General features: G+C 39.1%; 1 protein-coding gene across 4 annotated transcripts; it reads left to right on the top strand.

Moving 5' to 3' along the window:
* The first annotated feature begins 1,990 nt into the window (after positions 1–1,990).
* Positions 1,991–228,817, top strand: RAPGEF6 (Rap guanine nucleotide exchange factor 6). 4 transcript variants are annotated; one of them, XM_084637269.1, is made up of 31 exons: positions 1,993–2,350; positions 3,373–3,668; positions 46,833–46,903; positions 47,312–47,368; positions 51,214–51,297; positions 71,425–71,494; positions 86,827–86,970; positions 137,312–137,443; positions 161,049–161,229; positions 162,096–162,232; positions 162,937–163,095; positions 164,167–164,319; positions 164,875–165,039; positions 167,977–168,084; positions 168,458–168,661; positions 169,623–169,731; positions 171,770–172,013; positions 178,212–178,369; positions 181,445–181,685; positions 183,527–183,910; positions 189,297–189,508; positions 190,364–190,487; positions 192,393–192,416; positions 197,159–197,379; positions 204,141–204,332; positions 207,461–207,595; positions 209,361–209,474; positions 215,211–215,439; positions 218,679–219,190; positions 222,253–222,564; positions 224,579–228,817. In XM_084637269.1, the coding sequence occupies exons 2-31, from the start codon at positions 3,600–3,602 to the stop codon at positions 224,602–224,604; spliced, it is 4,971 nt and encodes a 1,656-aa protein (XP_084493395.1). In that variant the 5' UTR covers positions 1,993–2,350; positions 3,373–3,599; the 3' UTR covers positions 224,605–228,817. The 4 variants fall into 4 exon arrangements, with proteins under 4 accessions (XP_084493396.1, XP_084493395.1, XP_084493394.1 ...); XM_084637268.1 differs by having other exon boundaries at positions 3,238–3,668; XM_084637270.1 differs by lacking the exon at positions 209,361–209,474 and having other exon boundaries at positions 1,991–3,668.
* The last annotated feature ends 9,535 nt before the right edge of the window (positions 228,818–238,352 follow it).

Below are 238,352 nucleotides of genomic sequence, written 5' to 3'. Positions count from 1 at the left end.
ACACAGCTAGAATGGAGTAACAATAACCAGGATTTTAATTTCAAATACAAGATGCAAATGAAAGATTTTATGGGTACAGGGCTCAATTCCACTTTATTCTAACACTTACACATTTCTAGTCACCAGTAAGGAAGGAAAGAGAAGATTAGAAAACAGGGGCTAAACATGGTTTATATGGCTGCAATGCTGTGTCCTCAAATGTAGTAAATTGGGCCTGGTCAGTATGTGGACAGGAGTCCTCCAAGCGCCACCTGATGTATGAAACTATTAGTGAGTTGAGAGAGCCTGCTTTTTTCCTTCTTGGTGGTAGGAGCAACAAGGACAAATGCAAAGTACTCCACTTAGGAAGGAACAATCAGCTGGGAAATGCCTGCCTAGGAAGGAGTACTACAGAAAGGAATCTGTGGGTCATAGTGGACCACAAGCTAAATATGAGTCAACAGTGTATATAACTGCAAAAAACCCGATCATCATTCTGGGATGTATTAGGAGTGTTGTAAACAAGCTATGACAAGTAATTCTTCTGCGCTACTCTGTGCTGATTAGGCCTCAACTGGAGTAACTTGTATTCAGTTCTGGGTGTGACATTTCAGGAAAGATGTAGACAAAATGGGGAAAGTTCAGAGAAAAGTGGTGGGGCTCTGGCCGGCTCGGGGCTCATCAGCTGCAGCGTGGTGGTGTTTCCGGGCTATGGTCGCAGGGGGAAAGGGAGGTGGGCAGAGTCAGGGCAGCCTCCATCTTCCGCTCATGGAGGGAAGATTGAAAAAATTAGGTTTGTTTAGTCCGGAAAAGAGAAGACTGAGAGGGGACATAATTTTTAAGTACATAAATGGTTGTTACAAGGAGGAGAAAGAAAAATTATTAACCCCTGAGGATAGGACAAGAAGCAATGGGCTAAAACTGCAGCAAGGGCAGTTTAGGTTGGACATTAGGAAAAATTTCCTATCAGGGTGGTTAAGCACTGGAATAAATTGCCTTGGGAGGTTGTGAAATCTCTGTCAGTGGGAATTTTTAAGAGCAGGACAGACAAACACCTGACAGGGATGGCCTAGATAATACTTAGTCCTGCCACGAGTGCAGGGGGCTGGGCTAGATGAACCTGTGAGGTCCCTTCCAGCCCTATGATTCTAGGATGCGCTAAGAGAGCTATGAAACCTTGTGAAAAATCCTCTAGCACTTTTGAGCGATGGGGGTGCTTTAGTCTGAGGCCGCCGCCCGCATTCCCCAGCGAGTAGCGGTGTTCTCGGTTTTCCCTTGCAGCATCCCCTAAACCCAATATTCTCCACCGCCCATCCTCACCTATTCTCACGCCCCCGTTACTCCCTAGCGGCAGCTGCCATTCAAGGGCGGGCTGAACAGATTCCGGTGTGGTTAGTCCGGGATCCCTGATTTGGGGGGGGGGGGGGCGGCGAGGTCTGTAATGTAGCAGTCGGTCACTGACAAACGAGGCGGAGCGGCAGCGGGCAACACCCTCAGGGCTGCGGCCGCCGCCGACAATCCAGGGGTTCTCATGGAGTCTCGCTGGGTGCGGCGCTTTTCTCACCGCCCGGAGCCAGGGGACTCAGAAACCCGCCCCCGCTCCCACCGGTGCAGCCTTGAGGGGGCCCCCCAGCAGCCTCACGGGCCTCTTCGGCTACAACGAAAAACCACGGCCCTTCGCCCCTTCCGCGCAGACGCTTAGCCGTACCAACTGCGCATGCGCGCGCATATCCCCCCCCCTCCTTGAGCATAAACCCTCGCGATGCTTCCAGTGGGGGGGGGGGAATCTCTGTGGGAGGAGCTGAGAGTCAATCTCCGGGATAGGGGCGGAACCTGGTGCCACCACGCCCAATCACCACCCCTGCCCCACCCAAGGGTCCACCCCCTTCCCACCACCCTTCTCGCTAATACATCGTGTTAGGCGCCCGCTTTCGCTAGGTTTTATCGGGGCCAAATTTCCAATCGAGGTAGACGGCAGGGGAAACCGGGTCCGGGTCGCCTTCGGCTGAATCCTCGGTGGGCCGCTTGTATACGCCGGAGAATGGTCTGGGTTCTTCCCCGCGCGCGCCACTAGTCGCCCGCCCGCTCACCTTCTTCCTTGGAGCGAAGGAGATTCACAGATAGTCAGCCAGGGCGCCGGCGGGCTGAGGGAGACCAACTCCGGCCGGTAACTTCCATCCAGCCCCGGCCGCGTCCCGAGACTTCACCTCACGTTCGCCGGCGCCGAAGGGGCTGGGACGCTGCTAGGGGTCCCCCGGCGATGGGGAGCCGGGTCGCCTGTGGGGAGCATGTGGCGGTTGCCTCCGTCCCCCCCATGTGCTGCTGCCGTTGAGCTGGGAGCCCGGAGCCCCGAGGAGGAGCCAGCCGCCTGGTGAGCAGCGAGGGGGAGCGGGAACCCCCTGCAACTCCCTCACACGGGCTCCCACCTCCCCACGATCCCGCTTCCCTGAGCCCCCCCGCGACTGGCAGCTCCCCGGCGCCTCCGCATGGCCCTCCCCGAGCGACCCTGGCCCCTCGTCGCTGACACCCTCCTGGCCCCTCGTCAGTGACCCTCAGGCCCCCACGCACGGACGTCTCCGGCCTTTAATCACGGGCGGCCGCCGCCGCCGCCACCCGTGTCTGGCCCATAATCACTGGCACCTCACTTCTCCCGTCTGACCTCAGGTCCCCTGGTCGCTAACCCCCTCCCCACGGCGATTGATCCTTTTCTGAATCTCCCCCCATCCCCGACTCACCTACCCCGATCACTGACCCCCTAATTCCTGGATACTTCCAGTCCACTTCTCTTTAAACCTCCCCTAGGAAGCCCTTTGCCCCCAATTCACCCCACTTCTTCAAACCTTGCCCTTCAAATCCACCCCAGACTGGCCCAGCCACTCCCCCATGCCTTTCCTTTAGCCTGACTCCACTCACCACTTCCTCTAATCCTGACTTCCTTCCCTTTCTCCCCCCCCCCATACCAAATATTCCTTAAATCCATGTTACCGCCAAATTTGACCTTTTCTCTTCCAAAACCTGGACCCTGTCTCTTACAGCCCCAACCCCAAGAACATATGCACCAAGCCACTCAACTGGTCCTCCTTCCAAAAAATCAATAACTACCACCCAGAATCTTCCTGAAAATCAACCCTGCCCTTCCCCTCCCCCTTTTGAGTTTGATGTAGTGATTAGATTCCCCTATCTTCTGGATTATCTTTCTGGGTGACTGAAGAAACTTTTGCTGCGGGTGCTTCGTCATTTTACTTTTTTTGCACAAAGATTTTTCTGAATGTCATGTGAGATGAAAGGAAGTTTTGGATGTTTGTTTCCGACCTTTGGGAGCTGCATAAGCAAAGGGGAAATGCACCAGAGGAACTGAGCTTCATCTAATTGAGGAAATCTATTATTTGCCAGATACTAATTTCGTTGGACTGCTAAAAAGAACAACACAAGCCTGTCACAAAGTTTACATCCTAATTCAGGGAGAAATGAAGGGGGTTGAAAAAGAAGCTTACAACAAAATCTAAACTTGAAGTTTCCATTGCTTTCCTTTTGACCTGGAAGGGATCACTTCATCCCCCCGCCTCCCAAGTAATAAGCTATTTTTGTGGAATTCATAATTGGAGAATTAAAGTAGTAGAATGACCTCTCCTGTGGATCCCAAGATTAAACAGGCATTGCGAAAAAAACCATCAGAAAGGAATCAAGAGGTAATGCATTTTGATTTTGCTTTTCACTTGTTTCTTTGCTTGAGTTTTCTTCTTTTACCAGACAGATCAGCAGTTCAGTGGTATATTTTTTTCATTTATGAAAATTGCAATGCTGACACTCATGGAGTGACACTTTTTGTTTTATAAGCAGGAAATATTCCTCCCACTGAGTTTCCCTTTTTGCAAAATAGGGTCTTTCAAACTCAGCAGCATGTAATGCATTTAGGAGACACAAGGCACTTGTGAAATCATGATTTTCAAAATGGATAGCAGAATAATTCACTGGAATAGATAGAGATTAGGACAGATGTGCCTCATTAAAAATGATATTTATTTCAGTCTTGCAAAACTGTCATGAAAAATTACCAGTCCAGACATAATCTACTTACCAACAGCATAATGCAGATTTTAAAAAAAAGATCCTTCCCCAGGGAGTGGAAAAGTAGAAATTTGCAAGACTTTTTTACATTAAAATAGTGAGTTCCAATAAAATGATTAGTTTCTAATCAACCATATTTTGGGGATCAACAGACTGTAGAAGAGCAGCATTATGGGATGTCAATTTCCACCATGGAATGTATGTTTGACAGTCTTTTTGCTTATTAGTGAGCAGTTTGGTTTGTTTGCTTACATTTGCTTTTTTGCCTTACTGCAATTTCCATGTGATCAAGAGTTGAAGAGCAGCATGAAAAGATTCACTCCAGTCCTATGTTTGAATCCTTCTGAAATGGGGAAACATCTGTTCTCCCTTGATACTTCATGGAAAGTGAAATGTCCTGCCTGATCTCTTTGAGCTAATTATCAAAAGGCTACATGAAGAGTACTGCTACAGAGATCACTTGAGAAATGTGTTGAGGTGGGACAGTGATTAAAAAAAACAGGATTAATGCATTTTAAGCGACTTGTGCATTCTTCCAATTTTAATATTTACCTTCCATTGGGAGATTTATTGTCCTCTTACTGCCTCCTCTTCTCCTCCCACCCCCCCCCCCCCACTTTCTGGTGCTGGAATTAATGGTGAGGTACTGTCTGTAAGGGATATGATGATGATATGCATGTTTTCTTGGTTAGTTTGATAGGTTGGTGACTTTTTTTCTTTCTTGCTGTAACCCTTTGTTGTTCTTCTGCCTTCTTCCAATCGCCACGGACCAATGCTGGGACCAGTGCTGTTCAACATATTCATAAATGATCTGGAAAATGGGTGAACAATGAGGTGGCAAAGTTTGCAGATGATACAAATTACTCAAAATAGTTAAGTCCAAAGCAGACTGTGAAGAGTTGCAAAGGGATGTCACAAAACTGGGTGACTGAGCAACAAAATGGCATATGAAATTCAGTGTTGATAAATGCAAAATAATACATGTTGGAAAACATAAGCTTTTGACGGTTTCCCACAATATTCTTTCCAGCAAGTTAAAGAAGCATGGGCTGGTTGAATGGACTATAAGGTGCATAGAAAGCTGTCTAGATCGTCGGCTCAACGGGTAGTGATCAATGGTTCCATGTCTAGTTGGCAGCCGGTATCAAGTGGAGTGCCCCAAGGGTCGGTCCTGGGGCCGGTTTTGTTCAATATCTTCATAAATGATCTGGAGGATGGTGTGGATTGCACCCTCAGCAAGTTTGCAGATGACACTAAACAGGGAGGAGAGGTAAATACGCTGGAGGGTAGGGATAGGATACAGAGGGACCTAGACAAATTGGAGGATTGGGCCAACAGAAATCCGATGAAGTTCAACAAGGACAAGTGCAGAGTCCTGCACTTAGGACGGAAGAATCCAATGCACTGCTACAGACTAGGGACCAAATGGCTCAGCAGCAGTTCTGGAGAAAAGAACCTAGGAGTTACAGTGGACGAGAAGTTGGATATGAATCAACAGTGTGCCCTTGTTGCCAAGAAGGCCAATGGCATTTTGGGATGTATAAGATGGGGCATTGCCAGCAGATCGAGGGACGTGATCGTTCCCCTCTATTTGACATTGGTGAGGCCTCATCTGGAGTACTGTGTCCAGTTTTGGGCCCCACACTACAAGAAGGATGTGGAAAAATTGGAAAGTGTCCAGCGAAGGGCAACAAAAATGATTAGGGGACTGGAACACATGAGTTATGAGGAGAGGCTGAGGGAACTGGGGATGTTTAGTCTTCAGAAGAGAAGAATGAGGGGGGATTTGATAGCTGCTTTCAACTACTTGAGAGGTGGTTCCAAAGAGGATGGCTCTAGACTGTTCTCAGTGGTAGCAGATGACAGAACAAGGAGTAATGGTCTCAAGTTGCAGTGGGGGAGATTTAGGTTGGATATTAGGAAAAACTTTTTCACTAGGAAGGTGGTGAAACACTGGAATGCGTTACCTATGGAGGTGGTGGAATGTCCTTCCTTAGAGGTTTTTAAGGTCAGGCTTGACAAAGCCCTGGCTGGGATGATTTAGTTGGGGATTGGTCCTGCTTTGAGCAGGGGGTTGGACTAGATGACCTCCTGAGATCCCCTCCAACCCTGATATTCTATGATAATCCCAACTATATCTACAAAATGATGGGGATAACTCCCCATATGGTCACTCAAGAAAGAGATCTTGGAGACTTTGTAGATAGTTCTCTGAAATCGTGCTCAACATGCAGCGGCAATCAAAAAAGCTAAGAATGTTAGGAACCATTATGAAGTGATAGATAATAAGGCAGTAAATACATGATACACTCACACCTTGAATACTGTGTGCAGTTCTGGTCACCCCATCTCAAAAAAGACATATTATAATTGAAAAAGGTATAGAGAAGGGCAACAAAAATGATTAAGGGTATGGAACAGTTTTCATATGAGGAGAAATTAAAAAGACTGAGATTGTTCAGATAACTAAGGGAGGATATGATGGAGGTCTATAAGATTATGAATGGTGTGAAGAAAATGAATAAGGAAGTGTTATTTACTCTTTCATTTAACACAAGAACCAGGGGTCATACAATGAAATTAATAGGCAGCAAGTTTAAAACAAACAAAAGGAAGTACACTATCAAACTATGGAACTCGTTTCAAGGGGATGTTGTGAAGGCCAAAACTATAACTGGGTTCAAAAAAGAATGAGATAAAATCACAGAATATAAGTCCATACATGGTTATTGGCCAGGATGGTCTAGGATGTAACCCCTTTCTCTGGGTGTCTCTGAGACTCTGATTGTCAGATGCTGGGACTAGTCAACAGGGGATGGATCGCTTGATAATCGCCATATTCTTTTCATTCCCTTTGAAGCATTTGGCATTGCCCACTGTCAGAAGACCGGGTACTGGGCTAGATTGACCATTGGTCTGACCCATTATGGCCATTCTTATGTTTTAGACCTACTTCTAGTATCCGGGGTAGGCATCTACATTGAATGGTCCTGTTTACAATCAATGAGTTGGTATGCCATGCTGTGTTGCTGCATGGGTTTGTTTTGGGGAGCACTTAATGCTTCAGACTTTTCCTGCAAGGTGTAAATACTATTTTTCTTGCAGTACGAGAGTAAAATATTTGAAATACTCTTTTATATTCAGCCCAAGAGTTTTTTTGGCACCACTGATTATTACAGAACTCTCTGGGGCAGTTTATAAAGCATCTTGAATAACATGTTTCCAAAAACCATAAATTTAAACTAACCCAATAAATATTACATTAATCTTGTCAAATTAAAAATTATATTCTGTAAGTATGCCAAGGCCCTGATCCTGCTTTTGGGCTGGCCTCTGTGGATCCCCAATGACTGCAGTAGAGCTATTTGCAGGTGAAGGGTTTGGTGGTGTGATTCTGATTCCAGAATCGGGGCCTAATTTCTTAGCCTATGTTACTAATAGTTTAAATGTGATTTAAAAAGTAAAAGAAACAAATACCCAACTAGTTAATTTGTCACTGACCTTGATCTTGTAAAGATTTATTCCAGGATCGACAATGTTTGGCACACGGCCTGCCAGGGTAAGCCCCCTGGTGGGCTGGCCTAGTTTGTTTACCTGCCGCGTCCGCAGGTTCAGCCAATCGTGGATCCCACTGGTCACGGATTGCCACTTCAGGCCAATGGGGGCTGTGGGAAGTGGTGGCCAGCACATCTCTCGGGCCGTGCCAGGGGGCTTACCCTGGCGGGCCGTGAGCCAAACATTGCCGATCCCTGATTTATACGCTTGTTTTATAATGGGACTACTCATTCTTAAAGTGTGCTTAAATCTTTGTAAGACTGGGGTCTATGTTCTTTATATTTTGCATGTCTCTCAGTATGGACGATGAAAATCAATGAAATCTATTACACTTTCTTACTGGGACAGTGCTGGCGTTTTGAACAGTACACATTTTTTAAATAACAGATTTCATAGAATTTTAAAAAATTGATGAAGCAATTCTGTTAGGCTTGGTTTTATAAGAACTCATTTTTACAAAAAAATGTTACTGTCAAATTTAAACTCGATAGTGTCATTAATCAATTTTTTTTTAAAAAAATCAAAATTACAGTGTAACTTTTTCTCTTAGGCCCTGATTTTGCAATTAAATGCATCGTCTGCCCGCCCACATGGCAAGATCAAAGCCTCATTTGTTAGCACCTAATCTCCTGTGTCAAAAGTGGTATTACTGATACAGAAAAGTCTCTTTGGAAAACTCATATCTAACAGACAACTAATCTGCATGTTAATTTTCATACGTGAGTGGCTCTGCTATCCAAATTAAGATAGTTATTAGCAATTTTGCCAGAAAGTTACTATTCTTATATTTTGTAAATAGAAATAGAAAAACTTTTTTTTTTTTTTAGTAAAATGTATACAGTTTACTTCAAGAAGCTATTGTTGTTCTGATGATGTCGCATAGTAGAGACATATTGTGTTCAACTCATGATCAAGGTTTTCATTCCTGATTGCGCAGATTCTTGTGATTGTAAATCTCTGTGCTGGAGCAAGATTTCTTTCTTGTCGTAACATTCCAATTCTTGTCTAATATACGTAACTTGTGTACTAACATGTAGGCACTTGATTTCTGTTTGAGTAGGTACTTTATGCATTAATATTTTTAATTTCCTTGTGAAAAACATTATAACCTGCTTTTGAGATATCAAATTAATAATTATTTTGATAATCTGCTGGAGATACTTTTGTATTGGTGGTTCTGTTATACTAAGGTATTCCTCTCTTGTATTGCCAACCTAAAGATAGTATGGACCACTTATTCCATATTCATGGAAATTTGCATATATGAAGCAAAGCAGGCTGCTGCTTTGTTTGTTGTGTGGAAAATCTTTTAAAATGTCTATTCCTAGATTTACTTTACTAAACATGAGATATTACTTGGAACCTTGTTGTATCCTGTGTTTTGACTAAGATGGGAAGGTCTTGTGATCAAGAGTGATCAGTTGATAGGTTGTCATGGAATGATTAATCACAGAAGCTTATTTGCATCGTGACACACAGTTTATTGTCATGGGGACAGATCCTCCACTAGAGTGATTTGTTATTGAAACTATCTTGTTCCCCTTCCCCCCCCCCCCATACCTGACAGTTTATTGACAAAGCATTGTCTGTAATAGACAAACATTTACTTTACAGTATTTTAAATGTATATAAAAACTTTAATATTTTGAAATCTGAGTATATAAAAGAACTTGAGGGAAGGATTTGCTGTTCTTCTAATACTCCAGGCATGGTTATCCTAATGATAGCTTGGTATTAAATAGGGGAATGTTTATACTTGCAGAACCCTTAACTTTTACAAACAGAGGTGATGGTATTTGATGGGTTTCATGTAGTGCCTTAGCTCTTCAATGTAATATATCACTGTGTATATTTTACATGTGTTACTAATGTATATATTGAACAGTGTGGTTTGAGGATATTTTAAATGAAGGAATTGTCATTTGCTCAAACAAATTGAGGGTGTGTGAGTGTTTACATCAGTGTATACAGCATCATTAAAGGTCTCTTACTTGTTTGAGTCCCTGAATCACTTGTCTGATCCATACAAGAGCTGTGATAGTGTTCTGTGATGGAGAGTTGCTTAACGGCTAAAGATAATGTCTGAGCTGGCAGGGTAAGATATTAATTTAAATACAGGGTAACTTATGCTAATAGTCTTCTTGCTCTCACTGTCTTCTCTTTTCAATGGACCCTGTTTCCTCTTTTTGCACAGATTTTTGAATGACTTTGTTCTTGTTATGGATTCCCTCCATAATGGCAGATTGGACTTAATTTGCCTTTGGAGACTTAGACTAGTTTGTAATTTAAAAGAACATAATATGACTCCTTTTGTAGTATGTTCTGTTTCAGTATTTTTTGGTGTGTGTGTGTGTGTGTGTTAATGTTAATGTTAATACTCCTATTATTTGGAAACAAACCCTGTTTTTCTTCTCCTCCCCCTCCCCCTCCCCTTTTTTTAAAACAATGGAAGGAAAAAAATCACACTATAATCTGCTCAAGAATTGTATTAATAAAACAGTCCGAGGGAAGTGTCAGGATATATTGGCTTTTCAATACATAAGAAATATTTTTGCATTAATCTAAATCGTGTAATTGTACAGCATATCCAGATATTTTAGTGTACCCAGACACTACAGTGATGGGCACTATAAAATGGCTGTAATAAATAAATAAATATAAATTACTGCTGGCAGCATAACAGAGACTCTGTTGTACTGCAGCACAGCTGAGACAAATAGAAGAGAACATCTGCTTCTTGTTTCTAGAAATAACTGGTATTTTAAAGTAGTTTTTTCAAGCCTCTATTAATTTTTGGTAAGCTTAGGAGGTGAAATATGGGAGTAGTATTTGTTAAAATCCATTTTTTTAGTACTTTATTTGAAAGCTATATGGCTCACAGCGCTTAACAGGGTCTATGTTAAAAGGCTATTAACTTAATTTGTCTGAATCTCTGCAAATAGTACTGGACATTCACAAATGTCTTATAAAACTAGAAAGAAACCTTTTGTGCTAACTTAAATTACAGCTTCTGGTTTGTATTTAATAAAAATTCTAATGTTAGTATCTGGGCCTCATGAGGGAAATATGATTCCGGCCATTTTTTTTTTTTTTTTTTTTTTTTACACTACTGTGTCTTGCTTTGCCCTCTTCTTGTTAGAGAGTGTGATGTGCCAATTCTAATCTGTCTTCTTAAAACCTTTTTTATGGAAATGAGAATTTTGGTCTCAAACTGAAAGAAGGGTAGTAATAATTTAGTGCAAAAATATCTCACTTCCGGATGCAACATATTGTAGCTGTGCTGTTTTGGTATTCTTAATCATAGAAGCTGGCATTTAAAGTATATGTTGGGAACCTACTACAAAGGTAAACTCGCCATATCAGGAGGTAGCTAGTCCCCCCACAACAAGTAATATAATATGACCAGTTCTGAATCCTGATCCTGCAAATACTAGGGTACATGCTTATCAGTGGGACTACTCACAGTACCTAAAGTTAAGCAGGTGCCTAAGGGTTTGTCTACATGGGGAAATTGACTAGCCCAGGTATAGTAAGAATAGCTATTCCAGGATAACTCCCCATGTGGTCACTATAACTGGAATCATTACACTGCTTTGAAAGTTTATTCCCTTATAACTACCCTACTCAATTTCCTGGTGTAGACAAGCTGAATCTCTTCACATAGTTGCCCCCTTCATCGAGCCTATTTCTTGAGGCTGAGAGGTAAGTCCAAGATTTGGCCCACTAGACGTTATTGCACAAAATTCTGACACATTTTTTTTTTGAATGCTTCTTTAACATCTTTCAGGCTGGTAATCAATATTAACCCAAATTTAGCACTGAAATTGATAATATGCAAGATGCATCCTTCTTTTCATTACACTCTCTTTTAAAACCTTAAAAATGCCAAACAAAATATATAAACTTCATATTTAATTGTCTTTTAACTTGAAAGCATGTGAGCCTGCAACCGAAAGGTTTTATAACTAATACAAATTAACAGCAGTGACTGCAGCTTTCCAGGGATTAAATCTGTTCAGATGGATATCCATTTAGTAATTTGCAAGGCTGCGTACTTGGACCTTTGAAAAACAAATTTTGTAAACAATGCATAGCTTATCAGTAAGTCAAGGAAGAGATTGCTAACAGGGAGTGATGTTGACAGTTTGCTACTAATAAATACCTGGCAGCAGAGTTTTATACCATGAACACATTATCAGAGCAGAAAATGGCAATAATTGATCTTTGGAGTCACACGGGCGTAAGCACTAGTGCTCATACGTAGTCTTGCAATAATAAATACTTTTTATTTTTCTCTGAGTGATGTTAGTAAAATATTAGGAGTGTAGCCCTGAGAAAAGCCTAGAGGGCAGAGCTTTTAGGGCTGAGTGCTGTCTGAAAGGGGCTTACATCTATGAGAAAAGAAGCTCTTGTTGTTTGATTCCTGCTGTGTTCAGGGAAACAGAACCATGATGGGGCTTGCCACCATCCCAATCAGGAGAAGGCTAATGAGCATCTTTGGTTCTAAATAGGTGCACCTGCAGAGCCTGCTCTGCTTGGAAGAAGCAAGCTTAAAAGGGAGAACTTGTCACTGGAAGGGGTGGCAACCAGTAGGAATACTGCTATGCCTCAGAGTTAGCTGACTCTTGCAACAGAGTTGCTGAGAGGAAGACAGCTTGTAAACCTCCACCGCCCACAAGGACTCACCAGACCAGATTCAAGCTGATCTCCGCAGGGAAGAATTGAAGATAAACTCTGACCCATTGTATAGCTGTATTAACCATATGTAACCATCATAAATAAGCCAGACCCCTATCAATGCTCTTAAATGAAAACTCAGAGACTGAACATTCCCTTAATTGGAAAATCCCCATGCCTGTGAATCCAGAAAGACTAGAGCAAGGTTGCCAAAGGGAAAAAGGACTTTGGAAGATAAGCTGAAAACACCCAAGCGGGACCAGGTGAAGTCTCTGCCTGTCACAAGGGCTTTGTACATTTCTCTTAAATAAACAGGATTGCATCAAAGGAACATCTGAGCTTATCACCAATTTCTCCTCATTGGAATAACTTATAAGATCCCAAATCTTTGGTGAAATGCATGAGTCAAAAGGGGTAACAGTATTATCTCCCTTCTATGTCATGGGAGAAATAAAAGTAGAAAATTCAAATGTTTTGCTGAAGGTGACATGGTGAACTAGTAGCTGAATTTTGGAAAACAAATACTTTGGAGTTTCTGTGCTTTGTCCACTATGCAGCTGCTCTGTATTCTGAATGTTAAGTAGAAAAACTAACATTGAATATTAACTCTGAAAAGGAACAAATTCCTTAGCACCCTTGATTCCTGGAATTATTATATCAGATTACCATTGGTACAATGTACAACCATAGCTATCGGGTTTAGGAGCAATCTAGTAAATGAGTTCAGGATGATGGTCTTAGTTTTCTCTTCATACTGTCTTGGCACATCTTGAAGTTAGTGACTGACACAGCTTTTAAAACTTCCCATGGCCAGATCTAGGGAGAATTAGGTGTATAGGGAAAATGTTGTTGCCTACCGAATGGGACAGCTCTGGGAATTTAACGATACACAGTCAGCATCTGGTTTTAACCAGTAAAATCAAAGAGATTCTTCCTTAGCTTCATTTTCTCTTGCTCCCAACTAAATAAGGGAATTTAATGCCCATAAGTAGTGCTACATTGGCAACCCTAGAGGCTGAATTATAGTCTAGTCAATAGGACATTAGACTGGGGCTCAGTAAACCAGATTCTGTTCCTGTCTCTGCCACTAACCTGATATATTACGACTTCACCTGTCTGTGCCTCTGTTTTTCCTCCTATCCTAATCCTAGTTCATTTGTAAGCTCTTTGGGAAGCAATTCTCTCTTGCCGTGTGTTTGTACAGTTGCCTAATAAAAAGGGGCCCTGATCTCAGCTTGGGCCTCTAGATGCTATTGTAGTATAAATAATTAAGTGGCTCATCATGGACGGTGCAATTGCCTCACCAATATTCCTCAAGGCAGCTCAGCTTCCATGGCCCATTCATTCCTTGACTTCTCTGAGATGACCAGCAAGGGTGCTTATTATGGTGGATTATGTGACTCTTGTCCATTAGAATTTCTAGGATAAAATATTGAGACCACTGTGTGACTATTGGTTAGTAGTGGCTTTTGTTTAGTGTCCACCTGAATAAAATTCAAAACTGGCTCCATACTGTATTCCCAGTTGCCTGATCCATCCAATCCCCTGATTTCCACTCCTCCCCCACCTTCAACTGACCTCTGGGTTTGAAAATCATCTCTATACTTGACATGCATTAAACTGTTCTTCCTTTTGCAGTTGTACTTTGGAAAGACTGATGAAATAACACTTTCTGAAAGACACATTAGGATAGTATGCAAAGCTGAACATGACTATTCAAGTACTGTATATGCTCAATTGCCTTTTACTCAGTTTATAGTATGAAAATGTCCTACTCCATGTTCCAGTCCAAAACCTCTAAAGAATAATTGTTAAATGAGACCTTTTCCTATTTAACTGTAACAAAATATCTGAAATCATTAATATCACCACTAATTACACTTTGTCAGATATTATTTATAAGTGAAACTATTTTAAAATCAACTGAAGTATAATTGAGTATAGAACATATTATGTTTTATAAAAAGTTTGTCTTCAAATATAAGATTTGTAGTGGCTTGATGATGCAACTTTAACTAGAATAGTGATTGCTATATTTTGCGACATTGACTGTTCACGGAGTACTATTTTTGAATGGATAGATTAGAAGAATTCCTAGCATTCACCGTTGGATTAATTTAGCTTAGAGACGTACGTCAGTATTAGTTTTGTGAGTCTTGGACAAGTACAATATTCATAAATGAAAGTAAAAAAAAAAAAAAGAGGACTTGTGGCACCTTAGAGTCTAACCAATTTATATGAGCATAAGCTTTCATGAGCTACAGCTCACTTCATCGAATGCATCTGATGAAGTGAGCTGTAGCTCACAAAAGCTTATGCTCAAATAAATTCTTTTTGCGAATACAGACTAACATGGCTGCTACTCTGAAACCTGTCATTAGTGGTTTAAGGAACTGTCATGGACAAGCACGTTATTTAATTTTCAGTTGGTCTACCAAAGTTATTGTCTACGTTAGCACCTTGAACAAGTATGAGTAGGCAGTATTGAGAATTTTGAAGCTGCTGCATGTTTGGGGTTGTTTTTAAAATATATGTAGCACCAGTCTCCATATGAACTTCTTCCATTTAGAAGTTGTTTTTAAACAACATTCAGAGATTGGAGGAGGGACAAGGCAACTTAAATAGAAATAGTGTGCCTTTTAAAAACAATTTTTTTAAATAAAAAAAATCCCCTACAGTGGTGTGAACCCAAACTGTAAAATGTGTGTGAAAACCAGAGGAAAAACTTACCACTTCACTTATACTTTCAAACTGGGTGAAATGCCAAAAGTAAACCAGTACCATAAACTCTTAAAGTAAATGACACTTTCAGCAATATTTATTTATCACCTAAATTGGTACTGGTAGGTAACACAGGAACATGGCTTAGAGAGTTCTCTCATGTGATGGTCACTGTTCTGGGAGTTTTCCCATCCCCATGGCAAGAGAGGCCTGAACAAGACTTGCTCATTGGTTAGAGACTTAGCTTTTCTTTCCAGGAAAATTGAATGCCTTCAAAAATAACTTTTCCTGATTGTTGTGATTTTTAACATGCAGTCCTCACTGAATCACAAGAACATCTCAAACTTCTCTTCAGTTGCATTTCCATGTTGCCTCCTCACATGGATTTCTGCTTTTTTGCCTGCTCGGATTCAGAGGCAATTCTACAGCTGTCAATCACGGACCTACAGAAGGCACAACTATTTGTGTAAACTAAACAAGTGTGAACACAGGAGCAGAATTGAGGGGTTTTTAATTTTTCTTTTGATGTTGCAGCATAGAATTTTTTTACCTTTTGGCCCACAAACCAGCAGAAAAATAGACATACTACTTCCACCACTGTGATAAATGCTCTTTGATTTTGTGCATAGGATCTGAAAGTGCTATTTTCTCTTCTAGAAGAATAGAGACTTGTCAGACTCTGTAGATGACCTATAGGAGAAGTTGAATTCCCCTTACATTTCCATCCGACACCAAAGGGTCAGCCAGAATGAGCTGGTGAGCATGCCTCTCAACATCCTACACCCACTGCTCCTCTCACATCACCATTACACTGATTCCTTCATGCATTGGAAAGCCTGCAGCTATCCAGGATTGTGTTTGTGTGAGAAGGCCTCAAATTACTGTGCATTACTAACTCTAGCAACAATAGTATGTGTGTAAGCATTATTTGTAGCATTTTCAGGGTTTGTACTTAGTGAGTTACTAAGCTACAGAAGACAAGGTAAAAAGCAATGTATGCTTCCATGCTTGCTTGTCTGCTGAATGTAATTTCCAAGTCTGATTCATTTAAAATTAGATGGTGAGTAACCGTATGGTTTCATCACAGGAAATCAGTGGACAGATTGCTGCATGCATCGTCTTGTAGCTTTTAACACCTAAAGTTTCTGCCTCCGTGTTCCTTAAGGTATTTATTCTGTTAAGAGTGCCAAAAAATAATGTTTAGATAATTTAAATTTTTAAATAAGCAAGTGTGAGAAGCAGCAATATTAATAAAAATGACTAGTATGAGAAGTGTTGCAAGTTAGCCGCTTTCACAGCTTCCAGCAATTCTAAATCCAATCTGCAATGGAATTCAAGAGTCTGTATTTTAAACTAGAGTGCATTGAGGTTTTTTTATATATGAAAGAAATATCTACTTCATTGCATTGCCTGATCCTATTTCTGCGCAATGAGGAAATTTGCTTAAAGGAAAAGTTATTTTGTTTTTTTACAGATGAAATTCCGTAAATTTTAAGCTCCAATTTCAATAGGCAATCAGTGAGGCACTAAACAATTACTCTGACCACAGGTAATACCACTGCAACTAGGTTTGCATGACTTACTGTTATTTTTTAGATTCTATCTGGAAGGTGCCCAAAATACGTCAGAGATTTGTGGTGGAAATCTCATCTCTTTGTTCTAGATTGAGAATCTCTCTCATGCCATAAGATTGATTAAAAACTATGTATCAATGGCATGCATTTGCTTTTCTTAAAATTTATATTAGTATCGTTGAACTTGGTGGAAAAAGCTTGTGTAGCTGTGCAAAAAACTTGAAAGCATAAATGATTTTCTGCTGAAATTTTGCACCAGTGTGCTTAATTTTTTGAAGGTGCTACAATGTTTTCTATGTAAATAGTCTTACATTTAAGTTGTGACTTGACAACTTAGAAAAGCCTTTTTGGAAATTAAATACTGCATTTCATTTCTGCTGTTAAAAGTATTGGAAGCATATGTGTGCTTAGTATAGAGTTTGAATGCTTGGGGCTGCCAGAAATGGAATGATTTTTTTTTCCATTGTAAATGATGATTTGCCTTGATATTGTTCCCTGAATTTTTTTTGAAAATCATTTACTTTCTAATGAGCAGTTGTAGTCATGTATTAAAGGCAATTTCCCTTTGTTTCTAAACATAAACAATTTGATAAAATTATTTCTGAATCTGTTCAAGAGTAGTTGCCAAGATTGCTGTGCATAGTGTGAGATAATTAAGATACACTCCGAAGTTCTTGAAATGCACTTTACAGCAGGGGTGGGCAAACTTTTTGGCCCAAAGGCCACATTGAGGTGCGAAACTGTATGGAGGGCTGGGGAGGGATGGCTGTGCCTTCCCAAACAGCCTGGCTCCCGCCCCCCTACCTGACCCCTCCCATTTCCCACCCCATGACAGCTCCCCTCAGAACCCCGACCCATCCAACCCCCCCTGCTCGTTGTCCCCTGACTGCCCCCTCCCGGGACTCCTGTCCTTAACTTCCCGCCTCTAGGACCTCATCCCCTATCCAAACCCCCTCTGCTTCCTGTCCCCTGACTGCCCCGCCCCCTAGCCACACCCCTGCCCCCTAACTGCTCCCTGGGATCCCACCCCTTATCCAACCCCCCGGCCCTGGCATGGCCCCCTTACCATGCCACTCAGAGCAGCATGTCTGGCAGCCACGCAGCCCGGCTGGAGCCAGACATGCTGCTGCACAGCCCTGCTTGAGCGCGTAGCCCTGCCGCCCAGAATGCTGCCCGCGCGGCATTGTGGCTGTGCGGGAGGGGGGACAGCAGAGGAGGGGCCGGGGGCTAGTCTCCCCGGCTGGGAGCTCAGGGGCCGGGCAGAACAGTCCTGTGGGCCGGATGTGGCCCGTGGGCCGTAGTTTTCCCACCTCTGCTTTACGGTTTTTAAATCTGACACTTCTGTGCAGATGAACTTTTCGTTTGACAGAAGTTGTCCCTTCTGCTAGAAAGTAGTGTTTTATTTTTCTTGAACTCTATGTTCATCTTTATTGTATTTGCATGTTAGATTATACCTATTTCTAAGTTAACAGGTATAGTTTCTTTTAGAAACCGGAAAGTTTGATATATTTGTTATATGTAGGTGTCCCATAAAACAAATATTAAACTAAATACATTGGCTTAATGAAAATCCTCACAACCTCACTTGGATTCTTAATCATTTTGTCATAAACTACTCATGAATGTCAGAGTTCCAAATAATTCTATAGTCTTTTTCCCCTTTCAGCTCCTGACCCTCTTCTCCTGAGCTAGCTTCTGAACATACAACTGTGAGATCTTGCATTACAGCCCTGGTTTCTGGCTGAAAGGTTTACTGATGAGGCACTTCCTTTTTGGCTTTCGGAAGGCAGAAGGTGTATGTGAAGAACTTAAACCCTTTCTCCTATATGGCAGCATGTAAAGTCTATTGCTTTAAAAAAACTAGTCCTACCCTGGCTTCTAGTTACTCTTCCTGAAGAGTAAAAATCCAGGATAACTTCTGACTTCTTAAATTGGTTATGATACTTTATTTTATCATCTTCATAGTACTCCATGGCACCATGCACTTACAGAAATTATCAGGTCACAAATGCAGCAACCAAAGAGGCCTGCATTCTTCATGGCATCTCTGATCAGCACTGTGTTGCTAATGCTGACTTTCTTTTGTTTTTCTAAGCCTCATTTAAAGCACTCAGAGATAAATACCTGAATAATTATGTAGACTCTACAGTCAAGTACACTTGTGCTAAGGGGAAAATCTTTTGATATTGGATCTTCAGGTTTTGTCAGCATTCCTGGTAAGAATACACCTGGAAAGTACTTAACTAGTCCATTAAAGTCTGCTCATTTCAATGAGATGCTAATCCATTACAAATGTGCTACTTTCTTGAAACAAAAGCAATTTTCTTTAACATGTGTAGTTTTGCCATGCTTGATCTTAACAAATTGCTCAAGAACACTGTGTGTGCATGCGCACACACTTCTCTTGACAAAAATGGTGGATCCTTGTATTTATTATCATAGTTTCCTGAATAAGAGTAGGAATCCTCCAACTCTTCAGATGCAAGCATCGCCACCGCAGGATCATTATGCTGTGACCTTCATTGGACCATTCTGTTCCATGTTGCCTATCTTGGTTTTCAGCACTGTGTATGTGTCCTTTGTTTTTCGTTTGAATTGATAAGTTGAAAGCCTGTTTGCTAGATGAATTCATTGCCTTGTTTCTAAGAAAAATGTACTTGGGCTGTTTATTAAAATTCAATATTAGGCATGTTCACTTTCAGCAAATAACTGTTATATGTCTTCGTTCAAAAGCAGAAATGTTCCTTATAGTTCTGTCTGAGACTACTGAAAAAACACTTGAATATAAGAATTGCCGTAATGGGTAAGATCAAAGGTCAGTCTAGCCCAGTATCCTGTCTTCTGACAGTGGCCAATGCCAGGTGCTTCAGAGGGAATCAACAGAACAGGTAATCATCAAGTGATCCATCCCTAGTCACCCATTCCCAGCTTCTAGAAAACAGGCTAGGGTGGGACACTATTGTTGCCTATCCTGGCTAATAGCCATTGATGGACCTATCCGCCATTAATTTATCTAGTTCTTTTTTGAAACCTTTTATAGTCTTGGCCTTTACAACACCCTCTGGCAGAGTTTCACACGTTGACTGTGAATTGTGAAGAAATACTTCCTTTCGTTTGTTTTTAAACCTGCTGCCTATTAATTTCATTTGGTGACCCCTAGTTCTTGTGTTATGAGAAGGAGAAAATAACACTTCCTTATTTACTTTCTCTATACCAGTCATGATTTTATAGACCTCTTATCATATCCTCTCTTAATCGCCTCTTTTCCAAGGTGAAAAGTCCCAGTTTTATTAATCTCTCCTCATAATAAGAAGGTCTGATGTGACCTCTTATAGGATAAAATTAAATATCACTGAAAAAGCTTTGCATTAGTTGTTGGACCAATCTCTGTGGTACCATGCTTCAGATTAATGTTGGTTTTGAGAGAAGTGAGAAGTTGAGCATGTTGCATAAGGTCCATATCTTTTGACTCCCACCTCACGTTTCCCCTGCAGTTTGCATCCTTAACAGCCTCTGAGTTTTTTGGTGTTTGGTGGTGCGCTGTGTGGAAAGTAGAGAGGTGGAGCATAGGTAGCTGCATTATCTGGTGGACAGAGCACAGGATTAGGAGCCAGAAATTCCTGAGTACTGATACAGTCTGTGACCTTGGTCGCATTGGTTGCCGTTTACCTGTTTTCTCCATCTGTGAATTGGTGATGCTTGCTTAACTTCCTTTGGTTAGGATTACTTTTGTGACTCTGCCTATAGAGTAGTCAGTGATGACCATCAAGTATTCTATAAATGTGATTGGCAAGGGAGTGGGTGCAGAGTACCTCCGTTTACTCTGAACTCACCTTTTCAACTGATTAGATTTCAAGCTGAGTGTCTTTTTAATTATTTGGGTATGTGTATATGAAGAATACAGTTCTTAGTTTGCATCCTGAAACTTATGTGTGTAACATCAGGTCATGGTATGTGTGATGCTGGCAAACTAGGTGCCAGCTCATGCCAGGGCCCCTATGCCTCATCTGAACACTGACCAATACATACTTGGAAATCAGTCTGGCTCACCTGTGTGTTATTGTTAAAATAGATGTTAAGTTTATAAGAATGTGTTTAGACTTTATGAAATGCTTGTAGGATGCTGCAGGTATTAATCTCATTTATAACATCTGTACCCCCATATTATTAGGTTATATTAAGTGTTTACAATGTAAACCTCTGTAACTGTGTAACTCACCAAACAGGAGGTAACGTAAACTAATATAAAATGCTGGCTTCCTACAGGACGTGATAGGTTCTGCCCACAAGAAGGCCCGCTGAAACCAAATGAGTCATTGTGAAACAAAGAACAAAGATTTTAATTGGATTCTTCTCCTGCCCCCCCCGAATGAAGAGTATATGTGCACTGAACATACCCCATCAGCTTGAAATCTAGGAGGAAATGAATAAAAATTCCTTACAAGAAGAAACGAGATTCTTATGCTGCTTGGACTCTGAGGGACAAGTATTACCAAGCATAAGCAAAAGATCCCCAGTGTTTGGTTTGCGTTAGCCCTAAAGGACATATAGAGTTTGCTTATTACAGCAGCTTCTATCACCTTTTGGACCCTAAGACTGTAACTCATTTGTGTGTGTATGTTTACCTGCTTTAACCTTGTAAATAACTCTATTTCTTTTCCTTAAATTAACTAAAGATTTATTAACTATTATACAATTGGATACAAGCACTGTCTTTGGTGCAAGGTTTAAGGCGCAGTTGACCTGGAGTAAGTGACTGACTTTTTGGGGGCCTCTGAGTAACCTGAATATTGTTTTGACTTTTGCTGTAAGGGACCGTCTGTTACAAAGGCAAGCTTGCCTAGGTGGCAGGAGGGACTGCAGTACCCAAGGGACTGTCTTCGACTGCATGTTTAGGCTGCTATAGTTCTGTGGGGCTTACACTTGATACTTGGTTGGTGAAATCTAAGTGTAGATTTCACAACCAGTTTGGGGTTTATGCTCTGCTTCTTAACAGTTTGCCCTGAGGTTGGTACTCATGCTCTTGAGCCAATCCAGACAGCTTGGCAGTATGGAAGAGTTGAGAACCACTGAAGTGGAGCATGCCATACTTAAGAACAGCAAAATTCTAATTTTCAAACTTCTGGTAATATGGATTGTATTTATCTGTTTATAATGGTAGGGTAGATATTGTTCGGTGGTTTTTTGGTGCTGGTGAAGCTAGTGACTCTTCCTGTTAATGAATTTTATCCTATTTTTGACTGTGTGTGAGAAGAGATTTTAGCTGGAGTGGCTTCAGTAGAATTATGATTATACAAAATCTGGACTGTGTTTCTGTTGCACCTATTGGGAGAGAGAGGGGCTGACTAACATGGCTTTAAGCCACTTTTCTGCTCAGCTGCTACTGCATGAGCTAGAGAGGCTCCCAGCATAATTTAAGACAGCCCTGAAGGCCTAAGTTGTGATAGCTTCATGGGACTGCCCTCTATGCTGCAATGCTATGTGCTGTGTCTATGCCTCCCTATGCCAGGGGAGGGGGATCCTTGGAAGTCAGCTTTACATCTGTCTTCTGCAGTGCTTGCAGAATCCTTCCTAGCTGAGTATGGACTCTTTAAGGCCCTTTGAGCTGACATAAAGGGTCTGGAATGCAGGTGAGGAAGATCTTGCCTCTGGTGTTTCTGTTGTTTTTATGCTGTTAATGAAAAAGTTGGTCGGATGTTTCCATTTTTACAAAATGCTTCCTTCTTCCATTGCAATCTTGGCACTAGAACTGTGTGAAATAACCGTAAGATCTGAAAAAAAAAAAAAAGTTTCAGGTTGAACCAAAATGGATTTTTTTTTGCAATTTTTAACAATTAAAAAAGTTGGAAAAGCTTAATTTGGGTCCAGCTGAACCTGAAATGAAATGTTTTTATTTTGGGCACTTAAAAGAAAAGGAAATGGAGGGCTAGACCACAAAGCCTCAAGAGGAGGTAGTGGTTCTGCTCCTCCTTTATACCCAATAGTTAGGGCACTCAGCTGGGATGTGGGAGACCCAGGTTTGAATTCTTGCTCTGGAGCAAGAACTGGAACCCGTGTGTGCCCCTCTGAGAAGAGTGCCCTAAGTATCAGGCTGTTGGCTTGTCTCGGGTGGACTCTGTCTTTCTTCTTGAAGCTGTTCCACTTCAGCCCAACGACTATTCAAGAATTTTATACAGAAAGTGAGAGAATAACTCTCTAGCCCAATAGTTAGGGCACTCACCTGGGAGGGGGAACACCTAGGAATCCAACCCTGGGTCTCCCACATTCCAGGTAAGTGCCCTAATTACTGGGTTATTGGGCATAAAGATGTGAGGGACCACCACAACCACCTCTTCTGGTGGTTTTCTGAATGTCTTCTGAATCTAGCCCCCCAAAATCAAAATGTTTGATAACATAAAAAGAAAAGGAGGACTTGTGGCACCTTAGAGACTAACCAATTTATTAGAGCATAAGCTTTCGTGAGCTACAGGTCACTTCCTCAGATGTGAGGCGCATCTGAGGAAGTGAGCTGTAGCTCACGAAAGCTTATGCTCTAATAAATTGGTTAGTCTCTAAGGTGCCACAAGTCCTCCTTTTCTTTTTGCGAATACAGACTAACACGGCTGTTACTCTGAAACCTTTGATAACATAGAAATAGTTTGTGTTGACACTTCTGACTTTTTTTGGTTTTGTTTTGTTATGAAAAACAGTGATCCAAAAATCTACATGAATTCACAAAACATTTTGGTTGACCCAAATCTCCCCTCTCTCCCCCCCCCCCTTTTTTTTTTTTTTTTTTTATAAATGTAGTTTGTCCTGAGGTATGATCAAGGTTGAGACTGGACTTCAGATACTCAAAACTTGTATAAGCTGCCCACTTTAAATCTCATTTCTCTGATTCTGAATGTTAGCTTTCCAACTGCAGGGCCTCAGTTCTTGCTACTTGCTAGTTCTATTACTACTTTACTGCATTGAGAGAGACCTCATCCTTTTGAGGACAGCCTGGCAGCAGAGCTATAAAATAACCAAACATTTTGAAACCATATTACCAGTTCCTATACCATCCTCTTAGCAGCTCCTGTTGCATCCTTCCAGAATGAGTTTATTTTATATCCTGACTATGGTGTGGGATGCTAGGAGAGAATTGTGAAGTAAACCCAGAAGTGACACGTTATGTGGGACTTGAGAGAATACCATTTTATTTTTCCAGTTTTAGTTCTGCTGCTGCCTAATTTTTGGTTCTCTTTTCTTATGGTATGAAGTTCAACTGCAAGAACACCTGAGGTTTGGCTCCAAAGAACCACCAGTGAGACTTCACATCATGACCATGGGCAACATTTTGCCCTTTGGTGAGCAGGGCACATGGAATGATTAAAAAACAAGTATTGTGGAGTGGAGAAGATAGAAAAAGACCAAGGGGAGACCAAAAAAAAAAAAAAAATGAAAAGGTGATGGCAACTGTTACCAGGACATGCTCTGAGAGATGGGGATAGGAACTTTATTTTTTATATAAATATTGTGTCAGTGCCTAAAGCCATTAGCTCTGTTGTGCTAGACACTGTTATATTGTGCAACAAAGAAACTCCCTGACCTGAAAAGCTTACTATATAAGTACATCATGTATGTGCGTGCATGCAGAGAGGTGGCTGGGAGAGTCAATTATATATTAATAAAAAAAGGAATAATAGAAGGGATGAGTTAATTTTGTGTTAGAATAATGGGGGAAAACGTTCACAGTGGGCAGTGTCTTAGTATATTAGACTGTTATAGCTCTAATTTGTGATTCTATAATATTATATTGGCAAGTTCTACTGTTCCTTTTGTTTAAAAGTAACAGAGTATTTATTTTATTTAGTTTGGAATATTTTTTGGCTACTTTTTACTCTGATCTTCCAACCTTCTGTTCTGTTCTGGTATTGGTCTCTACCCTTCAAATGTTGTCCATCAGTCTGGTCCTCCTCTTCTCTCCTACACCCCTGAGCATCCTCTCATGCTGGTAGAACCAGACCCATGGATGATCAGAGAGCCTGGAAATCTCTAGAAATAACTGGAAACAGGGAGAGAGCCAGCACCATGTGACAAGCCAGCTTCCCTTGGTTCAACAACTATTGTATGGACCACAGTTTGGGATCCATTTGTACCACTTTGGAGTATGGTGCTTGATTTGCACCACTGGGGAGCGTGGTGCTTTACAGGTATATCAGGCTTTACCCTGAAGTTAGGCAATTCATGTTAGACAAATTTAGGTTGGTAGAAGAGTGGGAAGGAGTAGTAAAAATGGAAAGGGAATACTGTCTTTGGGAGTGTAATGTTCAAGGAAAGCAGATCAAATATACATTTTGTGTATAGGTTTTCTTCTTCAATTATCATCCTCTGTTAGAGAGGTTAATGCCAGGATATTATCTGAAGAACAGAATACTAGCTCTGAAGTGGTTGAACCAGTTTATTTCATACAAACACTTCAGGGTGGAGTCTGCTCAGGCAGTGACCTCTAGCAGAAAATATCTGCAGACTTCTTGTCTCACTTTTATAAGATGTACCTCAAGTCATTTTGAGCCTACTCATGCATGTGTTACCTACTGTACCTCTATCGTAAGACCTGATGTCATTGCACCCCTTGCTATTACTACTTTGGCTATTTCATTCTGCAGACCACTCTGTAAGACATCTTTGTATGGTCCACCTATTCTGCAAATTCCAGTCCCTCACTGATTGAGTGTTGGTGTTTAATTCTGTACACTTTCAAGTACACTTTCAAGCATTTTTGGGTCACCACTGTGTCATTTTGTGAGTTGCTGCTTGTGTTTGGGGTTTGAAAAACTGTTCACCAATGTTGAGCGAGTGGGCTTGAATTGTTGGTATTTTTGTGTGTGTGTTATAAGCTTTCATTAAATTAAAAAGTTGACAGCCTTGACTATGGAAGGGTGTGGGCAGTGCAGCAAGGAAGTGTTGATTTAGTACATCTTATGCTATCCCTCCTGGCCAGGGGGAATCCTGTGGAGCCCCAGCATAGTGCTTAACTTTGAACATTAGTTCTTTCCTGGTGTAAACTTGAAATGAGGCATTGCCTGCCTTCCATCTGGCAGAAATCTAGTAAATTCCAATTCCTGCACCAGCCTCAGTGAACATGTCCCCGAGTAGTTAAACTTGTGGAGATATAAAAGCACCTAAAAAGTGTCCTAAAGAATTTAAATTTATTATTTTCTTGTCTTTAGCGCTTACACTAAAAGAATTTGGGAGTAACTATTTTTATAATTGGTCTTAACAGAGAATAAAGGAAATCAGGCAGATTTCAGTCTTCGATGAATTAAGAGAAGGCAAAGCAAGGAAAAACATGAACCATGCTGAGTAGTAACATTTCCTCTTTCCTGCTACACCCTGGAATGGATGACAGTAAAGTCTTCATTGAGAGTGACGGGATTCCTAAATACAAGATGCATTCCATCTGTACAGAGGCATATGCTGAGACATCATAAGGCAGGCAATAAGGAAGGAAGCCTGCCATTTGTTTGTTATGTAACCTTCTGACTGTTCCAAGAAATGCTTTTTTTGCTTTTCTGAAAGCTGTGTATCTAAATTTGAGGAATCTACGACATGAGCCAGAGGAATTCAGCTTTTGCCTTACATCAAGTTAAAACCCCTGCAATTCTGTTCCATTTTATGTTTTTAGCCCTTTCTTGCTATATCCCCTCCTGGTTCTCTTCTCCCACTTTTTGGGCAGTGCTATCCCATTGTGATCTACAGCAGAGGAAGATTGTGGCAGCTTTCAACTGTGCTACGTCCTCCCTGACAGAGTTTCTTCCTTGAGATGTATACAGGCAAGGTCTGCATAAGCATTTGAGTGACAGATATTTGGTAAGACTATTACTACCATATTTGCTCAATTGCTGTCTTAAAAGCAGAAGTCCCTTTCAAATGTAGTATAATAAAGTGGCTTCATTTTTGTTAAAGATAAACTGAAAAGGATTTTTAAAAACACTTTCTAAAATGGCATATAAAGAGAGCATCAAAGGTGTCTCTCTTTAAATGTTTCTTGTTTTTATCCTAAATATCATGAATGCCAAACCTGGTCTTTCATTCTCCTGGAGAATCCTTTGAGGGATTTGTTCAATGTCGTGAATTCTGACACTCTAATCAAAGGGGATATTAAATCTTAAATACATATTCATTCTTCAGTACATTCATACTTTCAGGTAAAACAGGTGCACTACTAACAAAAATGAAGTTTGCCTAAAAAATGTCTCTTTGCTAAGCTTTCACAGTCCTGATTCTTGTGACGTTAGCATTTCAGTTACTGCACAGACTTCAGTCATAGACCAGATCTGAATTTCTAACATTAAAAAAGGCAGGGAGCAGATTTTTGTGTGTGTGTGAGAGCAGTCTGTCTGGAATGTACAGACACAGCTGTTTCTTGCATGGTGATTAGAAGTGCTATTACTGCTGTGTAAATTTTTGCTGTTTTCTCAAATGTTGTTTAAAGTATAAATAGAAATAATTTAAAAAAGGAGACTTTCCTAGGACCACTCATTTCTCTCATTGAAGATATCAATTAATAAAGTCCAATCCCTTCTTGAATGCTCAGAATTCAAAACTATATAAAGTCTTTTCAGAATAACTTGTGTTTTAGCAGAAGGTAAGATATTAAGAGCAGAAAATCTCATCTGTACTGGACTTGAGTAAAACAGCTCTGTGTTTCAAAATATAGCATTCCCAAGATTACTTAACTCATTGGAGAGCATCATTTAGAGCAGACAGAATCCATGTTGGACTGACCTGATACATAGATAATAAATTTACAACCCCAGTGTCTGTATCCGTATTCTGAAGTTTCATGCCCCCTCGCCTTTTCTGTCCTAAATCATCCATCTGATTTCTACTGAGCTGTGGAAATGATGCAGGGTAGCATTGTTCAGATTTTTTCACCTGGAAGTTTGTTCAGAATTTACCATTATCATATTATCTCTTACCAGCAAATTCTGACTCCCTACCCCTGGAAGGTTGCTCACTAAAATGAGAGGTGGAGGAAGTTAGGGATGGGGGAGATAGTAGGATGCCATGGTGCAAAACTTTTGAAAGTTGATTAGTCTTATCTGTTTGAATGAAGTCTAGGCAGGGATAAACGCTGCCTCTTTAAGGGGCAATCTGGAAGTCTCACTACTGAGGTAAGAAATTTAACCTATTAAAAGCTAACTTGAATAAACTTCAAAGAAGGCTGTCTAAATCACTTCTAGCCCTAGGACAGTAATAATTTGTGCTTCAACAAGTTTCCTGGATTAATAAACAAACTCTGACTGTGCTGCATTGTTTGGCACATTACTGAAGAGAAATAATACAGAACAGTAATCCTTTCTTGGTAATAGCTCTTGGTACATCGGTTACAGCACTACATTCCACACAGTACTACATTCCACACACTTATCCTGATGATAAAATTTTTAAGGAGATGTTAATGACAAACCCAGAGATGCCTCTAAAACTGTCACTTCCACAATTACTGTTTTTTTCCCTTACTAGTAATTTGGAGGTTCTCTTGGCTGTTTAAATAAAAATAGCGTGGGGTAACAGCTTCTCATTTACTATAATGAAAATGAGAAAACACCAATCAGTAAAGTCAACATTAAAGACCATGAAAATAAACTAAGCTAAGCAGCTTTTATATAGGACTTCACTGTCAGGTGTCCTGCTCACCTTTCAGATGTTTCTGGATCCTAGCAAACTTAACCCCATGATAGTTCACAACTCCACCCACTTTCCTCTCTTCACTATCCAGTGAAAATAGATTCTAGCCACCAACATCCCTTTCTTCAGTCATTGAAGACTCCATCCACTCTGCTCCACCTCTAGATTTTTTTTTTTCTCCACAGATCTATCTGTAACTTCTGTTTCCTGATGAGCCTAACTGATGTAATAAAAGCCCTCAAGTTCCAGTAACATCTCCATTAATTTTTTAGTCTAGTTTTCATAGACTGAAGTGTGTACATAGATGTAACATTTGAAATAAGATGATAGAAACAGCAGGTTTTTAATTTTAGAGTGAGGAAAGTTCAGGACATAGGGAAGGATTAAAAGAAATCTGATAAAACCAAGATAGATGTGTGTGGCTGTCTTTCCTTTCCCCCTCCCCCAGCCCGAGGTGGATTTTAGTTGTTTTGGCAAGGGAGGAGTATCCAAAGAGGGTGTTGTAAATGAATGGAGTAGAGTTGGGAGGATAGGCTAATAGGGTGGGGTTGTAGGGAAATTGCTTAAAACTGACTAGCTATTTAGTGTTTCCAATAATGATGTTGCGTTTTGATATACTCCCTTTTGTAGTGATAGAGCTTTACTTTCTTTTATGCTAGTTTTTCCTCCATTTTGGTGTTCTTGGTACCCTTTCTACTATGATTAGGGCTGTAGGTTTGTCATAGGAGGTGTGGGGGAAGTTACAGTTACTGTAATTCTTTTTCTGTTTCCCTGACTTTTTTTCCCTGTGGTTCCCCTCCCCTTCCCCCCCCCCCCCAATGGTGGCTGATGAGTTGCCAGCCTTGTGTGGAGGGGGGGCCTGGTGAGTGAAAAGGCTCAGGACAACAAGCCTTCCCTGTCCCAGTATGCAGCACTCACCCTGGGCAATGGTGTTTTGTTCATGTGCGTGAAAGAGAGAGAGAGAAACCTGAGTATTACTGTGACCCTGTGGGCTAGGTTGTAATGCCTGTAGTGGGGTGCCATGCCTAGCCTCGCAGCCAACAGCAGCTGCTGCTGCCCAGAGTGAGTGCAGCACACCAAGATGGGCTCATCTACCAACTCCTAACCCTAGTCTACCCTTCTCACCGGGCAGGATTAGGGTTGCAGTGCTGAGATGAAGGGTGCTGCTGTTGCAGGTGGGTAGTATCCCCTGGGTGCATCAAGGAGGGTGCCATTTTTTAATTGGAAATCAGTAAGCAGTCATGGTAAATTGAGTAAATTTATTGTGGTTCCTCTGTTTTTTTGTTTTTTTTTTTTAAATGAAAAAAATGCAATGACAAATCTGCAGACCTAACTAGGACTCCTAAGATTATCAGTCCAGTATGTTTAACAAGTATTATTTTTTGAAATTGAATTGTACATATTATAAAAATTCCCACTCTTGTTTTCAGAGGTATAAAAAAAACTGTATAAATGAAACTGATGTCCATTAATGTGAATAAAGATTTTCTGTAGAACAGATTGTTAATATGAAACTACATTGAATTTCCAAAAACATACTATCTATTTCCACTAGGTGGCCACCTAACCTGTGATTAATCTATAGATGGATCAATTGAGTAGAAATGTGATTAAATCCATTCTCCCATGGTTTCTCAGCTTTCTAGAAAAGTTATTTTATACAGAAAGCTAACTTTTATAGAAGTGATGGTGTCTGCACAATTAAGAATAAAAGAAATTATAACCAATTCACATCAATCTTTTTGCAGACAACTTTCCTAACCAAAAAATAAGTCTATATATGACATGTTGGGAAAAGAATCTGGATAGACAAATTACACTAGACGGAAGGGGGTTTGATCTAGAAAAGTGGAGCAGCCATCTGTCTGTAGTATGATGAAAGAAATTTTCTTTAGGATACTGTTTCAATGATACCTCACACTTGTCAGGTTAAAAATTATACATAGATTGAATAGGGATAAATGTTGGAGAAGGTGTGGCGAAAGAGGAGACTTTATGCAAATATGATGGACATGTCCTGTTGTTGGAGAGTATTGGGATGGAATTCATAAACAAATGTTGCAAATTTGTTGAATATTTGTTACCAAGTGATGCTTTGGTTAACGTCCTGGGGCTTCCAGCAGAAATAGTCACACCACAAAAGGAAATGAAGAACTAATCTCTCATTTGCCAGTAGTGGCTGCCAGGCTACTGAGGGCATCTAATTGGAAAAAGGAAAATAGTCCAACTATAGAGGAATAGTTTAAAAAAACCTGGGAGGTTGTTACGGAAGAATTAACATACCAATTACGTACCCAGAAAAATAGATGGAGGACAAATACATACTTAAATATTTGGTTACTGTTTATTTAATATTCAGAAAAAGTACATTTATCTGGAAAAGAAAAAAAGCCACACCTGTCCAGTTTTAATATTAACATTTGCTACTCATGCCTCTTTGTGTTAGCTATGTGTTCTTAGAGATTTCACTCCACTTAATAAACTCACTCAAAATAACATGCCATAGGTGGTGTAATGATGCTTACTTTATAATATGGTAACACCTGATAAATAAATTGATGACTATTTCTATATAATGTCTCTTAAACAAAAGCTCGCTGTTGTAACAGTTGTTTTATTTCTAATACTTACAAGGCAATGATTTGTAAACCTGTTAATAATTCCTAAATATATAGTCAAAAAACCAAGAACACCTGTATTAGTAACTTGTATTAACATGTAATCTCCTAACAAATGTATAGTTTGAGTGCTGCTATAAGAGACTATTTTAAAAATAGTGTTATAGGTGACATTATTGGTGGAAACACATCAAAATAACATACATAAAATTTAATTTCATCAGCAGAAATGATTCAACATTGATAGCAATGTTTGCATACTCCCAACGCATTGAGGTGTGTACACATGTGGTGTGTGGGGAATGTTTAACTGACCATAAACGATTGCCTTTTATGAACTTATTGCTTTAATTAAGGCAGAAGTTGGAGTCTAGAGAGCCAATATATTCAACATACTGTAGCAAAAGCAAGAAAATAAATTCATAATTCCAATAGACACATTCTATAGATCAACCTTCTGTGCCAAATATGCCAATAATTTCTCATGTTACCCACTGTAGCGAGGCAGTGTGGTGCCCCACTGCCCTGCAGAGGGAAGAACCTCCCCAGACACCAAAGTGGGCAGAGCCAGTGGATCCTGCGCCTGCCCCCCAATGGTCAAGGTGCAGAACAGGAAGTATAAAAAGCCCAACCCCAGAGCTCACTTGAGCCACCAGAGAAGCCAGATGCCTGTGGCCTGGCTCCGGCTTGGGAGACCCCGGCAATCCGTGGCGGGTGGCAGTCTTCCCCTCTCCCTGGTCGCTCAAAGCCAGGAGCCTGGGGTTTGCTGTTGAACTATTTGCTCAGTCCCTGCCTGAGGGCCTGAGCTTCTGACTGTTTGTTTGCTGCCCCGCCCTGACCCAGGGCCCGGGCTTACATTGAACTATTTGCTCAGTCCCTGCCTGAAGGTCTGGGCCATAGACTGGGTATTCCCCAACCCAGCAGAGAGGGTGTAGCGAGGCGGTGTGGTGCCCCACCACCCCACAGAGGGCCAAATCCCATTATACTCACATTAAATAAACAATTGATTCTTTAAAATGGAAGAATTTTTAGGGAAAGAGTAGTGACTGATCTCTGTAAACGCTTTTAGCTTGTAGTAGCCTATGAGTAAGTAGGCTATAAATACAACTAAGTGGAAGGCCTATGGAATGTGCGTTGAACAGCATTGACTTTTAACTAGTAGCCCAGTCAACATAGGTCAGACTCATTACACTACTGATGTGTAATGATACTGAGGCCTGGGTTACATGGGGGGTGTTCAAACTACAATACGCAACTTCCACTACGCTATTCGCGTAGCTGAAGTCGAAGTATCTTAGTTTGAGTTACCTGGCCATCCTCACGGCGGTGAGTCGACTGCGGCAGCTCTCCCGTCGACTCCGCTTACTCCTCCTGCCGAGGTGGAGTACAGGCATCCATTCAGGGATCGATTTATCGTGTCTAGATGAGATGTGATAAATCTATCCCCGATAGATCGATCACTACCTGCTGAGCCGGTGGGTAGTGAAGATGTACCCTGAGAAGTTATGGAGGGCTAACTTAGCTTTCTCTCATCTTCCTGCTGTACCCTAATATAGGTGGTGTTCTCATCTCTGCAGGCACACTTCTCTCAACAGTCTAAAGATGAAATGTGTGAGATGTCTCTGAAATGAGGTATACTGTCCTACAGTTGAACCACCTTGAAAAAAAAGTTTTGCCTCATTCATTCACCTTTTATTTGTTATGTACCTAAATAAGGTAGTGGTAGGATTCCAGGCAGCTCTTGGTCCTGTTTCCTAGCTGCAGCCATTTCTGAACTTGTGCTGGGATGTGTGAGCTTCAGCAGATTGTTTTGGCTTGGCCCTCAGTGGCAGGGTAGGAGGGTGGGATGAAAGGAGATGGCTCAGCTTCACAGTTGCATGTGGAGCATGGCAAGTAAGCGCAGCAGTAAGAGAGACAACCAGTGGGGTGAAGTTTCCCATGTGGGTTCAGTCACCCCTCCACGGAGCAGGGAGGTGCTGAACTAGCCCTGTAAGTGGTTGGCTTATTACTTGTACATATGGCTATCTGGTTTTTGCAGCTGTAGACCTGTACAGACAGCAGGGCAAGAAAAATTTGTGATGTTTTGGGGGCATGATGTGACACCACCTCAAACCTGCAGAAATAAGTTGCAGTGCAAAGCATGGCTCTTGAAAGAGATTTTGTGAGAAGATAGGGTGCTTGGATCTCTTTATTCAAACAATGAGGAAAAATGCTAGAATGAATCTGGTAGCCTTATCTGAAGTTGCCTGTGAGAAGTGATATCTTGCAGGAACTTGAATACTGGAGTGAGCTATCTTTTCTACTGTTACTCTAAGACCACCTTTACCAATCAAACCATCCCCTATGGAGTTGTAATGAAGGGACAATTTGTAGTTTTGCAGGGTCATTCCTGATTGTTAAAACTGCTTTTGTCAAATAAATGATGTAATGTTCCTGTTGCAGTGGTATTTAAGCATTGCTGTCATTAGCTTTACCTCCCACTCTTCCCCCATGCCCCCAACCCCCTATTTTGACCTGGCACTACTCTTTCTCCTCGTACAGGAGGATTGGGAGAATGGGAAGAATTTAGTTACCCTCTAAGGCAGAGGTCTGAAACTTAGATGACCACGAGGGCCACATGAGGACTACTGCATTGGCCCAAGGGCCACATCACTGACCTGCCCCCCCCCGGCCTGCTGCCCCCAGCCTTGCCCTCACTCCACCTCTTCCATGAGGCCCCGCCTCTTTCCACCCTTCCCTTCCCCGAAGTCCCCACCCCAACTCCGCCCCCTACCTGCCCCCAGGGGGTGCAGGAGGCTCAGGGCACAGAGTTAGGGTGTGGGGTGCAGGGGGATGAGGGGTGCGGCAGGGGGTCAGGGTGCAGGGTGCATCAGGGGGCTCAGGGCAGGGAGTGCAGGAGGTGTGCAGGTTGTGGCAGGGGGTCAAGGCAGGTAGTTGGGGTGCAGGAGGTGTGACAGGTGCGGGGGCCGGCCTGGTGCCACTTACCTAGAGTGGCTCCGGGGTGGCAGTGGTGCACTCCAGGGCAGGCTCCCTGCCTGCCCTGGCCCCGCTCCAGGAAGCAGCTGGAACCAAGTCCCTAGCAGGGGGTGGAGGGCTCCGTGTGCTGTTCTTGCCGCTCTTCCAGGTACCCCCCCAAGATCCATTGGCTGCGGTTCCTGGCCAATGGGAGCTGCGGGGGGCAGTGCCTGGAAACGAGAGCAACGGATAGAGTCCTCTGTGCTACCCCCCAGTCCATAGGGACCTGGTTCCGGACTCTTCAGGGAGCAGCGCGAGGCTCATGGTGCCACGGGGGGCAATCCCATGGGCCGGATCTGGCCAGCAGACTGTAGTTTGCCCACCCCTGGCCTGGAGGTAGGATGCGGGGAGCTTGGTGGGCTGCAAGAACCCCGCGGGCCATGTGTTTGAGACCCCTGCTCTAAGGCAAACATTTTTTTGTCTAACAGTGAGCTGGATCGGAGGTCTGTGGAAGCAGGTCTACTTTGCCTTCCTATACTCATTTTGTGTGTGTGTGTGTGTGTGTGTGTGTGTGTTGTAAATGGAAACAATTAAGACAGATGCCTGGTTCATAATCAAGCCCATCAGCAGGAGATCCCTCAGGCAAAAGCCTATTAATTCCTAAAGTATACAGGTTAAAAGCCTTTTTAAACACAAAACTTACATTTAAAAATGAGCTTATCAGGTTATGTTTTTCCATAACCTATGCCAAATTAACTGTTTAATGAAAAACATTTTATTTTAAAAGGTATTCCTTTATAACCTTAATTATAAGTAAAACTATTAGAAGATTTATGTCAGATTGAAGGCAAATTACTACCTTTGTGTTTATAAAGAGTAAAAACACAATTTTAAACTTCTTGGGGGTTTTTTGTTTGTTTTGATTTATATTTTGCCAGGTGGGATATTTATTCAGTGGCGGAGGAGGATGTTTGAAGCTTAACTTAAGTACAAACTGGAAAAGAGTGTTTTACAATCAGGTGCAGACTTTGGCTGGCTTTAGTCTTAGCATATTAACTTAAGGAACTTAAAAAAAATTGAACTATACAGAATTATATATAGGTAGCCAAAAGCTTCAGAACATAGTTAAAGATGCACAATACAAAGCCAGAGTACTCAGGAATTGCACAAAACTCTTATGTCTTCAGGTTAGTCTGTTATAGCTCAGCTTTGTCACATGATGATTTAATGTTTTCAGTGTATATATAACCTGTATGACTTTCTCAGGAAGTCGTATGTACGACTTATTTCCCAGTGCAGCTTGTCAGCTGGGCACCAAGAAAATTACTCTGTTCAAAAAATACAAGATGAGAATTTTGGGTCTGATTAGTGGATTTTTGTTTTGTTTTTTACTAGATGAAATACACAAGTCTGTCACTTCTGGGGACCCTCGTTTCAGACTTAAGACCTAAGTAAATGCATTAGAATGCTATCCTTTAGGTGCTTCATAGCATACGTTTAAACACAGCAAGCCTTTTTGCACAGTTGGTGTATTATGCTCTGCTGAGAAATTGCCAAAACATAATGTCGAGTTGGGAATTTATAGTATTTTCCATTCCATTCCAAACTAGGATTAAAGGCATTGGCAAATGCAGTGGAAGTTCACACAATAGTAATCCTTGTTAATAACCAGTGTTTATAGAAGATGTATATTATGAATGCCCTATATCAAAGTAATGTCAAATGATACTATTTGACAGTAAACTTAGAATCCCTTTCCTGTAAGCTGTCTTTCTGTCTGTATGTGTAATACTTTACTTTTCCATTAATTTTGTGTGTCTAGGGAGGCCTAGCGGTAGAATAGGAAAACCCTCTCATGAGCATCCTAGATTGGTGTTTGAAGTTATATATACTTGCCTGAGACGATGCAGGTGCAGGATGGCCCACAGAAGCATTCCAGATCTGGGTTTTTCTGTGAGGACAAACTATGGAAGGATATTTTTGACCTAAAGCGTACATCCCCTGTGGGGGTCAGGGAAAAGAAGAGCCAATTATACCAGGATCAAAGCTATGCATTACTCTTCCCTGGCCTGGAATCTGTGTGGTGATCCTGTCCATTTTGCAATGCTGCACTTTTTTGCTTCGTCCCCTAGAAACACTGTTCTTTCGCCTGTGTCTCCTCTGCAGCCCCTCATACAGAACACTTTCCTGAGTTAGGTTGTTAAATTTTCCATACTCCTATGTCTTCTAGTGACCCACTTTTATCATGATGCTTACAAGAACCTAACTGGCTGGCTATGGCAGAATTTGTGGAGTACTTACCAGGAAAAATAATAAAAACATTGTATTATTGGAAGTTTGTCATCAGATACCTGTTTCCTCTATCATCTCTCTGCTTTGCCTTTTTAGACCACAGTTACTGGGGCAGGGACTATGCTACATTTTGTTTTAAGGCAAATGTTGTAGGTCATTGTAGAAAGAGAAATAATAAAACTCCATAATAAGCATTACATTTCCCAAAATGCTGTGGTGTGTGGAGCTGTTGTCTAGAGGTTGACTTGGAAGACCGGGAAACGATCCTAAAGTTCTGTCAGATTTTTTTGTAGGAGGATTGGGGTGGACTGGATGAAGGGAGAAATCTATTGGGGATTTTTTGGGTGTGGGAGAGGCTGTTTTAGTTTAAAGAAAGGCGAGTGGTTGTGGGATTAGGCTGTAGTACAAATAAGAATACATAAATGCAGGAGGCACTTAATGTTCTAATAGCAATATGATTAGACAACAGATTAAATAACTCATTCCCTTTCACAAACCAAGTTGAACAGCTGCTCTTCTCACATCCTCTTTCTTAGGGAGGATGAAAGATGGTGAGTGTGGCTTCCAGAGCAGTGTATGAGTATGCTACTGTTGTCATGCTGATGCACATGAACAGCAAATATTTAGGATGTCATCAATTTCCATAGCTGAAAAGGAATAAGTATCAGAAAATGAGTTGTCAAAAGAAAATAGTCCAGAACTAGAGGATTGGTTCCATAAATAAGGGAGGCTTTTGTTACAGAAAAAAAGGCACCAATTTCGTACCCAGCAAAAAGATAGAGGATAAATAGATACTTAAAAATGTTGGTACCACTTATTCAGTACTCTTACAACCTACATTTGTGTGCATAAAAATTCCCATCTCTCCAGGGTTGTTGTTTTTTTTTTTTGAGTATTAACATTTGATAGACGTACTGGGTTTGATTAATATGAGTAGAATCAGTAGTTTCACTCACTTAATAAAATCACCAGAATAAACATTCTGGATGGTGTAAGCAGGATCATTTTGTAATAGAACACTCTGTTAAATTGAGATTTCATGATTAGTGAATGTTTCTGTAAACAAAAAATAGCTTACTTCTGATTATTAGCATTTTGTTTCTGGTATTTACGTGGCAATGATTTGTAAAACTGTTAAAACTTCCTAAATAGTTTACAATTTTTTTTGGTTAAATCTGATCTGAAAAACATGCTGTGACGCTAAAGGGCTTTAGTCTCAAAGCATAACAACTAAAAATACTGTTTTAAAAATGAGTTGGTAGTATTCCATTAAAACGTTCAATTCACTTGACATACTATACACTTTTTATCTCTAGTCCACTTGAAACACTAATTCATGATGCTGATGTTAGTGAATACATACAGAAACAGAGGATACATTTCTAGACATGCTCAAAAGTCATCTTGGCAAATTCAACCCTGTTATAACCAGATACAGGTATGATCACACCAGTGTGAACCAAGGCTGAATTTGGCACAGGCTTTTTCTATTTCTTAAGTGGGGGAGATGTAGAAAGCTGATCGGTTTATTTCATATTGTACAAGGCCAGAAGAGAGAATGAATTTGATTTAAATCACTAGTCAGAAAGACTCTATTTAATCATGGATTTTTACATAAAAGTGCATTCTTGCTGGTTGTTATAACCTTAATACATATTCTTCACAACTCAGAGATAGATATAGGTTTCATTTTTAGAAGTTACACACTCTACATTTTTAAAGTGATTTATTTTGAAAACTTTTCAAATTTTTTTTACAGCTATATCAGAAAATGGTTGTTTGGTTATTTCATTTACCAAAGGTAATTGAAGCAGATATTTATGAAGTCATTAGGAGGTGAACTATCTCCAGTTCAACAGGTTAATCATTAATATTTGGAGGATTTTCTTGCCATGCTGTATTAAGAGGAGAACATCACCAGACAGACATTTAAATTGTTTTATTTAACTAAAACAACAACGTTATGTATCCTGGATTTTTTTCTTCAACAGCAAACATATTTTAACAAAACAAGCATGTGAATTTTTGAATTTAGTTAAACATTCAAGTTTTTTAAAATCAGGTTTGTTTTTGTTAAAATTGTTTAAAATAGTTAAGTGTTTTTTTTTTTTAAATTAATAGACTGTCAGCCAGGTCAGTGTGAGAAACTTAAAATATTGGCTTTCTGCAGCTAACTCAGTTGTCTTCACCTTCATTTTCCTGTTTGTTCATAATCTGGAAAAGAAAAAAAACAAGCTTTCCTGCTTTTTCAGGTCCCAAACGATTTCTCAATTTGGAATGAATTAGTCCAAAGGAAGAAAATACTCTTTCATTACTGGCAGAAGAAGCTACTGCTGTTAAAAGTGAGATTATCACTTCAGCAGTCTCTGAATCCAAGTGCTTAAGTGACTTCCACCAGTTCACTGTGTGACTTTCTTCAAAACATCATCAGCAAACGTATTTCTTGAATTGGTTCACCCTTAGCTCTGACTTCATATTATAGTTGGCATTATGGAGGGATGATTGCAGGATTGTCCATGTCATAGCCAACTCCTCTTCAGCCGTTAAGGTTTGACCCTGGTACCAAGTATTGAGAATATTTGCAAGAAAATGAGCTAGAGATAGTGCTTGTCCCATTCGTTTTTTTAATGCTTGTAATCTAACTCTGTCATTGCATATTTCTCTTTTTAAGATCTCACTCAGTTCCTTCCAAATTTCAACAGCGTCAGCAATAAAACAGCTATTTCCCTGCATTTTGTTCAAGGTTACAGAAATAGGCTTCAGGGTACTCAGCATGTGTTCAACATTTCTCTTAAGCCCAATATTGAGAACTTTTTGGCTGTGACAGGGTTGGGACTCACCACTGCAGCGCTTCTTGCTGGCACTTCTGGGAATTAGCTGTCTAGTGCGGAGCGCCCTCTGCTGGTGGTGTCCCATCCATCTCTCGCCCTGATGGCGTCTGGACCTGCATTCCTCCTTGCTCAGGGGCATCGTCTTCAGGGCGCTGCCCACTGCTCCAGTCTCACCCCCTTCCGGGGGTTTAGTGTTATCAGCAGTCCACCATCCAGCCACAGCCTGGATCAGGCCATGCTCTCTTCAGCCAGGTGTAGCACAAGGGGGAAGATGGGGACCCAAGCCCACCCACTACTCTGAGTCCTGACCCAGGGATCCCCTAGTGGCAGCCTCTCTGTCCTCCTTCTCTCCCCTTGCCCTGCTATTGTCCCTGGGTTGCTTCCCCTTTGGCCCTATGCATCTGACCAGCCCTTGGTAGCTAGGCCGGCAGCCTGGGGTTTTCCTTGGCCTGAGCTCCCCAGCTCCTTCTGCCCTTCCCTAGCACTACTCTGTCCAAGGTGCTACCTTTCAGCCCAGGAGCCAGTTCTCCTCCCTTGACCACCAGGGAGAGACTGCCCTGCTCTTTGCTAGGCAGCCTTTATATAGGGCCTAGGCCGGCCCTGATTGGCTACCTCTCCCCCTGCCCTGATTGACTTTCCCCAGGCCTTCTCTGATTGGCTGCTGCAGATCTGTGCAGCCTCTCTGGCCTGGTTCAGCCCTTCTTCTCAATGCCATCTGTTTCTTCAAGAGTTTGTTCACAAACTGTCATCAGATTAGGCCAGTTCTTGATATAGTGCTCAAAACAGTCCACTACTGAGTTCCATCACACGTCTTGTGGGAGAGTTAGCTTGGTTCCTCCCACTTTTCTCAGAGCAGCTACTGCAAAGTGATTGTTACGGGAGTATTTTGCAATTTCAACAACATTTAGCTTTATTTCTGGAACACTGAAGGGAGTGTTTGGCTAGGAGATGCATAAAATGAGCACTGCAACTGTATGTTATTAGCTTGGGACTCTCTTCTAAATTTCTTCTCATCTTGGATACATTTGAAGCATTGTCTGTGACCAAGCTGCGTGCTAGACATTTGAATTTTTTTTCACAGTTTGTTATAGCTTTTACTGCTACTTCTTGTAAGTAGTCTGCTGTGTGTGCATTTCCTGATGTATCAATTGTTTCTGTAAGGAAGACATTCCCTTCTTCCGTTGTGTCACAAGCACATACAACAGGATCATTGTGGACATTGGTCCACCCATTAAGACTCAGGTTAACAATTTCACCCTCTAGACCTTTTGCACACTGCTCAATTTCTCTTTCATACACTTTATCCAGCAGTTCGCCTGTGACATCTGCTCTGTTGGGTGGACTGTATCCTGGTCTTCATGACCTAACCATGTTAATGAAGAGTGGGTTCTCAGTCATATGGAAAGGAGAATTTGTTGCATAAACAAACCGGGCAATTTTTCATCAATGACTTCTTTTTGTAATCTGCTTATTCTCATCACAAATTTATCCATGGTTGTTTCTGGATGATGGAGATTTTTTTTTCTTTTTGCGACAGGTGATATACTGTGGCTTTGTGACATACATGTGACTGAAACACTATCATTGGCAGATAACTCTGAAACTATAGAAAATGATGGTGATCTTGAAGGTGGATAGTCTTCAGAATCCTGTATATTGAGTGTGGATTGTCCTAAACAAAATAAGTCAATGCAGTTATTTAATTATTATCATCATACTGCTCATTTAGTATTACTCATTGCATTCACTGACACTCAGTACTACTTTAAAGGTGAAATTGTAAAAGGAAGATCTCCCAATTTCATATATTTATTTTTTATCACAACATCTAAAATGATAGTATCACAGAGTAACAACTATATTTTTGCTCAAACATGCAAATTCAAGAATAGTCCAGAAGGAAGACAGGCAGTCCTTAAGAAAGAAGTATGAAATAAAAAAGTTTACCAACCTAAAGATCCTGCATGTTCAGACATGTTCTTTTCATCATTTTCAACTTCTTCCTGAGAAGGAACACTTCTCATGATGTTCTTTCATTCGAGCAACCAGGCCTTGCATTTCTTTGTGGCACTATTTGAATTTTGCACGCATGCCTGTCTTACCCACAGATAGAGGACCTTCATTAAAATATTCCCAAACTGGGTCTTTTTTACAGCCTGCTACCATTATAGGTTTTCCCTTCTAGTGAGAGAATGGTATGGTAGATCTCAAATCAATGAAGTCTACACTCAGAAAGACCTCAAGACTTCTGCAATATGCTGCTCAAACAGTTTCACTTTTGTTTCTACTGCCTGTCCCTCCCTTCTCACATTTATCTCCAGACTTCTTCTCCTTGTCCAGATCTGTTCTGCCCCCAGCAATCTTCTGTTCCTTGAACTTTTTGAAACTTTGCACTTTTAGAGAGAGGTAAGGGATTGACTCTGTCCCTCTGCAAATTTGTGTACACATTAGGGTTGAGGTCTGTTATTTCTCACCTATTTCTTTCTTTCTTTCTTTCTTTCTTTTTAAAACATTTTTGCTGTTAACAAGCAAGTTATCTCTGGAGACACAAATCCACAGTTTGAGAATTGCAAAACTAAGTATCTCTGATGGTATCTTGTAGACTGAGCACTGAGTCCCATTGGGTAGATAGAAAGATTAACCTAAACAATCTAAATAGAAGCCCGTGGAGCCCCATAAGATTGGGTCCCTAATCCATGAACTATTGAAACTCATTTACAAAACTTTTCTTAAACATTACATGAATATATTGTCTCATACTATAGAATTAGAATTTATAATCCCTATTCCATGATGAGATATCTTTGAGCTAAAATGTATCTTTATCTTTAGAAAGGTTTTTTCCTCAAAAAGCTTTTTATCAAAAATATCCGATTTTTTAATTTTTTTTTTAATCACTGATTTTTATCCACCCTGAGAAGAGATCATTATGATAATCTAGTCTGACCTCCTGTGTAGTTTGAACGTAGTTGCTGTGCAAGAATTAAATCAGGTTTAGCGAGGAAGGTGTAATAAAATCCCTGACTGACTTCTTGAACAGAAGGACTGTAAAATATTGTTATTAAGTAACTTTGCCATCTTAAGTTTTAAAATACAGCCGTTTTTCTCTGGGCATTGTATAATTGCTTTCCTGTCGGACAATCTTTCACTAGGACTTTCCTGAAAACCCGCCTCTCTCATGCGTTTTTACCTACGCAAGTTGTAAACTGCAGAAAGCCTAGACCTTTTAAAATACTGGTATAAACCATATTCTCGCTATTTTAAAAATGGCCAACAGAGAAATAAGTAGCCTTTTTAACATCCATATATCTTGATCTAAGTGGCAGGTTTTTAATTAAACTGGAGGTTTCTTTTTAGAAGTTATCTAATGTTGGTTAATACTTTGTTTTCCCAGTGCTTGTGTTACTCTGAAAATGAAGGAGCACAACAAATTTTATTCCTTCAAGCATATAAAAAAATGACCATTTAAAGGTCTGGCTGGACTGGACCAGATCAGTAGAAGTGTCCATGCCTATGAGCAGTCTGAGTGGTCATTTGTATGTGCTGTCACTGTGACTTTGCACTTTTAATATAAATAGTATAAAAATAACTAGCCTCCTAGCTCCTACCTACCCAATCTGACTTTTTAAGCATCTGTTTTCAACAGCTATCTACAGATTATAGACAGAGCTGGTAGCAGTAAGGTTGCCAGACGCCTCGTAAGACCCTGTTTTTAGCTTCTTATAACTTTTTGTGTAACTTTAACCATTTAGTCTGAAATCTTCCATGCCAGGTATCTGCCTCAGGCTGCCTCTTTTTTCCGCCAGAAAACTTCAACCAAAATGGCCTACTTGTTTCTGAGAACAAGGCTAGGGGAGGAGACATTGTTTTGCCCATGTTAAAAGTAATACTGGCAACCTTGTCTTTGAACAGTTTTAGCTTTGGAGCAGGGATTTAAAATTTGGTAAGTAAATACGGTGTCTTTATGTCAGAGTTGTACCTTTTGCCATCCTCAATACAATCTGCTGAAACTTGATGAGTTTATAAGCTCCAAAAAGTTGTACTTCGCACATGCTCAGCAGAGACTTTCAGTTTTAATCTCTAAAATCTCCAAACATTGCATCCTCACTGAGCATGCCCAAGCCCATCACAGCTCCTAGTAAATTGACCAGACTGCATATGCACTATCCCCCCAGAGCTGCTGAGAGTGTTTTCTTGCCTTCCTTGCAGCATCATGGAGGCACAGTTATGTTATAATATTAAGACTTAAAAAGATATAGTATTAGGAAAATAAGATTGAGAGATTGTCCACATGGACAGTTAGCACATGGTGTGTGGAGGTGTGTCCAGGGTGTGAATCTACAGCTCACTAGCTTGCTGCACAGTAACTGGTAGCCCTGTACCCTGCTACCGAGCACTAAAAGTTCTGTGCACTTTGTGCACTTTGACATACTCCTATTCAACATTTAACTATGGAACTTTTAGTGCACAGTAGCAGGGTCCACATGGCTAGTTAGTACATGATAGTTAGTGCACTATAGATTCACACCATGGCTTGCCATGCACTAACTAGGGTTGCCAACTTGGTAATATTTAAAAACTGGACACTCCAGCAGGAGTGCTGGAACCTCCCCTGCCCCCCCCCAAGGTTCCCTTTTCAACTGGACTTTCCAGTCGCAAACCGAGTACCTGGCCACGCTAGCACTAACTTTCCATGTAAACAAGTCCTGTGTCAGCTTGTTGCAACTTGTGGCTCGTATCCAGTGCATCTAAGGATAAAAGGGACCAGCTCCCAGAAGTAAATGAGACCTGGGATTGTGCTGGTGGTCTTTTTGTTTATGGGAAGAGGTGAGAAATGAAGTCTTTGTGCAGTGAAGTCCTCAACTGGGAAACTCTACCTCTTGTCTCCATGCAGGGAAAGTGGAAAGGATTTAGAAGCAAGTGGACTCCTGGGGGTGGGCCCAAGCAGGTCTACAAAACTATTAGTTGTATGGTGGGCGTCCTGAGGACTGCACTAGATCTAGTTAAATGTCTGGTATGGTACAGTGACAGGTGGGGCATGTAATGTGTCTCCCAGCTTTCAATAAATAAAGTTGCAGCCTGCATCTTAAAATCCATCCTGTGTGTGTGATCGTCATTTGTGTGCATGTCCTGATCAAAGCTATTTTGTCAGTCGTGAATGTGTTTTTACAAATTGTTAAAAAGCAGTGGAAGCTCTGAGTTTCAAAGATTACTTACAACACTTTTGTCATAAAAATAAAGGGAAGGCTAACCACCTGTCTGTATACAGTGCTATAAAATCCCTCCTGGCCAGAGGCAAAACCCTTTCACCTGTAAAGGGTTAAGAAGCTAAGATAACCTCGCTGGCACCTGACCAAAATGAACAATGAGGAGACAAGATACTTTCAAATCTGGAGCGGGGAGGGGGACAGAGGGTCGGTCTGTCTGTCTGTGTGATGCTTTTGCCGGGAACAGATCAGGAATGCAGTTTCAGAAACTCTGTTAAGTTAGTAAGTAATCTAGTTAGAAATGCGTTAGATTTCCTTTTGTTAAATGGCTGGTAAAATAAGCTGTGCTGAATGGAATGTATATTCCTGTTTTTGTCTCTTTTTGTAACTTAAGGTTTTGCCTAGAGGGATTCTCTATGTTTTGAATCTGATTACCATGTAAGGTATTTACCATCCTGATTTTACAGAGGTGATTCTTTTACCTTTTCTTTAATTAAAGTTCTTCTTTGAAGAACCTGATTGCTTTTTTATTGTTCTTAAGATCCAAGGGTTTGGGTCTGTGTTCACCTGTACAAATTGGTGAGGATTTTTATCAAGCCTTCCCCAGGAAAGGGGGTATAGGGCTTGGGGGGATATTTTGGGGGAAGATGTCTCCAGGTGGACTCTTTCCCTGTTCTTTGTTTAACATGCTTGGTGGTGGCAGCATAGGGTTCAAGGACAAGGCAAAGTTTGTACCTTGGGGAAGTTTTTAACCTAAGCTGGTAAGACTAAGCTTAGGGGGTCTTTCATGCGGTCCCCACATCTGTACCCTAGAGTTCAGAGTGGGGAAGGAATCTTGACAACTTTATTTTGGGATTTAAAAAACACATATTAAGTAGTGGAATATGAGGAGAAAAATTCAGTTATAAGGGAATATTGTTTATGACCCATTCTTGTTCAAAAGCTGTGACTATAGTATTTCAAGTAATGATGCTAAAATAAACTGTGACCCTACAGTATATTGTGAAGATTTTTTAAATTTTGGTTGAAGGTATTTTTTTTTTTCAGGTAGTTACACTTGATTTTCTTCAAAGATTACTTTCTATAACTAGTACACGACGTAATGTTTTATCATACACTGAACTGAAAAATACATGCATTACTTATTGCGATCACAAAAATGTCTATCACTGCAATATTTCTGTGTGAAAAGATCATATTTACAACAGAACCTGTAATAAAAGGGCTTTGCTTAAGATTTAGATATGCAGCAGTTCACCATTGGAACTTTAAAGCATGCTAATAAGCCCTTTGATTGATAGCTTATTAAGCAATCAGTAACTTTTACAACTTTCATAGCATTAGGAATCTGAAGCTGTAATAAAGCTCACATACAAACCATCCATGACCTTTCTTTTTTATGGAACAGAATCCATATCCATCATGTTTCTGAAGCTGAGTACTAAGCCAAGAAATTTCTCAAAAAAAGCTACTGTAAATTCCAAAGCCTACACTCATACTTTATTTGCATATGTTGCAGAAATAGCATCCCCTGTCACTGGAAACTTCGGAACACATGTTTTCAAATGTTCAAGCTGGTGAGAGTTTTACACTTGTGTGTGTATTGTATGATGCATGGGTTCAATGCTAACTAACAGCACACCTGTTCTGGATGGTAAAATAAATGCTGAATAGTTCTAGTGTTTTTTTGCCTTAGCATGTGGTCTACTCTATCAGCACAAAAATATTTTTTGGACTAAAGAGAGTTTTTGCAGTGAGAGGTTTAAACAACTGTATCTCATGATGAGTATTTTCATGTAAGGTCCAATCTTTAAAGTAAAAATTGGAATTTTTAATGTTTTTGGGGTAGCATGTTTTAATTTGGTGGCTGAAAAATATATTAGCTGCTGCAAACTGCACATTGTACTTCTAGCTTTACAGATGTATACATATGTATGTTTAATGAAGATAATTGAAGAAAGGCTTGCTGAATGCTTATTACCTCGAGTTACTACTAGAAACAGAGTTTAATTCTTTAGTAAAAATAACTCACGATGACAATCTGCTGCCTTTCTGGTGGTGGTATGTGCTGACAACTATTTGAGGCTCAGTCCCAGTCATCAGGTCTCTTGCTTTCAGCTGGCAAGGATTTGGAGTGTCTTGGAGCCAGTGTTGTAGAAATGGGAGGAAAGGGCCGTGCCTCAAAATGCAACACGTCCAGTTTGACTAAGAAGAATCGTTCAGGTGTTTCAAAGGGAGTATGTTATTTGGATTCTGTCCTGACTCTTTGTTACTAACATGCTATGTGATTTGTGAGCATCTTCCTCAATTTCTCTGTGCCTCTTCTGTAAAATAAGTATACCCAACTTTAAAATGGTGATGTAAGGCCTTGGATGCAAGGCACTGTTATTTGATGTCTTCTACTTATTGTACAGAGCTATAAGTGTTTATGCTTCTATATAAATGCTGTACATGCAGAGGTTATGACTAACAAACCACATCAGGATCTTGCCCACAGAAGTACTTAAGTGTTAGTTGCAAACCAGTTTTATTGTGTCCACTGCTTAGAGTAGGTTGGCTCTGCAGGTCTGTTTTTTCCCTGAACTGTTTCCTTTTCTATTTTTTGTTCAAAAATATGTTAATTTGGCAAATATTGGGAAAATTAGATACTCCTAAAATCTGAATTGCATATAAGTGATATTTTCTTTTTGTTTGCAGGACTTAAATACTATATATTCTTATCTTCATGGAATGGACATATTGTCACATCTCAGGGAACATCAGCTAAGGTAAAGGATCGGGGGGAAGCACAGTCCAGTTCAAATTATATTCTATATAATTTTCTGTTGCAAATGCTCTAATAATATATGTATTCCATTTATCTTAGCACATATGAAATAAGAGGCAAACAAAACAAAGCACAAAATATGCAACAGAAGTATCTCTGTTCTTATACTGTTGCTATGGTTAATTCTAGTGTGTAGGAGTGATTTAAACAGAGAATATGTTGTGTTTTATCTATTTGGATAATGAAAATTTCATTTAAGTTTGAAGTTATGGTTCAAGAAGCAAAGCCAAATTTGTAGTCTTTCATATGACTTCCCCTGATACTTAAATAAAGTGATATTGCTGAAAGATTAATAGATTTAAAACATTTTTAGAGTTCAAAATCTAAATTAAAGTTTCATTTTTCTCAGAATAATGTCTTCAAGTGCTCGCTATGAAAGATACAAGGGCAACCAAGTTCTTTTTTGGTAAGTACATTTAAGCCACAATCATCACTCTCATAGTGGAGAAATCTAGTGCTTGCTTGCTTGTCAAATTATATGTGTCATCACAGATCCTAACGAGTGCCCCCTCCTAATCACCGACTAGGATTGTTGAGGGGAATCCAAGCCTCTGTGCTCTGGATTTCCAGGGTGTTACAAGTTCCTGGAGCTTGAACAGAGTCTAGCCCAGGGGTCTCAAACATGCGACCCATGTTATTTGCTGCAGCCCGCCAAGCTCCCTGTGGCCGCTCCAAGTTATTTCCTGTGGCCGCCAAGCTCTCCTCACCCTCAGTGCGCTGCGTCCCCACTCTTCTGCCTACCTCTAGGCTCTTCCCGCCTCCAAACAGCTGTTTGGCAGCACTTAGGGCTTTCCAGGAGGGAGGGGGGAGGAGCGGGGAGCTGCGCACTGAGGGGAGGAGGCAGAGAAGAGGCAGGGCAAGGGTGGGGATTTGGGGAAGGGGTTGGAATAGGGTCAGGGAGGGGGCGGAGTTAGGGTGGGGACTTTGGGGAAAGGGTTGGAATGGGGGTGGGGAAGGGGTGTGAGGAGGTGGGGAAGGGGCGGGGCCTCATGGAAGGGGTGGAGTGGGGGTGAGGCTGAGGGCGGAGGGGGGGGTGTCAGTGATGTGGCCCTCGGGCCAATGTCCTCATGTGGCCCTCCTGGTGATTTGAGTTTGAGATCCCTGGTCTAGCCACTGCCCAATCTCAGGGTCCCTAGGCACACACTCTCAGGATGCAGACTTTCTATCTGCACCCTGAGTGTTAGAACCCCTCTGGGTGCAGCACTGCCCTTCAGACTCCCTGTTAATTAAATACACCCCTCTCCCAGAACTTCACACCAAAATGTGCGAAGTTTTTTTAGATTTACAGTGTAACTCACTCAGGGGTATGCAGTAGTTGTGAAGCAGTCAACACAATACATGCACACATTGCCAATTCTAACATCTTTATGCTCTTTTATTCTTAATCACGTAAAGCACAGGAGAATACAGATCATATAAAACAATACATGTCTGAAACCGTAATGTCCCTCGCTTTCTAGCTTGTCCTTCTCTTGTGAGACCTTGGAGGTTCAGGAAGGACGGTAGGCAGGCAGAGTCCTCTATCCCCTTGCCTACCCTGCCCTGCCACAACCAATCTCATTTTACTGTGGTGCAAAATGGCTCACTTTATAGACTCCAGCTGGGGTCACCTGCTTCTTTTGTTCTGCCTCCTGGAACTTTCCTTTACTTCCAATGGACTTTACTTTCCTTTCCTTTCCTTTACCTTCCTTAGATAAGAGAAGGAAGTGTCTTCTACCAAGTAGAGCTATCCCATAGACTCAAGGTGTGCTTCACTTTGAAAAGATGATTGTTGAGTGCTTATCATTCACCATTGTCTCTAGCCTGGCAGAGACATGACACAGCCCTGCTAACTCATGGGTGATCAATCTACATGTAGGGTTTCCATTATAGTAACTTCATGTTACAATTGCATAAAATCATAATGCAGAAGTGGTACAGAAAGAACCAACAAATTGTCATATATGTCTTCTTGTAATTGTGAATACAAAATATTGCAACATTTAAGGTTGACAAAAGTAATTTAAAAGTCTATTTGAGAGAGAAGATGGGTGAGGTAATATCTTTTATTGGACCAACTTCTTTTGGTAGAGACAAGCTTTCGAGCTTACACAGAGCTCTTCTTCAGGTGACCTTGGGAAAAAAGTTCAAAAACTGCAAACTCGTAAAAGAGAAGGGGTTTGAAGTGAAGGACATTGGGGAACTTAGGGACAACATCTAAGTGAAGTGCTGTCTGCAGAAGATTGGATCCTCTCTCTAGGACAGGGCATGCTAGGAAACTGTTCAGAGACAATATTAGAAAAGAGAAACTTAACTAATATAGAAGTGTAAAGCCTGAGATTGCATCTTTATTTATTTTCTATATAACTTGTATGTATTTCTTTTCCTTACTATTTCATCTTTGAATCGATGGTATGTCTACACTAAGAAATAAGCTCGATTTTAGAGAAGTTGATTTTTAGAAATCGATTTAATACGGTCGATTGTGTATGTCTCCACTAAGCGCATTAAGTCGGCAGTGTGTGTCCTCAATACCGTGGCTAGCATCGACTTATGGAGCAGTGCACTGTGGGTAGCTATCCCACAGTTGCAGCAGCCTCCGCTGCCCATTGGAATTCTGGGTTAAGCTCCCAGTGCCTGATGGGGCAAAAACATTGTCGAGGGTGGTTTTGGATACATGTCGTCAGTCGCCCTTCCCGCCTTCCCTCCCTCTGTGAAAGCAACGGCAGACAATCGTTTCGCACCTTTTTGCCTGGGTTACCCATGTAGATGCCATACCACGGCAAGCATGGAGCCCACTCAGCTCACCGCTGCTGTTGTGAGCATTGTAAACACCTTGTGCATTATCCTGGAGTATGTGCGGAACCGGGCTATGATTTTTCTATTAAATAAACTTTGTGTATATTTTTACCACAAGCAGGCCTCTGGTGTGCAAACTTTGTGGAATGTGTCCCTCTAAAGTGAACTAATAATAGGGGGTCAGGTTTCATTCCTTTAGGGGAGATGAAAGGGAAAAGTCTGGGAGTCTGGTGGTTAAGAACTCAGGGAAATTGATTTGGAGGGTTCTTGGGACTGGAGGGGGTTTTTGAGGTCACTTTGGAAGGATTAACTAAGCTGGTGGAAGGTTGAGACCTTTATGGTTGTAGGCTGGCTACTGGTGGCAGGGCTCTGAGCCACCATAGTAATACAGCATTAAGACACCCAAAGTTACAAGCAAGGTGGTGATAGAACCCCTTACTAGTTTCAGTGATTCCCAAAGCATCATAGTTTGGAAGCTTGTCTTATTGGTCCAATTTCTGCTGGTGAATGAAAGATATTACCTCACTCACCTTGTCTCTCTAATATCCTGGGATCAACACAGCTACAACAACACTGCAAATAAGTATATTAGTAACTTTGAAAATTAATGGTTGTACAAATATATTGGTTGAGATTTTCAGAAGTGCCTACAGAATTGGACCACATAACTCGCATTAAAAGTGTGTGCGTGCACATGCGTGTCCAAAATATATTTTTCAAATGTATGTGTATGACGCATGAAGAAAAACTGATATGCTTGTGGACATGGTATTGGTGTTGCAGTAGATGGCACTCTTTCCTTGGAGTTGGTACTGACCAGTTCCTCTTCATGTTGTGAGGGGCCTTGATCTTAGGGGAAGCGCTCTAGCACTGGGAACTTAAACATTAGATCTGACTCCTATTGGTATTTAAAAATCCTGTGGCACTTAGAAATAGCTAGGTATGTTAGTTCTAGTGTATTTGCTAAACTCCTGTTTGGACAATTAAATAGTTTATCTAATTTTGTCCCATAGTTTGTTGTGGGATATATATATATTTTTTTTTTCTTGCATCCTTTGCTAAACTTATTGTGCATTATTAAAATGCTAAAGAATTTTAGTACAGGATGAAATAATTCTTGTATATGTAGTTGATAACATGCTTTGGAATGAAAATGTTTTAAATACAAGTGAACATAATTTTATTTTTGAATATTCATTTTTAAATTGACTCAAAATATTGTAAGATTTAGGGTAAAAGTAAATTTCAGCTTAAAATTCTGCACAGGCCATTCTATTTCAATATAAATGAATACTCCTAAAATGTTAATTTGTGGGAGTGTATCAGCAACGTTCTTGGACTTCAATCTACAGTCTAAATCTTCAGTATGGTAAAATGTGGAGCTTCAGTACCAGGGTGATAACTTAAATAACATATTTTATATTGCTGTCAAATAGATGATAATATCAGTTATTTTGATTTTCTTTCCTACAGTTCAGAAACTATTGCAAGATGTTGGTATATTCTTCTTTCTGGGTCTGTCCTTATGAAGGATTCCATGTTTTTACCCCCATGCAGGTATGTACAAGTTAATTTAACTGCTTAAAGGGACACTATCAACATACACTTCATTGCATATGTTAAAAAGATTACCTTAATTTTTTCACTTTTAATAACTTAAAAATAGAATTTTTTTCTTTATTTTTGCATTTCTCTCTGATTGAACATTGAAGATCAATTGTAGCTTTCAAAATTACCAGGCTCCCTTTTTAGTTCTCTGTGTGTTAGAGTTCACATAACAAACACTGCATCAGTGGTACTCTTATTTAAAAATGTCTCCTGTTGATTATAGTTTAAATTTAGGGAAAAGTTTATTTTTGTTTTGGGCTCTTTAATAAAATCTTATTTTTACAAAAATCTAAATTTTGGGCCATATGAGTTGACATTGTTCGTTTTCTCTTCACAAATGTGACTGTGTAACAGTCTATTCCAGGGGTCTCAAACACATGGCCAGTGGGGTTATTTTCTGCAGCCCACCAGCTCCCCACAGCACCCTCCCACCCAGCATTTACCTAGAGCGGCTCCGGCCTGGCGTGCACTGGGGGCAGGGCAGGCTGCCTGCCTGCCTGCCCTGCCACCACGCCGCTCCGGGAAGCGGCCGGGACCTGGGGGAGGGGGAAGGGGCACAGGGGTGTGTGTGTTGCACTGGCCGCTCCTCCAGGTACCTCCTCCGAAGCTCCCATTGGCCGCAGTTCCCCGTTCCTGGCCAAAGGGAGCTTTGGGGGAGGTACCTGGAGAAGCGGCCAGGGCAAAATGAGGGCATGATCCTTCATTGAGGCCTCTAGGCATCACTACAATATAAAAATAAATAGCTAATTATGACATAAACGTGTATCTCCATAATATTATTTTTAGGGCTGTCAAACGATTAAAAAAAGTAATCACAATTAACGACATGATTAAATGATAATAGAATACCATTTATGTAAATATTTTTGGATGTTTTCTACATTTTTCAAATATATTGATTTCAATTATAACAATACGAAGTGTACAGTGCTCACTTTATATTTATTTTTATTACAAATATTTGGACTGTAAAAAAAACAAAAAGAAATAGTTTTTTTCAATTCATCTACTACAATTACTGTAGTGCAATCTCTTTATCACGAAAGTTAAACTTACAAATGTAGAATTGTGTATGAAAATATAAAAAAATGTAAAACTTGAGAGCCTACAAGTCCACTCATTCCTATTTCTTGTTCAGATAAACATGTTTGTTTACATTTGATATGCTGAGATAATGCTGCTTCTTGTTCACAATGTCACCTGAAAGTGACAACAGGTGTTCGCATGGCACTATAGTAGCCGGCGTCGCAAGATATTTATGTGCCAGATGTGCTAAAAATTCATATGTCCCTTCATGCTTCAACCACCATTCCAGAGGACATGCGTCCATGCTGATGACTGGTTCTGCTTGATAACAATCCAAAGCAGTGCAGACTGATGTATGTTCATTTTCATCATCTGAGTCAGATGCCACCAGCAGAAAGAAGGTTGATTTTCTTTTTTGGTGGTTCAGGTTCTGTAGTTTCCGCATCAGGGTGTTGCTCTTTTGAGACTTCTGAAAGCATTCTCCTCACTTCATCCCTCTCAGATTTTGGAAGGTACTTCAGATTCTTAAACCTTGGGTCAAGTGCTATAGCTATCTTTAGAAATCTCACATTGGTACCTTCTTCGTGTTTTGTCAAATCTGCAGTGAAAGTGTTCTTAAAATGAACATGTGTTGGGTCATCATCCGAGACTACTATAACATAAAATATATGGCAGAATGTGGGTAAAATAGAGCCGAAGACGTACAATTCTCCCCCAAGGAGTTCAGTAACAAATTTTATTAATACGTTATAATTTTAACAAGCATCATCAGTGTAGAAGCATGTCCTCTGGCATGGTGACTGAAGGGGCATACGAATGTTTAGCATATCAGGCATGTAAATACCTTGCAAAGCCAGCTACAAAAGTTCCATACGAACACCTCTTCTCACTTTCTGGTGACATTGTGAATAAGAAGTTGGCAACATTATCTCCCTTAAATGAAAACATACTTGTTTGTCTTAGTGAATGGCTGAAAGAGAAGTAGGACTGAATTGACTTGTAGGCTCTAAAGTTTTGCATTGTTTTGTTTTTGAGTTCAGTTATGTAACAAAAAAAAATCTACATTTGTAAGTTGCACTTTCATGACCGAGATTGCACTACAGTATTTGTATAAGGTGAATTGAAAAATACTGTTTCTTTTGTTTATCATTTTACAGAGCACATATTTGTAATAAAAAATAATATAAAGTGAGCAGTGAACGTTTTATATTCTTGGTTGTAATTCAAATGAATTTATTTGAAAATGTAGAAAAACATCCAAAAATATTTAATAAATGTCAACTGGTATTCTATTATTTAACAATGTGATTAAAACTGTGATTAATCATGATTAATTTTTTTGTTAATCGCATTAGTTCACTGTGATTAATCGACAGCCCTAATTATTTTTCTTATTCTATTACTTAGACATTTTGTTTTTCTTTATGCAAATTCTCTGTCAAAATAGTGTTTTACTATCTAGTTTATCAGTAATGCAAATTAGTGTTGTGATGGGACTCACAATTTCAGTTTGAAATTGATTGAATACTTCATCAGTCATTGAAGGATAAATTTAACACACACTGTATTTACATCTATGCACTCAAATTTTATGGTAAACTTACAGGACTGAAATGCTTTTGAGCTTAGTATCTAACCAGAGGCAGGAAATCAAACTCTCAACCATTCTGGAGTGAAGTTCAGCAATGCCTGAATTTTGTCACAAGTGGGTATGTGCATAAAGCCTAGATAAAGACTGCATTGAAATGGTGTGCTTACTTGAATTTAAGGAGTGCATAATTTAAGTGACTTATGTAAAAAAATAAATTGTAAGTCTGCCATAAATTATTAATGAGATTACAACTGCTTATATAGTGGAGAATGAGGGAAAGCGGCTGCCAGGCTATTATAAGGGTAAGAATGTTCTGTTGTATGACACTGTTTACAGTCTATATCATGTGGTTCTTGGTGGTGTTTTTTGGGGCTACTTAGTTAGTGAGATCATCTGGGAAGGAAATGAACATTCTTTCCTTTTGGGTAATGAGACAATGTGTATGATGTACAAAAGGCGTGAAGGAAAAAATATATTTGGAGCTCAACCACCTCAATTAAGTAAATAACAGTTGTTGTTTTTGTTATTTAACTATGAGAATGAAAAGCTTCAGAGATATTGGACTCTTCTATAATCACATAAGACGTTACAATTATGTCTTGCTCTTCTAAGCAGAATGTTAAACTTTTCTATGAAAAGAAAAAAATGGTGGCAAAAGAATTGAAGTAGTTCTACCCACAGTCATATGGCACTAAAAGAAATGAAATTGTCTGTTAGAAACACTGCATGTTTTGCCTGGCATGCAAAAGATATTTGATAAGAAAGGAAAACTTTAATGTGCAAACTTTAGTCAGGCTCTGCACAGCACTCTGATCTTAATTTAGCATTTCAGAGCAAATTTTCTCATTAACTATGTACTCTAGATCAGTGATTCTCAACAAGGGACGCACACATCCATAGGAGGGTACTCAGAGGTCTTCCAGGGGATGCATTAACTCATCTAGATATTTGCCTAGTTTTACAACAGGCTACATGAAAAGCACTAGCAAAGTCAGTACAGACTAAAATGTCAGACAGTGACTTCTTTATACTGCTCTATATACTATACACTGCAATATAAGTACAGTGTTTATATTCCAATTGATTTATTTTATAATTATATGGTAAAAATGGGAAAGTAAACAATTTTTCAGTAATAGTGTACTGTGACATGTTTGTATTTATATGTCTGATTTTGTAAGCAAGTTGTTTTTAAGTAAGGTGAAACTTGGGGGCACGCAAGTCAAATCAGACTTCTGAAAGGGGTACAGTAGTCTGGAAAGGTTGAGAGACACTGCTCTAGATACATTTTAAGAGTCACATTGCGCTCATATTTGTGATCATGTGTGATTATGATGGAATACTTAGGCACCGAGATGTCCAAATCCTCTTTCCAAACACACACTTAGTCAGTAATATACAGAATGTAAGTATATTAATATATTGCTGTGTACTGTTTACACTGCCATAGCTGTTAGATAATAAAAAATGCATTGTTTTACACACTAGATTTTGAGACTTGTACAAGTCTAGAGAAAACTGTGTTGTGACAGAAGGTAAAGAATTCATGCTAACCTACATATTTTAGTATGGTTATTTATTTAACCAATAAGCTCTGATTCTTTGTACTTTTTTAGTGTTCTAAATCTTGATTGTTTATAAACACTTCACCTCTTCACTTCAGTTGATGATGTTGTATCTTTTTTTTAAAAATGTGGTGTGCTCAAGCTTAAGCTTGGCTAAGATAGAATGCCAATAATATTTGAACAAAGAAAGAATGAAGGATATAAACCATCAGAAGTGACAAGAAGACTACAAAAGTATGAGTAACAATGGACCATGTCTAAAGCCAAAAAATTTCATATTTTGTAATGAAATAGACAACTTGGTGCTCCCTTTCCTTTGACAAATACAAGTGCTTATCCCCAACCCCAGACCAAACAGACTAAAATCGTTGTGCTCAGGTTGCACACTGTGAGAGCTTCAATGTGAATGAAAGATTAACCATTTATGAATACTGTGCCCAATAGTAGTGTGGTACATTTCAGGTTACTTTTTCGCATCTGAAGACATGTTTTCTCTCTGTATGCCATATAGTGGAGTTGCACATTTTAGAACTGTCACTATTTTAACTTTTCTTGTGAAGCAGTTCCTTAGATAGTTTTGTTTTCTTGATCTTTATAAAATCTAGACAGTCTTCTCAGGTCTCTGCCATCCCTTACTTTGCCATGCAGGTTAATACTTGGTGTACCCCAGCACTGTGCCAACGTTTGCCAATTTTAAAAAGTAATACGAGGACAGAAAAGCACTTGGGATGCTGCCTGTTGACCCCGGCTCATTTGATGAATGATCTGTTTAAAATAAAATATTCAGAACACACAGGAGGAGGTTGAGCCCACACAATATAACTCCCCCCTCCCTCTGACCCTGTGAAAACACACCTGTGCAAGGGTCACATGTTTGGGGCTCTGTAGTTCCTACGTGATAGGCAAGGAGCAAGTGGACCTTGAGAAGAACTATTTTTTCATTTCATTGGGCCTCAGCAAAGATTTCTGGTAGAACAGAAGACTGTCTTTTTTCTTATGCACACTCCCACAAAATACTCCCAACCCATACATGAGAGGATTTGGCCTGAGAATGGCCAGGGATCGCATGGTAGCACAAGTTTTCAGGGAGCCATGCTGTCATGGATGTTGAGGGCCTGAGCAATAGTTTGGAGCCACTTAAGCCTCTGTGTGAATGACCCGAAGGCCATGGGCTTTCTCTATAGATTTTGAGAAATGATTAAGTTCAGGTACCTTGGCCTCTGCATGGGAAAGCAAACCTTCCTTCCTCCCTTTATTCCCCTCTTCTTCATTCAGTGGCAACTACAAAATGTATTATTGCATATTGCTAGGGTATGGAGCTTTGTTTAATTTGCCTCTCTGCCCCAGCTTTCGATATCCTCTGGATATCCCCCTCCTGGGGGGTGCGTATCACTATCTTATTGTCCAGCCATTTCATAGAATCATAGATGATCAGGGTGGGAAGGGACCTCCGTAGGTCATCATCTAGTCCAACCCCCAGGGGACAGTGTGGGGACCCAGGCCGGCTTACTACTCCAGGACCCAGCCCAGGGATCCTGTAAATAGAAGCTTCCTGCTGCTCCTCTGTAATGACCATCAATGGTGTATTATTTCCCTGGGCCACTTCCCCTTCACTCCACCACCTTCTTCGCCCTCACCTCAGGGTACTCAGCTGGTCAGTTTCAGGAGCCAGCCACTGCTCTGTGCAGGGTACTTGCAGTTCTCTCAGTCCTTCACAGACTCAGTCCTTACTTCCTGGGCTCCCAGCAGCAACTGACTCTACTCTGCCAGTGCCCTGCAGCTCTCGTTTATGTGAGCCTACTGGAACTGGATTGGTTGTTCCCTGCAACTCCTCCCTGATTGGCTGTGCTTCCCGCAGCCTCTCTGGGCTGCTTGGGGGATTCTCCTCCATAGATCCTTTTGGGGGAAGGCACGGTTAACTCCTTTTATGCCTCTGGGGGGAGCCATATCTAAATAATATTTGTTTTTATTTGCAGCTACTATGGAAGGATATCTAACTTGCTTCTGGAAATCTGAATCTATTTATTTTCTCTAATGAATTATGTGGAAAAGAGGGTTTGGAGCACATAATGGAAAATATGGTCATTATGAATCTGACATCTCTTGAAAAATAAAATGTTTTATACATGTAAGAATCTTTGAAATGGAAGTTGTCGATCCTCCCTAGTTTAAAAAAAAAATCCAAATGTTCCTATTCTTTAAAAAAAGGCATGACTTGTACATTTGTTTATAAGATGCCACTTACCTATTAAACATTCACTGCTATTCTAAGTTTTTGGGGATATCGGGGAGATTCTCTTAATTCATAGTTAAGAAAAGTGATTGTGTCTTTGCAAATTAAGTCTGAAAGGGCAAATGCATTGCTGTAGATATGCTGAACGTTTGCTGGAATGAGTTATACATTAGAGACAGTCTTGATGATCTCTCAAGGTATGCACAATGTGCCCAGCCTTTTGATGGTGTCGTCATCAGCCACGTGGGGAGCCAGTAGACCACTGTCGAAATATGTCAGTGGGCACGCGTTAAGGATATGCGATTTGAACACAGCTATATGATGGGGTCATTAGAAAAACCCCATATAAAGAGATTGGCCACACAGTTGCCCAGTCTTGTTCGAAACTGGTTCAGAGATGACGACAGGTGCCTTGGCATATCAAAACCTGGGGGACAGACAGTGGGTCAGTGATGAGAGAGTAATTAACTGCTGTTGTCACTGACCACTTGTTGCACCAATTAGATTCCACTGTCATGTCCTATGGTAGCATAAATGACCATAAAGGGCTTCAAGAAGATAGGTGAGCTGGAGGGTGGTTGAAGGGGTCTGCGTACAAAGGTAGGTCACTGTTTTCATGGATCTTGGCAAGTTTTTTCACTGATACTGTTCAACGTGTACATCAACGACCTGCCAGCTACACTCTTGTTCAGGTTTATCTCTGTGCTAATGACATCTGCTGCAGCTACCAAGCTCAGTCCTTCTCAGAAATTGACGAGGTCTTGAATGGTGAAATGTAGCTGCTGGCAGACTAACGTAGATGATAGTCAAGCTTTTCCAAGACAGTTTTTAGTGTATTTCATCTGTATAATTCAAGCATTATTCACAAATTTCTATGTTCTTTAAAATGGGGTTTAACTATGTTCAGAGCTTATATCGAGAAAGCGTTTTGAAGGCTGCTATTTATGAGATAGTTCTATAGTAAAGAGTCTCAATATCTTTATAAAAGCTGTAAGCCACTTTAAAAAATGGGTGGGTTATATTAGGATCCCATACCACTTGAGCGTGCTTTTTGGGCCTTGCGGTTGAAAACCAAGTACTTTAAAATGTCTAAGGTCCTGTTCCTGCAAACACTTAAGTACATGCTTAACTTTACTGCCACGAGTTGTACTATTGAAATCAACGGGGCTACTCATACTAGTAAAATTAATCATGTGCTTAAGTGTTTGTAGGATTGGGGCGTAAGTGTTGTGGCTCTATGAAATTTATATTAAAACTTACATGAAATGTGATGCTATTTTTGAGGAAAATATGGCTGACAAATTCAGGCCACATGCTGGATACCTGCAGGATTTTATCATTCCAGTTACTTTTTTAGCCATCTCAGAGTGTAACTATGTGCAATCCGTAAATTTACAAGGCAGTATTTAGTGTTCTGTAGACTTCAAATGAATCTTCTAGTGATTCTTTGTAAAGTTAGGGAACATTGGCATATCCACATTATTTTACATCTTCAGGATACATGGAATGTAGGCCTAATTTATAAAGACTAGGGTATCCATATACTAATGTACCTTTATGCTGTTAAAGAACAACACAAGAATTCCCGGAGTAAAGCATAATGTGTTTTACTATTTCACTTCTGAATTAAGTAAAGCTGAAATAAGCATTTTAAAATCCTATTTTTGTGTGGACAGATGGAGTGGAAAACTTACATTGCTGCTCCTTACATTTGGATCCTCACTAATGTTTTAATCAGAAACCAGTTTCAGGTTCTTGGACCAAAAGACACATCAAATTTTATTCTTGATGTTTTTATTTCAGTTGTGGTGAGGTAAATGAATTGATTTTGTTTTGTTTGTTTTTAAAAGGTGTTTCTGGACCTTGTATAATTATATAACTGATAACTCACGTTTTCTCTTCATGGTGTATGTTAGCTTACAAACTGTTAATTAAGAACAGCAGTGAATCAAAGAAAACAAGGTCTACTGCAAATGAGGTGGTTTACAAACAAAAGCCAATGAAAAGAAAAAACTTGTTTTAATATGTGGAAGGCATTTATCTTGCAGCAGTGTTGCAGACCAGTGACTTGATCTCACAGTTACTAATATAGATGTTATATCTGGATATCAAGCAACAGGTGCACATACTACTATAGTTATTTAAAAGCTGCGCTCAAGGCTTAGAGAACTGACTTTTCTGGGCTTCAGCCAGCAAGAAACTAGTAGATTCCTAATATCTAGTTTAAGACTTTGTACTCCAATGAATAAGCTTTTTTGGTTATCTAAATATTTAATCAATGCTTACTGTGTTTTTAAAGAAAACTGTTCAAAGCCTCCTTTGGGCAAACATTAGCCGTACAGTCTCGATAAACCAATACATTATAGTCTCTAAGGTGCCACAAGTACTGCTGTTCTTTTTGCGGATACAGACTTAACACGGCTGCTACTCTGAAACCAATACATTATTATGGTTGAATCGTCTGACCACTTCTTTTAATGCTAACCAATAATTGGATAATAATGTTGTAATTCTAACCTAAGCCTTTCGTAGTTCTGTAAGTTAAAATAAAGAATGCAAACAAATGAAATTTCCAATAGATATGAAATCTGTTTCTCATACATTTTTTAACATTTAGCTTGACATTTCTTTTTAGAGAGGTTAAAATTGGCAATTGGATTATTTTCATTCTGCAAGCCTTAAAGAAGATATAACATACTGTACCAAAATTAGGATTTCCTGTTTAAATTATCAGCTGATGCTTTCTTTGCTTTCATTAGATTATCTAGCCTTTAGTTTTGTTTCCCTGGAGGTGTTGCTTTATTAGCCTTGCGCTTTGTCTGAATAATATATTTTTCCAGTTCTTCCGTATTTCTATCCCTGTGTAATACTAAGAAGACTTAAGGAAACATGCTTTAATTTCATAAGGAAGTGTTTAGTGTGTAAGATGGCTATAATACGTTGTAAACCTAATTTCTGTAGCTAAAAGATACACTGATCATCTGACATCTACATGAGAGTTCAAGGCTTTGTACTGATCTAGCTACTGGGCATCTCCTCAATGCCTGTGACTTCATATGAGCACTGTATTACACTGAAACAATGGACTTGTCAACCAACAGCAGGATACTAATGAGTGCAGGAGATACAGTTTACAGGAGCTTGAACTATGGGACTGACTCCTAAAAGAGAGAAGAATCGCTATTCTCTTACCACCTTCAGAATTAAATGCACAACTTTGTTTTTCAGTTTAGTGCTCCCTCAGTTTCTTCATAGACTCATAGATATTTAGGTCAGAAGGGACCATTATGATAATCTAGTCTGACCTCCTGCACAACACAGGCCACAGAATTTCACCCACCACTCCTGTGAAGAACCTCTCACCTATGTCTGAGCTTTTGAAGTCCTCAAATTGTGGTTTAAAGACTTCAAGGAGCAGAGAATCCTCCAGCAAGTGACCCGTGCCCCATGCTACAGAGGAAGGCGAAAAACCTCCTAGGGCCTCTTCCAATCTGCACTGGAGGAAAATTCCTTCCCGACCCCAAATATGGCAATCATCTAAACTCTGAGCATATGGGCAAGATTCACCGAAAATTCTTTCCTGGGTAACTCAAATCCCACCCCATCTAATATCCCATCACAGGCCATTGGGCCTATTTACCATGAATATTTAATTACCAAAACCATGTTATCCCATCATACCATCTCCTCCATAAACTTATCGAGTTTAATCTTAAAGCCAGATAAATCTTTTGCCCCCACTGCTTCCCTTGGAAGGCTATTCCAAAACTTCTTCTCTGATGATTAGAAACCTTCGTCTAATTTCAAGTCTAAATATCCTGGTGGCCAGTTTATATCCATTTGTTCTTGTGTCCACATTGGTACTGAGCTTAAATAATTCCCTCTCCGGTATTTATCCCTCTGATGTATTTATAGAGAGCAATCATATCTCCCCTCAACCTTCTTTTAGTTAGGCTAAACAAGCCAAGCTCCTTGAGTCTCCTTTCATAAGACAAGTTTTCCATTCCTCGGATCATCCTAGTAGTCCTTCTCTGTACCTGTTCCAGTTTGAATTCATCCTTCTTAAATATGGGAGACCAGAACTGCACACAGTATTCCAGGTGAGGTCTCACCAGTGCCTTGTATAACAGTACTAAAACCTCCTTATCCCTACTGGAAATACCTCTCCTGATGCATCCCAAGACCAAGATGCATTAGCTTTTTTCATGGCCATATCACATAGTCATCCTAAGATCAACCAATACTCCAAGGTCCTTCTCCTCTTCTGTTACTTCTAATTGATGCGTCCCCAACTTATAACTAAAATTCTCATTATTAATCCCTAAATGCATGACCTTACACTTCTCACTATTAAATTTCATCCTATTACTATTGCTCCAGTTTACAAGGTCATCCAGATCCTCCTGTAGGATATCCCTGTCCTTCTCTAAATTGGCAATACCTCCCAGCTTTGTATCATCCACAAACTTTATTAGCACACTCCCACTTTTTGTGCCGAGGTCCCAAAACCGATTTGTTAAAATAAGATTAAATAAGATTGGTCCCAAAACCGATCCTTGAGGAACTCCACTGGTAACCTCCCTCCAGCCTGACAGTTCATCTTTCAGTAGGACCCGTTGTAGTCTCCCCGTTAACCAATTCCTTATCCACCTTTCAATTTTCCTATTGATCCCCATCTTATCCAATTTAACTAATAATTCCTCATGTGGCACGGTATCAAATGCCTTACTAAAATCTAGGTAAATTAGATCCACTGCATTTCCTTTGTCTAAAAAATCTGTTACTTTCTCAAAGAAGGAGATCAGGTTGGTTTGGCATGATCTACCTTTTGTAAAACCATGTTGTATTTTGTCCCATTTACCATTGACTTCAGTGTCCTTAACTACGTTCTCCTTCAAAATTTTTTCCAAGACCATATGCATGGACACAATGCATACCCAGAACACAAGTAAGCAAAAAATCCTCAGGCGTAATTTCTAGGTATTTCAGTGGGAGAAGTTCTTGCTAGGGAGAGATTATCTCCATTTCCTGAGCAGCACTTGGATACCAAGATAAATTTGGGCCGTATAAGTATTTACATTGTAGTGATCTGTTTTTAATAAAAAAAAACATGTTTCAAGTTTGGGGTAAGATTTTACTATTGGTCTTCTTTGTACAGGCTCAGCGTGAAAAGGGTTTTTATCTGGTTGCAAAAATTGTCTTGCTCATTTGGAGTTTTTTTTATTTAGTAGCTTAAATTTTTATTTTTTTGTTTGCTCTTTGCACTGCCACTAAGTTTTGTCTCTTTTCCATTCTCTAAACATTTTCATTTGCCCTTTCTCATGCCCAACTCTCTCTTAATTTGACTGAAGCTGAACTTATTTTATCCTTGTTTTAAACATTATATACAAAACTGTTACTATCTTATTTAGTTTGCAGAGTCAAGTATTTGTAAATTAGGAGATGCCAGATTAAGGTTTCTCGTGCAATTTTAATTTTGCTCTGAACATATGTAGTATCATTTTTAATTATATGATCACGTACTGCGCTTTTCCCTTCAATTCCTGCCTCATTCAGTGCACAGGATGGGTGGTGCTCAGAACTAACAGCTGTTCATTTTAATTTTCCTCATTCACTTTATGGCCGCTGTCTTATTTACTGCACGCTTATCCAGAACCTGCTGTGAATGCACAAATATTCATAACCTTGTCATCTTTTGTAGGGTGCTCATTGTTGTAATTTTTGTGTACGTCATAAACATTAGTGAAATTATTTTTGCAAAGAGATAAGTGTCTCAGTTCCATTTTACAGTTGGGGAAGACAGACTTGTTAAAGGGTCATACAGTAAGACTAGATCTTGAATCCTCCTGACTCCCAACCCTGTGCTTATTCCTTCAGCCATGCAGTCTTACTACCAGAGGTGCTGAGCATTCATAGTTCCCATTGATTGACTGCAAATGCAGTTGTCAGTGCTCAGCACGTCTGCATATCAGGCTCCAGGATTCTTGAGCTGAGCACCCAGAAAACAAGGAACACCTAATTAGTGGCCACCTGCCAAAATTTTGCTTTGTGACTGCTCAGATTACATCAGAAGACTGTGACAGGGATAGAATGGAGTTCTGTGACATTCAGCTGCTTTACGCACATGAATCCTTTTGATTCCTACAATACTGAACTATATTAGCTGACCACAGGAGAAAGTTGTTAGGTGTGGGTGTGTGTGTGGGGGGAAATGTGTAGCTTTGGCCACATGCTGAGTTGAGGAGGTGATTGAGGGAACCTACCATAATAGTGCCCTCAAACTAGAGGGCCATGTACTGGATCTAGTAGAGGGGGATTGCAAGGTGGAGCCTCTCTTTGGGTTTTCCCATTCCACAGAGGTTGCCTGCTTCTGGGATTCTTGGTGGAGCGTGTGCTGCTGCTGCTTTGGTGCCAGTTTGGACCTGGCCCTTTAAAATGTCTGTGTCCAGTTGTTTTAGCAGGCTCCCAGAATTTAGTAGATAACACAAGTGACAGAAGGAAAATGGTGATTTTTCAGAAGGCTATATACTCAGCCAAATGTGAACAGAGTATCACTGGACAAAGAAAAGGCACTTCTTTCAACCTAGGACTTTTTCCCTACTGAGTTTTAAAGGCCTGATACAAACCATGGCGATGTTCTATCTTCTCAAGAAAAGATCACAAAAATCTTTTGTAGTAGAAGTGTTAGGCAACCTAAATATAAGGGTTTGCTACCAGCTGTTCCTATAAACAACAACAATAATCATAAACCTTTACAATGTGCTATCAAATAAACAATGTTTCGTATTCCTTACAAAAATACAGGCCTAAAAACCTTAACTGTGTCATAAGTTGTCAAGGTTCCTTCCTCACTCTGAACTCTAGGGTACAGATGTGGGGACCTGCATGAAAACCTCCTAATCTTAGTTTCACCAGCTTATGTTAAAACTTCCCCAAGGTACAAATTAATTTTATCCTTTGCCCCTGGATCCACTGCCACCACCAAACTTTAACTGGGTTTACTGGGAAACGTAGGTTGGACACGTTTTTCCCCCCCAAAATCCTCCCAACCCTTGCACCCCACTTCCTGGGGAAGGTTTGGTAAAAATCCTCACCAATTTACATAGGTGACCACAGACCCAAACCCTTGGATCTTAGAACAATGAAAAAACATTGTTTTCTTACAAGAAGACTTTTAATAGAAGTAAAGGAATCACCTCTGTAAAATCAGGATGGTAGACACCTTACAGGGTAATTAGATTCAAAACATAGAGAATCCCTCTAGACAAAACCTTAAGTTACAAAAAAGATACACAGTCAGAAATAGTTATTCTATTCAGCACAGTTCTTTTCTCAGCCATTTAAAGAAATCATAATATAACAAGTACCTAGCTAGATTACTTACTAAAAGTTCTAAGACTCCATTCCTGTTCTATACCCGGCAAAAGCAGCATACAGACAGACACAGACCCTTTGTTTCTCTCCCTCCTCCCAGCTTTTGAAAGTATCTTGTCTCCTCATTGGTCATTTTGGTCAGGTGCCAGCGAGGTTACCTTTAGCTTCTTAACCCTTTACAGGTGAGAGGATTTTTCCTCTGGCCAGGAGGGATTTTAAAGGGGTTTACCCTTCCCTTTATATTTATGACATAAGTCTTACAAGCTAGAGTTAAGATTTGTTTGCTTTCCTTACAGTAGAGTAGAGTTAGTTTATTTCATTTTAATAGAAGTCTAATTTATACATCAGTGACGGTCTGATTTTATGCACAACAGCAAGGTATATGAAAGTTGATGCTCAACATCTAGTCTCTTTTCACTGAGTACAACAATCAGCATATCAATTTAGGATAGACCTGGCATGTAGCCCATACTGTGTGCTGGATTTTTTTCCTCTGTCTGACAATCTCCTAACATGATCTCTGTGACTTAAATTCCAATATGTTTATGCAACTTAAATTGAACAGAAAATATCTCTTTTGTAATTATGAAATTATAATAGGTGTGCTATTAACTACTTGGCAAGTACTGTATTTTACTATGTTTACATTATGACAGCACTCACAATGTACTGTGTATTTATCAAATAATAATGACACTATTTTACATGAGTAGAGCGCCTTTAGGATAGATATGCACTATAGTCCGAGCTTTACAGTTACAAAAAACCCCCAAGAGTCTTGTGAGAACGGGTCCCAGCAGGGTAAGGAGACACAGAACAAAACATTAAGCTGTAGCAAAATGCAAATTCTGAGGCTGTGTCTGTCTGTATGTGAGAGAGCATGTGCCAAATTCCACAATTATGAAATCATGGAATCCATAGGGCTTTAACTCAGATGCATGGGGTAGTTCATACCTCTCAGAAATATAGTTTGTTTCTTTTTGAACTGTGGAAGGCAACATTCCATGAGAGCTTAAACTTTTTTGTTAATTGTATACTGAGATTTTGGAGCACAGTTGTGCAGCAAAGGATGAATTCTGAAGCAAATTACACAGACAGAGAATTACAGAATATATGGGGCCCAGAGAATAGTATTTCTTTTACTCCCACAGCTAGCGTGCATGCTCGTTCATTTGTTCTCACTCTTGCTCTCAAAATCAATAAAATAAAGATAGGACTGAGGAAAGTATGGAGAATTTCCTGCCTTTTTTAATTCAAGTAACTGATGAACAACTTGTTAATTTATGAAATGCAAATAAATACATTTTAGGAAACTTTTTATATGAATTTTTTTATAAACAATAAAAATGTTGAAAACATCATTTAATATTCTTCAGGTATAATCTAATTATAGTGCACTTGTTATTGTCTTGAAGACAATAACTAGCCAAGTGAATATTAGGACTCAGATTCTTAGATTAGTTAGCAATTAATCTTCAGGTGAAAGTTCTGCAAACAGATGATTAATTGGTTGAAGTTGTGCTGTGCAAATATATTTACATATATTCTTCCACCTGTGCCAATAAGACTTACATGAGTTACTCTACCAGCACTAATGCATGGTACTGTTTGTAAATCTTCTCACTGGGTTGGGATGGAAAACAAGATGTCTTTCTGAGTAATTTCATAGCGTAGTCTATGCCTACTCTAACCATTGTTTCCTCATGTTAATGCTGTACTATAAGCCAAAGAAGAATTATTATAGCTCTTAAGCATTTGTTGAAATTTGCAGGAGGTTCACTACGTGTGCTCAAGTCAGCAGAAAGCTAATTGATATAGCACTGAAGCTAGCCATTTGTATTTCATTGAAATGTGTGCAGTAACTTATTAAAAGGAATGTTAAAATGATTATTTAAAAATGTGATCTGGCAAAAAAGAAGTATCTGTGAAAGCTGTGCTTACGTAGTTCAGTCAATAAAACAGTACATGGCATGGTCAGTCAACTAAACTTGACTTTATTGACTTGCAAAGGTGAGTCATTTGTTCTTCAGGGTTAGCAATGAGTTTTGTTGTCACTGGAGCATAACCCATTCAGATTGAATGGTCAATAATTGTACAATATTTTGATAATGTAAAACCGACTGTGTAAGGAGCTTGACGTTTCTTACAGTCAGAATACACTTTGCATTCATTCATGTTTATTCTCACTTACGCAATTACCAAATGTTGTGACATCAGTAAAGGGATGAATTTGTGAATGGTTGAATCTTGTGTATATTTATATAAACAAAGTAGTATTTTGACATTGAAATTATATTGATCCCCCTTAAACAATATTCTGGGTAAAATATAATTTACTCATAACTTAAATATACGTGTGTGTGTGTGTGTGTGTAAGAAAAGTATTTACAGTTTCTCTAGTTTTAAAAGAAAAGTGAAAAATGCTAAAACTGTTTGTTCAAAAATGCAGTGTACTGTATTATTTTAAAAATATTGTCAACTTTTAATTTCAAGTTGCATGGGATTGAAACTAATTGGCTGAACTGTTTAAAGAAATGTTGAACCTAAAGGAGTTTTGTTTTAAATATTTTTGATAGGTAATCGTTTTGAATGGTAACATTTTAAACTTTCTTCTTAACACTTCTTTGTATTCAGATTTCATCAGAAAGTTAAAAAAGATATTAAACTATTGTGTATATGTGGTAAATAGGTACAGTGTCAATAAGGAAAAAGTAGTCCCATACAGTGCAGCACCACTAAACCTCACTGTATACTGAAGTGAAATAGGAAATCACTCTTGAAGGTGAATTAATTTATTACCCTATAGCTAATGAAAGAACTTCCCCAATGTTTTAATTCTAGAAGAATTCTATTGCAGGATCACAGGACACTTTGGATAGATTCGTTACTGTGGTGCAGAAATAATAAAATGGAATTCCAACCAGTCCTGACCTGCAGATGAACTGCTTGAATTTCCTTATATTTTATAATAGCATGAATCGTGCAAAGAGGGGGCAAACCAGTTATAAACATAAGAATCAATGGAATCATAAGAACGGACATACTGGGTCAGACCAAAGGTCCACCTAACCCAATATCCTGTCTTCTGACAGTGGCCAATGCTAGGTTCCCCAGAGGGAATGAACAGAACAGGTAGTCATCATGTGATCCATTCCCTGTCGCTTGTTCCCAGCTTCTGGCAAACAGAGGCTAGGGACAAACATGGGAGATTGTTTGGGACTGTGATGTCTGGGTCATGCACTGTATGGAAGAAGCATGACAGAAGACACAAAATTTATCCAGCAGCTGCTAGTGTGGATGTCCCACTCTGAAACTGACACATTTCAATATGGAAATCATGCTGTAACAGCCACAAGTACTCCTTTTCTTTTTGCGGATACAGACTAACACGGCTGCTACTCTGAAACCTGTCATTATGCAAAGCTTCTTTACTATTACAGTACAAGCAGGGAACATTTTAGTCATTATCATTACAACTCTGCGGCAGTTGTTCTAATTAAAGGCTATAGTTTCCATGATACATTATCAAAATCCAGAATTTGACCGTTCAAATTGCAGTGTTCCCACTGGTCATAATGCTTTATCATAATGACTATTAGGATTGTTAACTTTGTTGCTTGGAAAGATCTGAGGTTTCGCTAAAATAGCTGCATGAAGCTGTCTTTTATAGTTATCTGTGTTTCTGGGACATAAAATTTTAAAACATCCACTGAAGTTAGTTCATCCTTTTTCAATGCATGGATAGCTGTTTTAACCCTTTCACTATACGTGTTCCAGTATAAGCTTTCTGTAATTTGCCCATGCATAAAAATGTAGTGTCTGTCGCATCTAAAGTTACAGATGCACCTGATGGGTTGATAATTTGTTCTCCCTTCCCTCTGTGCTGCAAAGCAATTGGTGCTTATCCTGTTTGTTCTTTCTTTTCACACTGTTGCTTTTTACTCTTATCCTTTTATTCCTCCTTTTTAGTTTACAATCTTATTAGCTCCTTCCCCTTTTGTATTCAGTCACTCACCAGAAGATTACATGATTCTTCATGTCTTATAAGTGCCAGAGACAGCTATTGGGAATGAGCTGGTGGTTCAGTGAAGCTGAGCTGCATGTACTCTCATGGCCAGAGTTGAGTTTTTCATAACCAAAGAGTTGGCTGCAGAATCAGTCCTTTGCTACAAATTCTAAACTTTCATTTAAAAACCCTCCACAAACCTAGCACTTGTTTGTAAAGGTAACCTTTCAAATGTGATCTGAGTATAAACTAATGCAAATGAGTGTACATTGGTTTCCTGAGTTTTTAGGCAGCCTGTGAAACAATATTTTTGAGAAATATGCACCACCCTCATTCATCTCAGCAGGTTAATTCTGAATCCTAGTAATAATTTCAGTCATTTAGCATTTTAATCCTGGTAGTTTTAGTAGCGAGAACTAGCTAATGTACTCTTCAGCTCAACTTTAACATAAGAATTTGTGTGTTCTAATATGTGAAGCGTGTTGTATTCTGTGTTGACTGCAAGAGATGGTACAAGTGTAGATCCAATTGTCTGACTATCTTACGACTGGGATTTATCTCTAAATACTGTTCTCTCCAACCACTGTGGATTGATCTTCTCCTATACACTAAAATGACTTCAAAACAAATGCTGTTTTATGGTTTTAGAAAATAGCAGATATTGGTAAATACCTGTAAAAATCATTGTGACATGTCCCCATGTGCAGGGGACAAAGAGTGGGGATTTCTGATAAAATTGAGACCACTGACAATCCTAAAATAATAGACCTTCAGAATGACTCAAGGAATGTACTACAGTGAGGAGGAGCAGTAATGAAAAACCCTCATTTGTCCTTGGCCTAGCCCCTCTAATTTGAGATTATATGTTTATAATATTAATTTCTCCCTTTTTTGCTAAATACAGAAAAATGGCTTAGGCTATTGCACAAAATGTACAGTGCTGAACTCTGTAAATCATACACGTCTAAGCTCTCTTTCTTGGAGGCATATCTGACTTTAACGTTGCTGATCTCTTCTCTGATATCTCATCCCCATAGCATCCAAGGATACATATAAGTCAAGAGTCTGCATCAAGTTATTACATGTGCTAAAATCAACAGCTCGTTCAGTGTTTTTTTAAAAGCAGTTTTGGTTAACCCCCACCACAACTGCCACTGTCTCCTGATAAGAAAATAACTACATGTCAGAGTGGGGGGAAACAGACATAGGAGAAAACTCATTATAGTCTCATTGTAAATCTGTAGTCTCAGCTGAGACTTCAACTCTGACAGAGAGAGCACGAAGAGCAACACGCTAAACCAGAAAGCATTAATACACTGAGTTATTGTGTTGATCCTCTTTCTAACCTGTTCTCTCTCTTAAATATTTGGCCAACTTTTTTTTAAATAATCACATGCTAGCTCCTGTAATTTTGTCTCTTTCCTAATATAGGAAGTTTTGAAAGTTTTGATATCACTTATCTTACCCAGGGAAAAGGGACCTACTTAGCCTGGGGCTAATATATCTGCCTTCTATATACTCTGGTTTCTCTTCAGATCGTATAAATGTTTCGCCTTTTATTAAAGATTCCCGTGGAGAGGAACATTTATGAGTTTCTATCCAATTTTTTGAGGCTTCATTTCGGTGAAAAATTACTCTCCTATAGTCATTTGGCCCGACCCTGTCACAATAGATACACTGTTTTACCTAGTAAAATGCCAAATGGTAACAGTTAGGCAGGTGGCCTATATTTGTTGTTCTCTTATTGAAAAACAAGATGTGAAACCTCTAATTTGTACTTTTACTTAATAAAAATTATGAATATATGTAACCTTTGTATTCCTGTAAATGTCACACAGCTTTCCCCTCTGTCTTGTTCTACACCCACATCTTATACTTTCTTCCTATTTATATTGTCAGCTTTTTAGGACAAAGCTGTTCTTTTCTTTTGTCCTTTGTCCTTTCTTTTCCTTTTTTCCTTTTCCTAAGCAGCACCAATCCAATAGAGTTCTGTTCATGACTGGATTCTCTTGACACTAGTATAATATAAATAATAATTTCACAAAGGTATCCTGCTTATATAAAGTACTTGGAGATGCTGTGATGAGAAGTGCTGTATAAATTCAAAGAATTATTAATGACAATGTGAGAAAATTAAATTTTAGTCTCAAGTATAGTAGTTTCCACTAACTTACTTTCTCACCCTTCACTCCCTTAGGTTATTGAATTATTCAACTTCTGTTAACAATTTTTACCCCCAAAATAAGTAAAATATAACATTTTTCCACTTTTTTTTTTCCAGTTTTGGCAAGCAGTCTGGAGGAAAAAGAGGATGCGAGTGTATTATATTGGAACCTTCTGAAATGATCGTGGTAAGAATAGACTTTTAAAAATGTGCTTAATGCTTCTGTATATTTTAGCAATTGTTTTGTACCTGGTAACAGAAGGCTTTTTGTAAAGCTTCTTATAAAATTACATTAGAATTGGTCTGATTTCAATTCTACTCAGTGCCACCTTTTCATGACAGCAATAGCTATGTAAATTTAACTAGATGGGTAATGATGATGATTAGGATTGTAATGTCAGCCTTTCTAAAATGACTCATTTTTTCTGTTTCACAGACCCACAAGGACTAATTGATTGGGTACTCCTCAGTCAGCATTAGTCAGTCCTACTGTATATGTTTATATATTTTATCTCCCATTTTATTCCTTTTTCACTAGCTCTCCCAGACATGCTATCTCTGTTAGCTAAGGTACTCTTGGCCTTTGCAGCTCCACTTAATATGAAGACCTGTGGTGAAGCAGGGAGGAATGTAGGGAGCAGTGGTGGAGCCAATTTTTGCAACTGGAGGAGGGACAATGGGTCATCGGTTGACTGCGGAGCGAGCCCAACCTGCATTCACGTGGCAGCAACAGCTCCTATCCTGTGAAGTGAGGCCTGGCTCCCCTCTCCAACTGTTGTGACATGACAGAGTCACTGGTGGGCCAAATTTGAGTGAATGGTATTGCGACATGGCGCAAAGGATTGCAGCACCACATAACTCTGTGCGCTGTGTTGCAATGTCCAGAGTGGGTAGCTGGGTCCAGCCCTGTAACACAGGAGCTGCTACAGCCAGGTGAGTGGGGGGAGTTCTCTCTCTCCACCCCGTGTGAAAATGCATGCAGTACATCTCCTTTATTCAAAGGAATAATATGCTTGAAAAGGCACACACATACCCTTAAAGGCCAATTGGGGGGGCAGTTTCACCCTTCGCCCCCCCCCCCCCATTAGCTCCACCACTGGTACGGAAGGTTAGCCAGTGCATGAAATCTGACTCTTGGATCTCAGATTTATTCTGCCTTTGCTGTTCCCGGCATACCTGCATGCTTTGGAAAAGCTATGGAAAAAGCTTTGGGTTTTTTAGGATTATTAATACTGCCAAATTCAGTTTGTGGATTGTGATTTTGGGTTTTACCCACACTGACACACAAATCCTATCAACAGCTTGAACACTGGAGCTGCTTTCCCAGAGTACATTCCCAATATTATTGTCCTCTACACAGGGCTCTTCCAGAATGTACTTGCATTGCACTGGGACCAGGCAGACCTTCTTAGGTTTGTCTTTTTGTTGTGCCGCTGTCAGGTGTGATACAAAACTATTGTGGGACTATAATGTCTCTGCGGTGGCTGAAAGGCTCCTAATTGGTTACCTCAGTCTAGCTTTCCAATCCAGCTTCCCTTGTTTGTAAACATGTTTAAGTTAAACTGATAGTGACAGTTTAGAAACCCTGTTTGAAATGACTATACTGACAACGGTCAGGATCTGAGCAATAAAGAATAATGTGTCAGATGCCCAGTAATATTTGGCTTCTGTCTGTGGCTTATCTGATTTTAACACTCTCTATTCAATGTTCTGTACCAGCACAGACACTTGGGGTATAGTTTCTCCCTAAGAGCAGATGGAGGCAGTTCATGAAGTCTTTTGGTGACATTACACCTCAAATTTGAGGTCTAGCTAGTCTGTCTTCAGTTGTTACATCCTTCACTGGCTGGAGAGAGAATCCTCACGGTAGCTGGGCTGAAGCAAGCTTTAAAGGCCTAAGAAGCGTGGTGGCATGCTATTGAATGAAGTAGCATTGATAGCCCATGTGAGGTACGAACAGCGTACATGCCCACACTCCCCTAGCTGGCATCAATCATGACTGACTGTGGCAAGGGTTCCAGGCCCCCCGTCAGGGGCTCAGGAGGTGTCTGACTTTTTTGAGGATTCAGGTACCCTTCTGCTTCAGTGTCGGGACTGAACTCTGACACTGAAAAACAGGCCAGCAGGGAGGGAGTCTAACGCCAGTTTGTCAAAGAGGAAGGCCCTTGGGAAAGCACAGATTGGACCCAGCCCTTCTCCATGCACAGAAGTCCTCAACCCAAGAACATTTCTTCTCCCTGTTTCCCCCCCGCCCCAGCCTCCTAAAAAAATAGCCCCTTCCTCTAAATAGAACACAGCGAGTGAGTGAGCAGGAGACAGAGTGGAAGGTGTTGACTCTCAGATCTCCTGTGAGTTTGCTTTAATGACAGTTAGGAAAATCATCATTTTACTTGTGAACTGAGAAAATTTGATCTGGAATCCTTGAGACACAAACATAGAGCCTGATGTGTCATATGGAGCAGAAACTCACTTCAAGGCTAGTTTCAGAGTAGCAGCCGTGTTAGTCTGTATTCGCAAAAAGAAAAGGAGTACTTAGAGACTAACCAATTTATTTGAGCATAAACTTTCGTGAGCTACAGCTCACTTCATCGGATGCATGTGTCTAGTGTCACCCTTGTCCCCAGCTCCCACTCCTGCTGCTGGGTGTGTGTGACATTATTAGAAGGCTAAGATCCTATCTCCGTATGATGAGGGAGATGAACTATAATCCAAACACTGAAGAAAGGAAATTACTAAAGAGGGAACATTGCCTCTTAATACCTTTAGAGGCAGAGTTTAAAGTTTTGGAATATATCTTGTAGTGGTGGTTGCTTATTTTACAGTAGCTGTGTACTACATGCCTCAGAGTACAAGTAAGATTTCACGGTTATTGCCCCAAAGAGCTCACAGTTTAATTTCAGTGAAGGGGTTAGTAGTAGTAGGGAGGAAATGGGTGTGTTCATTTTTTAACATCAGATGAATTTAAGTCAGAACAATGACGAAAGTCACAATTAAGTTTTTTAAAGCAGTCTTTAGTATCAGGCACTAGATAAAATTAGTCTTTCTCTTTCATTTGTAGTGAATATTAGATGTTAAAAGTAAAAATAATAGGTAGAAAGTTTTCGGACAGAAGCATGACTTTTAAGATTAATGTCATTTTAAAGCAGCAATATAACAAGCATTTAACGGATGGCTGGCATTAGTAGTATAACAAGAAAAAAGGAAGCCGGGGCTGAGGAGTAGATTAGTTTGGGCCACTTCCACAACATTTCTGAGGTAAGAAAATGCCATGTAAATTCGTGATTGTCCTGTATGTTCTCAAGAACAAGTGTTAGCTGTGGTGGTGATGTTCATGATTTCTTGGACCCTTTCGGGCTGTTTTGATGATGATATGTACAGAAATACTATGTGAAATGCCTCAGGCATTATTTTGCTTATTACCACTTCAAATTTTTGCCTGTTAACTACTGCTGCCCAGTACATGGCTGGTGGGCTGAGCCAGATTTTTATACTGTTCTAAAGTAAAACTGATCTGAAGTTCTCTGGAACCTCTATATCCCACAGTCAGAGACTGTCCTAGTTCCAAATTTCATTTCTCTGATAATTTTTAAGTTTTATGTATTTACAATAACTGTGATCCTTTAAATGTAGAAAACAGACATTTTGAGGAGAGTTCTTGGGCCAAATTCTGCTTTGTGTAAATGTCCATATAGGTCAGTGGATTTAGACTCCTTTAACTGAGAAACGAATTTGGCTCATTCTTTATAAGTAATTTAGGAACAATTTTTTTGTTACAAAGTATTAATGCATAGTTTCATTAGTAGACCCGGTACATTATTGTCTGGACAAATTGCATGCATTTTGCGTTGAAACTCCTGTCTGATGTAAGAACTCTCTGAAGTGGGAAATGACTCATTGCTGTGTCATGAAAAAAAATTCTATATTATTTGATTTTTTCCCTAAAATGCTAATTGATGACTCACTAGCTACCAATGTGATTTGCAAAATGACACAGAGCATAATCTCTGGTCAAAATACTTGTAAGCGTACAAGCCCTAGGAAATACTGATGCCCTTATCAGTAAATTTCCCTTTAAAACTATATAGATATGTGTAAAAGAACACTTAATCGTTAAGTCTTAATGGATAGGATAAGCTGTTAAAGGGAAAATAGCTACTACTAAAACATCACATGCAGAAGTTGTCTGGCTGGTGACTTTAGGTAGTAGTCATTTGCAAAACTCAGCTGAAACTGTTTGAGATTTTTCCTGTAGGGATCTGTCTTCAGCATAATTGTAAAACCCAGTATTGCGAACTCAAGTACTAAAAAACCATGCCTCAGTCGTCCTCCTCCTCCCAATCATGATTTCTGATTAAAATCATGAGCTTTTTAAAAACAAACAAAACAAAACATAAAAGTTGGGTTGTTTTTATTTTTCTTGGTTTCTGTGCCATTAATGTACACTTGCTTCATATTTTCTAGCTTTTCTCTTCAACCATGAGGGCTAGAATCTTAACATTTTTAAAAATGAAAGCTGAGATTTTCATGCAATCTCTTGATTCCAACAAATGGAGCTTTAATAAAGTCACAAAATGATGTATTTCACAATAAAATAAACAGCAACACTGAAAACAAAACTTTTTTTCAAGAAGAAACCAAAATGCAACCTATTTTTGCAAAGAAATATGTAGAAAAGTCTGAAATATATCCAGAAAGGCCATGTGAGTTTTGATCCCAGCTGGCCCAATCCAATTCCCATTGAAGCCAACTGAAAATATTTTACATCAATTTGAGTGGCAGTTGGAAGAGGTCCAATGTATACAGTCACTCTTCCAATTTAATGACAGGTTTCAGAGTAGCAGCCGTGTTTGCCTGTATTCGCAAACAGAAAAGGAGTACTTGTGGCACCTTAGAGACTAACCAATTTATTTGAGCATAAGGTTTCGTGAGCTACAGCTCACTTCATCGGATGCATTCAGTGGAAAATACAGTGGAGAGATTTATATACATAGAGAACATGAAACAATGGGTGTTACCATACACACTGTAACAAGAGAGTGATCACTTAAGGTGAGCTGTTACCAGTGTGGGGGGGGGGGGCTTTTTGTAGTGATAATCAAGGTGGGCCATTTCCAGCAGTTGACAAGAATGTCTGAGGAACAGTGGGGGGTGGAGGGGGGGAATAAACATGGGGAAATAGTTTTACTTTGTGTAATGACCCATCCACTCCCAGTCTCTATTCAAGCCTAAGTTAATTGTATCCAGTTTGCAAATTAATTCCAATTCAGCAGTCTCTCCTTGGAGTCTGTTTTTGAAGTTTTTTTGTTGAAGTATTGCAACTTTTAGGTCTGTAATCGAATGACCAAAGAGATTGAAGTGTTCTCCAACTGGTTTTTGAATGTTATAATTCTTGACGTCTGATTGGAATTAATTTGCAAACTGGATACAATTAACTTAGGCTTGAATAGAGACTGGGAGTGGATAGGTCATTACACAAAGTAAAACTATTTCCCCATGTTTATTCCCCCCCTCCACTGTTCCTCAGACATTCTTGTCAACTGCTGGAAATGGCCCACCTTGATTATCACTATAAAAGATGTCCTGCTTCCCCCCCCCCCCCCCCCCGCTGGTAATAGCTCACCTTAAGTGATCACTCTCTTGTTACAGTGTGTATGGTAACACCCATTGTTTCATGTTCTCTCTATATATAAATCTCCCCACTGTATTTTCCACTGAATGCATCCGATGAAGTGAGCTGTAGCTCACGAAAGCTTATGCTCAAATAAATTGGTTAGTCTCTAAGGTGCGACAAGTACTCCTTTTCTTCTTCCAATTTAGGTCAGCTCCACAGTTTTATTTATTTGTTATGTTTTCAGAAGTGGTGCTTTAGGTGTTACCTGAATCTGACAGATCACTTGGTATCTTGATTCAGATCATTCCAAACTTAACTTCACGTGAGCCACAAGAAAGTTACATGTTCCTTTGGTTTTGATATTTCACTTGATAGTATCATACCAGCTTGGGATAGGTAGGGTTCATATTTTGTTAAAGTTTCAAACATCCTATTTTAGAAATCAAAACATGCCCTCTAAAATTTGCAGAAAATCCCTTCACCTCTGGATAATGTTTGTAATTGAACCAAAAATACCATAAATATATTTTTATGAATTATATTTCATTTAATATCTAGAAATATAATTTCTCAGTCTAGCTATTTGGTAACCATCAAGCACATTGTAGACATTACTGGAAAGAAATACATAACTTTTATACTCCTGTACTGTATTTTAAACTATTTGTGTTTAATAGTATGTATACAATTAAAAGTATTCTTAAATTCCAGGTAGGCAGTGCAGAGAAATATCTGGGTCTTTTAAATTCCTTTCTGGAACTTCAGTGTATTTTCCACCTAGGACGAGCAAATTACTAAAACACATTGTTTCTTCTCCATGATGTTAGCTTTCACCTTTTATAGCGAAACATAACAGACTAAATCAACAAAGCCCGTCACATTTCTACATGGAACTTAAAGTGGAAAAAAAAGGGACAGGCTGGTGGTGTACACATTGGTAATTATCTTCACAGCCTCATAGGAGCCTTGAGTTCAGTTCCCTGATTTTCTCTCATAATTAATTTTTGGTTTTCAGTTGTTTCTTTGTTTTTGCTTAGAAATTTAGCAGGATTTTATATGAGGACCAGATAAAAACAACAAGTATTTGCCACTTAACCACATACAAATGCAGCATAGTTTACTAATAGGTTTGCTGACAGATTTTCACATCTCTTGTTATCTCCTCCTTCTTCCTAGAATATAAATCAATTTGTTAAGGGGATTCCTCGGAGAACTGACCCGTTTTAAAGGCCATAAATGTGGTCAGCCAAAGCTAAGTTAATGAGGATAACAGATAGTACATGGATGGCCATGGCAAATCATATTTAGGAAACTAGGTGACTTACTGGATTAACAAATAGACCTGTTTATTGTTAAACTGATGGTTTTAATCATATCCTAATTGACGTAGCCAAAAGTTGCAGCAGATCTAACTGTATTGCGGTCTCTTTCCCCACTTTCATTCTTGGTGCTTCCTTTTTTCTTCTTTAGGTTCAAGCAGATGATTTCACAAGAGCAGCATGGTGTTTGTGAACAGAAGGATGTTACCCGCTAACACTGGTTGTTGAGTAAAATTGAGTCAGATCATGTGATCCTATTCAATTTCACTTTGCATCATGCTTTATGGGGAAAGCTGCTCCATACAGAAATGCTCTTGTAGTACTAACTCTGCAGTGGTCAATGCTAAGTCAATAAAATTACATCTTTGACTAGAGACTACTCTGTTAAATCAGTCATTCTAGTCTTTTCTGTTACACACTGAAAATAAAGACTAATACTGTAACTGTGTACTTTAGAAGCATCTAAAAACTGCTTTTTGCTTCTCAGGCTAATGGACTGCTGCAGAGGCAGACATGTATCCTGGTAGTGAGAGAGATGCCTAATGTTGTTTTAACAGTGGCTTATCGGTCAAATAAATTAAGATTATGAAATAAAATCCACCATGTCCCCCTGTGTGATCATGATAGAGGACCTCAAAAAGGGAGTGGTGAAAAATTAGGAGCACCTTCCAGGGATGGAAAACAATAGCAGATTATTTTTTTTCAAGATGACAATTTTTTATTCTCAAAATCTAGATTGCCTGGTTAATTTCTGGTATCTGTAAATATCCACGCACCCTTGTTAGTGTTTGTAAACTAAAGAAATTAGCAAGGTTTATCTGTGGCTTTCTTTACTGTGACTTAGAAAAAGACATGTAAAGGTTCTGCTCTGATATCAGATACTCAGATGATACTCCCCGTCTTATCTGCCAAATTCTCTTGCTGTGCTTAGAGATGCAAACCCATCTGTCTGAATTGAGCCCTAAATATAGAATGAAGCTAGAGATACACTTGTTTAACAGTTGCAACTGATGTTTCATATTTACCTGCAATATAAGCATCTGTCAAAATGAGTCCCAATCCTGGGAGGTAAGAGGGTGTGGGGGTGAAGAGACCCTGGAGCTGCTGGGATAAAACGGGTAGATGTGGGACCAGAGGCTGAAGAATTGATGTGGGTATGAGGGTATAAAATTAATTGATGTGCAGATACCGGGGCACATAATTAATTAGTGTGAAGCACAGGATAACTTCATTAGCATTTTGGAAGAAGCTAGTAAGCCCTTTGTAGCCTCAGGCAGCGCTTTATACAAATTTGCATAATTTGATTTCAGTTGTATCAGGGTGAACTCCTTCAGTCAGGCCAAAATTGGTGCCAATTTGGGAGTGGGGAGGAAGAGATCAAAAATCAGATGATAGACCAAAAAACTTAATCTTTTCTTAAAGCCTCATGAATGTGGGGGTGGGGGGGCCTGACTCATGATTTTTGAATTTTGAGGGCAGGCAATATGGAAATAGACCACCCCCACTGTAAAGAGGTGGATTGAACTCGGAACTCAATTTAGTTGTCAAGTTAGGCACGGCTGCACTATCTCAGCTTGCAGTATGTTTGGTTTCAACGGTAAAATTATTGTTCCATTTTCTAAAAACAACAGCATCATTTGAAAATTATTGAGGAAATAACCTCTTTTCAGAAAAGTATTGTCTAAGACTTACATGGTCAAATTGTTGTAGGTTTTCTCTTCCTAGTTCAAAATTTTTTCCCCAGTTCAGATGAACGTCTCTTTTAAATTCTCTTGCAATTTAAGGGAGCAGGTACATGCATGGGTGTGTGTGTAAAGATAATAAATTTATTTTTTCTTGTCAGATTTGTATATTGACAAGTTTTCTCAATTTCCAGCTGATTACTGAAGGTTTTTGAGAAATAAGCATATGAACATTGTTTTATATTGTGCCTAAGAACCAATGTAACTGATGCCACTGCATAATACAAAATTACATTACCAGTCCTCTTAAAATTTAGCATTTCAGTATAGCTATTCCTTTAATAGCTCTTTTAATATATTTGTAAGTGTTTAAATTAGGTATATATTCCCTTTCTTTTAAATGCTGAAAGATTTCCTGGTACTATTTAATTGCTTTAATTCTGTGTGATTATGGTGGAATAAAAAGTTAGGTTAATTGTACAAAGAGGCATTGATATTCTACAATAGAAAGATACCTATACTGTACAGAAGATTCCGTGTTCTTCATACTGATAGCAATATTGTTCTTTGTGCAGGAAAATGTCTGACCAGTGATATAATTAGTTTTCTAGGATACTATTTCTGTATTTTCAACTGGTAGTTATGAAATGTAATTTTCAACTCTAACGCATCTAGTAGCAGTGTACTTATAAAAGCATTATTCTTGCATCATCTAGTTCATGCTACTGCTTTCTTATTCCACATAAGGCATGGATGTTGATATGTATTTTGTAGAGAAGTAGGCATGATTCATTAAAAGAACGATATGTCTACAAGCATAGTGTAATTTAAAGAACAAAAAATGCGTTTTAAAAATATGAGTCTTTCATTTGTATTTTTAATAGTGTGCTGTCACATACATTTCCTGCTTTGATGTATGCCTGTGACCTACTCTTTTTCATCATCTTTTGTGTCCGCTCAGCATGTTTAGGTTAAAGTTGGATCACATGATATCTACTGAGAATAATGGTTATCTAACTCCCTTTGGTTTATCATCATCATCTGTCTTGAAAAACTGGCTCATTGTGTGAGTCGGTCTGCTTTTCAAAAACACATCTAATACATCGCAAGACTCAAAGCTTTTTATAGAAGTTACCACATGCTAACTGCAGACCCATATTATTTCTGTTCTGTCTGACCTATACATCAGTGTGACAATATTCTTTGATTTATATTCCTAACTAATTATGTCAAAAAGGCATTTTCTCCTAAATTTTGATGTCCTAATTCTAGAAATTTATAGCCACCTCTTGGCCAAAAAGTCATCCTCTAAAGTAGGCATGTTAGAGGCTCTCTGCTGTGATCCTCTCTACCTTCAGATGTTTCCAAAATATATTTTACTTAGTGCTGGGTTCCACTTTCCATTTTAGTGAACCTGTATTGTTACCCATGAGCACTGTATCAAGTCTGCAATATCTATATTTTAATCCTTTGACAGTTGGCAATTCATCTCTTGTGGAGCCATGCATTTTGGAAATCAATAGACAACTGATTCCCTGTTCTTGAGAATAGAGAATGTTCAAGGCTCCCCAACACTTCATTCTTTTCACAGGAACACAGGAATTTCCATATAGGATCACATTAGTGTTCTATGTACCAGGCAAGTACCAGATGCTTCAGAGAAAGGTGCATGAAACCCTGTAATGAATAATTTTGAATAACCAGCCCAAGTGGGAAGTTTTTCCCGAGCATCTCTCAATTAGAGGTTGCTAATGGCATGAAGCATGAGGGCTTATATCTTTCCTCCATTTCCCCCACCCACTTCTCCTCACAATATCCATCATCAGGTTTGACAAGTGAGCGCATTCCAATATCTACAACAGTGGCAGGTTGACACCTCCATGGAGTGATGAAGCTCATCGTTTTTAAGAAACAGTATGCAAAAGGAATGGTTATTTAATGTTTAGAAAAGGTGGAAGCATTGCTACTAATGGCTATCAGAGGGTGGTCCCACCTGGAGTGTCCTCTTATGGCTGGTCATAGCAGGATACGTGTGACTGCCTCAGTTTCCCCCCTCAGGTAACCCAATGATTCCACTTCAGGCTGTCTTGCTTCAATAATATCCTTCCTTTGGGTTGGTTTATTAATAAAATCATAGTGCAACTCAGTCCATAACAAAAAGTCCCAGATATAATCCATTTCCCACACTGAATGGATATAGTTTTTAAGTCCTTACTCTTCCTAACAGGACCTTCTATCAGCCTCTGCTGGGAGTCTCACCATACCATACTCTGGTGTCTTCTTTCATACCTACACTCCTTCTCAGACCTCTTCTGTCCCTCTGTCAGCACAGCCACTTTAGTCCTTCTTGATGGTGTGAAGCCCCACTCTTCTCAGAGGGAACCCCCACAGCCTGTCTTTTTAGAGATCATCCTTGCCAGGGAAGTATCCCTCAAACCCTCACCATTCCCAGCACTCTTACTGTTCTCTTGGGTGCAGCTTTCCTGTCCTGGAGATGTTAGTGGGTAAGCCACTCTGCTGCTCCTCTGCCTTCAAATAAGTCAAGTTGGAGTAAGCTGATGAGGTACTGGCTGTGCTCACCCTGTAGCACTGGCATACATAGTAATTTCCTGGAGCAAAATGGCAAATTTTACAAAACCACTTCAAATGTATTTTAATGGACAATATTTTCCAAACAGTGCTTTATATGGTGTGAAAAGTGTGTCAGCACAAACAAGAAAAATAGAGGAAGAGCTTCCATTCACTTTGTAGAGTTATTTTATTTTATTAGCACCCCTTTGACTAGGGAATTAATATGGGAAAGGGTAGGTGTCCTTTCTACTAAAATACCTGCTTCCCCTTCTGCTCCTATTTATAGTATGATTCCTCTCAGGCCGCTGTAAGAAGGAGCCTGGCCTGAAGAATAGATTGTTGAGAGTATCACAAAGAGGAGGGAAAAAAGAGACAAATTTCTAGTGAGTTAGGCTGGCTTGAATTTCAGTCCCTGCTAAGAATATTCTTGGATTTTGTATAATTTTTTTCCTGCCTTAATCTCTTCCATGATTTTTTTTTTCAGCAATTTAATTTCATTAAAGACATGCATCTCAAATTTTTCAGAGATGTAGATCCGTTTTGGTCACCAGGAGCTAGTGGAGGGTATCAAATGTCTATGTAATGCTTTGTATTAAGGTTTTATTTATAAATAGTTGATGATGATTAATAGATGTTATAAGCATGTTACAGACATGAGGAGTGTGTATTATATAAATGGTGATTATATCCCAAAAAATTACATTAGAAACATTAAAGTTTCAAAGTCAAGCATTCAAAAGTTTGGAAATTTGAGAGTTAAATTTGCCTGTGCACCTTTAATCAGCTTCTTTGTAGGTATTATGTTAGTCTTTAATTACATGATCATTACATCCTATATTTTCCATAGGAGCTTGGCTCCTGCCTGTTCCCTTCCTCCCTATTCTGCTACTGCTTCTTCCGTCCCCCTCCCCAGCTCTTGCCCCGTCTATCCACCCCACTCCTCTGTCTGACTCCTGTCCCTTGGCCCGTTCCTCTGCTTCTGTCCCCCAACCCCTCCTAGCCTCTCCTTCTCAATCCTCCCTACCCACCCCAACACGCACTGCCTGGGATCAGCAGGAGAAACACTGAGAGCACATGAGAGACAATCTCTCTGCTTTGAGTTACAGTGCTTAGTGCCACAGTGACCCTAGGCAGGTGGAAGAAGCAGTTGCAAGGGAAAGTCCTGCTAAAGCTCTGCAGCCCCAGGATGGAGCATGCTCAGCCACTCTGTGGGGATGATGCATATGTGGTCTGGTCTGCCCATAGGAGCTATGAGGGGATGGAGCATGTTCAGCATAGTTAGAATTTTTGGAGAATTGAGCTGCAAACTTCTAACAAGTCTTTACTGGGCCTGGGTGAACTGAGATTTTCAGAGGTTTATAACGTGGCCAGGTTTGGGGATATTTTATGGCAAAAGTCATATTATTGACACTACAGTGATCCCACTGCCAGATTTCAAGACCCTGCTAGGGCTACTCTTGGAAGAAATCTTTTACATGGGCAAAACAATGTTTTTTTTGTTTTTGCTAACCTTTTTCTCAGAAATGGCTGAATCGTTTTTGCAGAAACTTTCAAAACAAATTCTGCCTGAGGCAGACATCCAGTATGGAAAACTTCAGCCTGAACAGTTTAAGTTTGGCAAAGTTATAAGCACCCAAAAACACAGTCTTTATATAATAGGAAGTGGCAAGCTACATTAACTATAGGCATCACTACTTGCACTGCCTATTATAAACACATTGGTGGAAGCAATCTGTTGACTTGCTGGATTCTACAGGAATTGATTGATCATTTATTAACTCTAACTACTTATAAAGATCTCTCTAATATAGCCTACTAGTGTAGGTTTTGAGACCTCTGCTGCTTTGGACGGGAATCAGAATTCTGTAGAAAATAGGATGCTTACATGTGCTGTGGTACAAAGGGCTTCCCGGCTTTTTTGGTATTTCTTTTCAGTTGTACAGTAGCCATATTAACTGAAGGAAGCAGGTGCCTTAATTACTTAGTTTCCACTAACAGTTGGTTGATTAATTCTTAACAGAAAGCAAAAACATTTTCATGCCTAATTTGCTTAGTTTTCAGTTAGAATGAGGGAAGAAAAATAGCTTCCTTTCACAGTATAGTACAGTATTATTTTGCCACAGTCCTAAGACTCTCTGAAAAATGAATAGATAGTCATGTTGTGAACTTCAGTGTCAAAACTATATAATGTTGTATCTGCTCCTGCAAGGTGCTGAGCACCCTCAGTTCCCATTGTAGTCTGTGCAACGAAGCTAAGCACCTTGTCCTAAGTACGTGACAGCTCACAGGACTCTAGACAGGGACATCAGAACAGGGAAGGTCAGGGCATCACAGTTGCCCCACTTTTTACTGGTGGTAAGGGTGAGCGATGGGAGGGAGAGGCGTGCGTGAGCAGGGGGCAGGGCCTCAGGGGAAAGAGGCAGTGCTGGGCCTTGGGGGAAAGAGGTGGCATGGGGGTGGGGCCTTGGGAGAAAGTGCGGGGCCTCAGGGGAAGGGGTAGTGTGGGGAGGTGAGGCCACGGTTTTGGGCACCGGCGGCCCCACATACGCACACTTTTAGGAAGCTTCTGCCATTCCTGACTCTAGAAGCATATAATACATTTAGTAAAGCACTGCATGTATTGTGTGTTTGTGTGTACGCACGCGCATGTAAGATGAAATGAAATATATTTAATTATTTTGGCTAGTTTAACAGGACAGTTTTATAAGAAGCTAAACTTCAAGATTTTGGCCATGGCCACTTTCATGGGTCCGACAGTAGTGTTATCAATAAGTAAAAACCCAATTTTTGCTTTAGTCTTTTACCTCTGCCTTTGTAAACCTATAATAAAATCCCTGTGAAATATTGTTAAATGCTAGTGCGACACCTGCTTTGTTGCTTCCTTTTTGGTACTAGTGTGGTGTGAGGTTGAATTTTTTGTTTTGTTCCCAGCTGTGATGTCAGATTTGCGTCCACCTGGTCAGTTCACCAGTCATGAGCATAACTTCTTGTATATTGCCTTGCTAGAAAGGCAATTATACTGTGTCTATTTTCAAGTGATGTTATTTTTTTCTCAGTGTTTAAAAAAAAAAGTTTAAAGTGTAAAGGGTTGTTTATGTTCTCCTCCTGACATAGAGACCTGCTGCCTCAGTTAATGTAGAATGTGGGTTGTGCTTGCCATATTCATGAATAACTTCTGTGTTCTTAGTTACTTGCTTATTTACTGTCTTCCAACTCTTTCTGTCTCTTTTTTGTTTCCATTCCTCCTTGTACACTTCTGAACTTGAGTAAATTTATGAAGGTATACTGAGATGACTGCTAAGAGTCAATAAAGTTGCCGGTCTCTGTTTCAGTAGGAATTTTTTATAGCTGTGTTTTTGAATGTCCAAATTTAAATATTTTAAATATGTGAAATAAGAAAGTAGAAACTGCTGTGTATTAAAAATATGTTAGAAGAATTCTTTGCTTGGATGTAGCCTTATTTGTATATACATGTCTGTTCTGTTTCCTGCTGTGATATGTTTTTCCAAGACATCAGAAGGAAATGTGGAAGGATGGGCCTGCTTTTTAGAGGGCGGGGGGGAGGGGAAGGAAATGGAGTTAGAACAAGCTAGATACAGGTACAGTACTTAATGTTTACCTGTGTTCATATGTTTAAATACCTTTTAAAAAATTTTATACCCAAATAAAGTTGAGTGTGAAACGCTCACGGATGTTTCTAGTTACTTCTTTTTAAAGTTGTTTTATATTTGTTCAGTGAAGTGATAATTAATAAAGGATGAGATCTTATAGTTGTTGGATGGATGGGCTAGGACCTAGGTGTCACGGACAGTCCTAACACATTTTTAAGCCTGATGTGCCCTGTCTACACTGCAAAGGCTTCGTAAAATCATATTATATTATTTAAAACAAAGTAGCTAACATGTTTTAATGAGCAACGTCATAACCATAGGGAGTACAAAATGGTCAAGTGTATTTTTTTGAGTTGATGATGCCCCTTGAACTGAGCAATATGTAATTATTTTAATTGTTATGGTGTAGTATGTGTAAGTGCAATGAGAAGTCTTTACAACTTGTAAACGATTTTGTCTAAAGGATATGTATGCGTCGGGGAGAGGGGACTTTTTTTTTTTTACTGTTTCCTGGAAGGAAACTGTGGCCTTCAGCTCATTGTAATAACATCATTTCAAGACACGTAGCATTTGCTTAAGAAATTTGTGTAGTCTGTTTCCTAAGAAAGACTTAACTGTTCTTAGCTAATGTTAATGCCTTCCTCATGAGCTTAATAAAACTCCACCGACTTTCAATAATATGGAAGAATTGGATGTTTAACCAGGATCCTGAACATGTATTTCAGGTGGAGAATTCCAAAGACAATGAAGAGAATATCCTGCAAAGAGAAGTTCCCCTCAGGCAGTCTCGACGAAGGTTTAGGAAGATTAACCAGCGGGGAGAACGTCAGACCATCACAGACAATGTGGATGCTAGCAGTTATCTTTCGGTGAGCATGTTTTCTACTAACAAAAACTGATCAGCCTAGCTAGTTTCTCATTGTCTGAGCATTTGGGTCTTTTAGGGTCAAAGACAGAAGGAGATAAAAATGTTAGTTTGTTTTTATTTTATCTGTAAACATTTTTCTCCTTGGAGAACACGGAGAACACTTTGGATTTTATAGCTATAGGTGACAGTTCAGGTTCAGCAGTTCAGACCAAAAATGCTTTGGTTTATGGATTTGCAGTTGTGTGTAATAGTGAAAATGCTTAGAAGGCCATTGGTCAGTGAAAAGGATTGTCCTCCTCAAAGACCTCCATGGATACTTGGTTGTTGTTTTTGCAATATCTTTAAATCAAGTACTCATCCTAAAATGTTGAGATTGTTTTTTCTATTCAGTTTAGATCATGTTGAAAAGTATTTTATGAAATCCCAGCTACTGTACAATATGAAGGCATATCTTGATGTTTCACCTGTTGTTCAATTCGGTATAAAGATCGGAGAGTTTACTTGAAAATAGCAGAATTTGGTGAGATGAAATTAGCCATCCAGTAGGGTATTTGCCACACTAAATATTGCCACACTAAATATATAAATCTGTTTTGTGCCAAGGTAAATACAGCTGTGATTCTCAGGCCACAATATTTTTTCTACAGGTTTCTGTTTTCCACTAGTGTTGTGTAATTGCATGCTAAAATCCTGTTAGTGGTGGGTTGTATGTGTGTGGTCCACACAAAAGGTTTCATTTGAAAGTAACTGTTCTAGATGTTTTGTTGATTTGACATTAAATCAGATTACCAATAAATCAAACAAATTATCATGAAAAATGTTCACATTACCAGAAATTATACTTTCTGCTATTTTATAATATTAGGGTTTAGTGGAGCCAAATTTTAATGAGTCTTCAGGCCAGAAAAAGGAAAACAAATTAAGTAACTCTCTCAAACAAAAAAATACAAACCAAAACAAAAAACCCACAACCTTGATGGTCTCTTCTAGTTGGGAGGCTTGCAAAGCATTTGAAACACAATCATTAAACCTGAAATTCAACTACTTTCTGACTATATTTGAGTAAATTAGTTTTTTGGCATGTGATTAATATTAATGTTTTTAGAAGATAATTTTAAAAATTCCAAAACATTGGCACTTCAGGGAGTATAGGTTATGTTGGCATTTGTCTTCTAAGCAGAAAGGCTATTGTTGCTGTAATTGTGTATACTTTAGGTTCAGCTTCCTGTATCTCCTCATTTCAGGATGTGTGATGTATTCTGTTCTGTGTCAAGAATTAGTAAACAAACTGAGCTAGTCACTGAAATGAGAATTTATGTCTCCTAGCTCTGGGAAATGCCTAAGGGTTTGATCATGGATGAAGGTCTAGCCTTTGTGATTGTGACAAAATATACATCTTTCTTCATCCATTGCATTTCTATTTAAGGCTGAATCAGCACAGAAAATAGTAGTTCTCAAAGTTTTCATCCTTTGACCACTTTGTAAGGAAGAGAGAATCTTGTGACCAACAGATCCTGTGATTCTGTCTGTATGATTTTGACGGGTACAAGAATTGACAATGTCAGCTATTTTAGGCACCAAGTTTAATTCCATGGAGTTTGGTTGCACAAACTACATTTCTGGAAGAAAATATGTCAGTTGGTTATCTCAGCTGGTTAACAGCTGACTGAAGTAAAAACCAGTATCATTTATAGATCATGAGATTTTGCTACCTGTATGACAGTTTCAGATAATTTCTGTAGCAAAAAAGCTTTTCAGTGGACAAATCGACTGATGACTAAGAAATCAAAACATAATAGAATACATTTACCTGCTCCACATTCAGCAAGTAACAAAATTATAAAAAGGAAAAAAGTGTGTGCAGATTTCACTAAATTTAGTCAAAGTTTTGTAAAATAATTAGGTAAAATATCTTGTATTAAATAATATGGTTTCTTCTTCATATGCAGATATAACTCCCATTAGCGTTGGTGTGAGTTACTTGTGCACACTGAGTAGCGAATATACTGCTAATATAAGATCATTGGTTCCCTAAGGTTTTGAAAATCTCAGATAAACCATTGACTCTCTCATAATTACCTTTTCACATTTGAGCATATCAATACATACATTTTTACCATCTGACAGTAGTTCATAATTACCGTCCTTATATCTGTCTATAACACTATGCACTGGGGATATCTCTATATATAATTGTGATTGCAGTTGCAACTTGATCAATGTCAGCTTTTCAGGAACAAATGATGAAAAAATAACAAGCAGTAGACAATGTGTGAAAAGATTTTCAGGAATCAAACTCTTAAAAACCTTATATATTTAACTGTTTGTGATTAAATGTGGTGTAGAGAAACTTTGACTGTAGTTCGCAATAGGCAAGACATTGCAATAGCATCCCTCCCAAAGCTGGAAAGTTGTTTACAAACTTTCCAACAAATTTGCCCCATGACAAGATTATAATTAATAATTGCAGTACGTTATTTCACTTTTCTGCCTGCTGCTAACTGCTCTTCGATAGAGGCTGAATGTGGTTTGATAGATCTTGTATCTAAGACCTATTTAATGATCACATTATTCCATATTGTACGCATTGTGTTACATTCATGGTATAAATCAGTTCATTTTAGGTATTTGTATTTAAAGTCCTGTAGTCCATGAGTCTTGGGGGGCAGTCTAGACCAAGCAGGGGTGGTCATGACTTGTCCTGCAACCTGCCTTACAATGCTCACACCGAGCCTACAAGCATGCAGATCACACCTGAAGGGTCTGTGTGCTAGACAGCACTTGTTCAGCAGCTCTGACCCCAGCAAGCAATCTACAGCCCTACTCTGGTCTTGGCTACAACCAGCAAGGTGACCCCAACACACTCCCAGGCCCGAATTTTCCCAAAGCCATGTATTCTGTAACGTCCTATCCGTCTCCTGGACAGTTCAGAGAAATAATATGGTTCATTTGTTCTTGTAAAGAGACAAAAAGCACATCACAGCTTATTAATTGGGGTAAATACACCCTTCCCTTTAAACACAGCACTGAGTTGGTCTAGAGTAAAAATAAAACAAATTCATTAACAATAGAACATAGATAAGTGATGCCAAGTAAAAGGAATAAAGATAGGGTTACAAGCAAATAAATGTGAAAACACACATCTAAAAATCTAAAACTTAATCTAGCATTGTACAAGCTTTGTTCAAGATGGTTTCTCTGACCAGTCTGCGTTCTTCCCAGCCATGGCTAGCTTTTCCTCAGTCAGGACCTTCCACAGAGGGTAAAATATCTTTGCCAAAGCATGCTTTTCACCTATGTTCAGTTTCCAGAGACTTAAAACCTCCTGCATGTGGTTGAAGGACCCATCTTTCTCAGGTTGCAAGAGCTCTGTTCCATTGTGTCTGTCTTGTGATGGATGCCAAAGATGACTTCTGTCTTTGCTTATATCTTCCAAAGTTCAGTAGCTTTGTTTCAAGAGGTAGGATGACCTCCTGCTGTTTTTTCTTCCTGTGTCTTCTCATCCCCTTGTTGATTTCTATGTAAATGAGACTTCCATTGTTTTTGGTCACACCTTGCTTAATTTACATAGGAAACAGGTAAATGGCTGCCATCTCTCCTGTCGGAGAGGGAACCTGTTTCTCCCTGTTTGGCCACAGACTGTAAAGCATAATATCATTAAGTATTCATATTTCTCATATAGTGTTAATACATACATTTCACAATCATATGGATCACCACTGTGCCATTAGTTTCCAGAAAAAAGCCTCACTTTATACATTTGTATAATAAAGTAATATTGTATACAATCAGTTGATTCAATTGTTTATCACTTGAGATTCAGCCCCCCTGCCTTTATAGAGCAGTAAGCCTTTGAAATGGATTCTTCTGATTTACCCCTCAAAGTAAAGTTTATTCAAGCTGTGAAGAAGGTGACATGGAGTCTGGTAGTAAAGGAAGCTTTACGTTCTTTCTTCCCACACTTGTTGTTAGCTTAATATTTTTGTTTACCTAATCTGTAAAAATGGACCATTGTTGTCTTTGCCTGAAGACTGGGCTGGTCAGAGAATCAAATACATATTCCTTTAGCTAAGGCAGACCTGTTTACCAACTCCCCTGACATGCCTCTCATAATTTCAGCATATATTCATAACTTTTTATGTACACTCTGTGTATCCATTATGCAGGAATATTAATGATCTGTGAGTTAGTAGTTTTCCAATGATATCTTACATGACAACTTTTTAAATACAGATTATAACCATAGTGAGTTGGGGTACACCGAATTGGTCAGGCCAGCTGAAACTCATTACCTGATACCATTGAATTCTTTGCCCCCTGACACTGGGATGCTCTGTAGGTCATAAGTATACAACGTAGCATTATTTATGTGAGTTTGAGGGTATGTCTGACTCTGAGGGTATGTCTACACAGGGATTAAAAAAAACCTGCAGCTGGCCTTGGTCAGCTGACTGAAACTCACGGGGCTTGGGCTGCCGGGCTGAAAAATTGTTGTTGTATAGACTCTTGGTCTGGAACCAAGCTGTGGGACCCTGCGAGGGTGGAAGGTCCCAGAGCTCGGGCTCCAGCCCGAGCCTGAAACTATACAACAATTTTTCAACCCCTCAAGCCCAAGTCAGTGGACGCAGGCCAGCTGCAGTAGTACCGCAGGTTTTTTATCCTTGTGTAGACGTAGCCTGAATGCTGTCTGGCACATGTAACTTTTTAATCTCTAAGGGTATTTCTCCATTGCGCATGGACACACACAGACACAAAAGTGTGTTCTTAACTTGGGCTAAAATTGCAGTGAAGACACAACAGTTCAACTTATAACTCAAGTTGGCAGCTTGAATTCAGCCCCAGGTATTGTATAGCCTATAACTCAAGCTGCTAACCCTAGTTAAATGCCGTTTGCATTGTCTGCACACTGCTAATTTAATCTGAGTTAGCTACCCCAAGTTAATAAAACACCGTTTTTTGTTGTTGTTTTGTTTTTTGCTGTGAAGACCTAACCTAGAACTAAACTTTTATTTGTTCATAGTTCAGAGTTTCAGTAGGTTTACCCCAGTCTAAAACTCCCTTTTGTTATTCCTATGGATGGGGACTCTCCATGTTGCCCCCTTAACCTCTTAAATATGCAAATTTCTGCAATTAAATGTAGTGTGACTCATGATTAAGAATAAGGTTAATCTTTGTTTTTATAAAACATAACTTGTTAAGTGCCACTGTTCAGACACTTGAGTTTGCAGCTGGTGCATGTCTGGAACTCCTATTTATGTCAGAGGAAGTTTTATACACACAGCAGCTGCAGATCTAGTCCCATATTAGTCATTTGTCTCCCAAATAGTTTTAATTTAACTTTATTAAAGTATTTTAAACTCTTAATTTCCCAATGACTGTTACTTGGTATTATGGGGAAAAGCACTTGAAGCTAAGAGGGTTATTTTAGTAAACTACATGAATTTACAATAATTAAAATGCAAATTGCAATAACAGTGCAGAGTTCCTCTTGCATTTTGCTTATATTGCCTTCTCTGTGCATTCATATTTTTCCTCTTAATGTAGGTAATTTAAAAATGGTTAAAGGAAAAAAATGGACCAACGTTGGCTTAGTTAATTTAGTTTTGTGAAAGTGGAAGTTTGCATGTTCATTTGTATAGTTTACAGATTCTTTTCTTAGTATATCCTTGCAGGTTCTCAGAGTTGTGTGTCAACAGCAGTATTTCTACTCTCTGGAAATATCAGTGGATTTTTTCCCCCTAACAGGATGAAAAACTGATTTTATAATGGGAAGGTTTATCCCTCCCTTTCCGTCACTCACGCAGAAGACATTTTACCGTTTACATAGATTTGTACTCTATTTATAACCAGACATGAGTTTATTTTCACATTACTTCTGCTAGGTAGATACATTTATCCCCGTTTGGCAGGTGGGCAGACTGAGACAGAGACCAAGGAGACCTAGCAGATCAGGAGCAGTAGTAGTTCCCAGTCCAATACTCAGTCTGATAGACAATGTTACCAGCCTTTTTAATTTAAAAAAATAATCATCCCAATGGGCATAGATGGAATATGCACTAAATAAATTACGGTTTGTTTTTTATAATCAGTCTCATAAGGGTAGTCATTTATTTAGTAAGCATTTCTGACAGACGTGGAAAAACTAGAACCAGGTCACAACAATTTACACGTTTCAGGGGATCACTGTCAAAAGTACAGCTTTTGTAAAATTTAACTTTAATAATACATAATTTATAATCTAATGGCATATGGTGGTTTAAAAAAATTCTGTCATTATGTGGAAGCAGCTAGGATGTTTTTTAAATGTAACATTTTAGCCAAGTTGGTCCCAGGATATTAGAGAGACAAAGTGGGTGAATTAATGCTGGTGAGAGAGACCAGCTTTTGAGTTTACACAGAGCTCTTCAGCAGGTCTAGGAAATGCAGGCTTGGTCTACACTACAGAGTTACGTCAACCTAAGGCAGGTTATGTTGACCTAATTCTGTAAGCGTCTACACTGCAATGTTGCTCCCACTGATGAAAGTCTCCCACTACACCAAATTAATAACTCCACCTCCATGAGAGGCATAGTACTTGGGTTGATGTAGTTAGGTCACTAACAGTGTAGTTTAGACACTGCATTGCTTACATCAGACTGTTCTAGCTGTCAGTCCCTGGTGCCAGACAGCCAGATCCCAACCACACCAGGGCTTGGGCTGTCAGTGCCCCACAAATGCCCCTACTGACAATTAAATCGGTACAAGCGCTCCTAGTGAGGACATGCACCGCTGACAAAAGGAGCTAGTGCGGACATGCACAAATCAATTTAATTACTGCAGGTGCTGTACATCGATGTAACTTATGTTGACTTAATTTTGTACTGTAGACTTGTCCGTACTCAGAGCATCACAGTGAAATACAAGGTAGAACAGATTGTTTAGCAGAAGTAGTTCACCTTGAATGGTTCCTTGAAATGTGTGTTAAGTGGCCTGTTAACACCTCTCCAGTCATTTGGGGTAGGGGGAAGCTGTGGGGTGGGTTTAGTGGGCTGTAGACTGTTGTAATAAGCCATAAATCCAGTCTCTCTATTCAGTCCATGTTTGTTAGTGTCTAGCAAAGTTATGAATTAATTTCCTAGGCTTGACTTTTAAAGGCGTTGTGAAGGTTTTCTATGAGAATTTCAAAGGAAACCTGTACCACACTTTCAAAAGATTAGCCTGGGAGGTAAATTTTATTTAGCTGTGACACTCAGTACATTTCCCTGAGCTGAAGAAGAGCTCTGTGTAAGCTCGAAAAATTGTCTCTCGCCAACTGAAGTTGGTCCTATAAAAGATATTGCCTCACTCATCTTGTCTCACGTTTTAAATATAAAAATTTAATGGAAATAATACGTACTGCAAATAATATAATAAATTATAAAATACACAAGTATCTACCAAGAAGTGGTGATCACTTACATCTCAACCTCTTCCTTATTAATAGCACAGTACTGTATATTTTAAACTAACATTGCCCTTTCTCTGAAACACAGCAGTTTAACTCTTTTATACTAAGTGGATGAGAAGGTGTAAGAGAGATCCCAAAGAAATGCCAAGATTGTGCTATGTTTTCTTAATCCTAGAAATGCAGGACTGGAAGGGATCTCAGTAGGTCATCTAGTCTAGTCCCCTGCACCGAGGCAGAACGGAATCTGGGAAAGTGGCAATTCCTGTGCTTGGGCAGCATAGGCAGTGCTCCTTCTGTATGCCCCGGGGGTATAAATTGCCCCAAAGTGAGGGGAAACAGGGCACAGAATCTTAGAATTATAGATTTGAGAGGGTTACGTGAGACAAGCATTACGAAAGTCGAGATACTGTAAATGACATCTACTGTTCCTCCCTCCCACCCCCATCCCCCAGGCTTGTTAACCTGTCAAAGAAGGACATTTGGTTGGTTTGACATAATTTGTTCTTGACAAATCCATGTTGACTGTTACTTTGCCTTTATTTACTTCTAGGTGCCTGCAAATTGATTGTTTGATTATTTGCTCCATTATCTTTCTGGGTACCAAAGTTAAGCTGGCTGGTCTCGAATTCCCTGGGTGGTACTTATTCCCCTTTTTATAGATAGGTACTCTTTTTGGCTTTTCCAGTCATCAGGTATCTTTCCAGTCCTCCATGAGTTCTCAAAGATAATTGCTAATGGGTCAAAGATCTCTTCAGCCAGCTCCTTAAGTATTCTAGGATGTATTCCACATGTATTTCGTGTACTTTAATATTCACATCTCTTTTAAATAATAATTTTGGCGGCATATAGAGGTATCCATTTTTACAGCAGTCTGCTAATGAAGAGTACTTGAGTGGCAAATTTCTTGTTCTTTTAAATATATCGTACATTAAGTAATGTAATCCTGTTCAGAGGATCTTGTTGTTAATCTAGAATATCTTGTAATTGGGAGAGAACATATCACTTGTTTGGGTGGTGGGAGGAATAAGAACTAGCATACCGGATCAGAACTAATCCAATACATTCTCTCTACCCATGTAAAATGCTTAATCTACGTGTTTTGTAATCTGTTTTAACTATGATTTTAATTATAGCCAATTTTACCTGGTACTGAAACAAGGCTTACTGATCTGTAGTTTCCAGGATCACCCCAACCACTGTTTTGGGGGGGGGGGGTTGTTTTTAAAAAGATAACCACCCTCTAGTTATATGGAATAGCAATCTTTTCTAATGAGATTGCATATTTTTGTTAACAGTTCAGCCTTATCCATTATTAAATTCCTTCAGAACTCTCAGGCAAATAACATCCAGTCCTTATAGTGTATTGCTCTTCTGTACTTCAGTTTGTTCCAGCGCCTTGTCTTTTGGCACTTCAAACTTTGATAGTGTCTCATCTTTATTACTTGAAGAGTAGGGGTGAAATCCTGACCCCAAGGAATTCAATGAGAGTTTTGCCATTTACTTCAGTAGGGGACAAGATTTTACCCTAAGTATCTTATCAGCATCTTTTGAAGTGAAGACTGATGCAAAGAGGTAATTTAGCTTCTCTGTTTTTGATACTTATTTGTTTTTTTGGTCATAGGAACTTTGAAGGGCCCATCTAACATAGTGAATGCCAGTGAAAAAGAGGAAGGATCAAGGCTAAAATAGGGAAAGAACATGTTAAAAATCACTTAGACAAGTTAGCTGTCTTTAAATCACCCCAGTGCCTGATTAAATACATCCTAGAATGCTCAGGGTGTTGACTGAGGAGATATCTGAGCCATTAGTGATTATCGTCAAAAAGTCATGGAAGATGGGAGAGATTCCAGAGGACTGGAAAATGGCAAATATAGTGCCAATCTATAAAAAGGGAAATAAGGACAACCTGGGAAATTACAGACCAATCAGCTTAACTTCAGTACCTGGAAAGATAATGGAGCAAATAATTAAGCAATCAATTTGCAAACAACTAGAAGATAATAAGGTGATAAGTAATTGCATAGATTTGTCAAGACCAAATTGTGTCATAGCAACCTAATAGCTTTCTTTGACAGGGTAACAAGGGTAACCTTGTGGATGTGGTGGAAGCGGTAGATGTGGTATATCTTGACTTTAGTAAAACTTTTGATAAACAAACTAGGGAAATACAACCTAGATTGAGCTACTACAAGGTGAGTGCATAACTGGTTGGAAAACCGTTCCCAGAGAGTGGGGTGGGGGGAGAGAAAACCTTTTGTAGTGATAAACACCCATTTTTTCATGGTCTGTGTGTATAAAAACATCTTCTGTGTTTTCCACAGTATGCATCCGATGAAGTGAGCTGTAGCTCATGAAAGCTTATGCTCAAACAAATTGGTTAGTCTCTAAGGTGCCACAAGTACTCCTTTTCTTTTTGCGAATACAGACTAACATGGCTGTCACTCTGAAGCCGTTCCCAGAGTGTAATTATTAGTGGTTCACAGTCAAGCTGGAAGAGCATATCAATTGCAGTCCCTCAGGGATCAGTTCTGGGTCTGGTTCTGTTCAATATCTTCATCATTGATTTAGATAACGGCATAGAGAGCACACATACAAAGTTTGTGGACGATACCACGCTGGGAGGGGTTACAAGTGCTTTGGAGGATAGGATTAAAATTCAAAATGATCTGAACAAACTGAAGAAATGGCATGAAGTAAATAGGATGAAATTCAATAAGGACAAATGCAAAGTACTCCACTTAGGAAAGAACAATCAGTTGCACACATACAAAATGGGAAATGACCTGCCTAGGAAGGAATACTGCGGAAAGGTATCTGGGGGTCATAGTTGATCACAGACTAAATATTAGTCAACAGTGTAACACTATTGCAAAAAAAAAAAAAAAAAGCAAACATCATTCTGGGATGTATCAGCAGGAGTGTTGTAAGCAAGACACAAGAAGTAATTCTTCCGCTTTACTCTGCGGTGATTATGCTTCAGCTGGATTATTGGGTCCAGTTCTGGGTGCCATAGTTCAGGAAAGATGTGGACAAATTGTAGAGAGTCCAGAGAAGAGCAACAAAAATGATCTAGAAAACATGACCTATGAGGTCAGACTGAAAAAAGTGGCTTTATTTAGTCTGGAGAAAAGAAGATTGAGAGGGGGCATGATAACGGTTTTCAAGTACATAAAAGGTTGTTACCAGGAAGAGGGAGGTAAATTGTTCTCGTTAACCTCTGAGGATAGGACAAGAAGCAATGGACTTCTAAACCTCCCTTACTGCAATTGGTTGGACATTAGGAAGAACTTCCTGACTGTCAGGGTGATTAAGCACAGGAATAATTGCCTAGGGAGGTTGTGGAATCTCTGTCATTGGAGATTTTTAAGAGCAGGTTAGACAAACACCTGTCAGGGATGGTCTAGATAATACTTAGACCTTCCACGAGTGCAGAGGACTGGACCAGATGACCTCTCGAGATCCTTTCCAGTCCTATAATTCTACAATAGCCACTTATGTCTTCTAACTTAGATGTTAACATTTTGTCGGCTGTAACGGCTCATGTTCTTTTCCATGAGCTGGATTACATGTATTAGTAGACAGGTCTTCAGTGTTTGTAGATTTGTTGAGAACATATATTGGGGAAGAACCCAAGCAAAAACTCATGTCAATTGTTAGGTGTTTGCATTTCTGGCCTTTTCATGTCATTTTAAATTTTTATTTGTGCGAGCAGAAAGAAGCTGCGTCTGTGGTATATTCATTTCCTGAACAGTCTAGAAGGAACAGACTAGTTTATCTTTTGTTTATGCACTAGATCTAAATTAAGTCTGCAGTTTGCATGCCGTGTTAACGTTTAGAGGAAAGAGGAATGTGTGTCTGGTTTGTAGGCCTGGCCACAGTACATTTCACAAAACTGCAGCAAAATTTGTCTGAGAGACTAGACTGCTAACTGCTGAATCTGTGAGCTAGAAACCAGAATTATTGCAGGGCTGACATCCTTGTCTTGGAGAATGGGGAGAGGACTTAGATAGTTGTATCACTTACAGAGTGCTGTTAACTGATGGTGTCAACTGTTAGAGGAAACTGCTTGTCTGACTAAATGCCAATTCATTGACTAAGAGAGGCAGAATATAACAGATTTAAAATGGCATCCAAGATTACTGCACGAGGAAGAAGATAAACTATCTAGTACTCACTGATGATTTTGCCATGATGGCTTCTTTATTGTACCTTTTCTTTCATTTTTAAGGGTGGGAAGGTCCACCAAATGTTTGTATTAATCAAGTTTTCACTTATTTTATTGTCTGTATTTATTAATTTTTCAGTGCTGATTCTGTTAGTTTTATCAGCTGCACCACCATCAAACGCTTGTCTATGGCATAGTATGTCACTGGTTATAGTTATCATTAGCAGGAACTTGAATGCTCAATGGTGCAATGCATTAAATTTTTTTTGATAATTTGTATAAACCACAGGTGCTTTCCAGATGACCAGCCAAATCAATTAATGTGCAGTCTGCAAAAGATTGGCGGTTATGAACTATTACTACATAGAGTAGAAAAAGTATATCTGAAAATCCTATTTTGTATCCTTAAAGGTTTACTGTCAAGTAACAAGACAGAATATGTAGCTTTCAAAATAGCACATTTTGATATTTTGAAAACTATATACTGTTATTAAATGTCCTTCTGGTAATCCCTGTATATATTGTCTTTAAAATTGATCTTCCCAAAAATGAAAATTGTTTTAAAAAGTGACACATAATTAGTGTAACCCTAATACATTCATAACACAATATTTATATTATTAGAATCTTACATTCCGAAGGATCCCTTAGTGCTTTAGACTTTACAGATTATATATAAAATCTCTCTCTCTCTCATATTATATATATATATAGACAGATTGTATACAAAAGCAAATGTGTCTGCTGCAGAAATCCAACCAGCTCTGGGGTGAAACTTGCACCTATTTAATGGCATACAAGAATATTACATAACAAGTGAAGAAAACTATATCCCATTGAGACTGCGGGGAATTTATTTTAGGCGGGCACCTGTATTTACTCAAATTGGAATTTGGCCAGGTTCCTAGAATTAACAGTCCTCCCATTCTTTCAAAAATATGCCAGGATATATTTTAACGATCATGTATGTCAGCAGCTGTTTATTATATTGCCTCTGAAAGATTGCACAGTTTCCTAAATGTTGGGTAGGACATTTTTATCACAGACTCAGAGGTGAAGCTTGTTATCGACTGAATCTCCAGCATTAGGCCTTTAAAAATGTTGAGTTGCTGTGGGGAAAGGAGTGGTTTGGGGGTTTCTGCTAGGGTGATGATACTGACTTTATGTCAGGTCTTTATATTTCATGTCTCTTTTGATTTATATCTATTGTCACAGGCTAGTTCCTTATTCTTATAGGCATCAACATATTTGAAGTTCTACCCCTCTGATTGCTGTAAGGGAGGAGGAGGTTTCTCTTTTCCCTCCTCTGAGGGTAAGCACAGGTCTCCATTGTTCTGTTTTTTCTGGCCTTGTTTCTAAATAACTTCAGCATTTACCTTTGCTGCTACTTTATGCTTCTTCAAGTGTCAGCCTGCAATTAACATAATTCTGGGGGACAGGGTTCTGAATATGGAACAGTCTTGTTCATTTCACTAAGTTAATATTAGCCATAGTAATGCACAACAGCAGATGCACTGGTACTGTCTGCATGCTAACTCCAGAAAACAATGCTCTGTTAGTTTACATTTATTTCACATGTATTAGAAAGACTGCCATATAGTTTAACAATCATAAAGCATTCAAAATTTATTTTAAAGTGAAATCTTAAATTCTGTGGAAATTGATGACTTAGGACCCCAAACTTTCCAGGAAAACCTTCGTATTTCCCAGTGGTAAGTGGACTAGGGAATTCTCCAACCCTTGACCAAACTTGCAGCAGTTTGTGTCCCTTGTGGGAGGGAAGTACTAGTCCATCCTATAATCTTGTTTAGTTTATATGCTCTGATTTACTTATTCATGCCAATATGTGAACTACCTTTCCAAATTTACCTTTTGCTAAATAAAAATACACAATAAATAAAAATTCATAGCATTCCTAATAAACTGTCCATGCAATAAAAGAATATTTGTTTACCTACAATAATAATAGGAACCTCTGAACAATCTACTTCTCCCCTCCCATACCAGCCATAACTCTTTATTCACTCCCTCTCCAAATACCAGAGGAAAAAAGTGCAGCAAGCCTGGAAGGTTAACAAATTTATCCTCTGAACCACTGAAGAGACCCTTTCAGAGTCATATTCCTCATAGAAAATGCCTTGCCAGCAGCTTGCTCTTATGTAAAACAGACTGGGACACTAGTTCAAGCATCTCCACTGATCACAATTATAGTACATCACAAACAGTGTTGGTGGGGAGAGGCAATCCTATATCTCAACGATCCCCCATCCAGATTTCAGTTCAGTGCACTCTAAGTTTCCAGTAGGAGACTTCCCATTCAGGTGCCAGTTAGATCCCAGTTTCTCCATGGAGCCATACAACCTTCTGGAACTGTTAGACTGAATTCCCAGTAACTTCCTTTTGAGAAAAGTGGATGCTTTGGTGGCCATTATTTTGGACTATCTTATGGAGGAGGTAGCAGCCTTGGTGTATGATGCTCTCCATGCAGACTTGACTTTCTAGAAGTCCTATCACAGTTTCTCCCCCTCCCCCCCCCCGTTAGTTTGTTCATTTAATTTTATGCAGGAGATTCGCCAAACTTTTTATCTGAATCCAAAGAGCCCCAAAGCAACCCTCTGGCATATGCTAGGAGTCTTGAGAGTTTTTTTCCTTTTTCATTCTTAACTATTTTGGAAATCCCCTTCTTAGTTCATTTTTTTGAAGGTACAGAGACTTCAAATAGGTTGTATCTTTCTGGGTTCATTCTTGAATCCAGAAGATCTATTCTGTAGCCTGTCTCTCCTGCCTGGAATGCTGCTTCTAATTCCACTGGAAGAATTTTGCTTCTTGAGAAGACAGAGAAGTCTCTGTGGGTGAGCTCTGCAACACTGGCATTTGATTCATATTATTCCTAAGTACTACTACCTGGATCTGATCCCCTCAGCCCATGCAGCTTTCAGCTGGTGGGTGCTTTAGAGAAATTTTGCATCATCAGGGATGAGCTCGTGTACCCCTTTGGATTGGGGGGTGCTAGGTCTGGATTTGGGACTTAATCCATGTTGTTCCTTTTATCAGATCCTCACCTACTTTTTCTTTTGCCACTCCAAACAAATCCTGTATTCTTCTAAAGCTTGCCCACCTGAGCCACAGTGTCTGCACTGGTTGAAGCCATATCCTGAAAATAAAAATTTATCTTCTTGTCAGTTGTTTTCTGGGATGTGGCAAACTTCCAGTCATGTCATCGCCTCAGGTGTAGGACACCGGCAAGTGCCTAGAGTATGCTAATGCGTTGCTATTGTGCATTGGTGGCACATGATGGCATATATCACATTGGTAGATATGCTGGTGAACGAGCCTCTGATAGTGTGGCTGATGTGATTAGGCCCTATGATGGTGTCCCCTGAATAGATATGTGGACAGAGTTGGCAACGGGGTTTGTTACGTATCTATTCAGGGGACACCATCATAGTGTGGCTGATGTGATTAGGTTTTATCAGAGGCTCGCTCACCTGCACATCTGCCAATGTAATATATACCATCATGTGCCAGCAATGCCCTGATGCCCTGTACATTAGCCAAACCAGGCAGTCTCTATGTAAAAGAATAAATGGACACAAATCAGACGTCAAGAATTATAACATTCAAAAACCAGTCGGAGAACACTTCAATCTCCCTGGTCACTTGATTACAGACCTAAAGTCACAATACTACAACAAAAAAACTTCAAAAACAGACTCCAATGAGAAACTGATGAATTGGAATTAATTTGAAAACTGGACACTATTAAATTAGGCGTGAATTAAAGACTGGGAATGGACGGGTCATTACACAAAGTAAAATTATTTCCCCATGCTTATTTTTTCTCCTTACTGTTACTCATACCTTCTTGTCAACTGTTGGAAATGGGCCATTCTGATTATCACTAGAAAATTTTTTTTTTCTCCTGCTGATAGCCACTCACCTTAACTGATCACTCTCATTATAGTGGGTCTTGCAACACCCATTTTTTCATGTTCTCTGTGTGTGTGTATCTATATCTATATCTTCCTACTGTATTTTCTACAGCATGCATCCGATGAAGTGGGTTTTAACCCACAAAAGCTTATGCTCAAATACATTTGTTAGTCTCTAAGGTGCCACAAGGACTTCTAGTGTCTGTAGCAGCTGAAACCACATCCTGGAAAACAGATAGTGAAATTCATCTTTAATATAAATATACATTGTAACTTTTAGAAGTCTACAAAGTCAAATGGGTAAATAACCACAGACTAGAATCATAGAATCATAGAATATCAGGGTTGGAAGGGACCTCAGGAGGTCATCTAGTCCAACCCCCTGCTTAAAGCGGGACCAATCCCCAATTAAATCATCCCAGCCAGGGCTTTGTCAAGCCTGACCTTAAAAACTTCTAAGGAAGGAGATTCTACCACCTCCCTAGGTAACGCATTCCAGTGTTTCACCACCCTCCTAGTGAAAAAGTTTTTCCTAATATTCAACCTAAACCTCCTCCACTGCAACTTGAGACCATTACTCCTTGTCCTGTCCTCTTCTACCACTGAGAATAGTCTAGAACCATCCTCTCTGGAACCACCTTTCGGGTAGTTGAAAGCAGCTATCAAATCCCCCCTCATTCTTCTCTTCCGCAGACTAAACAATCCCAGTTCCCTCAGCCTCTCCTCATAAGTCATGTGTTCCACCCCTAGGTCCTTTTCCTCAGAACTGTTGCCTAGCCATTCGGTCCCTAGTCTGTAGTGCTGCATTGGGTTCTTCTGTCCTAAGTGCAGGACCCTGCACTTATCCTTATTGAACCTCATCAGATTTCTTTTGGCCCAATCCTCCAATTTGTCTAGGTCCCTCTGTATCCTATCCCTGCCCTCCAGCGTATCTACCACTCCTCCCAGTTTAGTATCATCTGCAAATTTGCTGAGAGTGCAATCCACACCATCCTCCAGATCATTTATGAAGATATTGAACAAAACCGGCCCCAGGACCGACCCCTGGGGCACTCCACTTGACACCGGCTGCCAATTAGTCATGGAGCCATTGATCACTACCCGTTGAGCCCGACAAACTAGCCAGCTTTCTACCCACCTTATAGTGCATTCATCCAGCCCATACTTCTTTAACTTGCTGACAAGAATACTGTGGGAGACCGTGTCAAAAGCTTTGCTAAAGTCAAGAAACAATACATCCACTGCTTTCCCTTCATCCACAGAACCAGTAATCTCATCATAGAAGGCAATTAGATTAGTCAGGCATGACCTTCCCTTGGTGAATCCATGCTGACTGTTCCTGATCACTTTCCTCTCATGTAAGTGCTTCAGGATTGATTCTTTGAGGACCTGCTCCATGATTTTTCTGGGGACTGAGGTGAGGCTGACTGGCCTGTAGTTCCCAGGATCCTCCTTCTTCCCTTTTTTAAAGATTGGCACTACATTAGCCTTTTTCCAGTCATCTGGGACTTCCCCCGTTCGCCACGAGTTTTCAAAGATAATGGCCAATGGCTCTGCAATCACATCCGCCAATTCCTTTAGCACTCTCGGATGCAACTCGTCCGGCCCCATGGACTTGTGCACGTCCAGCTTTTCTAAATAGTCCCTAACACCTCTTTCTCCACAGAGGGCTGGCCATCTACTCCCCATGCTGTGATGCCCAGCGCAGCAGTCTGGGAGCTGACCTTGTTAGTGAAGACAGAGGCAAAAAAAGCATTGAGTACATTAGCTTTTTCCACATCCTCTGTCACTAGGTTGCCTCCCTCATTCATTAAGGGGCCCACACTTTCCTTGGCTTCCTTCTTGTTGCCAGCGTACCTGAAGAAACCCTTCTTGTTACTCTTAACATCTCTTGCTAGCTGCAGCTCCAGGTGCGATTTGGCCCTCCTGATTTCATTCCTACATGCCCGAGCAATATTTTTATACTCTTCCCTGGTCATATGTCCAAACTTCCACTTCTTGTAAGCTTCTTTTTTGTGTTTAAGATCTAGGATTTCACCGTTAAGCCAAGCTGGTCGCCTGCCATATTTACTATTCTTTCGACACATCGGGATTATGATTCCTTTACACTCAGGGATAATAAATGTGGCTAGCAGGCCTCTTGCAAAAATAACAGTTGTAAACTAGAGAATATTCACATAATTGGATGCTGTTTGAGCTTCATCAAAATCTTTCATTGACTTCTAATCATTATACCAATATTTTAGAAGCTTATTTGTAATGTTCCAGAAACTCATGTTGCTTTTTCCTACTTGGAGTTCTTTATTACTCTCAAATCGATGATTTCTGTGTAGCATATCAAATAGTGCACTTGTTGAAACATCTTTTATGGAGTACGAGAAAAAATATGAAACTCTAATACATGAAGGAACATTGGCAAGGTTGTTAGACCCGGAATGTGACCGAGGCTACCACAGTACAAATGATCAATAATTTCTGTATATGTAGAGATGTGAGTGCATTTTCAGAATAAATGTCTTATAGTCCCTTAAAAAATAAGTTGCAGCAGGCTGATATTTCTAAACAACCTGACCATAATAAAGCAGCGTTTGCTGATTGTGGGGGCGAGGAGGAGTAATCCATACACAAAAAATTTCAAAAAGAAAAGGAGTACTTGTGGCACCTTAGAGACTAACCAATTTATTTGAGCATTTGATTATTTGATGCTCAAATAAATTGGTTAGTCTCTAAGGTGCCACAAGTACTCCTTTTCTTTCTGCAAAGACAGACTAACACGGCTGTTACTCTGAAACCTGTCAAAAAATTTCAGTTTCAGGTTTCCAAAGCAGTGGTAATCAGTAAGGAAAATGATATAGAAAATGTTTGAGGGGCCTTTTAATTATTTTAACCTTATCCGGGAAGTTTCTGTCTTCAGGGTAATTCCGTTGTAAATTCTTTTCTTGGAAGAGAATATTGTTGGTACCCCAAATTGTTCAAGAGACAAATTGTGATAGTTGGCTCATCAGAACCTGAGGGTATGTCTACACTACGAAATTAGGTCGAATTTATAGAAATCGTTTTTTAGAAATCGGTTTTATATATTCGAGTGTGTGTGTCCCCACAGAAAATGCTCTAAGTGCATTAAGTGCATTAACTTGGCGGAGTGCTTCCACAGTACCGAGGCAAGCATTGACTTCCGGAGCGTTGCACTGTGGTGAGCTATCCCACAGTTCCCGCAGTCTCCGGAAATGAGATTCAAAAGTTCGCGGTTCTTTTCCTGTCTACCTGGCCATGCATCTGAGTTGAGAGTGCTGTCCAGAGCGGTCACAATAGAGCACTCTGGGATAGTTCCCGGAGGCCAATACCATCGAATTGTGTCCACAGTACCCCAAATTCGACCTGGCAAGGCCGATTTAAGCGCTAATCCACTTGTCAGGGGTGGAGTAAGGAAATCGATTTTAAGAGCCCTTTAAGTCGAAAAAAAGGGCTTCATCGTGTGGACGGGTGCAGGTTTACATCGATTTAACGTTGCTAAATTCGACCTAAAGTCCTAGTGTAGACCAGGGCTGAGAGCTGTCTACTATATAATGTTGTGTTATGTACTGTTTGCTTTTGTTTAAACTATTTAAAATATATGTGACTTTTAAGAGATGAACAGTGCTTTTGTTGGTGATGGTAGTTTTTTGTTTTGTTTTTTGTTTTAAACTGCAATTTCAAATTTAGAAATGCTAACTAATGTCACAATTAGATGAGAACTAGCCGAGGAGATTGTTCAGATGCATACTGTGTTGGTCTAGAGCAATATTCTGTGATGGCAAAATCTTAAATGCTGTTTTTGTGAGATTTCAGTGAGGAATACTAGACACTTCCTAAGATTTTCAGTATATTGGGCTGTATTCAAACCAGGTCCAGAAAACAAGTCTCTTCTAGTTTTGGATCCAACCTGAAACCCAGTACGGAGTGGTAGGCTCAGATCATGCAACCTCCATAGTCCCTCCCTCTCTGATTCCTAATTTCAGCAGGGGAGAGGTGTAGGGACAGAAGGTTTCAGTTGTGGCCCATCTCTGCTCAAGTAGTTGAAAAGATTTTTTTTTTAATTGAAATCCATGGTAGAGGTGCTTCCCCCATGCCAAATGGCATTGTTCTTGTTTGTTATGCTGATCATGATGCTACATGAATATGTGGATAGAGTATATGTATATAACAGACATACAAGTCTTCAGAAGAGAACAGCACTTTATAAAAATTCAAATTAGTTTTATAAAATATATAAATGTCAAATGCTCTGAATGGGAGGTGACCTTTTCATGTTTAACGCAACAGCTGAAAAAAGATGAGTAGAACAGCTACCAAGGCTGCAGGGAAATTGAATCCATGGTGCCTTTTTATTGTTCGTTCTGTATCGTTGATTCTAATTTTAGAAGCTTACATCACTTTAGTGATGATGACAGCCTCCCTCCCTCCCTTAGCATAGATCATATTTTCACACTGCTTATGAATCCTCCTGATCCTTTCAATAAGATTTTTCTACAGCATGTTAGTAAGCATTTAGCTGCTGTGGAAACTGATGCACATAAGTAACCAATAGCAGAATGCAACGTTGCCCTAAAGAACTGAGGGAAGCTAAGTCCTATTTCCCTTGTTCAGAAGGGTCAGGAATAGGGTGGAGAGTTGCTTTAAAAACAGGAATTCCTGAAGTTCTAATGAGAGGCTAACCTTGCCACAAAATACAATGATTCACTTAAGACGATTAAGTTAGATGTGGGGGAGGGGGAAAAGGAATCACACACATGCCAGCAGTACTAAATCAGGGCAGTGTGGGGATGCTTCCAGCTTGTGCTGCATCTGCCACTGTATATAGCATTCTACCATCATCACTGCCTTCATTTTCATGTAAATACTCAAATATCTTATGCTAGTCCCTTGATACTGATGCTCTTAGCATTAGAAAATTTGTGTATTAGGCTGTGTACTTGGAAATTAATACCTGCAAAGCCAGAGAGAAAAATGAACTATTTTAGGCTCAAACCCCTTTGCTTCATTTTGTGAAATGGCAGATTGCTTTCCAGCCAGCTGGTTTTAATCCCTCAAACCCCTCCTCCCATCCTGCTTGGTAGTAGGGTATAGTAGTTACTGTACTCAAACAAAATGGCAGAGAGAGAATGTGTTTGTAGCTGAGTACTTCAGTCATGCCTTTTTGCTCAGAGTGGTGCTCAGTTTGTGACTTGTTCTGGTCTTCGGTCCTAAAAGTCCAGCACCCTTCCTTTTGCTGGGCATGCAAGCAACTATCTTGCCTTTTCAGCAAGTGCATGCAGATTTTAATATCACTGCTTACCTTCACTGCACAGCTGAAATATTCAGACAACTGGCATTTCTTGGATTGATCTGGGAAAAACTGGTAACTATTGGGGGAGGTATCTTCTGGTGTCAGCTGTGAAATATACATGATTTTGCATAATTTCAATTGGTGGGATCTCTTTAAGCAAAGAGGAGAAATCTCTAATCTAATTTAAATCAAATATAAATTTAAAAGATCCAAATAAGTGTCTTAGTGCCATTTTTTTGTTTAAAAATCCTGTTCTTCAATGATTTAGTCTTGTTAAATAAATCTCCGTGTTCTGATTGTCTAACAGGCAGAGTGGGAAAATTCTGATACATTTATGGGTGGATAAGGAGACTGCTATGCATAGAAATAATCCTATGGAGTGATATTCCAAATATGAAAAGAAAGCATCATTGAGAAACAAGGAAGATTTTTCAGGAAGCACAGATCAAGATTTATTTTTTTAAAATAAAGCTTTCATATGCAATGAAAAATTGGGATTCATCTTAAAATGAGAAAAATGAAATACTGTTTCTGGTTTTAGCACATTTCTTAAAATTGTATTTTGGTTTAGATCACTATTAAACAATCTTTGCAAAAGATTTTTCCTCAAGTCACCGTTGTATTGTGATCTGACATTTATGTTCAACAAATCATTGTAAAAGAACTTGTGGCACAGTACCATAAGGAGCTAAGGTTAAAAAAAAAAAATTCAGTATAGAATTAGGTCAATTTTTTCACCCTGTTCATAGCTGTTAGGCTGGCAGGTTTGCATGCAGGGTCTCGGATTCATTCCCTAAGGAACTGCAGTAGATTCAGTCTGATTGGTAGGAATAGGAAAAGGATGATGTCATCTTCACTTAAAGACAAAACTGGAAGGAAATAAAATTTTGTTCCCATTATTGAGCTTGTGTTTACAGTAGTTGTAAAATATGGCATTTACTCCTAACTCTTTAGTGGATTGAATTTCATGCACCATGCAGCAGTTTAAAATGCAGTTGTGAGATGAATATCTCTTGTTTAGCTGAACCAGAGAATTTGTGTGCTATCAGTACACATGCAAACAAGGGGAGAGGCTTCCTTTAGTTGTGTGTGTGTGTGTGTGTGTTTTTTTTTTATTGTAATTATAGTAATTGTAGTAAAACAAGTAATACAACTCAGAAGAGTTTGGACATTCCCTGATTATTAGCAAAACTGAAAGGTTCTTATTTGTGTGGCTTTGAACCTGATGTTTATATTCAAAACGCTGTTCAGCAGTATTGCATGAATCATTTCAAAAGGTGTAACGCACTTTATAGCAATGAGACTGATGCTGTCCTGTAGCCTGCTGTGCTGCAATACTGTGGAAAGAATAGTGAATTAAATTTTCTCTGTCTGGTGCTGCTTAATACTTCAAGGGTGGAATATTTATCTAAAATAAATATCATTGTGTAAAACAGGAAAAGATTTTGGCTCTGTGTGAGAACCTTATAAATAAATACATGCTAGATGTCAAATAAGTTGCAGTTGTTTCCCTCTTGATTTTACAAAATCAAAAATATTAATTGCATCTTAAAATACTTTTAGCCATTTTTTGTCATTGTTTGACAAAATTGGCAGTTTTAAGAATGTGATACAAATCCTTTGTCTTTCAAGATAGTTTCGGAAAGATATGGGGCTGGGAAGTGAGCTCATCTGATAGTTGAGGTGAAAATATAGAAGAGTCCTATTCAACTCTAATCTTTGATACGGCCTTGTTCTGGAAAGCAAGGTGGAAGTAGAATCATAGCACCCATAAGTAGGATGGCCAGGCCTCCAGTTTTTGACTGGAATGCCTGGTTGAAAAGGGACCATGGCGGCTTTGGTCAGCTCTGCCGACTGGGCAGTTAAAAGTCCGATCAGCAGTGCAGTGGGGGCCCAGGGCTAAGGCAGTCTCCGTGCCTGCCCTAGCTCCACGTGACTCCTGGTGGCCACTTCTAGGTCCTTGCGGCCCCTAGGCTTATGGGTGCCCAGGGAGGCTCTTTGCGCTGCCTCTGCCCCTCGTGCCGGCTCTGCAGATCCCATTGACCAGGAACCACAAATGGGAGCTGTGGGGGCGGCACTTGCGGGCGTGAGGGCAGCGCGAGGAGCCTCCCTGGCCACTCACGCACTTAGGGGCTGCAGGGACCTGTCTGCTGCTTCCTGGGAGCCACGGAAAGTACCGCCAGGACCCCGTACTTCCTCCCGCATGCCAATCCCCTGCCCCAGCCCGGAGTCTCTCCCGCACCCAAACTCCCTCCCAGAGCCCGCACCCCCTCCCAACCCTCTGCCCCAGCCCAGAGCCCCCTCCTTCACCCAAAACCCCTCATCCCCAGGCCCACCCCAGAGTTCACGCTCCCAGCCAGAGCCCGCACCCCCTCCCACACTCCAAACCCCTTGGCCCCTGCCTGGAGCCCCATCCTGTACCCCAAATCCCTCATTCCCAGCCCCACCCCAGAGCCTGCACCACCAGCCAGAGTCCTCACCCCTTCCCCCCCTGCTCCCCCCCCGGCACCCCAATCCCCTTCCTCAGCCCGATGAAAATGAGTGAGGGTGGGGGAGAGTTAGTGACAGAGGGAGGGGGGATGGAGCCTCAGAAAAGGGGCAGAGCAGGGGTGTTTGTTTTTGTGCAATTAGAAAGTTGTCAACCCTACCCATAAGCAGTTTTTAGTCTGAGATGAGGTGTGTATCTTCCCTGTGAAACAGATTTAGCTCAATTTCTTGAAAGTGAGAATCTCCTGGGTGAGCACATGGGTGAAGCAAAGCTTCTCACTGGCAAGCCTCAAAGAGCCTGATTCAGAATCGAAGTAAAAAAGGGCTTTGCTGCTAGTAGCCTACTTATTGCTATTGCCACCACTTAGCAGCTAGCTGAAGCAGCACTGCAATTTGGTCGATGAGGAGAAGATAGGGCTTTTAATTTCCAATTCAGTTTAGAGGCAGCAAATAGTGTTGGGTGTGGATGGTGAGCTTACGACAGAAACTTGTGGCCTGTGAAAGTGGAGGGAGGACACTATGAAAAAGGGAATGGAGGAAAAAGATGGAGAACTGAGTGGACAGATAGTGCCCCCTTTTGTACTTGAAGTAAAAAGACCCTGAATACTAAATAATGGCTTTGATTTGGGCTACTATAGTTGCTTTTCCCCTCCTTAGAGGATGGTAATGGCCAATGGACTTCTAGGAACTGAGTGCATCATACCATTCCCTGCCCAAAGGTGCAGGAAATCCCAGGTGACATACCCGGAGTAGGTCTCCTGTGTGCTATGCTGCCATCCAAGCCACGGAGCTGCTGAAAAGTGTTTGTTGTTAGCTGCAAAAAGAAAATATCTTGCTATTCTTGCCCTCTAATTAGAAACTAGAATTGTTGCTCTTTCAGGTACTACCAGAGAATTGCAGTAGTTTGATTTTAAAAAAATCAGATATTTTTAAAAAAACAACTTTTAACGTGTTTGTTTTTTTCATTCAAACGATTTCTCATTTGGTTTACTTGAACATCTCCTTCCAAATAAGAAGTTTATATAATTCTTGGACAAAATCCCTTTAAACAATGAACAGAAGGATGTAAAAATGACAGCCAGAGCAAGGTCATTATATGGCATACACTTGAAAAACAGGAATTATTTTACTTTGAAAAGATTTTTTTACCCTGAAGTGTGTTAAACTTGAATACAAAGATAAGAAATGTGACTTGCCCAGAATACTGTTGAAAATGAAGTGTAAATAGAGACACATTTGAGAAGCTGATTTTTAAAAAATTCATAGTTATTGTATGTGCTCTGGTAGATAATAACAATGATACAAACATAATGTAGAACAAGAACGTTCTGTTAAATGGTTGTACAGAGATGTGTGTTTATATTAGGTCAATAAAGATGCTCTGCTAGCTGCATCTGCAGATACAGTAGCCAGTTGATCTAATGCAGTTTCTAAAGGCTTTCTATACAGGTGATGTCATCCTTTTAGCTCAGTTCCCCTCCCACTCTCTTTCCTCCTTATTAGATATTTCATCTTGCTGCGGAGCATCCAATCGATGGAAGCTTCTCCTGAGGGAGCTGCTGAGAAGCAAGCAAAAATAGTAGGAATTAGGACTCCAGCGTTCAGTCTTGCCGTAGCCGTGGATGTATATTTTATAGTGCATTATATAATTGTTTTAATTGGAAAAGCTAGGCTTGGATTAACCATGGTATCTGGCTGATGCATTAGAATACTAAGCAATACTGCAGAGTTGTAAACTCTGCACGATAAAACAGAGAGAGAGAAAGAAAAAGGGTTTGGTTTGCAGAGGTTCTGAGACATTCCATAGTGCAAACCTGTTAGAGTATATATCCTGAAGCTGCAATCTGGACACGAATTGAATTTTGCAGTTATGATGGGCAAGCATATAAAGAAGAAACTTTAATATCAAGGGTGTGGGATTCCTGAGTTGCCTAAGATGCAGAAGAACCTTTGCTAATTTGAACTACAATATTAAAATGTGAAGTTTTGGAACTGGAAGATAAACCAGCCTTACCTGCATTTTAGTAGGAAAAGAAAGACTTAGAAGAATTCAAGTCTCACCTTTTAGTATAATGTTACATTAATGTATAATTTTAATCCAGTTCAGAATTAATTCCATTTTACACAACCTTTCAGTTGCATGCCTATTGCTTGGGGGAACCTATGGATATTTGTATTTGAAGAGCCAGGAGTACTGAAACATTTTGATTTTCATTTATGTGCTTTTTAAAACTGGAACATTTTTATAGGAATTGCTGCTGCTAACTCACTGCAACACTGAAAACTACTGAGATACAGTAGAAGCTGTAATCAAATTCATCAGTGTGAAAATCAAACCTGAGCAGTTGTGTGCATCTACATCCATTGCTTTTAGTTTATAATTTACAAGGAGAATCGAATACGGATTTTACTAAATAGTTTTCCTCTCTGGCTTTTATCTGAGAGAGGAAACTTTCCTTCTCAGCCCAAGAAATGGCTTTTCTTGTTCGTTGTTATGCCAATTGTCTGCAGCCATGGGCCTCCAAAGTAAGTAAGGTTTTTTGTCACTAATAAATTCTCTCTGAATCATACTGACAAACATAGTACTGTTTAAATGTTTCTGATCTAAGAACTTTTCAAAACATCCTTCGTACTATTCTGCATGAGATGTGGGACTCAACTATCCCAAAAGAATAATCCATGCATAATGTCCAAAAGGGCGGAGGAATCTTGAAATCTGACAATCAATATATTAATAGTATACAGATTAAAAGGTTGTGTAAAAACACTTGTGTTTTAACCCACAGAACTTGAATTTTAGGTCTACAGTGTGTACTCCGAATATTACTAAAATATTACACTTATAAGATTGGTTATGACTGCTTGTGCATATTGTTAACTTGATAAATATTGATGTTCTAACCCACTGAAGGTTTAATTTTCAAGATATATTATGCTATGCTATTGCTTTCCGAGATTTAATATTGGAGAAATGGTTAATTCAGTAGCTGGGCTGTGTATTTACAATTAACAACTTCAAATAATATTAATTATTTTTATGTGCATTTCAAAATGCAGTTTTTATGTGTAACTGTTTTTCTTTTAATGGAGATAATGTAAACCAAGAATACCTAAGCAGCCTAACCTGTCTTGAGGTGACTCCTTTAAAGACATTAACTAATATAGTACTTGTGTGGTTCTTTCTCTCAAAAAATTACTCCAGTTGCTTGTGTTTCATTAGCTTTGCTGGCTGCCAGCGCTGAAGTAAGGCAGTGCTTATATCTGAGTTGACTACAAACAGCCAGAGGCTAGATGTGTATATATTATTTTTCTTATTTCATATTTCTATTACAGTAGAACTTAGAGGTCCATGTTAGGATGGGGGCTGGGTTGTGCTAGGTGCTGTAATGTATGGAGATGGGGTGAAATCCTGGTCTTATTGAAGTCAAAGGGAGTTTTGCCATTGACCTCAGTGGAGCCAAGGTTTAACCATGACACCTGCCATGAAGAGTTTGGAATCTAAGTTGCATATAAAATGTGGGAGTGGACAGGAGAGGCATACAATCAAGTATATACAATTCTTTTATACATTACATTTTTGTCTGATCATTTTTCTGTGTCAATTAAAAGGCAAATGGAAATTCACTCTGTTTTAGCACCTGGGAGCTGCAGGTGTGAAGTACCTTAGAAAATCAGGTCACCTTTATTTATGTTCCCAAGTATGGATCTAGGTCCCTAACCATAATGCTTAAGGTCTTGTCTTCACGTACAGTGCTAAAGAAGGATTTTCTTTTAGGATTTTGTCCTAACCAAGACAACATGGATAATGATGCTTGCGCTTAAACAATCTTTTGAGGAAAAGTTGGGGTCCTAAAAGGACAGTTGGACTGCTGCATAAGTACTGTTGATGTTACCAAAAAGGCCATAGCTCGGTGGTTTGAGCATTGGCCTGCTAAACTCAGGGTTGTGAGTTCAATCCTTGAGGGGGCCATTTGGGATCTGGGGCAAAAATCGGGGATTGGTCCTGCTTTAAGCAGGGGGTTGGACTAGATGACCTCCTGAGGTCCCTTCCAACCCTGATGTTCTATGATTCTATGTGAATCTGGGTACTGGTCAGTCACTAGCCTGTGTGACTGAAACAGTGTAAAAGTATGACTAATAAAAAATAAATCTCATTGTAAATACACAAGATGCCCATCACCATGAGAAGAGTACATTGTGAGAAATTGAATAGAATAGGCAAATGTAAAATAGTCCATGCAAGCTAATGTATTGTCTAAGTAGTCACCAGAAAAAAGATGTATTGTGAATTTGTGCAAATTGCATGAAGATTCTACAAGCCACTCCTTTCTTTTATATAAGTTCCTATAGAAGCCAGGAAAGTATTGCTTAAAGCCCTGCAGGTTATTCTATGACTGCCCAAAAAGGATCACTGCCTCTGTGCTGGAAGGTGGTGGTGTTTGTTTGTATTGCTTGAGCACCTAGCAGTTAGGGATCATGACCCCACAGCACTGTACAGACACATAACAAAAAGATGGTCCCGGAGCTGAAGACTTTACAATCTAAGTATAAGATGACACCAAACAGATATGGGCAGCATTAAGAAACAATGATTATGAAGAGCATGATAAACAGTGGTCACAGCACACCAGTTGCCTAAGCAGGAGTGCCCCTAGTTGTTTTCCTGCCCAGGGTGGAACACATTTTCAGTGCCCTTGCCAGGCAAGAAAAAACAAAACAAAACAACCCAACAATGAGCTGTTCCCTGTACAGCCATCCTGGAACTGGCCCTGTGTCATCTAAACAATATCGAGTTTTTTGTAGGCATCATGACAGAGGAGAGTTTTAAGGAAAGATTTGAAGGAGGACAGTCAGATGTTTTTGCATATGTTTACAAGGAACTACTCCTATAGATAATGGGTGGCAGGAAAGAAAGCTATGAGGTTATGTCTCTGTTCTGTTGTATTATGTTAAAATTAAATACTTATAATACAAAAAATGAGATCTTCAAAAAATGGTTTAGTAGTTCTTTGAAGCTTGTCTTTGGAATTCTGTCAACTTTCTCAGTGTCTAGAATGTGTGGTGTGCTTTTTGATATTAGACTCTTGAACATTGACACATCATGAAGTCATTATTAGAGAATTCTAAAATTCATAATTTGAAGTGTTTTGTAGCAGGAAAAATTATATGCATGCCCTGACAATTTTACAGATATTAAAATGCATACACACATGTTACGCATATATACTGCATGCAATGTATTTCTTACAGATAATATGCTTTTGAAAGATGTGCATTTCTTGTTCTGTTTTGTAACAAATATTTAAATCGTGAAGGAGGGCTCTTACATTTACAATTCCAGATGTTAGCTGTCGGATTAGATTTTAAATTAAATCTAATAACATTCCTTGCACTTTACTGTAGGCTTAGCAAAATCAAATTCTATTGTGTGGAACAGTGAGTCTAACTGTTATAGCACAGGACTGGGAGTCAGAACTCCTGGGTTCTGTTCCTGGTCCTGCCACCATGGGACCTAAGACAAGTCACCTAACTTCTAAGTCTTAGTGTATGTCTAAATGAGCACTTACTGCCTGACAAGCTGGGGTGTAACTATACAGCACTCCAAGATGCCACACATTAACTGTCCAAGTGGACAGTTTAATAAAAGTTCCCTCGAGCACACTGACATATTGTGGTTTTGAAGCAGCAGTAGGTCAAAGCACACTAGGGAACTTTTAGTGCACATCAGTAGGATCTACACCTGCTGGAGTGCTATAAATTTACATCCGAGCTTGCTGTACAGTAAGTGCTTGTGTAGACATGCCCTTAGTTTACCCGTCCGTAAAATTAATTAAAGCAAATGTATTATCTCACAGGCCTATCTGAGTCCACTGGGTTAATCTTTGAGACCCTCAGCAGAAAAGCTTTTTATAATGATCAGTTATTATTTTCTACATAACAAGAGGAATGCAAGCAATTACCAGTCTTGATTCCATGTCCTTCTTGTGCCTGCTACTATATTTGATTCCATGTCCTCCTTGTGTCAGCTACTATATATGTGAAAAAGTAATCTTAATATTATTTCTGAATTTGTAAATGTCTTTAATGAAGAAGATATAATTGACCCACTGGCTCTCCTTTTTTCCCTACTTCATTTCATTTCTTACTCCTCCCAGTTTTGCCCTTTCCAGTCTCTTGCATATCCCATTCTCTGATCATTTCAGATCCTGTTCTTTCCTGCTACAGCACTCTACTCAAGGCTCTGGGGCCATCTTTTCCACTCCATGATGCTTCTCACTAGTGCTATGACTTTCACTTTCCCTCTTGTTGGTGCCCTTTCTATATATTTTGACATTACCTCCAGCATTTCATAAGTTTGACCCCTGGTGGTCTTTTCCTTCATGGATTTTTTTTACCTTCTCATCCGCTTCAATGGAAGGATTGGCACCTGGTAGAGACAGCTATGTTCCTTCCATGTACTTGGTTTATGCAGGGACCGCTACTGGAGGCACCACCTCTTCATGGAATCAGCAGATGCTTTTACTGGCTGCTGAGTATGCTTCATTGTGCAGTGTCCTGCTCATTTGTTCTTTACACCTGTTGACCCTTGGAGCAGTCTGAGGATGACCTTCAAGTGTCCCATGGGTCAGCATATGAGGACTCCTGCTTTACTGGAAATTAACTCCCTTTTCTAAAATAAATGTACATAATGTGACCCACAAACCTGTAAAACTTTGCTTTTTGTTTATTCCTTTTTGTTCAGTGGTTTAAAACAATTCAAGTTAAAATGGTACAGTATAGAGTAGCTGCCCATTTACTGAAGAAAACTGTAACGGTCCCTATGCTCCTACTTACAATACTGTGGTAATCAGCAAAGGCAGAGGCTAAATCATGGCAAATATACCGAGAGCATGTCTTATTTTCTCAGCAGAAATATCTAACTCCAACAAATTTCCAGGGTAGTATTTTGCATTTGTAGTCTGAGTGGATTGACAATCAAAAACATAAACATCTTGATTGCCTTGTTTCCTTCATCTTTCATAGATAAGAAACATGTATTTTTGTATAATTTTGTTTAAATTTAAATTTAAACTTTGGCATACAAAGTTTTATCACCATTTGCATTTATATGCTAGTCTCAGACCCAACATATGATTCCCATGTCACTTACATGCATGGATTTCTTCATGAATCAAAAAGAAAATGCAGATGTTGGGTTTGTATGTCAACTCTGTTTACGTAACTAGGGTCTTTAAGGGCTTCATTATGCGAAGGGACAAGACCTTGACTGTGTCTTCAACATTTTATTTCAATCTATCACTTGAGGAATTATTGTATTTGCATTATGATTTGTGCATTATGATGGATATAAGTGCATTACTGTAGATGATTGTCACTTGTGGGTTGTTATGGTGAAGGGAGCCATGAAGTGAAGGTAAGTTGTCAGCCTAAGGATATGTGAAGAGAGATTATCTCCATAATATTGTGCCAAACCGTGCATATTAGAGTATCATAAATTATTTAACTAATGTAAAACTTTTCAAAAGGTAAGTTTAGAATTTCACATGCCTGGGATACTGTTATCAAAATGAGAGATGCTCAAACACAGATAATTGCTGTATGCTACCTGGCTAACTAAGCTTTAATGATTTATGAGACACAGATTTGCTGTAAAACCCATAAATAGTTTTAATATTATTTGCCGATAAGCTTGTATTTTACTATAATGTATTTAGACAAATGCATCTTTTTCATCATATGATATATTTATTTTTTCGTGGCAAATGAGGCCAGTAAAGTTGGACCTCTGGAGAATCCACTGAGTTTCCCTGCATGCTCCACTTGCCATCTTATGACAAATTAGGATTTTGTTCTGCATATCGTTATAAGTGGATCAGAGGACTGTTAACTCATATTAGCTGACAATTCTTTCAGTATAAAAAGCATAACACACATTTTCATGGGAGCTCTCAGTATTATGGAGCTTTCATTGATAATTACTGGCAGTTTTCTCACATTGAACTAAAAGATTTAGTCATTCAAATTTTTTTGATGTTGAAGGTAGGGTGTGTGTGTGTGTGTGTGAACATTCTTAGCATTGTCATGATTTAAAGCACCGCAGTGAAATAATCTATAATTTAGACATAAAAAAACTAAGTTAAAATTACATTACCTGTCTGGTTTAAGCCAACATCAGAATCTAATTTGAAACAATGTCCTTCACTAACCCTATTGTATCTAAGCAACTATAATGCATTTTTGAAGCTTCCTTAAAAGTATTGTCTTACACACTATATAAGCCACAAAGGACAGATTTAAGACTCAAGATCTTGGGTTTCTTGGGTTTAAAACAATCTTTTAATGTTATTTTGATGTCTTTTATGTCAGTTTCCTATATTTTTACACTGAAAAGAGTCAAATGAATTTTTGTAACTCAAGAGTCATTCCAGTGCAGATTCCATGGATAAATTTGAAATCTCTGAAAATGAAGATTTGGTGATGAAAAATATTGATATGGCCCTTAGCTATATTGCATACATATGTCTAATAGTAATAACAGTTTGATGAATGGGAATGGAGTACAGTCAGTGACACTAAACAAACAGAAGTTTCTGAACACAGAGATATGTTTTCTAATAGCATTTATTGAAGTTTTTAAATTTAAAAACTATGTAAAATGTATATAATTTCATAGACATTGTTTCTGTGTGTCAAACTATTGGCTTTTATAAAATTTTATGCTGTTTCTGGGGCTGCTCAAGGTGACATATACTTGACTCTGTAGTAAGCTAAGATGATGTACTGACTTGAGTTCATCTGTGTCACTGCCATCAGCTGATGGGTGTTAGATTTTCTCAAGGCTTTAATTTAGAATGGTCCGACTTTTAGAAAATAGAAAATGAGAGCATATATGTGCTATTGCTTAACTTCAAAAAGTCTCCTTTTATTTAAAGTGTTTGAGGACCTGTGTTCCTTGAGCACAAATTCAATGTTCTTTCTGATAGTTTGTATATATATATATAGCTAACTGATGACCGATGTGTGTAGGAAATGTGGCTAGGTTCATGCTTCATGTTCATGCTGTATATGGACAAACATACGTACCAAATGTCCTCCTGGTGTGTAAAAGTAGCCATCTTTCTTTCCCCTTTCCCACTAACCAAACTCCAATCACAGTTTTAAGAGTTGCTATTTCAATGATGAAAGATTAATCAGCTATCTCAAGGATTTTCTTGGAGAGTGATCAGGAAGAAGTGTTGTGGTTCCACGCTTGAGAAACATGAACCAGAATTAATTTATGTGAAGCTCTGGCATAGAGGCAGCAAAGAAATACAGGCACCTTTCTGAGAACTGTAAAATTATGTTTTATGGATTCTTATAAGTAGCTGGTAGAAGTGATATATTCATCAGCAGGATAAAGGAGAAGAAAGAATGCATCGCTTACTAGTGCCAGCAAAAATCTTTTGGATATTTAGAAAAAAGGGAATCAGTGTATTGGGAACAAAGTGGCTAGGGCATGAGGGAACTCAGGAGAGGAGCAGTTGAGGAGAGGTTATTTGCCATAACTGCATCTACATCATATGAAAACAAACCTAATGCTGTTTGTGTTTCAAACTGGTGATTGGGAAGGATAAAATTTTAGAGTGATGGTTTAGATCTTAAGCTATGGAAGCATAGACCAGGGTGAGCCTTGTAGGAGATGGTGTGCTAAAAATAGAATTAAAGTAAAACTAAATATCTTGTTACACATTACATGTGAAAATGGATAAATTGAAGTTACAAATTGGAATAATAGGGATTTAATTGTACCATGAAAATAACTAGCAACTAAATCACCAGCATACAGAGTTCGCTGAAGGTACAGGTAAAAAGGAGCAAGGAGCATGGAAATATTGGTGAGGAAAGAGAGGCTGCACAGAGAAATTACATAAACACTTAGTCTGAAATATCAGTCCAACTACTGAAACATCAATAATTCTGCTGTGTCAGCCATAATTAATCAGGGTGATTCTTGAAAGTTACACATCCAGGCTGTTGGATAACATATATTGGAAAATTCTTTTGTATATAACAGGGCCTTTAAGAAGGCTGAGCTTTTGATCATGCGGCATTTAAAATCTACAGTTATTGATTGTGATAGCAATTCTGCTCTCGTTCTAGATGCATACTAACTTATGCAGTTTATTGTCCATGTTGCATTGGAATCTCTTCTGGACATAATCCAAGAAACATAATTAAGGGTGATAAATAAAGTTGATGTTTGGAAGTATCTAGAATTTAGTGCCAATATTGGAAATGAAATTCTTGTGTGGTCAGATACTAAAAGAAACAATTTTTTGACTGAAGACTTGTTCTGGGGAAATGCAGATTTTTATAGGAATTAACTAAGGTATTGGAAATCTATGCTCAAATTTGTTATAAGAGAGCAAAGTTGCACAGCAAGGCTTTTTGACTGGCCCTGAGTTTCAGACCATGGGATACCAGTTTCAAAATAAGAAATTCAGACTGTACTATTTAATTCAAACTAGTAAATATACAATAAAGGTTTCTAAATAAGGGTCTCAAAGAAAATAACGCATGAGTCAAAAAGTTGAAAGGATACAGTGACCATAGCTGACATATGGGAACCAGTAGTTAAACTGAAAAGGGATTTGATTGTTCTGATTTAGTTCATTCCAGTGATCTTTCCTGTTCAGCAGTCCGATATGCCTTCATGACCTAATTAAACTTTTAATATTTTGTAACAAAGATAGCAGTGATCTTTGAAGTAATTCAGAGGGGGAATGTTTTATCCCTTTCTGTTGTGACATAAGAAGAGGACAGATCTCTTCTCCAAGGCAAATGTTTCTATTTTCTATCCCTGAAAAGAAATAGAAACATAAATCTGAAAAAACCAGACCTCCTAGATGGCAACTTCTGTCCATTACCTTTTGTGAATTATGTGGATGCTCTCTGTCTCTTATGAAATTCATGATAACTTGCCTAAGCTGGGCCTCATCATCCATTCTGCTATTTATATTGTGTTAGCTGGGAGTGTAATGTCTGTACTCTACCTGCTGCTGTAGGGGCAAACGTACCTACAAGTGACTTCACTACTGACAGTAAATGCTGTCTGCATTGCTGCCAGCCAGCAAGGTAGATTCACTCCACTTTTGTACCTAGCAATTATTCCTCTATGTGTTAATTTGGGAGGGTTCTGGTACTATATTGTAAAGTCTCTGATTTAATTAATCGCAGAATCAAGGGCATCAGGCTTACTGGCAAATGGCTCCTTCTGTGGTTTGTGGCCCAAAGTAGCATTTATTGAACATAATCACAACATTATTAGTAGTTTGATTATTAGATTAACTAGATTAGAAAGTGAAGACGGTAGGGGAAAACTTTTTTTCAAAGAGCTATGTAAATGTTAGCTGTGTGACTTTTTGCATTGACTTTGATATGTCAGCACCTTTGAAAGTCAAGTGTCTCAATCTGGGTATTCAAAACCTGAATATTAAACATATGGAAATGTTGGACGTTAACCTCCAGTCATTTGAACCGAGCTGTTGTGCGGCTTACTAGTTGTAAAGAGCTTTGAAATTGTTGGATGAAAGGCATTATGTTAATGTTAAGTGGTGATGGTGGTGGTGGTGATAGTAAGTATTTAGCAGAGTAACAAGAAGAAAAATTACTCTGGATAAAAGGGCATTCAGTGAGACTTTGTTTACCTCTGCTGTGTGTTATCCACACAAACAATTGAATAACCTTAGTGTTTTGATAATCTTGTGTGTAACATCCGTGCATCTTGTCAACCCGCAGTCACGGTACCACTGTTGTACTTTGCACAATGAAGAATATTATCTCATTTTGATGTTTTAATGCTTGGGGATTTAGGAACATAATTTTTGTTAGCATTAATTAATGCCATCTTTTCACAAAATGGGGCTAAGATTCCTGTAGGTTTGGAAAATCTGAAATTAGATTTGAGTATGGATTTCAATTGAAGTCCTATGGCTTTGTTTTCCAAAGAAATGCATCCTTTCCCCATAAGCCCTCACACAGATTCATCTTTCCATGTCATAGATAAGAGGTACTTCTAATGCTTAATTTTAAAAGCATGTGCTTCCTTTTCAACTTGTGCAGGATGCTAAAGCTTGTTGATTGCAAATAGAACTGGACATTTCGTATAATTTGGCAGCTGGTGTGTTATAGACACCCTCCTCTCACCCTCCTCCCCCATGTCCAGAATTTCCTGGTTGAAAATAACTTCCACTAATGCATTTGTTATAATTTCTGTAATACAGTAGTACCTTGTGTGCTATATATAGAATATTAGTATTCTACCTTTCTCCAGTACGTTAATTAAATTTCTCTTTTGTGTAGTTGGGTAAATTACTATATTTGAATTATACAAATCTTTAAGATGAACAATTTTAATGGGCCTTTGCTTGTTTTTAAGCATAATGCTTTTTTAAACTTCCAATTGTATTGATTTGAAATTAATGTTTTAAGGATGCAGCTTAAACTTTTGTATTAACTTTAGTTAGTTCAACCATTTTACAGCTAACATTATTTGGACTTTTTTAACTGCATGTATTTTGGGGAAACTGTAGTGGACATAGTTTGGAGCCTCCTAAAGAAACAGTGATTAAAACACATTTTTGTACAGTGATCTCTATGTCAAAGTTAACAATTTTCTTCCTCATTCGAGACAGCTTCATTTTGTCAGCAGACAGCTTTAATAAACATCTTGGGAAGACACACAAAGTAGCACCTACTTCAGATATGAAAGTTAATTACTTGGCAAGTGGTCTAATCTTTTAATGAAAAAGACTTAATACAGCTCACTGTCTTCATGTCTTGGTAAAATCTTCAAGTGGAAAAATTTCCAGTTGCTTTTAGACTAGAAAGAAAGTGCATGCTTGCGTCTCTCTCACTCTCACACATGGGTCAAAGTAATGGGAGTGCTATTTCTCCAGATTTCTCCCTCCTTTTTGGCTCGTTTGATGAAGACTTGCCAGACAAGGGAATCTGATTTGAGAATAGTAGGAAGATCTGGTGACAGGGGAGTTCTGGCCTTCCTGCCAGTAAATGGAGCAATAAGTGCACATTTTGAGGGGAGAAAAAGATGGCCTAGCTGGGAGTATCCTATCTATCACTGCATCTCTAGTGGAATAACAATGAGTCCGGTGGCACCTTAAAGACTAACAGATTTATTTGGACATAAGCTTTCGTGGGTAAAAAAACACTTCTTCAAGTGTTTTTTTAACCCCCGAAAGCTTATGCCCAAATAAATCTGTTAGTCTTTAAGGTGCCACTGGACTCATTGTTTTTGTGGATACAGACTAACAAGGCTACCCCCTGATCTCTAGTGGAATGTCTTTTAAGCTTTGTCATTTGGAATGTACCTTCATCAGTCATAAGTAATGTGACCATACCAAGCTTATGTGGCTAAAACTTTTATGCCACGTTATGCAGCCAAATATTTACTCTGAGTGTATATGTACTCACAAACATATGCCTTTTATGCACATCCATATACACGTATATAGAGGATACAGGAAATTTTGATGTCAGATATTTCATTGCTTCAGCTTGGAATGGATAAATTAGTCACAACTTATGAGGACACAAATGAGCTATGCACATCAATCAAATGAATTAAAATAAAACATTTCTTCTCCACCACATCATCACTGGTTTGAGCACCTATCTGGGACTCAGAAGACGTGGGTTCTATTCCGAGCTCCACCACTAGCCTGCTGGGTAACTTCAGGCAAGTCACGTCACCTCTGTTTTTCAGTTTTCCGATCTGTAAAATGGGAACAACGATGCTCCTTTGTCAGGCACTTTGAGAGCTACTTATGAGAAGCCTTAAGTAAGACCTTAGTATTATGATGGTGGTGATGACTTATTTTATTAGGTTTGACTTTTTGTAATAAACTTTATACTTGACAGCTTGAATGCCCACTCTTTTTTCCCCTACTATAACCACAAAGTAAATCATGAATGGGAAAGTAGATTTTAAAAAGCTATTTACCCTTTTTTAAATAAGACATTAAAACAAGCTTACACAAGAAGACTGTCTCCAAGAGCTAGGAATTATTATTACCCACATATTTTACAAAGGAAAATTAAGACTATTTTAATGTTCTTAATCATAATATGAGGGCTGTTTTTCATATCCTCTCCCTCCCATTAGAATTATTTCAATTGTACAGAACTCTGGGAAAAGAAAATTATGACTAGTCTTAAAAAACTCTTTAAAAAAATCCCATAATACTTTCCCCAGTGTAGTATAGTAATTTTTAATGTCTGGTGTCTCAGGACCTTCTGTGAATATGTACATTATGCTTCAGTGGAAAACTTTAGAATCACCCTTTTCTAACAGAAGAATGAAACCATTTGTAGCCCTAATGGATCACAAGATGTCACGCTGTAAATGTTTCAGTGGTCCAGGATCAAATAGTACCCATCTTGTATCTTAGATCAGTGTGATTTTGAAGATAAAGAGATAAAGTCCACATTGGGAGTGTGGGGTAGGAACTTTTTTTACAGGTTGGATCAAGAAAAGTAAAAAGGTGGTCTGTTCAGAGTTCTAGTGAATAGTCCAGGGGAGGAGTATTGGTGGTCAAAGCACAGATCTTTGCAATCTAAGATGCATGGTAAATACCATTTACAACATGTATGTGAAATTTATTCAAGTATCTCCCCACCATGTGGGAAATATAGCACATTTGTCTACAACAGAGCCCAACTAATTCACATTACTGAAAGGAAAATTTAGGGAATAAACAAAATAATACAGAAAGGATACCGCATCTCAAAATAGTTTGTTCATTTGTTATGTCAATTGTGGTTTAATCTCAATTATTTAATGATTCTTAGGATACCAAAAGCACACCATAATACATGTTATAAAAATAGTGAAATAATAATAAAATGAGACTTCACTTTAGCATTTACTATTAAATATTTGCTGAGAAGTGTGAAGAGACACTAATGTTTTATGCAGATTATTTGTCAAAATGAGCATTAGTTAAGTTTAGTTAAATTTTAAAACGTTATCTACATCCCTCACTTCCCAAACATTCTAATGATACAAAACTGAAGTGTGTTGTTTTGGTTTAGAACTAGAGATTAGTACTTTTATTTAAGGAACTAATCACTTTAACTAATGACCATTATTTGAGCTTTTATGAAAGAAGAGGTAGAAGACTTGACTCCTGCTTTTGTCATTGATTGCTCTTCCTTATTTCCTGTCCATATGGTATTGTACATTTCCCAAGAGGATGTATTGCTGCTATAACTGTGACTGTTATCCATTCATATTAAAATGTGGCAGCATTTACATTTTTAAAATATAGATGCTGAAACTAGTTTTGTAATGTCGTTCATGCTGTAAGGATAGCAATATCATCCCATCATATTTGTGGTTATACTTCTATCTAGACTGTGTTCCTGAAGCTAAAAAAAGAAAAAGAAAGTGACAGTACTCAGTAAAGATTTGATTTTATCAAATTCTTTATTGCTGGTGCAGGAATGATAATTGAAACTGAAATACAACTGTTCAGATACCAGGACCTGAGAAATCATGCTGCTTGCAGTATGAGCAATTGGAAGTTTTGTTCTGTCATTAAGATGTTTGTACAAAAGAGGGTGTTTTGTAACTGATTATGAGTTTGCTAATCCTGATAATGAAGATATTTCCGTATTACTTATGTGAAATTAGTGAAATTAAGTATTTCAGCTGATTGTAAGAAAAAGTCAGTGGGTGAAATGACTGGGCAGTTTATCATTTGAAACTCTATTCAGTAGGGAGGAATAAATATTTTATTTTAAAAACTGCACATTTGAGTAAGTTTTGTGGTAGATTAGTTAAATTCTGAAAAGTATCTCTGGTTTCTTGAGACTCCTAAATATTTCTATACACATATGTAAATACACACACACACACACACACTCACTCTCTCTCTCTCTCTCTCTCTCTCTCTCTCTCTCTCTCTCTCTCTCTGTCAGGAAGAGGAGTGAAATATTTTCACTAGTAATATAGAGAACAGTAGATCTAATCAGATTATAAAATATTCATCTTATAAAGATAGGTTATGAATGAGTTATAAAGTTATAGTTATAAAGATAGCTATATCTATCTGTACAAATTAGTTACTTTAAAATCAAAAACACAGTTTTGAAAAATGAATGAAGTTTAAACTTTTTAATACAGTACCTAAATTTTAAGCAGTCTTTCAATATGTTTAATCTTGAAAAGTATTGTACATATCTTCTAAAGATCTCTCACCTTGGATTAACAGATGACATGAAGGACAAAGAATTTTCTTCCAGAGCCTCAGTCTGCATTACATTGGCTTTTATTAATGCATTGAAAAAGTGTGTGCATGTAAAGCACACAAACATAGCATCACTCTTTTCTGTCTCTCCTTGCTTGTGTCCTTAGTGCAGCTGGTTTGCTTAATGACTTCATTATTTATTTGTCTTTAAGTAGCACTGAAAAAAACAAGAAATCATTTAGCTTTGAACAGCATGACTGAGCTCCAAACAGAATCTCATCCAGTCGTCCTAGCCTGGTAGCCTGAAGCTATGATGTGGAGCCCTGAGGATGCCAGAGGTATAAAAAGAAGTTAAAACATTGTAGGAGCATCTCCAGTATTAAACATAAAAGGGTAAACCAAAATAAATATGGAAACCTAATGGTAAAACAAAATAACCCCCCCAATCAAGCAGAGAAATCACTGTTGAGTGATGGGAAGGCACTCTCTTCCCCCAGCAGCTGCCTAGTGTTTCTGCAGCACTGTATCCCCTGAGATTTAGGTCAGGTGTTTTCTTACAATTGCAAACTCTAAGGCTATGTCTGTGCTAGGAAACTTCCTGGAATCACTGTAGCAAAATAACTATTCCATGTTGGAATTATTCCAGAATAAAATCACTTTTATTCCAGCATAGAACGCACATACAGGGGAGTTATCCCAGAATACCTATTCTCGGAAATTTCCCTGTGTAGACAAGCCTTGAGACTTCCTCATTGGTGAAGACAAGATAGCTCACTATTAGTCTGACTCTCTTTATTTATAATATGGCCCAAGTTAGTAGTGATTGTCAGCTATTATAGAGTCTGAGTACAGGTGCATTTAACAAAAACAAATCCCAAAACATAATAATTGGGAGCTTTGTCATTGGTCTCAGCAGGGAGGCTAGAGATTTAAGGGAAATTTTCAGAAGCACAAAGGGGAATTAAATGTCCACAGGGGTCGGCAATGTGTAAAAATGTTGAGGTCCAGGGCATAGGGAGCGCTCACCTCTGGTGGCTCAGCTCCCTCTGCAAGCAGCTCCCCGCCCCTGCTGTTGCTCATTTGTGGACCCCTAAAAAATTTTGAATAGAGGTGCAGATCCCTTTGGAAATCTTAGTCATAGTCTGCAGACCCCAGGAAACCACTGTTGTATGATAACAACAACCTTTCATGGACCCCACAGATATAGTCAGTGGACCCCCAGGGGTCTGCGGACCACAGGTTGAATCCACTGGATCAAAGGATCAAGTTATTAATGATCAATGACAAAGTTTTGTTTATAATAGACTTAGCACAAATTCGCCATTGCTTTGTTAAATTGTTAACTGGAAATTTCTAAAGAGATTGTTATTGTAAACAGAAGCATATAATGCACACAAAACAAAAGTATGTGCATCCAACTTTGCAGACAATAATAAGGCTATAATACCATTTGAGGGTTTCTGGGAATGTAAACTACATGAGGGAAGCCACACTGATTCACTAATTTTACTAGAAGCCTTCAGCAGAATTAATTTTCTGTATTATTCTTGTCGTATGTAACACTTAAAAAGGCTACAGGCCCTGTCTATTTCCATGTCTCTGCTACATTGTGCTTCCTTTTGTAACACAAGGAAAAGTACATTAGTGTATCCCTAACACCTTCAGTGTCTACAAGCTTTAGGGGGAGTGGTATTTTGAGGTTTCTTTCACTAAGAGTTGAAGTTTTTCCTACTTATGCCTGGCGTTAATTGCCTTACTTTTCAGAGGTACACAGTACCTTCAGCTCTCGTTGATCTTAATGGGATCTATGGATACTCAGCCATACAGTTCCTCTCCCTTCCACATCCCATTACCTTGTCTCTCTTCAGGGACCCCTTCATGAGACACTGCTTCTTCTCAAACTGGCCATTGGGCTGTAGAGATGGTCCCACTGAAGCATCAGAGACAGGGATTCTACTCCCAATATTTCCTGATTTCCACATCCAAGAGAGGGATGAGACCTATCCTCAACATCTGCAATCTCAACAAATGCATCAGATGTATGAGATTCTGTATGGAGGAGCCTCCCTACATGCAATTTTCTAAAGTTCTGCTGCACTCTAAGTTTTTATCTAAGGTCATTTCCCAGTTTCATTTGAACCAAGTTATATATCTTCGGTGTTCTTCCTAAGCCACATTCAAGCCTAATGGAGCAGCATCTCCATACTTTGGATGTCATGTGATTTGTAGCGTTTTATCTGGACAGAACTAAACTTTTCTGTTCCTTACTGCGTCTGTTTCATTTGCAGACCAAATGAAGGGTCAGCCTATCTCTTCACAGACAATCTCCTGGTGGATAACATTTTGTTTCATGAAAGCATACGAAATAGCCGAGGCTGTGCCTCCTTATGAGGGGACAAGCTCATTCCATGAGAGCTCAGGCGACATCAGCAGCATTTCTAAATGACATTTCTGTATTGGATACTTGTAGGGCAGCCACTTGGTCCTCTGTGCATATTTTCAAACTGCTACGCCACTACAGCTGCGTCCAGATCAGCTGGAAATTTTGGGAAGGATGTCCTGCAGTCCTCCTTTAAATAGACTCTGAGCCCCATCTTCTGCAAGTACTGTGTCTGAATCACCCACATAGAAAAGACAGCTTTCTTTTGAAGAAGAAAAAACAATTTTCTACCTTTAACTGTTGTTCTTCGAGATGTGATGCAGATGTGTATTCCATGAACTGCCCTCCATCCCCTCTGCACTGAATCTGCACTTCTGACATTTGGTGAGAAGGAATTTAGTGGGTCAGAGTTTTGCCACCCTTATACAGCCAGAGGAGGGGCTAGGGCTGTAGGGTGACTGCTTGGCAAAGTTCTCTGGTTGTGGTGGGCAGGGTGCACACACTCCTATGGAATACACATGACTGCATCACATCTCAAAGAACAACAGTTACAGGTAGGTAACTGGTTCTTGTTTTGTTTTTTAAATGTTGACCTTCTTATTAACAAATTCTCTAAAAATTACTTTAGAGAAATCAAGGCCCATTGGAAAATATTCTTTAATAATTTCTATTATATAAATCTCACTGCATGATTATTTTTTTTTAATTCTTGGAATAAATAACTTGCATTTTATTTCTGTAAAAATCATCTGATGTCCAATTCAGAAACCAAAATAGTATTTCATTTTTGAAAAGCTCACAGTAGAGAAATATTGTTAGTCTTTAATGGTTTCTCTCCTTTCATTAATGACAAATGTTTGCTTTTATATTAGTGGTGGTAGCTGAGTAGCACATATGGTTAAATGAATAATTTAGATGGAAGCCTCACTTCATATACTGAGCAAATGGCCACAATGCCATAAAATATCTGAACCTTGAGATAAGATAGAAATAAGTTGTTTTCATGGAGGAGCCGTGAATGTCCACTTTCCTATAATGTGGAAAGCATATTGCATCTGATTTATCATGTAAAAAGCTGTCTAAAGACTGAACAAAACCAAGTCTGTTCCGTAGGTTGGTTTCTGTTGTATATCACTAATGCTGTGTTACTCTATTCCATAACAATGTGGTAGTTCTGTTTGTGAGGTTATGGTTAAGTCTGTCAGCACTTTTACAATAAACTGTCTCCCCTCTTCCCTCCCCCCCCCAAGGCCTTTGTTTGGTGCTGACTGTTTCAGGAAGCTAATTTTTGCACTTATGTCTTCACAATTGCATAAATATTTATGTAAAATTTAGCAGATCATAAATATTTGTCATCTAGAGTCTGTGGTACTATAAGAAATATTTAATTTCCTAAGGACTTTTAGGGTCTGGGTTTGATGTGCATGGCTCCCATAAAGTGTGGATCTGTAATGGCCTAAACAGTTCCCAAAAAAAGCTTTAACACAACACAGTTAGGTTTTTGGGTCCATAAATACAAAATCTATTATAGTAGGATTGAATATTGAATTTTATAGAGTGTATAGCAGTTGTACCCCAAATCTATCTTGATTACAGTATACACGTTATAGATTTTACAGTGTGTTGTTCAGTACCTTGCTCATGCTTTGATTCCTCTTCCAATGATAGGTAGGCATTTTCCTTGTAGCCCATGGGTGAAGACAAGTTTACATCACAGTACACAAGATTTCATTTTCGTTTTGTGGGTGTAGTGTCTTAAAAGATCCAAATGCATAGTCACATGTTGCCACGTTTTGTGTGTGTGTGTGTGTGTGTGTGTGTGTGTGTGTAAACATAGGCTCTATATATGCAAGAATCGTTTTCGGTTTTTTCTTTCTATAAGCTTAATTTTTTATTATTGTATCTATCTTCACCTGCTATGCTCAGGTGCTGTAGCCATGTCTATGGAGAAAAAAAATATAGTCTGAGCAATGATTTTCTGTATGTGTTATACATGCCTAGCTACCTCTATTATACATTATATAAAATAAAGCCTGAAGAATCAATGTGTTCATAGATTCTAAGGTGAGAAGGGACCACTTGTGATCATCTAGTCTAATCTCCTACAAAGCACTACCCATAGAACTTCTCCAAAACAATTCCTGTTTGAACGAGAGCATATTTTTGAGAAAAACATCCAATCTTGGTTTAAAATTGGCAGTGATGAAGAATCCATCACAACCCTTAGGTTTTAATTACTACTTGGCACAATGAGCAGATTATCATTGTGGAAGCCTGTATACCACCTGCTTGTATCCTGCATAGCTGTAGCTGGTGCTGTTAGTCACTTTCACTAGCATTAAATTCACTGACTTTTAAAATATAGAGAACTTTTAAAGGAAATGCTTAGCCTACACTACTTATGTAAATAAATGAACCTTTCATCTGTAGCAGTGTTTCCATCAGTAATGGCATGTTGTTTTTCTGAATTTTCTGACTTCACCAATTAAGCTGCTGAAAGAATGGCTCATTACACACACACACACACACACACACACACACACACACACACACACACACTAATAGCTGACTTTACTTACTGGAAAATATATAAAACATTCCTGTATTGAACATGGCTTTATGGAGAATCCAAGACTTGCTGCTCAAGCATAGAGATGGAGAATACAATTAAAATGTAAAATTGCTCTCCATCTTATACAGAAAATATTTAGATGCATAGATCTCTTACCTTGTACCGGTTTAGGAGATTTTGAAGCCAGTTGTGATTTTAGCAGGGGAAATCAGACTAAAATGTTTGCATTCAATAAGAGAGGCACAAATTAACTGAAGAGCAGGGAAATTTCTTATGTAAAAGGGAAGAGTTCTTGTTTTGTTTTAAATGGTGTGATTTACTACCTCCTAAACAAGAGTGGTGTGATCCTCCTCCTAAAAGCTCAGTGTCTGGCTGCAGAAGGATCCTGTGGCTCAGGCACCCCTCAAGACAGCTGTAGGGTTGCACTCTGAGGACTCTGTTCCAAGCCTTGGTGTAGGGGGCATGCGCAGGCAGGGCTGGGAGGTGGAAGGGGTGTAGGACAGAATTGTACTCTAGTTCCCCATGTATTGATCAAGTTAAGCTCTTAAATGCTTTCCTTGACTCTTCTTAGTTGACAAGTCTCTCATTTAATGGGGCCTTCTCCTCTCCCACTTTCTATTGCATTTTCACAGGGCTCCATTCCTGCATCTTTTCTTTTCTTTTCTTTTCTTTTCTTTTCTTTTCTTTTCTTTTCTTTTCTTTTCTTTTCTTTTCTTTTCTTTTCTTTTCTTTTCTTTTCTTTTCTTTTCTTTTCTTTTCTTTTCTTTTCTTTTCTTTTCTCATGTTAGCTTGTCTGCTTAAGGCTTCAGCTGTCTTGTTTATGCTGACTACTCTCAAATCTGTCTCTCGACATATGACCTCTCTCTCCATTCAGCCCCATATGACACCTCCTCCACAATATCTCTAGCTTTTCTCCTTCCAGACAGCAAAAGCCTCATCCAGTTCTTGTGTGAGATTCTGTACTGTGCATCTTAGAGGAGTGAGGGTGGCTGAGGTCTAGAGTGGCTGTAGGCCACCTTTGCACCCTCCCAGTTATGGGTTACTCTAGGAGCGGCTGCTGGTATAACTTAGACAGCCCTCACCAGCTGCCTATCGGCTCCACACCTTCCTACTTATGATACCACCTCTATGCCAGAGTTCGTATAGACGTCCTCAGAAGACAGCCTGTGGCAGTCTTTCTCAACTCCTGCACATAGGGAATGCTCCCCCAGCCAGATCTTGGGCTTTTAGAGCCCCTTTTTTGCTGCTCTGGCTCCTTTTACCTAGCGTACAGGGGCCGGAGATTCTCAATCCTTATCTCTCTCCTTCATTGTTGCAACATCCTCCTCATCCTCTCCAACCCCAAACACTCATGTTGCTGCTCTCCATTGCTGTACAAAACATAGCCACTGAGAACTTTCTTAACTTAGTTCATCAGTTTGATTCCCTCTTTGAATTCCTCCACTGCTCCAGCATATCATGTGGATGATTCTTACCTTCTATCTTCTGTCTGTCTTAGGTTCTTATAATGCTGCCCATCACCATAGTATCTGATCACCTTCCATGTAATATTGACAGTAAAAGCCAAGTCCTTAGGGGACTTCCTGGAGTCCTCACCTTCAGTGGGTATTTCTGGTGTGGCAATGGGTAGCATTTGGTACATGTTATTTTCACTAATCCTGCCACATTCTGAACTGTTTTGTACTCCAGTTCCCCTCCTCCATCATTGCTTCATTAACAGGCTTCAGCTGTTGGTCCAGAGAATTTCATATGATGCCAATTTTTCATTCCTCAAGAGCATGTGTGCCACCTTCAGAACATTTCAGTAGCATATGCTCACTGAGAAGACTTGCAGACTGCTTTCATTTCTAGGTTTGTGTGCCAAAACAGAAGGCCTTTGCCTGCAAGACAGACCTTCTGAGAAAAAATGATATTTTTCATTTCTTTGTTTAGATGGGAAATTGCTTAATAACACTGAAAATTGTATGTACTTCAATTGTTAATGCATTATTTCACTGTGTAATTACTCACTGTACATTTTCCTAATAGTTAGAGGACAGAAGTAGGTGGCTGTGAGAACCATTTTTTAAATTTTTTGACTTTTTTGCCTCGAAACTCTGTCACACAATATAACATTGTCATGGTTTCTTGCATTTTAATTTCCTTGGAAAAAGTCAATAAAGTTAATACAAGCTTTAGAGATTTAAGAATTTGATATTTCAGGAAATCAGACATATGATAGTATGCTATTTTATATCAGAAATTGTACTACTCTGTGAAAAATCAAGTCGTCATTGACTAAAATTAGATATATTGTCAACTTTTGCAAGAGCATTTATCACATAAGTACACAGAAATCTGGGATTTTGCATATGTAGATAGGCACTTATCTAGACAGTAGGTTGGGGGGGAATATTTATATAATTCTGCTAATGAAATGTGTGCAAATGTAGAAATGCTAGTGGGCACTATTATTTAAAACTCCCTACAATTTATTTTTTTCTTATTGTGCACAAATATGGGATCCGTTCAAGGTAAAGTGGCCTGCTACACCCCTCCAGTCATTTGGGGAGGGGAAGGGGGAAAAGGCAGTTGGAGGGAGGATGTTAGTGGATTGTTGTAATAAGCCATAAATCCAGTGTGTCTTTTCGGTCCATGATTTTTAATGGCTAGCAAAATTATGAAGCTCCTAGCCTCATCTTTTGAAAGTGCTGTACAGGTTTCCTTTGAAGATGAGGACTTTTTTGCTTTGTGAAAAATCATTCACCTATAACTTTGCCAGATACTGAATAGCATGGACTGAATAGAGACACTATTTATGGCTTATTACAACAATCTACAACCCACTAACACTCCCCCCTACCCCAACTGCTTTCCTCTCTCCCGTCGTCTTTCCCCCTTATGACTGGAGGGGCATAAACGGGGCATTTCACCTTGAATAATCCCTTGAAATATGAGTTAACTACGTATGCTAAACAATCTGTTCCACCTTGTATTTATATGTGACACTCTTAGTGCCTTTCCCAAACCTTCTCCACCACATACAGCTGTATCACTGCCACCAGAATGGTGGCTCAGTGCTAGGATGAGATCAGCTCGTGGCTAAATCAGAGCAAGGGTTATGTACAGAGGAAAACATTTCTAGAAAGTTATAGCTAGAGTGCAATTTCATTGCTTGAAGGAATGCACCCACAATTGGTCAATTCAGTCCATAGTTTAGGAATGGTCCGGGTTTCCTCACTGATGCTGAGCTCTCATGTAATATCTGGAAGTAATGCTTCCTACCATCTTATGTTGGCAAGGAGACTCCAACTTATACTGGCAGACGATAACCTGGCTATACGTGACTTAATCTCCTCCTGTCTGGGCTACAGCAATGCAGTATTCCTGCACAGTGAACTTAATCTAGGGGTAACCATCAGGAAGATGCATTTCAAAGGGTGACTGAACTGTAAAAATGAAGGGCAAAAACATCCCAACTTGTCTCTCCCTATCTGTCCCTACCTAAGATGACAACAGCCTTTGGATTTTGGGAGCAGATTCTGGCCTGAGAATTTGGTCAACAATGTTACTGGGAACATGTGGTAAGGCAATTCACCTTGAACAAAGTCTAGTTTAAGTTTTAGTACTAGGAAGCATTTTATCTTTATTTTTCTTGTCATCCTTTCTGACTTAAATGCGTTATACTTGTACTCACTTAAAATCTTTGCAGTTAAAAAAAACTTGTTTTATTCTCTAATCAAAACTAATCCAGTGTTGTGTTTAAACTGAATTGTGTGGGTAACTCCATTTAAAATAGCAAACTGATCAACATGATCCCCTTAGAGGGGCAGTGTGCCTAAAATATCTGATCTGCCCAAGAGAGGACTGGACAGTACAGAGCACAGGTTTTGGGGGGAAATTCAGGACTCGGAGTCACCCTACAAGTGGTAACCACGGCTTGTGGGGAACCAGAGTGTGACTGGAGCCTGCTGGCAGGGTGCAGTTATACAGAAGAGACACTCAGGGTGTGAGCTTAACGCTGTTTGGCATGCCATGAGGGGCCCAGGTTGGGAGCTACAGCATCAAAGCATTGTGAGGCACCCCAGGTTGCAGAGCAAGGGTGACACAGCCCCTCAATGGTCTGGATCACACCCGGGAATATCATAATTGGATTCTTTTGAAAATGTTTTTTCAGTTTTTCTGAAACTGAGAAAATTGTTCCTGTTTCCAGTTGTATGTGAAAAGAAAGGTATAGATTTACAGAAGCAAGTAAGTTATTTTATACCAATATCTCCTTTTCGATGATGATGTGATGAAACCAGAGCAAGTCAGATATTTTGAAATAAAAAGGTAGTATCATGGCACTGCAGGTTTTGGCTGTTTCAGAACCTACAAGATGAATCCAGTTGACTAAAAGCTATGGTAAAATTAAGTGGTATTAAAGACAGACAGGTGGAAATACAGGTTTCACAGATCCTGCAGCTTCCCGTAGCAATTTGGAAACAGAAAAATATGCTGACTTGCGTGAGTGTTCTCCCAATCTCATTTGTAGGACAACTCGCTAGTGCTACTTTTATTATAATTCAGATTTCAAAAAGTAAATGATAGGCACATTATAAATATGTTACATGAACTTTTTCAATCAAATTATTTTAAACCCAACCAACAGCTGAAGATCCAGTTTCTCTTTATGCTACAAGTTTTTTATCAATACTTGTAAATGTAACTCTGAATCAGTAACATTTGTACTGTACCACCCTTTAATTAATTGGTTGTATAAAATATTCTATTTTATGTAATAAACGTGTTGCTCATTCTTACTTAGACTGTAATCTCTTTGTGGCAGGGATTGTTTTTCATTATATGTGCAGCAATTGTTTTTCATTATATGTGCCTACGGTCCCCAACAGAAGGGGGTCTCTACAGACTGCTTCAGTTCAAATTATAATGCACCTCTTTACTCAATAGATTTTTAAAAATGGAACCACAGAATCAATATGGGGGACATATGTGAGGACTCCCATTACACTGGGAAAATTCTTATGAATTAACAAAGAATATAGAAAATGTACTTTAATATATATATATTTTTCGAGACTTGGAATCTTGGATTTTAAAAAACCCAATCCTGTCACAAGTTTCATAGTGGCCCTCTAATGAGCTGAGAGAGCATGAGTTTTTAAAACAAATCTGGTATCCGTGGCTATTACAGTGTCATAAAATAGATTAGTTATTTCATTGAACTCCAGGTGGGCCAGATTCTGCAAATACTTACTGCTGAGTGTAGTTCTACTGATTTCAGTGGGAGGTGTTTGCAAGATTGAGCCCTACATTAAAAAACAGTTACATTTGAAGAGCTGCTTCTATTTTAATTATCAGGAATGTGTATGACACTCCTTGTATATTTAGTTCAATTTAAAAAGGTAAAAAATATTTAACAACCAAAAACTTAGCAAAGATGTTTTGTATAAAATTATTCTTGAATAAAATGAATGCATTTGTAAACAGGAATCCTTCAGTCCTCACTTTGCAACTTGGAAAGTAATAGTTTTTCTCAGCATTTACTGGTTAGCTTGCTAGCATAACCCATTTGTCATTTTATGCTGCTTTTGTGGTAGTGTGGTGTACATCTTTGTTTGTTTGTTTTTAAAGAGATTGACCTTGAGTTTATAGGATCCTTCCTATTCTGTCATATCAAATCTAAAATCTGTTAGGGTTTGGGTGAGCTTGATCCGAGTTAACATTTTCTCCAAATGTGCCTTATGAAATGAAGGCTGAATCAAATGTTTAGCAAAAGCTTTATTCCGTGACTTTTGTGTTCAAATTAGATTTATACATGATAGATTATTTTTTCCTTCTGTTCACAGCTTCCAGCAGACCTTACCAAGATGCATCTTACAGACAATCCACATCCACAAGTGACTCATGTCCCTTCCAGCCAGTCTGGATGTAGCATTGCCAGTGACTCTGGAAGCAGCAGCTTATCAGATATCTACCAGGTAAAATTGCAGAAGTTTCTTGTTTTTTGCAGGGAGGGAACATTTGTATTGTAACGTTCTGCATTTTGCCTTTTTAGTATTTAACAGGGTAAAATAGTACATCATTAGTGTAATTTGTTTATATGAAGGCCTTACTGTGCCACTTTCACTTCCATGTAATACATTTAAGCAAGTACTGTAGGTTTGGTGTTGGGTGCATGTCTGATTTTTCAGGTCAGTGCAGAATTTTATATAAAGCTACTATATTATGGCACAGATTTGTTTTAAAAAAATCTTAACTAATAGGCCTACACTGGCATTTTTTTCTTTATTTTACACTCTTATTCTTTGTGCATCTCACCTGCTTTTCTTCCCTCACCGCCACCTCCTTTGGCAATGAGCTAGGTGAAACTGACGGTTAGAAGTGGTGGTATTCAGTGTAGTTGTAGCTGTGTCAGTCCCAGGATATTAGAGAGACAAGATGGGTGAAGTAATATCGATTATTAGATCAACTTCTGATGGTGAGAGAGACCAACTTTTGAGCCACTTCTTCGGGTCTGGGAAAGGTACTTCCACGTCACAGCAAAATACTACTTATGCTAAACAATCTGTTCCACCTTGCATTTTGCTGTGACACTAGGAGTACCTTTCCTAGACCAGAAGAAGAGCTTTGTGTGGCTTGAAAGCTTGCTTCTCACCATCAGAAGTTGGTCCAATAAAAAATACTACCTCACCCCCCTTGTCTCCATAAGAAGTGGTGACAGAGAGAGCAGCATAAGATTAGCAATTGTGTTTTCACTTATTTTTGTAAGACTAAAATAAAGTCCAGGTTTGTATTAATTAAAAAAAAATGTGGTGGTGTGAAAAACAAGAGTGGAATTATGATGCAGAGTGAAATATAGTTAGGACTTGATGCACAGCCCTGAACACCACTTAACACATGACTTATATGCGACCTACAAAAGGAAAGAATTGTATGGATGCATTTTTTCCATCTTCATTATCCATAAAAAGCTTGATGGGTTTTTTTTCTGCTGCTAGGTTTTTTTTCTGCTGCTAGGTTTTTTTTCTAACTTTAGAAATATTAGGAATGTCAAATCTTGTCTTTCCTGTTTTTTCCTTGAACTCTTTTTGAAGGACCAGAGGAAGTGCATTGGGAACTTTGTTGGCACTTGATCAAAGAGGCAGGAGTGTTTAATCTTTAGAGAAGAGATATTTTCTTCTATCTTTTTTTAAGCTTTTGGATTAATTCACATTAACAGAATCAAGCAAGAAAAGCATGTTTAGACAGTACTCGTGATATCAATATACTTGTTCTTCAGAGATCAATAGTCTTCAGGGAGAAAATGAGTGGACCTGAATTTACAGTTTAAAAAACAAACAAACAGGAAAAAGTGTTTGCAATTCGTGTCGGAGGAGATGTTCATGTTTTGTTTCTACATCATGATGATGCAGCAGGGGCACTCCCTCTCCATTCTTCCTCATTTTCAGGTCACTTTTATGTGACCTTTAGAGTCTTGTCCTTTCCTTCTGCAATGTGACTGAACTTCATCAGGTGCATTATCTTATGTAAATTAAACACATTCCTCAAGAGTGAATCTTAATATTTATTCTATGTGAATTATATATTCAGACTAAATTACCAGCTCCATACTAGACAAAATGAAGTCATTTTCAGTAATAGCATATAAGGGTTCCAGTGTTGCTTGGCATGAATGGAAGGTGAATAAGCTCCAAGCATTACATTATGGATTAATCTATATACTCGTACGTATTTTGACCAATAATCATGTGTTCTTCTTTGAGTGCTTGCTCATATCGATTCCAATTAGGTGTGCGCGCACCACATGCACGATCGTCGGAGAATTTTTACCCTAGCAACACCTGGTGGATCAGCTGTGGAGCCCACTGGAGTGGTGCCTTCATGGCTCTGGATAGATACCCCAGCCGACCCAGCGCCCCCCTCAGTTCCTTCTTACCACCCGTGACAGTCGTTGGAACTGTGGAGCGCGGCTTTGCTGTTCTCCACTTTCCCTAGCATTTTCTCTTTTCCGCAGTATGTATAGTTCTATAGTTAGTGTAGTATAGCTGTAGTTATAGTTATAGTGTATTTGTGAATATAAAGTTGGGTCACGCAGCAATTGGAAGTGCCAAACATTCTGCTCTCCAGGGGTGCTCCCCGGGCTCTCTATCAGACACCTTCCTGCTCCCGTGAAAGGGACAACTGTTCTATGCCTTCCCTCCGTTCCAGTTAGTCCACTAGGTCCCGCTCAAGTTGCGCAGGGACAGAGCACGGCTGATTCTGGTCGTCCCGGCGTAGCCCAGGCAACACTGGTGCGCTACGCTACTGGAGTTATTGGTAGACACGCCAATTCCACTCCTGCTTTGGCCAGACCTGATCTCACAAGACCACAGCCACCTCTGTCACCCCAACCTGCAATCACTCCATCTCACGGCGTGGATGCTGCATGGCTAACTCAGTTGGAGCTCCTCTGCTCCCACTCGGTGCAGCAGGTACTGCTGGGTAGCAGAAAACCCTCCACTCGAGCCACATACCTTGCCAAATGGAAGCATTTCTCCTGCTGGTGTGCTCAAAATGGCACGCCACCCCTGCAGGCGTTGGTACCTATCATCCTAGACTACCTCCTGTCCTTAAAACAACAAGGTCTGGCTATATCATCTGTTAGGGTGCACCTGGCGGCCATTTCGGCTTTCCACCAAGGAGAACATAGTTGCTCGGTCTTCTCCAACCCTATGGTTGGTAGATTTCTTAAAGGTCTGGACCGTCTCTACCCGCAGGTGCGGCAACTGGTTCCCACGTGGGATCTTAACTTGGTCTTTCCAGACTTATGGTCACTCCGTTCTAGCCAATGGCCCACACGCTCACTTCTGTACCTCTTGGAAGACAGCCTTTCTTGTGGCTATCACTTCAGCAAAGTGTGTATCTGAGATCAGAGCTCTCACTTCGGAACCACCGTACACGGTCTTCCACAAAGACAAGGTGCAGCTACGCCCTCACCCTGCCTTCCTTCCCAAGGTGGTATCAACTTTCCATGTCAACGAGGACATTTTCCTCCCAGTCTTCTACCCAAAGCCGCACGCTACTTGGCGAGAGCAATGGCTACACTCCGTCGACGTTCGTAGGACCCTCTCCTTCTATATTGAGCGTACAAAGCCATTCAGAAAGACGACCCAGCTCTTTGTTGCAGTGGCCGACCGGATGAAAGGCCTCCCGGTCTCCTCACAGCTCATTTCCTCTTGGATCACTTCCTGTATCCATACTTGCTACAACCTGGCTGGTGTCCCGGCCAAGCCCCTCAACGCCCATTCTACAAGGGCTCAAGCCTCCGATACAGGAGATCTGTAGAGCAGCCACTTGGTCTTCCATGCATACTTTTGCCTCTCACTATGCAATAGTCCAGAGACGATGCTGCGTTTGGTTCAGTAGTGCTACACTCAGCGACATCTCACTCCGACCCCACTGCCTAGGTAAGGCTTGGGAGTCACCTAACTGGAATCGATATGAGCAAGCACTTGAAAAAGAAAAGACGGTTACTCACCTTTGTAGTTGTTGTTCTTCAAGATGTGTTGCTCATATCTGTTCCAAACCCGCCCTTCTTCCCCTCTGTCAGAGTAGCCGGCCAGAAGAAACTGAGGAGGCGCTGGGTCGGCTGGAGTATATATCCAGCGCCATGAAGGTGCCACTCCAGGGGGCTCCACAGCCGACCCACCGGTTGTTGCTAGGGTAAAAATTCTCCAACAATCATGCAAGTGGCGTGCGCACACCTAATTGGAATGGATATGAGCAACACATCTCGAAGGTTACAAAGGTGAGTAACCGTCTTTTGTCAATTGAAGCTGTTTGTGTGGTGTCACAGTTATAGGGCTAGCTGCACTTCTGTCCCCGAGGTCTTGAGCTTTTTGCTGTCACTGTCTCAGGCTGGAATCACATGATTCTTCCATGCTTCCCCTGGGATCTGGCTGTAGTACCTTGTGTGTAACATCTGCTTAGCTTGCAGGTCTGACTGGGTTTCAGACACCCATGTTGTCTCCCTTTGGGATCCTGTAACCAATGATATATTAATAATAAGCTGCCTTTAAAACAGAGAAAAGGGACTTTAAAACAACAAATAGATTGTATATGTGTCTCCTACCTAAAATACTATCATCTCACAATGGTGGCAGGCCTAGCTTCTAATCCAGAGTCCTCAGGACTAACAGTTTTGGAATTAGCCCTGAATACCTTTTAAGTGGAAGTTGATAGGTGACACTCTAGTTCCATCTCCTCCTCCTTGCCCAACCCATCCTATACATCCCCCTAGTGAGAAGTACTTAAACAAAAATATTCGTACAGAAAGCACCATCCCAGTAATCGAGCCAAGAAATAGTGTTATAAAATCATTACAGGTTGCTCTATATACATCACATGCATTTAGTCTGTTAAGAAAATTATCAACAGAAATCAATTTGAAATGTCATGTTTGTAGTAGGGCCGCAGTTAACTAGCATGATTAACTCAAAAAAATTAATCGCGATTAAAAAAAATTAATCACGATTAATTGCAGTTTTAATCACACTGTTAAACAATAGAATACCAATTGACATTTATTAAATATTTTGGATGTTTTTCTACATTTTCAAATATATTGATTTCAATTACAACATAGAATACAAAGTTTACAGTGCTCACTTTATATTATTCTTATTACAAATATTTGCACTGTGAAAATGATAAAAAAAAGAAATAGTATTTTTCAATTCACCTCATGCAAGTACTGTAGTGCAATCTCTTTGTCGTTAAAGCGCAACTTACAAATCTAGATTTTTTTTTTTCCTTACATAACAGTACTCTAAAACAAAACAATGTCAAACTTAGAACCTAAAAGGCCACTTAGTCCTACTTCCTGTGCAGCCCATCGCTAAGACAAACAAGTTTGTTTACATTTGCAGGAGATAATGTTGCCCGCTTCTGATTTACAATGCACCTGAAAGTGAAAACAGACATTCGCATGGCACTTTTGTAGCCAGCATTGCAAGGTATATACATGTCAGATATGCTAAACATTCGTATGCCCCTTCATGCTTCAGCCACCATTCCAGAGGACACGCTTTCACTGCAGATTTGACATAACACAAAGAATGTACCAATGTGAGATTTGTAAAGATAGCTACAGCACTTGACCCAAGGTTTAAGAATCTGAAGCACCTTCCAAAATCTGAGAGGGACGAGGTGTGGACATGCTTTCAGAAGTTTTAAAAGAGCAACACTCAGATGCAGAAACTACAGAACCCGAACCACCAAAAAAGAAAATCAACCTTCTGCTGGTGGCATCTGACTCAGATAATGAAAATGAACATGCGTTGGTCCGCACTGCTTTGGATTGTTATTGAGCAGAACCCATCATCAGCATGTACGCATATCCCCTGGAATTGTGGTTGAAGCATGAAGAGACATATGAATCTTTAGCGCATCTGACACATAAATACCTTACAACACCAGTTGAAACAGTACCATTTGAAGCGCCTGTTCTCACTTTCAGGTGACACTGTAAACAAGAAGCGGGCAGCATTATCTCCTGCAAATGTAAACAAACTTGTTTGTCTGAGCGATTGGCTGAACATGAAGTAGGACTGAGTGGACCTGTAGGCTCTAAAGTTTTACATTGTTTTATTTTTGAATGCAGTTATTTCTTGTACATAATTCTACATTTGTAAGTTCAACTTTAATGACAGGGATTGCACTACAGTACTTTTATTAAGTGAATTGAAATACTGTTTCTTTTTACAATGCAAATATTTGAAATAAAGTGAGCACTGTACACTTTGTATTCTCTGTTGTAATTGAAATCAATATATTTGAAAATGTGGAAAACATCCAACAATATTTATATAAATGGTATTTTGTTGTTAACAGCGCAATTAATCACAATTTTTTAAATCGCTTGACAGCCCTAGTTTGTAGATTAACATATATCATCTAAGTTATGAAAATTTTCTAAAAGAATCTGTTTGGTAAATAGAAAGTTATATGTTAGAATAATACAGGAATTAATAATTGAGTAGCATACTCAGCTAAAGCGTTAGTATGGAAACTGTTTTTGTATATTAATTTATTAATTTTATTAATCAGTCCAGATTACCCTGTCACATCCAAGCAGAGAGTGGGGGCTCTCTATGTAGAGATCACCCTTCCTGCATGAAAATGATCCTCTGTGACACCATTCCACCCACTCCAGACCCTAGAGAGGGCATCTGAATCCAGGAACCTTGTAGGCTGGAATAGGCAGGCCAGAGTAGTGTCACATCATCATCTGTCCCTACAGAGATACTTCAGACAAGATAATGTATTCTCAGGCTGTATTATCCGATCCTGAGGGAGCCCACACTGCTGGAGGGCATGGTGGTTTGGAGGCCTAGGCCTCTTGTAATTCCCTTAAGAGTCTGACATTTTGGATATGTACCATGTGGATTATCTACTGGGAGTATACTCCATCCCGTCACAGAACTATTTTTCTCCCTCTCTCCTGTGGGTTTAACCTACAGATAGGGATGACTGGAATCATTATTTTTGTTTTTCTGTGTTGTGGTGGATCCCATAGTGTTTTAACTATAGCACTGTGCGCCTATATAGGATGATACAGTCCTGTCCCCAAAGCACTTAGGACTAGATCCTGAAAGATTTTTTGGCACCTAACTCCCATTGATTTCATTGGGAGTTAGGGGCCTACATACCTTTGAGGTTCTGGGCCTTACAGTCTAGGAAGACAAGCAACAGACAAAGGGTGAGAGTGAGCAGAAAACAAAATGTCCGCACTTGGGTTTTATTTTAATTTGTATCAGATATGTTCACATCTTCTTTACATATGTATTTTTAGTTGGCCAGTTTCTTGTAGGTATTATAAACATAGAAATGTCTATCGAGATTCTGGTTCTCTTTGCAGAGATGGTAGGCAGTTTGATCATTCCAACTTAAATTTATAAACCCTTAAAAATATTTTCACTGTTTTTATAAAATTCTACTGATGTATGAATATAATATTGCATAATATTTTCATGATGTAGCATTGCATAATATTTTGTAATGCAGCCATCTGTGCACAATGCTCATATAGTATGGGATAGTGTCTTGACATTATAAAGAATCTCTTGTTTTCATTATTTAAAATGTTGGCAGTAGTTTAATAGTTATCATGCAAAGATGGTAACCAATTTAAGAGTTTAAGTTAGGGAGTTCTAAGGGTTTCTTTTAAAAACAATAAATACAAAATATGAAGATACTGTATTGGTTGAGCGACTATGAAGAAAACAATTTATTTTAACAAACTTGTACTCTGAAAATATTTGGTAAAATAATATTGGGCTTTGGCAATCAGTTTAGTTTCTTGTGAATACTAAACTTCTTCCATGTGTACTAGAGGTAGCATTTTAAGTTCAGCAACAAAACTAACATCAGCAAAAGAAGAATAGTGTTTTGAACACAAAAAGTTTGATTAAGGTGACCTAAGCTTGAAATGAAACATTTGAATTAATAGAACCTTAAACTTGTTTATAGAATGTCTTTCATTTCTTTCCGACGGTTGGTGTGATGCTAATGACAGAAGTAGAGGTCAGAAGAGGATAAGAAGTGGAGATTGAGAACAGTGGAAAGTTTTGTTACCTCTTTTGCAAGTTTTGTTAACATGGTTTAGATTTCTCCATGCTATAGTGTTGAAAAGGAGTTTTGCTCGTCCCAGCTGTTTCTCTCTCCAGGATGTTAAACAGGAAAAAAAACACTCCCCTGTTGCATTCTAGATCAGCAGAAAATTATTGCTGTCTATGAGAATGTCTCTAACTGTATAGCATTAAACTCTTAATTGATTTCACAAACAAATGAAAATAAGTAATCTAAGACTTCCCCGCATCATTGCTAGAACAACAAATGTAGACAGAGCTTTCAAACTGACTGTCCATGGTGTTGTGCCTGTGTCTATAACATCAAGTGAATGACCACAGCTGACTGTGTTCTCATTTTATATGTATAAATGGTTTCATAGTAGCAATAAGACCCATCAGATGGTCAACTTTAAGCCAGATATTTTCTTTCTCTTATGGATAAAACTCAGTGTTTCATTTCTTGTAATGCTTCCCTAGCAAAGAGTTAAGCAGAGCTGTGTGAAATAATCACATTTAATCTCAAACCTAACCCATTTGATCCTCTAAGCGAACAAGTATGGCTCAACTAATTTCCAGTATCTGTGGAAGAAACTTCAGGGTACAGTTCACAAGCAGCTTTTCACTTGTGCAGGGAAGAGTTCACACAGCCACAGGGTAGTTCACTCAAACACCTTGACTTTGTTTAAAAAGTTTGGTTTTATTAATTGCTTTTGCTGTAATTTCAGACTTCACTATTGTAGTTTTGTTTAATCAATGCAGTGAATATTTTATTCTAACAGAACATGAAAACAAAACCAGTGACATTATATGAATGCCTCCTAGAGTATTAGAATATCTCTCTCTCTAGATAAAGAGATAGGGTTAGATCTGGAGCAAAACACTGCACTTGAGGAGGTAGGCATTGTTTATGGTTCTTCCCCAAATTCAGGGACCTGCTAGATGTTGAACTGGCCCAAGTTTGGGTCATCTCAGGGCTGCACTTACACACACTGGCAAGTAATAGCCCTCAAGGAGCTGATCTGCCAAGAAGGATTACTGGAGCATGTTGTGCTCCAACTCTGCCCGTTCCTATCCCTGACAAACACCCTGCCTGTCCCCAGCCCACCCTGAAACAACCCCTACACTACAGGAATCATCAGTTACCCTCTTTCGGTAACTTCACTACCGGGGAGATTGACGCTGCTGCAATTGTCAAGGTTCCTTCCCCACTCTGAACTCTAGGGTACAGATGTGGGGACCTGCATGAAAACCCCCTAAGCTTATTTTTACCAGCTTAGGTTAAAACTTCCCCAAGGTACAAACTATTTTATCTTTTGCCCTTGGACTTTATTGCTGTCACCACCAAGCGTCTAACAAATATATAACAGGGAAAGAGCCCGCTTGGAAACGTCTTTCCCCCCAAAATCCTCCCCAAACCCTAGACCCCCTTTCCTGGGGAAGGCTTGATAAAAATCCTCCCCAATTTGCAGAGGTGAACACAGACCCAAACCCTTGGATCTTAAGAACAATGAAAAAGCAATCAGGTTCTTAAAAGAAGAATTTTAATTGAAGAAAAAGTAAAAGAATTACCTCTGTAAAATCAGGATGGTAAATATCTTACAGGGTAATCAGATCCAAAACATAGAGAATCCCTCTAGGCAAAACCTTAAGTTACAAAAAGACACAAAAACAAGAATATACATTCCATTCAGCACAGCGCATTTTCTCAGCCATTTAAACAAAACAGAATCTAACGCATATCTAGCTAGATTACTTACTAAGTTCTAAGACTCCATTCTTTTTTTGTTGTCGGCAAAAGCATCACACAGACAGAGAGAACCTTTGTTTCTCCCCCCTCCAGCTTTGAAAGTATCTTGTCTCCTCATTGGTCATTTTGGTCAGGTGCCAGCAAGGTTATCCTAGCTTCTTAACCCTTTACAGGTGAAAGGGTTTTTTCTCTGGCCAGGAGGGATTTTAAAGGTGTTTACCCTTCCCTTTATATTTATGACAGCAATCAATGCAGCGGGTGTCGATTTTAGCAGGTCTAGTGAAGACCCGCTAAATCGATGGCAGACTCCGGTCGACTCTGACTACCTCTCCAAGAAGAGTAATATAAGTTGACGGGAGAGTTTCCCCTGTGGACACAACACAGTGAAGACACCGTGGTAAATCGACCTAAGCTACGTCGATTCCAGCTATAGCGTAACTTTGGTCGACTTACCCTGGTAGTGAAGACAAACTTTAAGTCTGTTTAGAGCTGCTGAAGCGGCACAAAGGGAGCTTAAGAAGAGTCAAGGAGCTGGCCCTCTGCATCTATAGCTATTCATGAGTCTATAAGTTTTGACTTGCTTGGAGTGCTACAGAAACTGTGTTTGTCAACAGATTGCAGCATGCTGTTTTTAAGATCAAGAAAATACATTGGTTAATTTAATTCAAAACTATTAATTGAAATGTATTTATTTTGCATGAAGTGGCAGTTTTTAAATTTTATCTTAAAACTTGCACCCGTTACTGTAAGTGCACTGGAGTGCTTTTTGCAAAATTTTGCAGTTTAGATAGAAACAGGGGAAGTTAAATAGTCAAGAATATAATGACTTCCTCAAGGACACCCAGCTGATTCCTGTCGCCTTTGGGGAAAAGGGTCTTGATCCTAGCTTAATAACGGTTTTATGTATCAGTTGTAAGATCTTGCAGTGCCTTTGTTGGCTGCCACACTATTATTGATTGTCAAATCTTGATTTACCTTCCTGCTATCCATTTAGTTTTGCCATACGTACATACTATCCATCTTAATTTAGCCTCCCTTTGAAAAAAAGGTCAGGTACTTATAGTGTTACATTTCTATAATTTTACTATCCATAGTTTATAACTTCTTAATAGTTAAAATATTATTGGGTTTTACCTTGGTTCTTGAGGACCACGAGATCACAGCTTTGGTGTAATACTTCCCTTCTTGCCAGGAATACTGTCAGCATTTCAGAGAATAGAGCTGGTTGTTAACTTGTGCTACCTATGTTGCTTTCTCATTGCCAACTGAGTTGACATACCTCTCGTTTTCATTTAAACTTTAAATATCTCTGCTGTATAGTGGTAGTGACTGAAGCTGTGTTCTTTTCCCTTTGGTGAATTTGGTGAGTGGAACACATTGTTATATGTTTTCAGACAGATGAAACTTTGGTCCTAAATAGCTCTACATGCCCCTGAAGTATATTTTGTCTTAATAATATTAGGTTTCCTTTGTAACTTAAATGTTTTATAAGAGTTAAAAGTTCCAAAAGTTTATTGTGACATACTGATGATGCCTATATGTTTTTAAGAGGATTTGAGTGTGAATTTAAAAAAAAATCAGGCCTAAAGGAGGGCACACTATTCCGTAATACTATTGTGAATTAAGGAGATTGTCGGCAAGGCCATTTCTTCATTCCTCTTAGACTATTTCCCTGGAATAGGCTAGCTTCTGTTAAAAAAAACAAAATAAATACATCCCTTCAACTAATTTATGTGCAGTTTGGACTTGGAGGCTGTTCTTTTTATTGATCTAGTGTTGGTTAATAATTAATGTTCATCCACAATGGTAAACAAGGTGACAACTGCTGACCTTTTTGTAATTGACATGTGCTTAGAATTGTTTGGCTGTCTGTTCTTTGCTCTTACAGTAGTTCTACTTAATATGAAATGAAATGTTAAATCATTCATAGAGTAGATTAAGTTGCTATTTTTATTTTGGTGCTGGTTTGTGATACTGATGCGTTTTATTTTCTTAAGGAGTAAATATTAGTCTGTTTAAAGTACTAAACAGTTTAGCTCTTAAGAGTCTTTCAGATCTACAACATAGGTCAATCCGAAGGCCATAGCTTTTTGCAAATGCAGTTTTGTCGCCTTGTTGTTTGTACATTTTGTATATAAATATGTGTAATTACAGGGTTGTGCTTGTATTATGTAAAATTTGAAAACTGAAAACTAATGTTTGCTGTCTGTTGGAATTAGAGTTTGACCTTCCAGACATGGTGTGTAATGCCCATCATTTTACTCAGGCTCTCCCTCTCCACCCCCCCACCCCCCGCCTCCTCTCCCTCCCTCTCTCTCTCTCCCTCCCTCCCTCTGTCTCTCAGGTAAAGGCTAGTTTGTTAATAGGGTTCCCCGCCCCTCCAACTCTCATCCTGCAAGTCCTTATTTGTGTAATGGTTTTGTGGAGCTGAGTCAGTGATTGCATTCTGCTGGTTATCAAGGGATGGTGACATTTTGACTCATTATTGCCACTCTATGTATCAGAAATTAAATAATTCCATATTTATCATGTAAATGTGCTCAAAGCTATGCAACCGGTACACATTCTATTAATTAAAATTCCTTGATTAATTGTTAAATCCACTGATTTATTTATTTTTCAAAGTTGACAGTGTTAGTAATAATGGACAGTAGAAACAGCTGTGATATCATTCTTGGCAGCAGGAACAGCTGTTTCTACAGATAGCTCAATGTGTGCTGTCCAAAGCCCCCAGGTTTTCTCCCATCACTATGTAACCTGTGAACACTTTGTGGGCCATCTGCAAGTGGTCCTTGGGACACAGTTTAAGAACCATCTATTATTTCACAGGTAATTATTTGTTCACCGGCATAGTAAACTAGGGCATAATAAAAGAAAGTTCACTTTTACCCTTGGGGAATGACCTCACCGCCCATTAAGTGGTGGGGGGCCATTGTCTGGCTTGTAGGAAAACTTGTCACCCTAGAGAGCCGGAGTGACTTGCTGGGGCAGTTTCAGACTGGGTCTGCATGGACTGTTGTCATATCTATATTGCTCAGAGGTCTGGGAGGTGATTGCTTCTTGTCCCTTCCCCTTATGCATTCCTGAAGCGGCTGGATACAATCTAGCACTTCTTTCTTTTGCTTGTAGAAAGAAGGGTTGCATGTCTTTGATTGGCTGATTGTCACCTAAATCAGAAACAAAAAACTCTCCTCCCCTTATTATGCATATATGCTTAAGCTTTAGTATTTTAGCTTGAGCTTGTCAAACTGGGAAGTGAGGTCCACAATCTGTATTGCTATGATTGAAAAACACAATAAAAATTCAGGCTATTTAGCTGTAGAAAGGTTGGAAATCATTGAATAAGGTACTGTGCTGCTGAGACTCTCTCCAAACACAGTTTGCACTTGAGCTTTATTCCAAAGCAGTTAATGCAGGGGTGGGCAAACTGCAGCCCAGGGGCCACATCCGGCCCTTCAGACATTTTAATCCATCCGTCAGGCTCCCGCTGGGGAGCAGAGTCCGGGGCTTTCCCTGCTCAGGAGCTTCAGCCAGGGAGCGGGGTTGGGGGCTTGCCTCCCTCTCTGCATGTGCTGCGGTGCCGCACGGCTCCTGAAAACAGAAGAGTGTCCTCCCTCCGGCTCCTATGCGTAGGGGCAGCCGGGGGCTCCACACGCTGCTCCTGCCCCAAGTGCTGCCCCCGCAGCTCCAATTGGCCTGGAACCATGGCCAATGGGAGCTGCAGGGGTGGTGCCTGGGGATGGGGCAGCATGCAGAGCCACCTGGCTGCCCCTCTGTTTAGGAGCTGGAGGAGGGACATGCCGCTGCCTCCAGGAGCTGCTTGAGGTAAGCACCACCCGAAACCTGCACTCTGAACCCCTCCTGTGCCCCTGCCCCAGCCCGGTTCCCCTCCTGCCCTCCGAACCCCTTGGTCCCAGCCCGGAGCACCCTCGTGCACCCCCATCCCCTCATTTTCAGCCCCTCCCCAGAGCCTGCACCCCCAGCTAGAGCCCACACCCCAACCTCCTGCCCCAGCCCAGCGCCCCTTTCCGCACCCTGAACTCCTCATTTTTGACCTTACCCCAGAGCCCGCACCCCCAGCTGGAGTCCTCACCCCCTCCTACACCCAACCCCCAATTTCATGAGCATTTATGGCCCACCATACAATTTCCATATCCAGATTTGGCCCTCAGGCCAAAAAGTTTGCCCACCTCTGAGTTTATGTGAGCTACATAAGCTAGTAAAGTGATGTAATATGAAGTAGGTTTCAGAGTAGCAGCCGTGTTAGTCTGTATTCGCAAAAAGAAAAGGAGTACTAGTGGCACCTTAGAGACTAACCAATTTATTTGAGCATAAGCTTTCGTGAGGTACAGCTCACTTCATCGTTAAGACAAACAAGTTTGTTTCCATTTACAGAAGATAATGCTGCCCTCTTCTTATTTACAATGTCACCAGAAAGTGAGAACAGGCATTTGCATGGCACTTTTGTAGCCTGCATTGCAAGGTATTTATATGTCAGATATGCTAAACATTCGTATGCCCCCTCATGCTTCAGCCACCATTCCAGAGGACATGCTTCCATGCTGACGATGCTCGTTTAAAAAAATGTGTCAATTAAATTTGTGACTGAACTCCTTAGGGGAGAATTGTATGTCCCCTGCTCTGTTTTACCCACATTCTGCCATATATTTCATGTTTTAGCAGTCTTGGATGGTGACACAGCACATGTTCATTTTAAGAACACTTTCACTCTAGATTTGACAAAATGCAAAGAAGGTACCAATGTGAGATTTCTAAAGATAGCTACAGCACTTGACCCAAGATTTAAGAATTTTAAGTGCCTTCCAAAATCTGAGAGGGACGAAGTGCGGACATGCTTTCAGAAGTTTTAAAAGAGCAACACTCAGATGCAGAAACTACAGAACCCGAACCACCAAAAAAGAAAATCAACCTTCTGCTGGTGGCATCTGACTCAGATAATGAAAATGAACATGCGTCGGTCCGCACTGCTTTGGATTGTTATTGAGCAGAACCCATTATCAGCATGGACGCATGTCCCCTGGAATGGTGGTTGAAGCCTGAAGGGACAAATGAATCTTTAGCGCCTGCGGCATGTAAATATCTTGTGACGCTGGCTGCAGCAGTACCACTTTCTCACTTTCAGGTGACATTGTAAACAAGAAGCGGGCAGCATTATCTCCTGCAAAAGTAAACCAACTTGTTAGTCTGAGCGATCGGCTGAACAAGAAGTAGGACTGAGTGGACTTGCAGGCTCTAAAATTTTACAATGTTTTATTTTTGAATGGAATGCAGGTTTTTTGTACATAATTCTATGTTTGTAAGTTCAACTTTCATGATAAAGAGATTGCACTACAGTACTTGTGTTAGGGGAATTGAAAAAATACTATTTCTTTTGTTACATTGCAAATAACTGTTATCAAAAATAAATATAAAGTGAGCACTGTACACTTTGTATTCCAAGTTGTAATTGAAATCAATATATTTTAAAATGTAGAAAAAACATCGAAAAATATTTAAATTAATGGTAATCCATTATTGTTTAACAGTGCGATTAATGGCACGATACTTTTTTTAATCGCTTGACAGCCCTAATATTTATATTAAGAGGTTAGCATTTAATGTAATACGTTGATATTGCTCACCACAATGCTTTGTTCTAGGAATAGGAAGATATTACAACTGATTGTGATGTAATCAATCAAAATTATTCCTTGTAATGTAAATCAATGTTCAGTCTTCCAAAACATAAAAAGTATTCCTACCACACAGTCTTTCAAGGGCAGTGCAGTGAATGATCTTTATAATTTTTGATGATTTTGTGTTTTTGACTTTAATCCTAGATCTTTCCTAGCTATTTACCACTCTAGTTTAGTCAAGGATCGTAACTGGATGAAGCTCCAGCTTGAAAAAAGGGAATTAATAAATCTATGAAGATGATTTCTTCCCTTATCTGCACACTTGTATTATCTGATCAACAAGGAGGTTTGCAATAGTCTTATTTACTTGTACCAATGAAACACAGATCTGCAACAGTTGTGGCACAATGGTATAATGCAAGAGTTTAGTTATGTTACTTGTTCCAGGTTCCTGAGCAGAGTCTAGAAGTCAAGCAGTTAGACATAATGTAGTAGTCATTGTCCTTATCTTCAATATTGTAATTTATTGTTAAGGACAATTAAAGTGCAGGATTATATTATCTCTCTCTCTTTCTCAATGCCTACCTCCCTGGTAGGCTTTTGGATTGAGGAAGACCAGTTCTTCGCCAATATTCAGTTTACTTCTCTGTTTAGACACAACATGATGGAGAACTTTGTCTTGAAAGATTTACTTAGGAACATATCCCACTGGTATTTTTTCATTAGCATTTGGATTTCACTCTCTGTTCAGCTTACATACCCATAGTCTTGTACTTACCTTACCAGAATGTTACTTTTGATAAATACTTTACAGGCAGTGTGATTGAGTGGATAGAGCAGTAGACTGGGACTTGGGAGACTGGTTTGACTCCCACCTCTACCACTGCTGTGTGAATCTGGGGAAGTCACTTTACCTCTGTGCCCTTCAACCCTTTGTCTGTCTTGTCTATTTAGATTGCAAACTCTTGGAGGAAGGGACTATTTCTTACTATGTGTTTGGACAGTCCCTAGCACAGTGCTCCACCAGAGTCATTGCCTTAATACAAATAATAATTTAGCAGAGTGTTAATTCTCTTGTAACATGAGATGGGCAAAGACCTTGGTCTTCTCTGAGAAGGTCCACAACATGTAGAGGATACTGCTGACCAGGTGTGTGTGAGGCAGGGAGGTGAATTCACCATGTGTAGATTAAGAATATGGATATGTGCAGCTTCCTAGCGCTAGCCTTATGTTAGATTATTCCATTTTAGTTGTAAAAGAATCACACAATGTGTGTAAAATTAACCACCTTTATTTAGTCCTTTAACAGAAAACAACATGAAACATAATATCTTGGGTACTCTGACTGAATTCAGTCAGGTTGTCATTGCTTTGTGTGGGTTGCTTAATGTTCTGTTCATCTAATTTTGTTGAGTTTATATTTAACTTTACTTTAGCTCCCCTAACTTTACTTTAGCTCCCCAAACACCAAAGTCTCTCTTTCAGGTTCTAGATTCAATTATTACAACAAAACTTGTCTGAAGATGGTCTTAAAATGGAAATATATTGAATAGTCACTGAGAGCTTTGGAGCCCAACATTCTTTACTTTATTCCTCATTGTGGCAAATTAAAGCATTTTTCTGCTCTGCGGTGGTTGTTTTTTGTTTTTCTAACAAATGAAATTTTACTTTTTCAGTACTTGGCTCAGCTGATTTGATCTGCCATAAAGCCCCAGGATTATTACAAATATAGCTCAAGCACCAGTAATAGAAAAAGTAATTTCACTTTTTTAACACTTCAGTTTCGTAATGCAAATTGTATATAATCTCCATTGAAACACCAAGTGCTTTGGAGGACAGGATTAGAATTCAAAGCAACCTTGACAAATTGAAGAATTGGTACGAAATAAACAATATGAAATGCAGTAAAGACAAGTGCAAAGTACTTCACTTAGGAAGGAAAAAGCGAATGTACAACTACAAAATGGGGAATAAATGCCTAGGTGATAGTACTGTTGAAAGGGATCTGGAGTTTATAGTGGATCACAAATTGATCGAGTCAGCAATGTGATGCACTTGCTAAAAAGGTTAATATCATTCTGGTGTGTATTAACAGGAGTGTCATATGAAAGTCACACAAGGTAATTGTCCTGCTGTGCTTGACACTGGGGAAGCATCAGCTGGAGTAGTGTCTCCAATTCTGGGCACCGCAGTTTAGGAAAGATGATGACAAATTGGAGAGAGTCTAGAGGCAAGCAACAAAACGATAAAAGATTTAGAAATCTGACCTGTGAGGAAAGTTTAAAAAACCTGGACATGCTTATTCTTGAGAAAAGACAACTGAGCAGGGACCTGATAAGTCTTCAAATATGATAAGGGCTGTTATAAAGAAGGTGGTGATCAATTGTTCTTCATCTCCGCTGAAGGTAGGAAAAGAAATAATGGGTAATCTTCAGCAAGGGAGATTTAAGTTAGATATTAGGAAAAGCTTTCTAACTATAAATATAGTTAAGGTGTGGAACAGGCTTCCAAGGGAGGGTGTGGAATCCCCGTCAACTGAGGTTTTTAAGAACAGATTGGAAAAATGTGTCAGGCATGGTCTAAGTTTACTTGGTCCTGCTTCAGCATAGGGGTCTGGATAGATACTTTAGATTTATAGATTTTAAGGCCAGAAGGGACCACTATGATCATCTAGTCTGACCTCTTCCATAGCACAGCCCCAGAATCTCACCTGCTTCAAGCACATAACTTTTGGTTGAGCTAGAGTAGTTCTAGAAAGACATCCAGCCTTGATTTAAAGACTCCAAGTATCGGAGAATCCTTCATATCAACAGGCAAGTTGTTACAATGGTCAGTTACCCTCACTGTTAACAGTTCTTTTCAGCGTTAACCCTTTTTGTGTTTCTTTCAACTTGGACAATGAAAACCAGGGTAACTGGTTCATTTTTCCTTTTAGCTGGTTTCACTCTCTAGCTTTCATGCACTAAAGCAATGCTTTGTGTAAGTCCTTCAGAGGAGGGGCCATGTCTCTCCTTGTTTAGGGTAGCACCTAGCACATATCTGGACCTTTGCAATCCAAACATTTTACTCTTTTGTCAGTTGCTACAGGGGAAGGTCCAAACACCAGTTTTCATTTCACATTTATAGAGAGATCTCATGAAAACTTTTGCTACATTTCATGAAAATTCCACAAAGCTGATTATGGGGCTCAATCCACTTGACTCTATGCCATTCACACTGTATTTGTGTTTCTGAACATCCTGCAAGACCTCCACTGAGATCTGTAGGCAAAAGCGAAATTGTGCAGAATTGGGGGCTTGGGGCCATACTCGAGGATCCATCTTTAACGTGAAGGTTTGTATTTTTAAACTTACATTGGAGGTCTCTTCTGGACCTACGTTTCTGTGATTCTAAATAGGAATAAGCTTGCAGAAGTGACTGAGATTTCAGTAGTATTAAGTATGTAGACACATTTGCCTATGATCTTATGTAGTTATCAAAATAGTACATCTAAAATTGTATTATGTAGCTGGACATATTTCTGCTTGCATGATTTTGTTTTCTATTGCCAATGTTACCCTCTTCCTCTCAGTTTCGTTTGACTTCTCAGCATCCATTGATTGCAATAAAATTGTTGCTGTAGGCATCCGGTCCTGGCTAATGTTACACATTACAAGACTGTTGTAGCATTAATCAAATGGTGTGGGGTCAGTTTACTGGTGTCTTTACTGATAATCCTAGTCTGTTTTTGGTAAGTAAAGTTTTGAAGAGATAAAGGCAGTGATTATACGATTTCTTATTCCTTTTAAGAATATCAACAGGTGACTGGACTTTCTGGGCATGCAACATAATCTCTAGGCAAGATTTAGCTTTGAGAGACTGTATTGAGTTGATCTATAACTTTGGTTATGTGATTCCATACAAACTTTTTGTAGTAACTCTAATAAACATGAATGAATCTACCAGTACTGAGAAAGATGCTGCATGGAGAATAGAAAAACAATTGGCTTCCAAAAATTTGGTACATCTTTATTAAAAATATACCAAGAAAGAAGCCATATAAGATTTGTAGGACTGACCAGTAGTTAGAGGAAAAAAATCTGCTGTAGTAGCAATGTATTACAGCTATGCTTAAAAAAAAAAGCTTGACTGATGCAGTTTTAGCAATATATGTTTTTTCAAATGACTGGTGAATGGGACCAAAATATTGTATTGTCTAGCAAAACTATGTTGACATTTGTGTCTCATTCCAGTTTCATAATAACATTTTTAGATTACCTATGATAAACTAATTTGGGTGCTTCTGTTATTTGTGCTAGAATAATAGGGATTATCCATCCAGTAGCTATTGCCAACCTAGACACAGAACAAATGGGAACATTCCTCCACTACACAGCCTCACCACCCTTACAAGTCTCACAGAAACAGCCCAGGCCAACCCTCAAACATCAGCCAGGAACTGTCCACAGGTGCTAGGTCACAGGGCAGAATGTACCTTTGTCACCCCAAACGCTCAGATGTTTGTGCAGTGTCTTCAGATGTGGCTCACTTCTGTCTATTTCCCAAACAGGGACAGATTAGCTAAACTGCTATCACTGCCCTGCGCAGTAAAACACTCCCTGGACTGATAGAAAGACCCATCCAAAGTCCAAGCAGGTGTTCCTTTTGTGCAGCTGCCACTGACGGTGACTCTAATGATGGATGCCTCCTTAATAGGCTGGGGAGCTCACTTACATGACCACAAGGTTCAAGGCAAGTGGTCTTCCACAGAAGTGACCCTCCATGGGAGCTAAGGGCTGTCTTTTTGCCTTTCATCAAGAACATGTACACGAAGGTCATGACGGACAATGTGACCTGTATGTTTTACATAAATCACTGGGGGTGCCAGATCTCTCTCCCTCTGTACCAAAGGACTCAAACTTTGAAATAGGTGCATCCGTCACAACGTGCTCATCACAGCTGCCTGTCTGCCAGGGACACAGAATGTGACATCCGACAGTCTCAGTCAGAACTTTTCTCACAACCACGATTGGGAACTGAACTCAGAAGTGTTACAAGACATATTTGCCCTTTGGGGAACCCTGATTACAGGTCTCTTTGCTATTTACAGACATAAGAAATGTCCTTGTTACTGCTCCAGGGCCAGCCTGGGGAAACATTTGCTGGGAGATGCCCTCATCCTCCCATGGGACAAGGACTTCTTGTATGCCTTTCCCCTGTTTCCTCTCGTGTCCAAAGTCCTGTTGAAAGTTGGACGAGAGAAAGCCAGAATTATTCTGATTGCCCCCTACTGGCCAAGGCAAGTCTGGTTTCCTTACCTGACTGAGATGGCAAAATGTCCTCTAGTTCCTCTTCGGGCCATTGCCCACCTGCTCTCTCAAAGCGACAAGCTGATCCTTCACCCCAACCTGTGGTCCTCCACCTTCAGGCGTGGCTCCTTCTTGGTTCCAAGACTTAGAGGCAGAATGCTCTGATGAGGAGAAAGATGTGTTGCTGCATAGCCAAAAGTCGACTGCTTGACATACTTACCTACGAAAATGGAAACAATTCCAAGTTTGGTGTCATTCTAAGCACATAGCCCCAACCTTGTCTTCCCTCCCTCTGATTTTAGACTACATTTTACCTCAAGAGATCAGAGCTCTCACTCAGCTCCCTTAAGTTACATCTTGTGGCCATAATGGCTTTCCACTGTCAGGTAGACAATACTCCGTGTTCGCTCACCTGCTGACATGTAGATTCCTTATGGCACTGGGAATCTCTTCCAACATGTGAGACCACCCTCTCCAGCCTGGGATCTTAACCAAGTTCTCAGGGCTTTGATTAGTTCTCCCTTTGAGCCCATGGCAATTTGCTCTCTTTTACACCTGTCCATGAAGACAGCATTTCTAATTGCCATCACCTCAGCTAGGCACATAGGAGAAATAGAGGCCCTGATGGCACACCCTCCATACATGGTCTTTTTTAAAGACAAAGTAATTTTGAGGCTGCATCCCAAGTTTCTCCATAAAGTTACCTCCACTTTCCATATGAATCAACAGATCCATCTTCCTGTTTTTTCCCAAAACCACAAAGTGACAACAGGGAGGCAATTCTGGATATGGCAGCTGTTAGAAGAGCACTAGCATTCTACTTGGACAGGACTAAGGAGTTTAGGAAGTTCTCTAAACTCTTCCTATTCCTCATGGAAAAATCCAAAGGCTCCATGATATCAGCTCAAAGACCATCCAAATGGGTTTCAGGTTGCATTAACCTTTGTTATCAAGGACACCACCTGCTGCCTTTGTCCAGAGTCTGTACACGCTCCATGAGGTCAATTTCTACCTCAGTCGCATTCTTTAAAGATGTCCCTGTCTCAGCAGTCTGCAGAGTTTGGGGCTTCTGCCCACACTTTTGCAACTTCCCATGCCATCTTCTGCTCCTCAGTACTCTGTAATAACAGACTCAACTCTCAAGTCCCAGCCCTTCCTGGGGGATACTGCTGTGAAGTCACCGACAGTGGAGCACCTATAGGGACACTACTGAAGAAGAAGAGGAAGTTGCTCACTGCAAGAATCAGGAAAAATTAGATGTAGTCATATCACAAAAGAGGACGTTAGTCGCCTTGTGAGTAACGATGATTCTTCGCGATGTGTCCCCTGATGGGTGCTCCACAACCAGCCCTCCTCCCCTCGATTTTGGAATTCTCCCTAAGGGGCTCTGCGGTAGAGAAGGAACTGAGGGAGGGTTGCCCGCACACGGCTAGATAGCTTCAAGGAAGACACAGGGGAGAGAGGGCAGATATGCAAACTGAATGGACACCAAATGACCTCACCCCACATGAAGTGGTGGGGGCCGTTGTCTGTGTTGTAGGAAAAGGGTGTGACCCCTTTAAAGGCTAGAGAACCAAAGCGACTTGTTGCAGCAGCTTCAGACCAGGTCAGCATCCCATGGTCACCCATTTTTCCAATCCCCACTGGTGACCAGAAGAGACGCAGGATTATTTAGTTCCACTCCAGTGTAAGAAAAGCCCTCTTTTACCAATACCAGGTGGAGCAGCACCTACCCTCCCACCCATTGTGGTAGTTAAATACCAGGTTTTGTCATGATCTGCTGTGGGTGTTATGCTAATCGCTCCTTTCCTGACGGTCTATGAAGGAGTTTTTCCCTCCCTGCAAGATAGGCCAAGGAGATGGTTTTTTCACCTTCCCCACATCAGACTGGGGGCTTATTTGGGGGCAAACATAAAACGGGGCTTAGGCTATGATGTTGCAATGTCCAGTGCAGGTGCTCTGTAGGGAAGGTATACAGTGCTGCAGATGTCCAGTGCAGGTGCTCTGTAGGGAAGGGATACAGTGATCAGATTAAATGCATTGGTAAAGGACTTAAAGGACGTGGTCTTTAAAGGAGCAAAAATGAGGGATTTTTGGCTCCTGTGATTGGTATGGCAGGGAGCCAAACACCCTTCTTTTATAGCGCCCCCCCCCCCTTCATTTGGGGATGGGGAGTGGCCAGGTCCCAGTGGTAGGTTGGCTGGGGACCATGATGGGTAAAGTGGACAGCAGCTCACCCCCTCATCCCCCAGTATAAGTACAATGATTATGGAATTATCTTACTTTTATCTGCCAGGTACTCCCAGACATTTGGGAATAAAGTTGTGACCTAACTAAACCATTTCCAGTGTCTCCTGCTCTTCTTCTGTCATAGATTTAGTTGGGGATTGGTCCTGCTTTGAGCAGGGGGTTGGACTAGATGACCTCCTGAGGTCCCTTCCAACCCTGATATTCTATGATTCTAGTTGAACAACTGAAATTAAACTCTGGTATCCAAAGCTGAGCTTGTACAATAACTATACTACATGCATCTGACAAAGTGGGAATTCATCCACGAAAGCTTATGCTCCAATACGTCTGTTAGTCTATAAGGTGCCACAGAACTCCTTGCTTCTTATACTACCTAGGTTTCTAACAGCACTTTATCTTCCAACTACACTGCATGATCTTTCAATGGTTCCCCCGCTGTGCCCCATTGAAATACTTGCCAGAAACAGACAGGAGTGGAGGAGCTTCGTCACTGCCCTAAACGCCAGAGGCGTAATGTGTACATACTAACTAACTAACTAACTGACCTGTATGAATTGTGGTTTAGATCATTTAGATAATTTAAGTTCAACCAGCAACATATAAAATTGCAATGGTTGTATATATGTACAAAGATAGAGAATGTATGGTGCAAGATACTACTTTTGTTTTCCTAAGTCAGGGATGACTACAATTCATGAGTGACAACATATATAGTCATCCCTGATTTATGAAAAAAATACTTCTCTGTCCTCTTATGTATGCTTTTTATATAAAATATAAAAACAAATGCATTTACATGCACCAGATAGATATTTATACCAGTCTTTCTGTAATCTGTAGTAATTTTCTGTAGTAAATCTCATTGTAGTATCTTTCCTTAAGTATTCAAGTGGTAAACATGTTGAGCTATCATAACTTGTAGCTCATAATTATTGGTCAAAGGATTCTTTTTCATTTTGTGGTATAAACTGACTGGGACTATAAGCTTAGGCCATGAACAGTTAAAGCTGTGTAGAAATTGAATTTACTGCCTGATCATTTCTTTTCTACAGGCTACAGAAAGTGATATGGGAGATGTAGATTTAACAGGCCTCCCAGAAGCACCTGTGGACTCTGAAGATGAAGAAGAAGAAGATGAAGATATTGACAGAACTTCAGATCCGTTACTGGGGCGAGATGTTGTACGAGAGTGCCTTGAAAAAGAACCTGCAGACAAAACAGATGATGACATTGGTGAGAGAGACCTTGATATGATCTATTTTATAACTCAAATAATAAAGACTTCTTTGAAATCTCTGTAAGTACATAATTATTAATAAATAGATAGCCTTATAACTATAGATGATGCTTTTCAGAGATTTTTTACAACTCTTGTTGTCCCAAAGAATTTATAAACTAAACTAGACTATTATTCTCTTCTTATATTTATTATGAGAAATTAGGTGTTTGAAAATATTAGCACTGAGATGCTAAATACTTTGGTGATTACAGTTTGCTAATGTGGGGGGTAAGGAGGGAGTAATTTTAACTACCTGAAGCTGGCAAATTTGTTTTTGAATTTTTGGCAGGGCTGATATTATCACGGTATAAAGAGGCTGAATTTAAGTTCCAAGGAATTTGAGTCAAAAAGAGATTTCTGCAAGCGCCAAGCTGAAGTTGGCATTAGTTTAACACTAAAATAAAAATTGAAACAGTTTATACTTTTCCTCTGGTTATTTCTCTGAACACTGAAAAATGATTTCATGTTATTGATATTATCTAGCTTACAATCATCATTCAGCAAAAATACTTTATAACTTTTCTAAAGGCTTGAAGTTCAAGTGCTTTTACGCTTAGCTTGATATCATAATTTTACGCTTGATGCCATAATAGTCAATCAGAGCACAATCAAGATTGAAAAGCCAGGTTCCTTTTATTAATGTTGATTGTAAAATGCATGCTGTGCTCATTTAGCCACAGGCACTAATAGTGATTGAAATACCACTGAGCAATTCCTTCAGTGAGTTTAACTCTGAGGTTTAATATACCTGCAGGGGGTAATGGTACCTTAGAGGCACAGGCCTTGCAGTCTTCAAATCAATGTTTCCTTTATCTAATAGAGCAATTACTGGAATTTATGCATCAACTCCCAGCCTTTGCAAACATGACCATGTCTGTAAGAAGAGAGCTTTGTTCAGTTATGATATTTGAAGTGGTAGAACAAGCAGGAGCCATCATACTTGAAGATGGACAAGAAGTAAGTTATAGAACATAACATAATTTAAGCACTGTATTATACTGAAACTCTGGGTATTAATATGTTCAAATCTAGACATACAATAGCATTAAACAATTTGTATGTATAGTACTTGAACAGTAATCTGGTATATTACAATTTATTTGTGTACTGCTACCTAATAGGGGTTATTTTACAAAAATGTATTTATAATGTCATAAAAGAATGGGTCATTTCTAGCAGTAAAAAAATAAAATTGTCTGTCCACGAAATAATATCCCTTTTCTGAAGTAACCTTTTAAAAAATGTTTTTGATCTGGTGCAATTGTTACCCATTGGCTTAACTCAACTCTCCTCTTGTGCAAATTTGAGTTTCCAGTGATCATGTTTTAATGCCTATGTAAAAAATATAGTATCATGCCATAGTCTTCGTTGTCAAAAGGGTAGCAACAGGACATGCAAATATTTGGAAATTATTAGCACTTGGTAGATTGTGGAGCTAGAAATAAGCTTTTTTATTTTGGCTCATCTTTCATTTACTGCTTACAAGTCAGTGGACAGCAAACAGCAGTCCTTGACATGTTGTATTGAATGAAATGTTACAAAATTGTAATGACAGCATATTTACTACTACATGGGTAAATACTTCTGGGAGATAAGCATTGAATTATCTTTCTTATTAGAACTTGCTGAGAGATCCATACTTTTTTTAAAATTCATTCTAGCTTGATTCTTGGTATGTTATTTTAAACGGCACGGTGGAAATCAGCCATCCAGATGGGAAAACTGAAAGTCTCTGTATGGGAAATAGTTTTGGGATTACCCCTTCTTTGGATAAACAGTACATGAATGGAGTGGTTAGGACCAAAGTAGATGACTGTCAGGTAAGATTATACCTGTGTATAATTTTCTCACAATTTTAAACGGTTAATAAAAAAGATAATATGGTTTCATCTAACATAATGATATTTATTTCGGAAATAGAATGAAGGAAGTTGGCACTTGGTGGGGGTGAGACACTTGGAAGGGTGGGCACTCTGTTAAGTTAGGGCTTGTCTACACAATGCGTTAGTCTGCAATAGAGGGGTGTAAATTCCAGTGCACTAAATGGCTCATGTGGGCCCTTGAGGCACATGTGAAAAAGTAGGATTGCCAACAGTCCCTTATTAAAAGGCATGTTTTCCACTCTGTACAACAAGATCAGGAGTTGCTGAGTGCTGCAAAAAGCAGCAAGAATTACCGCTGGTGATTGTAGGTGAGTACTGATTATTATTATTATTAATAATAATTATGATAACAATATCGGGAGAAAGGGAAGGACAGGGATGCTAAAAAAAGTCCCTTATTTTTGAAATGCAATGTTGGCAACCCTAACTAAAAGTTCCCTCGTGCAAGTTACAGGGCTACATTAACACACACTAGGGAACTTTTGGTGTGGGCCAGCAGGGTCCACACGCGCTAGTTAGTGCACAACAAGCTAGTATGGACTAGAATTCATACTGTTCTAGTACAAACTAAAACACTATATAGACAAGCCCTTAGTTGTCGGTTCTCCCTTCTTATTTTGGAACAATTTTCTTGTATGTTGCTATCATCTGAGAAACAGGAACTTCTGTGTTGTGCTGAAGTAGCTATTTACCACTTAAGGTCATGGTATTTCTGTGTGTTTGAAATGCTTTAAGAACAGTTAAACAGAAAATATCCATTTCCACTTTTTACAAGCTAAGTTCTCTTTTAAGATTGGTCTTTGCACAGTAACTTGTAGTACTGTATGAGGGATTATCAATTTAACTTGGACTCTGTTTACAATTTAATATCTAGTGGAACTGGACAGGACTGGACTGATGTCAAATGGTATGCTATCGCTATTGCATTACGTTTGCCCAGGTTTAGTGCGTGGAGATGTGTTTATGTACTACAGGTTTATTAATTGTCCCCATATTGTTCTGGGTCAGTTTGTTTGTATAGCCCAGCAGGATTACTGGCGGATTCTGAACCATGTGGAAAAAAACACTCATAAAGTCGAGGAAGAAGGAGAAATTGTTATGGTAAAGGAGCACAGAGAGCTAGATCGCAGTGGAACCAGGAAAGGACATATAGTTATTAAGGTGATTTTATTTATTTACTTAATATTCTACCTGTCAATCGCTAAAAATGTAATTTGTCAGAAAATACAGTGGGAACCTGGAACAGATATTCACATTTGTCTGTCCTACAACAGCTCAATAGAGAGTTGATTAGAAAGGATTTATATTTTTATATAAATACAAAATCTGCTTCCTATTAATAAAGCAGGATCTATTCAGTACATATTTTCTGGTTTTATGTTAGAAACCACTGGTAGTGTCTTTACATGCATTAATCTGTGTTGTCTTGGATTAGAAGAGGGATTTTAAAACATACTAAAAAATCGATGGAGTGTTATTGTGTGTGCAAACCAAATGCTATTATAAATGCCAAGATAGTGCATAGTCTTACAAAATGTTTAATATGTGAACTGAACTTAAACACACTGATACTTTTTCTTTCTAAGAGTTTATCAGTCACTCAGTTTAATTTGAAAAAAAAGGTGCACTATGCATGCTTCAAAGCCTGGATATCATCACTGGGGTGATGATACTGTGTGATACTTCCTGAAAGCCTTTTGCACTTCTATTTTTAAGGCAACACCAGAGCGACTCATCATGCATTTAATAGAAGAACATTCTATTGTGGACCCAACTTATATAGAAGATTTCCTTTTAACATATAGGACATTTCTATCAAGCCCATTGGAAGTTGGGGATAAACTCCTAGAGTGGTTTAGAGTGGACAACCTCAGGGATAAGGTTGGTGTCAAATGAACAGACCAGCTTTTGTGGTGAAAATATTATCGATCTTTAACCTTTTTTTGTGGTGCTGATAAAGTCTGACTGTTCCATGATGATCTAAAAATAAATATTTTTATAGCAATATATTTCAGTAGCATAAAAAGGTATTCTTCCACATAGTTGCACACATGTAAGTTTTGATTCTAAATTCAGATATGCCAGATCATAGCCTCTAAAATGTGTAAATGCTGATCTTAATATGTAAATGCCAGTGTATCTGAAATCTAAGTCAAGACCTATTGTTCACAAATTCCACATAGAGCAAATATTTTCAACTCTCTCATATTCTGGGTACAATCAGCCCTCTCAGAAGACCCATTTTTGCCAGTAATTCAGGTCAAGTAAGTGTCCATAATTTTCTGGGCATATCACTGTTGCTTTCATGACAGCATTGGACCTATCTTCCATTGTTTTCTTGGAAAATAGCTTTCCAAGGCTGCAAGTACATTTGATTTAAGCAGCTTTCTACAAACCATGCACCTGAAGTTATGCCACCACAGAAAAGGGTTGTAGATGGTGCAATTGATGAAATTACAATACTTCTGTATATGGAAGTAAGTGAAGTTCTGTATGAATATACACGTGCGCACAAAATAAAACCTATATGGTCTGATGGTTTTTGTTCGTAGCCTATTCAAAACAGATGGCAATAACGTTCTTAGCTGACTTTTTTCATATATACTAGAGTTGACCTAGAACAAAACCTGTTGACCAGTGAAGGAGCTAGTATTTAAAATTACAGTCTTTTCTGTGTTTTGCAGCTAATTTCATGTTGTTCTTTCTCCCTTTTTTGTGCCATGCATTTTGACAATTAGTGTTAGTTGGTTTTTTTTTTTTAAATTAAAAATGTGAAAATTGTGTAGCTCCACAGAGAATATCTGCCACATGATTTTAGTAGTCTGTCTGACCTGATTATTCCATATTGTGACAGAATGTACTTCTGTGTCCACATCCTACACACTATTGTAATAAAGTATTGCTTGTGAGATACCATTTAAAAACTCATAGTTTGCTGATCAGTAATGTCATGGCAAAATGCACGTAGCAGTATTGTTATTATATGTGAAGTTATAAACATAAGATGAGGTCATGACTAAAACTATGTTTTCCAGGGGAGTCTGGGGAGTGGCCAAACCAGTCCCTCAAAGACAAAGGGCAAGCTGATACTTCAGGCAGGTGTAAACAACGTTGATGGGCCATTACTTGCTAAGTGGCCATCTTTTTTGGCAGGAAAAGGGATGGGGCAAAAAAATCTACATCTTAGCACAGAAACAGCATGGAGTTTCCTTCCACACAGACTGCCTGTCATCCTGAATTTCGTCTGGAAATGTTTTCCAAGGGGGAAGGAACTGACACTATAAAAGGGGGAACAAACACCCCAAGGCACCCCTCCTCTCTTGCTCTCACTCTCTTTGTCCATTGATTCACTGCACTAGAAGGAACAAAGAAAGCAGCCATTAAACAGAAGAAGGGGTCTTGGCCTTATAAGTTTGGCCACTAAGACTGTTGAGTGCAAGTGTTGAGAGAACTTTCTTTCAATTTAACATAGTTTGTTAAGTTAGGCATTAGTTACATTTATTCTTTATTTTTCTTGTAACCATTTCTGACTTTTATACCTCATTACTTGTATTCATTTAAAATCTATCTCTTTTTGTAGTTAATAAACTTGTTTTATTGTTTTATTTAATCCAGTGTGTTTGTTTGGGGAAACTCCATTTGGGATGATAAAATATGTGCATAATATTCCCATTGATGAAATAACAGACCTATATAAATTTGTATTGTCCAGGAGAGAGCTGGGCAGTACAGGGCAAACATTTCAGGGGGAAAATCTGGGATTGGAAGTGTGTTGGGTTCACCCTGCAGTATAATTCAAGCTAGTAAGAGCCTACGTGTGGCTGGCTGACTGCAGTATACATGCAGACATATAACTGGGAGTGACTTCCATGCCGGAGGCTGTTTGTGAGCAATCCAGACTGGAAGCTACAGCAGCAAAGCATTGTAAAGGACACCCCGGGCTAGAAGGCAGGGGTGACACAGCTGTTCATTAATCTGGATTGTGCCCTGGGTATGTCACACACATGTCAAGCACTTTAAAGATTTTTCTTTTCTGTGCATAATGAAGAGTGACTTAAAAATGGGCTGAGTATATAGATACTAAAAATGACTTGGGAGGGGGGCCTGGGTTGGATAACATTTTTACCAATGTGAAACTAAAAGCACTTGTGCATACAGCAACTTTTTTGTGGACTTGCAAAGAAAGAAAACTGTCTCAGCAAATAAAATAGGAAGTAATTTATTTTTAGACAAAAGAAACTGCTGTAATTGTTGAGCACTTTTGTTTAATAGAGATTTGAGCAATTGACAGGCTGACTATATTATGAGAGTTGTATAGTAATTCTGAAGCACAGTCAACTGCATTGTCAAAAAATGGAGATAAAGGTTCTCAGGATGTAATGTTTTATTGTTACTATACATTTCCTAGAAATGCTTAAAAAATTGACTGATCATTCACAGTGGCAATTTGAAAAGTGTAAGGTTTCTGAATTAAGCAAAACTAAAAGTACTAGAAGGGAAATTAATTGGCGTTGACTTTGTGTCACTGTAGATAGTAGCCCAGCCCCTCAGATCAAATTTGATTTTTTCTTTTCTGATCAGTTTAATTGTGCAGTGGAGGAAAATGACTCAGGGATTATTTAAAAGCAGTAAAAGTGATCTCTGCTTTTGGTTTACTTCTGTGAAAAGTCTGTGTAACATCAGTGTCGAAAATAATGGCATATCAGATTAAATCCACACAAACAAATGTGTTTACAATGTACATCATCTTTTTCCTTACTATTAACTCCAAAACCAACCAATCCAAAAACCACCCTCATGTTTATCTTGTTTCTGAAGGTCACCAGAGTGGTCTTATTGTGGGTGAACAATCATTTTAATGATTTTGAAGGAGATCCTGCTATGACACGATTTCTGGAAGAATTTGAAAAAAACTTGGAAAATACGGTAGGACTAAAAAGTATCAGTGTCATGCTTTCCACTGAGGTGGGTTTTTTCCATCTGTGATTTAAGAATATTTTAAAAAGTCTTTGTGCTAGAAGAAGACAATCTACAGTCAGCTTTTAACACAGTCCTATTTGGTCTAAATTGTACATATGGTTGTACAGAATCAAACAGAAATGAGTAGTCTATACAATTTTACTATCTCTTGATGGTATTTCAAGAAAGAAAAGGGTTTGGGGTTTGTTTGTTTTTTTAGTAAGAATTGGATCCTTAAGTTCATAAATCCTTTTTTCTGTGGCATTGTTCTTTTCAGTTGTTCTTCCAATTCTAGATGAAGAAACATTGCATTCCTTTGTGTGTCTCTTCTGATTTACAGAAAATGAAGGGTCACCTCAGGTTGTTGAATATTGCCTGTGCTGCCAAGGCAAAGTGGAGGCAAATTACTCTGCAAAAACCTTCCAGAGACTCACCGCTCTTTTTCTGTCTAGTTGGAGGAAGTGACAAGGGTTTTGGCATTTTTGTAGAGACTGTAGAAACAGGCAGCAAAGCAGCAGAAGCTGGACTTAAGCGTGGTGATCAGGTAAGAAAGGGCATAAAATTATTCATGTTTCAGATGTAATTTTAATAAAAATCCCTCCTGGTTCAACCGAGTACAGTAAATGCCAGATAACATTTGTCTGAAATATAAGACTTAAAATATTACTAATTTGCTCATTATGTTTACCAAACTATGTAGTATTTTAAAGATTTGCAGTTTGCATCTACAGTTCTCTTCTATAGCTAATATATATATGAAAAAACTCCAAAAATATCCTGATCATGGTTTGTTTTAGGAAACACTGATAAAAAGGGTTGTAATGGGGTACACTCACTCTCGCGAGTGCCCCCTAGCCGAGTGTGTGCCTACACACACACACTGTTTGTTGTGGGTCTTTGCTGACTCAACCCTACGGCCAAATCTCACACAGTCTGTTTGGGTGATAAAAGCAAAGCAAACTCCTTCTGGGATATAAGTCCAACCGGGGGCCTATTTCAGCACCCTCTGTAAGGTCCTTCAATGTGCAGTCCTATCCTAGGGCTCAGTCTTCAATCAGTCCAGCAGGGCCTATGAAAGTACCCTGGCCAAACTGTGTCTCAGCCCCTTTTGGGCTCCCTCAAATTATCCTGGCTCTTTAAGCAGTCCTGGCCCTGGAGTGGGATCACATCCCCCAGGGCTCCCTGCCTGGAGACTCTTTGCTTCTCTGGGCCTTTCTGATCCTACCTCTTTAGCTGTGCCACTGAAAGACTTCAGTTTCCCTTCTGGGTGCATCAAAGTCTGACATGTTTGTAGGACATACTTATATTTAAATTGTAGCAGCTAATTTATTTGGATATTTAATAATGCATGTTTTCATAATACCACTCTGATATGTAGCTGTATTGTAACTTCTGAAGCATTTCTTGTATCTTTTTTATAATATTACATAGTAAATGTAGAGAATGGAAAACCTTTTGTGACATTTAATCTAAAAATTCAGGTTTTTTTCTGTTTCTCCTACAAGATAATGGAAGTAAATGGACAGAACTTTGAGAACATTACATTTGTAAAAGCTGTTGAAATCTTGAGGAACAATACTCATCTTTCCATTACTGTAAAAACAAACATTTTTGGTGAGTAGGCTTGCATAGCCAATGTACAATGAAGGCATCAGGGCCGCACTAAGTTCCACCCAATTTCCTGTGACCCCAAGGAGCCATTCTAGGAGTTGATGATCACCAGATCCCAGAGGCCATGTCCCTTTTTTGCCTGGGTACTTCCCCTATGCCAGGGTCTGCATGTGGGGGAAGGTGGGAGGGGGCGTAGAGGCAGCATAACCAGCTCTGTGCTCTCTGGGAAATCCTCATGTGACCATTTAAGCAGCTTTATGGGACCTTCACACAAAGGGGGCCGATAATCTGACCAAAAGTTTATTCACAAATCCTCTCTGTCACTGGTTTTGACAAGAAATAGCAAAAGATGTAAAATCAGGTTTTTTAAAAAACTTAATAATGGGTGTGAGAGCCATAACATCTTTTTACATCTGAAAGAGAAAATAGAGAATGTATAAAGTATATGTGCAATATCCATTTTAGCTTTACATTGTCATTTATTTACAAATAACTTTTTAAAATCTCTGTCAAAATATTGGTTATTTTTCTATAACCCAGGGCATACATGGTCTGCATCCAAGAGCACAAATACCACTACAGTAAGAACAAGATTCCCCCTAAACATACATGGTTTCTTTTCTTTGATTTATGTTATATCTGAGGTTGCTGGGGTCCTTTCCTCTCCTGGGTCTCATCTGCTACTTCTAATTATTTGTCTTTCTTCACTATTGATTTTCTGTTTTTAATTTTTTTTCTTTACATCACTGTAGAGGTCAAAAAATGGCATGAACTTAACTATAGCTTATTGTCACAAACAAAATGAGTACAAAAACAATTTAAAAAAACCCTTTTCATCAGATAACGTATGGTAATACAAGGTGACATGCAACAGTACACCCACTTGTACAACCTTCCTCTATCCGCTTACTCTGGTGCTTACTCTGTCCGCTGCTTGATGTATTTTAACAAATCCATCAGCTGAATCCCTTTGCAAAGACTGTACTTGCTATTCTAATTTTTTAATAGTGCTAAATGACTAATATGGAGCTAGTGAGTTATCAGAGAATATATCAGTGAATCCCTATGCTCACACCAGAATTTCTCCTACAAAGGCATACAGTCCTAAATTTTGCTATGTAATAGAAGCATGCAATTTGATTTCTTATTTGTGCATAATATGTGCTGCCTGCCTGGTTTGGGTGGAAAACGTGAGTAATCAGCACTGTGCAGCTGTAAGTTGTGTTTCAGTGAGCACAGCCATATGTGTTCAACTGAAAACACTACATTTCTCTGATGTCAGCAACCTCAAAGAGATAAAAAAAATAAACTGCTTGGCAGGCATTCATGTACAGCTTTGAAGGGTAGGGTATTATGTTATATAACCAAAACACAAATAAAATAGGTATAACTTTTTTCCCCATGGAATGTTTTTTTCTGGAAATGTCATTGTTACCAGTTGACCAGTTATATCTGATAAGTGTAAAAGAATATTGGATGTGGAATATATTTGATAATATCAATGAAGATAAAAGAAGCGTCAGTCAGTAAAGTGGTAAAGTGACAATCAGTCTTACGGTTGTTCTTAAGAAAACATCTGCATCCCATTACCTAAGAGATACAGACAAAAAGGTTGATTAATGTAAATGTAATGTTTCCCTTTTATCCAGTTAATTGTCTGTAGTGGATGTTAGCAAAGTTTTATGAAATGTGTTGTAATGTTTATTAATAAGAAAAGTGAAAATGATGAAATTTCTTCTACTACTTCATTTGTGATTGGAAATTCCCTCCAGTGCAGTAGTTTTCTCTTTGCAGTCTGTTTTCCTTTAGTCATTTAGGGCCGCCTCTCTCTCCCATTGAATTCAATAGCAAAACTCCACTTGATTTCAGTGGGAAGAGGAAAGGAATATTAAATTGACCATATTGTTAGTGTGCATGTTAACAACTATACTATTCAGTATTTATTTTATAGTGGTAGGTGGGGATGGGCAGAAGAAGGGTTAAAAGAACAAGCTTTCCAGGAGGTAAAAAGAAATTATAATAGGTTTATCTTCTTTTACAGTGTTTAAAGAGCTGCTTAGCAGGATAGGACAGGAGAAAAATGGAGTCCCCCATATTCCAAAAATTGCAGAAAAGAAAAGTAATCGCTACTCCATCCCAGATATGCCCGGAGATATGGAACAGATGTTTCCATGCGAGAAAGGAAACAAGAAAATCAAAGCAAACACTGTATCTGGTGGAAGAAATAGAATCAGGAAAATTTTAGACAAGACACGATTCAGCATCTTGCCTCCCAAACTATTTAGGTAGGTTAGACTGTTCTGGTAGAAGAGTAACCGTTGTCTAATAAGCTGTTATTTTCTAAGTGGCTTAGAATTTTCAGGTTTTATGTGACTGTTGTTTTTTATATACGTATAAGAAAACCGCAGCAAATATGACTAGCAACTGTAGAATTAGACCAAAATAGGTTTGAAAATGCCTTTTCCTTTAATGTGCCTAATTTCAAACCTGCTTTTCTTTTACATCATTTTGAATGCCTATCCACAATATAATTCAAATATCTGATTGATTGTCATTATTCTCTTTAGCACTAATTGTTATAGCATGAATGTGAGGAACTACCTGTGCAATCTGGGCACTGGGAAGCATTAATTAAGTAGCTTTCAGTTTAAAATGAGTGGATATGTTAAATCTGTTCAGGTGCTTTTGTCTATAGCAACCCATTTGGATTAACACCTTTTGTAGCTGTATTTGGAAAAGTGTTTTATGTATGGAATTTTTTCCCTTATGCACGTGGTTCAGTACCTGAAGTTGAATGTACAGTATTCCTTTAATATTTGTTCTGTGATTTACAGTTCAGAAACCTCAACTCAAATCATACAGTAATGACTACTAGCCTTCCAGCTACCAACACCCTGTTATATTCTGAATATATTTACAACATATTCAAAGACGAATTGTTTTAAGTGCTAAGAATTATTCTGGATAAGACAAAGCAAATGTAACAGTCTTAAATTACATGTTCTAGGTATTTCAGTGAGCAAACATAGAAATATAATAACACCTCGTTTATTGAGTTTGGATTTGCATTTTAATACATTTGATGTTAACAAAAGTAGAACAACTTTATTTCACAAAAGTTAAACCTGGAAAAGGCCTAATTGGTCAACTTATTTACCCCTTTTCCACCTTTGTTGTTATTCTTTAGTGCTTTGTGTCCTATGTTGTGTCCTGACTCAAGCACTGGCACATCAACAATTTGCCTTGGGACACTATTTCAATAGACTAATAGGTCTTATTGTTACGACACTTGTCTTGATAATTCAGCTACGTTTTTCTAGTGCTCACTTTCATCCTATTCCTCCTAATTATAAACAAGTTGGACCATTTCCACCTACCCCCAACCTCCTCAAAATCAGTATACTTTTCTTTTAGTCCTTAAGTACATAGAATATCTATAACAATGGCAGAAGTGCTTTAATATAACATGAGATCGAAGTGTGATGCCATTTTAAAGACTAAGAAACATCCCTATCATAGTTCATTTTTCCCCAATGTTAACTTAAATTCAGACATCAGTTGTCAAAGTGGAATCTTCATATGTTGTTTTTATTAGGTCTTTGCATCTGCTTGATTTTGTGCTTTTTTTTGTTGTTTTTGTCATCTGGCTTTCTCTTCTGTATAAACCTTGTTATTTACATTCCTCAGTAGAATCATAGAATTGTTGAAATGTTTACAGTATTTTTCTTGTGTTTTCAACATTGTCTTCTTTCTGTTACTGCATCACCTTCTCAGGGGATTGTTTTGGTAAGAAATTGCCTAATTATATGTTGTTGGGGGTGTACCAATACAACTTTCTCACAAGCATGGATGCTTTTTCACTTCTGTGCAGTTTCTTTGGTACTGTTGAATAGCATATATAATTCCAGTACTTTTCTTGCTATAAACTCAAGTCTTACCATTAAGTTTTCATCATCTCATGGGATTTATAGCACCATACGCTGAAAAGTATTGCATCACCCCACTTCTGCCCCTGTGCAATGTGTGGGATGCTTGTAGAATTTTGTGAGGTTACTGCACAATTACATTGAACCCATTTTGGTGATCCGATAATACGATTATAAGCAAGCCTACCATGCCTTTCAGCTGGTGGCCCTATACAGGAAAGAAAAACTGGCACCAGAATTTTGAGTACTCCACTTGGACTAAAAAATTAGGTATCTTGAAAATGCTCGCAGTTTGTAGTATGTTTTTATACTTACCTTAAATTGGTTAGTCTCTAAGGTGCCACAAGTACTCCTTTTCTTTGTAAAAATGATGCCCAACTTGATATTCCCTTTGGTGTTTCATTTCTTTTCTCACATCTTCTCAGTTCCAGTCTTTGACATAAATTTTTTCAGCTCAATAAATCAACACTGTTATCCTTATTGATAAGAACACCACCACCCAAACTATAGTATCTGCTTCTCCCTCTTCATCTTCATCCTCTAATTCACCCCACACTTTGACTTGATTTTGCCATCTGCATTTCATCAATCTATAATTTGTTTACATTTCCATCAGATGCTATACTCACTACTTCTCTGCAGAAAAGCTTACTCTTATTTTCATTTCCTCTCACCTACACTGTTGTAATTCGTGCTCCCTTTCCCCTTAATTGTGTCCTAAAGTTGCAACCCTTCAGACCTCAGTTTGTCCAAAAAGTACCCCAGCTCATTCTCTCTGTCTACCCAAAAGCAGAAACACTACTGCTTGCATTCTCAGAAATCTTCACTGGCTTCTCCATTTCTAAATCAGCACACAATTCTTTGTCTTTGTTTTTAAAACCCTTTCCCCCAATCTCTAATCCATTTTTTTCTGATCCTTAGCCTGTTTCTGAAGCTTCCTTGGTTCTCCTCTTCCTTTTTCCCCCCATGACAGTCACTGTAACCTCACCATCTGGAGCAGAACCTGATTTACTCGGTCTCTTTGCAAATTGTATCTTCAGATCCATCTTTCTTCCTTGTTCTGAGACTCTTAACCTTCTTTGTATAATATATTATCCCACTCTTTTGCTTAATCATTGTCCCTGAAACTTGGCCATTTTCCCTCCTCACCTCTGTCCTATTACAACTATAGATGTTGCCTCTGGCATATTTTAATTTACTGTTATGATTGACTAGAATAATATGTGCTGTCATTAATGATACTTTTGTCTGAGCAATGCTGCATAAAATTGTAGTTATGTATTTTATACAGTACTATAAATAGAGGTGAGATGTATGTAAATGCCTTAATTACATAAAAAAGACTCCAGTGGAAACATTAAAATGAGAGATGAGATAGTTTTGGTTTCATATGGATAGAAACTTTGAGAAATTAAAGTAACCAAAATGTGTTCTGCTAAATAAACCAAAGGGATTTCTTCTTCCTATATCTTAATGCAGAACTCCTCCCTGACTTCCCCGAAATAATACTTAAGAAAAAGTACTTTGCAAATAAATATACACAAAGCCATCAACGTAGTTGATTGTTTTGGGAGGGGTGCTACTAAAATTCCATTTAATAATGGGTAAGACTTTTAAAATTCATTTTACTCTCTGCCACAAGTGAATTATGTTCTTGCTTCCTATATAGAAGCATGACCTGGTGGCTAGAGATTTTTTTTTTTTTTTCTTTTTTTTTTTTTTTAAGATGAGTGGCCAAATGCTTACAGTTTTTGCTTTGGCTGCAATTTTCTCAGGGCTGCAACTCTTTCTAGCTTGATGCACCACTCTGCCTAATGTTAGTCACCCTTTATAGTTTTTGTGCTTGGGCCTCTGATTTGCCTTTTTACTCAGTTGATTTGTGTTGCTGGAACACAAATCAAGAAAAGCAGGGTGTGCAAACATCAGCACAAATCAGGTACAAATATCAGCAATTCCTCCTCTTCTTGGAAATATGAACTTTCCCTTTTTATGATCCTGTGAAAGGCCCCAGGTTCCCCGTGGATCTTCCACTTCCCTATTGAGAGCCCAATTTGCAGGATTAAACAGGTCTAGCAGTTTCTCTGCTGGACCTCAGGTGCTGCTTCATTCAGCTCTTGTGTACTTCGTCATGTAATACTCTGGAGCATTTCTGACTGGGGAAGAACCAGAATAGGAAATGTGAAAGCAGTAGCATCCAGGTCCCTTAGAAAAGCTGCTGGATTCAGAGATGTGTTCCTCAATGGCAGTGCCCCTGTATGGGAGGAAGACAAAGGCAGTTTGCTTCATGTTGCAGAGAGAGCAGAGGTCCTTAGGAGATCACAGCATAATCTTAGTTAGGCAACCATCTATTTATTAGGGCGGTCAATTAATTGCAGTTAACTCATGCGATTAACTCAAAAAAATTAATTGTGATTAATTGCAGTTTTAATTGCACTGTTAAAAATAGAATACCAATTTAAATTTATTAAATATTTTGGATGTTTTTCTACATTTTCATATATATTGTAATCTGTGTTGTAGTTGAAACCAAAGTGTATATTTTATTACAAATATTTGCACTGTAAAAATGATAAAACAAGAAATAGTATTTTTTAATTCACCTCATACAAGTACTGTAGTACAATCTGTTGTGAAAGTGCAACTTACAAATGTAGATTTTTTTTGTTTTTGTTTTTTGTTTTGTTACATAACTGCACTCAAAAACAAAACAATGTAAAACTTCAGAGTCTACAAGTCCACTCGATTTGCAGGCGATACCAAGCTGGGAGGGGTTGCAAATGCTTTGTAGGATAGGATTAAAATTCAAAATGATCTGGACAAACTGGAGAAATGGTCTGAAATAAATAGGATGAAATTCAGTAAGGACAAATGCAAAGTACTCCATTTGGGAAGGAACAATCAGTTGCACTCATTCAAAATGGGAAATGGCTGCCTAGGAAGGAGTACTGCGGAAAGGGATCTGGTGGTCATAGTGGGCCACAAGCTAAATGAGTCAACAGTGTAACGCTGTTGCAAAAAAAGTGAACATCATTCTGGGATGTATTAGCAGGAGTGTTGTAAGCAAGATACAAGAAGTAATTCTTCCGCTTTACTCTGCGGTGATTAGGCCTCAGCTGGAGTATTGGGTCCTGTTCTGGTTGCCACATTTCAGGAAGGATGTGGACAAATTGTAGAGAGTCCAGAGAAGAGCAACAAAAATAATTAAAGGTCTAGAAAACATGACCTATAAGGGAAGATTGAAAAAATTGGGTTTGTTTAGTCTGGAAAAGAGAAGACTGAGGAGACATAACAGTTTTCAAGTATTAAGGAGGAGGAAGAAAAATTGTTTTTCTTAACCTTTGAGGATAGGACAAGAAGCAACGGGCTTAAATTGCAGCAGGAGGTTTAGGTTGGACATTAGGAAAAACTTCCTAAATGTCAGGGTGGTTAAGCACTAGAATAAATTGCTTAGGGAGGCTGTGGAATCTCCATCATTGGAGCTTTTTACGAGCAGGTTAAACAAACACCTGTCAGGAATGGTCTAGATAATTAATTCTGCCATGAGTGCAGGGGACTGGAGTAGATGACCTCTCGAGGTCCCCTCTAGTTCTATGATTCTATGATTGTTTTATTTTTAAATGTAGGGGGTTATGTACATAACTCTACATCTGTAAGTTCAACTTTCATGCTAAGAGATTGCACTACATTGCAATTAGGTACTTGCATTAGGTGAATAGAAAAACACTATTTTTTTCGTTTGTTTTTATACTGTGCAAATACTTGTAATCAAAAATAAATATGAAGTGAGCACTGTACACTTTGTATTCTATGTTGTAATTGAAATCAATGTGTTTGAAAATGTAGAAGACATCCAAAAATATTAAAATAAATGGTATTCTATTATTGTTTAACAGTGCGATTAATCAAGATAGCCCTAATTTTTATAATAAAAAAGATTAAAACATTTGGCCATAGCTAGTAAAGGCATAATCAGCTGCATTGTTCGTATGAAGTGCATAGGGCCACCCATATGGAAATTTCTACTTCAGTGTTTTATGCTGTGCTGAGCAACACTTTCACCATCCCACTGGTGATGCTGTAAATGGGCATGAATGCCTTAGCCTACAATCTGTATTCTTTATATATCACCAAGCTAGTATGTCAGATACAAATATGTAAGTACTTATGTATTGGATAATTTTATAAGGTGTTTTACATTGTAGCTTGTTTGGAGCTATAGTGCTTTTACCTTCAAACATTTCTTTGCACTGAAGTCTCACCCTAATGTTTTTACTCTTTTGCAGAATTTTGGTAATGTTCAAAAGTAATCTATTAAGAAATGAAGTTAAATTAAACCAAAAGGACAGATTTATTCTGTGTTGAGATCACAAGGATTTTTCTTTTTTCTGGAATGTACTCTGTTTTAATCCATTTGATCTTGTGTTGTGCACCACATTGTTGTTAAGGAAGCTCTGACTTAGAGAAGGTTCTTGTTTTGCATCATTGCACCTACAGAGGAGAGATGATTTTTACTTTTGTATGGCCTAAATGTAAGTAATTTTTAAAACAATTTTGCAGTGATGGCAGCGTAAGCCAGTCACAGGATGACAGTATTGTTGGAACAAGGCAGTGCAGACACAGTCTGGCCATAATGCCTATCCCTGGAACACTCTCATCAAGTAGTCCTGATCTGTTGCAGCCTACAACCAGCATGCTGGATTTTACTAATCCTTCAGGTAAAATAATACATTTCTCTATGTTCTGTATGTGTAATGAACTCTGCAACCCACTGGAGCACTCAGTCTGAGAATATATTAGTTGATGTAGCAAGGTCTATTTACAAATCAATATACAGAGATTCTGAGTGTTTACCTATTTTAGTAAAACCAAATATAAAGCTAATTTACAAAACTACAATTTTATTTACTGGTTCCTACCATTTATATAGTGTTTACAATGACATTGCCACAGCGAATAAAGGCTCCACAGCATTAGCTCACTTTTAAGCTTTATTTGCAACTTTTATTAAATGTACCAATTTGGGGGAAAACAATACCTTCTACTGGCAGTCAGCTGTGCTCACCTGTTCCTGCCATGGCCCTATCAGGTCCCAAACTGGAGAGAAACAACAAAACCCAAAAAAGAACCTCACCTCATAAGCCTGCATGCCAGGTCTCCTTTGCTGTAACTTGAGAGCTCGCTCCTTCTCTCCAGGCAAAAGCAGAACCTGCCATCTCAAGTGCCCTCCCATTTAGAGAGTTCTACCACTATTTTAGTGAGAGTGGCTTGGCCTTTTCTGCTCCCTCACACTTCTTTACCATCTCCTCCCAGTGCCTGTGCCCCTCGTACCATAGCTTCTGTTCATGTGCAGTCCAGGAAAAAACACTCCGAAAGCATATCAGGTAAAGGTAGGACCTGTAGGTACCGAGCTAGTGTTATTGGTCCCACACCTTGATGAGCATTTCATTCATTCAAATATATTTTTTAAAACGAAAATTAAAACTTTTCAGTTTTATTACTTATGCCTCTCTGTTGCTGCTGCTATAGGAATGGAGTGGCTGCAGGAGGCAAATGTTGATCATATGCAGCTGCCTGTCAAGCCAGAATCATGTTTCCTTATTCTATATGAAAATTCTAAGGATAATTATACATTCATTAAACTGCCTTTTGGCTAATATTTAATAAGTGTAACATATCTTTATCTTCATAACTTCTCTTGTAAAATCGATGTGCATATATATCTTATCTTATACATAAATATCCATGACAAATCACTTCCCTTCTTGCTGCAAATTCATTGTCTTTCTACATGTAACAAACATACTTTTTTCTAAAAATCTTGATTTAACATTGGTATAGGATTTTACATAGTCATTAGCTGTGGCCAGTTAATCTTTCTTAACCAGTATTCAGTTTAATAGTATTCCTGTGCAAAGTCATTTTTGAATGTAAGGAAGTCTAAAATATCTTTTTGGCAGATCAGCATATTACATTAATTTGACTATTATTCTTGTAATCTGTAGATTTTATGTTTACATAAACGGATTTATTTTTGTTTTTGCTGCCTGCAGCTGTTGGTTTTTACTGTAAGTATTCTGAATTCTGCCAGCCTAAACTTCTTTGTATTGCATGTCTTGTCTGTTGAAATGAACATAGTTTTAAATTGCCAATATTCGTTTACAATTTTTTATTTGCATCATAAACTTTATTATTAGGATTGTTGTTGTTGCTTATTGGACATTTGCATGCCCTGTAACCCATTTTTAACTAAACCAACTATTTATTTTGTGGGGGAGGTGGTGTTGCTTAGTGGGTAAAGCACTGAACTGAGCCTTAGGAGACATGGATTCTATTTCACTGGCCTACTGGGTGACTTTGGGCAAGTCACTTCCCCACCCTGTGCCTCAGTTTCCTCATCTGTAAAAAGGGGATAATGCTACTGACCTCCTCTGTAAAGCACTTGAAGATCTACTGATGAAAAGTGCTATATAAGGGCTGTGTGGTGGTGGTATGTTTGATTTTTTGTAATAAAACTTTTTGCTTGCCAACTTGAATGTTTTTTTCCCTATTATAATCACAAATTGAATCATGAATGGGAAAATAGATTTTTAAAAATGCTATTTACGTTTAAACAAACAGAAAAACCAGCAACAGAACCCAAATCAAAGTGATTGGCATCAGTATGTCTCTCTTTGTGACTGGCAAAATAAAGTAGTAAAATTTTTAAAAATGTGCATTCCTATTTCTAGATTCCAACTCATGTATTTTGTAGATTTTAACAGGTATATCAAGATAAGTTTCTTGGTAAATTTTCAAAATTGCATCAAAATTGTTTGCTTTAAATATTGAATTTGTAGGTATTTTTACATCAGATACTGTTAGTAAGAATCAGACGTTATAATGCTTGTTTATTCAGTACAGGCAGATTGTTTTGTAAGGTTTCATTACTCCTTTGAGGGTTATCGATAGATGGCCCTTTGTTGGTTTCTGATTCTTCTTACCAATGTATGCACTTTTTCATAATATATTTTACCCTGTTCGTTCTCAGCTTTTCCAATTCAAATTAATACTTACATAAAAATTATTTATTTTTACTTTTATCTAACAGTTCTTTCTCAGTACCCTCCCCCACCCATATGGGACATCTAACCTTTAGTTGTCCACCATTCATCAATATGACTGAGGCGGCTTTTACTATACAAATAAATACATAGCCTCGTAGTGAAAAAGTTGGTAGAATCAGTTTTCATTCACAATGTGATTTAGGCCCCCATTTTCTTAATACCTTGTTTCGTCCCCAGCTGCTGCAGGGCTACTTTTTCTTCCAACTGGGAAAGGCTGCTGGTATCAAATAATAAATTACTATTCTTTTCCCCTGGAAAAAGGGACTTCCTCTTGAATGGGCCCTTAGAATATGTGCTAACTATTCATGCTAAACTATTTGTTCGACCTTGTATTTACCAGCGACATTCTGCGTAACTTTCCCAGATCTGAGGAAAAGCTCTGTCTCACCATCACAAGTTGGTTCAATAAAAGACATTCTCTCACCCAGCTTGTTTCACTAGTATCCTGGAACTGACACAGCTGCAACAACACTGCATCCTGCGAAAGTAATTTTTCTTAATTGTGGGAAAAAACAGGATGGGTTTTTAGAAAAAAGAGAACAAATATTTTATTGAGAATTTACTTTTTGTCAAGACCTAGGTGTCTTCCACCCTGACAGATGAATTCCACTGACAGATGAATACTTTTTTATCCTTTCAAGGGAAGTAGCAGTTTTACATTTTAAAGGTGTTCTTCTTTAAATTTAGATATTCCAGATCAAGTTATAAGAGTTTTCAAAGCAGATCAACAAAGCTGTTACATTATAATAAGCAAAGACACTACAGCAAAAGAAGTTGTGAGTCATGCAGTGCACGAATTCAACTTGATAGGAGCCCCAGAAACCTACTCTCTCTGTGAGGTGTCTGTTAGTCCTGAGGGAGTCATCAAACAGAGAAGGCTTCCAGATCAGTTCTCCAAATTAGCAGACAGAATCCAGCTCAATGGAAGGTAAAATTGTATTTGTTTTGTTTGACTCTGTCTTTAAACATGGAGCATTTTGAAAGAAATATCAGAGAACAGTGTCCCAATTAAAACTGGAGAAGAAAGTCTAGAATTGTCTCTTTTATATTACTGAGAACTGCTAAAGATGTAATCATTTATTTCAGTGTACACAAATATTCTAACAGAATTGCTGCCCTAGGCTATGTGCAAATAAGATGAATTATTTTAAACTGTAATTATAGTGTTTTCTGCTTGCTGTGCTTATTTGACCTGTCTGCTCTTTTCCTGCTTTTATGGCAGAAAAAAATATTTTATGCCTCCACTCAGCACATAATTATAATCTCAGGCTTTCTTGGAGTGTGGAAGAGAGATCATTTCCACCTGAAGTTGATGAGAACTTATTCCTCACATTCTGGTACTTACGATCTCTGATGCTGTCCATTTTGTAAAATTGTATATTTACACTGAATTCCAGTGCCATTAATCAGCACTAGAAGGAAGGCTTCCTACAGCTGCTAAGTATGTTTTGCTGGGAGGAGACGGCTAAGGCTTTTCCTCCAGAAATGCCAATAGCTCTGAGAACTCTCTTGTCTAGTGTCTCAGGAGTTTGCAAGAACACTTTCCTGGCCACTACAACTTTTTCAGAGCTCTCAAACTGAGTTTAAGGGACAGTCATAAACTTGCTACGCTCTCTGTTACAAAAAACACTTTCACCGTGGATGTAGGAATGTGAGTTCCCCTACAAATATTTTTAGTCACTGGGGTGGTGTTATCCATCACTCTAAAGAAAGAGAGGTTCATGACAAGTGGTGGTTGGATATCTGACTTTTAAAAAAGTATAGTATCTGAATAATACATGGCAGATGAACTTCAGTGTTTAAAAAAGTTTGAAATAAGTTCAGTCACTAGATAACTTAATTCAGAAGATCAGTGCAAGATATACAATGGTTTACATTAAAAAGGAATAATTTATATACTCTGGTGGTGGTTACCATATTTACCTTCTAATTAAAAGATACACTAACTTTCTTTTTCTAAAATGTAATATTACAGCTAGTTGATATTAACTTAAGACACATGCATCAGCTTTTATGCAAACCTTTGTGAGTTCTCTCACAAACATTAAGGGCTTTAGCACATTGCCTCATGATCTGATCCAGGCCAGAAGATGTGTTAGAAAGTAGAAAATTCTGTTCAATTCTCGTTACAAGGCAACAGAGAATTTATGAAGGAGAGTCATTTCTATATTTGTAAGTGATCTCCGTTGGACCATGAAAGTGATATTCTTACATGCCTTTTCATTTCCTGAGTACTGTGAGCTTCATGTACATGTTAATATATTATGCTAATTTTTCTATCAAAAATGGGAAAATACATTTACATCAAGATTTCAGATATTTCTCAGGATCCCGAGCCATTCAAAATGTTAATTTACTGCTGCATTTGCAAATAGACAAGCTACTGACCTTCTGCTGCAGGGCAAGCCTATTATCTACACAATTGCAGGCTAGTATATAGAAACGAGTGATTAATGAAGAGGAAGAAAATATTAAAATGGTCACATAATATATTGAACTTTTTTACTTTAGTAATGACAGCATTGTGCAGTGGGTAGAGTAAGAAGCTGAGAGTTGGAACTCACCTGAGTTCCATTCCTAAATTGCCTCTCACTATTAGGTACTAGGCATGTCCATTATAGATAAGCTCGCTAGTTGGTACCTCAGTCCAGTGGGGATAATGTCGAGGCATGAAGGGGTGATGTTAAACTTAATTGTACGTAAAGTACTTTCAGAATGTCAGAGGAAAGCTGCTCTAAAGTTTATTATTATAATACAATTTACCTTTAGGTATTATCTGAAAAACAATATGGAAACAGAGACGTTATGCTCAGATGAGGATGCCCAGGAGCTGCTTAGAGAGAGTCAGATTTCTCTTCTCCAGCTGAGCACCATTGAGGTGGCTACTCAGCTATCAATGAGGGACTTTGAATTATTTCGCAATATTGAGCCTACTGAATACATCGATGACCTCTATAAGATGGACTCCAAAACAGGAAATGCTCACCTGAAACAGTTTGAGGATGTCATTAACCAAGAGACATTCTGGGTTGCCACAGAAATTTTAACTGAGCCCAACCAGCTCAAAAGAATGAAGATTGTTAAGCATTTCATTAAAATTGCCCTACACTGTCGAGAATGCAAGAACTTCAATTCCATGTTTGCCGTTATAAGGTAAAGTACTATTATTTTGGCAGTTGTTGATCATCTGAATTTTATATTTTTTACTCATATTAAATTAGAACTGAATATGATTGTGGCATCAAATACAATTTTAATAACTTCCATTGTAGGGAAGAAAAGAAAATATTCAGTCTGACAACTTGTGGGGTACAGTGTATTTTAAAACAAATTTTCAGGTTGCACAGCATACCATTCTATACAAAAAGGTATAATTTCACTACATTCCCCTCCACCCCTTACCCTCAATTTTTTTAAAAGTGTTTGTATTGTGGTTTTTGTCATTGCTCCTTAACTGTTACCTGTGTGTTCTTTCCTGTCCATTAGTTTGGACAAGCCGTGTTCTTATTTATAAACCTTAAAAACCTGCTGATTATTGCTGCTATTTTCATTGGTTGCTCTGCTTCTTTGATTCCTGAGTACTGTGAGCTTTTGAGCATACTTCTTTTCCCCCCTTTTCTCACTTATCATTACTTTCTCCATGTGTATTTGAAAGAAACCAGAGATAAGGCGGTTACATAATATTTTTCCTCACCCATGTAGACTCTTCTCTCACCCGTTCTCCAATCTATCTCATCTTAGTCTGCTAGTTTTAAATTTTCCTCCCTTCTCTAACCAGTCACTCAGCACCTTTTCTGTTCTCTTTATTTAAGATATTCAGGCTCTTTCTTTGTATTTTGGGTCTAATTCTGATTTATACTATGTGCAACTTCATTGTCTTGAATAGTCTGAGCCAAACAAATGTCTTGTTCTCAATTGCTTCAACACCATCATTTGTCAAAAAGACAGTTCTTCACAATACGTCTATCTGGTCTAATTTTTCAACCAATCAACACTAATACTGTTTCTGAGAATTATGATATTTGACCTTTTTTCCACACTTTAATTCCCTTAGCCTGATTTACAGAACATGTGTGATTCTGTTTTATTCAAGGCTATCCATATATGAAGCTAATCCCAAAGAGATCTGTACTGTGTATGTAGATATGCAGAAATAGATACCCTCATTTCCATTTCCTAATGCCTAGTTTCTCATGGGTAGGAGTTACTCTCCTTCACTATATTTTGCTTTCATCAGGCCCTCTAGGATTGAAGTCTTGTTCGAGAAATCAGCCTTTGTTTTTACCCTTATTTCTAAGGAAACTTGCCCTTTTTTAAGCTGTGCCACAAGTAACCCATTTGCAGTTTGGCATGCTGTGTCTAGATGATGCCTTCCTTCTCTTAGCATAGTTATTTCTGCATGTGTCTGTTTGGAGGGCACATTGTTGTGACTGATAGCTTTTGTTTATAAGAAGACCATGATTTAACTGATATGCAAATGATTTGGCAATAGTATGAGGGAGAAATTGTGCCTTTTTTGTATTTAGATTAAAATTAACCAGTTTTGATGCTTTTTGAATCTGATATTTATACAACTTTGTACTTGGATTAAACAAAATTTCTAACAACTTTTTTATTCCACTAATCACTACAGTGGTGAATTAAATAACTGCATGATATTAAAATCCACTTCCTTTTATCTTTGATTTATAGAGCAGTAATCTTAGATTGAGTTTCCAAATCATTTCATTCTGGAGAATTTCTTTAAAAAAAATCTTATTGTGGGTGATTTTATAAAGTAGCTACTTTTTTCCAATAAAATGTTTATTCATCCTTTCATACAGAGATGTATGAACTGTTTAAGGTTGCTGATACAGTAATTGCAGAAATTGTTTGCGTGGCATCCCGTAAGTGTAGTGCTAATGGGCTTTATTGAAACTAAAATTGTCATGCATTTCCTAAGGTCCATATAGTCAAATATGTGTCCTGCTACTTCAAACCATCCCAGTAGTGGCTCAGAACATTGCCCTTACTAGTTCTCTATATTAAGTACTCCTATAAAAACTAAATCCTCTCAAAAATTGATTTAGCAGAGGACACCATCCCTGCTCAAGCTTTTCTTCCCTTATCTTATGTATGTTATAAATCCTAAGAGGCAGCATGAAACCATTCTGGTGCCTTCAGGAGTTTGTAGGACTCAGTGAGGGTCCTACCTTATCTGCTTTTTTGGTGTATGTTCAATATATTCATCATTTTAAGCTGCTTTTTTCTAAGGGACATAGACTGAGTTTCTGTAACCTTGTAAACTAAGACCCGTAAATCCCTGTATCATGTAGTAGTCTTGCTTGTATATTTTCTATAATCTCCTTATGGTATGACCAGAATGATACAAATGTTTTAAAGTAACTTCATTTGTGCCTTATTTTCCTGCTTAAATCATTTCCTATATTATATTTTTGCATGTATTGCAAAATGACAAGTGTTTTCTTCTACTCGCTATACTGATCTGCATAGAATACTTTCACTGTGGGAGTTTTAACCTTTTTGGGTCAGGAATGTCTTTCTCTGTATAATATTTGTGGGTACTACGAAAGACTAATAATAATGTCCATGTTATGTTAAATATACCCTTCTGTACAACTGAGTGGCATTAAACCAGCAGATTAGAATAGTATGAGGGTTGATGCGAGATTAGGCTTCATGATCACGACACTTTAATCTGACTGTAAATCTAAATTGATATACTTTGTTAGATTTGTTTTTACTCTTTCAATCTGTATCTGTAAAGATACTGATTCTGTTTTAAGAAAATTAATAATACAGTAAAATGCCACTAGAAATATATACTTCATCTTAGGGCCAATTATTTTTTAATAAAATAAGAGTTGTCAAGCACCAGTACAACCCTGATTTAAATAAAGTGTATTAAAATATACTGGATATTAATCAATTTATTTGTGCACTATTGTTATTATATTATTATTGCAAATATCTCGATGTATATTGATTGAAAGGAATTCTGATTTCACCTCTATATAACATCAGATGCTGAAGTATTACTTTGAAGCCTTTTCATTAATAATCGGTGAATCCAAATGCCTTTTACAAGAAGGAGCACGTTAAATTATATTATTTTCCCTTCTTCTCCAGCACTGGAAGCACATGAGTGTCACAAAAATCCTTGAGGGAATGAGCTAATGCAAAACTTCAAGTAGGCTTCAAAAGTAGTAGGCCAGTGATGAAATACTATTACCTGCTAATCACACGCTGTGCTGCCAAATTAGGGTTAATGGCAAAAGAAACACCTTACTTGTTTTCCTAAATGTACGTTCCTGGGGGAAAATACAGCACTAAGAGGATTAAATTGCTTCATTGATTTTATTTGACTGTTGCATTATAATGGAAGGTTTAAAAAAGTTTTATCATGGAAAACCTTATTGCAGTTGGAACATTATCATCTGTAATGTTTAACCTCTCAAATCAAAAATATTTTATTCACATTCAAGGGATTTAATGTGGTAATCATGCTAAGGAATAGACAAACGCATTTTGTGGATGTTTTCTTCTCTGTAGGGCTGCAACATTATCTGACAAACAAAAGAAAAAATCAGTTCAACTGATTTTGACATGTTGTAGTCATTAGTTTTTTGGTGGGGCTGGAAAATGTCCATATAACTTTAATAACATATTAAAGGCCAGGTTGTAGCTGGGATTGAATGAGCACACACAAGGAAAGGAGTCAGAATGCAAGGAGCCTTTCTCTCAGTTTGTCCCTAGAATAAGGCCAGTTATGATTGCTATCCTTGGTCTCTTTGAGGCACAACTCCCCCTAAAGAGGCAACAGGAGGAAAGGACCATGACCCATCTTGCACACCAACAGCCACTGCATCTGGCTGGTTACACCAGGGAGCTCATGATGCACCCTCCTAAGGGAGCACAGCAGGTGCATTTCCTCTTCGCATTCCCCCTCAAGAATAAATTGTCTCTTTCAGTTCCAAAGCTTCCTTGTGGCTGCCCTGTAAGCAACTCTACCTCCTCACCCTAATCTGCCTCTAAGGATAGCGGATAAGCACAGTGATGATTTTATCGGGGGCGGGGGGGGACTCTTCAAAATTTCAGTTGTTATATTTCAAAAGACATAAACTTACTCATCAGCAGAAAATTAATCTTCATTTCTTGCTTTCTGTGGTAGCATAGACAAAATGTAATAAAGCAAAATGATAACTAATCCCTATCATGTCATATTAAAAAGAGGCTTATTTATTTGCTCCCTTTCAGAAAGGACAGTTGTTTTGGTTTCATAGAGCAGTGTCCTGATCAATAACAGCAAATCTTAGTTTAGTGATTTAAGTGCAACATAATCTAATACTGACTGTTCTGTATTGCTAATCTATGCAGTGTAAATGTTAAAATCATAGGTCTTGTTCGGGTTGCAAACATGAGCAAGCCAGTTGTGACTGAGTAGAAAAATAAGGGGTGCAGCTTGATTTAACTGATCTGCCTACCCAGCTAATTGGTTGGTTTGGAACCCAAATCTAATATCTACTGAAAGAAACTTCCCATAGAAAGTAGGTGTGTGAGAGACAATGATGGACAAGCTATCTTTTTTAGTAGCTATAATTTTTTTAAAGTAATTCTACTTAGTATAAATGACCTATTTTTCCTCCCGAGTTTGTTCAGTGTACATATCAAAGCAAGATTTTTCTAACGGCTGGTTGTATTTGCAGTACTGGCAATCTGAATATCCAGCTGTGTGCGTTCTGCTTCGTAACCCATCTATAATAAAGATTGTGGAGAATCAGAATTCACCGAATAATTTTGCTGAGCATGATGCAGTATAGAATGCAGCTTGCTGTTTGGAAACTCCATAAGGATCCATAGTACTGATGAACAAAACTCATTAATCTAATGACTGTATGATTCTTATGCAACTTTAACTTAGTGGATGTAGAGTTTTAATTTGATTTATAAAATGTGCACCTGTCTGTAATGTTTGGTGCATGTAACAATGCTTAAAAAAAGTCAGACGTTACAAGTTTTTTGAAATATCTACCTCTTTCACTAATTTGCAGATCAACACTACCCATTATAAAGGCTCCCAATCTGTTCCTCTTAAAATTCTCCCCACTTGTATTTGTAATGAATGTGCTGCTCACTCCTCTTGCTGTCTTACTGTGACTGTACCTCCTAATCACTTCATTAACTTTTCACTCTTGATATCCTTTCTTTGGTATAGAATCTCACTGTCAGAAAATGGCTGTTAACTTAGCTGAGCGCAGGTAATAGATTTGTCTTGGAACTATATTTTTAATTTGGCGTACTGTGACTATGAAAGTGTTGTCATACTTTTCATGTCCCATTTTCAGTGTTCAGGAGAGTGCCCAGCTGTGGCTTGTTGGTAACTTATTTGGCTGCAGTATGGCAAATACCCAGATTTAAAGCCTTTTAAAAATCCATTTTCCCTTTAAAAAAAGAAAAAGAAGTCGTCGTCTTAACCTCCTTATTAAATGCAATAGTCCCCATTTAACAGCTGATAATAGGAAAAAATTATCTTTTACAGTGGGCTAAATCTGGCACCAGTAGCACGACTCAGAGGTACCTGGGAAAAGCTACCAAGCAAGTATGAAAAGCACCTTAGAGACCTTCAAGATCTTTTTGATCCATCTCGAAACATGGCAAAGTACCGCAACATTCTTAGCAGTCAGAGCATGCAGCCTCCAATTATCCCACTGTTTCCTGTTGTCAAGAAGGATATTACATTTCTACATGAAGGTAACTCCCTATGTAGAGAAGTAATAAACCAAAACATAGAATAATATCTTAATCCTTTCTTCTTTTGTGTCCAGTGTTCCAAATTTTACATCTAAAAAAAATAAGTAATATAATGCATGGTGTAGTCGCCTCTTGATAAAAATGAAATATAATGCAGAATGCATAATAGAGGAGGCAGATCCTAGACAAAAATTAAAAATTCAGTGGAGATATTAAATATTTTAAAAACTGCACTTAATCTTCATTAACTACCTCCAAGGTTATGATAGAAGAGCGTTTGACTGTAGTAAACAATGTTCAGAACACTTCAGATATATTTCTGTCATAAAAACTCATCATTACAGTATTTGCAGAGTTGGTTTCATGTAGTGGCTTGCAGAGGGTTACTTTTGCTTTAAAATATTTCTCTTTATTTAAAATACTTCCCTTTTTAACAGTTTTCTATTCATCGTTAGTAAAGGTTAAAGGGTTCTAAATATGCCAAGTTTTCAGATCTGTTGTCTCAGAATTGTTTGAACAAATTTAAAAGGGTAAATGTAGTCAGTTTCATATTTGCACCATTTCAACATCTGAAAATAAATCTGTGCATAGTCAAATTGTTCCATTTTCCCTCTACTGACAGCTGCCACTTTAGAATTAGATTAACAAGGGCAGAGCGAGCATTCCTATCTATATAGAGTGGGCTTGACTAGCATCTGTATTCTGCCACTATGCTACTTCCTGGTTTTGACTGATACTTGAATTAAAGGCTTTTGACATCTGCTGAAGGGTGATATTTTGGGAGACAAATAACATGTCAGCCTTAGAAAAGTACTGAATATTGCTTATATTTGTTCTACGTATTTCATTGCACAGGAAATGATTCAAAAGTGGATGGCCTGGTAAATTTTGAGAAACTCAGAATGATTGCCAAAGAAATTCGACAAGTCGTCAGAATGACCTCTGCTAACATGGATCCAGCTGTAATGTTCAGACAAAGGTGTGCAATTAAACAAGAAAATAGGGTTAAAGATATCTCTTGTATAGTGGGTAGAGTGTGGGTTTGTGTGCATGAACACGTGTTTATGTTCCATTATGATTTCATTATCATTAACATTTATCATTAGAGTGAAATCTGTATCAAAGGGGATTTGTAAGATTAAGGAATATATTTTACTATGGTTTTAAAATGGAAATATTCCTGTTTATTTTTCATAATCTGGCTAGCACTTTAGGGTATGTTTGTACAAACATTATTTATTTTATTATGCATCACAGACAAATATCACTACACCTGCGTACACCCTAGTATAATCTGTCTGCAGATGGAGTGCACAGTAGAACCACCACCATCTCCAATCTGGGACAAGACATGAGGCTACTTGTAGTCTGTTGATTGGAAAAGAAGCAGCAGCTATTCCATGTCAGGTGTGCAGGATGTTAGAGCCTCAATAGCCACGTAAATATACATTCTGTGGGCCCACGAGGGGAGTAGCTATCAGCGCTGGGAGCCCGGCTACCAGCGCTGGTGCACTGTCTACACTGCCACTTTACAGCACTGAAACTTGCAGCTTTCAGGGGTGTGTTTTTTCACACCCCTGAGTGAGAAAGTTGTAGCCCTGTAAAGTGGCAGTGTAGACAAGGCCTTAGCCAGAAGGAACCTAACTTGGTATTCAGTTCACACGGTGATTTTTCAGGGCTGGTAGTTAGAAAAAGCACCATTTTACTTGTAATGTGAGCAAACTTGGTATGCAATTATTGAGCCACAAATGTGGCATATCACAATGTTGTTTTAGCATGGTCACTTTTCAGAGAAGGATCTCGCTTTCATGCCCGTATAGATTATACAAGCAAAAAGTCCACATTTAAAATGAAATCTGTAAAATATTCATTTGATGAATTACAGTGGCTCGTCAGAAACCATTACAGTTATATAGGTAAAACATATTTACAGATCAGTTCTGTCTAAAAATCTGTCTTTACTTTAAATGCTTCACAGGAGACAATGGAGTCTAATTGTTACATTGACTATCAAATAAATAGTTCACCTGTGGTATGCCTTTTAAACTTCCAATATGCATCTTAAAGGGCACATCAAACACAATGCTCTCATAAAATGCTTTGTCTACTATTGTTCTAAGTAGCACCTGTGATTAGACGGGGAAGAAGTCTTTTTCTTTTTTTTTTCCTTTATAGTCAGTTTCATTGTTTCTACTGTATAGTCAATCAGTTTCCTCTGTTATGAAAACTCCAATAAAACATTTTTGATTAAAAAGACAAATGAACAAAATAAATTTAGTTCCCACATGAATACTTTGACAAGTTCATTACTAATTAGAACAAAGCTGCTCATTCATTAGAATAAATTTGTCAAATAACATATTTTTCCACAAGCAATCAAAATGAAAAACACATAAATTTATAATGATCCTGTTTCTTAATATGTTTCTTATAATTACAATCCTAATGCATTAAATTCCATTAATTTCATTATACTTCCCGCAATGTGAATTTTTGTAAAAGATATAAAGGTTTCATTCTGTCTCTCAAAAGTAAATAACAACAGGTAAGCTGTTTGAATTTGATGATGCAACATCTAAAACTGATTTTTCATGTTAAATATTTCCCACAAGTTAACTGGAGTTTGGCTTTAAATTTGTAGGTTAAACATAAAAACATGCAATATGTTCTTCTATATTCATTAAAATATTGTAAGGAGTTCTCTTCCCCTCGCATTCCGTTAAAACCGTATGTTATCGTTTGAGAAGAATGTTTGCCTGATAGAATTTTTTCTTTTCTATACTTTCCTGTCTACATCTTTTTCTTCCTGACTCTCAGCTGTGATATTTTTCCTGTGCTTTTCTGTTCAAATACATGCTTCAATGTATATGGCTCTTGCTTACAGGAAGAAGAGGTGGAGGAGTTTGGGGTAAGTGTAGAGATGAATGCAACTAAGATAAACAAAGGTTATGCAACTTTTAACATACTGCATCCTCCTCATTAGTGCATGCATCTGAAATACAGCATGCATTTTATTAACCCTGCAATACATATTTTTGGTAAACAGATTTAGAGAATATCAGGAGCAAACACTATTTCCAGTCAGCTTTTGTACCCCTGAGTTGATTTTATGTTCTAGATAAGCTTTTTCAACTTCAGTTTAATGCAGAAAGAGAAACTGTTATCTAATTACAGCGTAATGCAGAGTATTTTTGAAAACAAATAAACTAACTTTTAACACCTATCTCAAAAGTTCAAACTAGTCCTTATTGTTTTATACTGTAACTATGTATTGGGTTATTGTAATTATAATCCTCTAAACTTTGAGTCCAGTTGTAATTCTGAGTTGCACAATATCTCACATTTTTGAACTGTACTTACAAAGGATCAAATCCTGCAGTTGGGCACATTCCAAAATCCTCATAGACTTCACTGGGAGTTTTGGTTGTGCAAGGAATGTAGAATAGGGACCAAAATGATGAGGATTGAGAGTGCAATATGATTTGTTAATGAATATTCTAACCAATGCCTGAATGTTACAATGACTTAATATATTGGAGCTGATTATGGGCATTATTTGGCTTCCTAGAGCCAAATAATCCATGATTCTAGAGTTTCCATTAGAGAAAAAAGAACTAAATAGCAAAAATAAATAAAACAAATAAAATAAAAAATAAAAATAAATTTAAATAGGAATTATGATAAACATACCTCATCTATTATTTCTTTCTCCTGAGTAGTATGAAGGAAAATGACGTAGCTGACGCGTTCCAACCTTGGGATTATTGTGAAAGCAATTAAAATGAGAATGAGAAAATGTGTGTGATTTTTAAAGGGAATTGACTTTTTAAAAATTCTGTATGTACATAAGAAATAAAACCCATAGGTCATTAACGATTAAAGTGTAAAGTTGTCTAGTCATCCACCTACACCTCTCCAGGTGGGATTTCCCTATGCAAATCAGCACAGTAAATCTTGCCAATAACATCTCCCACTCCTCTCAGAGATCTCGTTACCTGTTCATTGGCTGTCCCTCTTTCCACCTCTCTGTATGTGATACTATAGAGAGGAGGTATAGCAAGTGGTGCTGTGACACAAAAGTCTAGAATACTTCAGTGAGGACCTATAACTGTGAGTTCAGTTCATGCTGAAGCGAGTTTCTTTTCTTTTTGTTTCTTTTATATTTATTTAAAAACTCTTATATAACCACCCTCAGTCCTATGCTAGAAAAGCCATTAAGGAGGAGATGGATGTAAGCAGAGGACTTTAAAAGTGATCTGCAAATAATTTTTTTAATTGTTTGTGCCCATTTCTACTGCTTTATGATGCAAAAAGGCAAACTGAAAGCTTATGTGTCTCAGCATTTTTTCCTCTTTTTTTAAGTCTAAGGATGCGAAATCGGATTCCCTAGTTTTGCTAGATGATTGGGGTCTGAGCTGGGGATTGAGAATGCTCATCCCTTAGTTGCAGGGATGTTGAGTTGCAAACACAAACCTCTTTTCTTTCCTATATGTATTAAGGTTTGAATTTAAATAATTTAAATTTCTGTTTTTGTTAACAAGTCTGACTCCTAATAGCTTCCCCCCTTAATTGCTTGGCCTTTGGTCTTCTATGATGACATAAATCCACTAGTTTACTAGTCATCCATTGCATTCCAGAGTGGACTTAAATCTCTAATGTAAAAACAGGAGAGAGCAAATAAATATTTTTGGTTGCCATCGCTCACATTCACGCAAAAAGGGGCACTAGCTCCATTTTTTCTTTATTTTAGCTCATGTTTAAAACCGTACATGAGATTCTGGAAGCTAGTTCCCATCCATGTATGCTTTGCCTGTGGGCAAAGGAATAGATTCTAATAGGGAAATCTGTTCCCTCACCCCCTCTATCCAGGGAGCAGAATGAAGTTTTCAGTGCTTCAAAGTAGCTGCCACCAATATAAAGCTTGCTAGAGAACTCTCATTTGGTACCATATTGCTAAAATATCAGCGAGCATCATGGTTTATAGCATAATATGTGTAGTCTTTCATAGTTCCTGACCATCATGGATAGAGAAGTATCTACTTTAGCACTGAATGTATCCAATCTCTCTTGCCATACTTTGCCATCCTCCTGGCTGTAATAATGATACTTTTTCTATAATTAACCTATATCTTCTTGATGTATTTGAGATTATTATTACTTTGAATTTGACATGTGTGAGTGATCCAAAAATGTATTCAACACCTTTTTTTATATAGTGGACAGCTGTGTCTCACCTTCGTTCTTTTCCTTAAGTTCAACATATCCAGTTCTATTAACTTTTCCTAAAACATTAGGCTTATTTTCCACCTCTTTTACTATTATGGTTACTCTCTTCTGAACACTTCCTGTGGGTTTTGTGAAGCATTGTTACTTGGGAGCCTGGATCATTTGGGCTTTTGGCCTTATGCCTTCTTGTATACCTGTGAAATATGTACATTTCCAAATAATGGTTGCATATCCTGCCACATGTGATTTCTTTAACAAGTCAATTACCTTTATAAATATGTTTACACGGCATTCACTTTTAAAAGAAAAGTTATTCCTGTGAATGCTTTATAAGAATGTTCAGGCATAGTTTATACGAGTTGTATTTGAAGCTTACTTTATAACTTACCATGTAATGCAGCCATCATGATGAACATTTATAAAATACTTTCTTGATTTTAATATTGACCAAGATAGAGTTCTCTACCATACCTTGACAATTGAACAAGAGGTGGTATGGCAGTTTGAATCTATGAGAGATTTAGTAAGGGGTTAATAGAGTCTTTTTAACCTTAAGGTCAATAGTTTAAAGCTAGCAAAGCTGGATAGTGACCAACAGATGTAACAATGGATGCTTAAGTTAAACTATTTGATGATCTAGCTGCAGTTCCTCAAGGAGCAAGTGAATCTAACTAGAAAAGGAGTACTTGTGGTACCTTAAAGTCTAACAAATTTATTTGAACATAAGCTTTCATGAGCTACAGCTCCCTTCATCGGGTGCATTCAGTGGAAAATACAGTAGGGAGATTATATACACAGAGAACATGAAACAATGGGTGTTACCATACACACTGTAAGGAGAGTGATGACTTTAGATGAGCGAATACCAGCAGGAGAGCTGTGTGGGGAAGAAAACCTTTTGTAGTGATAATCAAGGTGGGCCATTTCCAGCAGTTGACAAGAACGTCTGAGGAACAGTGGGGGGTGGGGGAGCGGAAATAAACATGGGGAAACACTTCCAGTCAGAGAACACTTCAATCTCTCTGGTCACTCGATTAGAGACCTAAAAGTGACAATTCTTCAACAAAATCTTCAAAAACAGACTCCAACGAGAGACTGCTGAATTGGAATTAATTTGCAAACTGGATACAATTAACTTAGGCTTGAATAGAGACGGGGAGTGGATGGGTCATTACACAAAGTAAAGCTATTTCCCCATGTTTATTTCCCACCCCCTCCACCCCCCTGTTCCTCAGACATTCTTGTCAACTGCTGGAAATGGCCCACCTTGATTATCACTACAAAAGGTTTTCTTCCTGCCCCCCCCCCGCCCCCGGCCCACTCTCCTGCTGGTATTAGCTCATCTTAAGTGATCACTCTCCTTACAGTGTGTATGGTAACACCCATTGTTTCATGTTCTCTGTGTATATAAATCTCCCCACTGCATTTTCCACTGAATGCATCCGGTGAAGTGAGCTGTATCTTACGAAAGCTTATGCTCAAATAAATTGGTTAGTCTCTAAGGGTGCCACAAGTACTCCTTTTCTTTTTATGAATACAGACTAACGCAGCTGCTACTCTGAAACCTGAATCTAACTAGGCAGCCCTTTTGGCAATCTCAGAGACATTGAAGGGACATGGAAGGCTTACGTACTCCTCCATAGACCGAGTATCTCCAAGTCAGGGTTTAAGCATATTGATAGGCCAGTAAGAGGAAAGCATGGACTGTCACTGTCCTTCTATGCCTGTCATTTTGAGAAATAGAAGATTGTAGTTTCCTGTGCTGTCAGTCCAACAAAAAAAATACATATGTGCTTTGTTGTGGGCATCATTTCTAGGTGGCAAAACAGAATGAAGAGTGATCAACATAATGCGCTTTGTATATATGAGACTGCTTTTCTTAATGCGCTTTGTATATATGAGACTGCTTTTCTTTTTATCAGAACTTTACCAGTTCTTCAGACATTTTGGGGAGCTTAGTGATAGAGTAAGATAATTCAGTAATAGTTCACCACTGCAAGAAATTAGGTTTTCAGTCTCAGATAAACATATGCTAACGACCAAATTACTTAAACCAACTTCAAGACTGTTGGTACATTTGTCTGCCAGTGTAACCCAGAATTGAAATGGTAGGGATTTTGCAGAACAGAACTGCAAAATACAGCAAAGCTGTATAGGCAGCTTACACAGCATTTTGCCTGGTTCCTGGCAGTTCCACACTTTCACGAGTAATCATTTCTAGACTCAATACACTGTTGTCATTTTACCAAATTACTCTAAGACAAATGTTGTTTTAATGCTATTCATCTCTTTAACTCATTTGCATCAGCATGCACGAGCCCTAACTGAAGTGTGCTGGTATTAATCTGCTTCAGCATATGCTACTGTAGCACTTTATTCTTGAAGTGAGCTTGAAGTTTACTGATTTGCCATTTCATTTTGTAGGTCTCTGAGCCAGGGCAGCACAAACTCAAACATGCTTGATGTTCAAGGAGGTGCTCACAAAAAACGTGCTCGACGCAGCTCACTCCTTAATGCCAAGAAGCTGTATGAGGATGCCCAGATGGCCAGGAAGGTGAAGCAGTACCTTTCCAATCTGAATGTGGAAACTGATGAGGAAAAATTCCAGATCATGTCACTTCAATGCGAGCCTGCCTACAGCACTTGTAAGTAAAGCAAACTCAGTTAGAGAAGGTTGCTGGTGGAGAGGATTACCCTCCTTGCCATATGAACCTGGTTATATATGCTGTTGTGCTAGAAACATAACAATATGTTTGCATAGAAGAAAGGACTGTCACTTCTTGATTATATACAAGATTTTTAAATGATGACCCTACAACCTTCAAATATAAATTTAGGAATGTTTTTGACAAAAAAAAAACGTGTCCCAGTAGTAAGAAATGTATCTGTCAGTGCAGACACTAAAAAAAACCCTGCTGATGCAGTTTCAGCAACCCAGGATTTGTCTTTCTTCTGTCTTTGGTTGCACTTGCACAAGTCTGGAGTGACAGCTCTTATTTTTGACCTTCAGTTGCTAAGTTGTGCGTCATTTAATAAGTCTGCCAGAGAATACTATAGTACATTTGATCCATTCTTGCTGCACTGTCACTTTACAGAATTAAGGAAGGATAAAAGTAACATTTACCAGATGAGCTGCAAGGAAATGAAAAGACACAAAACCAATATAGAAACTAGCCATGGATAAGGAGTAAATAAGCAATTCTTGCATTATGGCTTACAGTAAGAGATGAAAGCAGGGAGAAAGTTATGCCAGTATTGCCAGCATTGACTGGTGAGACTGACATGGCTTGACAGTCAAAAATGAAGGGCAGCAGCGGGAAAAATCTTGTAAACTAAACTCCTTTGAGACTACCTTACTAAATAAGCTTTGGTCTCATCTATATTTTACCCTTATATAGTACACAGTTCAATAAATTCCTGTTTTTTAAAATTAACAATTATAATTGCATGTGGTTTTGATACTTAATTATTTTTGTAAATAAAGTTATTGACACCTTAACTAAGGTGAGCTAGTGGGGAAGGAATTAAGATTGGTAGAAGGACGAAAAGATACATATTTGCAGAAATGATCACTTTGCACTTAAATACAGTCTTTCATCTGAGGATTTCAAAGCCCTTTTGATTAATTTAGATAAGCCTCTGAAATCCCTCATCACATAAATAGCATTATGTCCATTTTATAGCTGTGTTAACAGAGCACAGAGAGTAAGTGAATGACTTGCCTGACTTGGAGACATTTGCAGAATGAAGAATAGGACTTGAGAATTTTGACTCTCAGGCTGAATACTTAGCTCTTCCCTTTAGGATCACAGTAATGAAATGGATGATAGATACACCAAGAATTCACTTGCTTGCTATGTATCCTCCCTGCTCTGTTAACGTGGTGTGTGATCTTGCCATATTGTTACCCAGTATATTGATTTGTATTCAGATATTTTCCATTTCCAAAGCATTATTTTCCCCACTTTCACCTCCACGGGCAAGTGTGGTGTACAGACACGTTCCCTTGGTCATCTTGCAAGGTATATAGGCTCTTGTTTTTGTTCCCCTTTTCTCACCCCATCCCCAATGAAATTGTTTTGTGGCTACATGCTAGAGTGTTCTCAAGAAGTAAGGAGGAGTAGCAGTTATAACAGCAGCAACCCAGGGAAGTCTATGTGGGAGGGATTTGGGTGTTTGAAGGCAGGTTCTGGAATGGAACGCTCATGGATATATAGCCAACAGGGTTGTCTTCTCCGAGTTTAGAGCTGAAGTTTGGCTGGACCTCAGGAAGTCAGTGTTTTGGTACTAGAGCAGTGGTTTTCAACCTGTGGTCCACGGACCTCTGGTGGTCTGCAGGCTTTGTCTAAGGCAGTGGTTTTCAAACTTTTTTTCTGGGGACCCAGTTGAAGAAAATTGTTGATGCCCGTGACCCAACGGAGCTGGGAATGAAGGGTTTGGGGTGTGGAAGGGGCTCAGGGCTGGGGCAGAGGGTTGTAGTGCGGGGGTGAGGGCTGCGGGGTGGGACCAGGAATGAGGGGTTCAGGGTACGAGAGGGCTCTGGGCTGGGGGGGTGCAGGCTCTGGGGTGGGGCTGGGAATGAGGGGTTTTGGGTGCAGGAAGGGCTCCAGGTTTGTTGGGGGCTCAGGGCTGGGGCAGATGGTTGGGATGCAGGAGGGGGTCAGGGTTCTGGGCTGGGGGTGCAGGTTCTGGAGGTGGGGCTGGGGATGAGGGGTTTGGGGAGCACGAGGAGGTTCCGGGTTTGGGAGGGGCTCAGGGCTGGGGCAGGGGGTTGGGGCGCGGACTTACCTCTGGCAGCTCCCGGTCAGCGGTGCAGCCGGGGTGCAGAGGCAGGCTTCCCACCTGTTCTGACACCGCGGACTGCGCTGCGCCCCAGAAGCAGCTAGCAGCAGGTCCGGCTCCTAGGCAGAGGCATGCAAGTAGTTTTGCGCGACCTTCGCCTGCAGGCACCACCCCTCCCCAGCTCCCTTTGGCCAGTGGTTGGGGCAGGGGCAGCATGCAGAGCCCCGTGGCCTCCTGCCTAGAAGCTGGACCCGCTGCTGGCTGCTTCCAGGGCACAGCACAGTGTCTAAAAAATCGGCGCTAGCCTGCCTTAGATGGGTAGCATCGCCGACGGGACTTTTAACGTCCCGGTCGGTGGTGCTGACCAGAGCAAGGCGACCCAGTGCTTTACATGCCGCGACCCACAGTTTGAAAAACACTGGTGTAAGGGGTCTGCGAAAGATTGTCGTTACCATAGAACTGTGGTTTTCAACCTGTGGTCCACGAATCCCTGGGGGTCCACAGACTGCCTGAGATTTCCAAAGGGGTCCACACCTCTGTTTGTAATTTTTTAGGGGTTCACAAATGAAAAGGAGGTTGAAAAGCAGTGTACTAGAGCAATATTATTTTATAGGAAAGTCTGTTAAGTAGTTGAGTGTCTGATCTACCTGTTATTACTGTCTTTGCTCCTTTTTTTTTTTTTTTTTTTTTAAAAAATATCAGAATCTAAGTTTAAGTAAGACCTGATCATCAAGAAATGTGTGCCAGGTTTTACATCTCGCAAAGATGTAAATAATACCAATGTTTATTTATAAGCATTTTAATGTTTTTATCAATTTAACGTTTTTATCAATTTAAATTTTCACAGTTGTGGAAAATTAAGGGGGGAGATTAGACAATAATTAGTTAATGACAGGAGACACTGGGATTGAGACAGTTTAAAGTTTTATAACCATTAAAACACAAATTGTCAACATCACATGTCAAAATTATACCAATTTCTATATCCTTCAGACAAACTCTTTAAATTCTCATCAGCATTTTTTCTTACTTTGCCTATCTAATTTCTATTATCAATGGAAATATTTTTTCATTAGTATCTGTGCATATAGTGAAATTGATGTTTACTGATAAAAATCGAATCTTTCCAAGCCTATGGGTGTGTTTTTAAGGAATATGCAGGGACACCATTATCAGTGAGTGTCCAGTGCTGTTCCATTTTAGTATAGAGAACAATCTCAGAAATACTCATTAATTTTAGAAAGTGAGTTTGTGATTAGTTTCTTATGGAGGCCCTTTTATCCCCCTATAATTTTCTGTTAAATGACGCCTGCCTAACAGGTCGTATTTCCAATTTTTTGACAGTATCTTCATCTGTGAATTGTAGAGGGCTTTCTATTTAAGATTTCTCATAATGTTGTTGCTTATACAAAACATTTATTAAAAGTTCTTTCTGCAATGGAAGTGATTTGGGGCTCGTGCAAATGGCCAGGCTTGAATCCAATTAGTGATTTTGAACGTCCTGTTGGCACTGTCAGAGAATATGCCAAGAAATTTAAAGGAAAAGAGTGGTTTGTATGAACAAAGAAAGCCCAGCATGAACACAGCCTTTTTTCTACTGTGTGTGCTGTATGTTTGGCAAAGTATGGTCGTAACACAGTTTGCTCACACTTGGAGGCAGAACTATGCATTGCATTTTATATTCAGTTTTCTCCTAACAGAACATATAATGTGGAAGTCTCAGTATATGATTTATGTGCAAACTTAAAAGATGTCCCTATCATGCCCAAGTGTCAGAAACATGAGTGTTACGAGGTCATCTTTCAATTCTATTAAATAAATCATGGCATCCAGACTTCAAATACTGTTTATCCTGTTTGTGCAGCACTATAGTTATGTATTTGTTTAGATTTAGGGTCTATACTGACTATTTTAATTCCGTGTGCCACAGCAATACAAGTCAGATTTTTGTGATGCTTTTACAAGAGGGTATTAAATGGACACATGAATAAATATGGTACAGTGAGAGCTGTACTAATATAGCTGACTAACTCGAATAACAGGAAAGCAAACCTTATGATTCAAGTTAAAAACTAACAGCTAGTGGGAGTTGCTTAGGAATCTTACTACCCTTTCCCTAAACCTTAAAAAACACTTTCACAACTGGAAGACTGCAAAAATGAGGACAACGGTTGCTCTCTTCTCAGCTATCAGGTTTAGGTCACAGCCAAAGTTTGACCACAGGAACTAGTCTTTTGACTTGTTCTGTTATGGCTAATCCTATTTTCTGACTTTAAAACCATGCCAAGGAAGTGGAAAGAATTGTGAATGAAAAGTACACAGTGGCGTAACCTACTATGGCCCTAATTTAGCAAGGTACATAAACGTGTACCTAATTCATTTAGTCCCACTCCAGTCAATGGGATTAGTCCTGTGCTTAAATTTACACTCATGTTAAAGTGTCTTCCTGAGCTGGGGCACATATATATATGTGGATTCACATGTGGATAAGGGTTTCTGAAGAGAGAGATTCAGAAATGCACAAACACACTGCTTCTTAGCAAGGTGGATTGAATTAAATCAAGGTGATTTAAATCACTGATTTTAATCATGATTTAAATCAGTGTATTAAACATTGATTTAAATAATCGATTTAATCTGTTTTCACCTTTATACTTTGCTGTTATTTTCCTAAAGAGAGGTTGATTATCGGTGATTGGTAACCACTAAAATATGTTAATTTGCAACTCACTATAGCCTTTGCCTGAAACTTGGTACTTTTTTTCCTAACCAAGAGAAAACACTATACACATTTCTTTAAGCAATTAGCTATTCAGATTCTTAATTTTTACATTTTTAAATTTGTTAGAAAATGGTGAATGATGCATTTTTTATTTACTGGAGGGTTAATTTTTTTACTTATGATTTGTGTCAGGCTCTAGATGAATGGAATGTGGAATTCAATTAAATTCATAAAACAGCATTTTCAAGTTTTTTATTAACACTACTTTAATGTTCAGGCTTCATAAGAAAAGTAAATTTATAACATGAGTTTTGCATTTAAAACTGATATATTAAACAAAGAAAGTATTATCAGTAGTTAGTGAATTGAACTGATTGTTTCTGGTCAACTGGTCCTTAAAGTTTTTAAAACTAGTAGATGTCATCTTCTCACAATTACAGTTTTAAATTCATGGTCTGGAAGAGGAAAACATGCTTTCCTGATTTTTCAGCTCCCAGTCGGTTTAACTGTGAATGAACTAGTCATTAAACCAGGTCCATCATGTGAACTGGGGACCCAACCCATCCATGTCCCTTTATTTATGCAAATGTTGCAGATGTTATGGGGTGGAGCAGTATTATTTTCCCCTTTTCCCTTTGCTTTCAGCATCAACACATTGAACTGAACTAGCTGAATAAACTGAAATGAAGAAAATATTCTCTCTGCACCTGCAAAAGAGTCTGATTCTGTCAAAAGCTGTTTCTGTCAAAACACTTCAACTATCTTGTTCCAGGTGCATAGCTAGTGACTTCCACCAGTTCAGTGGTTTAACTTTCTTTAAAAGTTTGGCAGCAAACGTGCTGCTTGAGTATTATTATTTTTATTTAATTTAAATTATGTTAACAGATCATAGTTTAGACATTAGCGTAAGTTATTATAACTTAAAATTAATTTATACAGTTCTTTTTTAAGATCTGTCCCAGCTGTCCTGATTGATTGATTGATAGATTGATTTAACAAAACTGGGCATTTGTCCCGTTTGCTCTTGCCAACTGATCATCAGTTGGCAAGAGCAAACGGGACAAATGCACAGTTTTGTCAAAAAGGTAGGATGCAACCCCTAGTGGGGTGCAGAGGAACATAGTGGGTGGGGTGGGAATTGGCAACGCCAGCCCCACATGGGAGGGAGAGCAGCCCAGGCTGGGTCAGCCCCACACAGGAGAGAGAGCTCAGGAAAGTGGCTTGGGCCCATGCCGGCCCCGCACATGGAGGACAGGGGGACCAGACAGGCCCCATATGGTATCTCATTTTCCCTTTGGGAAAATACGGTCACCTTACTTCTCTGGAACTGCCCAGGATATAAATACTTGGTCACCTGGAAGGGCATCGCCTTCTCACATGCACCTCATCCAGCCACTTTCTGTTCCTCCCTGCTCTGTCCAGGTTAACTTTTTAATTCCTTCCCCTCTGCCACCAGTTGTAGAGGGAGCTTCCTATAGGGGAAGCTATCTCTTTTCTTCCAGCAAGCTGGACAAAGGATGCACTGCGTACAGTTACAGTGAGGACACTTTCTGTATAGTTGCGAAGTTCATGCTTTTCAATGTTGTAATTTTGCACTGAAATCTAAAGTATGTTATTTGTGGAATTCAGTTATAATGGGAATAAATCAAATAATTTCTCATTGCATTGTATGCCTACATAACAATTCGAAAGAGCTTTAGGAATATTTTAAACTTGTTTTTATGTATTTGCCTCTGAAATCTAACAAGACTGGAGTGCCTTGAATAGATATTATCTGTTATAGTATAGACTGCTGTTTAAAAGGCTGTTATTGTCTGGTCAATCATTTTCTTCAATATCGCTATCATAAATCTTGCAAATTAGAGTGCAAAGTTACTAATGTTCCATTTTTCACCATAACAGTGACCAAGAATTTAAATGAGAGAAGAGGCGCAAAATCCTCAGAAATGTCACCAATACCTATGAGGTCAGTTGGTCAAACCACAAAAGCCCATCTGCATCAACAAAACAGAATGAGCCAAGTTCTCCAAGTTCCAGCTGTTAATTTGTACCCTATTAGAAAAAAAGGACCGGCTAAGGACCATGTCACGTTCAGTGAGTATCTGCAATTTGTATTTCCAGTATTCAAAGTAGAGTAAATTTGTGTGGTTAGTAAGTTTGAGAGGGGGAGAGGGATTGGATTCCAAACCAACCAAATATTTGAAATATTTATTATGGAAGCATTGCAATCAGCTCAATAGTTCAAGGTTTCATTTACCCTTTTCATTTACATGTCTCACTCATTTCCATTTAATTATGTAAAAGAAAGCATAATGTTTATCCCACAAGAAAGAGCAAAACATACCTTAAATTATTTGCACAACTAAGTTTCTAATACCTTTTTAGTTCTTAATGTATCTAATTACAAATCCCATTGTATGTAAAGATACTTTCTTGCTTTAGTTTCATAGGCCTCTTCTATAACATATATGTTAGCAAGAAAATAACCATTGCCTCAGAGAGTGCTATTTGAAAAAGTAGAACTAGTTCAGTTTCTGAACCAGGCTAATTAAAGTGAATACAAACCTACCATCATAACCGGGCAGATAGCAGGTGATTTAGCATTGTGCCTAAAAGTATATATTTATTCTTCTGAATGGAAATCTTACAAACCAAGTAGAATTACATTCCTTTTTGCTTTCATGACATAATGAATATAATACATTTTAGTGAGTGTAATCACAGACTTAAATCACAGGAAATTTAATATTTCAATCTGGAGTACCACTGTAATGGCATTATGGTCAAACAGAACAACATATGTTTTAGTGTTATTAGTAACTCTTAGTAAGCATCAAATAATATTTTATTTGTGTTTTCTGTTATCTAAATTTACCAATGTCTGAGGCTCTCAGGGTTATATATTAAAATGCTGCTAAATAATATCCCTTTGACCTATTTCAATCTCTGAAATGTCTGGTGTTTGTTTTTTGTTTAAGTCTTCATGACTTTGAATGATACATAATATTTTAAAACTAAAACAATTTTAAATGACATATTAAATTATTCCATAAAACATTGAATAAAGTTAGTGAATAGCGTAAAACAATTCTGCAGTGGATTGTGCATCAATTTCCACTTCAGAACTCAAAGAAGACATCAGGAAAGTTAGTTCAACTTCACAAAAGTTGTTTTCCCCTTATCCTTACTGTTATTTCAAACATGGACATAGGAAGTTAGAAAACAAATCTATCTTTAAATTGGCCAACAGAAATTGATTCCTCTCAAATTGTTTTGTCCATGATTGCTTGAAGATGCAGGTTCTGTCAGGCACACAGATTTTAGCACTGCAATGTCAGTGAAATACAAAACACTAAACCCTTTATCGCACGTCCTGACTCACTGCCTCTCAGCTTCTTAACCAGCACTATGGCACATCAAATGTTTTTGCCACATCTTACATATCTTTCTGTAAAATCTAAATCCAAAGGAATAAAGTAAAGTGTGTTAAAGGATGTCTTTCAGGGAATGTACCTTTTTATAGTAAGCTTATTTTCCATCTTCTTATTATTCCCTCTCCTAGTTGTAGGAAGTAGAGTAGATGGTGGATAGCTTGAATTGATAGCTGTTAAATTTTATTCATCCACCATATCATTTGAAGTCCTCCAGCTGAACAGACTCAACCTGGTATTGGAGCTTGACTGCCAGAACTATGTGGGTCTGTTTTCACTTACTCTTACCTCCTTTATGAAAGGAGTTTAGGACACCTGTTGAACTACTGGATCTCAGGCTATAACAAACCCTCATTAGTCAGATCCTTCTTTAACCAGTTTTTTAAACCTGACACTTCATCTCTGCATATTTGGATGCTTACCACATGATATGATTACTAACAACAGATGAAATACGTTGGTGAAATAGAAGTACAATACTTGACTTAGTCTGTAATACCCCCTAAGCTTCAGGAAAGATAATCTTTCTGAGGAAGAAGCTGTTTGGGGAATAAATCTCTCCTCCGTGCGCTCATGGAATTTAGTAAGAATGATTTCCAGGCCCAGCCAAATTTCTTCTGAATTCTGCGGGGTGTGAAGGCCAAATATTTGTCCTTCCTCAGGCTTATGTGGTACAAAGGGCAGTACTGGTCTTTTACTGAAAACAACTTTTAATTTATCCATTCTTTTATCGGTTTATATTGATGATAAAGAGCAGCCTCGTTTTCTTATGTCATGAGCAATAAAAATACTACAGCAATTGAAACATCAAGTCACTGCACAAATACTGAATTTTAATTTTCAAATAAATATGGGGCTAAAATTTTAATGGGTGGCATGTAATCACCTCTTTTGTGCACACAGATGACTTTTTAGCACTTACATGTCTATTTTCATACATAATAACCTGACTTATATGTGGAATAGTGGTAATTTTCCAGGCACATAGTCATGCAATTGCAGTGCATTTTTCTGTGCAGACCTCAGGCCGCCTCCTTTAAAAATCTAGCCTCAGAGTGTTCTCTATTAAAAATGACATATGATTCTGCTTTAATCTACTCAAGTGTCTGTGCAATTTGAGGTATTCCTAAAGCTTAATTCGTGGTGTGACTGCGAAGATGTCTTATTTCTCTCCTGGATGTTTGAAAAGTTCAGTGTTTCACTAACATTGTATCGGGAACTTAACTGAATGTTTAACTGTAGTATACTACACAGGACTTACTAGTGGAGAATGGGAAAAGCCAATTTCTATGTTTTGCTTCAACTACGTTCTCTATATGCTTTTATTTTTTTGGTTTTTAGTATGAATGTAGAGCTAAGAACAGGTGCTGGATTGACAGCCATGGATACAAAGTTCTTTATCTCTTCCCCATGCCATCATAACAGTGTATTGGGAGGAGATTTCAGGCTTCATAGCTTATTCGGTCCTTAATCTTTCTGCTAAGGCTTTCTAACAGGGTGTCAATTGTGATAGTTCCTATTGCCACCTAAAAGCCACTAAACTCATTTGAGATGGACCACTGAGCAATCATCAGATAGCAATATCTTTTGACCACTTCTGACCTGAGTTAAATTTGAAGTGTCAACTTACTACTGCATTACTAATCTCCTTAAGTAATCCAACGCCTCTTTCTGTTCATGCTTTTACACTAGCCGTTGTGCAGCCTCACCCTTCATTGTAATTAAAACAGATATCAAACATATTACCTTGAAAGTAGAACAGTACAAAGTAATTTTCTGTCATCTTCATAGGTACGGGTTCTCCTCAGAAGTCACTCAGTTTGTCTGAGGAAGTAAATAGTAAGAAACAAACAGAAGATAGTATATCTATGGCATCCTCTTTTCATTCCAGTCCTCCTGCTTCTCCTCAGGGCTCTCCACACAAAGGTAGGAGTATATGCTTCTATACTCTACTCAGGCTTCCATCTTAGGAACTCAGTATTTTGTTATACTATAAAGGTTGTTATGGATTTATCATTTATTTAAGTGATTCTGTGAGTATAGCAACTTTATGTCAAGAGTAACATTAGAAATAAGAGTGTTTTTATAGTAAGAGTGTTTTAATATATTTCTGTGCAAATTAATATACAATACACAATTTTCCCATTACAGTATGTACATTTTTGAGACTTAAGTCTGAAATTAGACGTTGTTAAAATTTTGAAAAGCACGTAAGTCCTGTTTTCAAACGTGAGTTAAGCACTTAGGAGCCAAAGTCTCATTGACAATCTATGTGATAAAGGCTCCTGAGTACCTGAATTACGTTCACAAATGGGATTTAGGTGCCTAAGTAATTTAGGATAACATTTTCAAAAATGTCTCTGTCTGAGCACTGCTTTTGGTGAATTTAGTGTATGCATGTCGTGAGCACTACACTGTTAAATTAATCTTATACCTGGGACATTCTATCTCTCTTGAATCTTTTTCCTAATCATACTGTAAGTCTTTGTTTTACTACCTTTAATGTGTTTTTATTATTAAAATTGGTTTTGCAAAAAACATTAAATACTTTTTTCCTCCATCCATCAAAAATCATTCTAACCAAACCCTGAATTTTTGCTGAACTACTGTGCAGACATGCAGTGACAGGAGATGCAGGTGCAATGCCAGATAGAATTCAGGATCTTGGTGAAAACTTTGTTACTTACAAAGGTGTATTGGGAAATAAGTAATGCATCCTGCTGAATCCTGGGTCTCACCATTTACATTTTTGTGTTTGTATGCTGGGTTTTTCTTGCTATCATGATGATCTGTGAGTCCACTTATTTTTAAACCCTTTGCCTTGAAGGACCTACATCACAATATTCACTAGTCACCTTTGGATGGGATTCCTTTGGAAGCCAGTTAACATCATGCTTACTAGTCTGCCAGAGTGGTCACTGCTGAATAGTGTAAGGCATTTGTCCCACCTTCCTTCATCCTGAACTATTGTCTCTGAATTACTGACAACCCTGAGAATGAGGGATTGGACTGGGAACCGTGCATGGCAATTTATTGTTCATCTTACACTTCTCAGCAGGTGATCGTGCTTGGGAAGATCTCATGAGAATTTGCTTCTGGCACCACATGACACTATTTCTTTTAGGAGGGGGTCATTGGTTTTTGTTTTATCATCATAATACACATTTAAAATAAGTGTCTGTATGGCCTTACTATTGAATCCTGCTGTCAGTTCTTATTCTGATGAGGTTTTCAAGCATTACTTTTAATTGTATGTTTCTATAAACGTGTGATTTCCATTAACTTTCATGTGGTTTCATGAGAATCATGTTTCGTTTCTTCTGGATGATTTCATTAGTTTGACTTCCTTTTATCATGTAGGATTTTTTGTTTGTTTTGAGGGGGGGAGGGTTAGCACCAGCTTGTTTTGATCAAGGTAGTCTATATCCCATCTTGTATGTTGTACTAACATTCATTACTGAATTAAAATTAAAAATATACTTCACAAATAACTGAAATATCCCATCTCAGTCCTAAACTTCAGTTAGCTCTTCCATTGCAGGTTCTATTCTCTTTTATTCTCTGAGCTGTACCCAAAGGAGTCCTTATGCAGGATTTAAGAAAAAAGCCTTTATTAGGTTAAAATCAAAATGTTAACTTTGCTGTCAGAAATTTTGTTATTTACAAAGATTTGTACGTTGTTTCTTTGTAGTTGGTAACATCCAGAGGTCTGATAACTGCGGTCAAATGAATCTCTCTGGTTCCTCCTCATCACTTGCCAGTGAAACCAGCAACAAGAACAGTGGGCAGCGCAGCTATGGAATAGGTGGGATTTATTTACAAAAGAAAATTCAGGAGATCACTGGCAGAACAACACATGGTTCTGGCAGTAGTGAAAAGAAAGAAAGTGAGGATGATAGAGACAAGGCAGAAGTTGAGAATAAGCACAGAAAAAGAATGAGATCCCCATTTGGAAGACATAGGGAAAGAAGTTTCTCCAGGGAGAGAGCAGCTTTGACAAGTAAAAAGGAGGCCGATCACATTCAAGCTACAGAAGGAAATGAAAAACTAAAGGACATAGACAGTGATGCCCTAAGTACAAGTAGCCATGGCAACAGTAATACGCTTGTCTGGTTCTGTCCACAATTGAGGCCCAAGAGGAGGAAGACTATATGATGTACTTTCTCCATTTTATATCAGGCATTTAAATGGTATCAATATTGTACATATGCATTTATTCATGTTAAAGTATGTGTGTATATATATTTTAGTTTCTAACAAATACCCCTCCACCTAATCTTTTTACGGGCAGTTCTTCACCTGAGACTGGCCTTAGAAATCATTTAAAATATTTGAATTAGTGTACTTTAGTGCTAAGGTTAGAAATTCTATGTAAACATACAATCCTTATTTATTTGCATTACCCAGTAAATTTTAGTTTCTCGAAATCTGCAGAAATATTAAAATCTGTAACATTATTTAGACTTAAAAAATACTCAATATTTCTGCAAACTCCTGCAAATATTGCTTGATAAAAGCAGCCACTGTGTCATGCTGCCTTATGTTTCTGTCAGATATACTTTAGTGTTCCTTATTGGTGACAGTGTAGTAATCTTGATTGCCCAAGAATGTACATTATGATATAAATTAATCCCTTCCTATTCCCAGCTTTGACTTCTATTTTTTTTTTTTAAAAGCATGGTATCTCCTACTGGTCTGTGTTTTACCAAGCTAAACTCCCAAGCCAGGCTCAGGTTATTATATTTACAGTTAGTATATATGTGTACACACATTATTATTTATTTTTCAGATAGCGCAGGTCTGTTTCACAACAACTACAATAACTCGTTTGTAAAACTATTTGACATTCTTAGATGAAGAGTGGGTAGTGTTTGTTATAATGGTCTAATTGTTTAATTTCAAGAGTCAGCATCTGGGATAAAAGGTCTCTTAAAAGTTATACATGTGTGTCGGTTGGCTTTTCATTAAGAGGAAAAAGTAATAAAGATGCTTAAATATTTAAATTCATGAAAGACATAAACAGAAGAAATTTAGAAATATATTGTGTTGCATATCAATATACTGAAAAGTAAAGAAATTGAGTTTAATCTAAAATGCCAATCTTAAATACATTTATTTACTCTAAAGTTACAGTTATGCTCATGTTTATCAAACTAGAGTATCTGTTTCAAAGTTTAATTTGTGTGCCCAAGCTTCAAAAACTGTAAAAATAATCGGTAAATATATTTGAGTTATACAGCATGGCCATTGCCTCCAAATGTCAGGTTATTTGATCAATGTTATCTTGGTATACATGGCATCAGTCGTCATGCTGAGTCATACATGTCACTAAAATTGCTTTCGTATAGATGCATCTGTTCAGATTTTTCTCTAATTCTGAAGTAAATGTTTCACTGTCCAGTACAAAAGCACACCATGTAGATTTTTACTTAAAGTTGAAGTGAGAAACTGTTGATTCATGCTAGTACAACTGGGAAAGAATCTTGAAGAACAGTGCATCAGCTGCAAGCTTTGCATGGTCTCCTGTGAAGAAATTAGATAGTGATTTGATTAATTTACCAGGAGGCTAAGTGAAGTCTCTGTTCTCAAATGTCCCACTGTCCTCATCAAATGAAGGGTCAAGTCTTATGTGCATGTATGTGTTTGTACTCACAATATAACATACCAACTCTAATATTTAGTAAGCATTATCTGTCTCAGTGCAGGCAGGGGAAACTGCTCAAGTCTAGCTTGAAATAGAGTGGACTTTGTCTAGTCACCCTGTTGGAACCCTCAAGCAGGATGAAAATCTAAATATTAAAAGAAGGTAGAAGCCTTAGTCTAAGGCATGCTTCCCCCAATCAAAGCATGACCCACAAATGGTAGGGGAGACAGTTATCTTAAACAAAATGTTTAAAGAAAGCAGATTTGTAAGACACCTGCTCATTAGTTAATTTTGCTTCTGCTTCTGTTTTACCTCTATTTTAATTCCAAAAAAAGGTGATCATAGTTGGACAGAAAAACAAGAGCTGACCCGACTCACGACAAGAGGCCACTACTTTCTGCAAATCAACTCATAGACCAAATCAACCCAATTATTAATGTAAACAAAAAACTTCAGCGATCCAGCCAAATTTCCACTGACAGCTTATAATTTTTTATGAAAAAGAGCTTAGAGGGATCATAAAACCAATTGCCATAATTTTCTTCTAACAGAGTTTAAGTTCAGAACGAGAGAACAATTTAACTGTGACAGACAGTGCAAATGATATGCTATTGAAAATGCATTCTGTTCTGTACTCAGAGGGAAAGCACAGAAAAGCTGCAGGAGGCCAACCAGTAAAACTGCTATCACTAGTACAAGATATCATCTGCTAGCAAAACCCTAATAATATTGCAACATATGTTACTTCATTTTAAATAGATTTCAGAGTATGTTGGTTACTACGTAAGGTAACTGAGCTGATGTATTAGAAATAGTTCCACTCAGAACCAAAGTTTGTTTTTGACATCCTGTCCTTTCAGTACCTTTTTTTATTTTTGCTCATACATGTCTCAAAGAACAATATGTCAGTCATTAAATGCCAGGCAAGTATCCATATCTCTTATATAACTAAAGTCGAGGCATGTAGGGTCCTTGTTTGGTAGGTAATGGACTTTTCTGTCACTTGTTTTCAAAAACAATGCACCAGCTCGAGGGAGTGTATTCAGTTTGTTTGAATTTTACAGTGCACCTAACAGCAAAATTGGTTGGAGTGGAAAAAGAAACTTCTGTGTATTTCACAGTAGTGTTCAAACTCTTTGTTTGAAATCTACCTACAGTAAAGGAAGCAAACAGGGGCCTAATGAAAGCTGGTGTGATTGACTTCAGGTCTGAATCTGATTCAGTGAGTCTAGAGCTATAGTACAATCCCAAAACCCACTGATAGACAAATTTACTAGAAATGACAATTTCGTAACACAACAAATGACAACTTTTGGTAGTCCATCTCTTAATTTTGGTAGCCCACATAAACTTCAATGCAAAAATGATGCATGTTACCAAAGCTAGGGAGGAATGATTTGGACCACTCTATTGTCTGTCGTCTTCTTCCTTCTCCTAATTTGTCTCAATCCATTCCTCCCCTCCCCCCAACCTCTTTTGAATCTTTTCCTGTATTTTCCCTTTCTACTCCAGTTCAGGTTGGCAGATAACGATACAGAATTACTAGCAGTCCTTCACTATGCTAGTTCAGCTGTAGTGCTTGCTGTGATTGAAACACTCACCATCCTAGTCATTTTACTCTCAGCACATATTTGTTAAGCACTTCCATGGAGAAGCATTAGGCTACACTCCAGCTTCCAGCATTGATCGTCAAAAACTTTATGGGGCTCCCATTACACACCGATGAGGTTCAGCTTGCACTTCAGGACCACTGACTTAAGCCAAAAATTAGCCTTAGAGTAAAAAATTAAGTACTTATATGTCCATTTACCCCTGTTTTCATCAGAGTTGGGAAGCTAAAAAATTAGAGCCCATTTACCTAAAATTGATATATTCCCTGAGCTGTTTTTGAAAGGGATGTTAAATTCTCAATGTGTTAAATTTAAAAACAAAAAAGGAGCTCTAATTTGAAGTCTAGCTGTTACAGGTGATTTGTGCAACTCTTACCATATCTTGGACTATGCTATTTAGGGATAAATATTGTTATGTGTCCCATAAATCAGCCTCAGCATATGTAAACTCTTTTATGAGACTATTTGATTCAATAGGGACCCACAAACACAGGTCTTCAGAAACAAAGTACATCGTGTTTGTGCTCCAACATCAGGATAATTTTTTAATCCACATTTCACACATGGCATAACAGTACTCTGGCATTGAACTGGTAGAGCTGACTTTTAGTTACTGTATAAAATCACATGAAAAAACATTTGTAACTCTGGCAACCCTGGTATTAAAATACAAGGCAGCATCTTAGCTGCTTGATGCAGGTTTTTATATTTATATTTTTCACGTAGCATCCAGAGTCGGGATTGCCAGCGATAAGAGGTGAAAGATTAGGTTTAAACTTGTTTGAAGTCCAATCACATCCTGACAAGAAAGGAGTGTTCTGTTGCCTCTTGGAAAAAGCAATTTGGTGCATATGGGATTTTTCTAACTTGACAGCCTTCCATGTTGCCACTTGGTTTCTGCAGCAGTGCAGAGTGGGTAGTGAATTAGATTCCTCCACTGAATGCAGCTGTGGCTATTCCTCCTAAATTGTCAAGGCCTGGGGTAGAATTAAAATCTACAATGAACATAAGAAAATTAGCAGGAAAAGAAATATAACAATTTCTGATTACATTTACTTTAGTTAATATTATTACATTTGTTTGTACTAGAGTAGCATCTAGGAACCCAAATCAAGGATTAGGGCACCATTGTTCTAGGCGCTGCACAGACAAATAACTAAGAGGACAGTCCCTGCCCCCAGAGAGCTGGCAGTTTAGGTGTCGAACAGAATATAAGAAGTTGACAGAACAGACATACGGGGTGTGTGTGTGAAAACCTTTAAAAAATCTCCCCTAGAGCTATTAATCTCTTATTTTCCCTCCCAAGCTGTAGAAGAAAAGACTTGGTTGGTTTATAGGGGTTGTATTGTTTATGTATGTGTGAGAGAGAGAAAAAAGAACACATTGAGAGTGACCCCAAGCAGAAGAAAAAAAAGTTGTGCATTTTGTTCTGAAAGTGGTGAGCTTACCGTGGGAGTGCGTTACACAGTGCAGGTCCAGCTGCTGTAAAATTTCTACCTCCCATACTTGTGAGCTGCCCACTTGAGTTTCATGATTCATAATGAGGTAAATAAGAAAAGTGAGATGGAGCATATGTCTTATCCTTCAGTGTTTGTAAATTTTGGCAATGATCAGAATACCCTCATTACACCACATGTCTACACTTGCAAGTGAAGGCGTGATTTCTGACACGGGTAGGCATACCTGTGCTAGCTTATGTTTAACGTGTACTCTGGTTGCTAGCCCGTTCTGAAGCCCGCCACCACGTTTGGTGTTTTGCAAACAATGTTCTGACGTCTAAACTATTATTATTGCCTATACTAGCTAGATTAAAGCTGTGCTACAGACATGCCTTTGCTTGCAGTGGAGACACCCCCCATTTTCTGTTGAATTTCATGCACAATAGGTGGTACAGGAAGATTGGGGGAAATACATTGTCTCACTAGCCAAGGTTGTTTATAATTGTGGCTGAGTGGTTGTTGCACTGAAGTAACCTGACACACCAGCCTGGGGCAATTTGTTGCCATTGCTGATTATATGTAATGTTAAGTTAACCTCTTGGTTTAAGTGGGTCTTGGCTGTAAGTACCAGCTGATTTTGGTATTAGCACGTTGTACTGATAAATCCTGATTCCTCTTATGAAAGGTAGTGGCATAAAACCTACAGAGAAATAGGCATGAGGGAGAGGGATCTTTCTGAATAGCTTTACTGAAATATTTTTAGTGCTTTAATGTGGTGGTGAATAAATAGATTTCCCCTTCTCTTTTTGATGTGTTTTCCTATTTGCTGCATGTCTTATCTCATTTAGGCTATGCCCTCATACCGTCCACTAAATCTGATAACTTCTCAGACTCCAGCCACAGTGAGATCTCATCGCGGTCCAGCATCGTGAGTAACTGCTCTGCCGACTCAATGTCTGCAGCCCTACAGGATGAGAGATGTTTGCCTCAGTCTCTTATTGGGATGGATTCAGCAGGAGCAGCAGAAAGAAAAGAAGTTCCTCAACCATTGGCTGAGTATAGCCAGCCTAGCATTGGGTGAGAAGTGTTTGTGCTGTGGTACTTGGCTGACTGACGTAAGGAAAAGGAGCAAAATGCTTTAGTCAAGGCACAGTTAAGGGTTATGCTGTAATTATTATTATTAACTTGTTGACAGCAATCAGTGTGCTTGCTGTTTTAAAACGTAGGGGAAGACAGTTTTTTGCGCACAAGGAGTTTGCAGTATAATTTAGATAGACGAGCTTCTCTGCATCAGCAGGTTTTGGATGGATGTCTCTTGCAGGAAAATGCAAATACACTGAGAGCTTGAAGGATATTTAACAAATTCCTTGCTGTACAGTGCTGAGGAAGGCAGCTGAATGAGAACAGCATGCTAGCAGTTGTCGCTGGTTATCAGTAATATCAGTCACTTCAATACTTTAATCTTTAATATGTAACCCAAACATTTTGTAAGTTGTTTTTATGATTGTTGAGGCTGATTAGAAACTAGTTTCCCATCTTTTGCCTCCTAAGGTTCCCATACCAGACAGTTTGTTGCCTTCTTAGTAAGATGGCTGCCACCAGTAGCTCATTCAAAGATGCCACATATATCTAAAAACGTTGGGCTTGATCCTGTGATGTGCTGGGCCATGACAACTTCTATGGAAATCAAGGGGCTCAGTATCTCTTGGGATCAAATGCTGTCTTTTCAACCACAGTGTATTTTATTCAGGGAGAGAGATTCTCTTTACATTTGAAATATCAAATACCTGGGCTGAGCTAGTAGTCAGTTTTTAAGGAGAAATATTAATGCTTGATAATGCAACACTGGCAAAAATCTGCCCATGGAGAGAAGGGAATGATTTTTTTTTTTTATGAAAAAATAACACACACTTTTCATTGTTGAATACTATGAGGAGTTGTGTCTACTTGTGTAGCTGTGAAACCCAACAATAATGTGAGAAAGAATGAGTATTTTGTAGTGCTTTCTCCTTATCAATGAGACTATTGGAGAGAGAGTGCATTGCTAAGATAATATAACTTCTGAATATTTACCAATCCCAGTTTTTCCAATGTGATAAAATTGGAAAATAGTAGATCTATTTAAAGGTGCACTTTATAAACTAAAATAATTCTTTTCTAAAAAGCACAGGACCTTCCAATTTCATCAGAGATACGACATTTATTCACCGCAGACATAGAATAGTTAATTAAATACCCCAATGTGCCAGGGTATTGAAGCACATAAAATCACAGTTTTTGAGAACGCATACTGTTGCATTAAGGATCGTATTGCAGCCTGAACTTGGTATTTACATGTGTTTATAGTTTAAAATCAAATCCTCCCAACTCTGTATTATTGCCATGTTTTAGTTTCCATAATTTTTTGTGAAAAAAATATTTTTTTGATAGAAAAGTTCAAAAGATAGAAAGGCAAGGGAATAAAAAATGCTTCTAACACGATTCCTAGATTCCATAATGTGTCAATATAATGTACATGTTGATGAATTTTATATATTATCCTTGATATTCACTTATAGCGCAATCCAGAGCTGATCAGAGAAGTTTTGAATGGGCGGTCAGCTTTATAGCATATTCCCTCTGTCTCTGTTTGTGTGTCAGCCCCACAGCATGCTGGCCACTTTTAAACCAGTCGTTGTCCTTAGATTTTTTTTTAGAATCTCAGCCTTTAGCAAAGTTAACAGGTTTTTTTTTCCTCAGTGCCTCGAAGTAGCATCTCCCAGTAATGGTCTAATTGATTTCTTAGCTGCTCTGAAGGTGTGCACTTGAAACTGTCTTAGGCTATGTCTACCCTACAGCTTATATCAGCAAGACTTACTTCGCTCTGGGATCTGAATATTCCACACTCCCTGAGCGACATAAGTGTATTATTTTTTTTATTACAAATACTTGCACTGTAAAAATGATGAACAAAAGGAATAGTATTTTTCAATTCACCTCATACAAGTACGGTAGTGCAATCTCTTTGTCATGAAAGTGCAACTTACAAATGTAGATTTTTTTTGGTACATAACTGCACTCAAAAACAAAACCATGTACAACTTTAGAGCCTAAAAGTCCACTCAGTCCTACTTCTTATTCAGCCAATTGCTAAGACAAACAAGTTTGTTTACATTTACAGGAGATAATGCTGCCTGCTTCTTATTTACAATCTCACCAGAAAGTGAGAACAGGCATTTATATGGCACTTTTGTAGCCAGAATTGCAAGGTATTTACGTGCCAGGTATGCTAAACATTCGTATGCCCCCTCATACTTCGGCCGCCATTCCAGAGGACATGCTTCCACACGGATGACGCTCGTTAAAAAAATAATCCATAAATTAAATTTGTGACCGAACTCCTTAGGGGAGAATCGTATATCCCCTGCTCTGTTTTACCTGCAGTCTGCCATATGTTTCATGTTATAGCAGTCTCGGATAATGACGCAGCACATGTTCATTTTAAGAACACTTTCACTGCGGATTTCAGAAAACACAAAGAAGGTACCAATGTGAGATTTATAAAGATAGCTACAGCACTCAACCCAAGATTGAAGAATCCGAAGTGCCTTCCAAAATCTGAGAGGGACGAGGTGTGGAGCATGCTTTCAGAAGTCTTAAAAGAGGAACACTTAGATGCAGAAACTACAGAACCCGAACCACCAAAAAAGAAAATCAGCCTTCTGCTGGTGGCATCTGACTCAGATAATGAAAATGAACGAGTCAATCCACACTGCTTTGGATTGTTATTGAGCAGAACCCGTCATCAGCATGGACACATGTCCTTTGGAATTGTGGTTGAAGCACGAAGGGACATATGAATCTTTAGCACATCTGACATGTAAATATCTTGCAACACCAGCTACAACAGTGCTATGCAAATGTCTGTTGTCACTTTCAGGTGACATTGTAAACAGGAAGCGGGCAGCGTTATCTCCTGCAAATGTAAACAAACTTGTTTGTCTGCACGACTGGCTGAACAAGAAGTAGGACTGAGCGGACTTGTAGGCTCTAAAATTTTACATTGTTTTATTTTTGAATGCAGTTTTTTTAATACATAATTCTACATTTGTAAGTTCAACCTTCATGATAAAGAGATTGCACTACAGTACTTGTATTAGGTGAATTGAAAAATACTGTTTCTTTTGTTTTTTACTGTGCAAATACTTGTAATAAAAAATAAATATAAAGTGAGCACTGTGCACTTTGTATTCTGTGTTGTAATTCAAATCAGTGTATTTGAAAATGTAGAAAACATCCAAAAATATTTAAAAAATTTATTTTGTCTCCAAATTTAGTTGGTCACTAACTAGACCTGCTATAATCAGAGGGATGGCTGTCACATCTTCCATGAGCAATGAGGAGATCTCCCACGAGCATATCACAATAGAAGCTGCGGACAGTGGCCGTGGAAGCTGGACTTCATGTTCAAGTAGTTCTCATGATAACTTTCAGAATATCCCAAACCAGAAAAGTTGGGATCTCTTGAATTCTTACCGTCACACTCATCTAGATGGACCCATTGCTGAAGTAGAACCCTCAAACTGTTGCCCTGAAGAGACTTATTTGTATTCTGAAGCTTTTTCCAAAAATAACTGGCAGTCAAAAGCCAGCACAGAACACGATCAGTCTCGGCAAAGCTGGGCCTCCTCAAGCTCTCTGTCAGACACGTATGAAACAAACTACGGGACAATTAAACGGAGAGGGCTGGAGCACTCTACAGCCGAGCAGACTGAGGTTTTGGACTGTAAGCCAGCCACTGATGCAAATTATAAAACTGTTACTTCAAGTACAGAAAAAGGCCTGATAGGTAAGCCAAGCCAAAAACCTGTGGAAGCTTCCACATCTGTTTTGCATTTTAATATTAAGTTGTTAAGAAATTACATCAGCAGATCTGGGGGCTGGGTTGCATATTAAATCCAGTTTTACATGTGGTTTAAATCAAAGTAGTACCCAGACAATGTGTTTTCAAACCAACTTTTTTTTTTTAAACTAGGAAAATTAAAAGAATAAAGCAACATGCTTCCTTACAGCCTTATGGAAATGCAGGAGGCCTATGTTCAGGGAAGCATCAGGCATTTCTACATATGCTCTCAGTGTTCCTTTATTTCTTGAGACTCCCTTGGGATCACCTTTTTTTAATCCTCCTCTTTTGCTTCTATCCCACACAACCCTTATTGCTCCACATTTTCCTCTGGCAAGGAGGTCTGGACATGCCTCCTGTGGGAATCCACTGACACTGCTCCTTCCAGCAACTAGTAAGGGAGGAGGTTGACTAGTGATGCAAAGAGACTGAGCACACTGTGTCCATAACATTCCTGTCCCAGGGAGCCCAGAAGCTATGCAGATTCCCTTCATAGCATCACGTTCCACTGCCTGCTGTTAGATTGCTTAGCCAGCTGACGTTTGCATACTGCAGGAGAAAAACACACTTTCTCCTCACATAAAATATGCCTTCCAAAGGCATATTTTATTAATGTGCACATGCTCTTTCAGTGACTCAGTGAGTAGGGATGCCAAACAACCAAGACTAAAGGAGTTGGATTGCAAAAAAGATTAAACATGGAGTAAAACTTTCTAAAAAATTGCTGAAGTTAGGGGTTGAAACTGAAACCCAATTTAATTCCTGAGCAATTTGCTGGAGGGACTTACTTTATCATCATAGGGTAATTGCCTGAGCAGACTTATCCTGATGTCACATATAGGGTGGAGGCCTTCTCTTTTTCTGGCTCCGTGGAAAAGGTGAGCTTGTCTAAGAAAGTTTTCATAACCCCCCTACAATTTACTTTGTATGCATTTCCTTCCAGCACATGCATACACACCCTGCCCTAGCCTAATAATATATCCTAACCACTAGTGCACTCTTCATCAGCTCTGACATTCTGGCATGTGAGCCACTCAATGCATTCTTGTTTATCTCTTACTCCTTTCTCTCTTGTTTCCAATTCTGTTCATGTACCGCATTGCACACTTTTCTTTGCATGCAGCCATGTTGCTGAACTATGTGTATTCATTGTTAAGAAGCATTCAGCAACATAGTTCAACAGAACGTGCATTGCATCCTATTCAGTGAAGGGAAAAAATAGGTGGATATGGATCTTGGGTCACAAGTAGATGTTTAATTTTGCAAACTCCTCATCCACACTTCATCACATACATCACATCAAAGATATTCTAGTTTTAGTTCACCATTTGTTTAGTCTGTTCTGGGTTGGGAAGATGGTTTCAGAAATGAGACTTCTGAAAGAAGAGAAGATCTCAGTGGGAACAGGGCAGACTAAGGGAGTCTCTTAAGGCAAAGGATCAATTCAGTAGAACTCGCACTTCATTTCTCCTGAAAAAGCTATTAAACCAGCAGTGTCTGTAAACACTTTTCCCACAAGGAACTCCTGCACTTTTAAAATGCTCATTAATAGCATTGTTTTATATGCAGAATGGGAGTGGGGGTATTGAAGTTTTTCTTACGTGGTATCTTAGTGTCCTGGTTTCTAAGTGATTTATATTGTGAGAAGTTACGAGAATTATGGAGCTGTAACGGTGTGGATGCCAATATTGGTGCTATGTCCAACTCTACCAGTGGATGGCACTCTCTTGCAGTCAATATTAGTAGATAGAGGCACCTTTGGGAATATAATAAATAAGAAAATTAAAGTAACAATAATATTTTGCATTCAAATGTTTCTTCTTCAGAGTGCTTTACAAATATCTAAGTAAAACGTGCCAGATTATACGATAGTTCGTACTTTTTCCCCTTAAATGAGGGGGATGGTCACACCTTGCAGAGAGCCCAACTCATTAATTGGTTGGTGGCGTTTCTCTTGAGGGGCTTGAAGACAATTTGCTGCAGGAGTTGTTTGCTGCATCTAAGACATCCTCTTGAAATTCATGAATTGGTCCCTGATTCCCACACAGGGCTGTGGGAATAGCACTATCACTGATCTTTTTCAAGTAAAAATTTTAAGGCATGTTGGATACTGATTTTGTGAAAGATAAGAGTCATTTTATTTATAACCCTTGAGTGAGTCGACATACTTCAGAAAAAGTAAGGGTCATCCAATGAAATTAATAGGCAGCAGGTTTAAAACAAACAAAAAGAAGTACTTCTTCACACAACACACAGTCAGCCTGTGGAACTTGTTTCCATGGGATGTTTGTGAAGCCAAAAATATTATGTACAATCTGTCTCTTAGTGAGAGCTTCATACAGAGCTTTTGATTTCTTCCTGCATCATAGATAAGCATAGAACATGTACTAGTGTCATACTGCATATCAGCAAGTGTAGTAGAATCTTGTTATAATAAAGTCAGTTGTTTAAAGAACTTCTCTTCTGGTTCATAAACAGGGCTGGAAGTCAAGAAGTCTGCTCTCTATGCCTGACTCCACCACAAACTAATTGTGACACTGGGCAAGTCAGTTAACCTCTCTTGTATTTCAGTTTTCCAACCTAAAGACTGGAGGTGAAGAATATTTACCTCCCAGGATTACTGTAAAGATAATTGCATTAATATTTGTAAAGCGCTGTGAAATCCTGTGGTGGAAGTTGCTATAGAAGTGCAGAGTATTATAACTACTGTAATTGTAATTGGAGTATTTCAGTGCATTTAAATAACATAAGACCATAGGCCAATTGAACTTCAATTGGCTTTTCAGCATATGAGTTCAGTCATTTTGCTATTACACTGACTTTTCAAAATAAGTATAAAGTATAAGTTAAAAGCATAAAAATCTGCTGCTGTTATAACCAATGTTTCTGCATTTGCCTTTTGTTATCAGTTTCTGTTTTGTCATTGTAACACTTCACAGTTTTTTTTTTAATGTTTTGTTTCCTTGGTTTTCTTCATTAACATTTCCATTGCTTATTTCTTGTACCAGTGTACTGTGTCACCTCACCTAAGAAGGACGATAGGTATAGGGAGCCTCCGCCCACCCCTCCAGGATATATGGGGATTTCTTTAGCGGACATAAAGGAAGGATCACCCCATCACCCACACTTAAAGCCTCCAGACTATAGCGTGGCAGTGCAGAGGTCAAAGATGCTACATAGTGACCTCTCTAGACTTTCATCAGCTTCTCTCAGTAGTGAACCAGTGGCCTGTATTTCATCGAAGATGCCTCAATGGCATAAACGGCAACCGTCCCATCCTAAACTAGCAGATATGACTGACGCAGATAGTGAAGAGGATGGTATGTTAACTAACTTGATAGATGTTAAATGAACTGATATGTAAGTCAAGTCTCATTACTGTGCGAAGTGTTACCTCAAAATGATGTTCTTGAGTTGTTCTCAGTAACTCTTTGAGATTGAAACTGTTTTTAAAGAAAATGTATTTGTTCAAATTAAGTGTGCCTTCGTATTTTAAAAAGCACATGGCGTAATCATGTCACTAAATGGGTTCTTTATCAAAATGTGTGAGATCTGCAAAAGTGTAATTAAGATACTCTAGATCAGTGGTTCTCAAACTGTGAGTCGTGACTCCAAAGTGGGTCATGACCCTGTTCTAATGGAGTTGCCAGGGCTGGCATTAGACTTCTGGGGCCTGGGGCTGAAGCCAGTGCCCGAACCCACAGCCTGGGGCTGAAGCCAAAACCCAAGGACAATGGGGCTCAGGTTACAGGCCCTCCACCTGGGGCTGAAGCCCTTGGGCTTCAGCTTTGGCATCCCTGCTCAGGTGGGTTCAGGCTTTGGTCCCCCTCCTGGGGTCATGTAGTCATTTTTGTTGTCAGAAGGAGGTCATGGAGCAATGAAGTTTGAGAACCCCTGGGCTAGATCCTCTACAGTGCTATCTTCTCCTTCAATTCTACATCCTTTGTCTGACCAATTCTGATGCCTTAAAAGGACACTGTCAGGTTAAAAATTATATTTAAAAAATACCATATTGGATTATTAATTCTTGAAGAATATTTGAAATCCTAATTACGATTCACTTCTTTGCATTTCTCTCAATCTGGACAGTGGAAACAAGTTGGTTCCACTTTTGGTTTTTCTTCCATTTCTGGTTGGTTTACATTGCAGTTGTCATGTGCAAATGTTGCAGAAGAATGTTTTAAAGCTTTTTGGGAACAAATACATTAATGGAAAATTTTCTGTTGCTCTTAGGTTTTGTAAAAGTTTGTTTTTACAAAGTTTGAAATTGGGGCCAAACTTGAGCTGCCACTGCCTTCTTAAACTAAATTCTTCTACACCCTTGTTTGAAGTGACTGTCAATACTGCCATAAGCAATCCATGCTGCTTGCAACAATATATATATATATATATATATATATGCTTCAGAAAGCTGTTCTTGTGTTTGTAAAAGATGACTCCACACTAACGTATCGGTGCTATTCTTTCAATCTTCCAATTTGTTATGCATTAGTATTACCAATCCTTTTCCCCACTGTCAATGAACTAAAGCTTTTAAATTAGAATATAGTACTGACTTGCTTGAATTTCCATCTGGCTTGAAAACAACAGGCATTTAGAGTCAAAGCCTTTGTGATATAAGGCAACCCTATTTTTGCATTGCATGATAGTAGAACATTCTGTAGTGTATATTACTCTTGTGTACCATGATTCCAACTCATGAGCTATGAGATTAAAAGATAATGATACAAAGAGGCCAACCAATATTTTATTCCAAATTTTTGAAATGCAACTTATTGTACAGTTCTAGATATTTTTCCTTTTTAGTTTTAAAATGTTTGGATAATTTTATCATTTTAGAAAATTGCTTGCTCCTCCCCTGTCCCATTCCGCATGGTTTGGAGTCACTGGAATGCATTTTCCAGTGCATTCAAAGTAATAATTTGAGAATACTCAATTTCATCTGTTTTTCTGTGTATCTTCATCAAATGGCTAAGAAACATGTAGGACGGTAGAGAAACGTTTTGAATAAGAAAAGGAGGACTTGTGGCACCTGCAGCTCACGAAAGCTCATGCTCAAATCAATTTGTTCGTCTCTAAGGTGCCACAAGTCCTCCTTTTCTTTTTGCGAATACAGACGAACACGGCTGCTACTCTGAAACCTGTCTTTTTGAATAAGGATATTTATTTTATTCTGGTCATTTGATTAGATTCTGAAAGCATTACATGGCAGTACAATCTCCACAGAATCACTAGAAGTAAATGGTAGGGGTTAGTCAACGTATTGAATAATGTACTGTATGTTCATGGCAGATGTCTGATGTAACAATTTACAATGTTTTTCTTGTTTTACAGAAGATGAACAAGTATCAGCAGTCTAACCGTTGGGCTATCTATGAAAACCACTTAAAATCACAGGGGACGTGGGACTATGAACCATATGATTATGTTAGCTAATGCTGACAACTTGCTGCTACTAACCTCAAAAGTTGTATTTGCCTCAGTCATGGACAATATGAACCTGGCTGAATCATAAATCTCTCTAACTTACTTCACTCTACCACAGTCAGCTATCACAGCCTAAGGAAACTATTTATGCCTGTGATATAAATACCATTTCCAAGGAGTACAGACTACCTGAGTACTGAAATCAGCATGATGAGAAGGACCAATCTTAGTACGTTGGGACCACCAATTGTCAAGAACCACTTGAAACTTGGAAGCATTCTTCTGTATAATCCTTTGGTAGATTTCTGTGATATATATTTTCCACATGACTTATAATTCTAAAATTAAGAATGTTATTTTACATACTTAAGCAAAATTGGGGACACTGCGGCATTATCTGAAAAAGTAATTTATTTATTTGGAGTTTATGGAGGGTTTTCTTTTATTTGTACTGGGAGTGCTCTGGTTGGCTAGTGTGAACACTGACAAAGAAAATGGGTACTAACTTAGATACATGTCAATATTCTTTGTGCTATTGAAACAGACACAGGTAACAAGGGGCCTACTAACTCATTCAGAAATACCCGGATTTGGGGTGTGTACTTAATGTAAATGGAATAAAGGATTTGGAAGTTAATGTGCATACAGCAATGAAACACTGCCATCTCTTGGTCCTGCTCTAGAAAACCCTGCATAATATCTATGGAATTCTTTAACTATCAGCCTGCTGGGAAAATAACTGGAGTTCTTCTCCCACGTTCCCCCAAATTAAAGGTTTGAAACATGGAGGCTGTAGTTCCTGTGAAATTATTTGGTATGTTCAAAACTTTCCAAGTACGACTGTAAACAAATTTTGCACTGCATAGTGCAGCATGTAAATCACATTGTTCGCAATAGAAAGTAAAATTAGTGCTCTGTGGGTTCTGTGATCATCCTATATTTTTTTTTTCTACTTGTACCAAAATTCAAATATTTTAGGTACTGGAATTATTTAAAAGGAAAATTGTCACCACTCTCATTAATGGAGTAGAAAGAAAGTGTATTAATATAGCATTTTAACCATAGGCCATTGCACATAATACAATGAATACATACTAATTTTATATCAACACAAGCCATTATGGAATAATATTTGTGAAAGTGAACATTTTGAGATATAGTACAATATAGTGTATAATTGATTCTGAAAACCTACAGCATTCATCCAATTAATTAGATTAGAATGTTTCAAGTTTTAGAGTGAATCCTGGCCAGGTTGTAATCAATGGTGGTTTTCATTTGGATGGAGCCAGGATTCACCTCTAATGTTCTTTTTGTACAATTAGGGTAAGCTAAGTTGCTTGCTTTAACTTTACTTAGCCAACCAGAGTACATGGGGTAAAACTGGAAATACGTGCATTTTTTTTTCTTGTTCTAGCACAGGATAACCCAATCAAATAATATAATTGGAGACGAATGTGTGGATCTGTGTTTTGACATTTTACTTGTAAATCTTAATGGGGATGTTTACAGACTAAGTTAGACAGATGTTTGTCATTTTACAGGTGCCTCAAAGAACTTCTGTATTACGTTATGAAGAGCTTTAAAATTGCTTTTATTTTATTTTTTTCCTCGTGTAAGGCAAATGCAGCATTTTCTGAAAATGACACAAGTACCAAAAACAACCCAAAGCCTTTGATGTGCATCATCCGTATCTATTTGGGGCTGATGTTTACAAACATAAGAATGTGTTCGATCAAACTTTTGCTTGTGTTCGTGTGTGTGCCAGATTTAATATTATCCTGTGGCTGGAATGTACCCTGTATTGATCCTTGTATCCTGAAGTCCTAAATCAGTCAAGAGCAGTAATGTGGGGAGAGGCTGCCTAATTCATAATTAGTTGATTGACTATGTGTTAGATTTTTGGTATGAGCGTCTGAGGAGTAAATAGCTGAAAAATCATAGTGAAAAGCAGATTAGCTGTTTCTTAAAGGATACCTTCTTCTTCGTCAAGGCCTTAATGTGTACAATGAACTTGTGTAGGCCTTAATGAATCAAGATTAATATAAGTGTCAAAATGGTCTAGGGCAAAATGGTTACTTTCAGCATATATAATGTTCACTTCTTAATACTTAAAATTATGTCTTACAGGATATAAATTGCAAATTCTAGTAATTCCACAGTAAACTGTAAACATTTGTTAGCTTCTAAGTAGCGTACAAAATAGGCTTACCATTTAATCAGAAAATCATGTTTTGTGCCAGATAAATTAAGTCCTAAGGTTTCAGTGACCTCAGATATTGATTTGTAGTTTATTTCAGCTTGTTGAACAAACGTAAAGGATTAAGTCTTTGTTCTTGAGGTGACCTCCTTTCTATCTAAGGGCCTGATACTGCTTCCACTGATGTCAGTGGGAAAACTCACAATGACTCCCATGGGAGCTGGATTGGGGCCCTCATCTGGTATCCATTAAGACAGCCATGTGATATTGATTACCCATTTAAACTTGGTGTTTGCACATCAACAGCATCATGCTGTTCAGCAGTACTTTTCAGGACACTGTTTTTAAAGTGAGTGAAAGTCTTGCTAATCATATTTTCCGAATAGACAGTACAACTAATGTAAATAAATCATGCATAAACTATTGATAAACGAACTACTTTTTCTGCTTCTTCTGACTTGGACAGTGTGGCTTGCATCTGCTTGTCCTTGCTGTGACTTCATTTGTTTTTTAATTCAACTGATCACATTGATCGGGGGAAATAGCCAAATGTAGTGTGTCTTGTATGGATTTGAAGAGACGTTATCCCTTTTTTCAGCTTTGAAAATTGTGAATTAAGACTGCATAATTCAGGTTTTACGTTGTTTCATGGAAGTGGTATCTCATGGAACAAAAAAATGTGAGCTGACTTACCTGTGCAGCACTCTGTCCCTTTTGATTTCTTTCTGTTACACAGCCCTAACTTCTGCTGAGCAATTCATGTCCCCACTAATATTCTTCCTCCACTTACTCTTTCACTAATGGTTTGTTTGCTCATAAGTGATGAGTGAAGGATTTGATTAAAACCAATTTGATTTTTTTGCCTGCATTGTGATATTTCATTGTGCAATTAAAATCTCAACCTTCCAAACCGTTCGGAAAGAACCTTCCAACCAATTGTAGTACCTTTGACTTAACTGGCCTCCACATAATGAAATTAAACAACTGAGCTTCTGTTATATTAGTTTGCCTGTTCCATAAATACAACACAGTAAACTAAAGGGGAATTCCTTCAGATATGCTTCCTTTAAGTGTTGGACAATAAGAGGAGTTGAATGATCGACCGTCATTACCAGAGTGGGAATATGAGGCCTTTTCTTGCTCATGTGCATCATCTAAACTCACTGAGCAGAGTCATTGGGACCAGTGAGGCTTCTTATGTGGGAGATGATTGCAGGGTGAGATTCATGGCTTCCTTCCAATTCTCACAGGTCGTGATTGTGTGATGTGCCGAGTGTCATCCTTTCCCATTGAAGTCAATGGGAGATGGAGGTTGGCCAGCATTTCCAAGGATTGAGCCTATAGGAAACAACCTTTGCAGAAAGACTCTGCTTTCTATCAATAATTCTCTTGCAAAAGATAAATCTGAAAAGTTTTTCTTCATTCTTTCTCTCTCGGATCACATGGTTGCAGACAACAATGCAAATATATATCATTTTAAGCTTTTGTATATTAGAATTAGTTTTTTTTTAAAAGATATACTTACGACTGCCTTCAGAAAAACAGATCAGAAAAAAAGGGATACTCTCTTTAGAAAAGCTTTATACATTATATTTAAAAATGGGGAGAAAAATCCATCTTGAGTTCCCAATTCAGCTTTAGTTTATGTTGTGCTTTTTTGTTTTATCTTTATTTTTATATATCTGGAATGCAGTTTAGCTTGGTATTAATACAATTCTAAATATATGAGCATATTGGCAACAACTGCACAGATGTATTGATATTCCAATAGCAATTGTACTGCACAAGTCAGTGATTGTAAAGTATTCCGTAACAAGCAACGTGTCTCCTATTTTTTGATACCTCTTACACTTATGTCTTTTAGAAAGACAGTGCCTCTGTATGCTTTTTGTACTTTTACTGAGTGATTGTAAATATTTGTTATATTTTTGGTTAAGAGAATGTTTAAAAGTACTGTTTATTATCCAATCTACTAATATGTTGGAATCAATAAACAATCTACATACATTCATTGTTTTTAAGCTGACCTTCTTTGATTATAAAAGTGCGTAACTGAGCGGAGGATTCCACTGTGACAGAGTTCAGTCCTAGGGATATGCAAAGTGTGCAGTCAGAAGTGGCATTTGTTGCCTGCGGCACCACCTTCAGCCCTGGTGAGGAACAGCAATTAAGTGAGTGTTTCTATTTTAAATAGGAATAAAAATAGGACAGAGCAATGGGAGCCTGGTTTGGGGGGTGGGGAGGGGGATTGTGGAATTTGGCACCTAGGTGTTGGTCAGATTTTCTTGACTAAACGCTTAAGCCTGGGTCTGCAGGCAGAGTGACTGAGACTGAAACACAGAGCTCATTGCTGTTCTGCTGCATGGCTTCTCCCCTCTTCTACAAATGGGCGGGAATCTTCCCTGTGGCATTGGGAGGGGATGAAATGTTGCTGCTGGGGGCTCTAGGACAAGGACCTGCTGCTCACTTCAGGCCACCAGAAGTTTTGCCTCCAGCCATGACACAAGTTAACTTAGATTCAGCTTTTCCCACTAAGGGCTTGTCTATACTTATGGCTAAATGGGCACTGTTGCGGTGGATGCAGCCGTGTCGATTTAGCGGGTCTGCTGAAGACCCGCTAAGTCGATGGGAGAGCGCTCTCCCGTCGACGTCTGTACTCCAGCTCCCCGAGAGGCGGAAGGTACGTTGGCAGGAGAGCGTCTCCCATCGACACAGCCCAGTTGTGTAACTGAGGTAGCGTAACTTAGGTCGCCTTACAGCTTTAGTGTTAAACCAGCCCTAAGTTTGATTTCCCCTGTTCTTTTCCATAGTAGTGACCTCCTTCCAGTGTCTAGCTCCCATCTCCCTCTCCTCAGCGGAAGCCCAGAGGCACTAACTCTCTGGGTCCTCTGGCCCCGCCCTCACAACCATGGAGCAGCCAAGTTCAGGAGGTGCTATGCTTGTTCAGCAACCTTTCAGGAGTGGCTACAGGCGAGCTGTGGCCTGTCTGCTTCCAACCAATCCTCATTCGCCCAGGGCACGTGGTTTTGGGGTCAGACAAGCATGTTGGGGCCTACTTCCCCAGTAAACCTGCTATGGGAAAGTGTAACCAGGAGCACCAGTTTTGCAAATGAGGGACCCCACACAGTCTGCTCAGAGGTGAGGCTTACCTGTTCCTGAGGCACCATGTCCCAAAAGAAGCAAGTGCCCGCTTAAGGAACTAATTTACAACTTTGATGAGTAAGTCACATAAAACGGGGTCTCAGCCTTTCTCCTGTCGGGTGACTTCTAGCTGTGCTCTGCTTCAGACTCCCTTCCCCTCGGCCTGCAGAGAAATGCTCCTGGCTTTGCCCTACCGGTTCTGTGAAGCCCTGTCTGTCAGCATCAGAGCACGGACTGTGTCCCCAGACTCTCACTCTGCCAGGGAAAGGGCTCTGTGTCACCCAAGCAGGAAAGGATCTCCCCACCTCCCACTCCACAGACTAATCTTCAGGCTAAAGGGAGCGCTCCAGGCAGGCTGTGCCCACAACAGAAGTACATAAGGACTCCATTTCCTATGTACCTGCTCTAGCATGGGATTACAACAGGGCAAGTGAGAAATGCCCTTCCATGTACAAAACACCCTCTGTTTTACTTAGGGCCAAGTGGAAGTACTGAAATGGGCACCAGACAGGTTGGAAAAGCAGACAGGCTTCCTTCCAAACTCCCAGGGCTTCCTACTGTGCACTTCCCAGATATCTTCAGTTGAATAACCCCAGACTAGGACAAACCGTTTTACCTGCCTTCTGTCATAAACCACTGGTGGAAGCACGGCATTTAAAGAATAGTGGTGCAAGTCTCCATGCACCCACCTGCCACTCCCCACACGTACTTCCTTTGGAACAGGAGGGCGGTGGCTCATAAGAAGCCTGATACCTCGGGAGGGCAAGAGGTTCCTTCACTGCATGCTGTAATAATATAACCAATAAGACCAAACCCTTAACCAGTCAAAATAGAGGCAGGACGGTCTCAGAAGTACAGGAAAATATCTTCCCTCCTAGATCCTAATTCCTACAGCCGCAGTCTCCTGTTCAAGATTCTGGTCAGCCTGGCTCTTTGCTCAAGATGGACCCTTTATTTGCTCCTCTTATTCTTCTCATTGAGCTGGAAACACCCAGCGGCCTTTCCTTGTTTTGAGATTGCGCAGAAGGGCAAGTGGATTATGTGGGTGGTTTTTCCCTCTCTGAGGCAAGAGTAAGTTGTGTCGGGCTAGCTTCCAGTGCTGCACAGCCACATCTTTTTACACAAGCTGATGCAGTGTTGGATGTTAATATGTAAAAGTCCCACTTATGGACCAGAATTCCATTGAGCAAAGTACAGGACAAAAAGACAGACCCTGCACCAAGGCTAGATGTACCTGTAACCCTTCTGCCTGTCAGAGTTGGCAGCAACAAGGGCCGGGTTCAGTATCTAGGGGATCCATTCCAATAACGCAATGCAAAACTGGCTCGAGCCCCTACCCAGTGACCTGGGACAAATATATACCACCCCCGCTGGGCGCCTCCAAGAGGCAATACTTCCCCTCTCGCAAGCACATAGTCTGAGTGTAACAAAAAGCCTTTTAATAACAGAGAGAAACCATGTGGCATTATGTTGGGGAAACATCACCAACAGGATTCATAACACAACCCATGAGCAAAAAACCCACCCCAAGCAAATTGGGGCGTGTCCGTTCCCTTTGGTTCTTGAGTCCAGCAACCCAAAATCACCCAAAGTCCCAAAAGTCCAACGCCTCAAAAGTCTCTGTCCCTGGTCAGGGCAGCCCCAGAGTTCAAAAGTTTATCTGCAGAGTTTTACCTCCCAACCTGGGTGGAGATGGGGGAGGGGTTAAGGGGCACCTTACGTGGTCCAAAGCTGATGGCCCCACCTCTCCATGGGGCTCCGCTCTGCCAGCCGCCCCATGAGCTGCTCTAGGCATCCAACAAACTGCTCTGCTCCACCAGCCGCTCCGCTCGCCGTCCCACGCTCTGCTCCACCATATATCTTCAGGCTCCCCCACTACTTAACACAACGCTCAGCGATTTCAGCTCTTAGTCAGTTCAGCTCTTTTGTGAATTCAGCTTGTAGTAGGAGAGCCTCAGTGCTGGTGCACCATTAGCCGAAAGTGAATTCAGCTCAGCAGCCTGTAACTAGACTCCTAATGGAATCAGAATTAGCTCTGATATTCCACAGTGGAGAGAGGAGGAAGTGAATTAGCATGTAAGGCCCTCACCAGAGAGCCCATGACACCAACCATCAATACTTGTTCCTAGCCTCTCTCAATTCACAGAGTTTTGGAACCCATGTCCCTTGCCTAGCGAGTGCTACTTAGTTGATGGCGAGTCCCTCCATCATAACAAAAGGCCAAGTACAGTTCCACTGTCCATGATTCCCATAATCAGGGTAATAACAATTTATTCTTCCTGCCCCAATAACAGAGACACTGGGGATCCCACAGCAGCCAAAGTGACCATTTGGGCAGCTATGGCCTCGTTCTAGGTGGGGTGGGTGTGCCTATGCAAATGAGATCGGCCCCTGAAGTTCATTTCCACAACTTGCCACACCTCACCACCAGATGTCAGGGTGGAGCTCATCCTGACTCTGCTTACATCCCCAATCAGTGCCTGCACCATGACTAAATGTTCCCTGGGCCCTGTCTCTCCGGAGAGGGGAAGCGTTCACACTGACTCAACATCCACCCGTGAGGTCTCTCCTGGGATTGAGAAGGAGCAGACAGATTCTAAACTTTTCTGGGTCGATTCTTGCTCTGCGCTCATCACCATAGTATCTGAGCGCCTTCCAGTAGCGCATTAAGCGATTCAACTAGCATCTGTCGCATGTTTTCTCAGTCCTCTCCCAGCGGAAGAAGTGGAGTTCTTTCCCTTCCCTACAGTGAGCATGTCGCAACCCCTTTTTGCTTTTTAGCCAGGAAGGAGATCCAGCTCCCCTTCCTCCTGAACTATTCAAGGTAACTCAGGAGAGGGCAGGAAAATCCCCAACAACCCAGGAGGGTCTCCACAAACAGGGTTTTTTGAGAAGTCCCCTTCCCACCTCAGGAATTGTCAAAACAGCTTAAAACACAAAAGGCCCAGACTCTGTTAGATACAAGTACCCATCCCTTGCCTTGTTCCTGGAGAAGAATAGCTTTAAATATAATAAATTAATGCATCCACCACTTTCCTTGGGAAACTACTGTATAGGTCAATAGGACTCACTATAAAGAAGGCGCCTTTTCTCTTTATATTCAATGTAAATTATCCCTTAATTTCATCCAGTTGTTTCTAATTATACCCCTTTTGTATGCTAAATAAATCCCCCCTGTTTCAGGTTGCGTATCCTGCTACAGCCCTTTCTTTTGTCCCTTGATGTGTAAGTTAGAGCAATTTACACTCATTTAAGCAACATATAACATATAAAACAGTTAAATCACCTCTTAATTTTCCCCCTTTCATTTAGTTATTTATGGATCATCTGAAGGGTAAATTCACACTGAACTTTAAAAATAAGTAAATAATTTTCCAGACTTTAGGTTGTAACCATAGGAACATAGGAATTGCCAGATTGGATCAGACCCAAGGTCTATCTGGTCCAGTGTCCCATCTCTGACAGTGACCAACATCTGTCAGACAGGATACTTCAGGGGAAGGTGCGATAACCCCAAAATCAGCAGATCTGGGATGATAATCTCCTCCCTGCAACTCCACAGGTCTTATTCTGGTCTCTGATAGACAGTGGCTTAAACCCTGACGCATGAGAGTTGAAGCTATGAAGCATGAGGTTCATGAGTACATACTGAGACGAGACCACCAGCATTCGCTATCATATGCAGAAAACTACTATTTCCATTGGCAGAAGTTTTCACTCGGCCTGTAGAGCACAGGAAAAGACTGAGTCAGCCAGTTAAACACAGGAAAATTATGCAACAAGTGCCTACAGCTCTTCTGATCTCTTTCTGTTAATTATAGAAGACCAAGAATGCTTTAAAATTGGAAAGTAAAATGCATCTGTTTTCTATTTCCCAAGGGTAGCTGTTTTTCCTCTTTGGCAGATTACTTCATAGAATGTGCTTCCCCTTTGATCTCTGGCATCCCAGCATGGCAGACTTCCTGCATCTTGATCATATTGGGTGTGTGGCTGATCTCAGACACACCTTACTACCTATTTCAAATGGAGGAATAAAACCTAGTACAGCCACGTGTAGGAAACAAATGCAAACCTCTTAACCCTGAAAGAGAAGAAAAATGCCAGGCTCTGGTCTAGCAGTAAATGGGGATTTGGACCCATCACTCATATCTATTAGTAGGATTTAGAAGCCAGAGGGTGGGGTTCTCAAAAGGGCTCAATGTTGGTTTTAGCTCTATTCCCATTTAAGTCAATGGTGTAAAACTCCCATTGGCCTCACTTAGAGCAGAGTTAAGCCACGGCTGAACTTAATTGTCTTCACCATTTAAAATCCCATGTAAATGGGCTCATAAATCTATTGGGAATATTGTTGCTGTAGAGGATCACTGAGGAGTATTTGCTTGAAATTTCGCACAGGATACATTGCTCAGCAGCTTCTTTAAATATCAATCGGTTTGTCAGGCGCTGGCCTATCTTATTTCAGTGGCAGAGAGATGAAGTATTCAGCAGAGACACACACACACACCTCCCATACACATATTTAAAGTGTTATATTTATGGCTTATTTTTTAAGCCCTTTGCTTCTTTTGCCTGCTCTTCTTCTGTATTTTGCTGAGCACCTTCAGAGCTCAGATCTGCATTAAGATCTACATATCCTTTGTAAATCCAGAAAGAGACCATATCTGCTGGTCTATTTGTAACATGTCAGACAACATCATCCCGCTGTGCAGTAGTTTGATCGTTAGTCATCAAAAAGGAACTGCAATGCAACAGCTGAGGAGTGTGAATTAAATGCAGTGGTGGTGGGTGAAAAAATTGCCACCAGAGGGCAGCATTGCATGTCATTTTAGCTGGTTGCTTTTGAAACTCATCCTTTTGAGAATCCAGGCTTGAGTGCAATTAAGTAGGGCATCAGCAGTCATGCAGGTTTAGCCGTGCAAATATTCAGAGCACCAGTAAGGAAAAGGCTGTGTTAAAGTCCTTTTAAAATGTTTATTCTTGAACAATGAACATCCCTTTGTGCTTGCAGCCTGTGTCACTGGGCTATGTGCAGGGAACTAGCAAAGGTCTGAGGGATGGATTTTTACCCTCTCAATCCATAGGCAGATTGCAAGGCTTCACTGCAGCCCCTCTTCCACGCTATAAGCTGAAGCACCAGCTACTGCCTCTCTGCCTCCTCGTTCCAGGGAGTCCCCAGGGTCTCATCCCCAGCAGCTCTCTACACTGGCCTATTCAGAGCCAGTACCAAGATAATCTCTTGGTACCCCACAAGGGTTACAGAGACTTAAATGGGTCAACACTATCCCATGCTTCTCCGCACTCCAACCATCTCATGGCTCTCTACACCAGTGATGAGGCACCTTTGCAACCCCTGTGTCCATCTGTTCAGCCTTTGTTTTACAGTGCATCCGAAAAATGAAAACTAATGGAATTTTTGAAAACTTAAAATAATGAAATTCTAAGGATAAAACGGGGGTGAGGGGAGCTGGTTCTCTCAGCAGTGAGGAGGCATGGGTGAGTTGGGGGGACACGGTTCACTCAGCGGCAAGGAATATGTGTGTGCAGGGCAGCGTGGGTCTCTCAGCATGGTTCCATGTTCACAGCCCCAAGTTCCTAAATGACTAATCTCCCTGTAGTGTTTCCTTATCTCTGAATAGCCATTTAGAAGTAGGGAAAAAATGGCACATAATAAAAATAAGTGTTACTGCTTTAAAAAAAACACAAGAATCTTTTCTTAGTGCAGGGGTGGTCAAACTACAGCCCACGAGCCACATCTGGCCTGTCAGACCATTTAATCCAGCCTTCAGCTCCCACTGGGGCAAGGGGTTGGGGGTTTGCCCCGCTCCGCGCAGCTCCCAGGAAGCAGCCGGGATGAATCCCCTCCAGCTCCTATGTAGTACACGGAGGCGTGGCTAAGCAGCTCTGCGTGCTGCCCCATCTGCAGGCACGGCCCCCTCAGTTCCCATTGGCCATGGTTCCTGGCTAGTGGGAGCTGCAGAGGTGGAGCCTGCAGACGGGGCAGCACGCAGAGCCACCTGGCAGTGCCTCAGAGCCAGAGGGGGGACATGCTTCCGGGAGCTGCTTGCAGTAAGCGCCACCTGGAGCCTGCACCCCTGAGCCCCCCTGGTGCCCCAATCCCCTGCCACAGTCCTAATTCCCCACCTGCCCTGCATACCCCTTGATCCTAGCCCCAAGCCCGCACACACCCCCATGCCCCAACAGCCTGCCTCATCCTTGATCCCACCCTCTGAACCCATTGGTACCAGCCCAGAGCACCCTCCTCCACCCCAAACCCCTCATTCCTGGCCCCACCCCACAGCCCACACCCCTTCCCCATACCCCAACCCCTGCCCCAGCCCTAATCCTCCTCCCACCCTCTGAACCCTTCAGTCCCAGACTGGAGCCCCCTCCTGGACCCCAAACCCCTCAGCCCCAACCCCGAGCCTCTTCCCGTACCCTGAACTCCTCATTTCTGGCCCCACCCCGGAGCCCTCACCCCCTTCCGCACCCCTACCCCCAATTGTGTGAGCATTCATGGCCCACTGTAGAATTTCCATACCCCGATGTGGCCCTCAGGCCAAAAAATTTGCCCACCCCTGTCTTAGTGTATATGGACTAAAGGGCTGAGATTTTCAAAGCTGCCTAAGGGATTTGGCTGTCTGATTCCCATTGGAAATACTGGAAAATGGTGGTTCTAATCTTCTCAACACCTTTGGAAATGACAGGTGTAAAACTGTAAAACTTTTTAAAAAGTCATGGAAACATAGAAATTTAGGGCTGGAAGGCACCTTGAGAGGTCATCTAGTCTACTCTTCCTGTGCTGAAGCAGGATCAAATAGACCTAGACCATCCCTGACTGATTTTCCAACCTGTTCTTAAAACCTCCAATGATGGGGATTCCACACCCTCCCTTGGAAGCCTACTCTACAGCTTAACTAAACTTATAGTTAGAAAAATTTTCCTAACATCAAACCTAAATCTCCATTGCTGCAGGTTAAGACCTTTTACTACTTGTCCTACCTTCTGTGGACATGGAAAATAACTGATCACTGTCCTCTTTGTAACAGCCCTTAACATATTTGAAGACTTATCAGGTCCTCCCTCACTCTTCTTTTCTCAAATCTAAACATGTCCTGGTTTTTTAACCTTTCCTCATAGGTCAGGTTTTCTAAGTTATCTCTTTTGTTGCTTTCCTCTGGTATGGCTCCAATTTGTCCACCTCTTCCCTAAAAACTGGTGCCCAGAACTGAACACTGTTCTCCAGCTGTGGCTTCACCAGCACTGAATAGAGCAGGAGATTTACTTTCTAAGTCTTATAGATAACACTCCTGTTAATACACTGCAGAATGATATATTTTTTTTACAACTGCATGGGCTTGTTGACTCATTCATTTTGTGATCCACTGTAACCCCCAGACCCCTTTCAGCAGTATTATTGTCTAGCCAGTTATTCCCCATTTTGTAGCTGTGCATTTGTTTTTCCTTGCTAAGGGTAGTACGTTGCACTTACCTTTATTGAATTTCACCTTGTTGAATTCAGACCAATTCTCCAATATGTCAAGGTCTTTTTGAATTCTAATCCTGTCCTCCAAAGTGCTAGCAACAGTCAGTTCAATACTAATAAACTCAGCAAACCCATAACAACAACATAAAATAAAATAGATTTAATAACACAGGTGTCAGCCAAAACGATAGCAGAAAATCATGTCCAAGCAGCTATTCAGAATACTGATGATGTAGTTGTTGACTTGTCCAGCAACAATCGTATCAAGTTCGAGAATGACTTCAGCAACTCATACGTAGTCCTTTGTAATGGCTTGATCCAAGATGTCCCATCAGAAAAGCTTCACTTTCCTTACAATATTACATTCCAAAACATGGGAGGTGGTAAACCGGTTCCTGACTCATTTTACGGAGTATGGACATATCTTAGTCCCATCGCTGTTGATTTTCATTCATGCAGTGTGCCCCGCCACCAATCCACAGCGTTGGATATTATTTTCTGAGATCTTGTATATCAATCACAGGATCTGCCATCTTTTGACCTTTTATTTCAGCTAATATTTTCCTTGTTAGGGCAGCATATTCTCAACCATTGTCATTCCAACCTGTGTTTCCAATCTTCCAATTTTGGCCAGGTCACCAGGTATCTCACTCCTGTACACACCAATGTGTGATGGAATCCATTGACAAGTCAGTATAATGACTCACTGTTTGATCCTTTGAGCCTCCTTATGAATTATATTCTGTTGATAGCATTCTGGTTTCTTCTAAAGGAACCAAAGATCATTGCCTGGGAGTCAACAAACATCACACCATCCACCTCTTTCTGCTCTGTGTATTTCTTGCAGAGTAGTGAGA

This window comes from Lepidochelys olivacea (genome assembly GCF_965140295.1).
Source record: "Lepidochelys olivacea isolate rLepOli2 genome assembly, chromosome: 8".
Classification (NCBI taxonomy): domain Eukaryota; kingdom Metazoa; phylum Chordata; order Testudines; family Cheloniidae; genus Lepidochelys; species Lepidochelys olivacea.
The sequence above is the reverse complement of the archived record's forward strand: the minus strand, read 5'-3'. Positions and strand labels throughout refer to the sequence as shown.

Coding starts and splice junctions, on each gene's coding strand:
- RAPGEF6 (XM_084637269.1), top strand. CDS start 3,600: ATGACCTCTCCTGTGGATCCCAAGATTAAACAGGCATTGCGAAAAAAA. Junction 164,320..164,874: donor AAGGACATATAGTTATTAAG/GTGATTTTATTT, acceptor TCTATTTTTAAG/GCAACACCAGAGCGACTCAT. Junction 209,475..215,210: donor GCAGCGCAGCTATGGAATAG/GTGGGATTTATT, acceptor TATCTCATTTAG/GCTATGCCCTCATACCGTCC.